The sequence below is a fragment of the Synchiropus splendidus genome, chromosome 4, assembly GCF_027744825.2.
Source record: "Synchiropus splendidus isolate RoL2022-P1 chromosome 4, RoL_Sspl_1.0, whole genome shotgun sequence".
Taxonomy (NCBI): Eukaryota; Metazoa; Chordata; class Actinopteri; order Syngnathiformes; family Callionymidae; genus Synchiropus; species Synchiropus splendidus.
The window spans coordinates 14,720,623-14,979,353 of record NC_071337.1 but is presented as its reverse complement, the minus strand read 5'-3'; the positions used below and the strand labels follow the sequence as shown (position 1 = coordinate 14,979,353).

Below are 258,731 nucleotides of genomic sequence, written 5' to 3'. Positions count from 1 at the left end.
ATATATATATATATATATATATATATATATATATAACCCCTTGTTGAAACAGGACTGAGAGATTTTGGTTATACCAAAAAATGAATGCCATATGAGGTCCAAAAAAAAAAAAAAAAGTGCTGCATTCTTCGCCATAAAAAGTTAACTTTTTCTAATTGTGTCATTTACGGAAGGTCACAATTTTCATTTCATCACTCTCTGAATTACAAGCTTGAGTCTGAAACAATCAGCCAGAATGATCTTGTGTTTGTCTTCAGGGATTCTTGATTGCAAAATCCTGGTGTTTGTATGTGCCTCTGTGTCTGTGCGAGTGTGAGTGAGTGTGTGTGCAAGACGTGTAAGTGCAGCATCCCACTGTGTGAAGAGGCAGGTGTGGGTGGCAGAGCCACGGATGGAGCCAGAAATCAAGTATGGAATCAATAACGCCTTGATTGACCATGATTGTCTCCTTTACTCCCGCCTTCCCCCCAAAGTGGCTCCACGTTGTCCTTCCTTCTGCTCGCACGCTCGCCGACACACGTGCACATAAATCAGCCGGCTGTTTTGCACAACCAGCAACAGTATTTGACATTTAATTTACATTTTAATTTGATCAATAATCTAGCAGGCGACCAAAATGCCGTCTTCACTTCCTGGTGCAGTCGACTTCACTTGCACTTCCTGGTTCTTCATCTTCAGTCTTACCCACATTCAACCCCAATAACACCAGCAACCAAACTCGAGTTAAATACATAGTACACGCTTCTTTATTTGAACTTGTGGACAAATTGCCATAGTTTGGCAGCTCATTTTTAAATAGTTTTAGCGAAAACGTGAACAACTCTAAACTGTAATAAAAACAAAACTATAATAACGGAAGGTCCCAGGTTCAATTCCAGCTTGCCACCTGATAGCAAAGATTGTCTGGGTGTCCCCTGCCTCTTGTCCAGGGTGACTGGGATTCATTTTTTCATAAATTAATAATTTTCTTGGATGAAAATAACACAATTTTTTACATTCTGATGGTCTTGTGAATTGAAATAGGAGTTACATTTTTATATCAATTTAAATAAGAAATAAAAACACGACACCAGACCTGGGCAAAGTGCAGCCCGGGGCCCAAATGCGGCCCTTTGACTGTATTTATGTGGCCCTCCTGGATTCAGAGCAAAACTATAAAACTGACATTGTTGTTGTCTCTGACATTTTTGTCTTGTGGATTGTTCTTGTCCATTATGAACAACTGAAAACTTATTTTTCTGAATCTTTTCCAGAGTATTTCTTGTCCCTTAAAATACATCAGAATTGAAAGTAGATTTTAAACTGTATGAGACATGTTGAGAATATTTAAATGGAGTGTGGTTTAAATTAAATAAAACACAACAAACCAACGTTTTCTGTACATTTCTACAGTGTACTTTCATAACCACACATGATGTCATCACTTGATTTTTATTTGAAATTTTCTCTTACCCTCCTTCCTTTGGGGTTGACGGGCCTCTCAACCGTCACAATAAATAACCTGGACCCTTAGGAGGTTTCTGCACTACACCATATAAGTCTTGGTGAGGCTGGGCAGCAGTGAGGGCTCTTGTGGTTTTTGCCACTCATCACTGGACATTTTGTTTCATCAAATACAGTTATATATTGGTCACCCAGTAGCGGACTGCAGTACTGCATCCTGAGGGCTGCAAACGACCAGCGGGCCACAGATTTAACGCCCCTGGTTCAAATGCCATGCTGAAGGGTCTGAAATATTAATGGATTTGACACAAAGAAGAACTGGTTTGCTCAATATGAGTGTGTTCATTCCTTCATCCATCACCCTGGCTAGCCAGGTCCATGGTTCGCTGGAGCCTGGCCAAGATGCCGGAAAAGCAACATAAGGCAAAACCAGACTGAATAATGTATGGGGGCAGATTTAGAAGTCAATTCATTTGCAGAAATGGAATAGGAATTGAAGACGCTCCGACACAAATTATGCTAAATGGTTGAGTCCATTTTGAGTTATTTGTAATCTTCTTTTGTTTGAAAATAAGTAGTTAACAAAAAATAAACCCTCAGATGACGAATGCAATAATCATAGTTGTCATATTGTCACAAACTGGAGTATAGCAGTAGTTGCAGACAGCTCTGGTGTTTCCTGGCGTCACCAAAATGATCTACTATGTGTAGTAGATCATTTATATATATACATATATATATATATATATATATATATATATATATATATATATATATATATATATATATATATATATATATATATATATATATATATATATATATATATATATATATATATATATATATATAATGTGTGCACAAGTTCTTTGAAATATTGCTCATATGAAGTGCATAAAATGTGTCATGCATCAAATCTAATGTAAACTATGAAACTAGAATACACTGAAATTATATATATTGAAATTTCATGGACTTTCCATTTTACTTTCTGTTTGTAATCGCTGCACAAATTCAACTCAAATTTGTGAAGTGAAAAATAGCGGGTATGTGGTACCTATAAGAGGATAAGTTGCAAAACAGCTTCCGCTCATCTCTATAGATCCTACGTGCTCACTGACATCTGCTCCGGCCAGGCTTGTCTGTCTGTTCACGGCATACAAAAGACGCACACATCAAGCTGTCTAGGGGTCACCAGTTTGACCTTTTGACTTCAACCATCAACCAATCAGAAGTCCAAAGAGAACAGAAGGAAAAATGGACTCCCTTGACAGTCCATTACATGGAAGCAGGTCAACAGCCTCTCCATTGGAACCCAAGAGAAAGCCTGAGTAGAAACTAATCATTGATTTGTGCTCTCCGTGGCCCCCGTCTGTTGACCCTCCCCTGCAGGCCAGCATTGCCAAAGCGAAGGCTGTCTGACCATCCTTGTTCAGTTGTTAGACTCTTAAAATATATATTTTTATCTAAATGGGTTGTGACGGCTTCATCCATCACAGCAACCACTTGGAAGGTTACATTAAGGGGTTTTCAGGACCAATGCAAAACATTGGGTCTAGACAAGGTCCTCCTTCTCCTTGGACATGACCACCTCACCAGGAAGGTGCAATGGACTGGTAAATTGACTTCCTTTCCCCCCTGACTGAAGAGTGTACCAGCCAATTGCCAAGGCTCTTAGTTTACAGTTTCCTCTGCGATCTCCCAATTTATCTGAAGACCTCATTCATCTATGATTGAGATTACATGTCTTACTGACGCCTAAATCAACGGCCAATACATTTTATTTTATTTTATTTATTTTTTTTTAGATAAGAACTAGAAGATTTAGCTGTGCAAGAAACCACATCATTATCACACAGCACAGTCTGATCAGTTCCACCACGAGATTCAGTTAGTTGATCGGTCTTCAGTGGGACAGATGTGTATGGAAATCCACTGTATGTAGACATATTTTTGACTCCTTCCCTTGTACACATACAGCCACCAGAATGACTATTGTGTGCATTAACACAAATATAAACAGCATTACATCAGGAGGGACATAGGTTTCATCTCTACTGACCTCAGGATGATATAGAATTTCATCCTGACCATTTGACCTGTTTTCCAGATGGAGAGCATGTTCTCTGTCCTCAGTGGAAAAAGGTGTAGCATGTCTGCGGTTATCAGCGAGAGCGTTCCAGAGTCAGTGTTGGTCTGACCAGGGCTGATAACAACAGCCTGATTAACACACACCATGGGCCCATTGTGGGAGCGACAGCAGATGTGTGGGTTAGAGGTGATGATCAACTGTCAAGTCGCCAAATCATGGACTGATGGTCACCTTCTCTATCACAAACAAGATTGGAGAATTGGATCACCAAAAGTACAACCAAGTACGAGACCTCAACATGCAATCCTCCACAGCCAGTCATTGGCCCTTTCCTGGGCCCCTTGTGTTGCAGAAACCCTTTGTTCCCTGTTCACACACACACACACACACACACATGCATGTACACACGCCGGTTAGATCGCTGCTTCATCACCGCTCACCACAACACCAAAGACAAACTGGTGTTTTTCTCATTAAATTCATTGACTTGTTTGTCATTTTACAATACTGACTTGTAAATAGAAAAGTTTCGTTATGTTATTAATAATAGGCTTCAACTCTATTTTCTATTCTCATATTTTAAGTAGGGCTGTCAGTCGATTTAATTTTTTTAATCATGAATATTCACACTAATGGCGTAGTTTTGCATCTGTTCTAAATTCAACTTACCTTTAGCTAAACCCTAGGGGCCCATTTATGCTCAAAGTTACACACGGATCTGGATACGGACGGAGCCTTCTGTCCGTGCACTCCATTCTTGCACGTTTCCACAGAGCTCATGGTTACGGACCAAACAGAGCAGTACCACTGGAAACCATCGGGGGCAGTGTTGCTGTTACTACCCGACATGTACTACTACTGCTCGCACCTGTGGATAATATACATTTATCAACTGATCTCAAAGTGTAGGAAGAAACCCGAGTGCCCAGAGGAAACCATCACAAACACGGGGACAGTGCTCAAACTCCACAACAAATGTGACACAGACAACGTATATGATTTAAAGAGTATGAGACTGAGAGAGGTGCAGTAGCTCAGCTCAACCCTTAATCTTGATTTTGGTAGCCAGTTTGTGTCCGACGCGTCTCCCCAGCTTTCCTCACCCTGGTCCACTTCATTAAAAAAGCTAAGAGGATTTTGTGTGTTTGTGCTGTAAGACCTAATTAAAAAGCTGAATTTGTGCGGAGGTGCTCGACAAATAACCAGAAGATGAATTTCAAAAACAAAACTCCAAGTGTGACAGTTTGCTTTTGAAAATGTTGCCTAATTGCCCCACAGACACACGCGACCTGCCTCCCTGTGGGGTCAGCACGGCGACACCACCCAGGTTTATGAGTAAGCCCTCTTAAATAAGGCTGGGCCTGCTGGTTCTGGGTCCAAGAATAGAGATTTCAAAGTTCAGTCTCTGCCTTGTTACTGAGTTACATCAGTTTCTTTGGACATAAAGATGTTGACAGCTTTGAGACGATAACTGTCGCTTTGTATTTAAGACTTTAAAAATATCATAAGAAATTCATAACAATAAGCTCAGCATTTTTGCTGTGAAACTATAGTTATGGCCTGAGAGGAAACAAAAAAGTCAGCTCCGACATGTTTCGGTCATTTAAACACAAGTTTGCAAGAGAAACAATTGAACTGGAACGTCTGTATGAGGGCATTATCATGACATGCAGCCTCTTCGCTTCGCATCATGTCCCTATTCTTTTGCTGTAACTTGCTAACAAGATGCTTTAAGAGACAAATGATGGTATTATAAAATATGCGTCGCCACATCACCTCACCATGGGAGCGCGTAAACAGCGAAAGGTGTCGAGGGGCAGTGAAGGTATCAGGTGTGAAACAGCTGTTAGCCCAGACTGGTTAATAAGCCGTCTGTGTTTGAATTAATGACTCATAAACCTGACTGGCATGTCTTGCAGTTGGAATAATGAAGAGGAAAAAAATACAAACAGTTTGGTATCGCCTTTGGTTAGAGCCTACGCCATCCAAATGAGACATTAAAAAATGACTCATCACTATAATTTCACATTTTTTTCCTTTTTTTCGATTCACACCGTGAGCCAAGCTCATGTTGTCATAAGGCAGTGTATGAACCAAGTCTGCAGCTGAACCCCAGCCATCTTCAGGTGAAACATTTGATTCAAATGGTAAGCCTCATTTTACATATTCCCTGAAAATTTCCTCCAAATATCTCCATAACCTTTCCAGTTATTCTGAACACAGACTCACAAACAGACAAACCAAGGCCATTCAAACACAACCCACTTCCAAAATACTTCCAATCCTACTATCAGCGCCAAAGTTAGATCCGGTCTACAAACCTACTCATCTACTCATAATTCCTTTCCATGTTGTATGTCTCTTTCCAATCAAACGCAGCAAGTCACAAGACCTGAACTGAGAAATTCATTCACACTTTTAGATTCCTCAAAATCACTCAATGCCGTGGTCCTACACAGTCAGATCAAAACCGGACCTCGGTCTCTCTGCCGCCTCTTTGTCTCTCTTGGACTCTGCATTAAAAGAGAGATCATATAAATCAGTTTTAAGGTGCTCCTGTCTGCTCCGGGACATCAGGTGCCTTGCATGACCCAACCCTAATGAGCCACATGTGACCAGTTAAAAAGGACACATCTGATGTGACTGTGCGCCTCATTACCAGCCAATACATATTAATGTCCAGGGTCACATTTTATACATACTGCATACATATTCATGGCACGTGAATGGTCATATAGTGGTCTTGACGGGACAGTGGACGACTGGCATATTCTCGTCTATAACCATTGACGTCTGCTTCGATCAGTCCACCACCAAACTCAACTTATGGCATTGCATTTCAATAAGTTTCAGCCCTAAGAACAATATGTCAACACCAACATTTTCCTTAGTACAGTGAGTCTTATGACAATGAATTGGTGGGGAGGATATTCACACGAGAAGTCGCTGACTCTGTTTTAGAGCCCACTGGCCTTAGGTCCCTTTGACTTGGTCTTTCTGTTTCCAGCAGGGAGCAGCTGTTTGCATTCCACAGCCTGGTGCTGCTACACAGCTGATGTTTTGTCCCAGTTGAGGAGGGAGTGGGGGGGACTTGGCAGGGACGAGACTCGGCTTGGCTGCAAGATTAGGATCTTAGACAGTGATTGAACCTTTAATTTCTCTTTTGCCGTGGTGCTCTGGAGCAGGAGCAAGATGCAACAACAGGATGCAGAATCCTCATAAGTGCTGGGGTGTTGACTCAACCCTGTGGAGAAGTGTTGCAGATAATCTGTACCCCTCTGTAATGGAGCGATGCCGTGGGTCTTTTCATCCTGGTACTTTGAGATTTAATCATTCACTCTCACAACTGTCTTTCATGCTGTTCATTTTCCTTCCAATTATAATGTTAATAGCTTTCCAGCTCTGCCAAAATTTATTATGCCTGGATAACATTTCCTTTGCTACCCAGGAAACACTTTCCTACCATTCGCACCTCCAACACAGAGGATGTCAGATGATGACACTTCTAGATTGAGGGAGTCTCTGCAGGATCCATAACAGGGCAACTGTTGAAACTCCCTCTGTTTCAATTGTTGGCGACACATTTCATAGTCCAAGAGCAGGTCCAAGCAGAGGTTTGTTGAGCAGTTTTGGCGCCACACCTCGAGTGTGATCCGTGCAGAGCACCTCTCTGTTACATAAAACTATGTGCTTTGAATCAACATATTATTTAGTTTTAAGTTAAATTTCTACTTCTCCGGGCCATTAAACATGAAGTGCCGGTCGAATGTGGCCCGCCAGCCTTGAGTTTAGCACATAGGTTTTACATTCATAAATAATAAAATAGCATTATTATCGTCGCTAAATGAAAATGCATTGCTATTAAGCATCATAATTCGTTATCAAAGATGAAAACCGTGAGCGGATTTTCATTTCCCTCCTTACATCCGTGCACACATTTGCTATCTATTTGTATTTTGTATTTGAATTGAGTTTAATTCAGAACCATGTTATTTAAATGGCCCTCGAAAGGCACGGGAATGAAAAGTCAACAAGATCCTGATATTGCATTTACGAAAGCACACAAACATGCTGCGAAACTACCCGTCTGCTTGTCTTCATGCATTTGAGTCTATTATTATGTTAATGAGGCCCTCGTCTCTGCGTGTGTGAGGGTGTGCGCATGGGACACACACAGACACACATCTTGCTTGGCTCAGCATTAAATATGTGCTCACGGGTCAGAAAAGAAGATCAGACAGCAAAGTTGAGTTGCAATAGTAGCTGCACAATCAATAACAGCAGGCAGAGTAATTATGGTGGCAGGAAACTTGCAGCTGTGTTACACATCCTGAGCTAACACCGTTCATATTTCAAGGTACTCCTTCATAAGGTACTGGGTATGATGGACATGTTCATGTTTCTCCCTGGAATGGAATCAATATAAGCTACTCAAGAGGAGCAAACTCCTCACACAAGTCCATCGTGAGACAACAACTCCACAACCATCTGTGGAGAATTATAAGTCGTGAATTTACCGAGCCCAAGACACAGACCCAGGCCCTCCCTCCACACAGCAATGATGCCAGTTATAGCCACATATGATTCCTATATTGACCATATCTAATTTTAGACATCCTTCCTGTCCTTCCACAAGCGTGAGGTGAAAGCTCTGAGAAGGTCAAAGTCCTTCTTCTGTTGTCTCAGCAGAAAACAAGTGTTCAATTACAAAAATTCAGGGCGATAACGATATCACCGCTGATGGTGGCTAAAATCCTGGGCTGAGAGAACACTAAGAGCGGCTGGATAATGTGGCACAAGCCCTTTTTAAAAAATATCGTTCACGTCTGTACTGACCTTTGCCTTTATATTGGCTTCTTGAGTGTTCAAATGGTCTTAAATAAGTCATTCCTTGTTGGTAATCCTCATGTTTTTCTGGCGTTTTCAGTGGTGGTTATCCTTTATATATTTTGGTTTCAAATCTTTCTGCACTGCCTGTTTTATTTTACGGTTCCTCTTTCTTTTATCCTAGTTGGTTTTTCCCCCTCACCTCTCTTTGTCTTGGTCTCCAGGGAGAACAGGTTCAGGTTGCAGCTGAAAATGACCGTCAGCTTCCAGTAAAGTTGCTCCTCAGCAGGTACTGCCTGAGTGTCTCACTTCCAAGTTTGGTACTGGCCTTCCACATGCTCTAACAAATTGTTGCTTTGCATGTACATAGTACGTTACGTCCTTTACTTTTTCTTCTGACTTGTCTTCTGTTATTTCATCAGGGTTTGAATCATGTTTCGTTTTGTTTGCCCTGCTGATACTGTCTCAGTCTGCACTGTACATGGTGTTTCTCTTCTTTGTAATAAAACACTTTTTTCCTTGCCTTTTCTGTTTTTTCTCTCAGATCCATGTGTTTCTTCATGTCATGTTACGACTTGTCCGTCTGCTTTTTAAATTGTATTTTTTTGTATCTCCTCATTTTGTTTTTCTTTTTTTACTTGGTTTGAATGTAGATGTTATAGTTTGAGTATTCAAATGAATTTGAACATTCAGATTCCGTATCTTAAAAACCCGGCCCAATAAATATTTCTGTGCATGACTGCTGGCCCCAAAGAAAGCACGAGGATGATGATTCTCTATTCCCACCCCCTCTCCTCTCACTGACTCTCCTCCTCTCTGTCTCCATCACCCCCTCCTCCTCCTTTATAAAGCCACAGCTGAATGTGCGCAGCGGAGAGTGCTGCAGCTCCAAATAAAGGTGTCATGTAAACAACCTGGACATTCTTCTTTTGTTGTTTTTGCTTTTGGAAGAGCGGTGCTGATAGACTGGAACCTTTTTTTTCCTTTCCAAGGAGCCTGGACACCCCTTTACCTGAGGATTGCAGTAGTGTTTTCTTTCTTCCACTCAGCAGATGCAAACATCCGTGACTCAATACAAGACAGTTTCTTGTTTGTGCTGAGTAGCGGAAGGTGCTGAAAGGAAAGCAGAGGCTGTGGCATGGAGAGCTGTCCGGTCCTGAATCCAGAAAGTTGAGGAATACATGAATACTGAATCTTAGCTGCTGGTCTTTTGATGGGAAGGGGTTTTGGAACTCAAGGAATCTTCTTTCAGACTCCACGTCGGGATTTCCTTTGATGCGACTGACCTGGCTGAGATAAAGTGGTGCTTGGCTCATTCCGCTCCCGCTGTGAGGATTTGTATGTGCGAGGGGCAGACTGGTGTTACAAGATGCCTCGCTCCTTCCTGGTGAAGAAAGTCAAGCTGGATATTTCCGCCAGCGAACTGGAGAGCACATATGTTCACGGCAGACGTGGAGAGCTGAGTCTGCGATTCCCTCATCAGGACAAAGGTCAGTCACCCTCCTACCAAATCACTGATGTAACGTCTCAGGCGATCTCACTGATGGGAACCTGAGGATCATTAAATACAGCACATCCCGCAGATCATTGATAATAATCTGTCACTGTTTGTAGTTGTTTTCAATTCTCTACGTAGCTTCAGAAAATTGCCACTCTTATTGCACATCCGCCCCAGATCCTCTAATGGTTTGGTACAGGCCAATTATTTAATGCTTAAGCACATTTCCTGAGGTGTGAACATCCATCACAAGGTCTCTCACTTGACCTACAAGCGCCAGAAGTAAAAAGGAACCTTTAATTTTGTCTGATTTGGACCATTTAAAGCTTGTTTTTTACTGAGCTATGAAGCTGGATCATTCCTTGCGGAGCATTTAGAAAGGTGTAGAGCGAAAGTCCGAGCATCTCAAGTCAATTTCTTCATGATAATGCAGTTATTTTACTGTGCCTCCAAGTCAGTTATTTCATCCTACTATATGCATACATTAATGTAAGTGCAGTATGTAGGGTTCTCTGGGTGTAAATTGAATAAATCATTCATTGAGAAAGAAAAATTCCATTCATAACCCAGCAAGGAAAAACAGCTACTGTTTAATATGAACTATTTTCAATGCCTTAATACAGAGCGCTTATTCATTGTTGTTCAGGTAGATGTTAAACTGTTTAAAGAGAACTGTAAAATGCTGATATATCGCCCTCTGTTCACTCGTCCCTCCTGTTTAAATCTGCATGAATCAGAATGCATATTCCCAACTTCATTTAGTTGGTTGTTCGAAGCGTCTGACTGTTCAAGCACAGTCAGTAGCTTTCTCCTGTCTGAGCTCTGGTCCACTGTGATCAGTACTTTCTCTGCTTTGAGAAAGGAAAAACCTGTGACTCACTGAAGCACGATAGGACTGAAATCTGGTCAATGAGAAAAGCTGCTTTCGATCCATTTATATCTCATTTATTGTGTCTGGCCGACAGTAAATGAAGATGTTGCATGAAGGTCCTTAGCCTACATGGGATCCGTCAAAACTTTCCTTCCACACTGAGTAGTTCCAGACTACTGTAGAACAAGGTTTTGTGGAAAAACTCATAACAAGTGTGAGGGTCAAGATTGAATGAATTGTTGAACACACACTGAACGCATCAATCATCTGGCAATATTTCAAGTTAACACGTCCTCTGTCAGACGGATCACCCCCTCTCCTCCAACACTTTCCCGTGTCATTAGCGGCCGGCTCCCATCCTTTTTTAGACCTCCATCACCAAATCATATTAGGAATAACAGTATCCCTTCTCACCCAGCTTACAGAGTGCTGACTGAAATGGAGAGTTATTGATCGGACAGACAAGAGAGGCCTGACAGAAAGAAGCATCTGCTTGCAAGTAGATGTTGAGTTCCCCCTGCAGGGTTTTACATCAAGGAAAACAGTGGTGAAGTGTAATTACAGATTAGTGGTGTTTGAAGGGGAGGCAACATGTGTATTATTGTATGTTAGCGGGAGCCTAAGCCCAGTTTTCTGACCAGAGTGGTGCGGCACTATTGAGGAAGGTTGAATAACAAAGTGGCATTGGTGACATGAGCGACAGTGGATTGATGCAGCGGTGCTTGAGAGGAGCAACTTGCTATCTGTACTGAGCAACGGACAAGCTGCAGCACAGCACAAGATCAAGCAGCTCAAATTTCTCACTTCATCCTGAAGAAGAATGTCAGGACAGTGTTGCTCAATGGCAACAATTACCGTCAGAGCTATGGAAGTAGATCATGTGGTAATGGAAGAGAGTGCCCTGGCTTGATATGTTGAGTTTTCTTTTAGCGTTCGATAGCATTCCTCTATACCATGAGCCCTTGCCATTGTGATGATAGTAAAAAGGTCATGCCATGTTTATAGAGAGGTTACCTTGGGCAAGGCATCTTGGTTTTCGTGGCTACCATGAGGGCTTCAGTCTGTCCTGCTGAAGAAAGAGCTGAGCCAAAAGGCGTCGCTATGAGTTCAGGTTGCTACTCTTACCCTTGGCCAAGAGCTTGGATAGAATGAAGAGAAAAAGCTCAGAGTTAGGAAGTACTTTATATTGAGGTCTCATCTAATAAAGCATTATTAATACAATCATAAGATGTATAATACATTGATAAGGCATCATAAATAGTGTTATGAACAGCTATAATCACGGATGAAAACTTCAAAGTTTTACTAAGTAGGTAGTTAGTAAGTAATATAAGGTGCAATATTTCGGTCTCATCTATAATAATATTTAGTGTGGTTAGGTTAAAGGTTGGGTTAGAGCAGACCTGAGCAAAGTGTGGCCCGGGGGCCATATGTGGCCCTTTGCCTGTGTTATTGCGGCCCTCATGGGGTCAGACTAAAACTATACAACTGACAAGTTGTCATTTTCTGTCATTTCTTTTTATCCTGTTTCCGTTTTAACCCGTACTGATTCAACAGTGAACACAGCGGATTCGTGACAAAATTTCCGTTTCTTCTTTTTGTTTGTCATTTTAGAGTTTTCCTCAAAATTTGTTGAAAGAAATTTCAAAATATATTTTGAAATAAATTGCCTTTTTATTCATTTAAGATGCATGTAAAATGATTTATTATTAATATCCTTGCTCCATGTGTTATGGTTAATTTTGTCTTCGTAACTTCAGATTTTGTCCCGCAAGTTTCGTAGTCATTGCCGCCTTTCTTTGGACATGATGACCCCTCACAACAGTCACAGTTTATAATGTGGCCCTTTAGGAAAGTTAACTGCCCACCTCTGGGTTAGAGTGATGGATAGGGGTTCTTGACTCTTAAGTAAGTAAAGCTATACCTTGTCATAGGTTGCCATACATTATTATGAACATTCATGCCAGCTTCTATAAAACCAAATAAATGCACTATGATGTGTCTTCCTCCTGAGAGATACACTGTGAGGTTAGGTACTCCAGATGCAGCTGCAGGTGCAGTGTTAGGGCGGGGTATAGCTGTACATTAGATCCTGACCTTCTTCTAACTAGTCATGTTGAGATCCGAAATTTCCAAATACAGGACGGACTGTCTTTTATCTAGGGCTTTGATGAGCAACTGACCTCTTCCCCTGTCTCCCCAGATTATGTTGGAGACTACATGAGCCCAACATCAACTTTCGAGGACGTGGTAGGAAGTGAAACGTCAGTCATCTCCAAAGTGCCCTCCCCAAGCCATCCTTCTCTCATCTACGATCAAATGGACAACTCATACGCCGGCATCCACAGCGACATCCACGGTGACTCGGACCAGCCAGACAGCCCGTGGTCGGAGGTGTCGTCATCCACCAGCGGGTACATCAACGGGGATGCGGCCGTTAGCGATGGCTACACAGTGGACGCCTTCTTCATCATGGATGGCAGATCACGACGAAAAGCTTCAGGGAAACCCTTATCTCAGAGGCACATCTGCAGCGAGTGCGGCAAAACCTACGCCACCTCCTCCAACCTGAGCCGACACAAACAGACTCACCGAAGCATCGACAGCAAAATGGCTAAGAAGTGCCCGACATGCGGGAAGGTCTACGTTTCCATGCCCGCCATGGCCATGCACCTGCTGACTCATGACCTCAAGCACAAGTGTGAGGTCTGTGGCAAGGCCTTCAGCCGCCCCTGGTTGCTCCAGGGTCACATGCGCTCACACACGGGGGAGAAGCCGTTTGGGTGTGCGCACTGCGGGAAAGCATTTGCAGACCGATCGAACCTCCGGGCACACATGCAAACGCACTCTGCCTTTAAACACTACAAGTGCAAGCGCTGTGACAAGACCTTCGCTCTCAAGAGTTACCTCAACAAGCACTATGAGTCAGCATGCTTCAAAGGGGGGTTTTCTCCTGTGGGCTCACTGGGGGAGTAATACAGGTTCAAGCTTCCTTTTAGTTACTCGTCCAAGACACGTGTACTTTTTAATGGTTCCCTGGCGAGGACTTTTTGAAGAGTGAATAGTTTTTCATACTGATAACGAACAACCAAATAATGAGACGAAACAAGGTTTTATTAAAGAAATTGACAAAACAAAATTAAAAAAAAAAAGAAATTATTATATTTTGTAAAATAACTAAACAAACAAGAATACACATCAATAATTCTAATGTGCAACTCAAACGGATATTGAACAAATGTATTCAAAAATAAGAAAAGAATGATTTTCATCTCAATAATTGCTAAATAACTCGGATAGCAAAGGTAGTCCTCAACTAAAGTGCCATGTCCTGTTGGGAGGAGACTATGGTGCAAACCCAGGAGCAGGTGGAGAGAACACAAGCCAGAACGTGTCAGCTTGAGCTGGTTGATATGCCCATCAAAAGTTTGTCAAAAATAATGAAATGGATGGAGTCCAAAAGTCTCCCGACTCCTGCTGAGACTGTGCGTGTGAAGATAAATAAAGCACATGGCATCCAGCCCGTCACTTATGCTGATACTTATATCTATTTCTGCCCATTTCTTTTTTGTTTGTCCAAAAAGAGTGAAGCCCAGTTCCTCTATTGTTTATCTCTCACGCCTCCTGGTGGGAAGTCAGGGGTTTATCTATTCAACTTTAACCTGTCAGTTAATGACAAATTATTCCATTTGGAATGAATGATAGGATAATTTCATAGACAAATCATCTGCACCTTAGAGTATTAAGCAGATTTTGGAATAAATTAGAACAGACTTTTGAAAGGACTGCTTCATTTCCAGGTTATTTGGGGTGTTTCAAAGGTTTTCTATTTAAACACTTATTTATTTTTCATGACAACCATGGCATTAAAATGTCACATTCTCCCCTTAAAGGTGAAACCTTTAACTCATCTTTTATCCTTCCATTAAGTATTTATTACGGTTCATTAATTTAATGTATTGAATATTTATTTGGACTTAGCATTTTACTATTATTTGATTTCAAGGCTGATAATTGATCGCACTTTTTTTGTATTCGACGCAATGATTTGCCGAATGTAGAAACTGTTTTTCATCGAGTCTATATAGCTATTCTGATGCAGCAATAATAGGTGAAACTTGTGAAGCACTAAAAGTCCTATCTGCTGGCCACATCACAACAATAGCGAGAACAACCACGACAAGAACAACGATAGTGATGACAATAAAATCAGGGAAAACCGTGCAGTGTTGAACACCGTTGGCTGGGTTTTAGATGCTGTATTATTGGGGGCCTTCCTTTCTACTGAGTACGCTGGTTTTGTAAATATTCAAGTCCATTATGCATGAGGGGCCGGGATTGATACTTTTGTACACTGATGCACTGCTCGCTTGGAATTCTTAACTGTTGTAGTCCTTAGAGTGAAGTTAGGCGCTCGGTGCTGAGTCACTGACAACATGAAACCAGAGGGTGTTTTTGTGAATATAGTGACGATATAGTGAATATTCAACCATAGGACTGTGTTGAATTGTTTTAACCTGTAGTTGAAAATGTAGTTTAACACCATTTACTACAAGAGCCTATGCTATTGAGTTCCTCCTCCTCCTTAATATTTAGACACACATTCTTTCACAGAAGTGTGTAACTGATGGTTAACGCTTCCCATGTAACGACAGCACCCTCTAGTGTAGATTCTGCGCTCACATATTTTCTCATATGAAACTCTTAATACTTTCTCTTGGCTCGTTTTATAAAAGTTTCCCGGCACAACAAATACATGTTACTTACCATGAATGAGCACAATAACCAAGCTTTGATGGAAGTGTTGTCCTCTATAGTCACCTCCTAGTGTTATTCCTCTGAGCACTTATTTATTCCACAATAGCACAATAAAGGAGATTAGTTTCATGTAGACAAATTCCTTGTATGTAGAACAACCTCGTTTTTTTTATATAACAATAAGTGCATAAAGTGTTTTACAGTTACATGCACTAAATATGAACCTATATTTTGCTTCTAATAACAGTATACTTGTGAGACTACTGAACACAACCTTTGTAATATAAGATCTGATGTGACATCATTTGAAGATTTGTCTGAAACTTGTAATGTACTTCTACTCTGGATTTTTCTTTTTCGCCAGCCGCCAGCGGCATTTTCAAAACAATGTAAAGCACAGTAATAACACTGGATGACTTTATTCATCCTCAATAAACTCAGTTGAAACTTTTTTGTTGACCTTTCTTTGAGGACCATTCAATTCACCTTAAAAAAAATAAAATCCCAAAAAGTATATAACCACAATTTTCTTGTACAATCAATGTTTTACAGCTGGCATGATCTGCAACGTTCCATGTCCTAGTGTCACGACTAGCATCTCTAGTCTCACAGTTCCTGGAGGGAAAACAATATTATGGTAAGAAGTTTATGCCTAAATTACAGGTGTATCTCTATCTTGATCATGAGTGGGAGGCGAGTCCATATTGGTGACATTTTGCCTCACTTACAGTTTATTGGCAATTTAACGTTGACCAAGCCCATTTTACTGACTCAGCTGTCTTTGCCAAGTAAGTGGGGGCTGGGGACGAACTACACAGTGAGTCAGTGAGACTTCTGGGAAATATTGCTGGTTGATTTCGCAATATAGATTTCTAAAGTGCTTTTGCTGTGTCTCTTGGGAGTGTTAGAGTTTCAGAAATCTTTCTTTCGTTCTGCTCTGTTCATGGTTCTATAACATATTTGGAAATAAATGTATTGCCTGTTCTATTGACCCATGGTATTTTAGATTCCTCTGACTCTCAGTACGTTGCTGTACGTTCCCCTGGTCCTCTCTGTGCTGCCTCTTCTTCCCTCCATTTTCCTCCCACTGTCCAAATACACTACCGGTCAAAGGTTTTAGAACACCCCAATTTTACGTTGATGAGTCAACAGTTTAGAATACATTTTGTTTTTTTCATGTCATTTCATGTCTGAGTGCAATGAGACATTAAATGGCATAATTTTCAGTAAAAACACTGGAAAAAATGGGGTGTTCTAAAACTTAAAAATAAATAAATAATCAAACGCAGTATAAACAGAAAAATGAATCATGACAAAAAAAAAGAAATATACTTAAATACTTAAAATATACTAAATTAATTAAAATAAAATAAAACAAAGGCCAAGAATGAACATTGACTCCAGTTTTTCTTCACAAGAAAATTAAATTCATTAATCATTACTATCTGAAGAACATTCCCAACATCCTTTACACACACAATGGCACTGAATGTCTCTGAGAAACTCTGTCCATCTCCATTTCAGCCACAAGTCTAACAGAAGTGTTGAAATGTTGAAATTCTAATTTCAGTCTGCCAACAAATGACCTACTTTCAAAAGCAGGCAAAGGGGAAAGCGCCGTGTTAATTCCTCTGGCCCTCTGACACTGTTGATCCATTTCATTTTCCGGACCAACGTCATTGTTTGGAATCAAAACACTGCTCTTGGTTGGCTTCACTCATATCATTCACACTTGCACTTCGAGTCACCTCAAGGCTCTTCTTCAGGTACGATGTTATTGTCCATCAACACACCACCAAGTGCCACAACATATATTTTCACTGCTGTGCAAACTGTACACAAAAGGAATTCTTAAAGCTTTGCCAGCATTCTGGCGCATGTTGAAGATGTCACATGTTCAGTCATACAAAATGTTCTCTCAATGTTCCCAGTTACCATTTCACTGCAGTGGCTCCCTTTCCACTGTAGAATAGACTTTTAGAATAGAGATTTACTGATGACTTTTAAAGCCCATCTTGGGCTGACGCTTGAACACAGTGCAGAAATAGCAAGCATCAATAAATCAATTAAACAGTCAAATGGTGACATGTGAGCCATCCAGGATCCTCGGCTAGGTCCTCGCTGGTTGCTTTGTCCTGCAGGGAAGACTCTGAAAAAATGTTTTTTTTTAAATAATTTATAGAAAAAAGTGAGAAAATACTTTCACAAAAATGACTTTTACAGACTTGCTTCACTGTGACGTCACCAGGCTCTAGCTTTTTCTGTAATTTCCCATTTTCCTGTTCCATCGTCTTTTTCTACAAAATGATATCTTTACATATACGCACGTTAATACCTGTACACGCGCATCCATAGGTATGTACATGCGAATATGCCAATATATGTGTGAGACGTTATTATAATTACTATTATTATTATTACTACTACTATTAAAAAGCTGTAACATAAAACCATTTAGATCTTCTAGACTTGAGGTCTTCCTTGAATTAAAATAGCATATTTAGCAATATCGAACCGCACACATATGAGTGTAGATGGCAACCCGGAAGCAATATGACTTAGAAAGGGGGATTTCTGACAAGGATACAAACCTGGCAACGCAAAGACGACGAGCGTACCTTGAGCTTACCATGGTGAGTCGACTGTTGCCAGCTGTGTCACGACCTCCGACAGCACGCGCACTCCGCCGCCTCTACACCCGGTGCTGATCCGTGACATTTGATTCCGGAATGTGTGAGAGATAAATCTGCGTGCGTGCCGCAGTGGAAATGAGCGACGGCTCCGACATGACAGGGCCGGCGGGAGCCCGCCAGAGGAGGGCGACCATACCCGGCTTGAAGCAGCAAACCAACGGCAGCAAGCCCAACAGTGCTGCTCCGAAACCGCCGCACTGTGCCGTGAAACAGAAAGTAGATGACGTTCCCAAATGCGATATTCGCAATGAGAAAGAGGCCAAGGACGCCGGAATAATGAAGCACCCAAAGCAGAGCACCAGGAGAAAGCAGAAGAACGTGAAGGATGAGGGGAGCGAGGACCTAAGGTACCCTGCTCACTCCTTCTTATTTATTTCCTGAAAAAAGCTCATGACAAAGTCTAATAAATAGCACATAATAATAGCACATTTTTCTCTTATGAACATTACCTTAGGGTATTAATAGTTTCCACTTACTTCCAATGACAAAACGTGTGAGACAAGTATTTAAAATGTAAAGCATTTAACGATACAAATGTAACAAGTAGTAGTATTTATTAAGGGCTTTTACAGTCGAGCCATTCTAAACTTCCTTATCACTAATAACAATCGTCCGTTCAATGATTTCCTTCGCCCCACCTTTCTAGGGCGAGAGGCGGGGTAAACCATGTAGTAGTCCTCACCAGGAAATATCTACATCTAGGTTTTTAAATCCAAGCATAATTGAGTAAGAATAGTAAATTCTACACACCACTTTAGGGATGCATTGCATTCATTTTACTGGACTGGAAGTGATCATATGGGATTTAAAAACTTAAGCAGCAGAACACATCATATATTCCTCCTAAAAATGTGATTCAGAAACACCAAATAAAGCAAAAGTAACTCTGCATACTCAGCCTCGTCCCTCCAAACAGCTGCTGCAGTAGCACTGATAAATGTATAAAGTGAAATATTCTATTTATATTTCACAATGACTCTCGAAATATACAAAAACAATAACAGTTTTTTTTCCCTTTAAGCTGCCATGTCCTGCAGGAGTCTCTCCTCAGCTCTGCAAGTGGATACAGTAACTACAGAGGAATCCTTAACTGGTGTGTTGTTATGCTGGTGAGTGATCTGAAACATATCTAGCCATCCATCCGTCTGTCCGTCAGACGTCTTCCTGCATCCGTCCCATGGCCTCCACCCAACTAATACCTTGATTCGCGCCAAAGAAAGGTAGTGCAGGGATGTTTGTATGGGATGATTGAGTGTCACCATTTGGCTTCTTTTGTTTGTATTTTCACTTCAGTTCTGACATCTAAATGCTGCGGTCAGTCAGACGTGCAAAGTCAGCTACATTTATTCTCTGATTATTTTCATCCCAAATCTTGCTGTCTCTCCTCCACAAAGACAAAGAGATGTGTAACAAAGATGTGTACAAAAACTACAACAGCTAAAAGATTAATGCCAGATACAGGGATTTGGAATTTAAACCCTCAGATGATACAGGAATGTGATTAGATTATATTAGATGTCCTTTATTGAGAAAATATTATTTAGCAGACTACAGTTTCTTTGGAATTTAATATTGTAAATCCTGCCATTTTTCTGGATTTATTTAAAGTCACATGCTATACACTTGTGTTCCGATTTGGTTTGCTGTGAAATACTGGCTTATTGTTTTCGGTTGCTTTTGTCATGGTAAGAAAAAACCTAGTGCGGAGTAAGCATTAAGTTGCACAGATGATAGGTAATCTGACCAGTGTAAAATGAAGCTACTATTGTCTCATTTTCATCTGTAATCGATTTAACATGTTTGAGCAGAGGAACAAAACATGCCAAACCTTTTTATCTCACAGCAGCCGTTATCTTTGCTCGAGTGAGTCATGCCCTTTGCATCTCACCAGCAGCAATATCTCTCACCCTGCGCAACTTTGAACTTACTTCAGTTGAATGTGAATTTTATCTCTGAGACATTCAGATAACATGAGAGGTGGACTTTAGACCTCAAGCTGCAATAACGTCTTTCCTCTATTGCTTTTAAGTAGCAAAAGTAAGTAGCAAAGTCTGTTTGATGGTGGAAAGTGGAGCGTGTTCACCGGGGCAATAAGTCATGCTGAGGTTATTTATATTTGAAAAGTGAATTGGACTCAGCTAAAGCAAGTACAGGACGGTGAGGGTCAAAGGTCTGTTTTTAAGTCGTATTGGAAAATAACTTTGACGCTGTCTTCCAGGTGAATCAATCAATGAGAGCGCTCACTGGAATTTGAAGAACTTATTTGGGTCATGTTGATGTGGTTTGTTACGCACGAGTTATAACTAGCCTGGACATAAAGGCGTGTTTATAATGCAATGATGTGAGACTGCTGACTTCTGCCAATGCACTCAGTGTTTGTGGATTCATTTTTTTCATGCTCACTGCATGATCCATTTCATGGTCCATTTCATGGTCCATTTCAGGGTCCATTTCAGGGTCCATTTAGACCTGACAAAAAAGACAGGAGAGGATAGGAATAGATAGGAAATTATTTTAAAAGAGGAGTCTCAACTTGGGGTGTTTTCAGCAGGTCACAGGTCCTCTCCTGGGCAAAAAGAAAAATCTGCTTCGATCTAGTCATTAATTTGTTTTAAAATCTATTTCTTGATTTGGGTCATTCCTTGTCATCTCGGTGTGATGATGGGTCCCAGAACCACTGTACTAGAGTCTGTAGCTCATGTAGGAAAGTTTGGAGATAAAAATTTAGCAATCCAGAGTCAAGAAAGACAAAGAATGTAAGTGATGGAGATACCAGGTAAAAGGAGAGTAGGAGGAAAAACAATGAAGTTGATAATGAATGAGACAGGTGTGCAAAAATGTATAACTAAATAAGATTTTAGGTGACTTTTAAAATTCCCTTTCTTTGCCAACATGCAGGTGCTGAGCAATGCACGCCTATTTTTGGAGAACATCATAAAGTGAGTACACATTTTATTGTAACACCCTAAATCCTCTGAAAGAAATAGATATCCTTCTAGCACATGAAATCACATGTAACATTTTCCTGTGGAACTGAAATCGCAAGAAGCCAAATTGTTCATGTGAAAAGTCACTTTTGGACATGCCGGTCCATTTAAACGCTGCTTATTTGTTTGCATTTTGTCTCTTTCTTCAGGTACGGCATTCTGGTCGACCCTATCCAAGTAGTGTCTCTATTTCTGAAAGACCCGTACAGCTGGCCGTCTGCCTGCCTCATTATTGGTACGTGGTCCTCAAGCAAAAGTAGACCGTGATGTTTGCCCTGCTGTAGTTAATGCAGCTTTTCTTTTTCAGTGTCAAATGTGTTCATCTTAATAACTTTGTACACAGAGAGACGACTCTCGATGGTGAGTCCTGTCCTCGACTGAAAGTCATTTTCGCTCAAAATACTAAGTGATGCGTCATTGTGTCGTCCTCTTAAGGGCTCCATTCCAGAATCCACGGGACTGATTCTTAACGTTTTTAATCTGTTGGCGGTGCTGGTTTTTCCTTCTGTGACTGTGCTGACTCTGTCTTCAATAACTCCAGGTATGTAAATAAACCCTGCAAAGTTAAGATATGAGGCTTATAATTTTTCCCTCTGTGTGTGTGTGTGTGTGTCAGTGGGAAGTGTCATCTCTTTAGGGATCTACACAGTTCTGTTTCTTAAGCTGTATTCGTACCAAGATACCAACAAGATGCTTCGAGAGCTCCGACATGCAAAAGCCAAAAAACTGACCCGATCAAACTCATGTGAGTCCTTTTCAGTATTTTCTCTGGCTGCACATCACGAATGGCACAAGTGTGTGGATTTTTCACCAGTGTTTGATTGGTTTTAACCAGTTTTGTTTCACAAATATGGCAGCATCTTCCCTGGAGTACTTTCAGTTACATTGTTGTTAAGAAACAAGCCCTTGCCGTCCTGTTAGATTTGTGTTCAGTTAGTAATATTGCTTTTAAAAATCAGAGCTCACTTGCATCTGTGGTTTTTTTGTAGGTCCCTCTGTTGCTCAGCCAAATGGTTCAGCAAGTCACATGAACGTCTCTTACCCTGGAAATCTCACCCACAGAGGTAAAACTATCTCACCCATTTACCGTATCAACACGATTGCCATGGGAGTGGTACTCTGTCTTTATGTGGACCACCGTCCAGGGTGTCCCCCTGCTACACTGATGGTTGAGGATTTCATTCATTATCAACACATGCAGGTCTTCCACTGCGCTGGCGCCTCAGCGAAACACCGTGGTGGTGAAAATAGTTGGATATTGGACGGACACCTGCTCCGGCGTCCGCGTCCCCATTAGAGTTCACTGATCATGGACACGTTCTCTCAGGCAGCGCTAATGCTACAACCAGGCATCAGTTAGGGAGCATCAACAAATTCTAAAACTCTCAAAGTGTTAGTGAAGTAATGGCAATGGAAAACAACCATTTTAGGAGAGAGTATTGTGAAAAGCTTTTTCATCACACAAGACAAAGGACTGACAGTTTGTATAATGATTTTGAGAAAAGAATATCAGTAAATGACCATTTATTCACATTAATTCTAACATTTCTTCAATAGCATCTAGGAAATGTGTCCAGACTGGTCAATAGTTCAAGTCAACTGTGAAGAGACATGAGATACTGCAGACAGACGGCTCAATTTAACCCCTAAATAAAGCTGGCAGAACAGTCTGTCAGACACCAGCGGCTTCTACCAGATACGTTAAACATTGAATTTCTCATCTCTACAGTTAGTAGTTAGTTAATTATTATATTTAAACATAAGCAAATAATGATGTCGGTGACAAACTCCACTCATAACTTTCATCATATAACAGTTTCAAGAGAGACTGTAGTGTCCAACACATGGAATAGAATGAAAATGTATTTATCATGATTATTGTTATCGCCAAAATTGCAACAATTTTTTTTGTCCATATCGCCCATTCCTCATGTGAATCGATAATAATCACCTCACAACCCCTGCACTCCCTACTATGTTTTGCTTCAGACATGTACTACTTCATCTTCGCCCCGACTCTCTGCTACCAGCTCAACTTTCCACGGTCTCCCAGAATCCGCAAGAGGTTTCTGATGAGGAGGCTTTTCGAAATGGTGACTGCACATCCCCAAACACACTGCGATTTATGTTCTTTGTCAATGTCTTTATTAACTCTCATCTTTGCATTCAGGTCTTCTTGATGCAGCTTTTAGTGGGTTTAATACAGCAGGTAATTGAACCTTCATCATTATTAAAAAAAAAAAACAGAACAAAACAAAAAAGCAATGTTTTAACTTGTCTGCTTATTTCAGTGGATGGTGCCAACCATCCAGAACTCCATGAAACCGTTTCAGGTATTTGTTATCAGATTATGTCTTTACTCTCCAGTGTCGATGTCTATTCAGTGCCATGTACCATGTGTGTTACAGCAAATGGATTTTTCAAGGATGGTGGAGCGTCTTCTGAAGCTTGCTGTAGGTTTTCAAACTGACTCTGACAAGCCGCGATATGGTTACTCAACATTTATTTGAATTAAAGATCACAGTACAGTTGATTGTTTTTGTTTTACACCCATGTACCACCACACTTGTTAGGCCTGAATCTTTCTCTGCTCTCAGGTCCCAAACCATCTGATCTGGTTGATTTTCTTCTACTGGTTCTTCCACTCCACAATGAACTTTATTGCGGAGCTGTTGCAATTTGGAGACCGGGAGTTCTACCGAGACTGGTGGTGAGTGCTCAGGTCGTCTGTTCAGTCTGCACTGTATGTGGTGGAGTAAGAGCTACTAACTCACTACTCATGTAGTTCAACGGAAATTGAGCTAATTACTAAAATACTTTTTTTTTACCTTGAGTAAAATATATTATTTCTTGTTTCAATATCATGCCATTACATCATCTTCACAGTTGTTAGTCTGCTAATTATGTTACTTAATAGTTACGTTGCTTTTAATCATATTAATTTCCCTTTTTGATTTGAAGATTTCTTCAGTAGTTTGTTTAAGTTTGCATTTTGCAATTTCCCCCCACATTTGTGTTGAAAAAGAAAGTTACCTCTGAATGTTTTGCGTTCGTCAGCCAACTATATATCTTAGCACATCAGTGTTTTATTTGTTATACCCTACTTTCAGAATTAATTTCCACTTCCTGTTTGTTTTACTATTTTTTCTTTCTTTCCTCTGTTTAAAAAAATCTATATACTCGGGCTGTGTCTTCAAGAGATGAATTTCAGTCAAGTAATCACAGACAAAAATAATGAGTCAGTCAGATAACAAAGAACACATTCGTCTCATAAAAGCTTTCTTCAGTGCAAGGATTCCAGGGTCGCCATATTATAGTGATGTCATAACCAAAACCTCCATGAAGGGGTGAAATTGTGGCGCTTAAGTTTAAAAATCCTTCAGGATAGCGCCACAAAAATATTGTTCTGTCCACTTTATGCAGCAAAGAGCACTTCCACCTGCTGTTAAAGCACGTGTGTCCAGTTTAAACATCCTAAGATTAGAGTGACAGCCACTTTGGGAATTTGACACCCATAATATTCCCCATCTCCCTGTTTCTGGCCCCTACAAGGTGGTCGTTGTGGAACATGTGTGAGTTACACAAAGAAAATAAGAATGTGTAACCTGTGAAATGATAATGAAATTTTAAATAAGATTTCCATCCTCATGTTTTTCAGGAACTCTGAAACTGTGACGTATTTTTGGGCAAACTGGAACATCCCAGTGCATAAATGGTGCCTCAGGTAAGAGCAGTAACTTATGAATCAGTTTGTGTTATACATGTATATGACAAATGAAAAACGTCGCCCGTCGTCTGATTTTCATGACACTTGCCAAACAAAAGATTTAGATGTTTATTTTCATAAATAAATTATGGTGATTACAGGTTAAAAAACAGTTTATCACAGGGAAAGCTCATGTATGAAAGTTTTGAGTGAAACTACAAACTGTACTGAACAGAAGAAACTGCACAAGATGCTGAAAACAAAGAAGAAGGTAATAATGAATTTGTGCCAACAGTTTTAACATCTACTTGATGTGACAAATGCAGCATCATCATGAACTGGTACTCTGTGCAGTCCTGTCCTCAAATTAAGACACACTAAGGGTAGTGAGATATGGGAGCAATAAATAAAGAAATTAATGACAAGAATTATTGAAGAGTTGAGAGAAGTGAGCAACATTGAACATTGGTGAATGAAGGCTGAGAAACACTGCTCTAGTGGGTGGAGCAACTGTGTATTTGGTTTGTTTCTAATTGACTTATTTGTACAGAAATAAATAAAGTCAAAACTGAGGGGTGTGGCAATGTCCCTCACATGTGTTTTTTGGTTGTCACTTCTGACCAGGAGTCCTGTGAACTTCCAGTCTGCCTGTTTTTCGTCTCTTACTTGTCTCAACGTTGTCACCAAACATTCCCACCCAGTGTACTAGCAACCATTGAGAAACAACCACTGTTTAAATATTTGAAGAACAAGTTGTATACACCTTTTGAGATATGTGATGTTTGTCTTTGTTTTCCAGACACTTTTATAGACCAATGCTCAAGAAAGGAATCAACAAATTTTGGGCTCAATGTGCTGTCTTCTTTTTGTCTGCTTTCTTCCACGAGGTAAATAACCACTGATATAAATAAGTGTTTGCTAGTGCACTCAAGCCTTAAGGTTGTGGTGCAAAATGAAGTAGTAGTTGGAGACCAGGTACTCTCTTCGAGAAGTGAGTTTTTAGGGCAAAAAGCAGGTTGACATCTTAAAACATACCTGTGTGTTTTAGTGAAAACCTTCATCCCCTGAGTCACATAAGTGCGTAGTTCATGGTTTTAGGAGTTGAATATGTTACTGACATTCTAACTCTCTGTCACGCCCAGTATTTGGTCAGTGTTCCTCTGCGGATGTTCAGACTCTGGGCCTTCATGGGTATGATGCTGCAGGTCAGTGACCCTTGTTTCTTTAAATGTGTCTGACAGGTTTGTGAAAACCTTCGACACATTTGATCTAACTAAGTCCAATGAAACGTCTACAGGTTCCCCTGGCCTGGTTCGTGAGTCGCTACTTGTACGGTAACTACGGCAACGCTATGGTGTGGATGTCGCTCATCATCGGCCAGCCAGTCGCTGTGTTGATGTACGTCCATGACTACTATGTTATTCACTATGGTACGGCCACCGGACACTCCTGACCACATGCTGGAGAATGTTGAAAATGACTTGTTTTAGACTCTCACACACCAGTAACAATCTTTGAGGCTTGCAACATTGTGCTATTCATCACCAAAGTTGGTTTTGTGTCCAAGTTTGGGAAGCTCAGTGCAAGATTAAAAAAAATTGGCTAAATGCGCAATAGTACCCGCATTGTATACCATGATGGATATTTTTTTAATATTAAGGAGATGTTTGTACAAAACATTATAAGTAATGAATGGAGGGTGGAAAAAAACGAGCTCAGTACTGCCACCTTTGTGAAGCAAAAATGTCGTGTTCATTTTTAGTGAAAGTATATGAAGGATTTATGTGTTAAATGTATCAAAGCATCATATCTGTTGAGTTAAGGATGAGGTTTGTACAGTACAATACACATACTGTATCACGTTTTCCTATGTCACCTTTGTACTCTGATGTCTCCGGCCTGCTCGCTGAACTTATTGGCTCATAGGACGATAACATTGTCTTTATGTCGTTCAACATAAGTAAAGGGTTCCTTTATTTTTGCACAATATGCTGTCATTTCAGTGCTATAGTTAAGTATAGTAAAGTACTAACATATAATGATTATGAAGTCTGAGCCATCTATATTTTATGGGCCTACGCTAAGGTGTAGTGATTAAATGGCAATACAAATAGACAAAATGGAATAATTCCATGTGAATATACAAAGATTATTGGTTTAATTTTTTTCACTGTTGTTGTTGTTGCCCACTGTGTTATTATTATATATGACATACAATTCAAGATAAAATATAGACTTTCGGTCTATGTCAGACGGTCTTTTTATCCTGAAATTATTGCTGACCAGAGTGAGGTGTTTGCTCTGATGACAAAGTGCAATTATGGATTGTGAGATATTTGCATTTGAACAAGGATGTGGGTGTAGCATTCCATTTCAATTATGCATTAAGAATTGGCAATCGCTTGAGTTGCTTTTTGAAATCCTTGTTGATTCAAGGCTGAACCAATGAATGTACTTGCTCTTGGATGCATGATGTTAAATAAAGATGAATATTTTTCTATGATTGAATGATGCATCACATCTGTTTTCAATAAACCTGAGTGAAAAAAAACAAAACATCACCACTGTCAAGACATGGCATAGACGTATGTTGTATGTTAAAGAGTGACAGAAAATAAGAACAGTCTACATTCCAGAGAAGAATGGTTCTTCAAAAGAAGTATCCTACTGCACAACCTGTGTTGATCATTCTCCCTAGTTATGACTTTCTTCATGTCCTCACGTACCACGTCCATTAACTCTATTGGCTGGCTGTCTTCCTCTTCTTTTATTTCTCTGCTTCTTGTCTTTGTGACTACTACTGTATCCAAACATATATCAACATATATTTTGCCTTTTTAGTCTTCAGCATTGAAATGATATTTCATAAAGAGGCTGGCGTTTCTTTGCAAAGCAAGACTAGCAGCTCAGGACCCATACTGGTGACTTCTACTTCTACTTTTCTTTAGGATTTCAACAGCAGCCTGCATTTTCCCCAAATGACTGTCCTTGCCCTTTATCCAAAATCCAAAAAGGACAACAGTCATTGACATTCCTGGAGGATGGCAATGTCAGGTCTTCACTTGGAAGAAACCTGACCAAAGGGGACTCTGGAATGTGACTGACTCATAGGCAACATCAAAGTACTCGCCGCGCAACATCATAGCTTGCGACGATGTCATAAAAAACCTTGAACGCACGCTGACTTTTGCAAAATTATAAAAGACTCCACAAGTGTGTGGGAGAAAGATGAAACATGAGGTGGCATTGTTTAACCCAGAGTTGAGGATACTTTTTGAATCTGTCACAAATGCAAATTATCGCTCATGTCAAGTTCATTGTACAATGAGTATCGTCAACAGAGAGTGTTTTGTGACGCTGTTATCAGAGTCAATAACGTGGAGTTCCCTGTACACAAGATTGTCCTCTGTAACTGCAGTCCCTACTTCCGGTACGTGGTTTTGCCCATGCCCACTATATTAATAATGTTATCTTGAACAAGGTAAAAATTCAGCCAAAACACTGTAACCAACCTTCTTAAGTCGGATCAAACACTAATGTTTATCCGTCTGCGTTGGTCATGACGCTGCTACTGTATGTCTAGCCTTGTATGGTTATCGGTATATTGATTTAAGATTTTAGCAAACTGTAAACTAACCTTATTATGTCTTTTATTCTTGCTCCTAGATCTCTGTTTGAACGCTGGTCTGTCACAGGACATGATGAGTTTGTCATCAATGGCCTGTGTCCAGAATCCATGCAGTGCATTGTGGAGTTTGCCTACACTGGCTATGTTCCTGTGTCCAAAGACAACGTGCAGACACTGCTGCGAGCAGCCGATTATGTCAGCATAGCTGAGATCAAGGATTCCTGCTACAAGTTCCTGGCAGACCATCTCTGTGTGGAGAACTGCATCGGGGTCTGGAAACTGACTAAGTCCTTGCAGTCCTCTGAGATCCAGCAGAAATCCTTCGACTTCATTCTGGCTCACTTTGAGGAGCTGCCGTCTTGCGAGGAGTTCACACAGCTGACCCTCCAGGAACTTTCACAAATCCTGGTGAGAGATGACCTCAACATCAGGGAGGAGAGCGCCGCCTTTCAGGCCGCAGTTCACTGGGTCTCGCTAGATCCTGAACAGCGAAGGAAACATATCACAGAACTGTTGTGTAAAGTGAGTCATTCAATTCCTCAGTTTCAGACAAATACTTTCTCTTTTGGTGATCGACTTTGGCCTCCGTTCCACAGGTCCGTCTAAGCTTGTTAACGCCGGATTACATCAGAACCAAAGTGGCCACAAATGAGTTTGTGAAAAATGACATTTCTTGCTTCAATTTGGTGACGCAAATGATTTCAAGCGAGCCAAGAATACAAAGCTTTATCGACTACCCCCGGCTTCCCACCTCGATCCTGTTGGCGATCGGGGGGATGAACAACGGAAATGCAACAAACAGAATTGAGGCGTATGATGTCCGTGACAACCGCTGGGTCACGCTGTCCACCACTCTGCAGTATCCCTGCGCAAATCATGGAGTTGTGTTCCTTGATGGCTCCATCTACTGTATCGGGGGTGTCAACGGAGAGGAGTTCCTCAACAGCGTGCGAAGGTTTGACCTCAGAAGCAACACCTGGCATGAAGTGGCACCGATGCATCGGCGCCGTTCTCATGTCAGCGTTACCGTGCTTAATGGATACATCTACGCTTTGGGAGGCTCCAACTCCAACATCCGTCTCAGGACTGCGGAGTGCTACAAACCAGAGGAAAACCAGTGGGGCTTTATCGCTCACATGTGTCATATCAGGAGCCATGCGAGCTGTGCAGCTTTAAATAACAAGGTGGGTGAAAGTGTTTTGGAGCTCAGCGTTGTGTTGTGTTGTTCTGTATGAAGATTGTTTGTTCTCGACTTGTATGGCTTTCACTTGGACATCCCGGTTTCCAACCAGTGCGAAAACCTGGTTAGTTGTTGACACAGAATTCTAAGGACTTGGTGGAGTTACACGGATGGCGACATGTTGAAGATTTATTATTAACTCTACCAAAATACATTCTGAAGTCATAATTTACCGAAAATATCCACACTTCTCTCACCAGATTTACATATGTGGTGGATACAATGGAGCTAATAGCCTGCGAACAGCCGAGTGCTACAACCCCGAGACCAACCAGTGGACAATGATCAGCCCCATGCTCTGTCGCCGCAGTGGCATCGGCGTAGTTGTTTATAGAAACCGCATCTATGCAGTAAGTAGCACTCCACAAATGTACCTGTTCAACCTATCGCACGCGCTGGCGTATAATTTTATACATATTTTTGTGCTTGTTGAAGTTTATGTTTCTAATGCCTATAACCCTCGGCTCCTCCTGTAGGTGGGAGGCTTCAACGGCCAGCGATATCTCTGCAGTGCCGAGGTCTACCACCCTGGTAGCAACTCCTGGACGTTTGTGTCCTCCATGCATACGCCCCGAACTAACTTTGGCTTAGCCGTAGTTGAGGAACACCTTATTTCTGTGGGCGGTTACAATGGCCGAAAAGCCATATCTGAGGTGGAATACTACGATGCAAAATTAAACCTGTGGAATAAGGCCTCTAACATGGGCCTGGTCCGACGGGCGCTAAGCTGCTGTGTGGTGTCTGGCTTTCCAAACATGGCCATGAGTCTCTTTCCACGAGAGTCCCAGCTCATTGAAAGTGTGATGGAAGTGGATGACCTATAGACTTTTCATTCTCATGTTAACCAAGCTACTGGAATGCCAAAGAGTATAGACATTGTATCCTGGTCAACTACACCTGTAACCAGTCCTGAAAAGTGAATGTGTTCAGACAAATGTTCCCAACTGTATAACTAAAGGTAATATGCACATGTGAGACATGCATATATCCTTTCACCGGTGCTATGGCTGTCAGATATTGGCACTGAAAGGTATGTGTACTAATGGCAGGCCGTGTCCCACCTAGTCCAACTTCAAAAATACCTCTGATAATACCATCATTTATGACACCACGGTGGAGAAATAGTATCCACTTAGACACTTCTGGGTATTGCATCACCTAAAATGTGTACAAAACTGAATATTTAAAATTCAATAAAGAGCAATTAAAACATCTTTTCATGGAACTGTCAAAACTTAAAAATAGATGGGTATTTTCTTGTCCTTTAAAATACATCGGAATTGAAAACTGGTGTTGAAATGTATGAGACACATCGAGAATCTTTCAATGGATTGTGTTTTACATGAAATAAGACGCAAGCAACCAACATTTCATTTCTCATTGTTCTTAGGGCTTGACGCCCCCCTCACAACAGTCATAGTATATAATGCGGCCCATAGGGGAAGTGAATTGCCCACCCCTGACTCACACGCCTGCAGTGCTGGATCTGAAGGCCTTTCATGCAACCTGGCTACGCAAGCTAACTGGATTCTGACTGGACAAAAACTCTAACCTAAAAACAACACTGGAGGGAGGATACAGTATATATACAGTATATTTCAGGGCAACTTTTATCATATTTATGATCATGATTTCTGGTTATGCCTTGCCAGCAGAGAGGGGCTGACGGCCCACCACTTATGTATACTGATTATAAAGGCAACATCTGTAATACAAAAAATGTATTTCACACCCAAACTACAAAGAGGCCTCCCCTTCCAAGTTATCTCCCATGGAGTATCATCTAAGAGAGATATACCTGTACATTGCCTCAGTTTTTGGTCATGAAGCAATGAGCACAGGGCAACAAACTTCCGGTCGGGTTGGGGAAAACTAAAACAAAAAATATGAACAGGTTTTCTGATCAAGCTTGTAATGAACCGTAGATCTCATATTTGATGTCTGTGCATTTGAAAGATACATAAGTTACACAACAAACATAGTCAAAATTTAAATGATTATTTATCATTTAAATTGAGGTACAGCATATGTGTGATCCAGTGGACCAGAAAATAACTGCCCCATAAACTTCGATACATTTTTTTTCCAACCTTAGGTCTCATGGACCGACTGGAAGGGGCGAAGACTAAGACTCCCTATCGGAATTGCTGCAGCAACTGTATGGAGGCGAGACAATGTCACACACGTAAATGGCGCAAAGGGTTAAAAGAAGGATGTGCACGCCTGGAGGATGAGCCAGATGTTGGCCAGATTCATTCATTTGAAGGGGTCTTAAGTTTGCAGTTCCGGTTTGAAATACGTTTTTTTGTGAAACTGGACCTTTTCTGTCAGCGCTCGTATACATGTGCTCCAGTTATTATTTATACAATAATACAAAAGCATTTATTAAACACTTTAGAATGCACTTCCTGCAATTCAAGTGCTTTACAAAACAGTGAAAAATATTTTACCTGACCACAAAGGTGGACAGCTAGGCCTTCAGTTACTGAGAAGGAAATGTTATTTCATAAATGGAAGCCTAAAAAGTGAGGTTTTTTGCAGGGATTTAAAGGAGAGGACAGCCCCTCAAGACCATTGTGTGGAGTTCTCTTGTGGGTCTCCTTCCAATTTTGTTTTAATGTATTTCTATATCAATACAAATATAAATATCTATATAAACTTGCCGTGTAGTTGCAATTTACTAAAACCCTGGTGTCAACATATAACAGCCAGAGACATACATGGTATGTAAGAATCATTTTAATAGTTTGGCCTCAAGTTTTTAAGATGTCACTCATGTTCTCCATTGCCCTCAGTTCCTTTTCAGTGGTTAGTGGCAACGGAGATACATGTTTCACTGCCACAGCTCCCAGTTCTCTCTTCTCCAGGGTCAGCACCTGCATTCTTCTTTGACACCTCATTCTCCCTGGGACCCTGTCTACAGACCCCCAGGCAGCAATTGGACGCTCAATAAAAAGTCATAAAAAACCAAGTCAACTACAAATCGATTCAAGTTCATCCAATGATCAGACGATAGAAGAGAAAACCAGTCGGCAGAATGGATGGTCTCAGTGCCTCACTCCAGGGAGAGAAAATATATCAGTCTAGGTCTTCCAGGTCCATTCTTTCACCCAGAGCCGGTAGGCTGTAGCGAGGTACCACGAACTCTGACATGTTAGAAAGCCCATAAACAACACAGCAGTTCAGAGCACTCCGATCGATGTCTATGTTACAGGCCGCAGACCACACGTCTGTTGTTGCATCGTAGTACTCAACGTCGCTGGAAACGGAGGTACCGTTGAATCCCCCGACAACAAAGAGACGATCTTCAAGCACCTCGATGCCGAAGTTACTGCGAGGGGTCAACATAGGGGATATGGCATGCCAAGAATCTGTCTGTGGGTTGTAGGCCTCAGCAGTACGAAGACGATTTTGACCGTTGTAGCCTCCAACCTGTGAGAAGAAACGCTTCACTTAGCCTGTATTCTGGATTGTTTCCGTTGACAATCATTACTCATCTCTCCAGCTTTTTACCCTCACTACAAATACAAACCAGTCTGTCCATCACTATACTGCTGCTCTCTGTGACAGTATAGTATCAAACAATCTATACGACACTCGTGTGTACTATATGACCCATGCAGTACCATCTCCTCTACACTATACATGCTGTATTATGATCCGATTTTATTAACCTTAGCTTGGATGGAAATGTATTGTTTCCATTCTGGCATTAATTGCCGTTGTCGGAAAGTCTTTTCAAACCATAACTGAAAATAATACTGTAGCAAAACTGATGGTGCGCTGTGATAAGTGTGCTCTTACTGCGTAGAGGGAGTTTGCATAAGCGAAGACTCCAAGACCACTGCGGAGACTTGTCATGTTGCTAATCATCGTCCATTGGTTTGTTTCAGGATTGTAACACTCTGCTGTTTGCAGGCAGTTAACTCCGTTGAATCCACCACAAATATAAATCTGAGGACAAAAGACAAGTTTGTAAGTTGGTGGCGGCACTGCTGAATGACCGATACTGCAGGCTTTTGAACAAACAAAAAAATAAAAGTCAAATCGTCTTATGTATAAGTGAAACTAATATTATTAAATAAACGACAACACTAACAAAGCTCAAACCTTCAAGTATCAAATATGATGTGCTTCGAGTTTATAAGGTTATTATTCGCACAATTGTTTGATGACTTGTGTGCTTCACCCACCATGTTTCTAAAGGTGCTGCAGCTGGCGTCACTCCGGGGTTCATGCATGGGTGCGATGAGGTTCCACTGGTTTCTCTCAGTCCTGTAGTACTCCGCACTTCTGAGTCGCTGGTTTCCATTGTATCCTCCCAGGGCATAAATGTGTCCATTCAACACAGTGACACTCACGTAGCATCTGCGACAATGCATGGGTGAGATCTCGTCCCAGAGCTGAGTTCGCAGGTCGCATCTGTGCACTCGGTTGAAATATTCCTCTCCATTAAAGCCGCCGAGGCAGTACAAGAAGCCGTTCAGGAAGACGGCGCCGTGATACCCACATGCCAGCTCTAAAGATCCACTTAGGGTCCGCCAGCGGTCAACGCGGATGTCATAGGCCTCAATGGCTTTGGTTGCATCCCGTGTCACCCAGCCACCAGTTGCCAACAGCACACAGTTTGGCAGCCTAGGTCGAGCAACAAGGTTGTAGAACCCCGGCACGTTGAGTCTGTTGGTGATGATGTAAAGAATGATGTTGGTGGCGTGGTCCACAATGCTCAGGGAGTCTGAGCTGTTCTTCACCAAATTATTCTGGCAGACCTTCATCTTCATGTAGTCTATACTCAGCAGGGCGAGTCGGACCTTCGGACCAGAGAGAAAGAATATTTACATTACCTTCATAAGTCATGTGTAACTCAAGATAGAACTATAAATGGCCTACGACATAATTCTAAAGTCCCACTGAGCACTCAACACTGCATTTCCAGTAACACATTGCTACAGTTGAAGCCTCGGACACCTCTGTCCTGGAAGTTTTCTATGACTTACTTTCGATAAGAGAAGAGCGATGTGTCGACTTCTTGTTTCTGGCTCTCGAGAGATCCAGTGAATGACGGCCTCGAACACTGTGCTCTCCTCTTTGACATTGAGGTCGTCTCTCTCTAGAATGTTGGATAGCTCCTCCACAGTTAGCTGTGAAAACCCCTCGGTCAACACAACCTCCTCAAAGTGATCCAGGATGTACCAGTATGCCTTTTGCTGGAGTTCAAAAGAGTATATGGTGTTAGAGAGTTGCCACACACTGATGCAGTTCAGCAGACTAAGGCGCTCCCCCAAGAAAGTGCAGCAGATGTTGGCAATATTGATGACGTTGAAGTAATCGGCTGCTCGTAACAGGTCCCTCACGTTGTCCTCGGTCACGCAAACCGTCCCTGTGTATGCAAACTCAATGATGAGCTGCATGGTTTCAGAGGAGAGGCCTGAGATGTTGAACATTCTCCGTTCTCGGCTTGACCAGCGATTAAAAAGGACTCTGTGAGGCACAAGAAAAGAACGTAAATATGAATAAGCTTCAGGCAATAAATTGTAAGATACACAATAATACTTTGCTAAACATCAGTTTAACACATGTGGCTGCCAGTTGCAAACCTTCTAAATCGACTTGCCTACCAAAAGTGAATGACATTTTGTTGTGGCAAAACTACTCGTAACATTTTTTCAACACCAGATCTCACCGAAAGTAGGAGCTGCAGTTACACATGATATTCTTGTGAATTGGAAATTCAGCAGTGTCAACTTGAATAACTGCATCGCAAAAGTCTCCTTCCAAACGAAGTTCATTTAGCACTGAGGACATGTTGATTCATCCAATTTAACCCTGGGGACAAACCGACAATGCTGCATTATATGGTTGCTAATATACCTTAGCGGCTGCTGTGTCTTTGTTACATATTCCAGCTCTGACTTAGTTGAGTAATTTTATCCGTTCAACCACTAAAGATGAAACTTTTCTTTTACTCTTATTAACACTAAAATCGACTCGACATCTTTCTTTGATGCCTTCACTTTCTGCATAGTCATTCATGATTCCATCCCCACTGAGGAGAGGGAGCAGTGATGCTTTGTTTCACATGTTACCATGATGAATCGTGTAATCTGTGTCCTGACCATGGGTCAACTTGGACTCAGGGTTGATTGAACTAAACAGCTAACCCCCATTCTGACTGACATTGTCCTGGAATACACAGCACAGATGTCGGTGCACTACGGCGGCGCTTCTAAGAGCTGTCCACCTATTACATCTGAGCAAAGTTCCTTGGATATTCTTATTTATATCTGCCATACAATTTAGTTGTGTCATCACACCGGACAGTCTCTCTTGAAAAATGCTGCTCTGGGATGATCATGGATCAGCAGCTCTTTCAGCACTTCAGGGTTGAATTCAGCAGCCTGCAACTTCACTCGACTTCACTGGAGAAGGTCCAGGGACCAGTTCCACTGGAGAGCATCACCACCTAGGTGCAGGTCTTCTCTGACTGGGGCAGCAGCTGTGGGCTGCAGAGCATTAGTGCTGTCTGGGCCACATAGACTGGCATATGCTTGATGCTTACTCTAGTTCGGAGACTGGAAGCTCAAGGTCAGAGCGCAATCATCTTATCCCCAGTGTGCCCCAGCACGACTGGTTCCCAGAACTAGTGCAACTGTCAAGGGGCAACCACTGGGACCCACCAAAGGATCCAGGTCCATGCTGTTGGAGCCCAGAGCTCATCTACTGTCCTGGGCCGTCCTGTCACAGTGTGGAAAGTTCACAGTCGGAACTGGACAAAGGTAGCCTCAATGACAAGATACACCATACCACACAGTGCTGGAGGCCCTCCACGCTGAGGGCATATGCTGCTTAAGGCGAGAATTATGTCAATAAGTCGGCCTACTCCATGTCTGAACTTCAGTCTTTTCTACAGTTCCTGCTGGACACAGGCTGAGCAGTCTCCATTCTCGAGGTGTTCCAGCCCTTTATTGTGGTGAGAAGATACCTTGTGGCCGAACTCCCGTCTTCAACAACTCACTGAGCGCACGGTTCCAGAGAGGAGCTCGCAGACTCTGCCTGTCCTCCGGCCCTGTGTGTCTCCAATGGAAGCTTCAGACGGTTCTGGATTCAATGACAGGGCACCCATTTTGAACCCCTGGAACAGGTTTCACTGGATTCCCTATCGTTCAAAGTGGTTCTCCTACTAGCAGTGTCTTCGGCGAAGAGTCAGCAACTGTGTGCCACGTCTGTCAACCCAGACTCCCTGCACACATTGTGTCCGCTGAGGGTGCTAGAGTGTTATACCTGTGGAGGGTGAGGGAGTTTAGACAACCTGCTCATCTTTGTTGCTGCAGACCAATGAGGGCTCCTTTACAGCATTATTCAAGGTTTGCAGTTTGGTACACGTTCAGAATTCTGCAGCTGGTGACTATGTGTCGTCGATCAAAATGACAAAACCACAGAGAACCATTTATTCTGTGTTCTGAGGTACAACAAATTTAAACATAAAAGAGTGAGTACATCCACGATCCCAATGTAACTTCAAAGACATTGCACTGCAACATCAAAGTATTAACAGTGAAATCTGACTAGGCTGCGGTATTATTAACGCAAAAGCTGAAAATAGTGATATAAAAAACAGAGGTGAGCTGGACCAAATATTGCCAGACGGTGTCTGGAATGCTCCACACTGTTGTTGGCCCTAAAAAAAAAAAAAACCCACAAAGAAACATAACAGTTAAAGATGGCCGAATCCAATGTGCATAAGCCAACATCAGTTCTCAACGAGCTGCGATTGGCAGGACAATATTGTGACGCCGTTATTCGAGTGGAAAATGTGGAGTTTCCTGTTCACAAGATTGTTCTTTCTAACTGCAGCCTCTACTTCCGGTAAGTCATGCTGATCCTTGTACAGTGGTACCTCGGTTTTCGAACATCCCGGAATTCGAACAAGTCGGAGTTCAAACTAACATTTTGAGATTTTTTTTGCTTCGGATTTCAAACAAAAATCCAGAACTCTCCCGAAATAAGCCGGAAAAAAATAACGTGCGCGGACCGATCAGCTGACCCAGGAGGCGCTTTGTTATTGTGTATAGCGCAGCCTCTGTATGCAGACGTGTCCCGTTAGCTACATTTACTGACTGTTTTTTCTTCATATTGAGGTGTAAAACCTTTCCTGTCGCCGCACTGGACCGTGGTAGAGTGTCACAGGGGAGGTGCTCGCTCTCGACACCTCCGAGGAGCACGCACTCCAGGGTTTGATGTCCTGTTGTGGGCTGGAGCTGGGACAGGGATGAGGCGAGTCTGGGACAGAGCGTGACTTGGTTTATGACTTTGTCACAGCCAAACTGCACAGAAGCGCACATTCAGAGCTGGACACGCACCGGGCACCTCTTCACTTCTGGAGAGACGTCACTCACTCGGCAACCCCTCCCACATGCAGCGGCCACACACATAGAGGAACAGCCACCTGCAGCAGACACTCTACATTCACTCCTACAAAAGCCTATTTTAAGGCTTGGAACGCATTATTTCTTTTTCCATTAAGTGTAATGGGAAAAATCGATTCAGATTTCGAACAAATCGCTTCTCGAACAGCCGTCTGGAACGGATTGTGGTCGAGAACCGAGGTACCACTGTATTTACTCTTACATATGTGGCATGTTGATGTTTTGCTATAGATTATACATAGTGTTGCATATCATGCTTTTGAACTCTGGAACAAAGTAATCATTTGAAGCTTAATACTTGAAATAGCTGAGCCGTCGGTGTTGTCAAATCACTTTTTAAATGACTCTCCATTTGACATCTTTGACTCTGTGGGTTATGCAACTCGAGCAAAAACTTGAATGGCCTTTTTGCAGGTGTAGTCTTTTGTGACAGGCTTCTAACATGTTTTCTTTATGTCTCAACTGTCTGTTCCTCCTAGATCTTTATTTGAGCGCTGGTCGCTTCCAGGCCAGAAGGACTTTGTCATTCCCAATCTGTCTCCCAGCACCATGCTGCTGCTGATTGAGTTTGCCTACACGAGCTCTGTTTCGGTGACGGAGAACAACGTGCACGACCTGCTGCAGGTGGCCGATTACTTCAACGCCCAGAGCGTCTTGGAAACTTGCTGGAAATTTCTGGAGCAGCAACTTTGCCCCCAAAACTGTGTTAGCATCTGGAGATCAATCAACACCATGGATTCTTTAAAACTTCAAAACAAGGCGGCACACACCTATGTTGCGAACCATTTTGAAAAGGTCATCACCTTCAGTGAGTTCACACAGCTGTCTGTGCAGCAGCTGGCGGACATTCTAGAGAGAGACGACCTGGACGTCAGGGATGAGAGCAGCGTGTTTGAGGCCGTTGTTAGCTGGATCGCCCACAAGCCCGAACACAGGAGAAGACACATGGCTCTGCTCTTGTCCAAAGTGAGTAAAGTAACACTGAAACAAATGAGTGTAAGTGAATATTCAAATACGACTGACAGATTCTGTGTGTATTTAAATCTTAACCACTGTTTTGGAGGACGCTGGTTCAGACAGCAATGTATGATTTTGAATCTCAGTATTTTATATCTACATTATACATAGTGCATGGGCGTCAAACTCAGTCTCGCTAGGCCCAAAATCAAAACACTGGCCAAACAGTGTACAGGCACATCACGGAAAAAAATTGAATATCATAAAAATGTTCAATATTTTTTCATACTCATTTTACAAAGTGATACTGACAGTATACTGTTCATATAGCGGTGGGCAAAGTGCCGTCCTTGCCCTGTATTTATGTGCCCTCCATGAACAAAACAACAAAAGTTATATTTCCATCATATTTTTCGAATTCCAAAAATTTGGGACCAGATTTGGGCCCCAAACCTGGGGTTTGACACTTGACTAAAGGTAATTTTCTGCAGTGTTATAAAGCAAAAATGTTGTCAAAGAAAAAGTCTTCTATACTGTTGTGTGTTAAATGAGGGACGCATTGTTTGTTTGAGAAATACATGCTTTCTTCTCAGATCTGCATCTCCATAATAACATATTTCTGTTCCTGTCTGTCCTCGACTAAGGTCCGCCTGGCACTGTTAAATCCAGATTACATCAGGATTAAAGTCATTACCAACAAATGGGTGAAAAGTGACACGGACTCCTTGAACATAGTGGACAAGGCCACTCGGATCATTCACCAGTTAAGGACCAAGGGATGGAATGTGAAAGCTCAACGCCACCTGGTTGCCCGTCCTCGACTCCCTCGCTCTGTCCTGCTGGCTCTCGGAGGCTATAATAACACGGACCGACTGCACAGTATCGAGGCCTACGACCTCCGTGCGGACCGGTGGGTCACTTTGACCAGCACCCTGGAGCACCCAAGTGTTCATCATGGAGTTGTTTTCCTCAACGGGTTCATCTACTGCATTGGTGGGTGCAATCAAGGAGAGTATTTCAACTGCGTGTACAGATTTGACCTTAAAACTAGCACCTGGCACGAGGTGGCATGTATGCACTGTTCTCGCTATGACACCAGCGTCACCACACTCAGTGGCTACATCTACGCCTTGGGGGGCAGCAATGAGCGCATTCAACTTCGCAGCGCAGAGCGCTACAAGCCGGAGACCAACCAGTGGAGCCACATTGCTCCAATGTATGAATGCAGGAGTAAGGCCAGCTGCGCCACCTTACATGGCAAGGTGAGGGTCACAAACAATAGCTGCATGTCAAACCTTGAGGGAGTTTCCACCGTTGAAAAGTCTCCGCAAGTAACTGTCCACAAGGGCAACCTCATACGTAAAACTCACCAGGGGAGACTATTTTGTTACAGGAGGTCAACAGCGATGACGACATCACCCACTCAGTGAGCTTTTGTTTGGGTGGCATTTGATTCAGGAGCTCATGCTAAGCCGTTTGCAGCGTTTGTTCAAAGGAAATGTTGCTAATTCAACAAATCCTTTGCAGTTTCTGTCACCATGCTGAAAGGCTCCGCTAACTGCCACCCACACACACATCAGTCTTCAATAGTATGAGTCAGTGGGACTAGCATACTTGAAAATGCACTTTCAAATAGATTTTTAAAATACAAAAATGGAAAGGCAGCACCCAATTTCGCTTTCTGACAATACTTTTTATTGCATCATTTCAGCTCATTACATAGGAGTTCCTTCATTTTTAGAAAAAAAAAAAGTGGCTAATCCAACCTTTAAAAAGTGACTTGGCCTTCAGAAGAAATGTCTCTGAAAGGTTAGGTGGCATATCAGTAATGTTTTGAGATGTTTTATCTCCTCAGATTTACATTTGCGGAGGATTTAATGGAGAAAACTCCCTGAGAACAGCTGAATGTTACAATCCAGAATGTGACCAGTGGACCAGGATTAGCTCCATGATCAGCCGCCGTTGTGGAGTTGGAATGATGGTGTATGCCAACCAAGTCTATGCAGTACGTCAATGAAAGTATTCGTCTACTGAAGTAGCCAGTTTTTTAGCTTAATGCCTTGAACACAAGTGAGCATTTCGCATCGGGGGTCACCACAGCCTTCACCCGTCTCCTCCCCAGACATGACCAACTTCTTCATGTCCCCCTTATCACATCCTTGAACCTCATTTGTTTGTCCTCCAACTCCAGCATTCTTATCATCAGAGCCTTACTAATGTCTCCGAAGTACTCCACATTTCTGTCTGATCATGTCCTTTCTTGTGTTCTTCAATGACATCCTCAACTCTGCTTCTGTCTTAGCATCAGAGCTACTGTCTCTAAACCATACATCTGGGTGAGCTTCGCTTTGACTCTTGCTGGTAGTAGCTGGTGTCTACACCCGTTCCATCCTGCCTGCACTCTCTTCTTTACCTCCCTTTAACTCCATCCATTAGTCTGGATGCTCCAAATAAATCAATTCAAAATAGTTTGCTCATATTCAAAGAGCTTACTGAAAATGAAGACCAACAGGGTGTCAGCAATTGTGTTCTCTGAGAAACCAGCAGACCCCATATGCCTTACGTATGACGACAAATAGCAAATACAAGTATGGGACATGTTTGCATTTTGAATGTAACAAGATTTGGAAACAAAATCCTCAAAGCATTTTTTGTTACTGCTCCTTCAGGTCGGCGGCACAAATGGTTTCCGATGCCTCCGCAGTGCTGAGGTGTACAACCCAGAGACCAACTCCTGGAAAGCGGTGCCGTCCATGTTGATGCCCAGAAGCCACTTTGCCATTGAAGTGGTTGAAGAGCGCCTCTTCTCTGTCGGGGGCATGAACAACAGCAAGGCGGTCTCGCAGGTCGAATACTACGATGTGAAGGCCAACAAGTGGACGATGGCATGTAGCATGGAGAATGAGCGCATGTACTTGAGAAGCTGTGTTGTGGCAGGCTGGGAGAACATGGCAGAGTTCCTCTCTCTGCGTGACACCCTCCCTCCCCTGTACATTAGCAGCCAGAAAGAATGAACAAATGCAGTTTTTCCAGTGAAATTTTGTGAAACCCAAGACGTGATGACCACATTACAGATTGAATGAACAATATTGTCTGGAATAATAGGGGTAAAAATTCACTATAATCATTAATGCTTTCATATTACCACTCTAATATATGACTTTTTTTGAAATTGTCATTTGTTTAGTTTAATTAATATTCAACCAAACTGGATGCTTGTTTCAGGTCTTTTTACAAACCGTCCAATCCCGCACCACAATCAAGATTTTTCCAAGCCAGTGTGGATTTTCCTTCCAGCAGGTCCTGGAGCAGCCACAGACTGGCAATGACTTCGCCAGATAACAGACCTATATTTTACGCTGATCTTTACACTTAAAATTGTGGAAAATGTGCTCAAAATAGTCGGAGCTTTTAAATTACAATACTGCTAAAAATGCAAAGGGAAACTTTCCAGTTGTGGCCCACTGACATTTGGAGGAATGCTCTCTGCTGCTTGTAATCATGAATTATTACATTTATAAATTCTTATATTGTCGCTACTTTTATGGGTCGTTGCATTGGAACTTTTTGAATATGAACATGTAAATTGTAATTTTGACTCTAGGGAGGGAGAGGTCTGTGGAGAGCTTTACAGTTGACGTGTACACATACTGTTAATCGCAAGCTTCGAAACCCGGAAAGTAAATAAATTCAGCGTTGTTACAGTATTTTAAAATGATTTTTCTCAAGCTGCACAAAAAAAAAACATGACGACGAAACTCCGATTATCCGTGTGTTCAAGAACGGTTGCACATTGTAGTACCTCGGGATGAAAACTAAAAGCAGAAAGAAAACTTATTCAAATGCAAAAACAAATCGATCATATTCAAATCAATTGTGTTTTCTTTTAGTGTTATTTTTTCTTCAACGACGAAGCTCGTATCCCGGAAGTTGCAGGCCTGGAGACGGAAGCTGAAACTGTAAACAAACGCCAACTTCCGAGTGGCTCGGACACTTCACGTGTTTTAGTTGGAACCTCAGGTCGGACATTATGTTTAAAAACACATTCCAGAGCGGTTTCCTGTCCATTCTGTATAGCATTGGCAGTAAGCCGCTGCAGATATGGGATAAAAAGGTAAGCGGCTATGAGTAACCTAGCATAGCTAGCATTAGCTACACTTCAGTGTCAGCTCAGCGGAGCATCTTGAGCTGAAAACTTCTTCATATGGTGGTTTTAATAACTCGAATCAGTCTTACCATTTCACTCAGTAATGTGGTAACTACTGCTCGCCTGACTTGGGTAACAGGAGAATATTTTCGTTCTTGTTTGTCTGCTTAGACCACCTCCCAGTCAGTCGACGATTTGGGAGGGAAACGGCAAACGAACACATATTATTTACTTACTTCTCTCTACAACTTGAATAAATGGCCTCATTGAGATACTTTACTGCATTGCATGTATGTGCATGTCTGCGTCGTCTTGTTGACCAGTGAGCCTCGTTGCCAAGCAACGGTGAGGCACACCAAGTCACGGCGTTGTCCCGGTTGTTAATAAAAGTTTGACATTTAAGGAACAGATAATAAAGACTGGGCCGATGTGTAGTCAGAAAAAGACGCTGATCGGTATTAATCCGTTTTTAGCAGCCATTAGTGCTGTTATATGTCCAAAGTTGATGAATTCCATTGTAACGCTGCTCACTGTCATGTTGTGAAAACCCCCTAATGGGAGATGATAGCGGACCTCGCCTGGTTGATGGGGCTCATGAAATATATGGGTTTCACTATTGGCAGGTGCGAAATGGTCACATCAAGAGGATCATCGATAATGACATCCATTCAATGGTGCTGGACATTGAGGGAACAAATGTCAGGTAAGGTTTTGACTTTGTGAGTTGTTTTTGCCCGACATATTCATGGGTGTAATATTTACAGATTCACTTTTTTTTTTTGTTCTTTCTACAGCACCACCTACATTGCTTGCCCTGCTGATCCCAAAAAGACATTGGGCATCAAGCTTCCTTTTCTTGTCATGATCATCAAAAATCTAAAGAAATACTTCACCTTTGAAGTTCAGGTACTGTCCAATGAATGGCGTTTTGTCTGTGACCGAAATGTTTGGATTAGTCAACGGCTTCTTTTTATGCTTTACCATTGCTACGACACAGGTGTTGGATGATAAAAATGTCCGTCGTCGTTTTCGAGCCAGCAACTACCAGAGCACAACGCGTGTCAAGCCATTCATCTGCACCATGCCCATGAGGCTGGATGACGGCTGGAACCAGATCCAGTTCAACTTGTCCGACTTCACCAGGAGAGCCTATGGAACCAATTACATTGAGACACTACGAGTGCAGGTTAGCCTCAGCGGGATAGGAATTATATAGTTGTGGAGATGATATGAGCGTGCACACCATGTCTCGAGGTTTTTTCTGTGTATTCTACTTTTATTTTGAGAATTTGTGCATGGATTCCACTGTCACAGTTGTACTCTTTACTCAAACCTTTTGAATTCAATTCATCATCTGTTAGAGGGAATCTCTTGTTTTGACTTGCAAACAAAATAACTGAGAAAAAGAATATTAAGTTATTTCATTCCTTTTCAGATCCACGCCAACTGTCGAATCAGACGGGTATATTTCTCTGATAGATTATACTCTGAGGATGAGCTCCCAGCAGAATTTAAACTTTTCCTGCCTGTCCAGAACCAGAAGGCCAAGGTCAGTCGGTTAATCTTATTTCTTTTTTTCAAGAATTAAGTGTTGCATATCATCTTTGACTAAGAGTGCTCTCTTTGTGTTTTGCAGCAGTAGCTTCTGATGTGGTGTGACCTCTGCTGAGCTCAGTGATTCCTTCAGCTTTCTTTATTTTCTTTATATATTGTTTCAGTTCATAGTGAAGTAAATTTATTTTTTAAAATTGTGTGAAAATGTACCTAATAAATACTTTTGCCAGGCTCCTTGTATTTCATGTTTTTTCTACTATTTTTGTACTGTTCACTTCTTTTGAGGACAGAAGACCTTGGAGAGTGCACCTTAAAGTTTTCAACTGGAAAGAGTCCGCGAAGAGAGGCCCAGACAAAGTGTTTTTATGCGCCATCCGTGCGCTTGTTTCACCAAATAAAGCATTACCGACGTCTGTGCGGTAGATGGCGCTCAAGACAAGTACAAGTTTACACGAAGAAGCAGCTGTCAAAAGCTACGTTGCCACTTCTTAACAGTCCTGTCTTTCAAACCTGTGTCCACGCTTGTTGATATTTTGCTCGTCATTTCGAATTTCCATCAATATTTCTGCTTCGTTGTCACTCTTTCACGGGAATGAGAAGGAACAGGCGACGGAAACATAGCGTCGAAGCCAGTGTTGGTAAGAATGGACCTGTCACCAAGGGTAAGTGGGGGAAAAACTTTTCAATGAAGTGTAACCTTTTACTCTACTCGTATGTGAGAAAAAGTCATTTTCAAGGTTTTAATATTGTCCGTTTGAATTAACGGCAGTGACATTAAAGTATTTAACAGTTTTGGTGTGGCTTGCCACATTTACATGTTCCATTTTAACCAGTGAAATGTACACGTTCTACACGTTAGTTTAAGTAAAAAGGTGTTGTCTTTCTCCTGACTCCTGCTAAATATATACTTTAAATTGACCAACGTTACCGGTACCTTTGCACAACTAGCCATTAGCTGTTGGACGGGTCGAGACTGGGTTTTGGAATCTCAACTCACTCAGTGTTTATAACTTTGTCTGAATGTGTTGCACTTCTCAATAATTTGTGTTTGTCCGCCAAATTTTCCTCTGCATTCATTTCACCTTCAATATATCACCTCCCCCTGTTGACCCACGTATATTATTCATCCTCCGGCACTTGTCCCAAATCTTTCAGGATCACAGATATCTGGAGCCAAACCCAGCTGTTATGGAGGGGGATTTTGGATCACATACCTGGTCACACTATGTGCTGAACTTTGTCTTGTCTGAGGTTACTAGGCAGGTGTTTTGGTGTTGATTTGATGTGGACTACAGTAGTTGTTGTTCTTTATTCAGTTTTTTATTTTTTATTTTATTTTATGACACATTTGACCAACTCATTCACGTTTGTGCTAAAAACAAAGACAAGTGAAGACAAAGGTCTGTCTCATGGCACCTCAAATTTCACATACATTTACAGCAGCCCTACAGATATATGTGTACTCTACAGTATAATTTACATTACATTGCATGATCAAATTATGCATTCACTGGGGAGACGAGGCACAGCAAATACATCGAATCAAAGAAAGAACCCGCGCCTATTAACCGACCCGCAGTAAGATCCAAGCAGAATAACTGTTCAATGTTCACTTTCTGTTTCTAGATCTAAACTGTGGGAAGAAACAAAAATTTGCTGTCATCACTCAAGCTTTATCCAGGTTTGTATTCTATTAAGTCTTGACATGTTGTTGTCTTCTCTTGTGTTGTGATTTGGTTATGAGCTTTGATTGTGATGTTTGAGCATCCGTTTCTTAAAAGTCCCTAAAGATTTGAATTGGACAATATTCACATATGTGCCTTTGGTTAAGGTACAGAGAACCTGAAAGAGACCATAGTTACAAAGGGAATGCCCTTGTACTAACAAAACCAGACTGCAAGTACATGAGGGATTGTTTGGGTGAGGAAATTGTGGATTAGTGCTTTAGAATGGAGCGGCTTAGCAACTGGGTTATAACAGTGGTTATAACAGTCTCCTTGCTTTCCTTACTTTTTTAAAAATCAAGTGCCGTATTTGGGCTCCATAATTTGCATCCCAGATGCTGTATTCACACTAATAGCCTCTTCTTACACAAACTTAATTTCTGTCTGTAGATTTCAGCAAAAAAAAACTGTCTGACATCAATGGGTGGAAAAGTGAATCAGAGTAGCTAAAACCCAGGGCATCACACTTCCTCCTCCATGTTGGACAGTTGAAGCCACACACTATGGAAGCATCCTTTCACCTAGTCTACGCCGGACAAACCGAAGATTTCAAGTTTTGATTCAACAGTCCAAGACTCTTTGTCTTATTCTGACTTCTTAGCAATGGTTTTCTTGCTGCAACTCATCCAGTCAAATCTTGGGTTCATCTCGCAGGCGTATAGCAGGTGTGTGGCTTCAACTGTCCAACATGGAGGAGGAAGTGTGATGGTCTGGGGTTGTTTTGCTGGATCCAGGGTTGGTGACTTGTTCCGAGTGAGAGGCACCCTGGACCAAAACGGCTACCACAGCATCCTGCAGCGCCATGCAATACCCTCTGGCATGCGTCTAGTTGTTCAGGGGTTCATCTTACAGCAAGATAATGACCCAAAACATAAGTCCAAGCTGTGCCAGAACTATCTTGCGAAAGAAGAACAAGCTGGTAAACTTGAAAAGTTTAAAGGCACAGTCTCCAGACTTGAACCCCATTGAGCTGGTTTGGGATGAAATGGACAGAAGAGTGAAGGCAAAGCAACCCACAAGTGCCACACATTTATGGGAACTTCTGCAACAGACATGGGAAGAACTTTCTGAAGACTATTTGATTTCTATTGTCGAAAGAATGCCTCATATGTGTTCAGCTGTTATATCTGCCAAAGGTGGCTACTGTGATGAGTCAACAGTCTAGAATACCTTTTGGTCTATAAATTGATTGCATCATTTCTTTTTTGACTCCATATATATTTGCAGATGGATTTGTTTAAATTCAGCGATGCTGCCCCTCTATAGGGTTTATATTTTAACTCTTGTTGTCCATAAAGGTAAAGGCACATTGTTTGTCTCATTCATGTGGTCAGTGATCCGGTGGACATCGAGACCTTGAGGAGAGCAGCTTCCAGTCATGGTGGCTTGCTTACAGATGAACTACGTAGAAAGGTTTGGCCCAAACTTCTGAACATCAATGCGTTTGATCTACCTCACAGGCCAGGTAAGCAGTTTTCTCACAGTTGCATTTAACTTATTCATATATTTTAAATCTAAGTGGCAGCTGGGAGCACAAGAAACATGCTAGTGTATACTTTTAAAAATCAAAAAAACGGATACATATCCATTGCAGGTAAAGATGTTCGGGCCAACCATAAGGACTGCAGCCAAGTCATTTTGGATGTTAAAAGGTCAATGAAACGATTCCCTAAAGGTTTGTTGCACAGAAAAACATTATATATGCACATTGTACAGGAAAACAGTGAGACAGGGATGAAATCTCCACCACTACACAAACTCTATGCTGTGAGGCAGCAGCTCTAACCTTGCGGTTTGGTGGTCTTGTCTGTTTCTGGTATCTCCTCTCAGGATTTCTAGACTCAATGATTTACTTTCTTTTTGTCAAGAAGGAAATAATGAAATGTATTCCTCAGGAATGCCGGTCTCAGAAAGAGGTGTGCTTCAGCAGCAACTGATCGATGTGATCTTGGAAGTCTTAAAAGGAAACCCGCAGCTGCACTACTACCAGGGTTACCATGACGTGGCAGTCACGCTGCTGCTGGTGGTGGGCGAGCGAATGGCCATCGCCATGCTGCATACGCTGTCCAACTATCACCTCAGGTACCAACAGTCTCCAATCACCTCCTCCACAAGACTCAAGCTGATGTGTTTGCATCCAGGGATTTCATGGACCCCACAATGGACCGCACCAAACACATCTTGAACTACCTGATGCCTTTATTGGAGCAAGTGGATGCTGACCTGCATGACTTCATGGCCAGGTGGTTCTTCCACGTCACCACACTAGCCACTTTCCTACCACAGTTATATAATGGGTTCATTTTGAGTTTGTGGCTTTAGAATTATGAAGCAAAATGTGCGTCCCTCTATTTTTCAAGGTAAACTTTCAATAGTTATTCGAACCTTATTAACCTTTTTTAAACCGCGGCACACTTTGTTCAATAAAAAAAGACTCACCACCAATGGAACCTCGGCCTAAGAACAAATGTGCATAGTTGAAAGTCTTGTTTAAAATCTCTTTTCATTTGTGAAAATTTGTAGCAACTGACACTCAGCTATTTTGGCAAAGAACTTGTTGTTTGGGGAATTTCCAGACAAATATTTTACATTCTTTGCCTCAGCTTGCGTCACAACAACAATTGTTTTTGTCTTCACATTTTTTTAGCACATTTGTTTGGTTCTGCATTGAGTTTTTAGCCAAACGTTAAACAACAAAGCAAACTTTGTCTACAAGTGTCAATAAAGTTTAAAGTGAGACGTTATGTTAGCTCTGCAATGCAGACAGTCAAGTCAGACAAGGAACAATCCATCATCCTGTCGTGAAGGTGTGTATGGTCAAGTTAGAGCCACAACAGGTTTAAAAACAAATGGAAGTCGCGCATTTGACCAGCTTCTTCACTGTGAGTGTGTGGGAAGAGGAACGCTGTTGCTTGGGATGGACGAGTCAACGTAAAGTATAGGAAGAATGTGACCAGATCCATGTAGTTGCCTTCGGTTGGTAGAGCGTCAACACGTTCTAGTTGTTCATGATTTAATTTCATTTAATGTCCCACCTCGATCTCTGGACAAATGAGGTGAATGGATCTTTTCCCAAGGCTCACCTGACAGTCCCTCGTGGCACACTAGTGCGCTGCGGCACACTAGTTGAAAAACACTGTTCTACACAGTGCAGTGAGTTTTTGGCTGTGTAATAGCGATTTAAATGGAAAAACAATGTAGAGCACACCTTCAATTTTCACCTTTATGACAAGGTAATAACTGAGTTAAATCGATTTGGGAAATCTGAATGAGTGCAATGGGGGGCAGGGTGTTGCAGTATCTGCACCGATACAAGTGCATCTATCCAAGATGATGTCGTTTTTTTTTAAAATGTCCCGGGTGTTAGAGCATTGTATTTTAGTTTTACTCGAGCTGTGACGTGTTCATAGATGTTCTAAGTTCTTTTTGTTTCCCCAGGTCCGAGGTGGGAACCATCTTTGCGCTGTCGTGGCTCATCACCTGGTACGGTCACGTGCTGTCGGTCTTCAAACACACGCAGAGACTCTACGATTTCTTCTTGGCATCACATCCCATAATGCCCATTTACCTGGCTGCCAGTGTGAGATATTTGCTGTCCTTTCCATGTTAACAAAAGCTGCGTGTTTTGTGGTCAAACCTTAATATGCACCTTGTGTTGTTTCTGTATCAGATCAATTTCCATTGTCACTTATTGGAGGTTTGGTCGTCCTGTCTGTTGCGCTTCTCTGCAGATTGTTTTGCACAGAAAGAGGGAGGTGATGAAGACAGAGTGCGACATGGCCATGGTCCACCACCTTCTCTCCCACATGCCTGAAGAGCTACCGTATGAAGATCTTATCTGTCAGTCCCAGGACCTGTTTGACCAGTTCCCTCCCTCTGTATTGTCTAAGCGGGCAGCGCTGCAGTCTTGTAAAAGGTGAGAGTGGAGCTTGTGTGTGAAACAAATGTTTTTTTTGTTTTGTTTTTTTTCCAAACTCATGAGAGAGACACTCCTATAATGGCACATGAATATCAGGTATTTAAGAGCCCGTTTTTGGCTCTCACTGCAGTAAAATGTGTCCCAGTCTATTGCTATATGCTGGAGTTTTGCCTTCACATCTGTCTGCACTTGCCTCGATGTAACTCATCGGTCACATCGGGGCACTACTTTCCTCTTTATCTACACTCCTTTTTTACTTGTAATTAAATATGGCCCAAGACCTAACATCATGAATTGCCATAGTGCACTGCAACAGATGATGCTCATGTAACAGTAAAGGTGGTAAGAGTACCTCTCCTGTCCCATCTCAAAGTTTGTCCATCAGCACCTTCAAGGAGTTCCAGCTCTCCATCCTCCACCAAAGGCCGGACTCTGTGCTCCGGCGCCTCCACAAGTCCAAAGGTACCACCTCACCTAGATCAGGTAAAGACTCTTGAACATAGCGTCTTTTAATGTAGAAGATCTATGATCAGGAAGTGGTGGTTAAACCTTAGGACAGCCATGATGGTTCAGGTTGAGAAAGACGGGCTGTTTGAACATGACCAGAAACATGCAGAGGATTAGCTGTTTGTGAAGCGGGAGTGCAGCCACCAACATGTGACACTGCTCTGTTGATGATCTGTCACCATTTTTACCTTGCAGCCCTGGAATGCCCGTCCCAGGAGGCCGGATCACTCCAGGAAAAGAGCCAGCGATGGAGAACACATAGTAACACGTTGGTCAAGATGGCCATGTGGGGCCTTTCTGCCACACTCGGCGCAACCGTCCTGGCTGTGGCTCAGACTGCCATGGACTGGGGTCCCGATTTATTACAGCTCTTCTGAAACACCACAAGCCATAACCAACATTTGTTTGACCCACTTTTATTTATTATAGTATCGAATCACAAAGTGCTAATAGTAGATGAATCGTGACAAACACCAGGCAGCTGATGAAGCAAGAGACGAGTCTCACAGGATTCACAGGACAATGGCTTTTTAAAGGCTCCATCAGCTGCTCTCAAGGTGGGTGATTAAAACCGATCTCTCTTGTTGAGCTGTTCACGTTTGCCTTTGAGTTGATATGGAACTGTTTCATATGGCCCCTCAATCCTGTCTCATCTGCTCTCAACGCTTCTGAAAATGAAACCTTATTTTCGTGGGGAAAAAACCCTGAGATGCACCAAGAAACCTATGAAACGGAGAAGTGAAACGCTCCTCCTGTTGGGAGAGTGAGCGTGTTTTTAGCCAAGCACAAGGCAGTTTGATATGAAAACATACTTCCAATTTTTGCAGGCATTTAAATGTGGGCATTTGTGAATGTAGCAGCAGATTGGCATTTGAAGTGATCTGCTCTTGTATTTTCATGTGCCGCTCAGGAGTGGTTTATTAGCTTTGGAGTCCGTTTTGGATGTATGATGATGCAAGCCATGTACTTGCCTTTAATTGTTTGAATTTGTTTCAGTTAAGTTTGAATAAAACTTCTCTCGAGTGTTGACATCTGTGTGCGGGTTCCTCTCGTGTAAGACCAAGGTTGTGGCATATACTCCTCACAAGTGGTGATAGCTGTGGGATTGTACTGTCATCTTGGATGGTGTACACGGTGTTGTGAGCTTTTGCTGAATTTCACACTTAGAAATTCTACATTAGATGGCGAGTGATGAGTTTATTTCTTTACAGCAGAAAAACAAGGAGATGGACACATGGAAGGTGATGAGCCGACTTTGACATCCACTTCGGTGCTGCTGAAGATATGTTTTGTTATCAGGATGTTGGCGTCCGTGTTGATGAAATCAGCTACAATGACAGTTTTCACAGTGGCGCTAGTGGAGTTGACAGAGCTCAGAGTGAATCTTGCTACTGTCAGGATTGACTCTTCACATATTGTATTTAGTTCAAAAAAGGTCATCTTCACTTTCTTCTGCATAAATGGATGGCAGGGAGTCTCTGGAGAACAGGTAGTCAGCCAAGTTGGGTACTCCGGAAACGACGCAGCAGCCCAGCCCCTTGCGAATAATCCCCATCTCGCTGCATGGTGTCCACTTTTTAGTGTTCATGTCGTAGTACTCCACGCTCGTGTCTTTTGAGAGGATGTTGATGCCGCCGACTGCATAGACTCGGTCGTCAACGACTTCAATTGCAAAGTTGCTGCGAGCACTTAACATGGAAGCAAATGTGTGCCAGCTTTTGATCCGGGGATTGTAGGCCTCGACGCTGCGAAGGCGCCGCTGGCCGTTGTAGCCTCCAGCCTACAAGCCAAGGGAAAGAATACAGTGAATTAGGGAACAGTACGCTGTCTGAAGATGTTTGATGCCCTTGGTCAAGATTGTTCGTCCAGCAAAGTTGAGTCGGGTTGGGTTTTACTCACGGCGTAGATGTGGTCTCCATAGGCGAACACTGCTATTCCACTGCGACGGCTGATCATTGGGCTGATTAATGTCCACTGGTTGGTGGCCCGGTCGTAGTACTCAGCGGTCCGCTGGCTGTTGATGCCAGAACATCCACCGCAAATGTAGATCTGGAGGAAAAGAAGTGTCGCACATTAGTGACAAGTAATTCCCTTCAAAGAAAGTCTGGTGCTGGGGTCTGGGCTCCCTCACCTTATTATGAAACACGGTGCTGCTGGCGTCACGCCGGACCTTCAGCATCGATGCGATCCAGGTCCATTGGTTGTCTTCAGGTGTGTAGCACTCGCAAGTCCTGAGTGAATGTCGCCCATCTGACCCACCCAGCGCATAGATGCAGCCTTGAAACACGGTGACGCTGACGTAGCAGCGGCGCATGTCCATGGGTGCCACCTCTTCCCAGGTGCCGGTGCGCAAGTGGAATCTGTGCACACTTCTGAAACACTCGTTCTCGTTGCAGCCGCCAATGCAGTAAACGTACCCGTCGAGGAACACGATACCGTGGTACGAGCGAGGTTGCTCCAGAATGTTGCTGAGGGTGACCCAGCGGTCAGCACGTTTATCGTAGGCCTCTATGTAATTGGTTGGTTTGCCCCTTCTGCAACCCCCAAGGGCCAGCAGAGCGACCTTTGGCAGGCGGGGACGGGCAATAAGTTCCCTGAATCCAGACACATCAGACGTCTTTGCGCTGATGTGATCAATGATTCGAATGGCTTCGTGGGCCATGGTCACAGTTTGCATATCACACTGCACATACCGACTGGTAAGCACTTTGGTTGTGATGTAGTCTAGACTTAACAGGGCTAGACGAACCTTTGAAGACAAAGCACAAACATGGGTAGATCTTTAGGTCGGCAGGACCAACATTGCCCAGCGCTGTAACAAGTGCTCTCTGCCTGCAAAACACGATGAAGTCACCACAGCTAGCCTTTAAGTAGATCGAATATCTAGCAGCAGGATGATCATGGTTAACATAGCAGTACTACTGTTAATGGCCCAAAAAAGTGGTGACCTAAATTTGCCGTATCGGTACGTGGCCTGTAAAAGAGACAGGTTTGAAATACTTGGTCCAAATTTACCCAGGCAAAGATGATGTTCACCTACTTTAGCCATGAGATCGTAGATGTATCTTATCCGGTGGGAAAAATGCAGCGAGATCCAATGGATCACTGCTTCGAACACCACCCTCTCATCTCTAACGTACAGGACGTCATCATCCAAAATGCGAAGAAGCTCCTGCACTGTCAGCTGCGTGAACTCGCTTGTGAACACCAGCTCCCCGAAATGCAGAAGGATGTAGTGATAAACCCTCTGCTTGAATGCTGGGGAGTGTACGGTGGTCAGATGCCAGATGCCGATGCAGTTTTCGGGCCGAAGGTGCTCCTCCAGGAACACGTGGCACGCTTGCACGATGCAGCACATGTTTAGATAGTCCGCTACCTTCAGGATGTCCTGCACGTTCTCCTCCGTCACATTCATGGTGCCAGTGTACGTGAACTCAACAATGTGCTGCATGATTTCACGAGGAACACTGGAGATGGTGAAGAACCTCTGGCCTGGAAATGACCAGCGTTCAAACAGAGCCCTGAGCCAAGAGAAACACAAGTATAAACCACCTCAGACCTACATTACACATTTAAATGAAAGGATTTAGTGTATGAAAGTGGATAGCTCTTGTACATTTTTGCATTTACCGTTGGACATCCCGACCTCGATCCCACCCCCTTGCTCCAAGGATGCATTGAAATTATCCAAAATAGTGGACAGAGATCAAAGGGGTGAAGAGGAGAGTGCAGGCAGGGTGGCACGGTCGCAGTCGACTGACGGGTGGATGACACAAGGGTGGAAACTAGGGTGAAGGGTAGGCTCTGGGGCAGGGGTTCTTTTTCATCTCGGGGCCCACCTTTTCCAGAACAAATGGGTCCAGAGCCCATTGAAGGAATAGAACTGATTCATTACTGTGAGTACTGATGTCTGATTTCAGAATTACTGGTTTCATTTGTTTTCAATAACTATACACGTAAGCAAACCAAAACCTTATGCAATAACATGAAACCATCTGATCACTGCAAAGATATTTGCCATGGAAAAGTACAACCAGCAGCAGAACCAGGTGCAAGTCATGTTCAGGAATTATTACTAAAACAAAAAACTGTTGAGAGAATTGGAAAAACTGCACTTCATGAGTACAATTCTGAATTAAATAAATATGATAAAACGTCAATTTTTTTCATAAATAAACTCTAAGAAGATAAGTAAAGTATCGCCATAAAATGTTCGAATACATTTAAAAAACTGCTCCAACAGGTGAACAGTTTTTACTGTTGGGGGCGCCATTACTTTTTTTATATTTTTCTTTTTAAGAACTTCTTCATAGTTGGTAACTATCACAGATTTGCAGCTGTCAAGTCAATTCAATGACACACTACTGCCACCATATGTGGCAAGTGTATGAAAACGGAGCATCTCACGGCCCAGAGGTGTAAAACAAAAAACTTCTGGCAGGCCTCTAGGGGGCGCTCATGGCCCAACCATGGGCCTCTGCCCTGTGGTTAAGAATCACTGCTCTAGGGAACAGTGCGAGACCTGTGTGGTTTAGAGGAGGGGTGGGCAATCCAGGGCCGAGGTGGTGCAGGTTGAAAGCTCACAGTTTAACCAATGAGGTTACAGCTGCAACAAATACCAGATTGGTGAGGAGGTATCATTGGTCGGAACAAGCCTGTTGGGGAACTATTGACCCACCACTAGTTTAGAGACTGGTGCATAGACTAGCAGAAGTTGTGGCAAATATGAAGATACTATAAGAAGGGACTGCTCCTGTGCAGAAGCTTGGATGGACAGACTCAGATGGAGAGAGCAGGGAGAAGAAGAGAAGGCCTGTGAGGCTCCTGGGGACATGAGGATGCTGAAGATAGGATCCGGTGAAGAGGAAACAAGGCCTGGGAGATGCTGTTACCCATGATTTGTTGTGTGTCGAAAGTGGAGGTGGATTGTGGAGGGGTTGTGAGACTCACAGGAAGTATGGGCTGATGTTACAGAGCGCATTCTTGTTGACAGGGAACTCTGCATCATTGAGTCTAAGAACTGCGTCACAGGCTTTCAAGATTTCCTCCTCATACAGATGTTTGCAGTCTGTACTGGACGTGGATTCCATTCCGCACCCATATAGTAGGATGAGTCGTGGGTCGCAGGTCTCAGGGGCCGGTGCGCATGTGACCACTCACACCACTGCACTTATTGTACCAAACCAACACACCTCACTGAGTGGGCTTGTGCTGCCTTCCTCGTCTCCGGAGGATCACCCCGTATTTATAGGGTCCCAACAGGACCGCGACCTCATGACGTCATCACTTCTTATGATGCTGCGGTTTCACGGAAAGGACCCAATTCTTTGGACTTTGATGTTGCTGTCTTCTTTCATAGAAACGCCACATGTTTTTGTTTTGAAGCTCAAACATACAGTATGTGACCCTTCTGTGGTTCTGGCCACCAAACTGGACTCATGGAAATGAATGGTCTATGTGGTGACCAGCCTCCTGCACTGCCTTCCAACAGAACCAGAATTAACATATGTTATATTTATCACTTGTTTTGGGGGCCAGCTTAGTCTGTTCTTTCCCACCTGAATGAACCAAGCAGAGTTTTCTGATCAAACACAGCATCAGTGAACATGCTTCATTTACTGTAGCTCTGTTGACTTTTCACTTAAGTCACTGACATCATAGTACAAATAGAACGATGGTCACCGCTGGGTGGCGTTGTTTTACCAAAAATAATACCCTGGATATGTGACCCTACAAAAGAATATCGCCCCCTGTGGCTTGGTTGAGAAAACACCACTGGAGAAGTGTGACCCCCTTCCCTGTCCATTTGCATGTTTCCTTCAGACAATGACACTGTCCTAAAATCTAAACTTAATGTGTCTGTCACTGTACGTCAAGTTGGTATAACCAACCAACATTGGCCTTTCCAGCCTGAAGTGGTGCTGCCCCATTCGTTCTCAGTAAAATCCACTTGGATCGGTTTGGAACCACCTGCTCAATTCAACTTGCAACCTCCTGGTGCCACGACTACGGAACAAACGCCACCAGCCTGGAAACGGATTGATTGACAGTGTTGGACGCCACACTCGGCTTCTGGCACGTAGAAGAATCTTATTGTGCTGGAAAGATGCAAACCCTCCAAAAGCTTCTCAATGGATGGCTGATACAAGTTTCAATATGGGGATCAAAGGCCTAGTGATGTAAGACATGGGATCCTGTTATGTCTTATTTGACAACAAGGGAGTCATGGATTCTGTCTGTTTTATTGCCTGATGTTGGACCTGTTTGCTCATCTTGTTTAACAGAGTGTGGAACAGAAACTAAGGTGAAAGTGCTCGCTCTGAATGCAATTTTTTTTTTCTTTGTGTATTGTTGATCACAATATGTTCCATTAGTTCTTATTCTTTTATATTACTTATCAAACTACTGTTGTAGTACAGTTGAGTTTTATAACTCGTGATGAATAAGCCCTTGTTCTAGTGGGTGGTTGAGGTAAGGATAGAAATTGCCACATTCATCATATATATTCATGTGAAAACCATATCATGAAAATTTATTTCAGTAACATTTGTGTAAATTATTTGAGGAAAATTGAAGATCCCTGCGAAACACATGAAGAAGAAGAAGAAAAAAAACGCAGGGTTTCATTTGTTTTGTTTTACCATTTTTAAAGGTGCAGATCATACAGTGTTCATCCAGTCATGTGTCCGTCTATATATATATATATATATATATATATATATATATATATATATATATATATATATATATATATATATATATATATATATATATATATATATATATATATATATATATATATATATATATATGCGTGCACACAGTATGTGTATATATATGTACAAGCATATTTACAGAATAGAGATATTTACAGACTTTATATAGAAAACAAAACTACCGAAAAAAATAATCATCTTTTTAATAGCAGCAATTAAAAGGAATCTAAAGGACAAAAATATACATGGACTTATGTCACACAAGGCATATTATATTGTACACCGCACATACTTGCTTTCCCATTCTTTAATCTTGATTTAAAGTCAAAGTGTATAAGTGTTTCTCTGTCGTCACCACAGCGTCAGGCAAGGCAGAGTCTCACACAGGGTTCAGCTGGCTGCATGGACAACTCTAGCACGCACTCGGCATCCTCACATTCATGGAGTGCTCTGCTGGCACGGAAGCACCAGGTAGGGAGGCGGCGCCACGGTGGCTGCCGCTGAAAGTGCAAAGACTGACCGGTGTGTGCGAGACTTTGCCTTTGGAGAACAGGGAAAAGATTGTATCGAGCTGGAAAGTGTATTGCAACTGTCCATTCCAGAGTAGAAGACTGAGATGAGATTTTATAAACCATCAAGACACCAACGGTTCACCTGAAGCTACATCCACACTGCTACATTTGGAACCATCAAGACACTCTTGAGCTTCATATTTGGCATGTGTGCAGCACTTCAATTGTAAGGCAAGGCATCACCACCACCATCATCACATCATCATCATCTAAAGGTAGAGGGCGGCAAGATTACTCACCAAAACTGTGTAAGCTGTCACTGCACATCACTGCAGTTGAGTCCCACAAGTTAAGCCATTCCATACTCAAGTGTTTGAACTTCTGTATTTCTACTCGCTTCTGTGCTACAAACGTGGCCTTTTAGGGGCTGTAAATCTACAATTCAAAAATGATTTGAATTATTTCTGACAAAAACTGTTGCAAACTAACATCAGACTAGGCCCTTAAAACTTAATATACGCAAGAAGATTCGATTTTGTTATTTGGTCTCACCTCCTGAACCATTGCTGATGGAAGCGGGAGGCTTTTGTCCTCACATTTTTGAGATCTTGTTAATCCTTTATCCTTTCAGTCAAGTTTACACTGTGTAGCGAGGCGATCCAAGCCATAAACACTCATGAAAGGGCCACGTTCAAATCTCTTTGGTTACAAATGGGGACAAAGAATTCAGGTGGAATCCATTTTCAAATGACTGTGTATTGTAGTAGTGTGGAGGTAGCACAATTCCAGTAGTAAGAGCAAACCAACCCAAAAAATTGAATTGTGGAAAAAATAAAAGTCAAACCTAAAAAAATAAATATCCAGAGTTTTTCTTTCTCAACGACCAACATATTTTCTACTTTACTTATCATGTGCAAGATTCGTGCAACGTCAGGCCCAGCGGCGTGTTAAACATCTAAGCGAAGAGGAGTTCGCAGGACGTCCTCTTTACATTCAATGACTTTTATCTTCTAAGTCACCAGATGGAATCAAAGGATGAGATCTCCCAGCAGGCCGAGCGCGAGGCTGCTGTCTGAACATTCCAGAGTGGACAAGAAAAGGCTCGCCGCGTCTCAGGCCCCCAAAAATAAAAGAGTTTGCACTGCAGTGAAACAGAAAACTTTCAAGTTGCATTTCAAGTAGTCGCCAGTGGGAGACGTTTGCAACGAGAAGCTCGTGATGACGCACGTCCTGCGGGTTTGGCACGGCGAGTGCGGTCGTTCTCTACAGGAGGCGTGTTGTCACAAACTTTACTCTTAAATGTGCAAATCGTTTTTTTTTTTAAGTCACATGCTTTCGATGAGCGTTGGACGCCACACTCGGCTTCAGAAGTACAATGTAGAGTTTCAGACTTGAGCAGGGGAACAGAAGACACAACAAAAGACACTGTCATGCATGAACACGTCCCTGACTGATGACGACAGCGGGAGAAGAGCGTGGAGTGGTTAGTAAAGTCAGACTTTGGTGTTCTGCACATGCATATTGTTGTTCTTGCATGCAAACCTTCAAACACTAAAGGTATTTTGGTGAGTATCACTGGGAGACCGTCATCGCTCGGATGGGCCTCCACCCCCTAACATGACTCTCTCTACTCAGAATGTACCTGATGGAAGTAATCTATGTGGAAACTCTGCAACTATTCACGAGTAAAAAGGATCCGTGAGTCAATTCTAAAACGTCTCATTATGATACAGTAAAATAAACCCTGAAACCCCTTTAAAGGACTCAAACTTGTTTTCAAACCCCGTCTGCCCAAATTCCACACCGACTCCCAGGAGGAGCACATCCCAACCAGCCATTTTTTTTTGTCTAATAGTCAGCAACTTCCAACACTCCCCGCGTGGGCAACTCACAACGCTCAAAAGATCACTTCAGCTTCACAGTTCATCCAGCGCTCACATTTTCTACGACACTTGAGTGCAGGTGTGGGGTCAAAGAAATTCACTTGAAGAAAGAGTCAGCCTGGTGACTTTGGTAATGTTGCTTAGCGCGACCCTTCCTAACCATCCCACCTCAATCATCCTACTTCCGACACCACTTGTCGGTAAGATAGGAGGGTAAGTGGTCCCAACACAGGGTTGTATCCTCATTCTGACCGTCAACAATTCCGTCAACAATTTTGTTGTACTTTTTTTTTTGCAAGTTAAATGTAACAATATAATTGAGCTGAATTCTTCAGTATTTTGTCCACGAAGAATGTCACGGCTGCTCGAGTCACATGACTACAGACGTCCGCTGGATGCGTCCACCAAACAGAGATACTGTCTTCTAAATGATTCTATGACGGAAGGTGTGGATCGGACCTGTGCGGATACGTAAATTGCTTTGACACACGCACACACACACACACACACACACACACACACACACACACACACACACACACACACACACACACACACACACACACACACACACACACACACACACACACACACACACACACACACACACACACACACACACACACACACACACACACACACACACACACCAGTCACTCGTCTGCCCACAGTTGGTCAGGAACCAGGTGTTTGTGAGTGTAATGCCCTCGTGAATGCACATTTTGCATCAATGCCATTTCTTCCTCTCGTCATCTTCGTCCTTGCTGTCCTGGAATGAGGTTTAAATAAGGTTTCATTTAAGACGACTTACAGTAACTTTAGGCCATCGGTATCGAGATATATATATCTAAATTTTTCTCCTCTTAGAAATGCTACTGTAGCAGATGTTTTGGTGAGCACCCCTCACACCAAAGTCCACAGCAGTGAAGACCGATATTTAGGCCGATTTTCTTCAGAATTGCAGGTTTGGTGGAAGAAAGGTTCATCAATAAAGTCACGCGTACATCCAAAGCCATTTGCATTCAAGTGTCCCTGAACTGGTCGTCCAGCTCAGTAGCATCCCAGAGACTCAAATCACTGGTCACTAACCAGTAGAACGGGGCAGACTGGATTTTAAATGGTTGGCTTTTTTAAGAGCAGAACGTCGTGGCCTGCATCATCCCATCACAGAGCAGACTCATTTTCCATGTGACAGGAAGCTGTTGTGCTGGTGGCCTTCCCATCCTTGCTGAGTTTGAGGAAGCTGGGCTTCTCCTTCACCACCTTCACTGCCACACCTTTGCCGTCGGGGGTTTCCGATGCCGTCAAAGTGTGTTTCTCAGAGGCTTTGACCTCCCTACAACAGCGATGAACAGCTGTAACCTTTGCAGATTCTTGTCTTCGTTGTCAGACATATTGAGAGCACTCACCCGTTGTTGGGCGCAGGGTAAATGACCAGGAAGCAAGCAGTGAGGAATCCCAGAAGAGAGCCCCCGGAGGCCACGATGGGTATCACGCGAACGCTGCCGACTGCCTCCACAACCGCTCCCAGCGCTGAGGCTACCAGGATCTGACTGATGTACACCTTTCAGAGGAGCACGGGCTGTTAGAAATGAAGGGAAACAGAGCTAGCGTGCAAGCCGCAGCCGCCACACCTACCTGGCAAGACAAGATGGCACAGTCGATGCCAAAGCCTCTTCGGGAGTTGCCAGGGCTGTGATGGATGTACTGTGACAGGCAAGCAAATGCACATGGCATCATTAATATGTGTGCTGACACCTCACCATTTCCTGTCAGGGCCAGTGCTGTTGGTGTTCTCGGCGGGCGAGAGTAAACAACTATGTTGAGTCCTAGAATGAGATGCAACCTAACTGTATTGCACGTTACAGCGACGTCGACGGTGGTGTTCGTGGTGTTGTGTCTTGCCAGTACAGAAGACAACACCTTGTCGACGTCTTTTAAATCAAATAAAAATTTGTTGACACGTGAACCTTTCAAGAAAGACACTTAACTTTAAACTGAATTTACAAGTAACAGGGTCAGGGCATATCAAGCCTGCCACATTTCCTGACCATCAGAAGCATAAAATCCCTATGTTATATTGGTATAAAAAAAAGAACTAGAAATCCCACAGTACACGTGGACTTCACATTCCCTATAAGCAATACTGTTGGCTTTGGAAAGTCTTCATAAAAACTTGTAAAAACTGAGTTGAATTGAAGATGTTTGAGCTTCAGGTACTTGCTATGGTCAATCTCTATAAAGATGTTTGTACCTGTCTCATTTCATGATATTGCCCGAGCAGCGCGTATGGGCAGTAGGAGATACTCATGGAGATGACGCCCATGGTGCTGATCATCACCATCGCCACATAAACGTTGGGGAAGATCGCCATGACAGCCGTTCCTGGAAGGAAGGAACGATATCTGATTTAGAGCTTAAGTCTGATTCGATCGGATCTGTGGATTAAGAGATTCATACCGATGGAGAAGCCAAGTGTTCCCAGGATGTAGATGATCTTGATGCTCAGGTCGAAGTTATCCAGGTACTTCTGAAGCAGGGCTGGAAGACACAGCTTGTTTTAAAGATCACAATGATGTTAAAGGTGATGTGTGAATAATGAAAATGTGAACACGACACCTGTTCGTATTTATGACTAAAACACCAACACAGCTATGACAACATGGACCAAAAAAAACGTTGACAGAAAACTTCTTCTGCTTATTTATCAGAACAGATAGGTATGAATGCGACATCAAGAGGAAACCAAACAAAAGGTTGCTCTTTCCCCTTTATTCAGAGTATATATATATATATATATATATATATATATATATATATATATATATATATATATATATATATATATATATATATACATACTGTACAGACAGTCTTCTCTCTTTCATAGGAAACCAGGTGAGCGTGGACACAAAGCCAGGAGGTGATTACCTGAACATGTAGCAGCAGTCATGGCGTATATAACAAGCCCCCAACATCCCATCTGAACCCCTTTGTGATAACTGTCCAAGGCTGTGGAGTTTGCAGAAGCCTTTCAAATGGGAAACAAACGTTAACCACAAGGCCAAACTTGTTAGCCTTCTTTGGACCTGTGTTCTTACAGTGGGATCTCCATGGTAGATGACCTGGCCCATGAAGTCGGTGAAGAAGACCGCCTCAGCAATGATGGAGAACCAGGTGAGGAGGTGGCAGACACAGAGGCGCAGCAGCTCTGGCGGCATCTTCAGCATGGAGAGCCACAGATGTCGCACCGTGGTCTCCACCTGACGACAGAGAAAGATTCATGTTGTGCCTTGAAAGCCTGGAAAAAGCAAGGAGGAGCTTGAACACGGCTCCACAAAGGTCTGATCCAAATTGTGGGAGGGACACTGTCACCAAAACACGCCTCCTCACCTCGCCCTCTTCGCTCTCTGCATCCCCGCTGGAAGAGTTGGTGTTTTCACTGCGATGACGTTTCCTCCTTCGGTTCCTCCGGCGTCTGGCCTCTACCTCGTACAGGTCGTTCATGCTGCGCGAAGGTTTGATGAGGAAAGCGGCGTTGGATCTGCGATAGCGATAGCGATGGTTGCCGACTCTGCCGTAGTAAGAGAAGGTGCAGGACGGTTGGCGGTAGAAAGTGTGGTGGTGACGAGGCTGTCGCGTCGGAGCGCCGGTGCTGGCAGCTGAAACCAGCAAAACAATACTGTCATTCTAATGAATTCTGTCATACTGTCATGGCCACCGTGGTAGTTTCACAACCCAATAATAACCAACAACAGCTACCTTTGACCATTCCAGCACGATTAGCTTGCCCTTTGGCGCTAAGCCTGCTACTGCCAGCTTCTTTGTTAGCCGCGTGGACGCATGACATCAACCGGCCGTTTAACGTCCGCTGCTCGTTCAGCTGGTTGTTCAGCAAGGCCTCCTGTCCCTCGTCGTTCTCCATTTCCTGCAGAAACGCCGACAGCCGGCAAATCCTGGCGGGGGGATGGTGGACTTGGTGATGGTTCAGGTTTTGGGGGCGGAAGAGCTCTTGGCTGCCGGTGCTGCTGCGCCTGAGGCTGCCGTGCCTCGGGGGGGTGCTGTGGTTGCCGTTGAAGAAGGGGGTGATCATAGGAGGCGAGTGGTGATGGGGCAGGAGGTGGTGGTCAGTGAAAATGGAGTGCTCTTTGTGGCACATGAACAACGCCTCGTGCTCGAGGTGGTCCAGGGTGGCATCAGCCATGGCCAGAACACTGTCACTTTTACCTGCGATGGAGAAAAATGGGGTGAGCAGAGTGAGGAGTTGGACACACTCAGGAGGCTCTATTCATTCTTCCCTGCTCCACTCTCCCTCAAGCACGTCCCCAGAAGAAACACTGCTTTCCATTATTATTGACATGAACATGCATTTTCTGGACTCTTCAATCCTTCCACGGTTTACAGGCCAAAAACCAATCTTACTTCTCACAAGCTCATTCTCCAGAAAGTCCATATCTCCTCTGTCCGACTGGTCGTCTCCATAGGGATCGTACAGGTCGTAGCTGTCCATCGTCTCATCCTCACCGATCATTTCCAGCGTCGGAGCGAGAAGCCCGGCTCTGCCGTTCGAGGACGTAGGCTGGATGTGATCTGGACTTTCCTGAGACAAGAAAAGGACTTTTTTATTTTTCAAAATCTATAGCATACATGATTTTTTTTTCCCATGCACTACCTGGTCGAGTCGGTCATGTTGGGAAACATAAAGCTGTTCATCGATGCTAAGAAGGTGCAAAATAACGGACACGGTGAAGAGGATTGCAGCAAAGAAGAAGAGGATCTGTTCCTGAGATTTAAAAGCCGATGCCAAGAACGTGTGCGTCCAGTCGAGGCCTCCGAGCGCATAGCCGACAGCTCCTCCCAGACCTGAACAGACGCCAGCGTCAAGCCCGAGAAAAACGTCCTCACAACATCCATTATGATCAGCACCGTACCTGCTGATGCAGCGTGTATGTTGAGCGCCATGTCCTGGTCATCTGCATCTGCTACATCTAACAGATAGGCTCGGATCGGACCCTCCGACGCATCAGCACAGAAGTCCAACACCACCACCCCGAGCACAGTGAGAACTATTCCTATTGGCTGTCGTCCTTGCTCATCGCCGAGTGACAATCCTGGCAGAGGAAAAACACAGGCTTCATAAAGAAAAGAACGATGGGACGAGCTTCACAGAGATTCCTTTTAAATTCAAAGTGTATGACTCATTTTAATTCAAACAGAAAAGACTGCAGAGTTGCGTTTGTAAGCACAGATCAGTTGGAGCACCCTCTCACAACACAGAACGGCATGAGCTGTAAAAAAAAACCTTTAACTCTCAGTGCTTCAGCTCATTTTGACTGACCCACAATATCAACTGGTCCTGAAAAATATACCTCGAAAAGTTCGAGGTCCAGCACACACATGACACCTTTGCATCAGGTGACGTATAGCAATGGTCAAAATGAAACTTAATAAACAGTATCAGTAAAATCAGCAGCAGGAGCTTCAACCCACATTGAAAAAAAAAACAGAGCTCCTCATCACCACCAACATTTCATTGGTGCGTCATCGCGGCACAAACAGTCACAGGTCAACACAAACATTCCTAGTTGTGAGAGAGTGAGCGAGGCCGACAATAGGGTGGCACAGCTCACGGGCTGAGCAGACAGGAAGTGAAGTGTGATTGGTAAAATAGAGGAAGCAAACAGGAAGCATTTCCCTGTGAACTGCCAGCTCTCCCTTTCCCATATAAAACACACAGGCACACACAGATGGACCTTTCCCATGTTGCATACATGCATCCACAAAACGCACATATCATCACCAAGTAAGGCAGATGGCTTGAGTGTTTGCTAAAACTGATATGACTTGATAGTAAACAGGCATTACATAATATGTTTTGAGCTTTTCAACATATGTACGTCAAAGGCAGTTGAACAAATAACTGAAATGGCTGGCTCATTTTTACAGACGGATTAAAGGAGCAAGTCAAGTGGAGAGAAATAAACTGGGATATTGGCGTGTCTCAAGTGCTGTGGCAAGTAAAAGCTCACCACCCAGACCAGAGGGCAAGGAGTTTTTTTTTAACCTGACACATCCACTAGATCAAAAGCAATAAGGTATCCGTGAGAGACAAGTTCACCTTCATTTGAACCGTTGAGCTGATGACAAACCAAAACAAAACATTTTGTGTGAGCTCAATGACAAACTAAACAGCAAGGCTCTATTGTTGACACTGCTAAAATATCAATAAAATGTGAGGTTTACTTTCACTTTCTGCTGCTGCTTTTCCTCCTCTGGCCACTTACCCTGGCACACAGTGACTTGACACCGTACACAGATTCCTAACACTAACACCCAGCATTCAGAATTGTCCAGAGTGAAAGGTAGTCCAGTCCAGTTCAGTTATTTCAGCACTTCAGTGCAGCGAGGCAAGTTAAAGCTTGATGGAGCTGGTGGCCACCATTCTAAAAACAAGGTGAAACTGATGGCAATGCATGTACTTTGGTACTGTAACACAAATGCACGCTGATATTGATCGCCATTAAATCGATGGCAGAGTGCACGGACACTTGCCGATCAATATATGTGACTGAAAACAAATGACTTTCAAACAACCTCAGTCTGCGTGGGTGAGGTGACACGGTGAAATATTTTAATAGCGATATAAAATCACTTTCAACTGCACTTGTAAGAACGTAAAATATGATGATACGAATTTGGAGTTGGGCGACTTGAACTGGAGTCACATGACTCTCAGCAGTCTGAGAGGCTTCGGTCTTCAGCCATGTTTGAATTGAATCATCTTGTGACATCCTGCCATATTGACAGTGAACGCATCTCAGGTGTGTTTACGTTGGGGGCGCTACATGAGTAAGAAAAAAAAAAAAGGTTGACATTGACATGTTGTGAACTTACCGATAAGGGATCCATTCAAAAACAGTGCTACTCCGATTAAGGTTCCGATGCAGAGGGCGAGGATGAATGGTCGCCTACGGCCCCAGCGCAGGGTGCAGCGGTCACTGGCCGAGCCGATCAGAGGGGTGAACATGAGGCCGAGGACCGGGCTGAGGAACCACGTCAGACTGTAGTATTGCTCTGGAAGACCTGCGAAGAAAGAGGAGAAGGTTATTGGAAATGGTGGTGACAGTGACGGGACAGTGACAACAACAGCTGCAGGGGTTTTTTAAGACCACCTTGATTTGAGGGGGAGTGGGACGGTAGCAGAGCAATAACACACTAGATTTCCTCAATATAAGCCAAGCAGCGTGTGACCAGAGCTGGTCACTGGGAGATATAGAGACAGTTATGTGACTCAATTATTTTCATTTCATGTCATAAATTGAACAATTTTGGTGCAGTCATATTACAACAGACCTGGGCAAAGTGTGGCCCGCGGGCCATTTACGGCCCTTTGCCTGTGTTTTTGTGGCCCTGAGGAGGTCAGACTAAAAGTATACAACTGAGAAGTTGGCATTTTTTATCCTGTTTCTGTTTTAGCCAGTACTGGTTCAACGGTACACACATTCATGACTAAAATTTCTTCATTCAAGTAAAATTTCGTCATTTTAGTATTTTCCACAAAATTCATTTTAAGGGAATTCAAAATGAATTGCCTTTTTATCTTAGGTGTTTGGTCCATACTGATTTATATTCAAATAAGATGCATGTAAAATAATGGTTCCATGGCATATTTACAGTTTCTTCCATTGAATATTTAATGGTTCATTTCATCCTCGTCGATTTTTTTTCGTCACATTTCGTAGTCATCGGCGCCTCTCTTTTGGCATGACGGCCCCTCACAAAGGTCACAGTTTATCATGTAGCCCTTTAGGAAATTTAACTGCCCACCTCAATATTACGACATGGTCCTGAAATGTATTTGACTGCAACATTGATGGTGGAATAAACAGACCAAGCCAGTCAAAGGACAACAGTGTAATCATTTACTCCGGCTGAAAAGACAACACAAAGAGCACCAATTTGTCCGTGGAAGGGAAATCACAGGCTGTTCTCCTAAATGTTGAGGTAAGCCTTCCTCGAGGAGCATGAAGCCTCTTTGCTGCGCAGTATGAAAAGTTGACTCTCAAAGTAGCCATTGTTGCTGAAACAGTAGCTGAAACTAGCATCTATAAAGCACAGGTCACAGAGAACAAGCCTCTCCTCAGACGGGATTTTCTGAGGACGCTAGTGATGACTCGCCGTGCGAGTCGCTGAAATGAGGTCAGCACCGCGTTCCTCAATCAATAAACTGAGCACAATATGCTACAGTAATCGCTGAAGTTATGATGGTTTTTTTTATGTGTTCAGACTGGATGGACTGAATGTGTCTGGTTCAGCCAAATCCATTCAGCCACGCACTACTTTAAACCTCTTTGACTCCAAACTTCAGTCGCCTGCTTTTCACTGATTTAAACAGGTGTCATCAGATGGGGACACTGCCTTCCTTCCATTACAGAAATTGCTTTTTGACCAATGGCTTTTAATCTTTGTCCAAAAACTTTGTCCAGATGCCAGCCAGCTTGCAGTCTCACTGTGACTCATTACGAGCTTCTTAAGAAGATGGAGACACATGTTTTGAATATGCTGTGCAATAGCAACTTTGAGACCGAGTCTGTGGAAAACTAATCGGAAATTCAAAGTCAATTATAAAGGCTCTATTATTGGAAGGGGAGGATGGTGTGTGGACAGGACGTGGGAAACACAAACAGCCGCTCTAGTGACTGTTCACCTGCATGTTTCAGTCGTGACCTTCACAATAACTGGCTGGATCTAAAAACAGGAGCAACTGAATGAGTGATGGGGGAAAATATACAGCATGGCCTGGCTGCTCCAGGATAAACAAATATATATTTATATATTTCCTCCTTCCTGCATTGGTCAGTCTCTGATGAGCTGCAACACGTAAATCACCTGATCATAAACTAGCCGTGGCCACCGAGTCTCGGGAACACCGACACTACTTCCCCTCCTAAAATGGCATTGTCACTCACGCTGCCTTTCCTGTTGTGGCATTTATTCCGGACAAAGGAAAGTTTGTTGCGCTTTGTCTGGCATTCTAATTTGTCATACATTCACAGACGTACAAAGTCAAACGGAGTCGACAGACACACAGAGGCAGCCCTGTCTCCAACAGCATCAGACTTGTTCTTAAAAGACTGAAATCACAGTGAAGAAGATCTCGGTGTAAGCTCAGCTACACCAAAACCAATCGCACACACAAACACAGACATGTACACATTAATACCACACTGATGCACCTTGCGAATAAAGCAAGGCCTGTTCCCAAACACGCACATACAGATAGAAAGCAGAGTTCCCACGCAAACGTGTGGCTACAAACACAATGCTGAGAATATCCAGAAGCAGGAATCCTTCTAGGAAACAAACAGAAGCGAGGGAAGGAGAAAAACAGAGATAGAGACAAAAAACAAGGTGAGAGTTGTGGGGCTCAGTGAGAGGATGGAGACAGAGCGGTTCCACGGGCCGCCTGGCGGATGCATTGTTGACTGATCGTGGGAAAAAAAAAGACGTTCAACCTGCCTCGTCCGTCACCAAACTGCTTATTTTATGACGCTGTTTCCACGTTCGCACACAGAAAGAGAAGCTCGATCTTTGACTTTTCAAACGCAGGCTGCCCTTTCATTGTGTCCAGGAAACTAAATGTTGAACTACAATGGCTCAATAGAGTTGTTGCCAGATAAGTGCAGAAGCATGTGGACCACAGAGCTCAAAAGTATAGTTTTACTTCATAAGTACCGACTCACTGCATGTGAAGTCGAAGTTTTTAAATTTTGTGAGCACGAGACTGTTGTGTGAAGCCATGAGAGGAAGGTGTCATGGCGATATCTAGCGATATGATACGGGAGTATCATATCTCGATACATGAGTGGTGATACAATACATGATGTATTGCACGAGGCATCATTTCAAGGGATCAGATAATGCAGTACTATACTACGTGCATGAAAACAAGTTCATTGTTATAAACTTTAAACTTTTGCAGTCGAACAGAGAAAGAGAAAGTGGCATTAGTGTTAAACACGTCACAAAAGCAGCAAGTGTCTGTGTTAAATATCCATATAACATTTGACCATATCAATATTTTTCTACACCACTATATATTAGTATGCATTTTTTAGGAATTGTTGAATTGAACATAATTGAGTATGATGGAAGAAAAGGGATTATTTTAAAAGGAAAATTTTTTATAAAGAGTCTCAGTCTAAATCATGATATTATATTATTATTATTATTATTATTATGAAGAGTCTAATAAAAGCAAACATTACAGAAAAAAAAAATTACAACATTAAGTTTAAAATGATAATAATGTCTTACATTTAAGTAGGGCTTTTCAAGACTTGCTTTAAGATTAAGAACGTCCAAATATCTCAGAAAAAAACTGCTTAATGACGGTCATATAAGTCAATAACATGCAGGCTTTGTCCGGGAAGGAACTGGAGTGAGACTTCAAAAGACACAACATCATTACGGGAGCCAAGTATCCCAACAATAAAAGTCTACACCAGCGACCACAGCTCAGATTCTGCTGCTTTCCCGTCACACCACCTCTCCGTTCCCACTTCCCTGCGTCTCCATTCACCTCTAAACATCAAACTATTCTTTCATATCCTGCGCTGGCGTGAGAAAACCACACGAAAAAATGACTAGCTCCCAGAGAACAGGCAGAAAAATGGTGTGAAAGTGAGAGTCAGACAAAGGTCATGGAGGAAGGAGGCAGGAAGGAATAATGCTGAGAACCAGAGAGGGAGAGAGAGCGCTAGGTAGATAGGACAACCCCCACTGAGAACCAGCTTCCAGCTCACTAAGTCAAATCCCGCTTTTGCATACAGGATAAACACCACTTGCCCTCAACCCCCCTTCCCCCTGTACTGGCCAGGAAGCAAGCTGCGATATAACCTGAGGGGTCAGACAGCAAGGACCCCACAACATAAGGAACATGACAACCTGTTCCACTCAGCACAGCTAGAATCCTTCCGATACACAAGTGTCACTCCGAATCGCTTTCCCTGTCCGAGATGCACAAGCTATTCAGTCTTCATCTTTGGAAAAGGGGAACCACAGACCGAGTCCATCCCATAAAAGAAGCTCGTGTCTCCCAGAGAGAGCCAACCAGTCGCCACAAAAAAGCTATTCTGAATTCTGCCCTTCACAACACCAAATCATCTCTATAAACCTTTTCTGCTGCATCCCTAACACAGACTAGAGGTATAAATAAAAGTGCTGCAGTGAAATGATGTGCCATGTCTGAACAAGGACACACTGTTCAAAGTCCAAGACATTAAGGAGCAAAAAGTGGCCTGAATAATGGGCTGGCATGACCTTAGAAGAGGCAGAAAGGAGCCAGACAGACGCTGAGCCGGCACCGTTGCTACTGAAGTCATTTGCTTTTTTTAGCTTACTTTTCCAGTTTTAAGTTGAAGCTGCTTCATCAGCATTTGAGACAAGATCAACTTCAGCGTTTTGTTTACCTGACACCGAAGCATCCCACTCATTCAGTCATGAACAACTGCTTGCACAAACATTTGATTCTCCATTAGCAGCCGAGGAAAGTTCCGGCAAGACACTCTGGCAAGTCGGTGTTCGGCCTCAGGGCCAACTGTGGCCCTTGTACCAGTTGCCTCCATGGTACATGTATTCATGACATGGGTGCCACACCTCATCCCAAGTATCTCGGGGCAGCATAGCAGTCTAGAAACAACACTGTCAATGATCACAGCAGGATCACCTTCCACCAAGCTGAGCCACTATAAAGCTAGGAGGAAACAAGTAGACATGAGGACGACACGTCTAGAAATGAGAGGAAGGAGGGAAGACGGTTAAGTTAAGTGGAAACCTACAAGAACACGCCCACTGCTAGGCAACTAACAAACATTCAGAAAATATCAACCAACCAACAAGTTTAATAGCACTGTCAAAAATGCTACAGATTCAAACATATTCTTGAAGTAATCAGCATTTCAGCTGCTACTGTATCCATCGCCTAAGTTTACTGACAGGACTCTGGACGTACAAAATGGACTTCATTGGAAAAAGCTGAACCCAGTCTGAGAACAAAAAATACATAAAATATTCTCCTTTCTGTTCCCGTTCGATTTCTGGAACCACATTGTTGTTGGACGTTGGATGTGGCACTGAAATAAACTTGAAACTTGAAATACCCCACAAACTTTAGCTGTAAAGTGCCCTGAAGAGGCGAGAGCCAGGATCATGCTTGTGCTTGCCAGAACTAGATCAAGACGCAAATGATGAACTTTCTGAATTAGACAACGCATTGCTTTATGAATGAAACTAAAAAGTAGTAAGTAAGAGAGAAATATTGTTTTTTTTATGGGTTTTTGTCACTTCATGTCAATGCATGTTCCACAAATTTGGGAAAATATTCCAGTGTTGTGGAAATTGTTGTGTCCGTTTTCACCTCCACAACTCTGTGTCTGTTAGGGAACCTCTGAGGTGCGTGATGGGCCACAGTCATCAGTGAGGAAGGAGGAAGAAAGACCAGGATGGTGTCACCAGCACCAGATCAATTGCACGGTGGTCATTAGAACGCTGAGAACCATCACCAGTGAGTTAGGACGGACATTGACTGATCCAGACCGAAACAGCCTCCATGATGATCCTCCACCAAATGTGAGACAATCATGATCTGACATCTGAGCACATGACTCACGTCTGGCTCACGAATAACACCAACTGTGGTGCAAGTTCTTATTTGTATGAAAACATTTTCCACACTCTCACACAAGCGCGCGCGCACACACACACACACACACACACACAGCTGCCTTCACACAGACGTGTTACGCAACAGCACTGCAGTGAAATCTCCACCTCCTGCTGCGAGAATGAGAGGGACACTCGACCCGGGGTGACGTCCGCAGAATTTTAATGCTCATCATATGGACTCTGAACCCCGGGGATTATTCATAAATCTAGATCAATGCATTATTCACACCAGGAAGACAACATCTGAACGCGAGGACCCACCGCAAACAGGAAGCTCTCACATCACTGCCCTTCACCAGCAGAGGTGATCAATACAGTCGATCCAAAGCAGTTGGTGCTATTATGTAATTGGTAAACAAAGTATAGGAGTGAAAATGCCGCATGACAAAGTGAGGTCTGTCCATACAGGTTTGCATATTGGTTATGCATATGCCTTTCAACCTTCCTGTTCAAGCTGGGGATGTGACTTCAGCAAGGCTACATCTGCATACATGGTGATATTTACTGGCACAGGACGACACGTGGAGCTTCATCCTATCTTGGCTCAAATAAAAGATAAGGATGGAAAAGCAGGTCACAATGCATCTTGACTCAAACTCAAGACGTACAGTTTTACTAGGGTTTGCTCAGATCGACTTGTGTTTGCTAATGTCAACAATTATTTGAATACTTTCACAGGAAACTCCTTGCTATCATTTTTTTCTTAGCCAGCCTAACACACAACCCTTACAACAAAACGCAAGTATTGCCGTGAAGACACAAATTGGCTTGAAAACATGTTGCCCTGCGCTGCTTCCTTTGTCCCTCATCACCACCTGAGAGCTCACTGGGGGCTTGTTTTTGATGACTTCACCTCCCGGGGGGGAGGAGTTGCGGCAATGTGCTGACAAACAAATACATCAGCTCATACACACGCATGCACGCCCACCCACCGTACTGCATTCCTCGCATATCTGACACTTTTAGAGAACGCATACCTGACTTATCGTCCGTCGCATGCGACAACGTGCACAGCTATAGGAACACATAATACGCCTTTGTCTTTAAGACTAAAGTATCTGCTGACTGGAGAGCAAACACAAATCTGCAAAACCTCTAGATTGTTCGGGATTGTGGAACATCTGCTCGTGACACTTGGTGCTGTTTGGGGTCCAAATGTCAAAATAGCTCAGACCTCATTAAGCCAATAACATTCACTAAGGTCTCTGAAGTGCAGGTGAGAAACACACAAACCACCCATACTGAAAGCCCCATAAGGCACTGCAACAGTTAAACCTCTGGATCGGAAATGTAAATAATCCAATTTGGTTAGTTTTATAATGAATTATTCAGTATTAATTGCATTTTAATACTTGCCCGGAGCCTGTTTAAAGCCAAGGTCAGTGCACATGAGTGTAAACATTCCAGCATTCTATTCATCATGGATAGATAGATTCAGTCATGAATACATTTCTAAAATGGCGCTCATCCCCACTCACAACGCGGTTTCTTCACCAGGCAAACGTCACCTGTCTAAATGCAAACAGGCTCATCTGGCAACAGTAAAAGGGCCCGTCACCCGCTCATCCCTCTCCTCCAGCCTCCACTCCAGCTAGATTATCTTGATTTGTGACAGCAAGAATGAGTTACATAACTCTCCTTTATACCATCTGCTCGATAATACCGGCCAACATGATAGGATCATTTTGGGGGATTAGGCTACCTGCCATGAACAATGAAAGATCAAGCGATATTTATTTAGCGTGTTAGCGGTGACCTTGCATAAAGGGACGCTGGACAAGAGCAGAGTTGAGACCGGTCGTACAAAGATATCAGTGTTTATGAACTGAAGTGAACAATGCAAGTTAACTCCATCCATTTTTCTGCTGCTCATCTGGGTCCAGGACTCTCCCAGGCCAATTCCACCAGTCATCAAGGAGGATCATCCAGGCCTTCCCAGGGCCAGGAGATCTCTCTCCAGGGCACCCCTGCCTAAAACACCTGACCAGGGAGATGTGGGGGAAGCATCCTGAACAGGTGCGAAGGGGCTGCGGTCCGACATTTAGCCTGTACCAGATATCGGAGCTCCCTGAGACGCCTCTCTGAGAAAGCCAACTTCCATCACTTTTATTTGCTTTATGTCTGTACTTTCCACAACTCATGGATGACTAAAGTATTGTCAAACACAAGGCGACAGATACGGTGACTGTCGAAGATATAACCAACATCCACAGATCTTTTTAAAACCACAAGTGTACAACATGAGTCTGTCTCTCCAACTCGAGATGTGGACCGGACACAACAAAAGAACCAGCGGGAGGTCGTCAGCAGAGCGGGAGGTTGAGTAAGAGTGACTGTGGAATAGCCTCAATAACTGTTTTCACCCTCTGGAAGTAGGTTTTATAGCTTTCTCTTATTTATGAGGAATCCGGTTATGCAACAGATTCTAAATGAAAAAGCAACAGCACTCTCTCCTTACTGTTCAATCCTCCAAACTTACCTTCAACATGCCCTCTCTCGGCCCATCTGTTCATCTCCTTCTCTAGCTCTGCTAATCCTTCACGCTACTTCACCCTCCGCGTCATTCATATTTCACTTTCAGCTGGCTTTCCACGGCGTGATGCGCTTTACTCAGGATGCTTTTGAGACTGCAGAGAGGATTTTCTTCAACAATCCGTTATTACTTAATAAATGCCGACATCAGGGTTAATGGTCTGGATGCAGATGAGACAATGCATGCGATTCATTTGATACGTACAGTCAATGTGCTGCTGTCAACAACAACAAGTATATCTTCTGATGGTAGATATGTTGCATCTCAGAAAGAGAAAATGCAAATCACACTGCTGTTGCACAGTTTTGCAAGAGCCTCGTTGAAAATGCATGAACTCCTTTGGCCCAGGGGGAGTCAGATTAAAGTCTGCAGGCTTCCATAAAGAAACCCTTATATGGTGCTTTTCCCATCTGTCCTTTGGGTTGTGCAAATAAGGACTCTTTAGTAAGGGCTCTACCAGACAAACCCAAAACATACTTCCTTTCATTACACACGTGTCTGCGACTCCACACCAGCCTATTAATAGAGACTGTGCTATTTCAGGCAGCTAATGTGGCCGGTCTGTTGTCTTGGTTAAACATCGACTGAACTTGGGAGTTGACAGAGGTCAGGTTTTCGGATGGTCAAGTTCTGGATTAAATGAAGGTGGTTTCATAAACAGAGACAGGGAGAGTTGTGTAAGACGTGAAAGGAATTTGACCGGGAGGAAATGAATGAAACATAATAAAAGTAAAATACAAGGATCCAAAGTAGGAGCCTCGATGAATCAACAGCATTTCGAGAGTGTTTCTGAATCAACTTAAAAAAGCCCGTTTGTCTTAACTGAGTAAAATCTGTCGCGGTGCAATGCTTGTCTGTTGAATTGTAACTTATTTGTAATATCCTGACCTATATATCCTAAACTGTGGAATATCTACTCACTCAAGACCATCCTCATCAACTTGTGTCTAGGCCTTTATAGTGGTCTTGTCATATTTACTCTAAACAGAACACCCTATTTGAAGATCTGCACCTAGAACACCGGGAAAAAAAATGGTTTGCTTGTGTTTTATTACTGAATTTATTGAATAAACACATTTTATGATGACTATTCTAATAATTGTAAAACTGATAACTCATATTTTCTGAGTGGACTTAAAAAAAACCTCAACTATTTCTGTCAAAATATGCCAGTTTGGTAAAGCAATATTTCCCAGATGTCAATAATACATTGTAGCAGATATGTTCAGATCACCAATGAGCCCTCTCTATGTAAACCATCTTCTTCCACTTGTATTCACAAGTGCTGTCCATGTACATGTCCTTTCCCTTTTCATATTTTACAAACCTGCTCCTACGCGTTGTGCTATTTCTGTGTCCCCCACAACTTGAAAAATGAGGTTAACTGCAGAGCCACAAGCTAACTTCTGTTACACATTCACAGTTGAGCCTCACCATGAAACAAAAACAAAGACGCCACCATTCATTGACAAAAAGAATGGCACAAAAAAAAACAATAAACGTAATCATTCATTTTATGTTGCTTATTCCCAGTACCCAAGAAAGGGTCACTGTGGCCAACCCAGCTACACAGGGCAAATGTGAAAACATAAAGGCAGCCCTTCATTCAACAGAGGTCACTTTAGAGCCAGTAACGGATATTTGAGTGCGTGTTTGACAGTGGAGAGCCGAAGGGGAAACCTTAGAACTCAGAAAAGACAGTTTCACCCTCATCACTGCGCTGCCCTTCAAATAACCTCCAGTTCTACATATTTAAAGACAGAAGCCTGAAACACACATTCAGCAAAGTGCCTTTATTCTTCTGAGTAATGAAGTTCCATATTAGATTTATGGATCAAGACCTACACCACAGCATAAAACTACAAACTACAGCAATACTTGCTGCATTCGGGGGCTATTAAGGCCAACCACAAGGGTAAGGGTCTCACTGTAGGCCAACTCTAAATGAGGCAACTGGGATGGAGAAACAAGCCACAGATTGTTGTCATAGAAAACCCACACAAGTCTGTTGCTGTTCTCCCAGAGTCCTTCTGAAGTAACACAACATTGAAAGCCTATGTGTCTGAGTCAGATCTGCTATGGGGGCTTACTCCTGCTGAGCCTGCAGGCAGCCTCAGGAGCCAACAAGCAACCTACACTTGTTATGTAAGCCAGGAGATCACGCTACGTCACCAGGAGGGGGGCTTGCCACCAGAGGGACAGAATTATAAACAACTCAATAGCACTTCCTTCACACTATCGATGTCCAGCAGGACTTGGACAGATCTCAAAGGCTTTTCATTTAGGTAGTGGAGGGGATGAGTGTATACGGGTGTGTGTGTGTGTGTGTGTGTGTGTGTGTGTGTGTGTGTGTGTGTGTGTGTGTGTGTGTGTGTGTGTGAGTGAGTGAGTGCAAGCTTGCTAATCTCTGGGCAGATCAACTAAACAAGGTGGACAGGCAGGACAAGTGCTGGGACGTCACACTGTCAAGGTGTCTCTCAACGTCAGGAGCCCAACATCATCTCTGAACACCGTTCAGGAATCCAGAGCATTCTTACTTCCAGTATACACATGATATCACACAACCTCTTATGTATTGTTCTTCATATTGAACTAAGATATGACAAAGATAACATGAGGACTTTGTCATTTAATGATGCTCTTGTGTGGCCTCAATACAAACATTTGTACAGTTAAACAGAAAAGGTTTTCGTTAAACCAAACACCCACAAGGAACACGGATCAATAACAGATTGTTGTAACTTAATTATGCTCTTTAAACATGCAAAATGATGTCAGAGATTTATGAAAATAAATGCCAGTCATGATTTTTGACATTTTAATGTAATCTCAGATGTTTTTATTGATTTGAATTGCGTAATTTGGAGTGCATGTGATTTCACAAATTGCTTTTGATGGTTCTACCAGCGCATGATCTATCGATACTTTTTCTCTTTTTCTGACTTGTGAGTCCAAGATAATAATAATAATAAAAAAAATATATGTATGTCATTTTTATTATTATCGTGGACTCTTTTTTTCAGTAAAAACAGATATAATTTTTTTATGCTACTGTGTGTCTAGGGTTCAGATTTGATGATCTAATTTGCTAGTTTTGAAGCGTGCATTCACCGTGTACAACGAACTACGGAAACAGACCATGAATTATTCAGTGTACACCTCTTCAGTGTTTTGTGTCATCACCTATTTGCAGCAGTACGGGCGTCACCAGCGCTGTCTCCATGGCATAGCAGAACTCCCTTCCAAACATGACGGCTCCGTGCATCACCCATCTCTTCAGCGTAATTCCCTCGACTGATGTTTCGCTTGGAGACTCCTCTCCTCCTCGACCTCCTCCACCCGTTCCATCCGTCTCTCCTGCTCCGTTCTCATCCTCTGATTGTGACATTGCCGAGCTTTTGGCGGCGGCTTCACCCACAAGAGATCCGACCTGCATGGTGTCAGCCTCCGTGTTCTGGGGAGGCATGTTGGAGGGCATGCACCCGGAAATATCCTGCCCTTTTGAACACACTTATATAGCTATTTAGAATCTTAGGAAAAATAAATATTCTCTGACTGAGGCTTTTTGTTTGGATTTGGTAGTCTCTTAACTGGTAGAAAGTGCTCAGTAAAATAAATTACCTGTAACAGATAAACTCCAATATTCATAAACCCCCCCCAAAAGCAAAGAAACTAAAGTCACTTCAAGTTAATATCATCATTGTTCTGCCAGACGGCGAGTGGGGTCGTCCTCGTTGGGGAAAAAGTGGCCCAAAAAAAAACAAAGTTGTCCTCAAAATAACGTTGCAGCTTCAACATCGAAGTTTAATCCATCTGGGATTTCCAAAAGGAGTTAAATTTCTTCTTCCCACAAATCAGCTTTGCAGAAAATCCCCCCAAAAAAAGAATCAAACAGCTGACTCAGCACAGGAAGAGAGTGCAGAACATTCCAAGCGAGAACTTGTGTTGCAGGTGTGTGATGGCTGTTTGAGTATGTGGCTGTGTTGTTTGTGTGTGTGTGATTGTGTAAGTATATGTATGTGAGTGTGGATGTGGTTGATTTATGGCTTCTTTATGATTGACATTTCTTGTTTTCCTTTACTGTCTATTATAAGCAGTAGAAATCCATATAGAGGACCACTCAGTGAACTCCTGAGTCATTTTTTGTATGGAAGGCTGGATAAAATTAGACACAACGGTGTGGATGGGGGTGGAAGAGATGTCGCAGGTGAGGCAATGAGGAGGTGGGAAGGCAGCGAAGGTGGGCGGAGCTCCTCGTACAATCCCCATCGATTGGCCAATAAATCTGGAGGAACAAAGAGAAGCGTTACAATGCGAACGGGAAAGGCTCAGAGACAGCACATATCTGAAGTCTCAATTAAAAACACAGAAAAATGAGACAACAAGAACACAAGAAAATAAAAAGAAAATAGATGCTGCAAAATTTCAACTCCTTTTGTGACTAGCAGAGATAATAAACTACTTAGAAACACTACAGCTTTGTCCAAAGGTGTGTTGTTTCGAAAAGTGTGAGATGCCAATAAAGGGTCAGAAAAGTCAGCGACCATGTGACCCATGGCTGCCCTTTATTTGGCTGCTTCACTAAGACTTACACAAGAGTTGGATAACTAGGACTGAATCATTTGATCAGGCTCTCGGGAGCCAATATCACGAACATGAGTGAGAGAAGAGAAGACTGAATGAGTTGGACGCAACAAACAAGACTATATCCATTCATTTTCAAAGATATTCCGTCACATTCGCTCCTCAGGACAGCAACAGGAAATTGAATTAGCAATGAGGCTGCAGAAATGAAGTCAGAAGACTCAACAAAGAGGTGACAAAACAGTCCGGTACAATCCAACACTTTAAGAGCCTTCGTGTAGGTAAGGCCAAGGTTATTGATGTGACTTCAGACATGGCTTTAAATGTGTATTTGGAGAATGCCTCAACACAGAAGCAACTCCAAGTTGTTTAGGTCGAAGCAGTTTTCATTTCATTTCCATAAAAAATCTTGTTTACCATCTCATAACTATCCCATGAGAGTTCCACTCGACTGAACGACACTCTCATTCAAGAGTACAGGAACTCGGCGTGAAAGCAAAGCTTGCCCAGAAGGAAAGAGTTCCACTACGCCTCGACCCCACCTGTACCGACCCTGACCACCTGGTGGACACGCAGCATTACAACAATTCTCCTCTGGGGTAATGTATCATTAAAAAATCCCTGAAATTAACAGGTCAAGGGCCCTTTAAATTATACATGGTGAGCCAGCAAGAGCCATGCAACATTAGAGCCTTGGAGTCTGAGTGTACCGTTAACAATGAGAGGGGAGAGAAAAGGGACAATAATGCTCTATTTCTCTAGATTTCAATGACCTGAAGGTGTTTCCATTAGGAGATATAATCTCCAGAGTAGCTTTATGATAGAAAATATGAACTAAAAACACACAAAACTGGAGTGAGTCTAAGTGAAACACGTGTACAGTCTCTTTTAAAAAGAGTCTGTTTTAACTGGAAATTGGTGAGAGCACATGATTCATACTTAAAAACACTCTGACAGTCTTTGATACTGGATGAGAGAAATGTGCTTTATGAGTTACATTTCAAACAGAACACTGCTTGTTTGTGCGTCTGGGATACTACAGAGAGTGCACTATAACAACACACACCTCATGAGGAGTTAAATTCCTCACTCCTTTCATTAGGTGCATGTGGCCAGCTTTTGGATTATTAACTGGCACGATTGGTCACTTCACACACCACATCCAGCCACTCAGAAGGCAAAGCCACTTGAACTTTCCAAAGATTGTCATATATTCCCAATAAAAGACGGAACAAACCACGACAGAAAAGGAGAAAGATGCAGTCATCACAACCATGTCAGGAAAGATAATCTAGAAATGGATGGTGGAGGACGAAGCTCCACTTTCACCCCTTTCATCTTTCTTCTTCGTTTTCAGGGCTATCCCATATCTTCCATTAACATTCATGATGTACTGGGGATGATCATAAATACTTCATAACGGCTTTCACGCTCACACAACCTCAGACTGCAGCAAGTTATATAACGGCCTCTCCGGTTTCCAGCCATAAGGACTAACAAGAGAGTATGAAAAGCAAATACACAACCATTATCTGTCTTAAGTATTGACAGGTTGAGGATAACCACAGAGATAACATCCCAACCACCAGCGTCAGACAGGGAGAACAAACAAACAGGAAAAGGCTTTTGGGTAGATCTGAGTGATATTCACATGAAAGTGAGTGGAGCAGGTCAGGGAAAGTAATGGGATAAATAACATGAGGGAGGGAAATGTCTTGCCGAAAATATAGTACCACTCCAAATAATTGTCTCTTAAGGGGAGAACAATTCGTCTAACTGCAGCTAACTTACAGTAGCTTTTTGTTTTGCAAGTGATACACAGACAAAGGACAATGCAGAGGTGATTGAATGTTTCTTTTAAAATAACTAAATGGCTTTTCACTTCACCAGAAACAAAATGAAAAGTGGTATGAAGCCAAGAAAAAAAGTCTTGACACCACCAGAATGGGCAAAGACTGACAAATAAATGCGATAAATAATAGTGTCAAAACCACATTGGACTGACTGCACACCACGATTTAGGTGTAACTACAGAGGTGCAAAATAAAAGATCTGTATCTGTGTGGCGGTTTTTATTACAACAGACTTGCAGCGACATTAGAGGACATGTTTTCTGAATAACTGTAGCTTCACAAAAAGCAGGTTGAAGAGGTGGCATGACATGCTAGATGGGGTTATTTAAAATGGTGTTTTTGCTTTGTTTTGCTCCTCTAAATGTGCAAATATTCAACATCCAAACCCCATTATTTTAGCAGCAGGCAATGCAATTTCACAGAGCATGTCAAAAACGAAGACTCAACAATATAGTTCTTGGAAAAAAAAACCTTTCCAAATAAAAATCCAGTTTCCTCTGTCCTCCTTTGACCTCTAATAATAGCTTCCACTCTGACAAGTGTCAAGCCCAACATCTCCAACAGGTCAAACAGGTTAATCCCGTAGAAGCATCAAACAAACAAACAAGATGTTTAACAAATTTGGCAATGTTTTAAACGGGCAGAATTCAGTGGTGAACAAAAATGATGGGAACTAAAATACAGCTGTCGTTTTTCCACAACCTGCTCAAACAAAATGGCACCAACCCTCAGATGTGCTGAGGACGAGTAATAAAGGAAAGAATGATAATAAAATCTGTTAGCTAATTCTACCACTGATAACTTTCTTTACATATTACTCTTTGCAGTAAAATGACTTTTAAAATTCACTTTTTAGGTTTACAACATGTGAGTCTGCACACATGAGGCACATCAGGCGTCCAATTGTTGATGTTTGTTGTTGCTCTGTGTGTGTGTGTGTGTGTGTGTGTGTGTGTGTGTGTGTGTGTGTGTGTGTGTGTGTGTGTGCGTGTGTGTGTGCGTGTGTGTGTGTGTGCACGTGTGTGTGTGCATGTGTGTAACCTGAGCCCATCTTATATGGAATTACACCTCAGCTTTTCTGGAGGCCCACAACTTGCACGTGATGAAGCCTGAATTCAAGGACATGAGGAAAAGAAAGCGCCAGATCTGAAGAGATGCCATGAAAGCTACAAGGAGCCGATAGGAGCAGAGTCTTTGATTATCTATTTAAGCCAGGGAGACAACAACAAGATCAGTGTGGAGGGCAAGAGGAGGCTGGAAAAGTTCAAGGCCACAGACAAATAAAGAATCACTGTTGCACAGCCCAAGACATGCAAACGGCAAGAGTCTGTAAATACACACGCTAAATAACCCTGGTCTATTTCCGTGAGTGTTTATTCTTACATGGAGGAGTAGATTACCTGTGACACCAAGATGAAATCAGAGCGAGCTTGTGTCTTATTTCATAACCCACCTTGACTTTCTGGACTTTCCGCTGACAGTGGAAAAGTTTCTTTGTCACAAATCTACACCGCCTTAAATCTCAGCATGGAACCAATGTCACAGCTGAGAAGCTGACAGCAGTACTAAAAGACTGCCAGGCCTTTCATCTGATCTATAGATACTCCCTCGAATGACTAGGAGAGGACTGTCTTTAATATAAGTCAAAACACGTAGGGTTGTTCTGTGCCTCCAGATCTTTAAACAGGCCACCAGGTGAGGTTTAGGCATTGATTGTAGACAGAACACCTCATCTGAACCTTTGACAACTTAAGATCTTTTGTTGAGGGTAATTCATTGTGACAGACAAACACAATCTGTTCCGTGAATCACTGGCTACCACAAAGAAACATCTTTTGTTACTGTTCTAAATCTACTGGTATGTGTTACGTTACAAACAAAACAAATACACTTTAAATGAGTCACTTTTTAGTCCAAGCCCTTTTAACTTGTGCATCATTGGAATTAGCTAGATATACAACGTGAAGAATACAAGTTACTTTAAACAAATGTGTTGTCTGTGTTTGAGTATGTCCTTTGACACAATGGCCACCAGGTGAGGTTTAGGCATTGATTGTAGACAGAACAGTGAGGCACGTGAGCGTGACGCAGAACACCATTTTGACCTGAATACAGCTGGATATAGATTACAAGGCCAGGGACCTTGGGATCAAGTGTGCATACCACTGGGCCATGTAGATGTTTGTGTGCTATGTCCCTGACTGTACAAAGCGATGTAAGAGCCAACAGAAACAAAAAATTCTATGGGTTTTGTTACTTGATATACAGTAATAACACCCTTTCAGGGGAAAAACATGGAGCTCAATCAGTTTAAGAGACATTCAACGCCCTTATTGGAAAAGGTTGTTTTGAGTATTATCAGATAATAATAATGAGTGATATGTTTATGATTGTGAGACTGGAGCACAGAATGATGTGTGTTTGACTGTTCAAAAAAAGACTGAGTTAGAGATTTAGAGCCTGTAGGTTAATTCAGTGAAGACACGTCATATTTAAGTCCAAACAAGTCAAATGTTTGTGTTTTCTCAAACTGACGAACAACAAAACAAAGTTAAAAACTCGCCTCTCACAGCATCTCCTCTGTTATAAGAGCTTTCACCATTGCAGTGCATTATGGGACCAAGTAATGAGTGCGCTTCACCCCCACGTCATAAACATCAGATGACATGAGAAAATGGTTTTTGAACAAGCCTGTTTTGGTGGGCACGTTTTAGCCTGTCAGCAGTCAAATTTTATTTTTTTTTTTAATCACTCATAGCTTTTACATCATCTTTTGCCAACACATAGACTTGACTTGCAACCTTTGCAGCTCAGTCAACATGCCCAAGAAATCCATATTCCCAGCTAGGAGAAGCAGATGGCAGCAATAATTGTGAGAGGAAGAGAGTGTAGATGTGTGCATTATGGTGCAGTGTTGCTGCACTGCAGTAAGAGTGGGGGGTAGCACATGTGTACCAACGTGCACCAGCATCAATGACAAATCCCCTTACTCATAACGCAGCGTTCATAGCAACATACCAGCTTGGATATATGTGACATAATGAGCCTGCTGTTCGCATGCACCTTGCATTATTAACGCAAAGCTCCACGCCGACTTAATCTTTCTGCCTGTATATAAACGTATAGAGTTCCACCTTCACCTCATCTGAACCTTTGACAACTTAAGATCTTTTGTTGAGGGTAATTCATTGTGACAGACAAACACAATCTGTTCCGTGAATCACTGGCTACCACAAAGAAACATCTTTTGTTACTGTTCTAAATCTACTGGTACGTGTTACGTTACAAACAAAACAAATACACTTTAAATGGGTCACTTTTTAGTCCAAGCCCTTTTAACTTGTGCCTCATTGGAATTAGCTAAATATACAACGTGAAGAATACAAGTTACTTTAAACAAATGTGTTGTCTGTGTTTGAGTATGTCCTTTGACACAATGGCCTGTACTGTTTTCCTCAACCTGACCAAAGGTTTTTCATAAGAGCCAGTGAAAACTTCAAAGTCTGGGTCCCTACATCTTTACTGATCATTCAGTCAGCCACAGGCTGCGGTGGCTGTTTAGATCCTCATGACAATATTGCCACTTGTGTCCCAATCTGGCCCTTGGGAAACAGATAGTGAGGTGTTACCGGGGCTTTAAAGAGCTCCAGCTAGGCAGAGACCTATCACACGTGCTTCATTCACCTTACCTTACCTTAACTGAGGAAAATTTGTAACAAAAAACAAACTAAAAAGTTGTGAGAAGCAATGCAATTTGCAGTATTTGAATTAAAATACATCTATTTTAATATTGAGTTCAAGTTTTCACCATGCAAACCGGATAAACACAGGAGTTGTGTTCACATTTAAAGGCTCATGAAAAGTTTGTTGGATAACAATGCCACCGCTTGTGCTATGAAAAGGGTGGCGTTCAGACACTCTTAGTGAAACAGTTAGCAAGGATTGGGTTGAGTGTGAGATTAGCAGTCAGTAATAACAGGCCCCCAACCCCTCCTCTATTTTCAGAAATCTTCTACCTTTATGCAATGGCACGACTTGACAACTTTTGGGGTTATTCTGTCTGAAAAACGTCACTTCAGCAGTTCAGATGGCATGTGGAGAAGCCGACAAGTTGCTGACAGCAGCCTTGGCCTACTTCCACAGCAGAGTCACATTACTGACAGTGTGTCATCGTCTGCACATAACCTTCCCATACGTTTATATGCATCAACCGCATGTTACCCCACAGGCTCCGCTTTGGACCACAGTATCCCCCCCGAGCAAACCTCACATTTCACCACTAGTAACTGTATCCTGGCACTCTGACCCAGAGGAGGACTCGCAGCGTGTTCTTGCATCAATTCATGAGCCCATCCACTGGCAATGGGAGCCACTTGAGGATGTTACCCACAAGTGGTTGTGCAGGTCTGTGTCACCGTTTAGACAACCACACACAGCAGACAGCAGAACGTCTCAGCCAGATCTACAGAATATGCACTTATTTAGTGATAAATAAAAGATGCCTGAAGCCATCCTAGAATCATTACACATTTGAGTAGGGCTTGGTGCCGCATGGCAACAAAATCACTTTTTTAAAAACATCGTTCTATCACAATCTTTCAAAAGTTTTCTTTCCAAAATGTCAGTTCCAACGATAAAAGCTGGAACTATTCATGCAGTTTGGCATTTAGCATACAAAGCAAATGGTATTTGAAAATGACAGTAACAACGCCTAACAAGAATATGTGAACAATCTACACTCATCATGTGTTCAAAAAATATAAAGAGCACTCATTAAAAAAGAAAAACAGCATAATAACCAAAGAACAATCTCTACATTTGCAGCACATCGTCGTAACTGGCATCTTGTTGTGTCGGAACCGACTAGCTTGGTGGCTAATGCTACAAACACGCTCCACTATTCTCAATGACAGTTGAACACCAATGAAGAATCATTCAAATAGATGAGCTAAGGTACTCATTTTCAGAGTCAGACATTTCATGAGCACATGCTCACACAACGACAGAACGCTATATTTCGGACAGGTCTTTGCCGTCATCAGTTAGATTCAGAACACAACAACTTGTTGTAGTGAGGGAGGAGACGTGTATCCAAGTCACAGATGGGTCAGTGTTTAAACGAGAAACTGAAATCATTGAGAGATTTTCCACGATTATTGACTGAGTTTGATAAATTTACCAGCCCAACATTTGAGTGACAACTTTCCAAACGTACCCTTTTCTATTTTAGCTCTCCACATTTCCGACCTGAACTAATATTATTTCATTCTTCCTGTTGCTCCAAGGAACTTTCAAAATAAACAGCATACAATTTCCTTTTCAGTCAGTGTTCGAATATTGGATGTAAAGTCTGTGCTAGTTCAGACAAAACGACAGAGAGATTCTCATCAGAATTTGCATCAGTGGACCTGACTTGGGTGTGCATTATCACAGGAGCTAGTGCCAGCCGTGTGACGCACCTGATCCATGAGTTATGTGTTACTGAAAAGCTGTACTTAACAGAATCCTTGTTGTGAGACACCTCATGAGGTGTACCGTGACTCATGGCAGTACTCCCTGCAGGCATCTCTCTCTTTTCTTCACAGAGCATCTTCTGACAAGGCCTCGACTAAAACCATCCACGGCTTCACAATAACAAAGCTCCTCGACCCGTTGACAGCCTTGAAACATCACACTGTGTTCTGGCCTGCTGACACATTTAATAGCTAACATTCTGTTAGGAACAGTTACCACTTGGCTCAGTGTTTGTACCTTCTGTACTATAATAGTACATCATCTTTTGGAGGGTGCGGTCACCTTGCTTTGTGGATTATTTGGTTCATTTCTGCTCATGACATTCCATGGAAGACTGGCAGGTTAGTCATGTGACGACTTGTATATATTGTTGTGTGTGTACTTCATATAGGAGGATAAAGCTTCCACAAGTCATGCATTGTCAAAAATGTTCTCAGATGGACTCGGACAAAATATTCACAACAAAAGAAAAACAAACTCCTCTACCTCCCAGCAACATCACAGACATGCTGAATGGTCATGAGCAGGTGCAGCGACATTCTTTAGGACAGGTTAACATAAAACAAAATGAGGAGGGCCGTTGTCATACAGTTTCTCATGGTGGAATTTGAAAGCATCATGTGTCAAACGAGAGGCAGATAAATCACTTAACTAGGGGAGAGGAAGGTGCCCACTCCTCACCAGTAGGTTTACCTTTGTAGTAAAGGCTTTTTAATATTCAATGTTACAAGAATATTACATAATATAGAAAAGTAAAAAAGTAAAAGTCCAACAAAAGTTTGTTTCCTGAATTCATTTTTTCCACAATTATGTTTTGATTTATTTTACTGTTTTGAGCAATAGTACCACACAATTACACCCCCAACTTATTTTCATAGTATCGCCATGTATTTTTTGTTTCACAAGTTGTCAACCTTAATCACAATATTTGGGTTTTGACTCATAATATCAGGTTGCTTTTGGCTAATAGGAGGAGTGCACAATGATCTAAAAGGAAGCAGACGGCCTACAAAAAGCAAATGTCAGAGAGAATTAAAAAAAAACAAAACATGACCATCCAGTAGGCCAGCCCAAAACCGAAAAAGCTAAAGCCGACTGAGATGATAAGCAGCACTGATCTGTTCAAAAATAAAGTCATCTGGTCAGGAGTGATAAGTGGCAGGGTGAAAATTGGAACGCGGACAGTTTTAGAGGATACTATCTGCCTATCCTTTCTTAACAACATTTCCTCACCGGTTTTGAGGCAACCCTGGGTCAGTTCAAAAAACATACAGAGTTAATTGATGACTTTAAAGTGTGTGGTTGCCTGGACTGGCAGTCCATCACTCCTACCTCTCATCCTACTAGTCAGATAATACAGGGCAACAGTGGCAAAGTCAAATGTTAATTTATTAAATTAAAAAATGTTGTTTGTTTTCCAAGTGAAAAATGTTTTCACTTGGAAAGTATTTTTTGTTTAGGCTTCATCTTTTATTTTCAATCTTTTAAATTAATCGTGAATCTCTATGCAAACTAAAGACAGCTATTTACCAGAGAATAACATCTCTTACTCAGTTATGACATTTTCAATACCCTGGTCCAACAACAACCAAGAGCAGCCATCTGCCTTTGTTCTTACTGCAGTTTATTTTTCAGACAGACACGAGAGCCAACAACTCCAGTATTACATGATAAACAGCAGACTTCAAAGTGACTAAACAAACACCAACGATTGGACGTGGCCTCTAACCAACGTTAAATGTCTGTGCAAAGCTGAGCAGATTCAAAACATGAATAGCATTTTTACCTGACCACATTGCACAACGTGGTCCACAGGGTTACAATGTAACAGGCCCATAGAGGCTCAGAAAAAGACAGGAGGGAGCATTTGAGCAGGTCTGTGCCTTCTTTCTGAGAAAGCAGCATTTATAGGTGTGTGTGGTGTGTTGACAGAGATCGGGAGGATCGGCAATGGTATAGCTGTAAGTGAGATGATGAGAACACATGTGGGACGACAGACTGTTTCCATCGGAGGAAAAACACAATCAAGCCGCCTTTTCTTTACTCAGTATCACTCACATTTGTGCACAAAAACTTCTCACCAGTAGGAAATGGGTTATCTGTACATAGGATCAGCGCTCAGGATACACTGCTCTGTGTGTGCGAGTGTGTGTTTGCATGGACCAGTGAAAGTTCAGTGTAGGTCAGCTCAACACACAACAGCACGTCCTGTTTCCTTTAACTTAACTTGAGGAGTTATGAATAATCCAATTCAAAGGGCATTGATAACGGCAGACATTGTTAGTGAGAGATCAGGCATGAAGAACTGCAGCATCACGCCAAGGGATTTCAGCCGGCATTTCGAAGATGAAATCATGTTTTCATTCATAATAAGCCTGACGGACCTTTGAGAGCAAATGGCTGATAGCAAGAGCGGAGCCCGTAACAGAGGATGACTTTGAAAAAGTAGAATGCCTTCCACGTGCCACAGGACTTCTAAAACAAACTCTTGAATCATCCGTTAGTTGACTAGGTTCCCTCGGGCTGTGACAGACGCATCCCTTATTCCTCAAACTTAGGTCACGTGACACCAAATTAAAAAAGAAAAAGCCTTCCTCAGCTTCGCTTTTATCATAACTTCTCATTTCTCCGCACATTATGCACTCACGTGATGATATTTTGATATAATAGTGAGCCCCGCACGCTGAAGTTAGGAACAATGTGCCAAAGCTAGGATGCTAAACCAACATTGAAGCATCTAATATTAAAATAAATAACTGTTGAAATCTGGCTGTTAGCTCAGTGGCAGACTTGCATCAGTGTAAATGGCATTTGAGTCACCAAAGTGACTTCGCAAAAGTCTTGTTTGTTGAGGCAGCAATGGCGTGCATCACATCGCTAATTATGTTTTGCGATTGTATCATAAAGCTACACTTACGCAACGCTGAGTCCATCTTTGGGGCTTTACGTAGGCCTGGAAAAAAATCTCATATTTTTTTTGCAAAACAAAATTGATTCACAATCTCTTATTTCAGGACGAGTTAGTGTTTTTATATTGTTAAAAAAACAACAAAAATACAAACAGAAAAAAAATTGAATTTGAGACAAGAATGTATACACATCTTTTCTGAATACTGTAGCATACAGTACATAAACAACAGCCAAACATTTGAAGCTCCTCCTTCAAAAGTAACTTAAAAATGTTGTTTAAGTTGTCAGACTAGCGAGTCTTTGATGTTTACCCCTTCTTCAACCTTCACAGGTCACCTAACACTTAGGCTTGTTCACTGTGATTTTACATTTCAAGCATTTTTATCATTTTTGTGAGGTCCTTTAGAGAAGGAGTCACTCCTTTGGTTGCAAAACGTAAGATACTTCAATGCTCTTTCTGCAGTCCAGTGTGATGATGATGTCATTGTCACTTTATGAAGAATCTATGGAAGCAACTGGTGGGCCGTAAACAAGCATAGTATTTTTCTTTTAACTGCGAGCCAAAAAAACTTTGCTGAACTGGATATATCACCTAGGCCAAGCGTTAAAAGTCTGTCACTTAAAAAGTCCCTTAAAAGTCTGTTGTGGCTTGCAAATGACTTGTAAAAAAAAGCTTTCACTACTTTTTATGTATTCTGCAAATAACTTATTTTGGCACCTTATTATTGCCACCTTGGAAACATAGCAGGTTTATTTATGTAGTGTGCTAGGCCTGAGTTCTGTGAGACCGTGGCAGAAAAACCTTTCAGTAACCCGCAACAGCAGAAACTTGGCAACCCGCTGCACCAGTCACAGGGACGCCACACAGTGACAGCACCGTCCGATGACCAAGCAGGAGCGGTTCAACACTAGTCAAAGATGATGTGGACCGTCCGACTCACGTCTCACACGTTTGCTCTGTATTTCATCATTCCCTCGTTGACCATGGTGTCAAGTATCAATCACAGCCAGCTCCGTCAGCATGTGGATGCTTCAGTGTAAAATGTGGTTCCAAGCCTTATTTTCCCATGTTCAACAGTGTTTTTTTTTCCTTTCTCTGCTTTTATTTAAGATCATGATAATTACACTACATGTTTAAATGACTTGAGGTAATATTCTGCAGGGTTTTAAGGTTTTTGTTTTTACAGTTGAATAAAGATATGTTATTCGTATCAATGCATGCATCAATTACTCTCATTTCATCACAATATGTTGGTCTGGCTTATAGGGAAGAAGTGTTTCAATGTTTAACGTGTCAGATTTTGTGTTTGTAGCTTAAATCTAATTTTTCTCTTACATTTTTGCACCACATTTCAATGGCTTTTCCTTAACCTCCTCAACCGGAGATGGACTTTTTCAAAGTCAGTGAGTGCTGATAATGAACTTGTATCTCGCAATCATAATATATGTCAATACATCTATCAGTAACAATCAACTGATCCATTGTTTGTCTGTCAGCCACGAGTGTCACGTGACCAGTTTCAGTAGTTACACAAACACCAGCATTGACCGACACTCAATATTTAAGCAACTCTCTTCGTCAAGGTACTTCCTTAAATGTATACACTTCCTGTGACAAAGGGAAACTTACTAAATATCCCTTGCTTTTGTACTTCACATTTTTGCACTCTGAAACCACATTTTTTTTATGTTTACAGAATATTTATTTGACGGTTAGAGACAGGTCAGCATGAGTCAATTATTTAGCATTTACTCAAACACAAAAAACACTACCAAGCTTTCAGAGACACAGAAAACTTTGTCTGAACACTGTTTTTTTTTTTTGACTTCACTTCCACCCATCCAGTTGCACTAACGTAGTAACATCAGTGTCAATATTACTTATGCCAAATCTGTCATATTAAAATAAACATATAGTAATAAATGGGTTAGATGGATATATGCAATTGTGGAGCTATTTACGATGAAAACCTGGAATCATTTCACACGTGAGCATGGAAACTACGGGCTGAAAGTTTCTGCTACTTAATTATTAAATATCAACTTGTGGATTGCATAGACAAGGCAACAACCTAGTAAAAATCGTAGCTTCTCAGTGTGTCTCAGTACATGGTGCTTCTGAGATTAAATGTACAGCTACCTTCTCCAAGGGGGTCATGTGATCATCAGCATTTATCTGTTTTTCTATCTGTCTGTCAGCAAAAGTGACCCAAAAAAGTAACACGATTATGTTTTACAGGTGAAAATTAAGTGCAACTGCAGTAGTCGCTAAGATTGTTCAGATGTCAGTTGGGTGTGTTTACATTTCAAATTGGAACTGAGTACGGCTCGTATATATATATGTGTGTCTTGCTTTCTGTACAGACAAAAACAGGTTTGGCAGCGAAAACAAGAACTCCGTCAAACATCTATGTCGACATGCATTTGGGCTGGTCCCATCTCATATGCTCATGTGACCGCGGATGTTTGTGTGTCTGCTGGTGTCTGGCTGCCTTATTGTGTTTCCCTGTCTGAGAGAGTCTGCAGTAACCAAGTGCTGACGCGGCACCTGGTGACAGTCTGCAAACATTTCATCAAGAGGAAGTTGGTGGTTTCACTTCAAGCTGAAATGGTGTCAAAGGCAAGAGGCCCGAGCCTGAGAGAGACGGTGAGAGAGGAGATGGACAATGATCATGACGTCGTCCTCGTGACTTTTCATGATGAGGAGCAGAGGCTAATCCATTAAGGCTGGTTGTCTGTGTTGCGCATCTGACGTGTTGACCATGTTGCTGCTTCTTTGTCAGTTTGATCTAACAATATACGACACGCACTTCCTGGAAGATGGATTTCAAAGACATGATCTGACCAGAACCTTGAAGTATAAAGAGATATAAGCATGAGAAATTCTCCAGGGACATTTCAAATGGACTTGAGGTCTTTGCTGTAGTTGTCTAAATCAGACCTGGTAAGCAGAGAAACCTGGTCTACACAGAGGGATCATGGTGTCACTCTCCAGGTTCCTACCATCAGAACAATTTAAGATGAATGATGGGACTAATACCCTAATAAACTGTGGGTTTCTTCCACAGTCCAAACACATGCAGAGGTTTGTTGTTGAATGTAGACTGGTGTTTGAGCGCCAACAGTCTATATATGACCTTTGCATGTTTCCAGGGTGTCCTAGCTTCTTGCCCGACGTGGCTGGGATGGAGTTCAGCCCCCAGGTTCAAAGAATAATAATAATCAACAGGATTTCTGTCTGATACATAATGTGCCCTAACTGGTTCACACCAGGTGACTTCAACCTAAAGAATCAGTTCCCTTCTCTTTGAATAAGGACCTGAATGTTCACTTAAGTGCATGTTATGTGGCAGTGACAGCACATCATCAACTGTAGTCGCAGCCATCTGTTAGATTTCCACGCCCTGAAGGAAGCAGCACTCAGCCATCCCCCGCTCAATGGGCGAGGCAAGAGAACATTAGTGCTGCATCTACATTGTTTTTGTAGAGCTGTAGTCGATTCAATATTCGAAAACACAGTTTTCTCCCATTTTTCCCCCAGACTTTTGCTTTCAATATATAGTACATTTTGGGTGATTATATTAGTCCACTTTTTTGCTTGAATGTTTGTTTATAGTATTTTGTCCATGAGAAACTATTTTTTATCATAAATTTCGATTGAGTTAATATTTTTTTTCATGCAAGTGTCGTATTATTTAATTGCATTATGTTTACCAGTATTTTTCATGGAATTTTTTAATGTACCAAAATGTACCTTTTTGTAAAAATAATACATAAAAAATAGTAATAATTCAATATCTATTTTTCAAGCAACAGTAATGTCTCTCTATTTATAGAATTTATTTATAAAACTTATTATCTATGTATTAGCAATTTAATTATAACTGCGTAGATTTTATTTATTTTGTCATGATATATGTATATGCATTATGGGTATTGTGTTATTTGATAGCTTGTGACTTTATTGCTGGTGTGACACATTGAATTTCCCCACAGAGGGACAAATAAAGGCCATCTAATCTAATCAAATGTAATCTAATGTATTTTTTTTTTGGTAATTATCAATTTCAAATTCTGAAATAATTTAATTAAATACCTTAATTTTAAAAAATGAAAAGTAAAACAATGACAAAGAGAAAAATAATTCCCTCTCCTTCCCTCATAATATATACACATACATTGTGGTCATAATGTTTTTGACTCACCAAAGACTTGAAATCTTCAAAAATATGACTGAAACCTTCTGGTTCAGGCTGTACTTGTTCGATATGTTTCCTGTTGTTGTACCTGCACAAACAAGAGAAAAGAATTCAGGTTCAAAACACGCCAACACAGTGCACATAACTCACAAGCCGAGAGCCAAACTCACTGAATCAGCTCACAGCGTAACATGGAATCAATACAGAAGCAGGACAGAGGACACGCACGCTCGACCTTCCCCATCCGCACCAACACAAACCTTATACGACACACTGGCCTGGCTAAATATATTGTAAGCCAACTAAGATGAGTCGTCACTCTGAGAGACAGTCGCCATCAGAACATGATGACTCCATCATGACTCCATGCGCTGTCAAAAGATTATTTCCCATTTGATATACAAATGCAGCTCTGATGCCGCAGGGCTGGTCTGCATTTGTTTGTGCCACCTTGTTTTCGGATTAATATGTATTCAGGTGTCTGACAGACAAGTCAATCACAAAGGCACCTCAGGTCGATGGCGAGACACAAGTGAAAACACAAACAAACTGACATAAGATCTTCAATAACTTTGCTATTTGCTGCTTGGGACGGTGACCAGAGGCGTTGATCCACCACAGGATCCATCCAACCCCTCTGACAGCAGCTCACAAGCCGAGAAATGCATTTGTGGGGAGTTGTAAACAGGAATGAGGTTTCTGAAGTCAAGAGTCGGGATCATAAATCAGCAGGTGATTGACAGCTCCTTGTGAGGCAATAAAGATTCAAGTCCACATGCGGACGATTTGAAGTGTAATTCCTGCCACTGAGGCTGGTTTTCTTCAGCGACCACAGGTGTACGAGTCATGAACCGTTGTTGTGGTCTCAGTGCAAATGCAGCTTATTCCTCTAATCCCATCCAGCGCTGCTTTTCACAGAATATCAACAAGCTTGTTAGGAGGGGTGGGGATTGAGAACACCTCCAAGGCGCTCACCACTGTTTTTGTTTTTGACACGGGCCTAGCAAAACTACAGTACGTGCCTCCCCCGTCACCTCCCCCTCCTCCCTCCTCTGCAGCAGCAACCTGAGATGCTGTGTACTCCGCCGGCCGGAGCCTCTTACCAGCCGCCGCTCTCACCTCCCCACCACGGTACACTATCCGGCGCTTTATCCGGAGTCTGCACTCACCGAGCCGCGTAGTGTCAGCCACCGTGTCCGCGAAGCGTCCCGACATTCGTCCCGACAGGCGGCCGTTACTGTTGCACAGGTCGTCCGCAGCGCCTGCGACTGGAGCCAGAGCTTTAATACGCCTCTAAAGTAACGTCGGGGGAGAGACGAAGGCTGGCTTCCGTCGACGTCACTGTACATTTGCATAAAGGGGTGGAGTCGAGGGCGCGCGACAGATGCAGTCGTAAATAAAATGTTTCAAAACAAGAAAAGCCAGATTTGTCTACATGCTAGTATATTGGAATTTATTTAGGTTCGATTTAAAATACGTTTCGCGTATACGTCTAAATGTCGTGGAAAATTTATTTTTAGATTGGATTTGATGCAAGTACATAATTATTTGCATTATGATGATAAAATATTTTTTTTATCTCATATCCAACGGTGAATAGACAATAAGTGATATTAACATTTTAATATCCCCACACGCAATCAGCCTTTTAAGGCAGATTTTTCATAGGTGTGTGAAATTGGAGTTTTGAAATGCCAGATATTTGCACAAGCTTAAGTGCCGCAGTAATATCTTTTTTGTCATTTTGACAGTCACTGACGAATTATTAAGGTGAGGCTGTTCTTAGTGTTCAGCAACACCCACTATAGAACCATGACATACAGTGCCATAAAGAAAAAGAGTTTAAAGCATACAATGAGCTTGCATCTACTGGTTGCAGCCATTGTTTCAGTCTACTTTTCATATCCATCAAACACATGTGACACTTAAATGAGAAAGACAATTTTCTTCTGCTTCTACTTACAAAAGTGTTACACAGGAATAGTGATGAAAAAAAGCCAGTTTTTAAAAATGAAAAGAATGCTGACTTTGTTTGACCAGAATTGCATTTTTGTTTTGCCCTACTTTCTTGATAGTTTGACACCTGTGACCTAGAACACTTATTAGTCTTTCTCTGGGGCCATGAGAACATGCGAGTGTGAAATCTTTCAAGGGAACAAAAATCACAGCCAAGAGTAAAAATACAGTTCGAACATGAAATGAGCACAAATAATAAAATGTATAAGGATTGTTTAAGAAAATAGACTAAATAATATAAATGTTATCATGCATTCCATCTGTCTGAGCTTTGCCTCTAGCCTTCTTGTGCACTCTGACTCTTGCAACCCCTTTTATCATCACGCACCTGCCTTTGTCCTGAAAACATGACAGCCAAACACTTACTCAGGGTCACGGTGTCAAGTGTTCGGCTGTTTGCCCCTTTCTTTTCTGTGATTATTGAATGGTTTATTTTTTTTGCTTTTCTGTTTTGCACCAAGTGAATAATCCTTTAAGAAAGAACATTAAAGAAGAAAGTTCAAAATCTACTTAGACGCCAATTTTAGATGGCGGATAATTGAGGGTCATCTGCAGTGGGAATCAACAAATTGGATTTAGATGAAGGGATAGCGTCTAATCTAGGAATGAGGCAGGTAGGCACAAGAGCATCAGGCAGAAAATGACACACTTTGGGAGCCACTCTTAAAGCGATCCCTAGAGCACAGTAGGAGTAAGGAGGACAGTCACGACTGAGAGGGAAAATGAAGAACCAGCTTGAAAGAAAAACAAAAAAGGTCTCACTAAGACTGCACATCTATTTTATGACAGATTATTACCTTAATATTGCTGAATGAAAATGCTTCTGTACCATGGAATGGTCGGTGACCACCCTTAACCAAGATGCATTGCATCAGACTAAAGTAAAACAAAGCAGAAATGTACCCTTTGGAATCTAGCTTTTGTTTTTAATCACATAGGAATAAAAAATAATGCACAGAGAAAGAGACGACATCAAATTGGGAGTTTTGTTGTCCATAAAGTGTCTTATTTATACATACACATCCATGTAATAGAAGCTCCCACCATTACAGAACTCTGATTGTTACACAGAAACACCCCAACCTTCCCTGGGTGAAGGAGAAAAGTAGCAGAGAAGAAAAGTCATCTACAGTAGAAAACCTTGTTTACAGAGGTTTTTACATCAGCCAGACGCCAGTGTTCATTACAAAAACAAGAGTGCAGCAGAATGAGAAGCACTGACAGAGGGCTGATGGTGCGTTTGTGTGGCTAGTCAGAGTTCCTCGGTGCTCGGCGTCTTACAGCTTCAAGGAATTTATTCAGGTTGTACACTAAACAACAACAAAAAAGATCATCCTCAGAGCTGAAGTAGTTAGTGCATCAACCATCATTTAGAGAGTACAGGGGAAAAGTGCCATGAGAATTAAGAAGAGAGGTATAAAAAAGATTTGTGGAACGTTCCAGACTTCCCCTTACTGAAATATGCAGTTAGTAAACTCAAGATGAGATGAAGTGTTATTGCTGGGGGAAAGAGAAATAACAAGTGGATCAGATGAGAGTTATTGCTGGGGATAGTAGGGCTGCTGCTGCTGAGGGGGCTGCTGAGGGTAACCAGGATAAGGCTGTCCAGCAGGTGGCGGTGTAGGGTATCCACTCGGCCCCGGAGCGGCCTGGTACGGCATGAAGGGCATATTGGGCATGTTAGGCATGTTGTACTGGCCATATGCGTAGGGGTTGTAGCTCATGGGCATCTGGTAGTACCTGCAAGACAGAAGAAGCCGTCATGACCTGCACGCTGAATCACGCATACTAGTGTATAAACATTCAGCATAAAGCGTCGGTTTTCTATGAAAAATACAAAAGTGATATCTGATAACAAATTGGCAAAAGTTATTTTTGACTTGTATAATGTGAAGTGAATCAGCAGTCAAGGCTTGGTGTTGTGCAGCAAAGGACGGCCCATGCGGTTTGGATCCAACAGACCAGTTACTGTTACTCAAATTCTTGGAAGGGTTCTACTAAAGTGTTGTGAGATACTGCTTAAGCAGGCAAATTCAACAGTCAACTAAAATGATACACTGTGGCGCAGACGACACACTACAGTAGCTCATCTGTTAGCCAGACCTCTCAACATACAGTACATACAGCACCTCATGACCATTAGGAGGTTCTTGATCTTCCCCACAGGAGTGGCAGAATGGCAACCTCATGTTCGGGTGAATTGGTGAGCTCTTTAAAAACAAGCTCATATATTCATTAATTTTTTTCATATTCTGCTCTACAACTACGTAGCGACTACATTTAGGTGCAGAGGACTATAATATTGAAAACTAGACGACATGCTTGGGTGTTATTATTCTCAATATAAATGCCACAATTTTTCAGTCTGCCACAGTGAGAGTGAAGGTTGACGGCAGAATAGCAGGCGCCTTCCTGCATACTATGTAGCTCTCTTAAACTCAGCTATATCCACCATTGATCAAAGTTCAATAAATTGACTGTCCATTCTTTCAGTGTTATGTGTGATGCTTCAGTACAATGGAAAACGATGACACCAACCCTGGGTAGCCCTGGTAGGAAGGGTAAGGTGGTCCTTGAGCTTGGGACGGGGCCACAGGAGGCGGATTGGAGGATGGGCCAGCTGTTGCCGGGGGAACAACGGTAGGACCTGTTGCTGCTCCTTGCGGTGTGAAGTTGGGTGGAGGGGGCCTAGATGGGGGCTGTGGTTTTGGCTGGGGCTGCTGCTGGGCTGGTGGAGGTTGCTGCGGCTATAGAAACACAAAAGTCAGCAAAAAAAAAAAAAAATGCTTTAATCCCAAAATTTTGGCTGTGAAGTTTGCTGCTTACAAAAACTGTTCGCGGTGCAGGAGTCGGGCCACCAGCAGGGGCAGCAGGGTTGCTCTGATAGGCAGGAACGTTGAAGGATGGAGCACTTGGCTCCCGCGCGATACTCTGCTGCAGCTCCCTGCAAACAAAATGAACATTCCTTCAAACAAAGCAAGCCATGGACAATGAGTTTCACATTGTGGAAAATAAAATACATACATGGAAAATTTCATTAAAAATAAAAGCAATTTTAATCAGCAAGATAAGATCAACAGAATAGTTATATAGCTGCAACTGCGGTAAACAATGTACTTTAATGACATTTTCCTATCATCTGACCAACCCATTAAAAATAGTTTCAATTCAAGTAGAACTTACTTGAGCAGTTCATCGCGCTCTGTCTTGCGAGCAAAGACAATGTCGCTGCATTTGTTCTGGAACTTGAGCAGGATCTCTGTCAGGTCGTTGTAGAACTGCAGGCGTACAAGAGAACAAGCAAATGTCTTGTGAAACTCTCCTTCTCTATACAGAGGAGCGTGTGGGTCTACCTTGGTGCCTTCACGCAGGTTGCTGCTGATCTCGATGTAACTGTCATGAGCAGAGGCCAGCTTTTTCAGAACCTCCTCCCGCTGGTTGGCCTCAGAGTTGGACTGCTTCAGACGGCTGAACTCCTGGTGGGACGTCTTGACACACAGTTGAGGACAGTTTAATGACTGATCATACTTGAAAGAAATCATAAGAGGCTCAGCAACAGAATAAACATAGGTTCTCAGTAAAACTCAGCTTTGATTTCTTCAGAAAGAAGTTTGTATAACATGCGACGTACACACAATGGAACAAAAATACTCTTATATACCTGAACTTGTGCCAGCAGTTCTTCCTGCCTCGACAGACTGGCAGTCACTCGCTGGTTGTGAGAGCCGTACATCTGGTCCAGCTGAGTGAGCGACAGTTGCTCTTCATTAATAGCTCCGTCCTGAGCAAGGGCCGTCAGGAAGGTAGTGGACATGTCGAAAGTGGCAGACTTGACCTCCCCCTCAAGTTTCTCTCTCTCCTTCTTCACCTCATCCAACTGGGAAAGCTGGGCACGCAGCACGTTCACAATCTGGTCGACACAAGAAATGGTCAGCGACATGATGAAGTTGGAAGATATTGAAGTTCTTAAAGGCAGACGTGGATGTAAAGTTGTGGCAACCCGTGACAGGAAGGGCACCGTAGTCAAAGACAAGAAGACTCTACGTTACTTTGTATATTATATTCAATTTGTTTTGCCTGAACAGTGCTGAAAAGTGCTTTTAAGGTTAACTGTAGTCTTTCTCTAACTTCGATTACAAGCTGATGCAACAACTCCCAACAATGCGGAGTAACTTAAGCCTCCTGTTGAAACACATTGCTGTGAGAAGAGAAAAGAGTGCCATCATCAGGATTTAGCATTAAAAAAGCCCATAGAGAAAAAAAACAAAATGTGTGTTGAGATAGAAAGATAGAAACGGAGAGGATTCTTGAGGAAATTACCTCGCTGCCTTGGAGTGATCTGGTGGGGTTGGCTGATGGGATGGCTGCATTCAGCTCATTCTCTGGTTTACACAGCAGCGCGATCATCTCACAGTGGGTGTTGTAGCGCTCTTTGACCACTTGGTCGGCTTGTACAGCCTTGTCCAAAATGTTGCGGAAGTTGGCGCCCTCTGATGGAGGAAAGAGAGAGAAAAACAGTTATTACCAACGACATCTGAACGAAACCAGCAAAAAGAATGGACTCCTGTTTGGTCAACTGACCTGCACGAAGGGGCTTGTAAAGGTCTCCAGAACAGGTTCTGTTCCAGCGTTGGTTAAACTTCGTTCTCAGCTCATTGTCTGTCGTCTCTTCATCATTGAGGATCTTGAGGGACTAGAAGATAGACATCGCCACCGCCATCACATTAACAAGAGATGAAGAAGGCAAACTTGACTCCAACTTCTCCATTTAAATAGACATGAAATATGAACATGAATAGCACTTAAAATGAAGCTATATGTAGCTGTGTAAAATGGCCAAGAGTGTATTATGATTGAGTGTGACTTAAGCTTGAAGTTTTAGCTTTTCTTCAAGATTGTGAAACCCAGTGTCACATGATGGATTGTTAGATCGCATCTGACATCAATTATTAAAGGAAATCATTGCTAAGTGAGTCATACCATAGTCTAAAATTACACAACTTTCCGCTTACACAGTTACAAAACAAATAAATGACAAAAACATGTTGTTTTGTTTTTATACTTCGGTAACAAAGTTGGAAGGTTTTAGTTTTGCTGTCTTTTCTTATCTTGCTGTTATTTTTGGGATTTTCATTTACAAAGGCTGCATTTCATTAAGGGGAGTGGACCATTGCTTTTGAATTTCTAGCCTTTTGGGAAGGCGCTGAAGTTCTAATGATAAACAAGAGAGAGAAAATTCAAACCATCTGCAGGGGCTAATGAAATTCAAAGCCATTTCACCACACATCCTGAAAGCAATAAATCTGTTATTGGATTTGTGTGATTCCATTTTCTTGTTTAAGTGGATTTAGACAACATTAGTGTGTCATGTGTTCGACCCTGATTCACACAGCAGAGGTATCAAACCATGCTTTTTGAGATTTAGGTACAGAACTGACCTCATCCAGGATCTCTCGGTTGCGAGTTAGAAGCTCAGGCAAATCTTTAATAAGCTGCTCAATGCTCTGCAGTCCACCTTGCTGCACAATGGCCCGTGCTTTTTCAGCAATGGATTGAGGGATTGAGTCTCCAGAAAGGTCTTCCAGAGCAGCCGGCAGGTTGAGTGATGCCAACACACTGATGAAAAGTTACTTGTTAGAAATAAGACTTGAATATCTGAACAGACACTCATTCCCTCTCCCTTTTCAACATGTACAGCCTTCACTTGCATTACAGAGTACATTGGAGTCCCATTCTGACCTAAATTCATGTATTTATATACACATTAAGCAAAATTTTTAGGCTGAGACAGGGTGTCCCTATTGGTGACTATATATGGCTGCACAAGCCATCTAGTGTGTTCCAGGTGCATGATCCCCACATAAACTTGAATCTCCCTCTTAAACCCTACTTCCCACACTTTGAGGGGCAGGTTTAGCTGACAGCTTCAGACCACCCACCCATAACAACGGCCATCCATGCGGTCAACCAATCAAATGCGAGTCTTGTGACTTGCGAGATGTTGATACATGTAACCTTAAGATTTCGCCCCAAAACAAATATGGCACCAGTGATCACAAAGCTCCAAGTCCACAAAGGCATGAGACTCCCCAAATTTCAATGTAATTCAGTGAAACACCCTTTTCATGGAAATCAGTATGCCAGCACTAATGATGGGAATTTAGGGTGCCTGCTGAAAAAAACAGGGTGTAAAAGAGGGCATCTAGTTTCTCATGTTTTTTTTTTATTTCATGGTGTCCTGCATGCCCTGACAACTCTCTAGCTAAAAGGCTGCACATGGATGATAGTAGCAGAATTAACTCCACAATAAAACCAAAAATACATTTTTACTTTTGATTCCCAGGCACAGACAATATGACATCTTTGGATATTATAACAACAATAGTAATAAAAAAGCAAAACAACGTTGTCAATTAAGTGAACAGGAATAGCCGTGGTTTGGACAAAACATAGAAAAAAAATGGCGCAATGTCAAGAACAACAGCTTACCCGTTACAGAGATTGGTGGCCTCCCTCATCGTGCCGATCATTCTATTAACAGTCTCAGTCTTCCTCTGGTTGTAATTGCTCAGAGACTGCTGCACTGCCATTGGAACCATCTTCTCAAACAAGTCTGAAAATTTAAAATAAATGAGATGACTTGATTTCCATAAGTTGGCTGCTGATTCACTGTGGTTCATTGGCATCTGCAGTATGCCACGAATGCAGTCGTGAACAATGACAATGTTTGCATTGTCACATGCACTTAAGCGTTTTACAATTTCAAGGGTAAATAATATTAAAAGCCAATATATATTTTTATGGTAACTATGTGTTTATAATATTAAAAGCCTGACTTCCGTCCAGACAAATTTAAATGATGTCTTGCATATATTATAATTGACCTGCAGTGTAGGGCCGTTATTTTCTCCGTGCTGTTTAAATGGATGTAATAATAGTTGCTGAAGATTACAATACAGGCTCATACAGGGATAACATCATCTGTATGTACATTGGAAGCTGGTGTTACGTTGGTACCTGTAAACTTCTGGCTCAGAGGAGGCGTGATGGCTGTAGGTTTGGCCAGTGTCGCCTTGCCGATATGCTGGAGGTCACCTGTCCCAGGCACCCGATCGTGGTAGATGAAGTCATTATCCTTCTTGGCTGCCTGGAGGGTTCGGTTGATTTTCTCACTCAGGTCTTTAACGCTAATGTACTCATCATAGCGAGACGCCACCGTCTTCACCAGCTCTGCTGCATGCTGCGAAGAGGAAAGAACCAGGATATTATTTCTCCCTATGAACATTTGGAAAGGACTTCTGTCTTCCTGCTAGCATTTAACAGTAATAATGTAATACAACTTTACCTGCAGACGTGCAATCTCCTCCCCAAAACGCTTCTGTTGCTTGGCCACAGCGCTCTGGTAGAGTTCAGCATTGGCCTGCATGATGCAATGCTTATCTGCCAGCACCGACAGCACTTCCTGAAAATAAAAATACTGACCAGGGAGAGGAACCACAAAGCAACACACACAAACAAAATGTACACAGAAGCACACACACGCACACACACAATGGCAGGGCAGTACATGTGGAATTAAAAAAAAAAAAATTTGCAAGGTCAAACCAAGAATGACATCGCCAACAGAGGCATGAAAGTAAGCAGTCGGGGCGTGCAAAAATATAAAGAGAATAAATAAAAGTGCATTCAGACAATCACCACAAGGGATGCAGAAAGTAAGGAAGGAAGACAATGAGAGAGAAAACAGAACAGACTATGAGTGTTTTACAGAAATTCCCAGTGCCCAGATATCAAAACCTAGGGTACAAATTACGGGTTTCATCTCGATCAATTTAAACTTTCCTCTTAATCTATGTGCATTTATACAACCTTTACTTTTTAAATATATGTCATAATCAATTCTTTTAATTCTACTGACATAATCAATAAAGTGTTAATGTTAATTCAGAATACAAGTAACATGTTCTCAATAATATCAATGTATCTCAGTGTATCACCCTAAAAGCCAAAAAGTTCAGGTGTGCAACGTTTAAGGTAAGTGCAGTTAATACGCCACCAAGTGAGCACATTGAAACTGACCAATGAGAACAGACCCAAAACCCAAGCATCACATCAACCTTTCGCTTGTTGCAGTGTCTGCGGTCTGGGACTACAGTTTTTTTCAAAAACTGATGAAAAATGAAAACAATTGCAGACATGCATCAGCTGCAGAGCTCCCAAAAAAGAGAGCAGTTCACCAAATACTTTAACTTTAACATTTAATTTTTCAACAGGAGGGTATTTATATTTTCATTCTTGGATAATATTATGGTGATTCTAATCAATATTATGATCCATTAGAAAGTATTATATACCCCATCATAGCATGAATCTACTTCATGTGGCTTCATGGCTGCGTTGCCTACTGTTTTATTTAAGTCTTTGCGGGTTAGCGTTTTGTACCATTGTTAAATGTTAATCTCCTTTCACAAAGACGATAATGAAACATCTCCAAGAAAGGCATTAGACTTCTTTCTTTCATGAGTTCTGTTCATTCCCAGGACAAGCACTACCCTGACATCTAGCGGCGTGTATTCAGACTGCAGGATGCCAAATCGTTCCTTTGTATTTAATCCATCCTAACGTGGTCTATGACACAGCAACAGAAGCCTTTAAACGCCACACAGTTGGTTCATTATCTTTACCTCTCATAAGTTGTCATTTCTATGCGCATGTTTCACATACCTTGGGGAGGTTGTCTTTGCACTGGCACTGCTTAAATGCATCTCCGTAGAAATCAGCTGCCTGGTTGGCCAGCTTTGCAACAATGGCCTCCTTCATTTTGTCTAATGGGGAAAAAAACGAACATTTTGAAAATCAACAATCACATACATTAAATTGCCAACAAAAAAAAAAGAGATTTTCAGTGTGTCTACTCAGGTTGCAATAATTTATGGCTGCTGAAATAACATCTCCCTGCATCTTTCGAATTAACCGACCTCCGATGGCCAAGCCCAAACAGCTAGGCACTGAAGAAGTGCTATTTGCAAAAGCTAAATACAGAAAGTGGCAGACCATTTGCATTTTTTTCAAAAAATCCTAAATGGCCTGAGTATTGTCAGACACAGCACATGTCACAAAGAAGGCAGCACATCATAACTACCTCTGAGTCCAGACATGTACCACTCTGAGCTCAGCTGCTCAAAACTGTGTAGCAAAACCAATAATAGCTACATAAAACTACAGTGGTGCCTCTGTTTTCGAATGTCCTGGACTTTGAACAAATCGGAGTTCGATTCGGACTTCTGATTTCGAACGAAAATCCAGAACTCGAACGCCCCCGAAAAAAGCCGGTAAAAACATAACGTGCGCGGACCGATCAGCTGACCCACGACGCGCTTTGTTATTGTGTGTAACGCAGCCTCTGTATGCAGACGTGTCCCGTTAGCTACATTTACTGACGGTTTTTTCTTCATATTGAGGTGTAAAACCTTTCCTGTCTCCGCACTGGACCGTGGTAGAGTGTCACGGGTGCTCGCTCTCGACACCTCCGAGGCTGGAGCACACACTCCAGGGTTTGATGTCCTGTTCTCGGCTAAAATCGATTTAGATTTCGAACAAATCGCTTCTGGAACGGCCTTCTGGAACGTACTGTGGTCGAGAACCGAGGTACCACTGTATCTGAAAAACATTCAAAACACTGATGGGAGACCAGTCTATACAAGTACCTGAGGCAGCTTTCAAAAAGAAGACCTCCTGTGCCTGAGCCAGCATGATCTGGTGCAGGGCACCAACAGTTTCTGGACAGATGTCCATGGGAGGCTCCCTGTTCAGTGCAGTCAGAACTGTGTCCTTGATGTGGCCAAAGGCTCCGCTGGACAGCTGAAAGAGAAACTCAGTCAAGGGACTAGTCTTAAGAATGAAACTCTCCACATAATAATGAAAAATGATATTGGTGGTCCTTGTATTGCAGTATAGACTGTAACTAGTACAAAAACATACTATTTCTTTTTGCACACAGTGCCAATCTGAAAAACACGGTTTTTCACGGTTATTCAGAAGTTACAAATTTCTTCTTATCAGGGAAATACCATGACAAAATAAAGGTTAAAGGATACACCTTTCAATTCCATTATGATGAAAATTATAATGAATATTTTTCTTCTTTAACTGATGCCAAATACAGATATTCCTTAGGAAGATGTTTTGTTCCTTTATATACTAAAAACAAAGCAATGACCAGTTAACTTGTCTGTGATGCAACCCAGTTTGTAAATGAACAACAAGCAATTCCAACAAGCACTTTCTCCATCCAATTCGATACATTATAAAGCATTAAGTGCAGGCGGTGTTCATCTACCTGAAAGTACTTGGCTGCTGCTTTAAGTCCTTCGTCATTGTCAAGGTTCTGCTCAGATGCGATCTGGCTGGCCAGAGCTGCAGCGTTAAACAGCACGCATGTTTTCTCGTAGCCCAAACTCGCCAGAGCTGCAAAACAACGAGTCATGTGAATATTCAAAATGTACTCCTGATTTCATTAACAAAGCACCAGTACATTTCATTTCTGGTCAAGTGGCTTGGTTGGTACATAATTAAGAGGGAAATGTATGATTTCATCAGTGAAAAGGAAATGACTTTTCCGCCACTACTCTTCCAGATAAATAATAGCAGGTGAGACACCAGAAAATGAAAGTCTGCACCACACCCAGTGTAATGTGACTACAGATGCACTTCCAAGTTTTCTCTCTTATTTAGATGTACTTTCTTTCATCTCTAAACTATCAGACAGACTATCAGACGTTTTTCTATACAGAGAGCAGTGACTCCACACAACAGTTCCATTAGCTGGAATTTCTGCTTTCTGTCCCTGGGAACACTGGGAATCATTCCACTGTCATGAGCTCCAGCAAATCAGCATAACAAACCAAATATTTCAGCATGACTGGTTTACATAGGAGTAGCGGCTAAAAACGAGGAAAGGATATTTCTCCAACGCATGCTGTATTTAACAGTACAAACAATTTTAATCGCAAATCTTCATCTTTAATCGGTTTCATTTTTTTAAAATATAATTTATCCTTGTTATGTCAGATGCTCCTCATGAACAGTGTTAGCTTCCTTACATCTCATTAGATGTGGTTGCCCAGTGTCATCTCAGAAGGGAATTTAAAAAAAAAAAAAAAAAAAAAAAAAAATATATATATATATATATATATATATATATATATATATATATATACACACAAAACATGCGTACATATACAAAAACAAAACATTCCACTTACCAAGCTTGACAGATCCGCCGAACAGTGATCCTTTATCAAAAGCATCTTTCCATGTGAAGGTTAAACACAGCTAAAGGAACAGAGAGAATCTTTGTGTACAAGTCACTCAGAAGCATCACACTAATGTGCACTGACCAATCAATTACCTGGTTTTCTGAGAAGGGAAATTTGGCCTCCACAGCACACAGCTGATCATAATATCTGAGATGGGGGTAGGAAGAACAGAAGGAGATGGGGGGGGAGAGGGAAGAGAGAATTATGAATTTATGAATTATGAAACTTCACTGTTCACATATGCAGATTAGATTAAATCGGAACAAAGATAAAATACAAGTTTTGTTTGTAAGTATGTGTGATCCAGCTGTTTTGTCATGCTGTACTGTCCTGTACTGTACTGATGTACTGTCCTCTTGGTCGTTTGGAGTGTGCATTTTCAATGTTCTTATTTCTTCACAATAATTGTTAATTTATAATAATTATTATTTTATGCAATTTATTTGTCTAGTCTTATTTTTACAGCATTAATTTATCTATGATGTCTTACAATTTGTCTAATTATACAATATGTAGCTGCATTATGCATTTATCAATTTCATGTACTTCTTAAATATTTTGAGTTTGTCTTAAATGTATGGCTGCAGTGACTCGAATTTCCACACTGTGCAATGAATAAAGGCAATCTTATCTATCAATCTATCTAAAAAAAACATGATATATTTCAAGTCCAAGTGATGTAATAATTATAAATGCCAAAAGGGACACAAATAACTTCCTGTTTGGTAAGAAGGAAGTAATAAAAGAATGGCATCTGGCTTGCTGTGAAATTCAAATTTCAAAAACTAGACGAACACCATTGGCTGCAATGACATCACTGCTCATCTATAGAAGCATGACAAACCAGCAATCTCATGTGTCAGGATGAAAATATCTGGACAAGCAAGTATTAGATAAGAAAAGAATAAGCATGGAAGGGAATCCCCAAAGTAAAACTTAAAATACTCAACAAAAGGTTTCCATCTACTATTTTCATCTTTAAGTTAAAATAGTTTGAGGGCATAAACAGACGCTCGCATGCAGGTAAGTTGAGATGACGGCCAACTTTCATTGAATAAAGGGGACTCACACTAAACAATAGTTACTAAGGCAACATCAGCCATGTGTCTGCTTTGAAAGGGACCAATCACCATGGCTACCATGTTTGAAGGGTTGCACGTGAAGAAAGTAACAATGTGACTGGAACTTGAATCACCATTCTGCAATGGTCTGGTCCAGCAAAACAAGCGGGTTATAAATGATGTGTTTATCAGAAAAAATGTTTTTGTGCTCACAGCAAATGAACAGTGAAGTGTGACATGACTCACTAAACGTCACACCAGTGACCAACCAACACAGCACATGATCATAAAAGGTGAAGTAACCATTAACAACCAACACTGTTCATGCTAGTCCATGAGTGTTCCAGGCAATACCACTCCACATTGACTCATTCCTTAAATAAAGGATGGGAGGGCAAAGTCTGTTTTTAAGCTGCATTCAGGTGTATATAAGGCCAAGCTTCCCATTAAGGAGTTAATGAATAAATCATAGAGGAACTAAGATGCGACCATTTCTTATGGGTTGTGCGCTACAGCATTGATGTAATAATGTACATCACAAAAGCAGTTCAAACAATTGAGTTTCATGTCTGTAGCGCAGTGATGCCCTACATTCTATTCTTTGTAAATGACAGATGTTCACGGTTTACAGTTCAGTTGACACGTGGTAAGCACTATCTTTAACGTCGTAAGAAATTACAGTAGTTAAAGAAAATTGAAGTATTTGTCGTAATTGTAGTAAGTATTTTGAGTTAACACAGCAGGGGGGGTACCCTGTTCCATTGACTTCATATGTGGTTGACATCTGCCAGAACCCCACAGTGACGTCATGTCTTTGAGCAGGGCACAACTCAAAAATAATAGCAAATTAATGTTAATTATTCTGTACGGTGTAAACACATTTTGAGTGACCAACCGGGAGTCGTTTCCTTTGTCATCACGAACTGTCATGAGACACTGGCAGCGACTATGACCTAGCACGTTATTGTACCGTAACTTATATAATGCTTACGCACAGTGGAAACTATGACTGGGTGACACTTCAAACAAGGATTTGTTTGAACTGTGAGAGTCCACCGTCAGATTTGGTTGATAAGCACTCGAGGTTTCCTGACTAGTTTAAGCGGATTAATAAGGCACAGCTAAGAAACGCGCCATGTTTAAGTCACAGAAACCGACTAACTTTAGCTCGCGACGTTAGCAGCTCGACGCTAAAACATCTGGGTGCGGCTTCGCTGGTCGAGAAACCACCGACACAGGTGAAACAGCTCCACCGCAGTGACACACACGGCAGACGGGTCCGGCCTGTTCCAAGCGCGGGCCTTCCTTCACTCTTTACCTGAGCAAAAGCTCCAGGGAGCTCTCGTGTTTGTCCAGCGGCCTTCCCACCGCACTCTTGCGGAGCTTGTTCAACTCCTCTACGGCGCGGATGTATTGCGTTTGCTCCTCGCCCGCCGGGTATGTCGTTGTCACGAATTTGGACAGCGGCTTGACCAGGTCCACTTCGGACGACTTCTTCAGGGGAACGGAAATAAACGTCGCCATGTCGGAGGAGCGTTGTGTTGAGTCACGGAGCTCTGTCGATGAGCGACAAACACAACAACAGTGAGCTGTCGTCCACTTCCTGGTTTCGGTCGGAGGACGTGCAATGACGTCACCGTTGCGAGAACATACGTATTCCGGAAACTTAATCCAACACATTCAGAAATGCAATACAAATGTGACAAAATATAAATGTTCAATGTATTGATATACAGGTTCATGTGCCACACGAAATATCAGATCATACCAAAATATTGAGGAATGAGAGGGGTATGAATCATTTTGAACGTCTCATTTTATTCAAATGTAAATATTTTTTTCCTCCACTCTAACTCAATTATATATATATATATATATATATATATATATATATATATATATATAATGTGGGACAGGATTATGTTTTATATTTGCTTTGCATGCATCCTTGTTGTTTGGTGCGTGACTTGGATGTTTTTGTTTTCTTTTATGTCTTCAGTGTTGCTGTTGTGACAGGTCGAATGGTGACAGGTGAAAAGAAGCAAGGGTGAACGTAGTACTGTAAATGCTCCACTGATATATTATATAAAAATGCAATGCTGCTGATATATAAAACCGTATCTGCTATTTATTTGGAAGCTAAATGGCTCACGTTTAACCCACCAAACATGGTGCTGCCATGACTGTGGTACAATGCTCCACTCTGCAGTACCCTTTCAAGTTTTGTGACTGAAATCTGGCACGTAATACACTTGTAGCTCATAGGAAGCTAAAATGAGGCTCGTGAAGACCAGAAAAAGTTATGAAATCTTTTATTCCCAAAACGTGTTTGTGTACATCTCCAGCATTCAGCGCACACAAGCATCACCGGTCGCCTGTGCTGCTCACATAGTTACAAGTCAAGTCAGGTGTGTTTGGTGCATCATGACCCCTTAAACAAAGCACAAGTTACAAGCCCAGCTCTGATGTGTGGTGTAACACTCAACGTTTTTGTTTTTCTCTACTTGTCAGAGGTGATAAGAGGAGGGCGTGACTCGAGGACTATAGACTACACATCCAGGTCAAGTGTGAAGGAGTTGCACTTGGAATTTCTCCTCCCAGTCTTCAACATGCTCTCTCTATTATACAGCAAGCTTCACCATTTCTGAAAACTATCACGTCAAACTGCAATGAGGATACGTTGGTTGGTGCGTCTGGTGGGATTGTTGGCTTTCAAACACCTGCAGGAAAAGCTGCTCGTACTCAAGCAAATGCCAGAGCCAAGAGCATTTATGAACACTGTTCATGCACAAGACTGATACTGACAATTGTGTGCTTCAGAAGAGCAAGAACTTTGAGACTAACTCAGGGGATCACGGACAGCAGGGATCAATACCACTCATTTCTTTCCGCTTCCTTCTTCAGTTTTCCTGCACAACTGCCTTTGGACTTTTGCAGCAGAAAATCATTCTTGGGGAAGTCATTAAGTGTTTCAATTTGAATTGTTTTAACACCTGTTACCCGTTATCACACATCCATTCATCCAAGTTATTTTTGCAACCTGTCTTCTATGGCATTTGCTTACGCATAATGCATGAAGAGTGTACCCCTAGCTTTCTCAACTGTTGCAGAGGTACTCCAGTTGTGTAACGTGCTGACCTAGAGCAAAGCTCGTCATGTGATCAACTTACTTATTTTAAATGGAAACACCTCAGAAAAATAAATAGCAGTTATGTGTTCTGTAATTATTTATATAGGTCAAGTTGACTACTCTTCAAAATGGTTTGAATTCTAAACATGTTTTTAAGATATTTTCGACCCACCCTTTTTAATATTACCTCTGAGAAGACAGTCTATTTTATACAATATGATCGGAGAGACTGTGGTCTGTACTGTAATGAGGGGATACAGGCGTTCTGCATTTGGACTAAAGAAAACAGACAGGTGAGCTGACCAGGGGTGATTAAACAGAGATGAGAAAACTCTGCACATAAAAGACAAAAGGAACAAAAGGAAGGTGCCAAAACTGCAGACTTATGGTTTATAATGAACAACACTTACCAGCAAAAACACATTTCTGATACGGCTCTGTTGCCATAACCATACAGCTGTACATTTTAAGGAAGAAGCTTTAGCTTCAGTACTGTATACTCTTCTCATGGGGGAGAGTTCCCAAATATGTTTTGGTGACTGCAGCCATCTGGGGCTTTTAATAAGAGACACTGCAATTTTAGCTGAGCCCAACATGTGTTCAGATACGGCACCGGTAAAGGTGGGCACTTGGACCAGTAATTCAACTTTCTTTGAAATGGACACAAGACATCCATCTGAGGGAGCTTAGTGGTGTTGCTAGGCTAATATTTTCCCACTCACTGTGGCTGAATACAGTTTCAAAAGACCTCTTGAATTATCATTACACAGCCAAATGCCAAAGCCTATTCTAGTATACTCCGTGACATTCACATCAACTCATGAGGACATTAGTCGGGCCTTCTTCTCTCCACCTCACTCCAGTGAAGACGGGAGATATAAAATGTCGATTGATACAAGCAGCTAGGGTTGTCGATCAACGAGCTGCTAGATGAATGATGCCACATCACTTATCTACAAGAGTGTCCTTCTGACCAACCTCCAGTATCAGCGAGAAGAGGCTTCATGAAAGAACTCCATACATGACACGTATACCCTCTATAGAGAATGTTTTCTGTTATGGATGTATCACCACCAATACACAGATTTGTCAGATTCTGCATCTTAACTAAATGATTTTAATGTCAACTATACTCCTTAATATTTCCCTGTATAAAATCTCACAACCAAATGTCTTCTTTCGAAGTCACTCCGTATTACAATTTGATTCCCAGCTGAATTCCACAAAAATATGAAATCTAATCCGACGTTCAAGTATCCATAGAAAACAAAAGGAGAAACCACTGCTGCGTTTCATCACACAATCAAGTTAACATATTTATTTGAAGGAAAACTTAAATATGCTGACTAATAGCAAAGGATTTCTAATCATTATTTTTCTTTTTAAAATGATCTTTGACAAATGAACAGATGAGAAATAATGCTTAAACAACAATCCCACCATTAACATTGTTGCAAAAACAAACACATGCACACATTAGACAATAAATTCAAGAGGTCTTCCAGTACCTGTGCAAGACTTCCTGTCATGACCCGTACATGGTGCGTTTAGCTACATAGAAACAAGATGAATGTGGAGCTGCCACATTTTATCGGAGACAAAAAGCAATTAAACTGAAACGTCTCGGCGCAGGACTCTGAAAGGTCAAGCAAAGCAAGACTTATTTAGACACGTTCATCCATCAATCTGAAATTGCTTGGTCCGCATAATTAAAAGAGAAACGTCAAACTTCTGGTGATCATGATCCCAACAAACATAACAAACCACATTTCTGCAAAGACAGAGAAAACGACAGGTGCCACAGGCTTTTTGTGCTTTTGCTTGAAAGCCAGCAAGACACCAGAAACATGATGGCCACAACAATGAACTTCACTCCTCCATAAACGGAGGTGAGCAGAGTCAAGATGATGCAGTGAAAACTACAAAAAAAAAAAAGTAAAGGTGGGATTCAGTAATCTCAGGGAGACAAATCCTCCTGACACTTGTCAATAAAATCGGTATGTCTGCCTGAACTCAAATCGGTAGAAACAAAGCAGGCCACCTGGTATTTCTTAGACTCCCAAGCTGAGCTGAATAGCAAATTAAGTAAGACAACCCTTGTTAAACAAGCGGAGTACATTGCAATTTAAGCACGTTAGTCTGTTGAGCGCACATGCTGTCCAGCAGTACAGGTGATCAAATACTGGCCTAATGCTGGTTGTGTTCCTACACAGGGCAATGAGGAAACTATCACGTCCACTACAACATCACCGCCCCCATGGCCATCACGTAAAACATAAAAAAAAAAAAAAAAAGATAAAACAATAAAAGTAAAATACATAATTAGAACCTTTCCCCTCATCCCAAACCTCCAAATCTCTTCTCTTCGAACCGGACTCCTCCGTTAAATAGTGTTTTCAATATGAAACAGTGGACACACCCATGTCAGATTCTAACATTTACATGGCTTCGCACAATCTGTCCATCTTCCGTATAGTAAAGGTGGAGGAAGAGAGGCAGAGGGAGGAAGCAGGAGGAAAGAGAGGATGCAGGCAGAGGAGAGAACGGAGGACCAAGAATTGAGAGTCGCCTCCGGTCCTCCTCACTACTTCAGGATTAGATGTAGTCCTTCACCAAGTTCATCTATAAAATTAACAAAAAGAAAAGCATTCTTTATATTAGATCATGGCTGCAATATAAAATATACTCAGGAGTGAGACTCATGACCTCACCTTCAACGGTGCTGATTAAAAAGCAGCTCTCATCAGTCAAGTTGTAAACCATCTGGGAAGGAGAGAAAAAACACGTTACCTACATGTTTTTCAATTTCAAAAACAAACAAAACAAACGGACAAAAGAAATCTGGAATTTCAGCAATACTTAGTTGAACATCACAAACTTGGCATGTAAAATAAAAATGAGAGATGTACTGAATTGAAAATTTGGCCCAAATGCCGAATAACACCAAATATATAAATTGTTTTTTTATATTGCACATTTAAATGTCTGTCAAAAGACAGTTCATTTTTAGATGATTGAATATTTTATTTACATTTTTATTTTAAATTTCATACTTCATACTTTGCTTTTCAAATAATAATCATAATAATAACAGTTAGGTTGAACACTCATTGCAAACTGAAATTCTATCCTTCACCACCAAAATCAAATGTGGCCTTTTATTCAGTACCAAATATTTGTTGCATTCCTCATTTAAAAAAAACAAAAAAAGATTCCAACACTAATATTTTGGTGCGAGTGTCATGGTGAACTATGATTCTAAAATTTTGAATAAAAATGCAAAATGAGGCATCCACATCAGTGCACTTATTTAAGCTGGACACCTAGTGTAAAACTACGGAAGTCGAAGGTGCAGCAGCTTTCAATGGGACTGACCAGGAAGGAAAAGGGAGGGACAGTTCATTGAGAATTTTGGGGAGGTCAGAGGTTAGGGTAAAGGGGCCCTGAAACACCTTAAAAACTTCAGCGTAATTTTTTTAAAGCCTACATGATGGCATGGGACAAGGTGGCGAATTTGCAAATCACAGAATGGCAGTTGAAGGCAGTGCCTTTCTCGCCCTCTAATTGAATAGCTCTCCTATGATAGGCCAGTTCATGTGGGCACAAAAAGGTCGTCTCCCCTCAGAGCAGGCTAAATATCTAACGTGTATAGCTGAGCCGTCATCTCACCTGCAGCTGAACAACTGAGGAAAGTAACTGAGCAGAGGAAAAAGTTCTAAAATACTGGAGGTTGACAATTCTTCAGCAAAATAATTTTGAAATAGGAAAAGGTTAGGGGAGGAAAAGCATTCTAGCCAATCAGAAGTAAGGTAGGTGGTACCTTCCCGTACCATCCTGGAATTCGCAAACATGCGACCAGGTGCATTCATGGAACCTGCAACGTATCATGGGATTGAGAACACACCACACTGTCGGAATACATCCACTACTGCGCCACTTCACAGAGCGACTTGTTCACCGTAACATATTCTCCTGCAAGATGAGTGTTTTTGGCTCCAAAGAAACACAGTGATCCTACAATTGGTGACTTAATTCTGAGTTTGTGTGAAGTGATGTGACTTAAATTTCACAAGCAACAAACACACAGGAGATAGTTTTGTTTTCATGAACAAACTAGTTTAAGCTGCTCTATGTGAGTACATCACTGCCATACTCCAATTTTTTGTAGTCATGGAGGCCATTTTGTAAACTTGGAAAAACAAAATCCCTTTAAAAACAGCTGTGAAATGCCAAAGACTTATTTACTTAACTTATTCATACAGCTTTTCATAAGCGTTTTTCTTTGCAGTTTTTGTGTGGTAAACTGCGTACACACTGCGTAACAAATAAAACAATATACAATAATGGCAAACACATGGATTGAGATACCTGATCACTTAGTAGGATGTGGATGCCTGTGGGTCCTTGTCTGTACACCTGGTTGATTTTCCCGAGTGGAAGTCTGCACACATATGCCATCTTGCGAATGAGTTCAGCAGCAGTTAGCTCGTCTAAGTAGAGAGCATGGTAAACTGGAAAGGAAGCGAGAGACACCAGTGTAAACAAACAGGTTTGTGTTGTTCGATGACAAATACATATCGACCAACAAAGCAGCCACTACCATTTAAACTAGAGGAGACGCTGTGATCTCCATTTTCACTGCTGCCGTGTCTCTCCAGCAGGGGGCTGTCTCTGGCCGACTCCTGGCAGACGTAAACCGTCAACCTGGGGCGCACAGTTCTGCACAAAGGCAATAAACAGTTAGTGCATGAGGAACATTTTCTCAAACTGACAATGAAGACATAGCACAGTTCACCTTGATTTAAGTGCATTAAAGAGTCGGATACCATCGGCTGGGCCACATATCTGGACCAGGTCATCACGGGTTAACTTTAATAAATCGGAACCTGTGTGACAACAAAAACAGTTGGGTAAGAATTGGCGACTGTACGACCATACTTCCACTTGACAAGGCAGAAAGCTTCTATTCACCTGAGAAGTGGGCAAAAACCCGAGTGTAGGAGTTGAAGCGGTTTTTAAGGAGCCATTTCTGTGTGTCCTGTATCGAGGCAGTGGGGCTCAACTGCTGCATGACAACAGGGACAAAACTCACTTTCACTTACATTGCAGCCACATACAACTCTTAAAAAGCACAGAAACGTCAGTCCAAAAATGTAAAAAGAAAAAGTATGGTCACTTTAAAATCAGCCACAAGACATATAAATGAGCAATGCAGTGCCACACCTCTGAGCTGCCTTGGTTGCCAGGGTCAACCTGGTGATTGGGTGAGGAGGAGTCACTGGAAAACAAAATATATTAAAGTTGCGCAATGTTTACAGCTTTTTCTTCACATCACACGTGTGCTCCATGGATGGATATAACAAGGAGGTGGGTAGGTTCAGAGCCAGAGTCAAGCCTAATATGACGTAGCAATGGGCTTTCGCTCTCGTAACTTCTCAGTCCTCCAGATTTCTGACGTAGTAGAACTGGAAGCAATAAGTTCAAAGCAGAGCATCATCATGATGAGGGACTTGCACCATCATGGAGAAGACTTTTGAAACATATGCATGAGTCAGGGAAACCGGGATTTAGGCACGAGTCAGTCTTGGTATGTCAGTGGTATTGTCCGTGCACCATAAGCGAATGGACAGTTTGTACTGAATACGAATGAGCACAAACCTGTCCGGTACTGAGGAGGTTGTATAGGTGGACAGCGGTGCAGAGGTGAAGGAGGGTGTAGCTGCCTGGTTGGTGCTGACATAAGCATTGTCTGGCCAAGGAGAACACTGGGGGAAAAAAAACCAAAAATACTCTGAGCTTTCCTACCTTTCCCGGCAATCTTAAAAGCTTACAAACTGTAAGGCCCATACAAAAGGTCTGCACCACATGTCTGAGAGAAATATAGCTTATGCAAGTAATCAAAACAGAAAGGTGGAATCCAAACAAAGAGTTATACACTATTGAAATGCAGCAACTCCTTGAAATGCTTCTGTGACTTATGTTTTCATCAGTTGAAACCAGAACAGAGTCTGTCACACATGGTCCAGTTTTCTTCATCTTCAAGAGGGGCCATTTTGCAACTGATTACTTTTACTAGATATCACTTAAAAATACATACCTTTAAATATTTAAGTTGACACATAACAGCTAGTGGTAAAAGATATTTGATTACTGAAGAAAAAAAAATAATGCACAACATGGCACCTTTAAAGGGTTGACAAGAAATAAATCTAAACAGATATTGTTTCTGTCAATTGCAATCACTGCACAGCAGCCCAAACAAGATGACCACCAGTTTCCGTACGTACGAGCTTCTGTTAAAACTGTAGCTCACGTGAGTGCTCCTGGTTTGCACAGGTCAATTATTGTTAAACACCACACCAACAGAAATGAAGACTGCAACGACAGTAGCTCAAAGTACAAAACACGTCAGCCCATGTGCAGAGGTGGTTCCTCAAACACACAAGATTCGGGTTGCTGTGAATGGGGCCCAGTTCAAACAAATCAGCGTGCCCAGAGCTGAACGTAAATGTGAGCACAAATATAGCCACTGCGCATTGCATGTCAGCTCTCTAGAGGTCTGTATTAGTTTGGACACATTGCTGCAGTTCATGTTATGCAGTCACGTTGAGAAACAGAGGATTTGAAAGACAAACACAAAGCGATACAATGTAGCCACTTACACTTCCTCTTTTGGCCAAGGAATCACCGCAGTCAGCAGGAAGAGTCCTTTTACTGGACTTCTTCAGCTCATGGTCGCCAGCATCTTCTATGATGGGCTCAAGTCTTGTCTAAATAAAGACAAGGGGGACAAAAAAACATCAGATTGTTGTTGTCTCCAACTATTGGGTGGCATATTTATTATTTCTGCCATCAGCTAACTACTGATCAACCAACCCTAGCAGAACACTCACTTCTGACAGAATAGTGGTATCATATGAAGGCTGGTACTTCTCCTTCTCTTGAGCAGTGCGTTTTTCCATCTTTTCCCTGTCTGTCTTTTGCTTCCGATCCGCCCCCTTTGGCTTTAGAGTAAAAGACAAGAGATGTTATCGAAAACATGTTTAAAAAGCACTGTTTGTAGGTGCTACTTAAGAAACAACCTTGAAAACTTTAATCTGGCAGGAGGCCGAGTGGAGGTGTTCTGTGTACTCCCCGTTGTCTCCTGGGGCAAATGTATCAATCTGGATCCGGAAGGGGACGCCTTTCTCTCCGCCATGCTTCCTCGGTGTGAACTCTGTGCTAATGCAATGCACCTGCAGTAACAGAGAGGCAAAATTGATCAAATCACGAATAGGAAAATGAGGATACATTACAGGATACATAGATGAATGACATGGCAATTGAGGAGAGCATCACCTGCACAAATACAGAAGCTCTTTTGTTCAGGTCCCACAGAAATTCTGCAGCGTTCAGCTGTGAGGGGTGAGTTTTTGGCTCCACAATGCCGACTGACATCGGTATGTCTGGCACACAAAACGATAACAGTGAAAAACTTTGCAAGTCCCACATAAAAAAAGTTTTAAATGATTGAAAACACACCGATATCTAGGAGCCGATCGCCCGGACGGTTCCACTTCCAGCCCTCCAGCTGCTGGTGTTCTGTGTACTGCAGCCGGCGGTCATGGAAGACCACGCGCACTGTACTCTGTTTGAAAATATCTTCTTATCAATTTGACATTCACAAGCTTTAAATCTTTTTCATTTAAGGGTTCAGATGTTTTCTCACCTTGACCATCTTGTTGTTGAGCTCCGGTAACTCACCAGGCTTCCTGTTGTCTAACAAACGTAACTCATAGGACTGGCCTGGGAAAGGGAGGAGGAGAAAGTAGGTAGACGTCAATATACAGTGTCATAATAATTCTTTATTATCTCAATACATAACTCTGTGTAACATTAAATCGTCAATTAACTTTCACGATGCACAACATCCTTCATGGACTCCATTATTCACCTCTGTCTTTACTTGATTCATCCCTTTAAGCTATTAATCTTATGCTACAACATTCGCATCACTTTTCCTTTTATCAAGTATAAAACCTCATTAACAAATCCTGATGCACCAGCTAGTTATTTAACCTACGATATTTGTATATTTCTAATCACTGCAGAACAATGGAGTAAATGAAAAGTTGGCATCTAAAATGTTTTATGGCCTTAACATCAATGCCCAAAAAAAACATAAACAGACTGTCTTGAAATACAAACGATATAATTCAAAGGTTGCATCTGTTCGAAAAGGCCAATATAAACTTGAACAGCGATTTACTCAGTTCCCAAAATAATCACTCTAGGCAAATCACAAGCACTTTTAGTACCCCACACTAATTGAGGGGCCAGTTTAAAAAATACACTCATTATTTGATCACAACATAAAACCTCAGAACAGTTAAACCATAAAACACCCAAGTTCCACCATGCGGTATGAAATTTACGATCCATAAAACTAACCTATAACTAAAATCTGTTGACAGATTATTATCCCTAGAGACAGAACTCCAATAATGAACTCAGACTCCGCAGGGCATCAGCCATAAGCGACATTATGTTTGACTGACCTTGGTTAAGGTATGTGAGCGTCTCATCGTGCAGTTTGACAGCAGGTGAGGTGGCAGCACAGAGCACATACTGGAATGGGGGGTTTTTGGTCTCACTTTCTGTTGGGAGGCTGGAGTCTTCCTGTTTGAATATAGGCAGTGCCAGCACGTCACTGCGAGAAAGACAAATAAAGAAGCACAGACAAAAGTATATTAAACCAGTAGAAAATAAAGACAAATGCACAGGTTAAACACTCAGTCCATAACAAGTTCAAATGAGTATCAAGTGGCTTTGGCAATGGCAGCCGGTGATGTACGTGCTGGTGCTCTCCGTCATTTTGAGGGCACTATTATTTATGCATAAGTCCAGAGCAGAATAAATGACCAGAAACTCCAGAGATAGCCTCTGCTGCTGACACATGCTACATCTCAAACTTGGCTGCCTCTGAAGATCCGTCCTCAACTCACCCTCACAAATTGCTAAGTGTCAATGCGCGGGCAATGCGCACTTCTGTCTGTGCCTAGCCTGAATCAGAAGTTTGACATGGTGGGAAAGAAATGTGGAGGCTATGGTACGGATCCTTGCCTGTGATAGATAGGAAGATAGATCGATAGAATTCCTTATTTGTTTAGCAAATCCAACTATTTTTTCAAACAACATCTACAAATCGTCACGATGTAACGCTTGGAACATTTGCAGGTGTAAACTGGGAGGGGAATGGTGTCAGTGCCCTCTTTTCCTAATGGACACCCAGGAAAACTTAGTCTGCTTCCTGAAACCCGATCGGTCGAAACATTCTGTTCCAGCCAGCTGCTGACTCGCAGCATGCCAACCTCGACACAGTGCACTACACCTGCAAGTCGCCATACACTCGAACTCCCTCGTACACAAACATGCAAAAGATTGCCCGAGTTCCCGTCTTGGGCGCGCTCACACTTTCTTGAGACATTGATAAACTGCAGCAGATGGCTGAGGACCCCAGTGATAAGACACACGCTCGTCCTGGGAACTGCCTGCCTTGTCACACACAAATGATTACCTTTTTACATAACACCACTGTGCACACACGCACAAGCACACCCGGAGTAAATTATATAACCCACTATGTACAATAACATAACTTTAAACTGAACAACATGGGAGCCATCTTCAGGACAGGCAGTTTCTGGAAAGGTTAAAAGAGGGGAACTACTTAACCATCACACAAATCAGGAATGCTAGCAACCAATTATGTCACTCTATAAAGTGAGCAAGAAGGTCTTCCCAGAGGACTAACGTGAGAAACAACTGAGTTCATCGGTTACTCTGCACTTTTTATGTTTTGACTTCAACTTCTCAGCATAAAGTTGCTTGGCATGGTTTTGGGCTGCCACAGATGAATGATGGCTGCTGTCTGGGAAATGTAACAATATCTAGCCCTGGACCTCTGCGGCAGTGGACAAAAAAAATATTCCCCTTGAGCCCTTTCAAGATCAGCATAGGAACCCACTTTCAGGTTTGCTTCCAGGGACACCACACTATCAACTATACACTATATATACAGTCGTTGAATTTTCAGTGATGGGTTATTGGCAACAAGGGACAGGTTTGAGTACATGGTACATGATCCAAAATGCTACAGAGGAGTTAACACTGCATCACAACTACAACACACACCACTGAAGGCAGAGTACTGCAGTTGAACCCAGGGCCGATCTGCTACCAACAACCTTGCTTGCCGACAATGGAATCCACTCCAACAGACAAGTTAAGAGAGTGTAAACATTTTGGTGAAAGAGACCAAAGAGACATGCTACAGGGAAGAATCATGAATACATTGGATGGAGGAGGCCGTCTCTTTGTTCTAATGTCCCTGGTGTTTCTCCTGTGGTACAATATGTGGCTGTGAATGGGAAGCACGCTTGTGGTCCACCTGACATCATCACCTGGGCCGGTGGGTGTTACCTGCACATTGGCACCGTGCTTGGTACTGCACATGGGTGGTCCCATGTATGGAGCGTTTGTGGATGGATGGCTAGATGTGCATGGATATTCTAACGTGATCACATAGTTTTGGCCTTTTAACATGCTGCTGCGACCCTTCTTTTATTATGCAAAGCACCTTGAGTTGCATCTCTGTGGGACTGTAAACAAAACAACGTTTGTCACTCATGTTCAAATTTACATTTGCCTGTTTAGATTAGAATGATCACTCACTATTTACAAAAGTAAACTATTGTCATCCTTGTCCTGGTCTCTGAACACAATCTGACTTAAATAAATATGATCTGAATGCACAATCTGGTCACAGCGACACTTTATTGAATTGTGATCACACTATCTGAGGCCTATATAGTCTGGCAGTAAAAATGAACAGTTGAAGGGGAAATCAGGACAAACTACTGTTACGTTATCTTGAACAGTAGGCAAAGTTCACATCATATGGAAGACGGAACACAGCGCTGCCATTGCACCCTGCAGAGACTGTCCTAGTCCAAATCCCCAAACAAAGAACACCCCTCAAACATAGAACAAAAGCAATTCCCAAACGACTAGTTTGGGTAGGAAGTCGTAAAACAGAAAAAACCGTTTTGTTTACAAACACGGATGGTGTCTGGAATGTGGCGTTGGAGAGAGAATCCTAACCTCATGCTGTAGGCTGCAGCCCCCAACTCCTGCCCGATACCAGACAAACTGGCATCGAAGTCGTGCACCAGTCCAGACTCGATGGTGGCGTCGTCCATCTTCAGCACCCAGACCATCGAGCCTAGCTCCTTGTCCTCGGCTTCCACGCGAGGGGCCGCCAGCTTGCTTCGGGTAGAGGTCGACTCGCGAGAAACGACGCCGCGACGGCAAAGTTAGGCAGCTACCTCGTTAGCTACTGCTACCACTGCTGCCAGATAACAGGCTGGGCATGCGTTTCGATAGCTTCCTTCAGAGACCAAGCATATCTCCATAGCCGACTCGTAACCACTTCTGGATCCCTGTCACAAAGCCAAGTGTTCCATTGGAGTTGGTTTTCTCCAAGAAACGGCCGGCCGGGACTCACTTAGCTCACAGATGTTAGTCGTGACTGGAGGTGGTCAGACCTGATCGTTACCATGCTAACAATAGTTAGCCGGTTCAAAACATCATGAACGGGATGGTGTCCTTTCGGTCAGTCCCCTCGATGGTCTCCGATCCAACTCGGTAAAGTTTATCCAAGAAAATGGCGCAAAAGAAACAAATATCGTTCCAAAGAGCAACCGCCCAGCTGTTGCTACCTAGCCCCGAAGCTAACTGGCATCGACTCCCCTTGCCGAGAACTCAAGAGTGTAACTTAACGGCCTGTCTACAGAACTGCACCCTGCACCGTTCCCGCGGACTTTCCTCCTCTCATCTCACGGCTGGATTCAGCGGCTGCGCTCTCAGACAGGAAAGCCTTGTGAATCGCCCAGCTCCGCGGCAGACACAGACCCAGGCATCAACATGGCTCCCTCAGCGAGCAAGAGCCATGGCGAAACGCAGCCAATCAGAGAAAGGCTTCCGTGCCCACCACGGAGAGATCAACCAATCAGCGACCTTTTTACTTCCATTATCGTGTCGATGCGCGTTGCCTTCCTGACGTTATTTTAAAGTTAGATCCGTGAGGAAACGTGACCCGACCAGATGCAAAAAACCCACCAAAATATTATAATGACAAGAAAGGACAGCTGTCATGTGAGGGACAACCCTGCCTTTTGTTGCAGCACGTTCAAGAGAGCGCATGAGAAAAGTCAACATACCGAGTGTAACTTCCTGCAGTCGGCCTCTGCTGCGCAGGAGCGGAGAAGTTCTCCGTGTGCGCCTGCCAAAACAACATGATGCCCCAAAGCTTCAACAGCGAACACTTGTGCCGCACAGGTCCAGGCGAGAGCTCATGTTTCTGCCGGAGGAGGGAGAGTCGAGTGGAGTCTGGCTCTCATCTGAGCGCTGGTCAATTATTACCCACAGCAGGTCGGACCCTGGACGGGGAGCACGGTTGGTCAAGTGTCATGGGCGAGGGGGGTAGAGTTTTCCGAGAGAGGGGTAACTGTTACACACGCTATTTTGGCGGTGGAGACTCCTGGCTGTCGTCCCGAATGCATGTTAAATAGAGTGACAATAACCACTCATAGGCACCGCTAGTCGCCCCGATGACTTTAAAAGCTCAAAACAAATTGAAAAAAACGAGTTTCAGAAACATATATAAGGTGAAGAACCCAGGTTTTCTCTGAACATCCAGCTGGGAGCAGACCAGGACCAGGTGGAGAGATTGCGTCACCATAATGGGCCATAAACATGTCTGCACTTCTTAAACTCCAGCGAAAAAAAACGAACAAAAGTAACCAAATATTTCCAGCCTGAACATTGTTGACAGAGGCCATAGTTTGTATACTTATTCTTTTATTACTTTTTTTATTGTTATGGTGAGGTAATAGCATACAATACTCAGTTGTACAATCCCCTGAACAAAAACACAGCATCTCCCCTTACTCTTACATGTGTAAATGATAAAACACTGATTTATGAAAACATTCACTGACAGATAAAAGTTTTGAATCTGGAGTTTCTCAATGTCTGGAATCCATCTACCAACCCACACAACTGAATTTGTGTATACATTTCACTTTACATTGTTTTATTCATCCTTCTGTCTCAATATATACCAAGGAAGACCACCGCGTTGACACTTGAAGTACACTGTATATGCACCGCAATATGAAATTAGTGTTTGATGTATAAAAAAACAACAACAATGTGATGCAGACCTCTGTGGTTACTGTCTTTATTGACTCCTTAAAATGAGCTGCAATCACAATTGAGGAGCGTCAGGTCAGTGTTGTCCTCTACGGTGATGACTCGCAGGACCGCTCTATATACAAACGCACCAGCTTCAGCTGCAAACAAAGAAAAAAAAATGACTCAAAGACAAACAAAAATAAATAACTTTTTAAAAAATTACTCAAGGAACTGACTTGACACATTTTCACAGCAGCAGTCAATTGTCCTTTAGAGACCCCAGTGTGGTCAAGGTGAATTTAATAATAAGCAATACGTTTTGTGCATTATTTTTCATTTATGACTGAAACTGTATTTTACAGCCGAAGTTAGTTTAAACATTTAGGTGTAATTTGTTAAATCCATGTTTTAAATTGCCTGTTGTTTTCATCCCCTCAATATACGTCACTTACTCTGTGGTGCTGTCAATATCATCTCAATAAAGCTATTTTCACTATCAGATGAGATTAGATTTCCTTTATTCTTCTCACCTTGGAGCGAGGCAGCTGGCTGAGGTGTGGTTCAAGGTCTTCGTTAATGACGGAGTAAATGGCCACAAAACAGTAGATGCAGGCTTTCCTCACACCTATGTCGCTGTCTTCAAAACACTGAGAGAGAAAAAAAATAGGTTGTTATCACAGAGTACTTTGTTCAAATGAGCTGAGGATGAAGGGTTGTACTTCTGCTGATAAGACATGAATGAATGAGCTCTCTGTAATGTCACAGTGTTATTTATAGGCACCGTCACCAAGACACAAGGAGAGAAAAGAATACTACACACGGACCCTAAGATTGAGGGCAAAATAAAAAAGTCTACTATATTGGTGTGAAATAGGTTTTTTCAAAAGTGACAGTGATGACCACTTTCTGAAGAGGGGGGACTGCAGGAATGAATCAAGTTCAGAACATTGCTGAGTTTGTTTCATGAGTCAGTCCCGTTTTCAAAACTAGTGATCCTCATGCATTTTTAAGCCAGGTGCACCGCTGACTATGGTCCAAACAGCACCACTGCACCCGTGGCTTATAAACCGGTGCGGCTTATGTATGGAAAGCTCCACTTTCCTCCTTAAATTTCGTGGCTTCGGCTAAAATTCCCGTGCGCTCTATAACCTGGAATTTATGGTACATATTTACATTTTTATGACCCTGCCTTTTCTTTGATTTTCCATGGTTTATACATGATTTGTGTAAGGATGTACAGTCTAAACCAAAGCAAACATGAGTTACCCTGATAAGTCCAGGCATAATTTCAGGCATCAGGCTAACAAGGTTCTCTGGGGGGATCCTCTCCACCACCTTGGTTACCATCTTGATGGCGGCGAGGTTAACGGGATGGTCTGCCGTTTGGATGACCGGACACACCAGTCTCACACATTTTTCAGGGCTGATGGAAAGCGCCAAGATGGAAGCCGTTTTCTCCACCTCTTGTACTACCTGCAGACAAACACATGCATTTGTCACTATAAGAAATCTCTGGCAACGAGGCTGTTACACCTATTTATCCACATTTTGTTCAGTTCATGGCACACCTTTGCCCAGTTTTATACGGAGCCCCTAAGGGGACATGACCAAAAAAAAAAGAGAAGTATTGTGAGATAACACAAAAACAGTATTGCGAGATGTCGCAAAAGTATTCCGAGGTCTCGCAATACTAGTTTGAAGTGACGTCAAAACTACTTCCTGATCAAACCACCATACCGATGGCGAGTCAGCATCCGTGGGAAAGTTTCATTGAATTTTATTTCGAAATTGGACTAAAATATGAGGACATATAGTCCATGCTTTGTCGCAAGCATAGTTTTGAAATCAGTGTCAGGTCATCCTCCATGACTCCTCTACTTCTCGCAGCAGAATCAATACATTTCGATGTTGCATAAGTATTGTAGCGTCTGCTGGTCGTAGACAAAAACAGCCGTTTCTTCTTTTATTTCACTCAAACACTGTGTAGTGGTCTCCAGATAACAGAAACAATTGCAGCTTCTTGCTCTCCTCAACAATTCTTTCTCACCCCCAGTGCAGCATCTTGCTCCACCCTCATTCACTTGTCACAATTGAACTCTTAAAGGAACAGCAGCATAAACCCAGAACGTCACAGTATTGCGAGATCTCACAAAACTTTTTTTTAAAGAGTATCTATCAACTTCACTATTTCAATTTCATGAATATGGTGTTTTAGAATAAAAGTGTACCTGCTTGTTGGAGTCATTGTGCGCCTCCAGGGTCTTCATAATCAAGTTTTCTGCATGGTCCTTGAACCTCGATGGATTCCTTATGAGAAACTCCCCCAGAACACGAAAAGAAAGTATCCGAATCCCATGCTGGAAGAATGAAAAATGTGCGCACATGAAGGTCATCAGTGAACAGAAAAGCGTTAAATTACAAGCCTGTCTACCTCCACGTCCTCCGTGGCCTCGATCAAGAGCGACAGCATCGACTTGAAATGCAAGTTTGAGATTTGAAGTGGGTTTTCATTGATGAGATTCTGGAGATCCAGCAGGGACTTTTCCTTCTCTTCTGTCTCCTCACTCGACAGGCCCTTGAGGATCTTGGGTACACGGTCTGACTGGTGAGGGATGGATACTACAAACACACACCAAACCATGTGACTCCTCTGTGTGGACTATAGAAGCTGACAAAGAGGGCTCTCAATATTCACCGCTTGTGGTGTCCAGACTCGAGGTCTTCTGACGTGGAGCGTCAGAGACAGAAGAGCTCATGAGGGCTTGACTAAGTGATTCCTCGAGGCTGGCCTCGTCGTCCTGAAATCCAGAAGGTGAGAAAAATTTTGGTTTGGAATTTGATAAGACTCAAATGAAAATCACAGAAATAAAAATCCAACTCTTAACTCTTTTCAACAGGCCACCAGAAGAAAGTAGTTTGACAGCACCATCCGCAAAAAACAACTGAACATGAGGGGTCATATCTAACTTCCACTATTTACACGTTATAGTTTTGAAATGTCTTTCAGATGGATATTACACAACCAGCAAAAGGAGAGATAAGGTCAGTGAGATAGCATGCATGAGTTCGTTGTTTTCAATAGAAGACAGTATCTATTAAGCATTAACATATTTTAACTTTATTTCTCCGTTGGTAGAATTTTAATTTTACGTTCTCGTGTGCCCTTTTGTCCACCACATCTCCACTGAGCTGAAAACTTGTACGATTCATGAATAACTGTCTTTACTCACCTCCTCTTCATGACCTTGTGGATCAGAAATGTCCTCAGGACTGGAAAGGTTCTAGAAGGGAAGTAGACATTACAAAGCCGTAATGACCAAGTGAAAACACTTTTTTTGTTGTAAACCTCGGCAGCATCATCGTCGCTCTTCAGATGGTCTTCAATGACTCTTTTGGCACCGACTTGAAAGACGTCAGGCAGATCATTTAGTAGCATGTTGAACTCTGTTGTGTTGAGCTGGTAAAGCGCAATTAGCACCGACCGGGCAGTCTGCGACACACAGCATACCACTGGTTAAACATAGACAAGATAACTTGAAAATGCTCCGCAAAAGAACCGAGATTCTATGACTGTACAATTTCGATTGACCTAGAGTTCACTGTTGTTCGATGAAAGTTAGCTCCAGTCAACACCTTCACATATTATAGTGTTCACTAAAGAGTTCAACTTGGCAAACAACAGGAGCTCATGAAAAGAGAACAGAATCAAAAGTCAAATATGGAGACTGTTGCGCCACACTACTACCTCAGAGTTGTCACATTCCATTGTGCAGTTGACCAGATAAGACACTGTCAGTTGTGTGTCGGTGGAATTCACAAAGTCAGAGGCTTCCATTTGTGTTGTCAGGAGTTCCATATATTTCACAGCCTCCGCCATCACCTGAAACATAAACACACACAAAGTGTTTGAATGTGATTGAGGAGTTCTTGAAATTGTGGCGGAGAAAAAAAAAATGAACAGGAGGCAGCCAATCACGAATCAATACATAAACAATTAAGCAGAAGGAAAGGTTTTGACATTTCCTGAAATGGTGTCAATGGAAATAGTTTATAATCACAAGAAGTGACCCATCAGCAGTGGTCTCTTCATATGTCCGGCCAGAATGCGCGACTTGTGTTCCGCGAGCAACGGACTTCAGTCATAACAATGTTTCTTTTCTGTTAAAAACGCACAGACAACTGACATGTTCATGGACACCTCCATGATGCACTGTGTGTTATCCATTTGTTTCAGCATTTCTACATTGTTTTAATATGTTTGATCACATTTTTCTGAAGGTGTGGAAGCTCTCATTTAAGCCGTGAAAATGCACCCTGCTCATTCGCATGTAGCGGAAACCTTGGATAATAAATGATCAAAGAGAATGAGGATGTTAGGGTTGAATGTTCTCCAGGATAGGGACCATGGAATAAGATGAACTATGGCAGCAAATTAGATATTGTGTGACACAAACACAGCAATGTGTCACGCATTAAGGTTCTTTCACAGCATGTGATCAGGTTTTGTGGTTTTCTTTAAACAAGGTTTCAATACAACCCCACGTGAGAGGATCCTTGGTCAGCAGACCCAAAACCTCAGAACTGTGTCTAACAACAAGCTGATGTTCATGTACTACTGCTACCTACTATTGCTCCTTTTACAATTGTTAACTGCATCTAGATTTGCAAAGATGTAACAAAGTTCAAATCACGTCAAATTTTGCAGATATATCTGAGAACACTGTCACCATTTGGTCAAATTTCCACACACATTACGAAAGTAATTAATATTCAACTTCTGTCCCATGAACTTTCCATCGTGACACGTCTCATTTATTGAACAAAAGGACACAGAACTGTGACACACACCACACATATTTGCATATGTAAAAAATAAATTAATAAATAAAATTAAAAGTTCAATCTGATGTCTTTCAGTTCTAAGAATACTTAAAATCCTTTTTAAAAACTTTTATTCTAAAATGCAGAGAAACTTTGGCACAATTATTTATACAATGGAAGTTTACACTATCATTAAATGGTGGTTTTGTAAAGCATGATTTTGGGATATCAAATATGCCACTTATCTGATCCCTACTTTTTTAACCTAATACTGTTACAGAGGTACAATATTTTTCATGTGTAATGAGTACAAATGAACAGCAGATGGCAGTAGCTGAGTTCCTTAAGACAAGCCACAAAGAAGAGGAGACTTGTTGCAATGAAGAAGAAATCCTTCAAAACGTTGCTAAATGAACATTTTGTCAGGAATAAAGATGTATTATAGTTATCTGACTGCATGTTGTAGTTTTAAAAACTAACCATGTCCATTTTCTACCTGTAATAACCAGTGATGGTCACGTGACCGAATTACACCGATCTATGTAAAATATATGGGGAAACTATGATGTAAATAAATCAAAAACGATCCTACAGAATACTACTAAAAATCAAATCAGTTCTACGTTAAACAGTTTTCCCAATTGGAGTAGAGAATGAAAAAAGTAAGTCAGCTCAAGTTTCTTTTACAGTTAAAGCTCAGCTTTTTTCCCAAAGCACCATGTTGTGGTTAGATAATGCTCTTCCATAAGGGATTTACCAGATATGACCCAAATTATGACGACAAACTAGACAATTAAAAGTTTATAAATTTTAGTTACATTCACAAAAAATCATATTTTCCTTTACCTTGACACTGACTCCACGGCCATTAAGCAACTGCATGAGTACGTTAAACTGCAGGCCACTTGGGAACGACTCCCTGGGAACACAAACCCAACCATGAAGGTGAGAGAAGATGAAAGTCGGGGTCTGATTTCAACACTCTGCTGATACTCACCTTGTGACATCGAGAGCGATGTGAAGTTTGGACTGAACAGACAGAAGCGAGTCGCACCCCATCTTCTTCAGAAGCTGCGTGAGCAGGACTGTCAGCCAGTTATGCATCTCGTCCTTGTAAACCAGGATGACATCGACGAGCGTCTCCAGGAAGATACCGAATAGCTAACACACACAACACACACATAGACAATGTGGGTCACGAACAATGTAGGTCACAGACTATCGCTCGCAGTGATTCCACCGTTCACATTCACACTGTTCGGTTAAGCAGCGAGGCTATTTGAGTTAGAGGATCAAAACAGCTACACTTACACTCTACGCATAGTTCCAGAGCAGAGAAGCGTGGGGAAGAGAGACACGCTTGTTAGCCACAAGCACAATTAAAAAAAGATTCACTCTGAATTACAGCATTCCTTTATTCAAACGTCAGCCTTTGATTGCAGTTTTATAAACACTGACAGCTGCAACTGTGTTCTGCAGCACTCAAAATAAGCGTACACATGCATGGACAGACACAAAACCATGTCCTGGAGGGAAGGTCTTTAGTCATGAAATAAGTGTGAACAGCATGCTCCAGAACATTTACAAACTGAGAGTCTCACAAATGCTGTTTTCCTGTCAACATACCTTACTGTAAGGATCTTCAAACATACGAGTGAAAAGATCGCAAAGTCTTTTCAACTCGGATTGCCTGTGAATGAAAACGGAGGCATTTAGACAAACCAAACATCAGAATTAAGGTCATGCAGAATTTTATTAGACAGGCATCTGACCGGAGCGGATGTTTACTCTTCAGCAGGGCCTGCAGATCTATCAGCCCCTTTTTCCTCTCCGACCAATTCGCACTGGCAAGGTGATGCAACACTTGGCCACTCACTGACAAGCACATCTACAAGAGGTGAGAGATTTTTTAGAAAAACTTTCCTTTTCTATTGTCTTTTGTTGTCTTGTTCTTGTTCTTTCTTGTTTGCAGATTCATGTTAACAGCTCAGGACAGAGCATTTTAGAAAGAAGTTACTACACTAACCCTGACATTACTGAAGCTACAGACATGTTTGCACCGTCTGCATTAACATTTCGAAACAATACTCACATGTAAGTATGAAAAGAGTTGTGTGGAAACAACTAGATAGACTTGCTACATATCAAACCTCAGGTGTGTATTCAATCTTCTTCCGGTAGGCTGGGATAGCGCCACCATTTCTGGAGCCGGATGATCTCTCAGAACAGGCACTGGACGCCTCACTGTCGTCAGAGTTTATGAAATAGCCTTCGCTGTTGCGCTGCACGGGTTCGTCCGGCTGTAAACACCAGGAAGACAAACCATCAAACTTGATTAAAAAAAAAAACACTGCAAAGGAATGAGTGGTTTCTGTTTCTCCTGAAAATGCTTGATGAAATACAAAAAGACACTATTTGCATGTTGACATTTTGACTCTTAATATTACATATGCACTGTACCATTTGTGACTTTCCTTCCAGGTTTGTCTGAGTTCAGACCATTTCAGTTTCAGTCCCCAAAAGACACAAACCTCAGTTTTGTCTCTCGATCTTCTCTTGTAACTGGGGATGGAGCCTCCATTCCTGGATCCCAAAGATCTTTCTGAACAAGCACTGGACCCATCGCTGTTATCGGAGCTCACGCCATAGCTTTCATGGTTCCGCAGCCCAGCTATATCTTGCTGTGGGGACGGAACAAATGTAATATTTAGATGCGAGAGTGCAGAAAAAAGGAAGAAACGGACGGACCTTTTGATTTGAACGAAAACCTGTGGGCACAAGCTGTGTCCAGAGCATTTCCCTCACCTGTCCACAACATTCTAGCTCAGACCCTGAGGAAGTGCCTATATTAATTCCCACAGCTACGATTCACAGTGATATGTTCCATTATGATAATAATTCTTCTTGATGAGAGCATTTAATCTTTTTTCTTTTGCAAATTTTTTTTTATTCGCTTTCTATCACATTTAGGTTCTTTTTCTTTTTTTTATCAATATGAGAACTATAACTTTGAATTTAAGTCATTATAATTGGGTTAAAGTTTGGTAAAAAGTCCTGGTTAGGTTTAGCCATTTGTTTTGGATGGATAGGTTTAGGGTGTGAGGCTACAATACAATACAAGTAACAGCCCACTTATAACCTGCTCGACTTACGTCCACCCGTATTTACGACCACATCCAGCAGATGCTTTTTTTTTTTTTTTTTTTTCTAGGACGTAAGTCGCAAGTCGGATGTTACTTACATAGGAATCCAATCAAATGTGCATGTGTGTGTGTTCCTTGCCTAGCTAGGGGACCAATTCTTGGAAACACCTTGCGGGGATCTTTTTCCATTTGTGGGGATCTTTTGCCGGTCCCCACAAGTTAGCCCAAAAAAAGTTGCCCAAAAGAGTTGTCCCCACAAAACATAAATACATAAGAGAGAGAGAGAGCATGTGTTTAAGATCCTTAAATCTAAGTGAGGACCGATTTTAGGGGAAACCCCTCCTTGTGTGCCCTTCTGCCTTTGTGGGACAATTTTGCAGGATCCCACGAGGTTAAGCTTCAATGTGAAAATGAAAACGTCATTATAATTAGGCTTATTTTTGGTTAAGAGTTCTGGTTAAGGTTAGCCATTTGTTTTGGATGGCTAAATTAAGGATGAGAGGACAGGGAAAGCATTATGCCAATGAGTGGACTACGCGAACATGGTGGGACAAACCTGTGTGTGTGTGTTATTACTAGTTACTAGTGTAAAAACAAGTTACTGAAATTATTTTTTTTACCCGAATCCTTGCAAGAGCCTCTTCCATGTTAATGCCGGAGATAGGATACCGCGCGGTGTCACCAGATTGACTGCCAAAATCTGTACCTGTAGAACAAACGGGGGAAACGAGGCAGTTAATGACATTACAGTTAAACAGACACACACAAATAATCCCACTCCTGGAAGTAAAACAAAAGATGGTACAGAAGGCATTGGCAAGAATTGGAAAAGAAAACAGATAGAAAGACAGACAGGACAGATGGAGGTGAAGACGTTGGCTGAGTCTGTGTCAGCGGTTAGTGAGTGAAAATAGGCAAGTCTGCTCTAATGCGCTGAACGATGAGACGAGAGTCCGACGAAGACATTCAGGATGCGAGATGGCAATGAAGAAACATGAGGGTTAGAGGTGAGGGAAGAGGAGGCGCCCTTCACCTGCGGGACCAAAAGAGTCAGCAATGTGCAGATTCCCTGTGGAACGAGAGAAGCTCCGCGACGCTGCAACACATACACAGTTTAAACCTTCCGACACAAACTACGAGAGAAAAGTTTCAAGGAAGCGGTTCTTGTTTGACCTCGTGTTGATCCTGATTTCAGGATTCATCCATCCTAAGTACCTGCCCACTACTGCTACTCACAGATGGCTGTGAAAGAGCGTACGGGGCTGGGGTCCCGGCTGCTTTCTCTGCTGGCATTTCGACTGCAGCTCTGACTAACACTGGGCCGAGGGATGCGACTTCTCCGAGCTGACGGGTGAGTGGGGAGGAGAAAAATGGGGAGAGAAGAAGAGAACAAACCAAATCAAGCGTTAATAGAGTTAAAACCTTTTCTGAATGATGTGTGTCTTCAAGCATCTGATTTATACATAGTCAGCACAAATTTCAAGCTCAACATTTTTTAAATAAAATGTCACTGTACTTAGGCTACAAGCGGAGCCTTTTGATAACCGGCAACACATCCGGATGAAACTTGAAGGAGTCTCCATTTACAGTCATCTGCTCGACACTTGAAGTTCAACTAAAGATATTATGTTGTTTTTTGGAACTATTGCTACTTTCATGCTACAAATGTGTCATGCGATTGTGATGTGGCTGATCGACAGGTTTACATGCGTAACTCAAGGACAAATATCAAATGATATTTTCTATTTATGTTATATATTGATTAACAAGTGCTTTCTCTATTTCAATAATAGTGTCTTGGAAAATATGTCCATTACTTTCCTGGTTGACTGATTGAAGGTGGTAAGGGAAAGGTTACTATTACTATTATTATTATACATTTTTTTACTTGTGATTGCCTGTTGATGATTATGTATGGACCATTCTTTCTGTCCTCTGCCTTGGTTATGTATGCCACGTAAGTTTGTTCTAAATGTCTTTTGTCTGAAAATAATAAAGATATTTGGAATTTAAATGAATTTTTGGACAGAAGTGCAAGAACTAAGGCTCAAAGTTTAGAAAGCAAGCTAAGAAACAATAAGCTGCCAAAATACATTACACATTCAAGAAGAGCTAGGCCAATGAAAGTGGCTGGATGAAGGGACCTCAAGGGTGGTGTGCTTTAAAGCCTTACCTCCTTTGCTGCCTTCATTCTGAGAAACAGTTGTGCTTGGGGGCGCTGAAGGTCACAAGAATAAGACTAGTTTGTAACAGCCTGATGAAAATACATAGAAAAGAACTGACTGTACTCACAAGAATTTTGGCGGGTCGGGGATGCGCCTCTGGAAAAGCGCCTTTGCCTTTTGGGATCCTCATTATTACCAGCAGATGCTTGCCTCTGGAGAACACTGGTGTTCACGGTGCTGAGGGCGGTAGTAGTCAGCAAACGCCCGGGAGAACAGCTGCGGCTGCCCGCTTCAATGCAAACATCAGGAAAAAAAAAAATATATAATAGCTTGCTTTGGAATGTTTGTGTCGGACTTGTTGGCCCTGATTCACACAGACACTAGGTAAAGGCTAACGGCACACTCTGAAAGAACAACATTTATAAGAAGAATCAAAAGAAACAAGTGTTATTGGAAAGAGGACTTGGCTTTCATTTTCCGACAATAATACGCTCTCTCTTTTCCTCACTTTGAAATGAACTTCTTAAAATGCCCTGAAATGTTCTGTCCTTTGATATAATCTAACAAACAAAGCCCATTCAGTTTGTTAAAAGCATTTTGAGCAAAATGGAGGGTGCAAACAAATTAGTGAAACCAGTTATGAAGTCTTGAAATAAAAAGCATGCTAATGGCTTAAGGTTGACATCGCGATAAAAATATTGAAATATTGAATCACTTTAGATTGAGGAACACATATAAACCTTTCATAAACTATTTACTTGTTTACTTATGCTTAATACTTGGCAATCACTGTGTTGTTTAGTGTGACCTTTTGGTGACTTAAGTGTCTTAAAAAGACACATCAATACTTTATAATGTTTAATTACTGGCTAATACTCTGCAAATACGCCTATGAATAAGTTGTTGATTTAGGGCCATAAATGTTCCCTAATCTGTGGAACCAAAATATTGATCATTTACAGTGAATCTTTCAAGAACAACAGTGCTATCCTGTTTCCAACAACAGCTCTACAGTGCCTCACCACACTGTCTACCAGAACAGACAAAATTAGAAGCTGTGCCACTTTGGTTTCCACACAAGCAGACCAGACTCCAGCTCGCTTTTGTTGACAGATCATTCAGATTAAAACAACAGATACATATCCTCCATCGTTTACTAGCAATTGTTAGTGACAGCAGTGGAAAGTGGATGGTGCTCACACACGTACTGCAACAAAAGGCACTTCAAGCAGTGATGAGTAAAATCATACGTGTTAAAACAAAAGTCTATGTAGCATTTAAGATGCACAACAAAAGAAACAGAGAGGAGAGCAAAGACGTAAACCGATAGGAAGCGCCGCAAGAACCTTACCACTAAAAGGGGTAGCAGACTGAGATCCTGAGGTATTAAGCCAATTGGTTATGAAGAGAGAGAAATCAGGGGTCAAAGGAAGGAACAGCAGATTATTGAGGTTTGCAAAACGGGTCAATGAGCATACAAAGTAATGCATTTAAATAAAGCACAAAATTGGAGGATTCTACAGTTCTGAACTACAGAGGCATTGTTTTTAAGATGTAAACATTGGCCCTTATTTAACTGGTCTCTGTTAAATAAAAAACATAAAACACTAATGTAATAACTGATTCAAGTTAAAAATTCAAGTCAACTATTTCCACGTAGTTCTTCGTCATTATTGCCATTTAGCAGCTGTGCAGCAGGCATCATTAGCATAAACAATATAAATTGGGGAATTATGAAACAATAACTTGCAAATTCACAATTTAAAATCTTTAACTAATATAAGGACAACACAGTATACTATAATGGCTATTAGTAAGTCCAGTAAATAATGTTAAATACATAAAAAATATATAATCTTAAATAAGAATCAACAGCATATGAATTTTGAAGTCATAAAACCACATGCACCACAAATATGCTTTCAAGTTTATCTAACATGAAAGGGTCACATTCACTATGAACTGCTGGCCAACTGCCCTAACAGCTCCAGCAAAGTCCTACGTGCACTTCGCTTTTTGAAAATGATCAGGTGACACCGCCAAAGTGAGAACACTTGCAAGAGTGAAATTGAAATCATGATCTTTTCGAGCTGCCGCATTTATCTGCACAGGATCAGTCAAACACCGTCAGCCACACGTCAATCAGAAAACACTTCCAATGCTGACATTGTCCAAGTAATCGATAGCTAAAACAAGCAAATCTCTAATAAACTAATCTAAGGAGAAGTTTCTTCTCCTTAGATTAAGAGTCCAACAACAAATGGCTGGAAAATGCAGGAGAGACAGTGCATGCTGTGTAATGTCTGAAGTGTACGGCTGGTGAAAAAAGTAAAAATGAATATGATTAAGTTTTAGAACTGCAGGAGCTCGATAAAAGCCGACTCACTCCAGTCTTGCTCAAGAACCACATGACCCAAGGATGAGTGTAAACACAGACTGATAAGAAGAAACTCTCAGATTGCAAGCAGACGACTCAACGCCTTTGCTATCTCTCCAACAATGTTATTGGCAGCCGTGACGATTGGGTTTGGAACTCCTGATTAGACAGTTTCAAAGGCACAGCGGATGCTGCCGAAGCATCACCGGCTCAATAGCACTGGGCTTGTTATGTACAGCGTCTATAAATCCTGGACGACACGACAGCCGGAGTCAACAAGCAAACAAATCCCAGAGAGAGATGTAAACACAGTGATTCCTTCACCTAAACCATTCAATGGATTTATCATCACAGCAGAAATGCAACAGTGATGCTGCAGCCTGGAGGAACATGACTTGATCGAGGAAGCATTTAGTGTTGGTGTGCTTACGCTGTGAGTGAGAGGACATCTTGGTATTCTTGCGTCCTCTGGAATACACAGGACCTGAAGGTTAATAGAGGAAAAAGAATGCATTAATACAACGTTTGGTTTTAAACATAGAAAAGACACATTATACTTGTTTTGTGAAACTTTGATAGGAAAAGTGTGCCCCATTTAAGTATAGAAAGATTCCTCAAGTCTTAATTCACAAAGGCAAGAAGATGCCTGACATATTCCAAACCCAGTAACTACAAACTCCTCCTCATCAGCTTAAAGATGAAACAACGAATAACTGTTGTTGGTCCTCAATCCACATCAAAATGGAGCCCAGAGGAAAGCCTGTCAACCACCAATGGGGGCAAAGTGTGAGGGCCAATGTCACAAATAACAGGTCAGGCAGAAACACATTTATTTAAACTTTTCCAAACTGACCATGTTTATTCAGAAGAGCTGGGCGATGTTGGAAAAATCCACAATATAGTGTATGACACGACATATATAGAGGGCTAAATATCATTATGATAATGTCCAGATGCGGCCCACAGGTCATGAGACTTTTGACTTCTTACTGTTCAAGTTTTATTAGATGTATGATAAAACTTAATTTCATTTCAACTTTTATTTCACTTCTATTTCACTTCAATGCAATCTGTTTCAGTAGTTGCTGATCTGAAAATCTTTTTGTACTTTCATTTTCACTTTCACTTTGTTTTTGTCAAAGTGAAAACAATGTTCCCAATAAAAAGGATGTGGAGCAAACAATGTTTTATGTTCTATTCACTAGTGATGAAGAAACTAATGTTGTGTTTTTACCACAATAAAAAAAACTCTTTATAAAAAGCCATACATACATTCAGATAGCACAACAGAATTATAATAATATTAACTACAGTCACATTTAAAAAATGCAAAAAAAAACAAAACATCCAGGTCAATTGTATCTTGTTTAGTTAGAGAGTGCGTGTGTTACTTACTCTGTATTTGACTTGTTGGTGCTTTGGAAAACTGTTGCTGACTGAAAAAGTAGTACATATTAATCTTTAATCTTCTTCTAAGCACAGAGCACATGATGCGAGAAGGGACTGAGAAATAGTACATGCAGGGTTGTTATGATTACCTTCCCTCCTGAGAGGAGGATGAGATGAGAGTCTTCTGATACGCCGGCTCCAGAGAGGTGAACAAAGCTTTTGCATCTTTAGGAAAATGATTCTTGAGACTCCAGTAGGCACTAGAGAGAACATAAATAAATAGTAAAAAGGCGCAAAGGAGGCGATGCAGTACTATTATAAGCTCCAGGAAGATAATTGGACAGGAAACAAGCGAAAGATGAGCTATTTCAGAGCCAACTAATCTCCAAGCTAATTTGATTGTAAGAAAGGTCTGTGCATGAGTCTTACTTGCAGGCTCCTTCTCTGGCAGTCATGTCTGGATCCTGAACTCCTTTCTTGATGCTGTCAATCAACACGGCTGAATGCCTTTAGGAGACAGAGGTTGAAAATGAGTTGTTAAGTTAAAAGATTACATTAAAACAGACAAAACACTGCGTAGAAATAAGCACTCACTTCTCCAGGGACTCGGTTTCCCAGTCCTTCATCAGACGGTCGAGCAAATTGTAACATGTTCTGGAGACAAAAATGAGACAAATTGAGTGATCGTTCAACACGTGTGCATGAGAAAACTTTTCACACGATGATTATACTGTTTATGCACCATCCTGATCAAGTTTATTGTGAGAATTGTCTCAATAAGTTGCTTGAACAGGCCAAGCCCACGCTGAAGACATGGTCTTGGGTGGCCAAGGCTCACTGCACGAATGGAGCACAGGCGGAGCTTTGTGGTCTGAGCCACAGACCAGTCATGCTGACCCATGAACCCGCTGCAGCCACCAACAATGGGCATGCCATGTAATAGAAGAAGTGACTCATCAGACCAGAGTACGCTCCTCCACTGGTCTGTAGTCCAGATCTCACACTGGCATAAACACTTTCAACTCTCCTGCGGTTTAGATCAGCAAAACCCCTCAGAGACCCACCTTCTGACAGGAACAGACTTGGAAGTGCAGTTACTAGTTATCAAGGGGACGAGTCTCGGGACGTGCGTGTGCTGCAGATGAAACAGAGAGATAGATTAAAGTCAGCTCTGCTCGCAGAGAGATACGCGCAAATCTCACCCGCATGATAATGCAGATAGCAGTCAGACCCGATGCAGCCATGACTTTGATCGTACTGGGAATGAGATTGAAGAGGACTGGGACTATGGCCTCGGCACCATGAGCAAATTTGTCTCCCAAAACCGAGGAAATGTGGCTGCATGACAGGAAAACATCTCATCAACACTCAACTCAAAAATCATTTCTTTAGATGATAAAAATACAAAACACAACCATAGAATTTAGAAGCAAAAATATGCAATCCTAAGAATTTAACAGAGGGAATACTTAACTTGTTTAAATTCATATAGCAGTACGCCACTTCTTTAAATTTTCATGCATGATTGAGTTGTATTGTTTTTAACTTTATCAGTCCGATGCGTACCAGACAGTGATGCAGGCCTCTCTGACCACCACAGACCGCAGATCTTTAGCGGACAACTGAAAGGCGCCCACTAGCAGCCGCAGATGCTGGTAGAAACAGTCGTAGTTGGCAGCACCAGCGATCACCAATGACCGGATTTTCTTCAACTGTTGAAACAACATTTAGAAATCTCTGAGCAGCATGTATTTGACTTTGATGTTTAGGAGAGATGAACTGACCCCATTGAGTCTGATGTTCCAGTGGTGCTTGTCATCGGAGCAGATTTCCCGGATTTTATTGAGACTTCGTTCAAGTTCCCGTGCTGAGGTGATCTGCATCGAAAGACATTCAAATTAAGGAGGCAGACAGAAGGAGCTGGCGTATTCCTGATGTACGTGTGATGTAAGTTATACCTGCACAACAGGAACATCAGTGTACGCATTCACAAAATCCTCTTCACTCACTCCACTCACAGTCTCCCTGGACCCTGAAAACAGATTTGCTTTGTTAAAGAAGAAGAAGTCGGGTGTAATAAAAAACACTTCAGGTTCGGATGTATTTGATAGGCTCCAGTTTTATATATATATATATATATATATATATATATATATATATATATATATAGAGAGAGAGAGAGAGAGAGAGAGAGAGAGAGATAGATAGATAGATAGATAGATAGATAGATAGATAGATAGATAGATATAGATATAGATATAGATATAGATAAAGAATTTGTTGGTTTGTAAGACAGCTGAAGCTTCCTTTGAAAATCATGAAACTGCATAGCATAACGTCATCATAGAGTGGCGGCCCTGAAGCAGGACACAGTTTTCACCTACGCCGATGATGTTATTGCCACCAGCTTCAGCTCATGGCAGGCAATATTTATAGAATAGAATAGAATAGAATAGTCTTCATTTGTGATAGACAAAATGAATGAAAGGCAATACTAATAGGTACAAAAAAACATTTGCAATATGAGAAGGAACCAGCTTGGTGCAGGTATGTTCTCTCAAGAGCCTTTTCAATTGAGAAAATCAGGACTAGAGAATAAAATCAGGCTGAAAAAGAACCCTGCACTGCACCACAAGTCACGTCTGTAGTCTCTTTTCAGCCTTCATCCCTTTGCTATGCTATTTCATCAACAAATCACCTATCAGACTATTGAATTTGTCATTGTAGGGTACCTTTTTGCTTTTTTCCATGTCATTTAGTCAATATTTTCCACCATATGCTTCATTGTATATCAGGAAATTTGGATTCCTGCATTTGCTATACTGCATTTTCACCAGAGTCACAGCTACTTATTGCTGCAACAAAGACGTTTAGGAAGTACACAACCTGAATTCCTGTACAAATATTAGAGAGTTTACTTTTTCTTTTTATTTGTGCAAATAATTTATTTGTTGAGGTCACTTTGATCGCTGTTTTTCAGCGATAATAAAGCAGAGGCAACTGCAGAGGGACATATGGGATCTATAGCTTGTCTACGAGCATGGTCAGGAATCCAAATCCATACCATGCAGTGTTTCCGTTGACTCCACTGCAGCATCCGTCAGGCGGAGGCTACCTCACCAACTTCAGTGATTTATACATGGTCACAACCTCTGCACTCACATTCACAGAAAAACATTTCATGCTTCCAAGTCGGTGTTGTGATTGGATTAGTGCTTATAATTCCAATCCTCACTCCCAACTGTGCAGGCGATGGTATTTTCCCTTACAGCCTCGTCCCTCCCAGCATTTCTCTTTCTTCCCTCAGCAGCTTCGCAGCCAATCAGAAGCAAGGTGACATCATAGTGTCACAGCCAATGCTGTGGTAGAAGGCTGAGTGTGTGTGAGAGGAAAGAGGAGCTGGCACACAACAAGCTAAAGTAATATCGACAGTCCAGGACAATAAATCTATTTTGGGCCAAACAGAATGTCGTGTGATGAGACAAGTGGAGAGTGCAGGCCAGATGTAAGACAGTTCTGACACAAAAAAACAAACCAGAAATGTAAAGCATCTGTGTGATATTTCAGAGAGTGATCTCAAAAGAAGGACGGTCTGCAGCATGTACTCTCATGTGTGGTTCATGTGTGCCCACTGAAAGGTGCGTATTGATCCGTGTTTCACTCGGAAGAGCTAAGAATCCAGACTTTAATGTATGGTGATTTCAGGGACAGACCAAATCAATAGACAGCATATGACATTGTCCGAGCTTAGCTTGTCTTTTCTTTAATGTTCTCAAAAGGCTAATTGTGAACTGTACAATGCTGTCAGAAAAGAAATACCAGAACTAAAAATTTTAAGACTATTCTATGACGATGTAAAAGAGACAAGGAGGATCTACACTGAGTAGATGATGAATGTATAAATAAACTAGCCTGAACTGCTGAATCAGGATGTCGAACAACTCCTTGCAGCGTAGATCCAATACGAGAATATCGATCAGTGGTTGTACGCGGCCATTAACAAGTGATCCACTGAGACTTCTGTAGCAAAGAGTCTGCAGCTTTAAAGCAAGAGGGTCCCAGGTTTGGGTTTTCACTCTGGTTTCCTCCAAAAACATCCAGACGTTAATGGATAACTCCAAACTGTTTTCAGGTGAGAGCGTGTGACTGTTGTTGTCTATATGTGCACAGACATGGACGGGTGACTAGACTGAGTCCCCACTACAAAACCTCTCTGGAAATGTGAGACAGAAATCATTTATAATCAAAAATAAAAAATCTGAATTGGGTCCAGTGAATTAACTCTTGCTTAATAAGGATCAGCTCCCTTTTACCCTTCAGAAAATATAACACTCATTTCAAGTAAGAACATCCAAAATGTTGCGATAATTGCAGTTGAGATTTGGTATTCAATGTTTGCCACACTGTCGCATTAGACATCAAGTTGTTTCCATAAACAAATAAGGGCTGAGCGTAGGATTTCTGGCTCGTTCCTAGAATGACTGGTGGAAGAGCAAAGCATGGGCAGGGAGCTCCAGCAGGGAGCATGGAGAATGAATCTGATGTTGAGAGAGCTAACTGCACACATATCCTGTCACCATGGCAACATACGCCGGCTAGCCCTTTGATCAGGCAAATACAGATGAGAGAGAAAACCTCCATCCACACCAGGGTGTGGTGAAACTCACTAAGTCAAGAGTTAATTTCTAAAAAAAAAAATCACTGTCAACTAAAGAGTAGCTATTGTGTTACAACAGGGAGGCACAACCCTACCAGCCGCATCACAAAATGGTGTTGCTATGGTAACACTGGGCGAAGATGCATTCTCTCCTCCTGCTTTGTGTAGTTAAAGATGACTGCTCAGTGCCTCCAGAATCTTAAATTGGAATTCGTAGGCAAAATGTAAGTGGCATGCATGTCTGAAGAGAGAAACGCTATTATTAGATCAAAACAGACAACGCCGATATTAGAAAGGTGCCTGTTGTAAAAAGATCTGAAGAAAAAATGACTTCACCAGCACAACTCACACACGTGGTGTTGAAGTGAACGTGAATGTTCATAAGTATGTTACCGGTGACATTTTTTGACAAACTGAAAATGAACACGAGTCAACATCAGCGCCTGTGCCGGGATTTTGACCCCCTGCACTGAGATTGCTGAGACATGTAGTGAAGTGTGACTCGCACTGTGAGTGCCCTACAGTGTCTCAGTAGGTGAGTGAAACCTGCTGTACTTAAACCAACAAACAATTAGAAGACAGACGCTGCCTCCTTGTCAGCACATTCTCTTCTTAAGGGCTTTTTACATCCGTTGGAGCTTATATATAATTCAATATGTTCATGCTAAAACTAATGGACTAGGGCACCCAACACTGTCCACACGAGACTGCCTTCAGTTCAACACAATAAAATATGGGATAACATGTCTCAACTGTTACAGTATCTGAAAATCTCCTAACAAAGTGATAACCAGATGAGAATGATTTCTTCACAGTGATCAGACAGTCACTAGTGTATGACACCTTTATATCATCAGCCAAACCTATTGTACAAGTTTCAGAAAATCACTGCCTTTATTGGTCATGGATCATTGATACCCAGGGAAGGAGTGATGACCCATTATGTGAGAAAGTGGTATCACATGGAACACATTTTGTCACACTTTTATCATGGAATTTCATTAACCCTGCGGAGGTAAAGCAATGTCCTAGTTTAGGTATTGAGAATATCATCTAAAATCTATGTTGGATGGTGGACAGGAGGAGAGAACGATCAAGACGGTGTTGACCTACATGTGAAGTTAGAAAAGGCCAGGTAAGGAGCTGCTGCAGTCTTCACTGGGATGGGAGCTGACTCTAGACCTGTTCAGAAACCCTTTTCCCCACAGGGAATAAATCTGCAACCTTGAGACCAGACATCATACTGTGAACATCACAGGCTAAAAATATTGAGGTGGAACGAATGTGGCCCCGGGAAAAAAGCAGCGACGAGGCCATGGAGAGAAAAAGTCAAGCCAGACGAAGTGTTCGGCGAGGACTGCAGTGACACAGGATGGACAACAGGGCTGTTTCCAGCAGAGGTGGGCTCTAAGTGTGTGAGTAAAGGGCTGGGAAGAGTATGGAGAGACCCACATGCAGAAATTTAAATAGGCAGCAGAAAGAGCCTCTTGATAACACTGAGAAGATTAACTTGGAACCTTTGGGAGAGGGTGATGATTTAGCCCAGGGGTGTTAAACTGAATCCCAAAAGGGCCATATGAGCGCAGGTTTTTGTTCCATCCAGACTAGCTGAACCAGAATGACAATCAACTGGTTAAAGTCTTCAGACACCTGAGTGGTTAAACTGCATGCTCCTCAGTTGGACCAGAAAACCTACATCCACACGGACCTTTTGAGATGTAGTTTGAAACCTACGATTTAGACACTGCGATCAGCAAATACAACATATGGTGGGGTTCTCTCCAGCGCTTTAGGAGCGTAGTGGCCCCCATCCTGTAGTGAAGTGTGACATTCTGTGACAAAGCTCCAGTCGATCGAGGAGGACTCCGCCTTTTCTGGTAGAATGTTGTTTAGGACCCTTAAGGATTTAGAATACGCCCTCCCCCTGTTGACAGAGACACCCCCCTGAATCAGCTCTTCCTCATGGCTATAACTGAGCGTGATATATATAACCAACAACTACTGCAAAGAGATACAACAATGCTTCTAAGGTATCTGCACCCCAGTCAGGCCATGAGATGGTAAGAAGGAGCCCCCTATGCTTTATGACGATTTACAATTAGCGTAGCTACCATAGCTAGAGTCGGTACGCCCTAGAAGTAGGGATGGCTGGACATTATAGATGTAACCTAATTTTACACACTCTACTTTTTTCTCGTTGTCTGAGCCCTGCAGCTTATACAACAGCGCAGGTAATATATGGATTTTTACATGCTGAAATCAGACTAAATCAGAGGCGATGAAATCAGAGTCTTTTTATTGACCCTTAAAGCGCTCAAAATGCGCTGTTTTCGCCCGTGTGTCCACAGCTCGGTCAACAGAGTCGATCTCCTGGAGGTCTGGAATCAAGAAGCAGCCACTGTGACCGGCAGTAATGTCGGAACTTTGGGAACGCAGCCAAAAACAGCTCATTTTGAACGATTTAATGTGAATAAAAGATATGAGACACTGTCTCGAGACAAAGTGCGTTCGGCTCAAAATTCCGACATGAACACAAGTGAGTCGGGTTTTGGCCACTGACTTGATCCTGGAGAGCTGCACCTTGTCTATTGTGACAGCAGCCTGGATAAATTAAGACGCTCCGTATTACACAGCTTGTTTCTGCTATTTCCACAGTCTCGATGCTGGACTTTTGAAAACCACTGACCTGTCCACAGCACAAACAGCACCACTGAACTTGCAGCTTATAGACAGGTGCGGCTTATGTATGAACAAGACCTATTTTCCTTCTTAAATTTAGTGGGTGCGGCTAATATTCTGGTGCGTTCTATAGTCCAGAAATTACTGTACTAGTAGATGGCATCAAGATGGCACCGGACATGTTATGTTTGAGAAGTGACTACTTTTTTGTTTTTCAGGAGAGCGCAGGGTAGGGAGCGGATTTTGTCGCCTTCACGACACAGCTCTGTGGAAAACTAATTTGAAATGATATTTAAAAAAATCACTCCACATCTTCAGACTTTAGTAGACTAGAGAACAAAGTCAAAACAAAATCACTGTCTGCTTCTTGGTCCACAAATGAAAGTCACGTGAAACACACAACTACAGACAATTTAAATGTGGTTGTGGTGATAGTGTTGTCGAGGGTTTGTTGAACTTCGCTAGTTAGCTTTTATCTTTCCATTCCTAATTTGTCTTATTTACACTTGTCAAAATAAGAACTATGGTCCGCCTGAAGGGACAGACCAACTCAGAAAGGCTGCAGAGGAGTGGCATTTATTGTTTTCTCATGATTAAAAGCTAGTGTTTTCATTCGAGCAAAGGCAAAAATTCCCCCTTTTGCTTCCTTGTTTCTCAGTCTCAGCTTGCTTCATGGCTATGTTCCGATCCAGATCACAGTTCAAGTTGGGGGCAATAGATTTTCAGGAGGACCTTCATGGTGTTACTGCTTTATACATCGGAAAAAAAATATGTATAATATAAAATTCAATTAGCAATCTATAATAAAATAAAGCAAATTCCCACAATTTTTTTTTTTTTTTCTTCTTCTTGATGTACTTTTTGACCGGTGTGACTTATCCTCCAGAACAACTTGTACTCTGAAAAATACTATCCATGAGCTCTTACAGTGTCCAACTGCTTCAAGCTAAAGAAAACTGAGAAATATCCCAGTTCATGCCCAGGACATCACCTTGCTATTTCGCAGGCTCTCAGTCACTACCATTGACAGGCTAAAAAAAAGTGCATACACGGACCTAAGCACTGTGAGAGGGAAAGTGCCTGGCTTTTAAGCGGATTTCAGTTTAATACCATACGCTGACAACTTTGTCTGAGAGCCAACGTCTGTCAATTGATAAGATTAGACAAACACACCATCATGCAGAGACGCTATAGCTAAGGTGTCTTCCACCAACCTTTCTCTTTGCCCTCCTCCCTCCATCCACCCTCGTGTCCTTTGGACTCTGACCCTGTCGTGACAGATTAGCGAGGGACGGTGATGGGTCTAGCCCTGCGAGGACTGTCGCCGGGCTACTGGAAGATCTCGGTCAACCGGCTCCCTAAAACGTTAGCCCTCCCCCTCTATCATTCCACTGTCCTCGGCAACAGCTGCCTCAAAGCCAGCATTGCTAAAAAAGCTGGATTTAAAGGATATGTGGGGCAGCGAAGATTTGTGTACTTTGAGTGACACCACGTTCCAGAGATTAAATGGATTAATCAGCCGAGTCACAATTACAGGCTGTAATTAATCACAATTAAGGGGACACATGGGTTCAGGGGTCAAGCAGTGGGCTTGAGGGGATGGAACTTTAAATCGGCTACCTTTGTTAGCGTTTTGTCCCTTTGTCTTAAATCCCCCTGGAACTGTCAAGTGACAGAACTCTCAGTTAGGGGGACAGACTGGCCAATTTTTTAATGATCGTTTGGGATATTTTGGAATTCTTTTGGAGATATGAGTTGAGGGGAAAATGATGAATATCAAATGAAAAAAAGGCCTTAACAAGAAGATGGTTTATGTGATATCCCACGTGTGGATTCATGGATGGACACTGTCACTGACATTAAAAAAATGAAGAAAATTACAGCTGATGGTAGAAATTGTTTTTTTTTTTTACATATCAACTGAACATACGCTAGGAATTAACACTGTGTAGAACTTAAATATTTCAGATATAACATAGTACTGAGCTATTCAACCATCAAACTGTCTTATAAACCAAACAAGAAGTCCCCCTGAGCAAGCGTAAAGTGCTTTATACGATGCACTCCTCTAACCAAACCCAACCAAAAAGGAACCAGCCACAACACTACACCTTTCATTTCCAGAAATACTAGCTTTAAACTGACGTCTTCTGGTACAAAGGTAGTTCCCTTTCCTGGTGCTTGTAAAACATGATGGCAGCTCCCATAATTCCAGGACCTTATTGGCTTATAGCAAAATCATCGAAGTCATAGAAATGCATGTTTATACATTTAAATGAGCAATCTGGTGCTCACAGTTATTTTTTGCAACTACGACAGTAACGATCACATTATTATACAAATAAAAAATGGAATGGTCCCGCCAGGTTAGATGACTCAACTCTATTTTAATTGTTTTTTTTTTAATTGTTCTAGACAAATGTACATTGTCAGCAATGTGAAGGATTTTTTAAAGGTATTTTTTTTGTACAGATGATATTACAATCCTGGTCTCATACCTTCAACCATCTAACTTAATCGTACATGACCACTGGTCTGGCACCTCAACACATGTGGCATGACGATTCAGCGCAGCTAACAAAAACAAGAAATGCTACCCTTGGCTTTCAATGACAGGGATTCAAGCTAGGGGGAATAGCATTGTACTGGTCTGCAATCTCCTGTCTCCTATACCTTTTTAGGAAGAGACAGTGATAACTATTCACACCTCTTATTCCAGGGCTATGAATAACTCCATTTTACACACGGAATACTTTGAGAGTAATAGGTTGTGAAGTATAGATGTGAGAAACATAATTTACATGTCAGATTTATTGCACAGTTTCCACCGTTTGAAGCATAAAACGGGTTTTCCCAGTGATATGTTTTTGTTTTGTGTCACTACACCGGCTCAGTTCTTCATCTTTACTTCCATAAACAACCCAATGTTTCCTGTCTTTCCCTGTGAAACACATGGACAGATCCACCATCGCTCCAATGTCTGCCCATAGCGTTTCTAATCATGAGCGCCAGTGCTCCTCAACTTCATGTTACTTTGATGCACACTGTAATTACAGTTATGTTCCATCTCAGCAAGGATTGTCCACTTTATCTGAAATCTTTTTCTTGTCTGAGCAGTTTAAAAAAATGACGTCATTTTCAACCACTTTAGACTTTTACACCAGTTATAACTTATGCTGAACTCTTTCTAGACACTTCTTTCCAGTCTGTGTCCAGTAAACAAATATAAAATAAAATATAAATTATATGCTTCCTAAAAACTGAAATGGTAATTACGCTGCTGATGGTTGATAATTATATGATTCACTAAAACCTTTGTCCGTCTAAGTCACAAAGACAACCCTCTGCTCAACTGCTGGAAACACACAAACACTAAACCAGTAATCCCGTTAGGTCTTCTTACAGTAGCATGTGGTGGACAACCACAACAGACCACACAGATTATTGCACAGCTAAGTGCATGCACACTCACACAGAAGCATGCACTCACACAAATGCACCTTCACATAATCTGGGAAAAACGACTTATCTCAGTAACTCCAAAAAGCCGATGCGAGTGTAATAACATTAATGAAACACTTACATAGAGACGGATCTCCGCAGGCCATGATGTCGACATTCAAGGTTATCGAGATTCCAGAGTAAAGTTTTCAACCTGGGGAGTGAGAGCAAAAGCAACGCACGTGTAAAGCTTGGCCGCTGAAGATGACATTGACTCTCAAGTGGTGCTGTAAATAACAAAATAGCACAGTGGTGTTTGTCAATCACTACTCAAGGTGTAAAAGTACAGACGTATTTAGAATTCATTTAGATAAAAATACAATTTCAAATTGACATTACAGTGGTGGACAAGTTTTTTTTTTGCATTTTAAAGAGTAATTGAATCAACATTTTAGGTTTTCCAGTTTTCCAAGCCGGCACTGTTGTTAATGAAGACAATGATTCAATGGTGTCCAACCAGTTTTTTTCAAACCTAATTCTTCTGACTCCAAACATTTACCAACACATTTTTAATCTGAACAAACCATGTATTGTTCGTAGTTGCACAGTGAAAAGGGGCTTCCATTTTTCATTGTTTACTTTTGCAGTGCGGCTTTCGCCGCGACTACCAGCCAGTGTTTTATTGGCCTGTTCCCACTTTATACTTCACTTAACACTTCAGCCTTGTCAACAGTCTGAACCAGAACTCTGGTTTTATTTACTACCACTGCTCTTGGGTGGCTCTTTGGTGTGCATGTGTGTGTGTGGTCATGTGATGTTCTTCATTCACATGCGGTTGTATGGACGCATTTATTCGGAGAAAAACCCCAACCACTTGTGAGACAGAGACGTTTTTTATGGCTGTGTGAAAAATGAAAACACTACAGTGAGAAAGAAGCATTGTGTTTCAGTTTAAACACATCTGGATGCTTCGTTTGTGTGAGGCAGCAACACAAATAAACAGAGAAGACAAACGTTGCTGTGGCAGTGAGATCCAGACACGCACAGAGGACAGAAGGTTGGTGACCCAGAGTGACCATGTGAGCGAACATTCAGCTGTAAAACATGCAGTCGGGCTCCTTCATTGTGGGTGGGTGTGTTTTCTACCAAATGTCTGTCACAGCAGCACCACGACCTGCCAAGTGCAGAGCCCGGTTGTGTTATGAACAGGTACAAGCCACACCATAATAACGGACAAAGAAAGGATACTATCTGCAGCTCGGACCAGGTTGGACACAGAAGGCTCCGACAAACCCCGTTTTCAACGCGCTCCCCATCGCATATAACGGCGTCTGATTGTTAGCACAGCAGGATCTCACCCACCCAGCTCCTGCCCTATATTTTGGTGACCAGACAGCTCGCAGCTCCAGCACTCAACCGACACTTCCCTTTTCCGAATTCGCCCTCAAAAAAGCACAGAAAGGGAAAAGCAGCTCACCTTCAGCGCTCCACGCGTCACATTAACCGGCTACTTTGAGGCTCCGGGGTGTCGCATTGGGACCGATGCTGGAGACAAACACCCGCCTGCCTTTTCCTCCGCGGCGCCTTTATATCCAAGAAGAGCCGAGGATGGGGGAGTCAGGGAGGGGAGGGTGAGGAGGAGGAGGAGGCGGGGCCAGAGGGGGCGAGACGCGCAGTGACGCAAGCACGCTGGAGTGGACAGCAGCAGCAGCTCGGTCAACCGGGGTTCTAGAGCTGTTACACATCTCAGTGTTCTGCTGTCTCCCCGTCACACAAACGAATATTCGTAGGCCTCCGCAGCAGGGGGTCAATCCAGATTTAGAGGGAGAGGTGCCAATCATGACAGATTATTTTCAGATCATAAAAGATTCAGATTAAACTGGGATTTTTTTTCTGGCTATCCCAGTTGAGCTAAGCCTGAGCACTGTTTGGGAAATCACATCCCTTGTTTGCACGGATTACCAGATTATTTCACCCAACCGATATGGCTGCGGTTTAACGGCAGAATAACAAAGACGTAAACTAGGGGCGTTATATGGGTTACAGAGAAAAAGATGGACATAGTTGGTCAACCTACTCAACAGTCAACCTCTAACTTATGTACATGTTTAAAATGTTCAAACTCTTAGTCGTACGTCCACTCACCCCGCCGCACACGCACTCTGCACTGGGAAGAGACTGCGGTAATACACATTTCAAACATAATTCACAGCAACGGTATGAGTTGCCCCTGAGACACTGGTTTATTCTGTTTTTCAGTAGCTCCAGTCACGTACAGAAAAAGAAGTTACGTTTCCAGATTCCAACGTCAAAGTCTGCTAAAAGAAGGGATTAAAAAAGACAAACCCCACTACATTCAAGTCACTGTCGCCTCAGTTGCTCAGAGTAAAGAATAATTTTGATTAGGTGATCGACACTTAAATCTTTCACATAAAGCTGACCTTAACAGAAATATGTTGCACTCAAATGTGCTTCAACAAACCAAGATACATAGACCTCATGTTAATGAAGTTCAATAATGTTGAATGAAAACAATTTGGTCTGTGTCATGTGTTTGGATGTTTATTAAGGTGAACCTCTCTCATGTCCTCTGCTTCTGGGGCACACGCCATGTAACCCTTGATCCAGTAACATTTCAAAAGCCCTGAAAGTGGCTTTGTTAAAAACGAACTCTTTGCATCTTCAAGAAGTTTCACCTATCCCACCTACTTTGGATGCAAGGCAAGTATTACCCTGGACAGGTCACTAGTCCATCACACACCTGAGACAACTTGGACGTAACTGTATGTTTGAGAACTGTAGAGGATGCTCTCAAGCAGAACATATAAACTCCATTGGAAGAAAAAAAAACAGCTTTGCTTCATAGCAAGATTTCTCTGAAGAGGGATTTGAACCCGGGACATTTTATGTGAGGCTGCAGCACTAACCACCGCACCATCTTCTTAACATAATAGGAGTTGCATGATGGCCCATGAGTACCAACAGAATGCACCATAACAACGTTAGTATTATTGCTGTGGAAAAAGATGTTTCATTGGCATATTTAAGGTCAAATTTTCCATTGAAAGTATGAAGTGGTTCAAGTGAAAATAAGTTGAAGACCCTTTAGTCAGGTTAATTAGTCCATAACTGTTGAGCTCTACTCAGTCGATCAATTCATCATCTCTTTTGAACAAAATTGTAGCGCTGATTCATTATATAAAAAATCCTACTCAAGTGCTGCTGATAAAAGAGTATTATGTTCAGCTTCAAACAGGTACACAGAGGAAACCAGAGCACCTTGGGAATCCACATGAACATGTGCCGAGTGAGATTGGTGCCCTTCTTATAAGGGTACAGAGCTCACACCTCTGCTGTCCTACTGCCTTATCTCTCCTTCTGTGGACTCATTAAGCCAAGTGCCATTAATCCACATGGCCAATTGGTGTTACGTTCTTGCGGATAATCACTTCAGTTCAATTTCCCATACAGTATTGTTGCCATGCAGTATACTTCAGAGCAAAGTTAATTCACATGACAACAGCTAAATAAATCCAATGCTTTCAGAATGATGTGTGAATGTGAGCCAAAGTAAAAAGCACTTGGCTACACGTATAAGTCAAGCGAAGCGGCTTCTCACTCGATCTTAAGGGGGGTCACCAGTGACCAACCACTCACCCCCATCACTGCTCCTGTTAACCACGCAGTCCATCTTCCTGATAAGGACCCTGACTTTAGACTTTGAGGTGTTAAGCCTCAACACTCTCACTCCGCATGCAGACGGTGCCGCAAGTCACAGTCACAGACTGATGAAGCCAACATGACGACATCATCAGCAAAGAACTTGTGTATGTCAGCCTTGAACCGTGGCCCAGATTTTGGTAGAAACATCTTAGTTAATTAAGTATATGTATGTATATATTGAACAGCGCTCACAAAATGCAACTGATATTATCGTGATATATAATAAAGTTTTATATATATATATATATATATATATATATATATATATATATATATATATATATATATATATATATATATATATTTACTTTATTATTTACTTTTATTTAAAAAATTTTAAAAATACAAAAAGCAATGCAGAAGACGAATTTAGGCGCTACATATTTAAGTATTGTTATGAGCTCATGGTCAGAACAAGTTGTTAGACTGTAGTATAAATCTTACTCAATACATATTTATAAATACAATACATACATACTTACGCACTGCAAGGGGTGAATGAGGAGAAACCATCAATATTCAAACTTTTCAACGCCGATCCGTCTAAATCTCGCGAGATCCGAAGTGGCGAGACGAGACAGGGGCGAGGCGTGTTCATGATCAGCTGACATATAAAGCGCAGGGTCATGTGACTTATCAAAACAGAGATGGCGGACAGACCGACTGTTTACTGCGGTAGATACTGTTTTTATAAAACAATTCTATGGACTTCATCGCTCTTGTTTTTATGCTTCGATTCGAATGGCGCTGCCGAGTCCTTCACTCGAAACGTAAGTTTTGCACTGATTCACTTTCCGAACAAAGCTCAGAATTACATCGGTGTCATTAGTTTTAAACCGTCCCTATGGAAACGAAAGGCTGTTGCTCGTGTTTTATGTTAGCATGATGTTGTTTGTTGGTTATTTTCGTCGAATGTTCAGTGTGTTCTAAGTCAGGAATCGTCGATAAATCAATGAGACTGATTGAATCAGCGCATTGATTGATGGCTCTTTGTGTACAGGTGACTGCGCAGTTGAACCCAGGTAGCCATGGGACGACAAGGGGCGACCTGCTGCACATCAGGGCTGTGGGTGGCAACGACACGCTACACTTCCTCTTTTGCAGCCAGGGGGCCCCCACTTTGCTACTAGTTCACACCAACACCAGTACCTCTACTGTCTCTGTAAGCGGTTACACACGTCTTCTTTGCCTCCGACATCCGAAATTCTAGCTCACTTTGTTGAATCTAGTCATGGTTGTGCTTCAAATTATAGTTCGCTACTATCATAACTTCACGATGACTCTATCATGATTGTGCAACCTGACTTTTGTGTTATTTTAGTGCAGTTTTGTGTTAATATGGTGCCATCTGATGGCTGTACTGCGATCGACTCCTTACCATCCTTTTCCATAATATTGCAGTCAGATGTGCAATATACTGTATTATAACTGAGCTACACCATGCTGAAGTTATTGGTTGATGTAATTAAGTTTAGCTCGTATTACCTGTAGTTGAATGCAAAATAACTGATGTGCTCTGCATTGCTTTACAATGTTGTTATTGTGTAGTACACTAAATACAACTGTGCACATATACAAGTGGCTCATACTAGTTGATTGACGATTATCTCCATGTTTACAAGTTTTGCTTGTAACATTCTGTAACTTTTCTTGTACCCACCACTCCTCAGGTAAATTGGACACAGTTTGAGAGTCTCAATGCGAGTGGCAGCTTCAAGGTGGAGCCAGAAAACAGTGTCCTGTACAGCTGTGGCCTGGTTTTCAGCAGGGTCAGTGAAAACATGCATTTGTTTCTTGGCTTTATCAGCGTCTCACTTTCTTATTTGCCTTCCTGTAATCCCTTTAGCTGCTGGAGTATGACGATGTCAACAACACGGCTCAGGTCACCCCTGACCTGTTCCCTCCGTATGATTTGAGTAACGTTAGCTGGTCCCGAATAAGCCTGTCAGACATGACAGCGCTTCTTTGTGGTGAAATCAACAACGGTTCACTCTGTGTCCAGGTAAGTCACATTTCTGGACTTCACTGCCGCTGTGGCTGACGCCTTCTCTGTTTCTGCTCGGTAGCTGTCCTACTTTCAGACTGAGGGGCGTGGCCAAAACTGGCCCCGCCTTCTGCACACTGCTAACACGTCGCAGTTGGCCATGTGGCTTGATGGCGTGTTACCTCGGGCGCCGCGCTCCAGGTTTCTATTGGAGCTGCAGGCTGTGGGTGGTCAGCAGCCTCTGAGTCAAGTGGAGGTGGAACGTTCCATCGATGATGAGTTCACACCCTCCATATTCAAGGTGCGTCCACCCTGTGATGTATATTTGGACCTCTCATTCGCATGTGTGCTGACCTTAAACATCTCATGAGTCTGTGTGTTGACCTCTGCTCTCATAGGTGGCTCAGTGGGTGTCAAAGGAGGACAAGGATGTCCTGGGCTTCGTGCAGTGGAAACCAGTGGCGTACCGTCACACCTCACCAGCTCTGGAGGACGCCACTCCGTGTCGTCACTCAGACCCAGAACGTCAGAGTGCTGAGGCGGCAGAATCTTCATCCAGTCTCATTCAAGCCTTCTACACAGAAAATGAAGCAACATATGGACTAAACGTGAGCTTCGGTCTGGCCGGGGATCCGTTCTACAACAGCACCTTGTACTTAAGCTGGTAGGTTTTCCTTCCATAACAGATCTTCGTCCATCTCTATCCAGTCTTTGCTGAGGCAACGCTGCTTTATTCCCCTCTGCAGGACAATGCTGGTCGGTGTGGGCCCACCACCCAGTGATGGTCTCTCTCCACTGGTTCTGGCTATTGTAGCGGTTGGCCTTGGGGCACCTTTAGTTCTTCTGCTTGTTGGCGGAATCTCAGTTTGTCTGCGAAAGAAGGTGACTTCTTCGTCTACTCTTTACGAACCAATTAATTAAAGGCTGGATTGTTTTTCAGATATCGATCAAAGACTCTGTCCGGTGACCTCACCTGACCCCCCGCCCCATTCTTGCTGGATGTTTTTAGTCTGAGAGGGGGTGAAATGTTTTTAAAATTAAAGATGTTTTACACATGTTCCCCGCTCTCTTCATTAAGTGTAAAACACTAGCAGTTTCAGATGGTATTCATTGTGTTGCTTCTCAGGTCAAAACCGCTTCTGCCTTAAATAAGCTCCACGTTTCTCAAGCCATATATCCATTGCCCCGTGACATCAGCTGAGTTAACAGATACACATTGAAAGAAATCACACACTGAAGACACATTATTCACTTTATTCTTTCCTTGGTTTTCTCGAAAAGGGTTAAAACATCTGACAATGAGAGGGAGTTAGTGTCACAGCCAGTCAAATCCATTTTTTTCTTATTCCCACAATTCTAATTCCAATCCAAGATCCTGCCAATCTCTCAGCTCGACCAGTGAGCTCCTGATAGTAGTAGTTGCTAGTATAATGAAGATAAAAGGAACGTTATATTCCACGCATCATCAATCAAACAGACCAAGGCCTTGTGTATTTCAAGCTTTTTAGACTGTCACCAAGTGATATTGATCTTTGTCACGCCCTCTGTCACTACTCTTAAATTTAAAACACCCTCTGTTCAGCACCACTTTGGACAGCTTGCATGTTGGGCCTGGAACGGAAGGGCAGCTACAGCTACAGCCCTTCATCAGTTTAAGCTTCCTCTTAGCCAATGTTTTCATCACCTGAGCTCTCGTTTAAAGATCGATATTCCAAAAACAAAACAGAATTGCATGGAAGAAAAGAAAATAAGGTAACATAAGTTTAGGACTGCAACGATGAATCGACCATAATTGAATCAAATGAGTTGCTCATGCTTCAGCCAATGTGAGGTGTGGTGTGAGGTCACCTCAGTCTACAGTCAGAGGCTTACAGAACTGCCGTCAAAGGGTCTGAAGTATAACATACTGTTAAAACCCCATTTTGAACAAATAAAATGTAAGTTTATAAAACAACATGTAACAAATTGTTTAAATGACTGTGTCAGCAGCAGTCAAACAATCGCTAGATGGAGCCCCACTTCAGTTACAGTAAAAAATATAACGTGGAATAAAGGTAGACGTATATTAGAATCATTCTGACTCCTGTCTTTCAGTGGACATGAAGGCAATAAAGAAGCAACTTCTTTTGATCTTCCTGCCACACGCACCCTCGACCACATTTCCTTTTCTATTTCAGCTCAGATTCATTTGAATGAGGACAACAATGCAAAATGAACTCTAAGCTCTCCAGTGGTGGCTTTTTTTAGAAAGAGAACTCAAAGATGTTGAGAAAGGTAGCACAATAAAACTTCATAATATCTGGACTTGCTGCGTCTGCGGCTGCCTTCACACAAGCTGGACCAACACAGTGCTGATATCAAAACCTTTCAGTGACATTTCCACAAATTTGAAAACTACAATCAAATACAGTTTGGTTCCTGGTCAAATATCAATCAAACCTTTGATTGATATTTGACATATATTTGTGCATCAGATGTTTGGACGCTTAGTTTCATCCTTGAGATAAAAGCTCGACTCTTATTTCCATAACCACTTGATTGGAAATATATAGTTTCTAGATGCTTTCTATTTAATTAGATACATCTGTCAACTGTTTTTTTTTCCTTTACTCTGACCGAAACATAGGTGTTTACCTGCAGATCATTCTGTAAGTAGTAAACGTGTGTGTTACTGGGCTAATCCAGGATGTACAGGAGCTGACGTACAGAGCCGCTGCCAGGGTTGGATCATGTTGACATCGACACTCAGACACAGCAGAGGCGTCATAATACTCTTCTTTTTGTAAATAGAATTCTTTTTTTTTTCCACATAAAAAGCTGGATTGTGTCTCCTCTTTTTGGACATCTACAATGGAATAACAAAACTGTTGCGTATCTCCATTCTAGGCATGTAGTTCTTTTTTTTCCTCAATGCAAAACGTTTTCTGTACAAATCTCAGTAGAAGTTCCAGACCGCTCTACATCGTCCACCTCCGTTCTCGAATGTGTACTGCAGCTTCCTCGCACTTTGTCCTCAAAGTTGTTCTGAGCACAACACAGGAAGGTGTCACCAAGTTGATGGGTGAGAATGATATTCCACAGGGAGTCATGCTGGATCCCACACAGCTCATCACTGAAGTCCACGTCCAAATATGGCAGATAGTCTCTAATGTTTTCAATCAAGGCAGTGGGCGTTTCATTTCAAGCTGCACAAACGTTGCTTTCAATGTGAATGGAAAACTGCATATAGCCAGTGCTGGGTTGATGTTCTTCTGCGATGTAGTACTTTCAATTAATTTGCCCCATTAAAGAAAAAATGATATTTGAACTCTCCATTATCTGTAATAAGGTTTAGGTTTCCCAATTTGGGATTAGAAAACTGAAACTAGAATTGAACTCAGAGTGCACCTCTCTACAGTGCGTATCAAACCGAGTCCCAGCTTTCATGTCTAATCACATCAAAAGATTGCCAGACCGCCCAACACCAGCCCCCACAGCCGGTCCCAACTGAGGGATTCCAAAACCTGAGTCTATTTTGTATCCATTAAAACAAGAATCTCCACTGTGGCACTGCCTGATGGGAATGCTGTTCTGCTTTTTTCAGACTGGTATACTGTGGAAAGTGAACTTCTACCACCAACATGGATCTTCCTTTGTTCCATCCTTCCAAGCTTGGTGCATGTATGATGCTCGGGTTTCGACTGCAGATTGAAAGCAGCGTGCATTTTTTTTTCTGTCATTTTAAAGATGTTCCTGGAGCACTTTGTATCCTTCATGTGCCATTAGTCCGTTTGGTAAGAAAGAAAGATACAGAGAGGAAAACTTGTTCCGTCGTTTTATCCGATTCCACACTGTGAACAGGGGAGAGGAGAGGAGGGCTCACTGAAAGGATCAGTCAGTGCATCGATCGACAGTCAGGAGCAGCGAATGGATCCGGCCCCTCCTCTCCCCTGGACCTACACCAGCGCATTGTTCGTTTACCCCAATTTAGAGCAGCAGAACCTGCAAACAGAGGTGTCCACCCCTGGCCCTCCACTGTCAGAGGATGATGCAGCAGCGACACAAGCGCTGGCCTCCTCCGTGAACTGAGGGGGGCGGAGTAACCGGGGCGAAGTAGGCATGAACCTTGATCTCAGGGAGATGAGCCTGTGAGGCAAACAGAAGTTGGAACTTAAGAAATCATGAAAAACGCGACGCATTAAAAGGCTTAGTTGATCATTTGTTACCGTAAAGTAAAGTCTGATTTCAGCAACTGAGTGAGAGGCTGCAGCATCTATAGATATAGCTGAGGCAAAGGGCTTAAGAGTCTTCAGGGAGGGGCTCGGAGTATAAGTGTCGGTCCTCCGCATCAAAAAAAGACAGTAGGCTTGGTGATGTGAGGTGTTGGAGTTCAAGCTGACATTTACTTACAGCAAGCCCTGAATTATATGGTGCAGTGATGGCCCTCCTCCTACATCAATATACAGTATGTATGATGAGAACCTTTGACAGCTCAATTTCCACACATTTCTCTTTTTTAACTTGGTTGAATTTCTGATCATCTCCACTTCTTTGCAGCTGAAACTAGTCAGGCTGTTAAGTTACTGATGGCATATCATCTGCCACACTCACCCGAATCCTCTTGATACCGGCTCGGGTGACCTGCTGGCAGTCGTAGAGCTCGATGCGCTCCAGGTGATGGCAGCTCTTCAGGTGCTCCAGGGTGACGTCGGTGATGAGGGGGCAGTTATCCAGCTCCACCACAGTGAGGCGCTCTTGACCACATGTGCTGCTGCTGAGTGCCCGGATGCCATCATCTGTGATCAGCTCGCAGTGGGACAGGGACTGTCCAGCGGAGATAGAAGACATCAACACTCCGAAAAGATTCCTCCATGTGTTTCATTCAGATGGGTGAGCCGGTGCTTACCAGAGCTTGCAGGAGAGGACAGTGGATAGACAGCTGGACAAGTGTGTTATCTGTTACCTGCAGGAGAAACAGGTTTTTTACATGGAGTTTATGGTGGGGCTTCAAATCAGCTTCATCTTACCAAAATACATTCTTCAAGGTCCATTTTTTCAAGCTCGTGACAGTTCTGCAAATAGAAAGAAATATTCTCAACATTTGGGATAAAAGAAACAGCCGTCGTAATTCCATTAAACAGACTCGTGATGGCTCTCACCCGGGCCAGGACTGTGAAACCAGCATCGGTCACATGGGAGCACCGCGCGGCTTCTAGGATCCTGTCATCACACAGAAACAGACGTTTTAGAAAAGTTGAAGATGAAGTGGCGCCTGGAAGTCAGATTAAAGTAATGCTCTCATTGAGAAAAAAAGAAGAAGAAGATGGGGGGGAGGAGAAAGAGGTGGAAATGAAGAAGGACAAATATGAGGAGGAGAGGTAGAATATCTTCAGAAGAATGTATGTACTTTCTTTAACTCAGAAAAACAAAGCAATTAAAATAAGCCACTGACCAGGGGAAAGTGCGGCCCGGGGGCCATATGCGGCCAGATGCCTGTATTTTCGTGGCCCTTTTGATGTCAGACAAAAACTATAACTGATATGTTGTAATTTTTCTGTCTCTTTTAGTCACTTCTGCCACCACTTCAACAGTAAATACAGCATGTTCTTGTTAGAAGACTATCATTTTCTTCTTTTCATTGGCCTTTTCTTTTCATTCTTTCTTTTGATGACGGCCCCTCACAACAGTTACAGTTTCTAATGTGGCCTGGAAATGTCATTGCTCACTTCTGCCTTAGAAACTTCTTGTGCCAAGAGTGTTTTGTTAGGGAGAGTCACAAGCTATTAAATGTTCATTCAATAACTCTACTCTTACTGTATCTTATCTTCATTAAGAAACACCTAAAGCTGGCAATTTGTCTGGGAAAAGAAAACACATTAAAACAGGGCAGAATGATGAGAATTCAACTTCTCTCTGCCCATTTTTCATCCCTCAGATTGCACCGAGATGGATGAGCTGACAGGAAAACCTTTCCTGTATTTAGCTGTTAGCATCAATGCATTGTCACTCACTGTCACTTTTGAACATCTTGCCAAGGGCCAAAAATGTCCCTTGTGCGTGGCTCACCTGTGTTGAGTGATTGCTCATCATGTTTTTAAATCTACGTAAAAACCACAGCAGATGACTTGTGATGAATAATTGATAATCACCAGTGCACAGAGGAAAACTACGGTCTTAAGGGAGATCAGTTTGATTGTGTGTACTCAACCTCAGTGGGCCGACACTATCAACAGAGTGAGTGGCTCATAATGGACTGAATTGAAAACAAGTAGCCATTTCACAACATGACCACGATCAGTTGCAACCTGCAGTGAAAGTGAACAGATACGCCCAAATTTCAGTCCATGGCTGTGTGGGCATGTTTTGCCAGACTCCTGACAAGCTACCTTCTTGTGAGGACATTTTGTTTGTGAGTACATTTTGGCCTTCACAAGGTTTAGAGGGTTAGAACATCAGTAAAAGTAGTTTTATGAACTACAATTAGGTTTAAGTTTGCTTCAGAGTCCTGGTTAAGGTAATCCATGTGTCTTGGATGGTAAACGTAAGGAGAGTGAGAGGCTGAGGAAAGCATTATGTCAATGAGAGGTCCTCACAAAAATATTAAAACAGGACTGTGTGGGGGCCTGGGCTTGTTTATCCTTCTTTGTGGGGACCAATTCTTGACAAACACTATCCTTGTGTATGACATTGTGGGGACATTTGGCTGGGCCCCATGAGGTTAAGCCTCAGTTTGAGGACGAAGACTTACTGATTCATTATAACCGGGTTTCAGTTTGGTTCAGAGTCCTGGTTAAGGTTAGCTATTCGTTTTGGATGGATAGGTTTAGGGTGAGAGGCTGGGGAAAGCATTATGGTAATGAGAAACCTCACAATGTTCCCAGAAGGACAGAAAAACAAATGTGTGTGTGTGTGCGTACATGTATTAATATTCTTGTTTAGACCACTCTTTGACAAGACACTGATCTTATGAGGACATTTTGCTTTGTGTGGACATTTTTGGCTGGTCCACATAGAGTTTTGAGGGTGAAAATGTCAAAATAACTGGGACATTATAATTAAGTAAGTTTGGATCAGAGTCCTGGTTTAAATTTGCCATTAGTTTTAGATGGTTAAGTTAAGGGTGAGAGGCTGGGGAAAGCGGTAAATGAGAGATCCTCACAAAAATAGGGACACCAGCGTGTGGACTTGTGTGTGTGAGTGTATGTGTGCGTGTGTACGAGTGCAGTATGTTTCTCACTTAAGTCGAGGGCAGTTGAGTCCCAGTGCATTCAGGGAGGCATCGGTGATGTTGCTGCAGCCCGACACGCAGAGGATTTGTAGTTTGTGGCATCCTCGACATAAACTAACAAGGCCTTCATCTGTGATTTGCTGGAGAACACACACACACACACACAGAACAGATTAGACACACTCGACTCATCAAGGGAAATGACTGTTTGCTCCCATCAAAAGAGCAGCCCCACCGTGCAGGACTGCATGTTGATGGTTGTGAGTTCGGGGCAGTGTTTCTGAAGGTGCTTCAATGCTCCGTCGTCGAGCTGTGGGAAGATAAAAGCAGCCGTGATTCAATACAAGCTTGTTAAGTTTGCATTTGGGGACAACCAACAGAAAAAGTTGTTAATCCCATTTGTGATTGATTTTCCGGCAAAACACGAATGTCACTTCAATTCTATTTGATTCACTCAGCGAGGACTCCAATAGAAGAGTCACAACTGACGGATTTCATTTCTATCCATTTCTCCACTTCAGTGTATCCAAGTTTGGTCGCGAAGTACGCCACAGTTCTTCTGGGGAAGAGAGGTAATCTGTCCCTGGTCGGCCCCCGGGCTTCCGATCAGCAGGACATACTCAGACCACCTCAATATTTTCTGCACTCATGAACTCATCACAGTGGTTCCCAGCACTTCCGCATTAGGGACGCCAAACACAGAGCACATTCATGAGTCTATTCCCGCTTCACTATTTAATAGTGAGGTAAGATTCTCAGAACATTAACCCATGTGCAATAAACAGGAATTTTAAGAAATCCCAGAGCTTTTCAATGACACCTTGCATGTAGATGCATCTACAGTTTACTGATCCACAAAGGGGCTGCAACAAACACACACAGGTGAACTATTCAGGAGCAACTGACTAAAGTCTTCAGACATCTGATGTAAATACAGTATATAGAGTAAATATATAGAATAGTGTGAGATGCAAATATATCATTTCACCTTGCCTATTTGTCTCATTTTACAGTTTTTACCATGTTATAATTCAGTTGAGCTTTTTGTCTTATTGCTACACTGACTGTAATTACAGACAAAAACTCACAGTAATATAGATACTAACTTCGTAACTTATCTTGGCACTAACTCACAGCACATTTTTGATCTGTCATACAGCAATATCAAAATAAACTCCAAAGGAGAGTGTGCGCATGAATGGTTGTTCGCCCATGTGGGCACCTTGTTTAGAAAACCCCTCTCGTCTCCCTCTGACTCTATTCAGGAATAAGCTGCAGCAAATCCAAGAATGAAGTCTAAATATCCAAATATTACATCATAGATGGGCTCTAAGGAACAGTACGGAGGTGGTCATAATGCGGTGCCAAGATACCTGTGTGCAGCCTCTGAGGAACAGAGCTCGTAAACCAGCGCAGCCTCTGGCCAGCGCCTCAATTCCATCACGAGTGATCTGGTCACACCATGAGAGGTTCAGCGTCTCCAACATTCTGCAGCCATCACTGAGTAAACACATAAAAACAACTATTTGATGGAACACAAGCAGTGTTTGCTGAGTTAAACCATGTGTCTCCCATCACTGTCAAGGGTTTAACAATATTAAGGGGGTGGGAGCGGGAAGAGCGCTGGGGGGTTACCTGAGGGCCTTGAGCGAGTGGTTGCTGATGGACACGCAGGATGTGAGGTCGAGGTGTTTTAGTTTGGAACAGAACTTGCTCAGGCTGAGGCAGGTGCTGTCTGTGATCTTAGTGCAGCCGTTCAGGTTCAACACTTCGATGTTCCTGCAGTTCTGAGCGAATGTCCTGAGCAAAAGTGGAGATGGGGGAAGAGGTGTCGTGGAGAGGATTGATAAGGAGTCATATGCTAACAGAGCAGTCATCTGTTTTGTCGCGGAACAACTGTCAAAGAGATCTAGGTGATAAAATCGATCACAAGCGACCTTTGCACGTCATCACGCGGAAAGATCACAGCCGGGCGAAAACAGATCAGCAGATTCCTCTTTTGAAACACTTGTTGTTTTTACTGCTTTACTTGGAGCTCAGTCTCAACCTTTTTTCTAGAATTGCTGCCACTAATAGCTTTCTATAAAACTGTTGATAGCAACTGCAGTGGCTGGTGAGGTTAGAGACAAATATTTTTCAAATGTTTTAGACACTAAAAGAGAATGTTGCAAAATACTTTAAGTAGCTGAACCTGCATTGTTTAACACTGAGGCTTACTTTTCAACTATAGACGAGTTATTTAACCCAAGCGGTGAAACATATAAATTGTGAACTTTGTAAGTGTATTAGCCTCTGCTTAATGCACTGAAAAACAATCGTGCAGAAATGAGGGGAAACCATCCTCTTGTGAGAGGCGAAGCATTTTTTTTTTTAAGTGCTGAACGAAGGAGCTGCCGTTGACACCAACAGAGTGAAAACAGCTGGAAGGAAATCTCACTTCATGGAGGCGTCTCCCACACTGAGGCAGCCTCGGAGGCTCAGCTGCCTCAAGAAGCCGCCACAACGCTTTGAAATGTTTTCCACCACCCGGCCCTGAAAGGAGAGGAGCAAAATGACTCGCTGTGAAGTCAGAAGCACAGATGCAATGACACAGAATTTAGCTTTTGAATAGCCTTGTGACGTGTGCTTACCGTACACGATTCAATGCATCAAGTGCAACAAAGCCTCACCTCTATGTCTGTCTGGAAGTTGAACAGGTCGATCTTCTGCCAGTTACTGCCGTCCAGTGCCAGGACATTCCATGCCTGGGAGGTTGTGGGAGAAGCAAACAAGTGGGTCAGACAGAGGTGTAAGGCCGGAGACTCCCTCATTGTCAAGGCGTGAATGTGATTGAGATGACGGCAGTACTGCGGCCTTATATCAGGCCACCTGACAACAATTTGGTCTGTGAATCCACGAGATGGTAGGAAGAACACACACTTATTTACACGTGTCATTTATGTTTCAGACAATGGCATGATCTCTCAACAACAGCAGCCATTTTGGAATCCCCATATGCCAATGATATTGTAAAGAAAAAGAACCATCTTACCTTGGACACCTGCGCACACCGACAGAGGGTTACCACATCCAAATAGGAGAATATTCTAGAACAGACGTTACACGAAACATATGATTAAAATAAAACCCCACAAAAATATTCCATGCAAATTCAAAAACAACACTTCTCTTTGCTCTTTTGATGCATGGGAGAACGCACGAGTGTTAGGAGCCTCTCAATTAACTAGCGCGTGAGCAGGCCAGTGGGTCAGTTCAATCCAATAATCTGCCAATGTGTAATCTGTGGCACTCAGACAGGCCAACTTCTATCTGATGGACAACTGCACTCATACATGAGGACAAGCGCGATTTGCGGAGATTAGACTCTATGAGTTGCAGCATTAATACCTTTGTCACACACAAAGCCGACCGACTGGAGTCATCAAGCCTTTTAACCTCAGCTGACCCTGGCTGACTTCACATCAACACACACGGGTCTTTGTGGCTAAGGGTTGTGTAAAGAAAAGGCCTCCTGAGGCAGCCAAGGCTTTGATAAAGTCGAGGAGAAATGGGTGTTGCAATATCTTTCTAAGGTACGGTCTCATGAAGCATTCACAAAATGTCCCTTTCCCCCAGTCACTTGAGGAAGTGACGTCTTTCTCACACCGAAATAAAGAATGCTGAGTAAGCTCTGTGGTCTGGTAACAGCATCAGAGTCTGGAGAACATCCAAAAAGACAGAGGGCCAAATTCGATTTCCATGATGCCCTAGTCAAAGCCCATTGACTTTGTGATTTTGACCCAGGTGAAGGTAATGAAACATAAATACCCTTGTTTGTTTCTTTTCTTCTTTCCGTCATAAACAAGATTAAAACGTAGCATATAGCAGTTTCGGCTATGACTTAGTAGTTTTGTGAAAGGGAAAACTATGGTCTCAAATATACTGGGATCAACAAAGAGGAAAGGAATTTTCTTGTGAAGTCAAATATGTTTATTAAACTGCAGAAGTTGAGGAGAATTAGTGACAGAATATTACTAAGATTTGTGAGTCCTAATGTAAGAAAACACATAAATGTATGTTCGACACCTTCATATTCCAATGATCTGCAGTCAAACTTATATTTCTGGTTCTTCAAGCTTATAAAAGTGCCCAGCCCACACCGTGAGTCTGGTGTCGAGACTGGTTGCTATAGTAACTCGTGTCAGATATGAATTTTGGGTGATGGTGGGCGCTGAGTCAGTGCTTCTGGGTGAAAGAACCATTTTAAAATCATGGTGCGGGTTGAATGACTGACAAGGTTGCTCAAATGGACATAGTGCACAGTTGCTGACATGCATAACACTGACAGAACGGGGGGTGGGAGGGGTGGGGGGGAAGCACGGGTTACACAAACAACTCTTTGGCATGGTCAGTGAGAAGGATGATCAGGTCTACACGAAAGAACTTGGAGAGTGATTCTGTTTCATTAGTGCACAAGTAAAGACAGATTTATGATGCAGCATCTCTTCTTTTGTTTTCATTTCACAACATATGTTAGTACAATGATACAAATGCCTGTGAGAAAAATACGAATCATCCCCATCAGCAATTCACTGTCAGAGCATGACGCTACAGAACAAAATCAGCCGCTCTTTATCTGCGGACAGTTGAGGCACCTCAGGCACTTCAGATGCAAATGCATCGACTAGTCACCAAGGATCCTTGGAGACCACACAAATAAAAAAAACATGGGTTCAATAATGACACTTGAAGTGAATGCTTTACTATTTTTTTGGAAATCTTTAAAAACTGAAAAGTCTTACTGCTGTTAGCCACACGTAGCAGTCAAGCTGCAATAGAAAAACATTGAAGCGGTGGGGAAAGTTTTGACATTTACTGAGCTGGTGACAATAAAAACGCTAGTTTTTAATCATGAGATGAAGACTTCTCTCCAGTCTGCAGCCGTCCTCACACTGTCTGTCTCTTCATATGTCCGGCTGGGTGAGAGACCGCGAGCGACGGATTTCAGTTATTATGTTATACATGTTTCTTTTGGGATTTTTCCGTGAAAAAACACACTGAAATCCTTCATGCTCATGTCCAAAAGTTTTCATGTTTCCACTTAGTTTAAATACGTTTGCTCACATGGGAGTTCATATTTAAAAGGAAACCATATTTCCTGAAAGCGTGGCAGCTCTCATTTAAGGCAGGGCGGTGCGACACACTTGTTGACGTGCTGTCTATGCAGGACAATAAAATACCTCTACAGGACAAGTATTTTCAAGGAAAATCAGCACAATGCATACACAAATGCTTCATCAGTTCTCTCTCAGAATTCTGAGGCAGCTGGGAAAGAGGACGGGCAAAATGTCTTCTATATGCTACAACTAGTAACTCTAGCAACAAAGGCTATGAAAACATTCAGAATGGTACAAACTGCAGATTACTTATGCAACACAAACATAACAGGTCAAGATGCAGGAGTTTTTCCAAAATTTCCTGTCTGGATCATACAAAGGCCATCATTTCATTTGGTAAAACTATGAATCAGTACTTCCACCACAAATGAGCCACTGAGCAATGAAAATGCACTCATCACTTGGTGTGTATAAATATCTATATATCTATCACACAATAATTCAAAAACAGAGCAGCTTTGTTTATAACAGACAAAAATCACGCCAGTATTACTGCATTCCTGTGTTAAGAACTTTCTTCTAAAACTAAGGTATTTGTTTCAAATCCAGTCTTGATTTGATGGCAGTTGCATCACTGAAGTGCTGACCCACATCAATCGTAGAGCCTGTATCTTCTTCATCACTTTCATAAAGAGGATTTTATAAATTGGTTACTTTTACTCATCATGGTATTTATTGTCTCTTTAGCTTCAATCTCTTCCTATTCACCTTTTTGTGATTTGCTGTTTTATTATTATTATTATTATTATTATTATTATTATTATTACTGTTATTACATTTGTCAGTATCAGCACAGCTGTCTGAGATTTAAGTGGCCAACACATTGAATGGTTTATTAAATGACACTCAGGAAAAAGGCAAACTCCCTCCAATCCAGGCACTTTCCTTCAGTGACCTCAGTTGACTTATTCAGTCTCGAGTGTGTCAATATCCCAGCAGCTACAGTGAGTTCATGCGAGAGCCTGCGTTAGCATCCGCCAGTGAATCTGTGCATATAGTAAGCTGCGCTAGCTGTCTCTGCGGTGCACAGCTGGAGTATCACTAGATTACAGCACTGCGGAATTCCCCACCAGCGAGGACAAGCTATTTATAGCACACACATACATTCACACACACGCATCATTTGCGACGGCCGAGCAGTGTTTTCGTAGACCTGCGCCACTTCCACCTGACCACAACAACTGGCTTCACCTGGCTTCCAGAACGCTGCAGTCATTTTTATGGGTCATCGAGAAAAATGTCGGTCTGTAGGTCACTCAGTTTCGTGTCTAGTTTAAATGTATCCAATGCATGACCTTGCTTCTAAAATGTTTGAGTTATTAATGGAAAGGCCACTGGTTCACACAAACAAAGAGGGCAAAAAAAATTATTAAGAAGATGAAAAGCTAAGGGAGGAGTGTGGAATATCCTCCAGATATGCTCACTCTATTTAAAGCATAAGGGCACATTTGTCTTTCACGCAAACTAAAATGGTTTTCTTGGCTGGTAACAGCTTCTGATATAAATGTTTGCAGATGGAGGGACGTCAGAGAGAGAGAGATGGATGGGTTGTGCAGAATGCTCCGGATCTTGAACGCAGCTCCAGCTCATAATCTTTGATTAAAATAAATTGCTTAACTGGGATACGTAACCATAATCCACGGAGGAGCCAAATCATCTATTACTCCAAACCTCTATCACTGTGGTTCCCCTCAGTCCGAGGAATCTAGCTGACTCACTGCAACTCGAGGCAGATCTGTAAACCTTCTTTACATGATAATCAAGGTTCAATTTTTACTGTAGAATCAATAAAAAATTTAAAATACACATATCCTACAGCTGCTACTACAGTGCACATATCAACCACAACATCAGCACGAATCAGTCTGTCATCTGACAGCAGACATGACAGGAACCAGGAGTAGAGAAACCACATCGGCCCCAGTCAGGCTTTTTTGCTGGTTGGCAGTCATTTTAAGATACACTTCCCATTAATCTCAACCTGAAGCTCAACATTGTTTCCTAAATGTCTGGCAACTGTTTTCTTTCTGAGAGCAGGGGAGACAGATTGAATAATGACAATATAAATCTCATTTCAAAATGTTAATAAGAGGCAATAGAGAGACAGAAAACTAGCAAAAACTAAAGAAAACTTAAGGCTGCGATGGACCAAAAGAACATCTCGCTTACACCTAACAATCCCACAGGTAAGGTTTAAGGAGATACCCAAGTACAAGTAACATCCGACTTACGACCACGATCGGTTCCGGCTAACCGGTCGTAAGTCAGATTGGATGTAAGTCGAATCCCATTCAAAATAGCCGACGCGAGGGTTATAGATACTACTGTAGAGAGTGAGATGCTGGGATACTGTGCTGCCATAACTGTCGTACGTGCTGCTGTGCCAGACATTGAATAAAAATAAAAAAGAAAATAAGCATCTTCTGGCTGTGGTACAGGTGGAAGTAAGTCGAGCAGGTCATAAGTCGGATGTTACTTGTAGTTACAATCAGAGAATAAATAAATAGAAAACACGTGAACATCATTATGATACTAGCCATGAAACATCTGAATTGAAAACAGCAAATGATGCAAAACAAAGGATTGCAGGTGCGTATGTTGTAAAACTTACCTAAGCAGGAGCTCTTTTGGGAGTTTTTTGTTAATTGGGGCTTCATCACTGTTGGAGAAGACCTGTGAAGACACAAGAGCACGATCTCAAGGTTTGGCTCAGAAATTAAGCTTGATAGCATAAAATTGATCTGTTGCATTAACCGCTGAGTGGTCAAGTAGTACCTGACTGATCAAAATTAACAAACACAAAAACAACAATATGAATAGCAACCAAAAGTAGGAAATAAAGATACAGCTACGATGAAGCTTTATTAACATTTAGAATCCAACCAGAACAGTTACCATGGAGCGTTCATCTTGAGAGAGTCAGAATTTTGTTCAATGCAAAACCATATACAACATAACACAAAATCTACTGGCCACCATAAACATGAGTTATCATTGTGGGAGGAAACCAGAGTGGCCAGTGAGTGACAAAACTATGGGGATCAGACACAAGGTGTCCAGGTCTTCATTCTCAAACTAATGAATGGATATCGAAGAGGACACTCATTTAAATTTCCACTTGTTGGATTAGAGATTTTGCAGTTCTCCAGCAGAATGACGTTGGAATGACAGAATGTGATCTCCGGGCGTCCTCACCATGCAGACAGTATACGGAGCACATTTCTGAATTGCAGCAAAATTTGCCTCACCCGGGCAGATTCTACTAATTGGGACGTGTAAAATAAGGCGATTAAATAAGGCTTTGCTTTTGCTTTATGGGACAGAAAAAGAACAGGCTGACATGACAATTGTCTTCCCACGTTGTCGTCTTGGGAGCTTAGTGGGCTGGTCAGCCTGGTGACAGTGATCATCTCAATTAGTCCAACAGGAAGTCTGGCCATCTGCTGAAAGGGAACTCGCACCAAAATGCATACATTCTCACACAGGTGATTCAAGCCGTGCATCTCTGTGTCAAAAGCGGAGGCGCAGTTTTGTGGGTGAGGAGAATGAAGCATGAATTTAAATGACAAACATTTACAGCGCCTCTGCACACGCCTCCCACCACTTTATACATTTATAACCTGAAAGACAAACGGGGACTAATGAGAGGACTCCCCGCTGTGACGCACACACACACAGGCACTCATTTTTAAGCCCGGATCAGACAGACATGTCAACAGAGAGAGCAGCAATGTAGGAACAATCGCACATGAGAGGGAGAGATGTAGTAATGAAAGGTGCGGGGAGGATGAGACTTTATTTTGCGTTGAGAGGCGTCTGAAGACAAAGGCAGTTATTCAATGAGCCTCATCGCATTACTCGGCCTCCTTTACCCATGAAGAGCAGACTCAAGCGAATAAACCTCCGCTCTAAACATAGAAAATGTACACTCACACCACGTCGTGGAAAAGCCAAATCCGACGAATCTTTAAAGATGCAATGAAGAGGATATACAAGGTAAAGCTTTAGGGGAAAACGACGCAATGACCAGTAGGTGTTCATTGCTTTACACAAAACAAGTGGTGAAATAATCCCTCGCCCTACTCAGGAATCGATCGCAATATTAGATATGACAGTGAGGCGCAAATGAAACGTAACTGCCATAGCTAACTACTACCTTGTTTTATATAATATAAAATACTCCTTTTAATCAAATGTTATTCTCACATTGACACAAACCTCAGGTGGACTCACACAACTAGCACCCATTCCAAGTAGTAATGCTAAGTAGGAATATCAACACTATGATATTCTTCAAGAACTATACATTGGGTATCACTGCCAAGAACCCCTGAGAACAATGGGAAGACAAGTCAACCATCGGAAGGCTCAGTATGAAAAGTTATTCGGGCTGAAAAAATGTCTTTCCAGCAATCCAATTGAATCTAGCAATCTAAAAGTCCTCAGTAACTGTTGCGACACACGTCAAACCACAATTTTCAAGTGGACTTTTGTGCCAGAGCAATGCTGACGTCAGCCTTCTGTGTCGCATATTGGCGCATTACTCTTCCAACAGACGCACATGTTCCCCCTTCGGTGGCAGAAGACCGAAGGTGGAGTTAGGGCGAAAGCCAAAGCGCGCTGTCAATTCGCTCTGTATAATCGATTGTGTCACTTGATATAAAAAGCCCCTCCAACCGTGCTTTGTCGCGGTTCCTTCTAAGGCAGGTAGTGATGAGAGTTACCGATCGTTCCCTGATCTGTGTTGCAACAACAGAAAACAATAGCCTTCAAAAAAACCGAAACATCACCTTCTGACTGTATGCCATCCTAATTTCTCAGAGCCATGATCAATCCAACACACACATCCCCAAAACAGAGATCATCTTCAAATGGCAGGAGACCATAAACACAACCCAAAGACGGAAATCTACATCTTTCTTGTTATTGCGTTTCGACTCCGGTGTCCAACAAGAGAAGGCACGGAAGCTTCAATTTAGCAGCTCAGTACGCCCCGTATTTGGCTGATTGTTATTATGAAACTGTTGTTCCACTAGCGGAGCAACAGTCAGAGGCTGTTAGGGATTTAAGACTAAATTTAGATTTAATTCCAAACCACCTCTGTAACACATCATTCACCTTTGACCTCTCATCATCACTGCACAGCAACTGATCTGAGCCAAAATAGTAATCAGCAGCAAAACCTGCCTGGGAAACAATGATCACACAGTAATCCTGAAAATGATCATGGTTTTAGATACTTTAAAGAGCACAGAACTTGCTGTCTGGGTGCCTTTTAATCAATATGCTTGGAAAAAGACTAGATCCACTGCCATGTGGAAATGTGAACCCTTTCATGCTTTTCTACTGAGCTCCCACTTCAATGTTTTTTTCAAATAAGTTAGTGATGTGTCCACCATTGACAAAAATCAATACTTCCAGCCCTGCACTGCTCCTCAACTCCTCAGTCAGCCATCTTGCTTGAACTGATATGACTTTGAAGTTGAGGATGAATGGGTATCAAGTGTGGCATGGTAACGTTGACTGGACTAGAGAAGAAAACAACTCAAGAATAGCGGACAAGAAAGTGACAAGTAACAAACACTTGAACTGGATCATCTGGGCCTCTTTATTAGAAGTCAAAACAACGTGTTCCTAAAGACACCGTGTTGCGGGAGTACACATGATGGTGGTCACAAGGTCTTGTTTGGAGCGTTGACCAAATTACAGTCTCATAAATTGACAAAAGACCTTGACCAGTGCAAAGCATCTCTGGAATGCAGGCTGTGTTTCATTTATCGTATAAGTATTTGAGTACCTTCATCCCTTGTGTCAGCAGAGCAGCATTCCCCAGCAGGGTGCTCCTCTCTGCACTGCCCAGTGCCATATTGCTCCTGAAACATATCATATCGTGTTCCTGATAATCAAGTCAATTGTTTATCTTAGTCAGTGAATCAGCCTTGCTATTTACTCCTCTCAGTAACACACCTCAGCAAGCCTGGCCCTCCTCCAACATACGCTGGCTTCATGTAAGAAGCTTAGAGCTGTGTTGACATGGCGTCACACATCTCCCCTGCTCCTGCTTCCTCACATAAGGACTACAGACAGAGAAAACCCTCATCACCAACCACACATTTGACATGCAGTGGTGAGTGTGACCATTGATGGACGTTGTCATATGATCTGCATCACATTCATATTTTGCTGCGACCGTGCAGCCAGCTATTATACTTTATGCTATGGACATTGTCTTTCCACTCTTGTCTTTAACGAAGTTCACCGCCTGACAGTGGTTCTTGTCAGTCAGTGGTCCATAGATAATAGCTTTAACGCAAGAACATTTTTGTCTCCATTATAAGTGTCTGGAACGGCTGGGAAAGGTTGGCGATTAAGTTCCAATTTGAAACCAAAATGGCTAATAGCTGCACTTACATGCAGAGGAATTGGACATATTACAAGCAGTTCAAAACAAATTCAAAAAAGCAACTTGAATCTTTGGTTAAAAGTGTAAAACAACACCACTGAGTATCCAAAAGTATCATGATGTCCCCAGAAAGAAGTGGTTTTCAGACCAAGAAATATCAAGAAGAAACAGTTATCAACCTGAAGCCCCCTTCCTGCCTGAAAACTCCAGGGCTTCAACCAACTGGAAAGTTGATACCGTCATGTCAGCCAGACATCAAGGAAGCACCTGCGTCTCAGGAGCATGTCACTGGGCTGAAAATGTGATCATAAAGTCTAGATTCTGATCTTGCTCCACCATGGTTGACACATGCTCACTGACACCAGAGACCCCCCCAAATCTTTACACGAACATCTCAAACTCAGGAACTCTCTGCAACAAAAACTGAAACCTCCGTGGCGGTGATTTGTTTTGAAGAATTGGTACTAAAATGACAAATGTCAAATGACAAAGGCAAAGGTTATCATTTTTGGCAGGGATAACGTGAATAACCACATTAATAGTCACCGCAGCATCCAATATGTTTACTCAAGTATTCCATCTATAACATAGTTCAGTGAAGTGCATTCCACTTGTCTTTATATATTAGGGTGAAACTAGTTCATTATTCCATCAATGCTAATATATATTTGCTAGGAGTCTATCCCAGCTCCACAGGGCAAGAGGCAGACAGAAACCAAAGCACTAGTGGAAACCAGCACACAGAAGTGACCTTGGCTCATTCCAAACCAACAGTTCCCTTGAGCAGGATTCAAACCCATGGCCTTTTTGCAGTGAGTCTGCAGCATGAACTATTAAGTTTGAACTATTATCTTCATCGTGAAAGTTAAATACTATGCGGCCCAGCAGAGGACACTTGCCACCCACACTATGGACTTGATGCAGAATCCCAGTCATGTGAGTCCACTGGTCAGTGTCCAGGCTTTTACAGGGACATGGACAGTAGATCTATGAATACTATCAAACTTAAACACAACACTGGACTGCCATATGTGTTAAGCATGTTGAGACGATGGGCTTGCATGCAGTCATGGGTCCTAAATGGGTTGAGTTGGCCTCTTGGCTGGACCTGCCTCTTCTGACACCCATGAAAACCACCTTGATTCCGCACCTGAAATGGTACTTGCTAAGCTGACCAACATTGTGTTTTGTTATTATTTCAAATTGATCTCAAATCCTCGTCAGACTCAGACCGCGGGTAGTTTTGGGGCAGGGATTCCTGACTGAGTGCCACCACATACTGCAGCCCAGTTCTCGCTCACTGACGCCGGTCATCTCAGGCGACAGCCACTGCCCCACTGTCCCGTCCTGCAGCCCACACCTCCCCGGTACCGGTGTCTCCTGCTGTGGCAGGGAAGCCACTGCATGTTTGCTGTTAAATAACTCCGCCAGAAACACTTGTCCACACACGAAACACTGACACAAGCCACGACACAAACGGAGCTGGTCCACTCCCTATCATACCTCGAACCGGCTCTTGGTGATTCCGTTCATGTCTGCGGCGACACGTCCGTCACGGTCCGCGCAGACACCAGTGGAACGTTGTTTTTGTCGCTGTTCAGCGTTTATTTTGGTTTGTCGGAGTGGAGCAGAGCCGGGTCCCGACACCCTCCCCGCCCCAGCCGTCACCGAGGCTCCGGTCCCGGGGTCTGCGAGGCGGCGATACTGGTGACAGCGGTGTCGGTTCCAGGCGACCTGTGGTAACCGCCGCCTCAGCCCGTCTCCTCATCACAGGGCTACCAAAATAACAATAATAACATGGACGGTCTGTCAAGTGACTTCACTTCCGCCTCTCCCTCCATCGCGCTGGCAGCCGATTTCCAAGTTGCACGACAGAAAAACAAAAAAAATCACAGCAGCCGTCAGGGTCACAACACAGACACGGACCCGACACGCACGTCAATCGACCGACACCGACTGGTTCCGCGATGTAGCATGTTTACTTGGGAGCAGGGGGAATGGGCGGGGTTTCGTGACGTCACCGCTGCAGGAAAAGCCCGCGTGGTCGATTTGTTTTGATTGTGACGTCTGGCCGAGAATTTTTAGGCAATGAAGGAACCGCTGTTACCGAACCAGAACCAGATGTGACCGAGCGTAAATCCCTCAGTCGAGTCCGTGAACGCAACACGTCAATATTTATTTTGCAACACTGTCAACGTTGTTCTGCAGTGAGCTGACTGCGTCGTTATGGACGCAATGGCTTCCAGACGATTTATTATCACAACCAATGCGCTGTTAGTTGAGTTTCCCATTCGGGTTATTTACACACTTGAAAAGTCTCTTTGACCCATAAACTTCTAACCAAACAATTGACACTGGCTCCTTTGTGCAAGCGTTTGTGCAAGCGTTATGTAAAAAGATTAGTCAGAGGCTATAGCTCTGAGAGGACCTCCTCAGGTCAAAAGAAAAGCGGGTGAGTGCGGCCATTTATTATTATTATTATTATTATTATTATTATTATTATTATTATTGCTCATTTGTATTCTGTTCAAATGTCATTTTATCTTCTAGAAATACCCACCCTATGTTGGTTCCCCCCATTAATTTATCCTTTTTTACAATGTACATTTAAATTACAACATTTTCATTCACATCTACCAGTTTTTAATAGATTATTAAGTTGTTTTTTTATTAATTATTTTAGGACATATTTGTTTTCCCCACATACACTGATTTATACTAACAACACTGGATTTTAAAACAATTCAAATTATAATCCCTATTTAATTAAGTGTATTTGTATTTTCCATAAAACGTCTCTGTTGTGACGCCCCTTTCTCATTATACAGTATGTTGTCCACCGATAACTAACTTGTTCTCCCCAGATCTAAACAGAGGTAATCTAAACGTTCTAATTGATATAACACACTTGTGGAAAACATTTTGTTTTCAATCAACTAAGACGTAAAAAAACCCTACTCTTACAATAAGTATTATAATTATGAATAATGCATATATTTAAATAAATACGTCACGGTAATGGGCTGTTGGGCAGTGTGGTCATGACAAAAAAGGCAATAATAGTAATAATAATAACCAAAGAAAACTCATCCATGGTCTAGTCTCACTTTCTGCAGTTCTCAATTGCTACTGATGGAGGGCGCTCATGTATAGATGTGGAATTCATCTCATGTATAGTCTGGAATTCATCTTCAGGCCCAGAGATGGGACAAGAGAACACAAGCGGAGAAAAAAAAAACAGGACTCACAGTCGAAATCAATGCACTATAATTCATTGGCTTTTTAACCATCAGACTTATACAGCACTGAAGAGTCAAGCCCTGCTTTTGACTTGTTGCTGTTATGGCTGTTTTATATTCCTTCTCTTCTTCATTTTAATATATGTGGTAGGGCTAGGTGGTGAATATTCCTCAGTACATACCACAACTATGGAGCTTTGCTATTTGCATGGTGTTCCAGTACTACACATCATCGGTTGTGTACCTCGATTTAGGGTTCATTGGGTGTTTTACCATGGAACCAGTACTGTTCCTCTGCGTCTGGAGCCAGGACTGCTTACCTTATCTTAGCTTAAAAGATACAATCACCACCCAGTCACATTGATGTGGTCTTTTAGAAGTCATATGAAAACTCAGGTCCTCCCAGATCTTGATTTGCAGAAATCTGCAATATCTATGTTCCCATGAGAGTTTTGAGCTGTCAGTTCTGATGACATAAGATAATATCATTGATGGCTACAGCAATTTGAAATGATGGGTGTTGTCTCCCTCAGTCACTACTGACCTTTTTTGGGCTCCTTAAAGTGTTGTCCTCATAACATGGACAACAAACAAAAAAATGAGACCGTTCTACAAAGGTCACGAGGTCAAATAGAATGTGACGCAGTGAGTCATGAAAACACTCAGTTGATCGCAATCTAACTTGACACCAGTGAGACATTTTAGATCATAGTGGTATATGTCCCATCATCTTCATTAAAATTTCAGCCTGGGGTCAGTAAACATGGGATTTCCCCCATTTTAATCTACGTGCCAAAATGTACTGACACTTTAACCACTCATTATGATCTTCTTATCTCACATAGAGGTAAACAATAATGAAATTAATAGCTTAGAAATAGCTCCCTGTCCTTCTGTCCATGGCCTGTCTGTGACTGGCAGCTCCGTGTTGAATGTTCACAGGCTCTGCAGTAACGTCAGAGCACAGTCTCACTGTGAATACAAATTTCATTGTGAGACTGCATGGATCCAAAAGAGTGCACCTCACTGTTGCTGCTGTTGCGGGGGATGTTGGATAATCTTTCCGCCTGGTTGTCTCATGTCTCTGTGACTAGAATAGATTATTTGGAGGCAGTTTAGGATATAGCTTCATGTGGAAAAAGCTCCTGACATTAGTCTTGGTCATTATTCAGCCTTTTAAGATAATTATTCTGTCTGGGGAAAGTTCATCTCTTTTGGCTTGACTATATATATATATATATATATATATATATATATATATATATATATATATATATATATACTCATTGACTATAGTATAGAAAAAGTATAGAAAAAGAAAAACAGCTCAGGGGTTCCCATCATTTCATGTGTCAACTATGCCTCCATTACTCAATCCCACACACCCTCACACGAAACCTCATCCTGACAGGACGTGTCTCACACCGGAAGTCCCCGGTCTCCCTGAGCAATCATGTAGCCGGTTTGTGTTTTACGTTCATGTTTAAGATCGTCTGATGGCTGCCCAGTGGAAGTCTAGCGCTATAACACGTCAGTGCGATGTTCATGGGTGTGTGACCGTCTCCTGATAGAGGAGGCACCAAACATAATTCTCACCTGCCTCATGGAGACAGGGCAGGTGTGAATCACTGCTTCTCGCTATTCTGAACAATTCCATTTCCTGTCTAACCACTGCACGTCCAGAAATAGCAGCATGCACATGTGTCTGGTACCGCTCCCCCCTTATTGACTGGACGACCATATGGTGGATGTTTGAGAGTGTTATGACAGCAAAACACGTATGTGAGAGAGCGTAGACAGTTCAGAAGTTTACTTCCGTTTGGATTCAAATAATAAATAAAATAATAAAGATATTAATCTTGTCTTGTACCTTATTCCATCATGGACAGAGGAGCTTAGTTATTTGGGACTCAGTGTAGAGCTGCTGCTTTATTAGTGAATGACTTGACGGCAGCCTTAACATTACGACTATATGAAATAGCAGACCTGCTAGGAGGATATTGTAACAGACAAGCAGATACAACTCAGTGGTCAGAGCAAGTCGGCTAGTGGTGCCGCATAAACAACCCGAAGCAGTAAAGACATCGATTGAACTGCTCCCCCAATCCCTCCCCATCACCTGTTCACAGTGAAGTTAAGATGACATTTAGGTGCCTTTCTTATCACAGACTCGAAGTGGGAGATGAAGACTGACTCTGAAACCGGCCCAGAAATGGATGTTCTCTTTCAGATGTTGGAAGAGTTCTTCACCATCACTGTACAATCGACAATGAGTTCTTCTATCACAGTGCGGTATTTGGCAGCAACTGTCTTTGTGATTGCTCACCCACTTCCACCCCTTTACAATCTACAAGACATCAGCTGTAAACCAGAATATCCACGGTTCAAGTGTTCCCCTCTGGTTCGCTTCAAACCAACCTCTCTGAGATTTATAAAATGTCACTAGGTCTGTTGACTTTAATTCAAATTATTTCATGTATGATGAACTAGCACATGCATGAGACTCAAAATGTTATTGCAGTGCATCAATCTGAAACAGAGACATGGGGCTGGTGCTTTCATGTGATCAGCGCTGCACTGAAGTGGTCGGTTGTTATCTTTACAGGCAGGTTTCTTTGGACAAAGCCTCCCAAAACCTCTATAGGCCGCAGACTTTATCTTCCTCCACAAATAGAACACACACTTGGACCGTAACCTATAGAAGATCTAAGCATTGACCTTGGCAGTGCTGACATGACAATTGATTTCTTTTTCAAAAGGAAAAAAAAAAAAATATATATATATATATATATATATTGTTCCAATTGAAGTAAAACAAGTTGTACCTCTGAACCTTTTCCATGTGTGACAGCATAGATGGACAAATGCTCATGGACACTTCAGCCGTAGCCTCGCCCCCTCTCTCTCTATAAAAGAGCAGTCCACCAGTCTGACCATCACTAGTTTTTCAGCCCTGACGCATTTTCTAACAAGGACGTGAGAGTTTTCACACCAGTCCTCCATCAGCTAGCGAGGGGGAATATTTGAGGAGACTGTCCGGGTGTCTCTTAAGCCAGTACCAACGCTCTGCTTTCCCCTTTTTCACCCAAACTCGTCGACAAACCGACCTCTCCTCGCTCCGGCCCGGAGAGAAAACAACAGGTTACTAACATCTGAAGTTTCTAGCTGGTGAGAGCAATTAGGGACCGTCTAAGGAGCACCAGAAGCAAGAGCTGGAAAGATGTCAGCAGTTTATGGTCAATTTGTTTTACTTTTTGGATTGTTTTTTGTGTCTTCAGGAGTCAACGCAGATGGTAAGTGGATTAAAATGGAATAATAATAATCATTTTAAACACATGTACATTTTTTTATTAGTCTAACTGATTATTTTTTGAAACCAAATTCTATTTTATGACCACAATGATCAATAGAGACACAAATATACTGATAAATAGAGAGAAGAGGGGTGGATCTGTCAACATTTTATATTTCCTTAAAGCAAATTGATAATAATAATAATTATTAATAAATAATAAAAAATATAAAGAGGATTTATTCCTGAAATTTACATTAACATATTCCATACACTTTGAAATATTCCTTTTTATAGTTTCAGAATATGAGGAACATAAATATACTTTTTACACATTTTTTGGAATTTAAAATATGCACATCTTAAAAAAAAAAAAAAAGCTTTAAGCAGTGTTGTACTTGTGTTTCAGGCCGTGTGTTTGTGCTGGATCTGAAGAACTCTTCTGGCCTGGTGGACTACAGAGAGGCTGAGCGGGCATGTGCAGCTCATCAAGCCCGTTTGGCATCAGCCGATGAGCTTCGTCATGCTGTGGCAGAATGTTTCTTCTCTCTCTGCACTCGCGGCTGGCTTCACGGTGGAACAGTGGGGTAAGACATCAGGATTGTTTTGTGTCCTCTTAGACAAATGACACCATTAGGATTTACAGCAATGTCAAAGGTCATGTTGCATGTGTCTGATAGCTCGACAAAAAAAGCTGTGATTGTTGAAGCAGTTATAATGTCAACAGTGACACTTTTTTGGAAAAAGAAGGGGGGGAAGAGGAGGAAAAAGACACCTCTGTTGCGTCCCAGATGAGGAGGGAATTCTGAACCGAGGTGTCAGGTCCGACGGCTGACTTAATTTACACCTCTGGTCTCCATGGTAACGGGACATACATCACAGAGACAGTTTGAAAACAATAGACGACAAATATAGGTCAATACAGCCCGCATGGAGAAGAGTAGCGCAAAATGATCATAAAAATGAAAAAGATCCGCCTCCAATGAATCCTTTTCAGTTTAGTATTCTTCCTGTCACTTTTAACTGGCTCAGGGAATACCACTTCATAGTTCTGCAGGGTCTTTCTTTAGCCGTCAAAATTTAAAAACTGTCCAAGTCTAGCTATTATTAACTGTTATTACCTGTTTTGGGCATCATATTTAAGTAATCATGTTGAGTCTATGCTTATTCAACCATATTCTGAATGAAAAATCCAGAAAAGGAGGTTCTTTTCTTTGCTCAAGCTACGTTTAGCAGAGCGACACATCCGATTACCCTCCTATTCTTGTTATTTATCTATTTAATTTTCAACATCTAACAGTAGAAATAAATCTCTTGTCAGGGATATTTTTACGACAAACATGCCAAGTTTCCTTCATAATACAGTATTTGCAGTTTTTCAAATGGGTATTTACATGGGATTTGATTCCTCAAAACAAAGCATTGTTTTCCTATTAAAACAAACCCAAATTAGATCAAACACTTTAGCAAATGAGTTCCTGACATTGTGTTATTAAAAATAATACCAAAAGTACTGTATGTTAAATGTTAAGTTGAAAAGCATCTTCCTAATTACTGGTAATGGCTGAGGTACGCACATACTCGTGCACAGCTCTTAGTAATGAGTTCAACTTGCCGTTAACAAGATAGATATTCATACCACATCATTTGACTTTGAACCTGACTATTGCTAGGAGGAGATGAAAAACGTGGATCGCAGCAGTGGAGTTTTAGTGCAGAACCTGTAGATGATCTGCGTGGCCTTCTTTAAATGTTAGGCTCTGCTAAGAGATCTAAGCCGGGTACATACGTATATACACGTATATCTTTGCTATGAGGTTGTGTTTTACTTACTGCAGGCCTACAAACATTCTTTTGCAGTAACGCTGTTCCTAGGGGTATGACCTCACTCTATTAATCTTCTCTTTAATCTGGTGGTTTCTGGGAAAGTGGTTTGGACTCCAAACATTTCTGCAGCTCCGTACAATCTCATACCTTGTTGTGACCTTTCTTATAAAAATCTAGCAAAGGGGTCCATTGTAAATAACCATGATCTCTTTCTGCAGGATGACAGTGTGTAACGTTGTGGGTGGGTCACTGAAGGCAGTGGATGTGAGGACAGAAAACGCCACAGACGACTCTTTACATCTGGACACTTTCTGCATCAAGGACAAAGGTATATTAAAGCTGCCTCCATCATCTGCTCGAAATGTAGGGTCACAAAACTGTATGAAGGACTTCATGTTGTATCTGCATAGTTTTTCTCAGAGTAGCTGACAGTATGTAGCTGTTCATTTAGCACTCAGAGGTGTATGGTTTTAGGATTGTCACCATTTGTCTATCTATATCTGGTACTAGCAAGAAAATAAAGGCCTAAACAGATTGTGATATCAGACGCTCCTTGGTAATAATGGAGAATAATTTAAGCACAACTTTTTTTCTGTGGTTTGTTGTATTGTACTCCTTCACCTCACACAATTGTATCGATGATAAATCCAGCCAACTGCATGTCCATCTGCAGGGACTGAATCACTTAAAAGATTTATAATAAATGGATCTCATTTAGTCTCCTTCCCTGTGAAAGAAAGTTTAGAGATGATTAATATGCATTGTTTGAAGCCATTAAACAAAATCAACCTCTCTTTGGTCACTATTTTAGGGGGTAGGTAGATGTTGTCTTGTAGAAAAGGATGAAGCAAATGTTGGTTTTGTGCAGTGAAACCTGGGGTTTCAGTTGTCAGGTGACAGACATCCGGCTAAAGAGGGGAAGTGAGGCAGTTCAGATGGATAGGTCCCGGGTTGGTATATGGATTGTCGCTGCACTTTGACCTACTTACCGTCTTATTTTTCAATCTAATGCCAGGTGTGCCATGTGGAGACCCCCCATCCTTTCCAAACGCACGTCTGCAGGTACACTCCGGCTTTGAGATGGGTGACGAGCTGCTGTACGCATGTGCTCCGGGTTACACCATGCCCAATGGCCGAAGTGCCTTCAGCCTCTTGTGCGATAGCTGCGGAGAGTGGTACGGGCTGGTGCAGATTTGTATGAAAGGTAAGAAGGAGCTAGTTATTCAACACGTTCCCTGTCTGTCTTGAGCTTTGGACCCAGCAGATCAGTCACCAGGGATCTTCAGTGAGCGGCGCTGTTAAGTGAATCAACTGTCTCGATTCCTCCTTTTGCCCAACAAAGTCAGTATTGTTAGAAAGTCAGAAATGGCTGTGTTGACACATCAGTGTTAGATGCCTCGTGGCCTAGTTCACAGCAGCCTGTTCGCGTCTCTGTACAGAAGTTTGTTCAGTTCTGACCGACCGTTTTTCAGGCATATTTACCAGGAAGACATAATGGGTGCAGTGAATAGAAGTTATCTCTTTACCTCTAACTTCTTGTGGTCCACATAAAAGTTCATGATGGGCCAGTGTGATAGAGAGATGATCTTCTTTAAAAATGTTACAATATGGCACACGTACGTTAGTTTCAGTTGAATTTCATGCACAATGTTGTTTCCTTTCTTTCCACAGATGAAACTGAAAGTCACATTGACTATGAAGACAAGTTTACAGACACATATGTGGAAGTTGTTCACCAAAATGAGTATGAGAGACCAGAAGAGGCTCATGGTCAGGTGTTCCAGGAGCAAAAGAACTTTCAGCAACAAGAGGTCTACTTTGGAGTGAAAGGAGAAGGAGAGTACCCAGATGAAGATGGAGACCAGGATGAGGGCAAAGAAATGGCAGGACCTTTAAACACAAGAGACCAAGATGAAGAAAGAGCAGCGGAAGACTTGGTTGGTCAAACAGTGTGGGAGCAGGAGAGCAGGGAGGAGGTGAAGACCGATGAAGAAGCAACCGAAGCACCCGTCTCTCTTCTCTCTCAGAAACACTTGTTTTGGTTCCCATCTGAAGCCTTCACCAATCCCATCGCCCAGACAACTCAGAGGACCTCTGGAGTTCAATCAGAGGAAAGCAAAGAAAATGAGAGCAAAGAGGACATTGACCCTCAGCAGGGTTTTGATCCTGATGACCATGATGATACACCAGAGAGTGACCACGACACTGACGACCACGATGACGTCCATGATCATACCCACCCCGAGGATCAAGATGACCCTGATAGCCACCAAGAAGAAGATGACGATGTGAAACAATATATTCCAGGTCAACAGGAAGATCTTGACAGGAATGATCGCTACGAAGATGAGGACAACCATGATGACCACTACGACATGGGAGAACATGAGGATGATGATGTCCACTACAACAGTCGTGAATCTGATGATCGACATGAAAGTTTTGAGGAACCTGAAGACATAACTGATGATCACACTGAAGATGCTTCAGAGGAACACACAGATGATGATGAGCACGATGAGCATGATGTCATTGACCAACATAATGACCATGAAGAATCCCATGAGCATGATGACCATGATGATCATTTGGAACATGATGGAGACGATGGTCATGAGGACCACGACGACCCTAATGATTACGATGACCATGATGACCATTTAGAACACGATGATGATTTCAGCCGCGAAGAAGATAACCAGAAACAGGTCATTTTCTCTATTGCGAGGGATGAAAGCCAGAACAAGACCAAGAAAGGTGAACGAGAAAAGACGACTGATGATACCTGGCTTGATGGCCATCCTGTTTCTCAAGGTGGAAAAGAGAAGGGGGAGGACGTGACAGGGGAGGGACTTGTCAAGGCAACAGACAGACCAAACGATGTAGAACAGCCACACACCCGGACCCCTTCTGACCAAATGGGAGTAGAGGTGTGGCCAGAGGTCCACACTCCCACTGCCTCCTCTGAAAACCAACTAGACTCCCCGACATTCTCAGACAGCTTGGACTACAACACCCAACAAGAAGCACCCACTCACTCCTGGATGAACGACCTCACGGATCACCCCTACCTGGATCACGGCCCGGCACCACCACTGAACAACAAAGGCACAAGCAAGGGGGGCAATGTCCAAGATCTACCAGGTCAAGCTGGGGAGAGAGGAAAGGTGGAGGGAGAGATGGGTGAGACGATATGTGTGGGTGAGAACTGTCCTCCTAGCTCTCCCAGTCGTGCTCCCACAGTGGCGGCAATAATCGCAGCAGTGTGCGTGATAGCTGCAGCGGTCATCATTGGGGTGTGGTGTTACCGACAGAGACAGCAGAAAAGCTCAATGTATGAGATGAACGGCACTGGGCAAACTCAGACGCACCAGGCTCAACAGATAGAGATGCAGCAGAAGGTTTAAGAGAGACATTGGAAGAGGACAAAGACATTTGACAATGTGAGAGATCCATTTTTGTTCCTAAGCATGCAAGGAATTTGGACACACTGCATAAAGGTATATCTTATCTGCTCCTGATGATGACAGTGATTTAACTAAAGCATCAAAACAAGTCTGTCACACGTTATATCTGTACAAGTACAAGGTGAAAAGGTCAAATATGCTCTCGAAAATACGGGCACCAACGCGCTGCGTAATCTGCATTCAGGTTGCCTTTTGAAGAAGGTCCCATGTCTAAGATATTGCTTGCTGTCTTTCCTGCAAGACTGGTAGATAAATTACCAACTACATTTTTGTAACCTTGTGACATCGACTGACTGCATCATCAATCACTTTTGAATTTGTTGAGAATGACTGAGAACATGTGACACTGTGACCTCCATTGCAGCAGTGAGTTCTGTGGCATAATCTGATGCTTCTGTAATGATCTCACTCCTGTAACTTTTACATTTACATATACTTCCTTTATTTGAATTCGCTCCTTCAAATGCTAGAGCAGGTGCTGAGCCTAAATTTCACCCGACGGTCACGAAAGCAAAGACGATCATTAGACATAATGAGAAGGTGTTACGGTCGGGTTTAATTGGAACTTTGAAGACGGCGCTACGGGAAGAGGAGAGTTCTGAGGAAGAGTCAAGATGACTGGAGAGATGTTTGAAGACATGTCTCTGCTTGTTAGGCTTGACGGCTTTGGTCCACATTTGTGACTCAGTGCATTTATGTGCATCTCACATCCACTTGTCTGCAAAGCATGTCCACCATCACTGATACATTTTTTTATCACTGGCTTCACAATGCAACATTGGAAGTTGCGCTATTCAGTTCTCACAGTGACATCTCACCTTGTCTTTAAAATTACTTTTCCATTTGTTTTTTAAATATCATCTCAAACACGCAAATCTCTAGGGAGAGCACCTTTTCCACCTTTACACTTTCGAGTCATTCTGAAATACGAAAATGTTTGAATGTGTGAATATGAGTTTTATATTTCATAGTTTGGTGGTTGTTGAGTTTGAAAGAGTACCGTCATACAATTATGTAGTCATTAAATTAAATGCTGTAGCTGAAGCAATAACATCGGAAATAGTTTTCCATTATAAAATATAATTAAATCACTTCTTCACAAAGTTTGTGCTGTATATTTTGTTGATGAAACCTTTCAAAAATATGACTTGAAATGTTCCAATCAGACAGACTAGAATAAAATTTGCAAAAAAATGTCCAAGAATTCAAAGATGAAAACGTCTGATTTTAGAGTTTTTAATCCATTAAAATTGTGTTTGCTGCAAAACGCTTCAAATGTATCTTGGTTTTTAGCTGTCACATTTGTTCATGAACATTGAAAGACAAAGCCATTTTAGTTCTGTAAATAATTAAGAGTTTTTAAGTTTTAAGTCTAGCTTAGGTTTAGCTTTATTTATCAACTCAGTCATTTTAATATGTTATTTAAAGTTCTATTTTGTCGTTTAACATCATACACAGTTCATACATTTTGGGACCATTTACATTTTATTTCCATCATTTAAAGAAAAATCAGACATGAACGACACATGGAGATGTTAGAACTGAAACAAGATGTCATGCATTGTGGTAATTTTGTTTTAAAAATGCAGCGTGTATTGTAATTTTGGTCACAATAAAAGCGTGAACATGTCCCGATGTGGTTTAATCATGCATTTATTGATGAGTTTTGTTCAAGCTCTACTGGTGTTATTTAAATTGGAGCAGTCAATCTCAATCATATAGGACTGTAAAATACTTCAGACAGCCTTCAGTTGGAGCCATTTGAACAGCAATGTTAAATCTAATTCATAAACTTGCACAATTATTGTGAAGTAAAGAGGTGAAATGATGTTTCACCTTTGCTTTGCGTTTAAATAAGAAGGCTCTGCTACACCACTTCCACTCACACACACATTACTGCCTGCGATTTTCCGAAGAGGCAAGACATCAGTTTTATAAAGTACTGTACACCTACTGCAGTGGACTGGTCACCTATCAAGGGTCTCCCTCAGCTTTCAACTCAGGTAACGCAATTTGAATACAAAAACAGACCTTTTTTTAGGTCTGTACTTCAAATATAAACGAAATTGACATTCAATGCAGACCGTAAACATATGATGACCTCTGTAAAGCCATTAGAAGGAGAACCTTAGCAGACACTTGGTAGAGAAACTTTCCTTGGTGAGTTTTCAACACCTGAGTGAGAAAAACTGCACAGACACTCAATGTTCAAACATCATTACACAAGCTTCTCTGACACCAGATTAGAGTTGTATAACCATTGGTATAACCATCTCCACACTGCCAAAATGATCCTTAAATGATTATTAAATCCAGTGCTTTCAACAACAATTACACTCAATAAGGCACAAGGGCTAACATTCCTTAGCGAGTATGAATACTAGCAAAAAGAAGAAACATGGCTGCTGTTACATCATCATTTCTCGCCTTTTTTCAAACAGAAAGGAGGTCACTCTCCACAACCAAGATACTCCCGGAACATAACTGCTCAAAACGTTTAAGGTCATCTTCCATTGACCTCAATTTCATGCTTAGTTTGAAGTCATGATTTCTGCTAAAATATTATTAGCATTTTCAGGACTGTTGCTAAAAGCTATGGAGGAATATTAGCAATTTTATTTTTTGCACAAAGCCCATACAGTATATGCTGAAGAAATTCTGAAACCTCCAACACAAAAGAACTTGTGCTTTATATTACTGTAGAAAGTTATTTTATACATGCATCACACAAAGCATGAAAAATTGAACACAGTATTGATTCAACAGTTTATTTTAAAAACCATATGAAATCTCAACATATATGATTCTTCAGGAATTCATTTGCAAGCGATTCATTTGTTTGATGTACCTACAGTTATTTATTAATTCCACAGACGTGAAGGTTGGATATTTTAAAAACCCAGTAGACAGAAATGCAGTGAACACTGAAATAAATACACAGCACGTCGTTCAAAACATTCAGTCTTCCTCTAGAAACTCGTCAATAAACTCCACAACCTCCCCCTGAGGACACAAGCAAAGAAGAAAACTTGGATTAATTCACTGAAAATTATGCATATCTCGACTGAAGACAAGAGTGAAACTGAGCTATAGTTATTATTCGAGCACTGGCTAGACAAGTGGACTTTTGAATTGTCCAGACTCCAAATCCAATTGTTTTAATTAAATTACAGGCTCTTAGATAGTCAGTTACAGCTAAAGTCGTATTTAATAGGTGAAGAAAGAATATTGCACACCGGGGAAGATAATCTGTTGGACTTTTTGAACCCCCCCAAAGAAAACAAAACAATCCAATGCTGCTACCTATTGGTGAATTGAAGTTTGGCAACGAGGTTATACAGTTGTAGAACAACTAAAAGTCACTGTCATGCTCTGCTAACTAGATAAAATCCTTTACCTCATCATCGCTAACCAAGTGTTGCCTTGAAAACTGCAACATTTCCAGCTGCATTGTCGTCTGGTTGTGGTACCGCACTGCCTCCTAAACAACACAAACATGAAGGAACCATAGTGATCCAAGTGCTTTAGGCACAGAGCCGTATGATCAACTGAGTGCTCCTACTCTTCTCGGGAGGAAGTCCTCGTCTGTCAGCCCCCACTGGCCCTTATGAAACTTGTAATAGGCGATGTTGTTCTTCATAACATCGTCATTGGGGTCGAAGAGCATGTAGCTGGCTGCACATGGGACTGCATTCTTCATGTCATTCACTGTGATCATAAAAAAAAAAAAAACAGTTGGCAGCAAGGCTGGGTGAGGCATAGATAGTGCTATTCATATTAATATCTTACGTTTGTAGTAGGCAAACTGTAGGTAATGGTACATTGTGGCCACAAATTTCTCAACGACAAAGCCGCCAACAACTGGAGTCAGGTCTTTCTCACACGTCACTTTCCTCTCCAGCACTTCGATGTAGTGATCTGTCGATGCAAAAACACTGCTTACTGCTGTTACTAATATTATTCGTCTGACACAGAGGTAATCAAAGTATGGCCAGGGAACCACATGCCGCCCTTAGTCTGTCTTTATGTGGCCAAAACTACAAAAGACATTGATAAATAATGAAAAGCTAATGGAAAATACATTGCAAAATAGTGCATTCATATCTTATATTTCAGTGTTAAAGAAATAACATACTGTGAGGATCTGATGTGATGTCATAATAAGACTTTCGCGCCATTTTCACTTTCGCGTTTTCTATGATTTAATTTACAAAATTTAGTTTAAATTCAAGACTCTTTTTCTTCTGTATTTTGGCTTGGTAGGCACACTAGATAATGTGCCCCCTTTGGAAATGTAATTGTCCAACCCTGGTCTGACTTTTCCCCTTGAACTGACCTCCTGAGACATTTGTTTCTAATCTTGTCCTTCCACATCACACCCAATGAAAATCTGAGCATCTTTAACTCGGACAATTCTAACTCTGCTTCCAGTCAATGTGTCAGAGTCTCTATGTGAACACACATACTTCTTGCATCTGCAACAAGCATGCAAACTCGAATCTGGTCTTATATAATATGAGTAATATCATTGACCAACTAGGATAAAGAACCCCCACCAATTGCACTTAATGTCCCATGATGCACTGCAATAGCTAAAACTCTTTGTCTAACATAAATAAATGGAAGATTGTGTTTTAGTCTGTAACAAGCAGCAGTGAGATGCAGATGACAGTACCAGCAATGGATGGGTAGAAGTCTTTGAATTCTCTGACATCCCTCGGACCCTCGGACGCAGCCAGACACTCATCATAGACCTTAAAGAAGTCCAGCAGAGCCAACTCCATGTCTGAAACCGAAGTTCGGAAGTTGTCCCCATTGTAAGCCCTCACCGCACGCACAAACAGTGTCTGTGAATGAGAGAAAAAGGGTTATTTAAGTCAGGAATATCAGACCGAGCTCAACTCACTCCAGTTCACAAATACCTCATACGATTTAGTCTCCAGGTCTCTGAGGTGTTCTTCGGCCCCTGGCAGACTCCTGTAGTAGGCCATGTTTTTCTGCATCATCTCATCGTCGGGGTGCTTCAGCAGGAAAGTGTGGGCCGCAGACACAGCCTTAGCCAGATTGTCAGACTACACAAAACACAAAAATATACACTTTAGATTCATATTTTAACTTTTTTTTCAATATTCACAGCAGTGATATGCTTCTATCAGTGAATAAGAAGGGGAAGATGCAAATATTATACATTTAAATTCATCATGCTGCGGGTCCTTCCCCATGATATTATCACAAAACAGTTTAATATTTAGTGAAGAAACAGATAAATAATTGCAGAATAAAACTGAAAGGCTCCTACAGCAGTTAAAATAAAAATTGTTGATTTTAATTCATGTGATTTAGTCTTAATTCCTGTAAAACCAGTCAGAAACTTATTATGATTGTCATTATTAGGCATGAAAATAGACGTAAATAAAGATTAAAACTGTATATGATCACACAATCAGACGTGCTACAGATGAACAGTACCTAAATATTACATTTCAGTGGTAGCACTGGACCATATTTATTCATCCCCACAGTGAAAATTATTTGTTAACTATATTTCATCTGACAATGACTGGCTTGTGGATTAAACTAGTTTTTTCCCAAATTTCTTGTCAGTATATGGTTAAGCGACATCATACCAATCATGTCTGAGTACATTTGTATGTTCTTGTTTGATTGATTATATAAAATTATCATTTATTTGAGCAACAATGAACGATATTTGGTGCATTAGTCTGTAATTAGAAAACATCCTGCCACTATATCCACTACAAGTAACTGCAACAGATGATGTTTTCATAACAGTATATTTGAAGAGCCAAATGAAACAAAAATCTATGTGCGTTTTGGTTAAACATGGTCACATTTCTGACATTAAAAAGATGTTGATGCTGTCAGGATTAACTTAGACGTCTTAATTTATAGTCCCTCACTATATAAATTTAAGTGTATATATAAATGAAGTCACCTATTTGATGTATGTCAGTGACGTCAGAGGGCTTAAAAGGGTTTTTAGTGACCAGTAATGCTTGATCTCCCCTCCCAAGTGGAGTTACCAGACTTGCTTACTTTGAAGTAAGCGTACTGCAGGTATCGGTAGGGCTCCCTCCGGTCGAACTCATCGATGGTGTCCCGGCTCGGCAGGGCCTGTCTGAAGGCAGGCAGCCCCTGCTTACAGCGCTTCAGACACTGCGCCCGCTTCATCACGTTCCCGAACGCCCGCAGCTCTGGGAACTCCTCGAACTTTTGCTCGTCGTCCAGTCTCATCGAGCTGCAGTTGAGATTGCAGAAGGCCTCGCTGTCCCGCAGCAGGCGGTACAACCTGAGCGACACTTCCATGTACTCCACCGAGTCCTTCCACTTCTCGCCGGTGTACTGGTCCAGCGCGTGCTTGTACGCGGACTCCAGGGGCATCAGCTCATGTCGAGGGAAGCTCCTGAAGCTGTACTTCTCGTACTGACCCCGCACCCCGCTCAAGCACAGCACGGTCAGCAGGACCAGGGCGGCTTGGGAAGCAGTTGAGGGAGCCATGTTTGAGTTAAAGAGGCCGATTTGGCTGATCCTTTAGCAGCGCCTCAACTCCAGCAACACATCCGGAGATAGACGATCTTCTGCCGGCCAGAGTCAAGCTGCAACCCCCGCTGCTCCTCCCACAAATCACGGCTCCTCCGTTTCCTCCAGAACAGCTGTGGCATCAAGTTTACACGACTGAAGCGGCAATTTCTCAATCACTTTTTTTTTTTTTTTTACAACTTAAGCTCAAATATTGTGTTCCATCTAACTGTCTGTTTATGCGCGGAACTCCTGGTGAGAGTGGAAGTGCACCTCCCACTGCCACGTAGAGACATTCCAGGGGCGGTTTTAAGAAACTCTGAGGCCCCAAGCAGGGCTTTTCAGGCCTCCTTTGACACCTGGCATTTTTTATAACTACTTTATTTGCTTTTATAACTACTTTGCTCATACTAGAGCCAAGTGAGCCAAGTATAATTTCTGTCTGATGGAATGTCTCAAGGCGCTCCAAAGTAAAGGTTCTTTTTTTTTTGCATTTCATTTGCCATTCAACCCTAAACTCCCTTACATCACATGGCCTCTAAGTGCTCAGTGATTGACACTTATATATGATATTTGTATTTTCCAGTATCAACTGCCATAGCTAATACTCAATGTGCAAGCACTATATTTGTCCATTGTTATTTTAGAGGATTCATGCGTGCACACACCAAAAAGCTTGACAAAAAACTGCATTTGTTTTTATTCTTGCGATTGCCCAAACATTCAGGCCTTGGCCTCTGGAAGTGATGTACTGAAAAATAACTAAGCTCCATCATACACCAAATAGCAACACAACAAGCCCATTTAATTGTTCTGGCTAACTATTTTGGATTACGTTGATTTAAAAAATATACATGTATGTATGTCCATTTTAACTTGGTTGGAGTAACGAACTCAAAAAGCGTTGAAAACTGCTTTGAGTTCCAGCCACGGTTTAGCTCCTGATGTACAACACTGGGCGGGTCTTGACGTGAAGACCCCAATGTTACCACGTTGACACATATCAAGGGTTTTACTGCGCAAGAGCGAGACGTGGTGCCGAAAAATCTCATTCAATCCCGGGGTGCGTCGTGTCGACCTGTAAAGTAGCTGAACCACACCGGAAGTAACAATGCGGAATTCAGAATAAAACTCATCAGGCCACCTCAAAATTCTATTTACATTTTAATAGTTGGCTGGAATTAATGATATTCGTGTTCCTGCATTACCTATGTTATAATGTCAGGAGAAATGCATTATAACGATACGATATTGTATCAGCAAAAAAGCGGAAGTTTATTGCTTAGCGGTAACTTGACAGGATGCCGTCCTGTCCTGGGACTGGAGGCAGGACTCGACTCCGAACCAGAGTAGCGGAAACTGGTCACAGGAGGGACGTAGAGCGGACCAGCACAAACCCCCTTGACGCTTTCGTTCACTCCCAGAGTCAGTCTGCACTAAAAATGGTGCTCCACTTCCAGAAAGCCGTGTATTTCGCGGTTCTGGTCGTCGTTGTCGCGTCCAACGCGCCCGTGTCGCCGTCGCTGGACGACATCGCGATAGAGAAAACTTTCGTCCCGGAGGAGTGCGTGCGCGCTGTTAAAGTTGGCGACTACGTCAGGTACCACTACATTGGCACGTTCCCAGATGGAAAGAAGTTCGATTCCAGGTGAGTGCTTTACAACGCGAGTGTTGTTTCAGAAACTTCGGTCAGTTCGGAGCCGCTGCAAGTCTGGACGAGCGTGCGCAATGCGTGAAAGTGCATCCCAGTGTAGCCACGCAAGCAAGGAGGCAGATCCAGTCCTGCGGAACCAGAGCGATCATCAATTAAGACATTATCTCCCGATTCCAATGTGGCGTGGCACCGAAATACCGTTGTTTTTGGTCAATTTGGCAGCAATAATAATAACAATACACTTCATTTTTGTTTTCAGGTAAACTGTGCAACAGCTTGTTTTAATGACTAGATAGCTACATTTCCTTTTTACTTTTCACAGACAGAGGAACATATATTCAAACAATGTGCTTCAGAAATCTGAGGACCTTTTTTCTATTATGAAATTTAAATAAATGCCCCATCCAGCAAATTTCCTGATGTTATTCCCTGCATAAATTTTTACTAACATTTCCATAATATTCAGCAAAGAGATGCCTTGTAAAAGAAAAAAAAATCTCAGTTAAGTGCCTCGAATTCTGTCATCCATCCACTGGAGAGTCTGGACAAACCATCAAAATCCGATCTTATTCGTCTTCATGCGTGTCCTATCAGGGATGGCCACAGCAAGTCGGCTTCCTCCACCTGAACAGCATCCTCCCGTCACACCCAACCTTTTCATGCACTCCTTTTTCAGCTTTTGATATTTCAACTGTCTAATCTTTGCTCAACTTTCAGTCTAGTTCCAACACAACCAGAAAATATAGACTTAGTTTGAAGTTTGCACAAATAGAATGAATAATGCCATTACTAACCAGTGGTTTCTTGTGTTTCAGTTATGATCGAGGCACCACCTATAATGTGTTTGTTGGCAAGAAGCAGCTGATTGAAGGAATGGACAAAGCTTTAGTAGGGATGTGTGTGAACGAGAGGCAGCTGGTGAAGATCCCTCCTCATCTGGCCTATGGAAAACAGGGATATGGTGGGTATAAGATGAAATAAAATATGCTTCAGTGACAGCAATGAAAGAATAAATAACACCTGTGGTTAGGTCTGTAGGTTCTTTATTGATGTAGCCATGACCTCGACACTCTCCTCCCTGGTCCCAGTTATCCATAACCAGAAAACAATGTCCAGACTCTGGCCTGGGGGCCATCTGCTGCCCTCAATCATATTTCCTTACTGGTCCCAGTCTCTGTTCCAAAATGTATTATTTATGATTACCACTCTGTCGACCACATCATGATGTAAAATACACAAACCTTTGTGAGTTGTGACCAAAATGTTTCTTTAGAAGACTGTTTCAGCTATTTTTGACAGCCAAAAACAAATGCCAACTTCAGCAGCTAGGCTGTGATGCTAAATGCTAAACACTGCAAACATTTCTTTCTAAGTACTAACTCCAACTGTTGTGCTTCTGTTTATTGTGTTAATGTGAGTTGGAATAGGAGAGTGGGAGGAGGTGATGCATGTAAGGGCATGTAAAATGTCTTCACCATTTCACATTGTTGAGAAAACTGAAGAGGAGCCGACGAGATAGAAACAAAAGTTAAAGCCGAAGAAAGTCCCACCCGCACTTCAGTGTTGTGTTTACAGTTTAAAGCACTTGTTTATGTAACAGTAATGTGCGGCCAGGATTTTTATCGAGCGGCGTCTCTGCAGCACTGCTTTTGAGTTGAGTTGAGTTAGTCCTAACATTTTACTGTTTAGAATGGCATTTCTTATTATGATGACAATGTAATTGATAGTCACATAATGGCAACCAAAAGGAGGCCTCTTTAGCATCTGACCTGTCTGTCAACTATGGAATCCTTCAGTTTGTTTGGGGTTTAAATCCCTTTTCTTGACGTTGAAAACAGTGGATGGGATCAATCAAAAGGTTTATTACATGGATTATTTAACCACAGAAAATTGACAAATGAAATTAACTGCAGATTAAATACTACATTTAACATGTCACAGGTGTGAATTAGTTTGAGATTGTACTTGTTTCATGATTAAAGAAAACTTCCAGGAAGAGAGGTATGTGAAGACATCTGATGCAGCGAAACCCCATCAAATATATAACCAGTTATCACACAGACCGAGACACACACCGCCATCTTAAGTCAGAGATTGTGGGCCGATTCTGCACCTTCAATAAATATTCTTCTCTCCCATGAAGGTGATCTCATCCCTCCTGACTCTATCCTCCATTTTGATGTTCTTCTGCTCGATGTGTGGAATCCTGAGGATGGTGTTCAGATCAAAACCTACCACACACCGACCGTATGCTCCAGAAAAGTCGAGGTCTCTGACTATGTCCGCTACCACTACAATGGCACGCTGCTGGATGGGACTCTCTTTGACTCAAGGTTTGTCTTTCGCTTCACTTGCACCCTAAAAAAAGCTTTTGTGTGACCTCTGTCCTCGTATGTTGCAGCCACACTCGCATGCGCACCTACAACACATACGTGGGTATCGGGTGGCTGATCGCAGGCATGGATCAAGGTCTGTTGGGAATGTGTGTTGGAGAGAAACGCATCATCACAATGCCGCCGTCACTTGGATATGGAGAGAATGGAGATGGTAGGAAGCTTGACTTCCAGAAGATTAATCGGCTTTACCTAAGAATCTTTGCAATACCCCTTCAAATTCTCTGATATCCCCCTCAGGCAGTGACATCCCTGCACAGGCCTCACTTGTGTTTGACGTGGTTCTCTTGGACCTCCACAACACCAAGGACGGCATCTCTATCAGCAACCAGGTTGTGCCCGAGTCCTGTGTGAGGAAGAGTGTTTCGGGAGACTTTATGCGATACCATTACAATGGCAGTCTTCTTGATGGAACATTCTTTGATTCCAGGTAAGCGCATAAATGTATGGCATGGACCTTAGTTCAATGCTCCCGCTCCTTTATTCCAGGCACTTCTACAGTCCCAAATCATTCAGATGTTTATTGATGAGCATTGGTGAGTGTGAGTGCCTATATGGACCCTCAGGTGGACTGAGGGCCCGTTCATCAGTCGACCTCCTCTTGCCCCAAGTGACAGGATAGACTCCAGTGTCTTCCGTGATTTTTCAAAAAAAAGAAAGAAAATGAATGAAGACGTCAGCTGGCCTCAGGGGGGCAGCATCAAGCTGTGAGAATTCCGCTTACAGTACCACTTGGAAACGCTAGGGAACTGCTGCTCAAACTTGACTCCTCAAGAAGTGTGCGTGTTGGGTTCAGTAAAAAAAGGTCAAAAACATAATGAAATATGAACACATTGCAATGAAATAAAATAATGGGCTTCAATTAGAAATATCATCAAAGTTAAACGTACATTAAATGATGATTTTGATAAGACATTTATTGGACTTATCCTTAAAACTAGTTGAACATATAGTATTGTAGACCAAGAGGTCAGATTGAGTGTTAACAGAGTTCTGATATGCACAATGAAAATAGATAAAAAGGAAGGTCTAGTTAGAGAGCGGTTCAGTTACAAATTGTTCCTGTATTTCCACTGGGTAGCCTACTTTATTTTCACATGGCGAGATTTTGGCTGTACAGTGCTTTGTTCCATTTCCAGGGAAAGAAAATGCAATACCATGTGATTCATTTTAGACGTTTTTGAAACAACATTAATTCCAGTCGACCCTGTGTGTTGTGCAGCTACTCTCGTAATCACACCTACGACACCTACGTTGGGATGGGATACGTCATCGCTGGCATGGATGAAGGTCTTATTGGAGTCTGCATTGGAGAGAGACGCACCATCACCATCCCACCCCATTTAGGCTACGGAGAGGAAGGCACAGGTGGGTCAGATTCTGAATGCTGAGTAGGCCAGGTCGTCACATTTTCCCCTTGTGTCCAGGTTCCAAGATCCCAGGATCTGCTGTCCTGGTGTTTGACGTCCACATCATCGACTTTCACAACCCCTCGGACAACACGGAGATCAAAGTCACCTTCAAACCTGAAGTTTGTGAAAAGCAAACAAAGAAAGGCGACTTTGTAAAGTATCACTACAATGCCACGCTGATGGACGGCACATTAATCGATTCAACGTGAGTAAAAGCAAAGCAAGTACTTCCACGGCAAACACACACAAATATGTACTGTACAACGGAAGACTTCCTCAGCCCCTATCTATCTATCTATCTCTCTCTCTCTCTCTCTCTCTCTCTCTCTCTATATATATATATATATATATATATATATATATATATATATATATATATATACAAACAGTACATTGTCTGCACGTATTACACAGTATTTTTCCACTTGAGTCGCCACCCTCATTTTCATTCAAGTGTCCACACTCCAATGTGTCGGATCAGTAACTATCGTTGTTCATACATAATTAAGAATAATATATCTTAGAGGAATATGAAACTCAGTTTGCTTTCCAACCTCGCCATGATTGATGAACACCATGTACCATACCTGAAATTATTGAAATATCCTGGTTTCTGATTGTCTCAATTATCAGGCACAATTATGGTAAGACATACAACATTGTCCTGGGAGCAAATCAAGTTGTTCCGGGGATGGAGGACGGACTGATGGACATGTGTGTGGGAGAAAGGAGACACGTCATTGTCCCGCCTCACCTCGGTTATGGAGAGAGAGGCGTCAGTAAGTGTCCAATTCTAATTCTAGCTCCAATTTTTAATAGACTTTATGCGTAATTTGTGCCAAAGTTCAGTTCACATCTTTAATTAAGAAAACAATAGTTTGAAATACTTATACTTCGAATAACATTCGAAGTATTGAAGCATAACTAAATAAATATTTGACATAAATGTCTAATAACAAGGTGTAAACTTTATTGTGCCATCAATTTAAGCTTATTGACATTGGTAGTGCCATGTTGGTGAGTGTCCGTGGTGACTATAAACTGTTGGGACTAATTCCTTGTCGCTTCTTTCTAGCCAATGAGGTACCAGGAAGTGCTGTGCTGGTGTTTGATATTGAGCTGGAGGACATGGAGGAAGGACTTCCTGAAGGCTACATGTTCATTTGGAATGACGAGGTGTCGCCTGACCTGTTCACAGAGATGGACATGGATCAGAACAAGGAGGTGGAGCCTTCAGAGGTTAGTCTGATTGGTTGGTTTTCTCAGAAACGAGTCATTGAAATGTAGTGAAATGTATCTACGTAGTCATCCAATACGCTTTGTGTTTCGACTGTAATGTCATCGCTTGGTTTTCCAGCCACTTATTTTCCTGCAGAGTGAGCATGCATGTTCACAGCACGACTCTTGCTGTTGGATATTGGTTTTGGCCCATCACGTCTGTCTCACTCGTATTTAGGGTGTCCATTTTTTTCCTATTAAATATCTGTGACTTTCTGAATATCCAGCTGGATGAGACAGACCTAATGTGCTTCTAGCCGTGTCATTCTGAATGCCACTTTCTTGTTAGTTGGATAATATCCAAAACTTTTGGGAAATGTATGTATATCATCTGCGTGTCCGTTTACTCATAAGAGTGAGTACCAAAGAACAAAACCGTCTCACCCAAAAGAATTTAGGAGTCTTAACGCTGAGCTCTGGGTCAACGACTATGCCTAGCTTAGCCTTAGCTCAAGTGGTGTAGAGTGACACAGACTATCTCTGACTCTGACCCTTTCATACACATGAAATCCATCTTGGGGTGTAGTCGCCGCTGATTGGTCCTGGTCTCTTGAGGTCCAGGTTGCAATGGTTCCTTACTCCAGGTCTTGTGTCAACTCCCCTTGGTTTGGACGACGTTGATGAATCCACTTGTTATTCTCCATTTTAAGTTGTTGTTTTTTTTAGTAAGAAGCCGTTAACAGAGAATCCAGTCCACTCTTCTGATTGGCTTGCTTCTGCTTGTTGACTGGCTTGTCCTGGCTCTCTGTGGTCCATTATTCATCCTCAGTACAGTTGGAGCCGCTGACCTCCTCAGTACCTTCTCACAAACAACAACACCATTTCAAGCGTAATGTGTTTTAATCAAACCGGAGGAATGATAGAGAGCTCTGTGTCAGCAGCCATGTCTAGTCTCGCTCGTGAGGGTAGATCTCATAGAGTGACATCGATGTTCGCATCAGGTCTTCTTTTATACAGTCTGCAGGGTGGAGTGATGGCTGATCGGTACGCCAGGGTTTCCACAACAACCAGGCCTGCGTTGGTCAGCACTTCTTGATAAGCCTAACTGCCGTTGTGTCTTTTTGGAAGGCGAGACAACCCTTCCCGTCTTGAGTGGGCGAGTGTCTCCGTTTAAGCGGGGCGAGGGCCGAGGTGGGGACCGAGATGGCCCTGCTATTGTTGTTTTGACAAGCGAGGTGACCGTTTCATTCAATACCTGGAGGTTCCTTATCTTTCACATTCTTTCACTGGGGGGAGGGGAGGTACTTTTCCCCACAAACTCAGGTTCAGATCAGGACCGATTCTGTGGTTAGATGTCTCAGCGATTCCTCCGTGGTCTGCATATCTGTCTTTCATATCTCACTCTTGCATCCATGCATCTTTCCTGCGAATTGCACCATGCACATCACTCAGTACTTTTCCTCTCATTCAGGGTGGATTTGAGGTTTTCTTACCCAATGTTGGATTCAATCTTTTATTAGAGCGAGGCATCATGAAGAAGTTTATTCAACAGCAAAAAATAACTTGATTAATGTCATCATAAAATATCATTATTCCCATAAAACCAAGTAAGTAAACTCTTAGGAGAGCAACTTTTGGTTTAGTTTTAGCGCTTACATCACATTTAAAAGGCATGGGGCCCAATCATTCAATGCATCTTGATGTTGTGACCCAAAGAAACAAAGTTTTCAAGCCTGCCTTTTATATACTTTGATATGATATTGCAATGTTTCAAACTTTCAGTTCATGTTAGTGGAGTGCTGTTTTTATTGTGATGTGCTGAGATTTGCACTAGACCTGTGCAGTGATTACTGTTTTATAATGTCACATTTCTCCATACAGTTCACTGACTACATTATACGACAAGTCAACGAGGGAAAAGGTCGTCTGGCCCCCGGATTCGATCCTTATCGCATCATCGAAAACATGTTCTCCAACCAGGACCGCAATGGAGATGGCAAGATAACGTTAGCCGAGTTCAAACTGAAGGCAGATGAAGCTCACGACGAGCTATGATGAGACTGTGAAAGGGTCGGACAGATTGTGAGTTGGGTTGTCTGCGTGTGGTAGTAGTTGTTTTTTTTAGTGTTTAGTTCGGAGGATAACCTTAGGTGACACCACCCTCTTCCAGGCCGAACGATTGCGTCCACAAATCCATGTATCGAGAATTTATGATGGTCTCACCCCAATAAAAGTCACATGGAACAGTGCGGTCAGTGTCCGGGCGTGACAAGTCCCCCCCCCCATAAAAAAAAAAAAAGAAATGTTTAGTATTTCCAGAGAAAAAAACAGTGAAAATATGTGAGAAATGACAGTTATAATTATGTAAATTATTTGACTTTTGAGCATGTTGACCTTTTCAGGTGCAAGTGGGAGCTTAGTGAATAAAGAGCGCTTGTTCAATGTTCAGACAATATTTCATTGTTTATTCCAACCTTGACCGTTTTGCTGCTCAAAATCTGATTGATCACACTCCAGGATTCTTCTGGGTGCAGTTTTTTTTTACTTGTGTTTGAGTGATGTGACAAAAGTGTGTATGCTGATGCTATTTTTCCATTACATTCAGGTAAAATGTTTCTATTTTATTGTCAGAATGTGGAGATAATAAATGACCTGACCTCAGGATTAGCTCGGACAGTGCACCTGTGTCTTCTGTGTATCTCATCCATCGCCTTCTGTCTGTCTGCTGTTGTCACGTGTTGTTGTAATGAAAAATATATTATTAAATTGTGCACTACACTTTGTTTGAACCTCATGGATTTCATAGGTAGAAGACCTCAGGAACCATCTTGTTTCCTTGAACTTACAGATGCAATGCTCAAGGGATTTCTTGCCTCCCTGTCCTTGGAGATGGCTTGTACCAAAACACGCTATCTTCTTTTGTCTCCCGGACACTGATTTATCACGACTCCAAGGTCTTCACATTATGTATCGAGCAAGTGTTTAGATACAACTCTGTGCGGACATGGTACACTTGTCTGTTCATGCCAGCAATAAAAACATTTAACACATTTGTATTGTTGCTGTAAATGTGTCTCAGTTTAATTACTGTTGTATTGAAGGAAACTACTTGGACGTGCAGTGACTTCCAAAGCTGATTCAGACTTTAAAGTGTGGCGAGCAACTAAACACAGTGACTGACATACAGATACTCTGAGAGATGGAACATTGGTGAAGGAATTCTAGATGTTCACTTTTGATTTTAAAAGACAAATCAAGGAAACCAACAACAACTGGAACTGTCTGTGCTGAACCAGATGTATAGTTTTTAGATTTATTGTCAGATTACTAATCTCATTTATTATCTACTTTCCAGTTTGGGTTCATGAAAAGACTTATGTTCTCAATTACCTTCAATCCTGGGAATTAACTTCTAAAAGTAGTTGCAAAATCTCAACAACTACCTCTTTCCACACATCGTCTTCTGATATCCAAACCATGCACTGATTTTCCTGGATGTGTTGATGTTTTGTATTACGCATTGTAGTGTTTACATGATCTCACTCACTCTCTCACTTTACGTGTAAGTGTGAGCAGTGACGGGCATTTAATGATTCTCATTCTATACTTGTTTTTTTATTCAACGACGGACCACGTTGACGGTGTGGATTCCAATAAAAGCGCGTCGCACAACAGCGCCCGAGCTTTCCTCCGGCCATTGTTGATATGCAACAGCGAGGAGGAGGCGGAACTGTCGCGGACATTAAGCAGCAGCGGCAGAACAAGAGTTGGAGGAACCACAGACCACTTGGCATACAAGAATATATGAGTTGAGTCTCTTTTAAACACCAAATTTCGTCTTGATGGAGATTTTGAGCTGCGTGGTAAGTGAGTCCACTTTGGCTAAAACACTAACAGTCTTTGGTTCAGAGTGTGGTGGTTCCTGGCGTTACACTTAATAAGTAACCGTGCCATATTAGTCGCTATGTCAGCATTTTCAAGGCGGCTCGCGTGTAGTTGTTTTTGTGCCCAGTTCTTAAGGTCCCGTGCGGCACATTTCACCTGAAAGCGGTCTGTGCACTTGAATTAAATATACTAACTCCTCACGTAAGTGTGTGTGTAAATACACTAGTATCCGATTTAAACCACAACGTTTTAGGGTACTCGGCGTTTGAAATGGGTGTGAAGTCGATTATCCGGGAGAGACAGCTGTGACTGTCACTCCGTAACATTTGGTGACCGACATAGTTTCGCAGGAGGAACACTCACTAATGTGGGGAATTTTCAGACCTGTCATATTGAAGAGGTCTGTAAAATAACCCGGATAATCCGCTGATGTCGGCTGATAAGTTCAAGATAAATGCCGACAAAACAGTATTTCTTGCAACACCACTGGTGGCATGGAACGACATTTCAGTGTCCCCACAGATCGCTGTCTACCGTCGTCAACATAGCTTTATCGTGGCGTTTAATGGTTTTGTTTGGGTTTTTTTATGGTTTAATTTTTCATCAGTCCGTTCTTTGTTGTGGTAAATTCGTTCTGGAATCATGAAGACCTCCTCACTCTGACGTCAAGTCCTGTGAGGGTCTCAAATCATTCATATTTTGCCTTGTTTAAAGCACTACAAGCCGTTGTAATGGAATCTGTAGGGAATGACGATTAGATCGTTGCATCCACAAGATATTCTCTCTTTTTGTTAATCATCCGAGAACTGTCTGTCATGCCTATTATTAACTTTACTGAGGAGGTTCACTGTAGGCAGTATAGTCTCCTCTTATTTAAGGGGCTCACTTCCTGTAATCTCCATTTCAACTGTTTGAGTCACACACATTCGTAGAACCATGGTTACATCCTGTAATCTTGCGTTACCACTTGTGTGCTCTGCCCCTTCACAGGCTTCTCTGTGGGTAAAAACCAAGTGAAGCCTGGTGATAAATGTACTCCGTGCTGGACAGTACCAGGCACCCAAAGGGCCCTCACATGCTAGTACGCCCTGATCGTGCACTGGACAGAAATGGTGTCAACAAAAACTTTGAGAACAAAAGTTGAAGTGAATAATGAAAATAATGTTTCCATAACATGTGATGTACATTGGTTAAATATTGCGAATTGACCCGCCACTCTGTTTTTTTTTTTTTTTCTGTTGACAGTTAACTTCTGTATTCTGATTCTCCCGTGTTGCATTATGATAGGTCTGCCTCTGGAAGTGCAAATATGTTGGAGAAATGAAGCAACACATGCTCTCGAGTGAGCATACCCAGGTGAGTCTCAGTGACACTGTTTCAGCTTATTATTTTCTGTTGGGTGTACTGGCTTGACAAAACAATGACAGTCCTGTTGGATATTGTATGTTCGGTCATTGGATTTTTGTATTTTTAATCTCAAAGAAAAAGTGAGCCAAAATTTGAGCACCTGTCGGTTCTTTAAAGAGAACACTTTGAGAACTTTTTCACCCTGTTAACTTGGCAACTTTAAAACCAGACAATTTACCGGACTTGTTATGCCTCATTATAAAAGACTGTTTATGCATTTCATTTTAGTAGGAAATAGTGAACTAGTCTCACTGGTGACTTGTGTAGAAACCAAGTCATTCACTATTTCTGCTCCTACTTCACTGTATTACATGCAGCATGTGTCACCTTCGACTGAAGAAACACATGATTTGTGCTGTTGTCTTTGTGCATGTAGGATTTAACAAAAGCCTGTGTGTTTTATCAACAGAAAATGTCACAAGTATTTCAGAAAGGTATTATTTATTTTTCCTCTTTCTCTATAATTCATATTTAGAAATCATTCCAAATGGAATAATCGTCTCCTTCTTCCCTTTATTTAGTCTTTTTCCACTTTCCTGGTAAGAACTGATTTTACAATGTATTTCCTTGAAGTTTATTTACTTTTATTACACATCAACAACCACCTCACTTGTCTGTCTGTCTGTCTGTCCATCTGCCTGTCTCTTACTTTTGTCCATTAAAACATCAGTGATTCTTCACTCTTCTTTCTTACTGTCAAATATGCAAATATTACTCGCTGACATGGTGGTTGTTGTCGTCACAATTGTTTCCCATGTCATCACAGGCTTCTTTCCAGATATTAAGGACTGGTTTGTAAGGCAGAATTTCCGTAGCCCCCTATTAGGTAGGTAATGATCTGCAAACATCCTATAAATGTGGTGTTTGATTTTAGAGATTTTGTTTACTAGTCATGCTGAATTGTGTAATGTGTTTGTATATGATCTTCCTATATGTTTGAAGATTTCGGTTGACTTCATTGCGGACACTTTTGGACCTGTTTTTTTTTTAAAATTTATTTCTTTATTTCATTTGAAAAGGTAGGAAAAGCAGCATTATAAATAAAGATGCATAGTGAACTGCAGCTCTGCAGAAAAAAAAGAAAATGATTATGACAATGACAAAAGACATGGTGATATGTAATAAAATAGCCCAGAGCGAAACCAGTATGGTGAAGTAGTGAAAGTAAGGACAACAACAAGCTTGCGTCAATGTTGCTATCAGTAATGAGTGATAAAGCTTGATAAACACACATCCAAATTGAGCCTAGATGGGTACATGTCCACAGCATGTGGGTCGCTGATTTAATTCTGGGAGACAGTCTGGGCTTTGAGATCTGGCATCTGGATGACCTTGAACTGTAAGAGCAACAAAGCATGTTTTATTAACAACAATCAAATCGGATTCCCACATGTCTTCAGATAGTGGGAGGTTCAGATCCTGTTCGTGCGGCCTTGTTCTTTCAAGTGGTGCCTGTCTCATGGTTAGAGGTTTGTCCAAAATTGTAGAAACCTAATGCCATTCCTAGCTTTGGAATCCCTTCATTCCTTCCATGTCATGAGCCTGTGTTGCAGATGCTTTTAGCCTAATGAAAAAAACTAAACAAAGTGGATGCCTTTTTATGTTGGTCAAGACAGAGAAGGGTCCAAACCCTTTTTTTAACTTGTGTTTTTATTTGCGTGTTGCATGTTCGTGCTTGTCTGAATCATCCGAAATAACTATATAAATAATAAAAAGGTAAAGTATATGTTGATCTAAAGCTTTGATGTTCTGTAATCAATTAAATTATTAAAAAAAATGTGATTTAATTGCACTGGACACAACAAGGATTTTTTTTCTTTCAGGGTTGTCTCTGCTGACTCTCTGTTTCAGCCCTGAGATAGAGTCAATATTCTATTTGTGCCATGCCTGCGAGGAAAAGGTTCCACCGGAGACTGTATACCCCCACATGTTTTCTGAGGACCATGTTGGCAACTACTATGTGGGTGCTTCTGTCAGAAATGTAGCTCTTTTGGAAATTTACATGTATCTTTTTCTGTAGACTTTTACAGATCCGAACAGGTTGTTCTTCTCCTGGCTGACAGATGTTAACGTCAGAATGAACAATGTGCTTAAACAGGAAGCGTTGCAGTGTTCCAGAAGTATGCAGGTCTGTACTACCTGCAGCTCCAGTATTGTTTTAATTGTAGGTGTCTTTAAATCAGAATCAGAATCAAATTTATTGCCATGGTCAGTGGGGAGCCCACTGACTAGGAAAGTGCCTTGGAATAAAGTGCAACAAAAAACAAATAAAATAAAATAAAATAAATAGAGTAACATAACAACAAGGGGGATGTAAGCTCCAAATCCACCTTCATGATTGAGTTTTTCAATTGTTTAAGTCCTCATCAAGACAGTTATTTCTTCATAAAGTTGTCCTGAGTTTTAAATCTCGGCGATTGAGAGTAAAGCGCAGTATTACGCCACATTGGGCACGCCTCTGGTGCAGATATGAGCCTGCCCACCTCCTTATTCGATCCAGCTGTGGCAGAGATGTTTTGCATCAGATCAGAGATGTAATGCATGATTGAGGTCAGTTACTTCAGTGCTTCACATTGTTGTGGATGTGTTGTATGTGCGTTTGAACAACACACACTCAAGTAGGAAGAGAAATGAGCTGCCTTTCTCCGGAATAATGGAAGTGAGAGAGAGCGAGACAGAGAGAGATCCGATCCATGTCTCAGTCATTTAAATCCTATCTGTTAATGATGTTGAGGTGGCTGTGTTACAAGCTTTATCTTTCGCTGTGTTGGATGTGCATGAATGACGGATCTGCACTCAAAACCGGAACCTTTACACCTTGTTTATTTGTCTAAAACATTTTTTTTTTCTTCACACTTAGCTTTTAGATTTGCCGAAAGAAATGTGGGTCCAGTTTCAAAATCTTACCTACTTCGAAGGTAGGATCTGAGACACAAATATAATTTACTATTCCTATCAATGTGACACAATTCTTGTCCTCAGTAATGACACGCGTCACTGAGAAGCTTCCAAATCACATAAAAGGTTGGATATTTGAAATAACTGATTAAAAAATTTTATTTAGTTTTTTTAATCCTAAAATAACATGTTGCTGTCCCTTCTGTTTTGCAGCTCTTAGCCCGCCGAGGGTGGAAATTGAAGCTTACCTAAAGGATGCCAAGAAGCGACATCCACTTCTCGGTCAGTGAAGGTTTACTCTAAAATATGCTCCAATTACAGTGAATGTGCAGTAATATTAAAGATAATTCTTTTGTTGTTTGTTTAAATGGTCCTTATTTGAGTTTGTTGGTCTGTCTATTGGTAGTGTCATGAATCTTGAGCCTCTCAGAAGAGTGCCTGTGGACACTCGGATGATTCGTACTTCCAAAGAAACATTTACAAGAGCGTTCTTCTTTTTACACTTCTTTTATGCAGGTATGTCCGAAGTCGCCTCTTTAACTGATGGCATTTGTCTTCTATCTCGCAGGGATTCAACACATTGTTGAGTGTACTACAATTGGAGAAACAAAGAAGTGTTACCTCTGTACACTTTGCAAGCTGAGTTTCCCCAACCAGCTGATTATTAAGCACGTGCTGAGCTTTGACCATGTGTTTGCATATTTAGTAAGTAGCATTCTGGAGGACTGCATTGTGCACTGTACCCGACTCATTTTTCACAAGATAACTTATGGCACATTCGAGGAGGGTGAAAGTGACCCTCCATGTCCTGAATGAATGTCTATGTGTTTCTCGTAATCTTTTTCGATTTGTACAGTCGATCACATTGGTTTCACTGTGTGCAGGCCGCCTGGCATCCTTCCTCCCTGATGCCTAAGGAATTCTATACACCATGCAAAGCAACATATATTAAAATGCTTGATCTAGCCAAGGAAGATCTGGACATTCTTGGATGTGGTCAAATGAGGGTAAGCTTGCCACCAGGCTGTTAGCTGGAGGGGTGTCTGGGTGTCCTCAGGTAGCCCTGAACTGCAAAACATGCATAAATACATGCAAGAAGATGAATTGTAGTCATTATAAAATTATGTTTTTTTTAATTTATTTTTGTTTTAATTGTTTTAATCAGGGTCAGACAAGTAAAACAACTGCCCTGGAGACCCCTGCATCTGAAAGTGAGACTGAAAGTGTTATTGTGGCACCAGCTACTGAGTTAATCTCTGTTATCCTTATTTGGCTCAGATGTTTGTTTTTATACGTATATACATATGTTTATGAGTTTTTAAAATTATAATTTTTTTAAATTTTTTTTTTTTTTTTTTTTTTTTTTTTTTACAAAGCAATGTGTTATGTCCGTTCAAGACATGGCGTAGCGTAAGAGGAATGGGATTGGGGCGGTGTTATGTCTTGGGGACGAGGCTTTGGATGCCCTGTTTTAAAATCCTAGCTAAAATCCTGCTTGCCATCTCCGCTGTTTTATGTACAGTATAATTAAGTCTTTTTAATTCCAGCAACTGAGATTGGAGTCAGATGATTTCGAGTCAGTGAACTTCTCTTCCTATGACCAAGGTTGGTTTTTATTTCTTCTTACTAGTTTTGTCGTGTTTACCAGATTATATAAATCACTGCTCTTCATGCTAGCTTTAGCCAAGCTTGAATCCATTGCCAAGGAAAAGCATGAACCCAGCCTGGTTGTGAACATCATCCCAGTGAACAGACTTGGTAGGTTACCTTTTTGTTTTTGTGGCTGTGAACACAGAATCCTTCATAAACATTATAATCTGAAACAGGCCCTCTTTGATCTGATCTTTTCAGCATATAAAACCATTTAAACAAAGTGAATAATTTTATGTTTAAGGAATATACCGTATACTCGTCCTAGCCAATTGATTCTGTCACAAGTTCGAGCAGTCTCACAATCTTCATGTCATTGCTTTAAGCTGTTATTACTTGCTGCTTTATCATGATGTTCTTCCCTCATTTTTTTGTATACATGTCATTTTCCTGTCTTTCCAGCATGTGTTCAGTCGTGCAAATTCCACTGTCAGGTAAAAGAAAAAGATGATATTATGTGATGAGGACTATTCTGTGCTCATGTATGGTATGTCTTTATTGTAGAACTGCAATGAGACGCTTCTCAGTGGACACCTTTATTTCGAACATGTCCTCTCTGCAGATCATCGAAAGGTATTTCGATGAATTTCTATGGCTAACACTTGTTGCTTTCTTTGTCTGGTTGTGTCACAACTGTGGGCTTCTCATAATATCTGTATTATTAATTATTATTAGTATTTTTAATTTTAATTTACTTTCAGATGCGGAGCCTCCTGTTGGGCAAAGGTACTCATTTTCTGCTGTTTTAATGCAAACTATAGAGTTGACTTTTCAATGCATACTATAATAGATTGTCTACTTGTCTTTCAGATCAATTAGATGACAATTCTTCGCCCAGTTGTGAGTTTGTTTCACATTTTATAAATGTTCAAAACAGATCCTAAACAAAACGCTTAAGTCAGCAAATGTATTTAGTGTGATTTTTTCTTTTTTTTTTTTTATTCAATATGTGTTATATTGTGTTTCTGTTTGTCAGACTCGAGTTTTGAATATGTTCTGAAGCTTGGCAAACGTATCCACGAAAGCACAACCACGGACACACCAGCAGTTGGTGAGCTTGATGCTCTTTGACAATTGATATTGGAGATGGAATCTGTTTGAGACTCATTTCCTCAGGCACAACACTGGTGATGTTTTGTATGGGCTGCGAGGAGAGTTCCAACATGCTGTTTGTCTGCTTGGCATGTGAACTTGTAATGTGGTCCAAGCTTTTGTTCAGTCACCTGAGATCAAGAGAACATCTCATTTCTACATTGGTAAGAATATTTCATGAGTGTAGGAGTACAGGTTCTTGTCATTCTGTTCAATGATCAGCATGTCTGCACCCATGTGACCTGAGTCTCATTTTCAGATGTATTTCAATCCTTGGCGACTGCCCTTTGCCTGGCAGGGTACATTGAATGTGCCCTTGTTAAACAACATCGCACTGGAAGAGGAGCAGAAAAGAGGACCGAAACGGCTGATGGTAAACAGGCTGACTTTGCTTGTGCTGGTGTCTTTGCTCCAAGACTATACAGCATGTAAATGCAAAACCACCATAACCATGTCCAATTTCACATTTCAATGTTTCCACTTTGTTTATCATCGTTTTATTGTGTTAAAGTTCATCTTTAAAACAGACATTGTTGGTCTGAAGGCGTCTCTCATTTCAGCCATGATGGTGTGCTACGATCATGTAGCGGAAACCCTGTCATGGGTCACCATTATAATATTTTTTAATAGTCACACAACGTGTTTAATGAGCACATATAGTGAACAATCATTATGAATTGATGATAGAGAACTCCTGTCTTTCAGGTGCTGGATATCCCAAGAAATAGGTTTCCTGCTTTTTCTCAACTTGGTCACACGAGAAGTGAGTATTTAAGACCTGCCAGGTTTGTAGGCAGCATTAGAAAACGCTTCTGTGGAAACCAAACCAAAGGAAGAGCACTTTCTATTTCTTCATTGTCACTACCAAACATGTGACGTCTGAGTAAGCAGCAGACTGGGGGTGGGGTTGTAAAGAGAAATGAAAACAACAAACCACATCCTGTATACAAATTCTTTCTTCTTTCAGTTTCTTGATATCCATATTGTGCTGAGCCTTTTACTTGCTAACAAATATTGCTCATTTAAAAACCTTTGTCCGTCAGATGTTGATAATCCAGCACCAGTGCAACTTTGTCTTTACATCCCATAACTGGAAAGGCATTTTAAGATACAAACTTTTTTTTAGCAGATTGACACAACAAGATGTATTATTAGTTAGGTCTCCCTTTTTGTGAATGAAATACCTGCACACAGGTATTTCATTCTGTCAGTCTTCATTCAGTCTTGTCTGAACTTTTGTGGGTGCTATACTAAGCTAGAAACACATTGTTTAAAAAGTTTGTGTTGTGTTTGCAGTGATGAAGGAGCTGTCAGCGTGTGACCCGTCATTCAAGTGCAAGGGTTTGTCTTAAGATCTGCATTAGCATTGTTCAGCTTTGTTTTGTGTAACCTTGCTTGTTTGTTTGTCTCTTTACACAGTGCCCTTGCAGGAAACATCCAGCGCCCTCTGTGAGGAGAGATATCCACTGCTGGGTGAGGAAGGCTGTTTTGTATATCTGCTAGAGATATAACAATTCGATTCAAGGGCTTCCGTAGGTCATGCCCCCCTCTTCCTGGCCAAACGATTGCCTCCACTCCCGTCCAAGTTTATTACAGTCTTAAAGCAGCAGAGGTGGCATGGAACAGCGCTGCAGTGAAAAATCGGTTTTCAGACACGACTTATCCCCAAGAGCGATTCTGTCCTGTGTATTCTCATCTTCTCATTTTATGCACTTCACATGACGTCCCATTGTGTGTCATTTGTCATGTACATGACATTAGTTCATCCAAGAGTCTTATCATCCTTCTGCTCCAGACCATGTCTGGTGGATGTGGTTCAGTCAGACAGAAACACAAGCACAAATATCCTGCACTTAAAATATTCTTCAGTTTCATCTAGTAAGCATTTTATGATATGATAGCTTTTTGAATCTGCTGAAAAAAAGTAACATGGAATATTGACATAAGAGGATATAAATTCCATTTTGTTATATTAAATTGAATTCTATTCATATTTAAACTTCTTGTCAGAGGTTTCTGGTGGACTTGGAAAACAAGAGCCAGTCTGTAAAATGTTAACCTTGTGGGGCAGAATCAATGTGATCTGCCAGCCAGTTAAAGTGTCACCGACATGCCCCTGGAACAATACATTAACATATAATATGAAATGATCATACATTGTCAACTGATTTGGTTCTGTTGAATTAGTGCGCTAAATAAATATAGTTCTAACTGGATCAAATTCAGAGCGGTGTTGCAGAGTGAGGCCCGGAAACTAGCCTTTCTGATGTCAGAACCATTGCATGACTGCTGGATGTGCTTCTTATGCCACTGAGGATGTTAGCCTGTTCTTCTACTAGTTTCATCTAGTAGATCCACGCGTGGATTAATATCCCTATGATCCAACTGAACTGCATCGATCTGTGCTCGGCAGGTTGGCCTTCTGAATGGCATATATCAATCTAAAATGTATTCAATCGATTGTATCAATACTATGGAATGATGCAGTGCATTTCATGGCTTTATATTAATGTATTTTTCTGTGCTTTAGTAATTATCTATACCTCTTGACTCAGTCAGTCTGTCTGTGATCTCGTTGATGGACTATAGTAGAAAAACAAAACGGCATGTGGAGCGAGAAACGATCAAGCCATCATTGTGGTTCAGTGTTCGGAAACATTTTAGCTTATGCAAGAACGGAAATGTTCTAAATGAGAGTTGTTGTAGGCTCAACCACACGTTGCACTTTATTTTGATATTTGTATTGTGTCTTTACCTTGGAAAAACAAACTGTAGTCAAGGCTCAAAAAAATAAAGGTGCAACCAACATTTCCTGAGGTTGAGTTAATGTTCACCGTGGTTGCACTTTAATTTTTATATTAATATTTTGCTATTAATTGAATCTCAGGTGTTGGTTTGACTTTTTTGACTAGTCCAGTATCCAGATAATTATTTTTCTGTTACACAGGTCAGAACTTATGGCCTAAAAGCTGTTGAATCAATTTCAAGCCACTGAATTGTTTCTAATTGTTCTGTTCTAAATGAATCAATGTCATCCTTGAATCATTTCACAATTTCAAACCATCATACTGACTGAATCAATATGAGTCATGACGCCCCTAGCTACAGCTACATTAAAATAGTCTCTTGTCAGATGACAGTTTGAAACACTGGATTTAACTTTCGTGAGCTTGTTTATACTTCAGTGTTCTAGAATGTTTAAGAACTAGTTTTACCAGGATATGCATGTGTTTCATTGTTATTGTTCTAATCCTCATTCACAGTTCATCTCTGTAGTCATGAATGACTGTCATATTCTGACTCTCACTCTTGGCAGGGGAGAAGTTCCATCACATTTTTGCATCGTTTTTCCACCGGATTAATTGTTTATGGTTGAAACAATGTCTCTGTTGCAGGCCTGCAGTTTATTGTCAAGTACTATGTCAGCTATTTCGATAAAACCGCAAGGTTTGCCTGCCTGCTCTGTAAGATGAAGGTAGAGAATGACGCCTGGCATGTCCATGTGATCAGCAGAGTACATGTTGCTTCATTTCTGGTGAGTTCTTCCTGCAACTCTTTACGTCTGCTGTCACATTACTTCTGAACTTTAAATCAACTGATGCCTGTTCAGCCTGCTGCTTTGAGAGAACTCAATATGTGAATGTGAGGGGAGGGTGAGAATGTCGGGGGGGGGGGTTGTTTAGTGATAAAGGAGTTCATGAGAAGGTCAGTGATTGTCATGGCCTCAACAGTGGCATTAAGCATGGTTTGACGGTAACCTGGCAAGTGTAGGAAAACTTGTTTATGCAACCTCACATTCTTTTAAGTAATAAAACTTGCTGATGCAGCAGAGTTAGCTGTCACCATGTTAATTGGTGTGAAGCGAGTGAAAGTTTTGGATGACTCGGTGAGGATGACCTTCCAAAGACGTAGTGTGGGGAATAGCAGATGCTGATCGGATTGGTCTGCAGCTTCAGCAGTAGACAAACGCTTGCAGCCAACAAGTTGTCCAATTGATAACATTTTAACGTTGTAGCCTGAGTCCTGACATATATTGCGTGCTAAATATTCAGTCATTGTCTCCTGCAGAAGAGTTTCCATCCAGGCTCAGTGGATATCAGCACGACTGAGGTGGAGCTGCTGGACTTGGCCAGGCAGTCGATGGCTTATCACCCTATTGCAGAAATACAAGTATGAATAAAGATGCTTAACTCATCTAATTTTGGGGCTATATGAAATGTGTTTGGAGAGTTAAAGATGAGAATTCTGTTTTTATCAAGGAAGTATCATTAGCCAGGCCTATCTGGGAGGTTGACACAGTCGACTACAACAAACGTGAGTTTCTGTCTTTAAACTCCTATTAGCCCGAAATCTCTCCGTCCGATTACTTTCTTCACTTTCCCCCTCACTTTCATTTGACTGTCAAATTGAAAAAAAACATTCCAGTCCTGTTACTTCCAGTTGAAAAGGACCTCCAAAATCAAACCCATGCTCTCACATGCTGACTCAGAAAAACAATTTCATATGTTCATATTCTTCCACCTGGACTACTGTAACTCTCTCCTCACTGGTATCAACAAGAATTCTCTACCACACCTCCAGCTGGTTCAGAACTCAGCAGCAAGAGTTCTAACCAGCTCTAGCAGACGGCAGCTTATCACTCCAGTGTTTGCATCACTGGTTCCCTGTCTACTTAAGATAGACTTTACTGATAACTTTCAAGGCCTGTCTTGGCTTGACCCCAGTCTACATTGCAGAACTGTTGACCCTAACAGCTAACCAGGACCATCAGGTGCGTCTCTGCTAGTTGTCCCAAAGTCTAATACATTTACAAGTGACAGAGTCTTTCCAAAGTCTTTTACCCGTAAAGCACATTGTGAACAGCGTTCTAAAAAGTGCCACATAAATAATGCCTTTTGGTTATTATTATTAAATGAGCAGCCATGACTAAGTCAAGTTGTATACAAGGAAAAGAAGCAAACAGGACAACTCAATGGTCTTTTGAGAGGAAAGTTGTTGTGTTAATGTTTTTCTATTTTCAGTTCTTCGCATCCTGAAAGCAAATAAAAGCTGTCTGAATGAATGCCTTCCTTCGCCCATCATTCCTCAGGTTAAACTAGGTAAGAGAGATGGACTTCTGAAAGGGGCTGTATGTGGTTCTGAGACATTTTTTTTGTTCTACCACCAGTCCCTAGGACGTCAGGTGAAACGGAGGACACAAATCATGCTCTGGAATCAACGACTGAAAAGACTGATCAAAGCTCTTCGGTTAAATTCGACATTGAGAGAGAGGGAATCACAAGTGTCTCCACTAACAAGGATTTTTACCAAAAGGAAAGCAAAGCTGAGCCGCAAAGTCAAGATGCTGTGTTACTGGAGAAAAATGGACAAGAAAATAAAGCCATGCTGCAGAAAGAGCAGCTTGTGGAGCAACAAAACAGAGGAGAGAAGATGGAGCAAAAGCAAGGTAAAAAAAAATGACCAACCACAGCCGTGATACACAGGATGCTCGTCTGACACAACGGTGTGAGGGTTCACCAGATGTCAGTTCAAAAAGAGAACTGGAAGTTGAGAAACCAAGACTCGCTTTTGAAGCATCTTGTGAAGAATTATGACACAGCACAAAAAAGATGTCATGAGTTTCTCAGTTTTAGTACACCATTTATTTACATTCATTTTACTCAACATATGCCCAGTTAAAATGAGCTCGCACAAAGTCACATGATTCCACATTTTACACATTTCACATATCGATGTGATTCTCACCCAAGACTGCCATTCACGATTGTTTCTTACCAGTGACTTAAACTATAAAATTGTTATACCATACTATCATACTATATAAATTATTTGACATAATGGCTGCATTCATTGTAAAAATGTTTGCTCCAACTTCACATTATATATGACATTTAGAGACCAGTTGAACCAAAATCTTAAATAAACAAGAAAAAAATAAACATTAAAAATTATGTTAAATAAAATAAAAACTTAAATAATTTGAAAATATGTTAATCATTACTTAATGAACATGACCGCAATAAGAAACAAAAATGAATAGTTTTCTGACAGCAAATTTCTTGACGACTGTTAAGTCACTAGCAGAAGCACAGGCAGTTGCAATTGCTGTTGCTGTGTTTCTGGCTGATTGGCACCACCTGAGCTGCTTTGTGAAGCTCTTCATTGTAGCTTTGTTTCACCTCACTGGTGCTTTGGAGCATTTACTGCTCTGTATCAGCGCCTTAGATATTAAAGATTCTCTGGCTGAACAGAAGATGGCGTTGGATTTAGGACTTGGTTGGTTGACAGCTTTTTATAAAGTGATTTCTTGTTACTTTGATTTGTTGCAGGTGTCAACAATAGACCACACTGCTTACACCCAACTGTTTTTTACTATGTTAAAGACTATTATTTAAGGAAATTGAAACCTGGATCTGCTTTCATTCTTTGATTCTGCGTGTGGGTCAAGTTGCATATAATTTGATTTGAATTAAACTCCTTTACAAGTTGAGTTTCATGTGTTTTAAATGTTAGCTTAAGTATTTTATTTATTTGGATTTTATAACGTTAGTTCGTCACTTAAGTGGCGTTTCATTTTTCTTGCTACTGTCACTTTAAGAGAGGGCACTTTGAGAGAGGGCAGCAAAGGTTAATCAGAGGTCACTTGAGAGACTGTTGTCGAGCGAGCGCGGTCAGTAAGCACGGTACGTGCGCGTCTGGAAGGGGAGTCATGGTAGTTTAGCTGTAGCTCATTTTAGGCTTTTGTCATCTTAAAATGAGGGCAAATTGTCACTGTTGATGATTCTGTTTCAGCGGACTCTTCGAAACAACCTATCAGCGAGTCCAGCTCACAGAAGAACATGTGGAATGAAAGACACTGTCCTGAGGAGTTTGACGGGAAGATCCAACAGGTACCTTACCATAGTCAATAAAACTCCTTCCACATTGTCATCTGAAATCAATGTTATTATTACAGGTCATGGGTTTGCCTTTCATGAACTCTGCTGAGAGGCACCCAAAAACAAATCACTTAAACCGGATCGGCCATGAAGTCCCTCTTGACAAAGATGCTGAAGCTGCTGGCAGGTGTGACGTCTGTCCAACTGAGCCTGCAAGAGGAGTGGAGCCTTCACATCTACAGAAGCCTGTCTACTGGACTGACACCCCAGCTTCTCAATATAGAAGTCCCCAAGTCCTCAGCTCTCCATCTGCTGCCTCCACGCTGAACCCAAATGCAGCTGCGCTAGCTTTCATGTCTGATACAAACCACAGTGACGTGGAGGGGACCCAGTCGCAAGGCTCAGCCAATCCTCAGATAACCTTACCGAGGACCATCAGAACCACTGAACGAAGTTTGTCCACCGATCATTCCCGTCCGGCCGGCAAAAGAAGCAACAAGGAAAAACGCCCTCCTAAAGTTGGTGAGTGTTTTTCTATGCAGAGCAAAGCACACAGCACAGAAAATCTGTTTATATATGGATGCAGAGCAGAAGCTAAGTGATTGGCGTGAGCAGCGAAGGGCAACATTTGCATGTTTGCGTATTGTAGCTGCCCTGTTTGATAAAAGCATACATTGTCGGTTGAACCCGGAAAACAAGAGGATGGCGCAGCCTAAAGCTGCTCCAGGAAAGAATGCTAGTAACTCCAGGGAGTAATTCACACCCGCATAAACACACACACCTGCTGAAGATACCTTGAGGTCTGCAGAGCAATACGAGACTAACCAGTTGTACCATTCTTTAATGGCCCGACATTTTACAGTGGGCTGTGTGGGACCTAATCTTCAGTATGAACTTGGTACACAATGATACATGGTACATACTGAAATATTAAGAGAGTCACTCTTGACGCATCATCTCTATGGTTAATATTGTGAATCATGAGAAAATAAACAATGTTAACAGTCAGAGCCACACAATACATATACAATAACAAATTAAAAAAGTCCAGGGTTGACTTTGCTTCCATCATTTACTTATTCAGTCATTTTTGGATAATTTTAAATCAGATATCTGGACAAATGCCACTGATGAATACAATAAAGCACGTGAAACACATTTTAAAATCCGTGACTGTAACAGAAAAGTACTCATTTCATGTCACACACTGTAGCAGAAAATGCTTTCTCTTGATGTGAATCCTACCAATGATGTTGGTTACGTTTGCTTCTGTTTTTCCCTATCTAGGCTTGAGATATATCATCACGGTCGTATGCGGAGAGAAGCAGCAGGTCTACTGCCAGCTTTGTTCCATCAGGTTGATTCAGTCCAGCCACCTCTCTTCTTTGGAGCACCGAAGAAAATACGTTGTACGTGCTGCCTGTCTCCCTGTGTTCTGAAAGTGTTCACTGAGTTATCTAATGCTTTGTGACTTATTCAGAAAAAAAGGTTTCCTCACTGGAATGCAACGTCTGCGGATGAGAATGAGCTGGCGAAGATGGTGAACAAGTTGGTTGACATGGACAAAGGTCTGAGTGATCAGGTAGCTGATTTGGTTTGGACTTGCAAATGATTTCCTTGACACTTAAAACGTATTGTTCGATTATTAAGAGTACCGTAATTTCCGTACTATAAGCCGAAACTGGTCTGAGCCCTGCGGCTTATACAACAGCGCGGCTAATATATTTACAGGCTGAGATCAGATGCGATGTCTTTATTGACCATTAAAGCACTCATAATGTGCTGTTTTCGCCGCGTCGATCTCCTGGAGGTCTGGAATTGAGAAGCATCCACTAAGACCGACAGTAGTGTCCGACGTGAACACAAGCGAGTCGGCTCTTTTCGGCACAGCACCTTGTCTTTTGTGAGAGCAGCGTGGATAAATCAAGACGCTCCGTATTACGCAGCTTGTTTCTACTATTTCCTCACTCTCCATGCTGGACCCCATTTTCAAAACTAGTTTTGAAAGTGTTTTTAAGATGGTGCACCACTGACCTGTCCACAGCACAGACAGCACCACTGAACCTGCAGCTTATAGACAGGTGCGGCTTATGTATGAGCAAGATCTATTTTCCTTCTTAAATTTAGTGGGTGAGGCTAATATTCCAATGTGCTCTGTAGTCTGAAAATGACAGTAAATGCATTCCATAGTCCTTCGACTGCCTTGTGCCATGCACTGTTTTGTCTGCTTGGTCCTAGTTTTGAACCCCGTGGTGGACTTGCATGGGATGAAAGCGCTGCCAAAATCTAGTGCTATGTCATAAAACACTGTTATGGAAACTGTATCTTCAGTTGTCCATGGTGAAGACTGAAACAGACCAGTGCCTAACTTGGTTACATTGTAAGATGGATATACTGTATTAGCTTTGAGAGCGGCAATCTTTTCGTCATGGGAATGTAACCCCATATCTTATATTTTGATAAATGTATTATCAGATTGCAGTTTTTTTTTTTTTTTTTTTTTTTTTTTTTTTAAAATCAATCTTCCCCTTTCCCCCCCCGCAGAAACTGAAAGTAGAGCGTGAAATGTATCAAAATCTGGCTATTCTTCCTGAAGTAAAAGGTACGGTTGCCGTTTTTTTTTTTATTATTAATCATTAGTGCTATAACTGAATTAAAATAACTTTTAACCCCTTGTTTTACTGATAGTCATTCTAGTCATTTGCTCACAAAATTGTAATAAGTGTATGTCTTTTTCAATTATGTTTTTTTCTAATAATCTCCAGCTCCATTTTATTTATTTACTTTTTGTTTTAATACGTTTCCTAGCCATCCTAGTGCTCAGAGAAATTTTGAGTGCACGGGGAAAGCGAAATTCCGTCTCTGTCGCTCCATGCTGTGATGAGGGTAAGTGATTTTATTATTTCCTGCATTGAAATGTGAAGATGTTAACTACTTAGTTTTTTTGTTTTTTTAAATACTATGACCTTAATGACATTGGGATAATTGTTCTTAAGACATTGATCACTTAACATTTTAAAAAGTTTAACGAAATAGAGGTGAGGATCAGAAGAAGCTTCTCAAATGTATTTCATCACACACAAAATCAATATCCATAAATAATACTGTGTTTTATGGGTCAATGAAAAGGTTTAGCATGTTGACATTTCACCCATTTTTGTGTTAATATTCCTCTGTGATCTAAATGTAATGGATCAACCTTTTCTAGGATTTATTTTTTCTTAAATTGACAGTTTCCAATCCCAGAATACCTTCAGCCAAGGACGGTGGCCAACACATTCCCGGGCGCATGCAGCGGCAGTCAAGTTCTTCTCAGAGCTCAAAGAAGGAGGGTCAGAAATACGTTGAAGGACCTGAAAACTGGAAACCTGTCAAGGCTATTGAAAAATCATCTGCTGACCGTACCGCAGAGAGGTGTAGAGAGAACCCATATGATGCATCTGAGAAGCACACTCAGAGCCTGATAAAGGAGAGTCTGAACCCAAAGGAAGAATCCACGTGTCCTCCTGGATTCCACACTGTTCATCAGAGACCTAATGAGGCTTCTGAGAAGTCTCCTGCTGGATTGGCAATTAAGAACAGCTTGTTAAAGGATACTCAGAAACTCTATGATGCACCGAAGAAATCTAGAGCACTCTCCAGTGTTACATGTGCGCCTCATGAAGAGAGGTGTCCTCCGGGAATCTCCTCCTCTAATCAGAACTTGCTGGAGGACATTCAGAGAGCAGCTTCAGGATCGTCCAGCGCTGATCAGAACTCAAGGATGGATGGCCAGAAACCCTATGATGCATCTGAGAAATCTCTCCCAAGATCTTCTGCCGTTAGTAAGAAACCCTATGGAGGACCTGAGAAGTATCTCCCATCATGCTCTAGTGCTAACCAGAGCTCAATAAAGGATCACCAGAAGCCTCAAAAAGCACATGAGAAGTCTTCTGTAGGATTCTCCAGAAATTGTCAGAGCTTATTGCAGAATAGTCTGAAGCCCCATGAATCACCTGACAATGCTTCTCCTGGATTCTCCAGTATTGATATCAAACCACATAAAGAATTGTCCAGAAGTAGTCAGAGCTTATTGCAGAGTAATCCAAAACCTCATGACGCCTCAAGCGCCAATTGGAAACCTCATGAAGCATCTAAGTGCAACTCTGCTGACAAGACCTTCTTGAAGGATAATCAGAAGCCACATGAAGCATCTGGGAAGTCTTCCACTGAATTCCCGGCTGCTATTGAGAGCTTAGTGAAGGCAGTTCAGAATCAAGGTGAAGCACTTGGGAAGTCTCCTGAAGGTTCCAGTGCTTATCAGACATTAGTGCAGAATACTGAGAGGCTTCCGGAAAGGTCCCATCCAGGATTCTACACTATTCATTGGAAACTCCATGAAGCACATCATAACCCTTTAATCTGTACAGCAAATCAGAGCTTGATGAAGAATGGTCAGAAACCTCTTGAAGCACCTGAGATATCTCCCACAGGATTCTCACATGGTGACATTCCTGGTGAGCACTTCCCACTGTTACAGCCGGGCCAGAGCGAGCAACAAATTGAACCAGGAATGCCTGGATCAGGGGGAACAATAGGTACGTTATGAACTTTCATCCTGGATGTTCTCTTCAGCGCTCATTTGTCCTGTTTATCGTAGATGTTGCTCCAAGGGATTTGTACAGCCTTCTGAAGAAAAACGATGTCCAGGACGTTATTGGTAAATCGGCCAACTTTAACTCGTAAAGATTCTGTTCTTTGATCATGACCCTGTGTTTGTGCAGGCCTGGCCTTAATATGGGAGTGTCATGCCACCCCTGACTCTGCAGGCTCTCCAACCCTGTACCTTTGTGAGAGCTGCAGTAAGACGATGCTCTTTGAAAGTCTTTGCCAACACTTGGTCAGCGTGGAGCACCTGCATAACTACTTGGTAAGCAACTGTGAAGTACCAGCCATTTTACCAAAAGGGTCAGCTCAAGAGAAAGTGGTTGGTGACACAAGTGCTTTAAAGATGCTGTGTAGCGTGTTGCCTATATGATCTGGGGAAGGACTGTTGTAAGTCCTGTTTTTGTTCCAGTAACGTGTTCTGTAGCCTGAAACGTCTGATTTTCTGCTTGCTATTTAATTTGTTTTATTGCAGCTGAGAGAGTATCCCCGTCTCATAGACTTTTGGTCTATGGAGGATTTGCTGCCGTGGATGAAAGAGGAAATTCTTAGGGAGGTTGCTCACTTCCTTGCTGTCCGGGAGCGACACATCAAGAAGGATGCTCAGGTACTTATGAACCACAAACCATTTTTAAACACTTAATGAACTATTTTTTTCTGTAACTTTTTTCTTATAAGTTTGCGACTTTATTTTGTGTATATATAGAGGTTATCTAATCTCTCCCTCTTTTACAAATTTTGTTTACTTTATCTTTGCTGAAAGTCAAGGACACTGTATAAAGTTTAACAGACAATTTAAACACACTAAACCAGTGGAAAGTTACAAGCAAGAGTTACAAGTGAATAGGCAACACAAAATGTGTCTCTATTTGGGATATGAAGGCTGGGGGAGTTTGGAATTCACTCCCACCAGCCATCAGCAACAGAGTGTGGGAGCAGATGCACTAAATGCTCCGCTTGTGGCTGAGGCAGGCTGCAGGTCAAAGAGGTGCAGGGAGGTCAGAGGTTAGGCGGCTGGTTTTCATTTACTTTGTTTTAGGCTTTTCATTCAGAAAATAAAATTTCATCCATTAAGGTCAAAGTGTGTTCATTCATAATATATTTTTTTCTGGCCTCTCTTTCCAGACGATCCATTTGAGTCAAGTTCTCTACAATAAGATCAACGGAGAGTCATTCAGTAATGGTATGATTCATTTTGACCTTGTCTTTTCTTGGTACAATAAAAAAATAACTGATATCCTGAAAAGCTATTTTGTTATGCTTTTAGCACTGAAAATTCTCCAGCACTGTAAAAAGAACAGCTCTGCATGATAATCTGCGACCGAGTGGTGAGTACTCTGGTGTAGTGTAATTGATTCTCTTTTGGCTGAGATGATTTTAAAGACTTTTTGTTATACAGGTTTGGAGCCAGACAACATTTCAAGAAGTGTGATGCCCGGAACTGGACACATCTGTTGTTACCCACCTTTGTTTTGAGTTGATCAATAAAAAGTTCAGCGAATTTCTTAAAACTTTAACAAAACAAACTGTCAAACCTTGTCACATATTTTGTTTGTTTTGCACATGTGGAAGGCATAGGCCGTACCAGTGGTCTGTTCAAGCCCAATATTTGGATGGTGATGCTCCACCCAGAACACATTCATTCAGTTAAATCACAAAACAAGAGTGAAAACCCTGGTTTGCTAAATTGATGATCAGATGCTTGCCTGTTTTAAGTTATAAATATATAGAGGTTTTATAAATGTTTTACAACATATACATGCTAACACTTAGTTTTCATGATTTTATAATATTCTGGAGCCTCTGATAAAGAAAAGATGTTGTGGAATGGGAAAAGCTAAGCCAGATGTACCCTGTTCCTAAGCATCTTATTCAAAGAAGTGGCACTATATTTTCATAGCAAGTGTTCCATTGAGGTCATAAGGACATAAAATATATATATATATATATATATATATATATATATAATATAAATTTTTTTTCTAGGGTTAAAAGAAGAGAAATTTCCTCCATAATATGCAACATGGATGTTGCAACATGGTATTTCCTTCTTGTTTCTTGAAACAAGATTTGTCTTTAAATCTATTTAGTCCAGACATTTCACTTCAAATCTCCTAGCTTGTTTTTCCCTGTAGTCTTGACGTAGTCTCGTGTTTTATGTGAACAGTGTTAAAGACAACTGTAACAGTGTAGTGAATACCATGTTAGAGGAATGAAGTTTGTACGCCAAAGCGGTAGGTGGCGAAATAACCCCACAGCACCGGAGCCAGCGCCAACGATTTAAACGGAAACCAAAGCACTCCGCATTCGTTGCCTACACTACACTGTTTTTGTCAAATTGCCCTTTGTTTTCCGATATAATTTTGACCTTTCGTTTCTGCGTTGCGTTTCATTGCGCTTTCAGATTTATTTGTCAACACATTCAGGAACTTTAAGGCGCTGGGTCGAGAAGCTATCTGTGCTTATTTTGGGGCAAAATGACGGAGTTGTCTACTGCGGATAGCTTCGAAACTCCTTACGAAGACGATAATGATTTCATAACATGCACCGTAAGTCACTGACTGAGGCATCTTTCTTTTGTAATTCATTTACTTGTCTAAGTGTCACAGCGTATCCTGTGTGAACGGTTGTTTACGTTGTCACTGGCCTGGACAGTTGATCTTAAATACACATTCAATGCATCACAGTATATATATATATATATATATATATATATATATATATATATATATATATATATCGGTTGATGTTATACAAATAATATACTTTGGGGGATATCACAGTTCAACCTGTGATTGCAAAACTGCTCGATTCTGTTCTAAGATTTTCCTATGCTCTTCATAGGTGTGTGAAAAGTCCATCAAAGGGAACTCGCTGTACAAGATACACTTGACAACTACCAGTCATTTGAAGGTATGCCCCACGAATTCCTGAGGATCGATTTTTGCAGGCATTTGTCATCTGCATTTTGAAATTATGTTATTTTCACACTGATCTTTTGTTGGTTACACTACCTGTTGGTGCCAGACATGTTTGGGATTATTCACAAACCATGGTAAGTCAAAATCCCAGACATGTTCTGACCGGAATCATGGGGATAAGGACTCCACCGCGAAGGCCGGAGACAATCTGCATTCACTGCTTCCTGGCCTACAAGCTGTGTGCACGTCTCATCTCTTACTGGACTTGACAATTTCACTGGACCCAAATCACCTACACAGTGCTCAGGGATCTGCTCAGCACCAACAAAGGTGAAGCACTAATTTCTTGTCCAGTATGGACAAGAACCGTCAGTGTTTCCAGTATTTTTTTTTTATTTTTTATTAACAACGCATTGGATGGAGGCGGTTGTGAAAGCAGGACTCTGTTGGATTCTTTATGTTTTGGAAGCCGGATCGCTGCCAACTGTCCATTATTGGAATCTTAATAAGGGTTTTTTAATGGACACCTGGTCCTGTAGACCTCTCATATTTCCCTCAGTGTGCTTGAGAGAAATGTTGCCAGATATCAGAATCAGAATCAGAATCAAATTTATTGCCATGGTCAGTGGGGAGCCCACTGACTAGGAAAGTGCCTTGGAATAAAGTGCAACAAAAAACAAATAAAATAAAATAAATAGAATAACATTACAACAAGGCTGTTCATGAATTTAACAATCTGACGGCCGAGGGAAAGAAGCTGTTCCTGTGACGGGAGGTTCTGGTCTGGATGGACCGTAGCCTCCTGCCAGAGGGAAGAGGAACAAACAGTCTATGTCCAGGGTGAGAAGGGTCGGCTCTGATCCGACCTGCACGTCTCTGGGTCCTAGAGGCATACAGGTCATGAAGAGGTGGCAGGCTGCAACCGATCACCTTCTCAGCAGAACGTCCGATGCGCTGCAGTCTGCTCTTGTCTCTGGAGGTGGCGCTGTTGTACCAGACGGTGATAGAGGAGGTGAGGATGGACTGGATGATGGCTGTGTAGAACTCCACCAGCAACTTCGTCGGCAGTCGTAGTTTTCGTAGCTGCCTCAGAAAGAACATTCTCTGCTGGGCCTTCCTGATGAGGGACCTGATGGTTGGCTCCCATTTGAGGTCTTCAGTGATGGTGGTTCCCAGGAAGCAGAAGGAGTCCACAATAGGAATGGATAAACCAGCCAACATGAGAGGGGACGGAGGAGCTGTTACTCTCCTGAAGTCCATGATCATCTCCACTGTCTTCTGAGCGATGAGCTCCAGGTTGTTGTTGCTGCACCAGGACACCAGCCGCTCCACCTCCCTCCTGTAAGCCGACTCATCTCCATCTGAGATGAGCCCGATGATGGTGGTGTCGTCCGCAAACTTGATCAGCTTCACGGACTCGTGGCTGGAGGTGCAGCAGTTAGTGTACAGGGAGAAGAGCCATGGAGAGAGAACACAGCCCTGAGGAGACCCAATGTTGAGGGTCCGAGTGTCAGAGACAGTCGTCCCCAGCCGCACACGCTGACTTCGGCTGGTCAGGAAGTCTGTAATCCATCTGCAGAGGGAGTCAGGCACGTCCAGCTGGCGAAGCTTGTCTTCAAGCAGAGTTGGAAGAATTGTATTAAAGGCAGAGCTGAAGTCCACAAACAGGATCCTGGCATAGGTTCCTGGGGAGTCCAGATGCTCCAGAACGAAATGAAGGGCCTGGTTCATTCTATATGCAGAGTATAGAGGCTCTTTTAAGAGCTTGACACTCTCTGGACACCCAAAGGGGTGTTTTTTTTTTTTAAATCATAGCAGGTTTCAAAAGCAGAGCATTGGGGGTGAAATCCCATTTTTGGGGCCCCTTGTGCTGATGTCATGCTGGGGAGAACCCTGCATAGCCATTGGATTTGCGATCTAGGACTGCACCTTTGCCTGGTCTACAAATGTTTTGGCATCTTTGGTAAATGTTGTGGGTATACAATGGGATGTGATCAAAGTTTCACCCCAAACCTCACCTATTACCATATACCGTCAGGCATGATTCACCGGAGGAGAAGAATAGCACTATTTGGGTCTCGGATTGATTGTTTGCAGGAACCAAAAAGGGAAACTCATCAATCCATAATGAGTTGATCTGCATTCATGAACACTTTCACAGTGGCACCACTGTGTTTTCTCCTTGGCGGGGTTGTAGATTGAAGATCTGGATCAAAACTCAGTTTGGATCCCTGCTCTTTTATCCCTTTGCTTGCTTGCCATCAAGCAATTCATGGCAAGATTCCTCGGATGTTTGATCATCGCGAAGAACCCGTTGGACTTATTATTCCGTGCTTGAAAGAGACCCAGGAATCAGTGGGAGTGACCAAGAGTGGAAAACTACGGCGGAAATGGCGTATAGAAGGAAAATGACTGGTGTGAGTATAAGCTTTTCTGGAGGGCATAGATACCTGATGGCTGGCTGTCAGTACCTTATCTATGCCCTTGGCCTGCTCAACGAACCAGTTTTGGACTGACTGTAAAAACCTGGTTCAGACCATCCAGTATTTATGTGCATATCTTTTAACCAAGAGATTGAACAATCGGAGCTGACACGACTTCACCCCGGCAGTCAGGGGTTATGTGCTCGCTGGGTTCAACAAGGGCCGAACTGGAAATGAAGCACTGCTGAAGATGATTCCGACTTCTGGAATTAAGTTGATGCTCTGGGAACATCGTAATTGGGCCGATAATTAAACGTGTGCCAACATCTCTGCGAAAGTGAATGGTTATTGACCAACTTTTCTATGCCTTTCTTTTATCTTCTGACAGAGAGAGGATGAGCTTGTTGCACAAGGTAAGTAGTATGACCTACACCTGGGCCCCGTTTTTAACTGTCGATTTAATTTCAAAGTTGCATCACTCTGAGTACTTCCTCTGAATGGAAGGCATTTGGAAATCGACTAAACCTTTAGGGAGGCCCCTCCGGTCAGATCTGAATGTTATATTTCAGACTTAAAGGTAGGTATTGGCTGTATGCTCTTAAAGCGTCATGTGACATCCACTTGCGCCGCTGTCCCTCTGTCAGTCAGACCGTGACCAGTACCATATTGACCACGGTCGTGTAGATTGTCCCTTCTGCCCTTACATAGAGACCAACTGAGGGTTATTGTGTGCTGTATATGCTGGCCATGAATATCGTGGTCAACTAGCCACACAAGTGGTCATTTGGGCCAGCACTGGAATCGTCTTGTTACTCTCTGATTTTGGAGTAACTCATTGACGTGTTCCTTAAGATGTTGGCCTAATCTTTGAACAATGGACTAGGGCTGCAACAGACTGTCTTCATGACAAGTCCACCAGTTGACATACGACGTGTATTGATTGACAAACATGCCGACACGTCTGATTGTAGTGCTGTGAATAGTTATTTAAAAAAGGCAAACTTGGATGTAGATTGTTATATACACTAGTGTTTTCGAACTGTACTTCTGTACTTATTGTCTCATAATATGGTTTGGCAAATATTTGCCAAATATATATATTTGGCAAATGGTGCCTCTCACTTTAGTCTCTGATGTTCATTGTTAAATGTTCCCATACTCCTTTTGACTTATGGGTCACAATTCTCGTGGATCCCCGTTTCCCCTCTTACTGCGCATTGTGCTCGCTTGTGGTGAAGAGAGCGATGACATCATGATGCGTTGACGCATGACAGTTTCTCAATTAATAGTTGTAGTAAACTTGTCAACTCTCCCTACAATGGACCAAACATTTTTGGTGGCTGGGGTCCTTGAAGCAAGACCACCTGGGCGATTTGGATTTCTGGAATGTGACTGGTTCTGTCTGATATTCAGCCATTGTCCTGAAGAAAATCATTTGCAGTTTGGTGACTGCTGACGCCAGGCAGTAGTTGATGTTGGCTTATTTAGTCAACATATATTCCACTCCTATCTCCGGGAGTTGTTTCTCCAGATCTGCATCCTTCATTATCAGCAGTAGTGGATTACTCACCTCAAACATCGAGGGACCCTTTGTGTCCTGCTAATGTCTTGTGCAGTTGCTGAGTAATAACAGAGTGGTGTTATCATTGATGGTGGAAGAGGATGCTTGTTTGCCTATTTCACAAGCAGACTCTACCATTCGGCTTGCGGGGGTAAAAAAAAGGGCAGGATGAAATTTGATTTTGATTATGGTTCCCCCACGATTATGATAAGAGAATCGACGAAAAAGGATTATTCAGTTATACATCTCGCTTGTTGCTTGTGTTCTGTCCCTGGAGGAACACTGCGGGAAGTCCTGGGCCCCATTCTTGAGACCAAATCCGGATTTCACTTAGTATACATGGATCGCGGAAAAAAACAAAAACTTTTCTGGTGCTGTTGATCCCACTCAAGTCTATCAATGACATTGAAAAGATAGACAGGGGTCTATGCTTCACCAACGGTACCATATATAATATTTGTGAGGTAAAATGGAAAGTTTCTCCTCCTCCATTCTGAAGGCATGTTTTTATTTTATTTTTTATTCTTTATTTTTTTTACTTTTGCTGAGCTCTCAAGAGCATAGACTCGAAATTGTCAAGTGCGAGTTCCATCTTTGTAGCTTGATGGATTCCTGACCTGAGCTGTTGGTGTACACAGGGATGAACACTGTGGGGATCACATCTCTGAGGATAGTTGGTACCTCAACGGGACGTGTATGGTGTCAACTTGAAGTTGATACCTCCCTTCCTCAGTGACATGGCTCAGTCTTGCCTGCCAAGTCAACTAAGTCTGTCATGGCTGTGGTTCTACAGTATAAAATGACAATCCTTGTCATTCTTTTGTGCAACTCATTTAATAAATGAAGGATTCATGAAAACACTTTCTGCCTGGAGTGATTTCCAGATCACTGCAAGTGATATTGCATTAATATAAACATCAACTTAAGCTTCTTTTGTAATATTTCCAAAACAGATTTCTAAATTTGTCATCTCATGCTGACTCCCTGTTGTGTTCAGGGCTCTTGACCAGGGACCAGAGGGTCCCCATCTTCGATGATATTTTACAATATCTGAACTATCTTCAGCTGGGTGAACCCATCATCGGTAAATAACACGTCGGCCCACTTCAAGTTTTCTGTTGTTATTTAATGCTTATTAAATAATATCTGCTTTTTCCCCAGGTTTAAGTGTCGTGCAGCAAACATCTGTTGGAAATGCTGAAAGTGCTACATGGCCCATATACACGTGTCTTATGTGTAAACAAAATGTAAACCTACCTGCAATGGTTACCCACTTGATAGGAAGAAAACACAGACAGAAGTATATTGTAAATCATTTTGATCTGTTTTATTTATTGAAATTTGAGTGAATATGTTAATGTTTTTACGGCATCCATGCAGAAATCCAACTGGCCTGACATGTTGAGTGGGGATTTGGACTCCAGCAGTGGAACAAAGCTCATCAGATACAAGGCAGAGATTGTAGAGCAACAGGAGGGAAGAGGTTGCCCAATGGTTGGTATCACTCACCTTGCTGACTACTTGTTGCTTGATGGCTGAATGAGTGTGATTTATGTTTCAGCCCATGAGGAATGTAAAATATGTGTGGAAATCTCAACCCTCAAAAGGTATGCAGTGTTCTACATTTTGTGATGAAGTACAGTGGTACCTTGGTTCTCAACCACAATCCTTTCCAGAAGCGATTTGTTCGACATCTGAATCGATTTTCCCATTACAATGAATGGAAAAAGAAATAATGCGTTCTAAGCCTTAAAATAGGCCTTTGTAGGAGTGAATGTAGAGTGTCTGCTGCAGGTGCGCTGTTCCTCTATGTGTGTGGCCGCTGCATGTGGGAGGGGTTGCCGAGTGAGTGACGTCTCTCCAGAAGTGAAGAGGTGTCCGGTGCGTGTCCAGCTCTGAATGTGCGCTTCTGTGCAGTTTGGCTGTGACAAAGTCATAAACCAAGTCACGCTCTGTCCCAGACTCGCCTCATCCCTGTCCCAGCTCCAGCCCACAACAGGACATCAAACCCTGGAGTGAGCGCTCCAGCCTCGGAGGTGTGGAGAGCGAGCAGCTCCCCTGTGACACTCTACCACGGTCCAGTGCGGAGACAGGAAAGGTTTTACACCTCAATATGAAGAAAAAACTCTCAGTAAATGTAGCTAACGGGACACGTCTGCATACAGAGGCTGCGTTATACACAATAACAGAGCTCGTCGTTGGTCAGCTGATCGGTGCGCACACATTATGTTTTTTCTGGCTTTTTTCGGGAGAGTTCTGGATTTTTCGTTCTAAATCCGAAGCAAAAAAATCTCGAAATTTTTGTTCGAACTCCAATTTGTTCAAAGTCCAAGATGTTCGAAAACCGAGGTACCACTGCAATTAAAAGATTTATAAATGGTACTTGAAATTACACACAAAAATGCAAGTGATGCTGGACATTAACTGCCACAGGATTTTATTGTGATTCTGAACATCCTGTTCCAGTAGAAAAAGTAGAAATTATTTAATAATCTAATGATAAACAATGTTAACCGTGAAGCAAAAGAAAGCTGTGTAAAGTTTTAGATCCCATAATATCTGCATTAATTCCTGCTGTCAGTAAATAATGTCACTTTAAATTTATGGATCTGGACAGTTCTAGCCTTAGACACATTGTTTTATCTGGCAACATACAGAAGGCGACTGAAGTAGACTGTTTTTCAAAACTTTTTTTGCATAGCACACCCACTGATTTTCGTTTACCATTTCTTGATTCTTAGCTAAAAAACGACAGAACCTCAAAGGAAATGCTTCATTTCCAAAATTTGATTCTGCACCAACGCAACATGTCGACTCCTTTCAACAAGGGAGGGACATTCCCAACCATTCATTGGATCAAGATGTGCCCCATGGATTCAACGGAGAGAGACATGAGTACCAAAGAGAGGATAAACTGGGCTACAGTGTCCACCAGAGTGACTGGGTAGATGAGGGCGAAGCAGACAGAGGGAGAGAGTTCTCAGACCCTGATTTTCAAAGGCTGTATGATAAAGTAGCTCTGGATTCTCCTTCTCCAGTTGTTCGTAAACCTGTGCTTCCCCGTTACAATCTCAGAGATGAGCCTCCTTGTGGACAGGCTTTGTATGAAGAGCACTCTCCTGGTGCTGATCCTGATCGCCACAAAGATTGGTTTTCTGATAACCCCTGGCATGAGCAAGATTACAGCTCCTCTGACTTAGAAGCACCAACGCACTATGCCGAAGCAGAAAAGCAGTGGTCGTCTGCTGACATACGCACAACCAGAGAAGGACAAGAATGGCGAGTACCAACTAAACCTGTGCCCAAAAGCAGCTTTTCCTCAAATGTCATGAGTAGCGAGCCACGTGGTCGTGTCCTGGTGAAGGATTACTACCATCAGATGAGTGACTCTTCTCCCAATGAGCGGTTTGAAAACCCAGCGCCCGCCAGAGCGCCAACATTCCAGTCATCCATGGATGTGAAGAGGACACTCTCCAGTATCCCTGAGCCATTCATGCGCTTTCTGGAAGGATCAGAAGACCACAAGGGTAGCCGAAAGAGAGGTAGCCGCTTCTCTGACGCCACAGCTGAGGAAGTAGCCACTGCCAGAGAAGTGTAAGTTTAATTTCAGAATGTTTTCAAGTGAACAAATGAGTCTAACCTTTCTCTTAATGTTCAATTTACTTTTTATTCTGCGAAGATACAGAGGCGAGTATTCCTCGATGTTCGATGGACCTTTGGCTGCAGATCGGAGTCCAAACCAGACGGAATTACGTCCATTATCTTCTTCAATGTTGTCTGGACGGTTAAGGGCATCAAACCAGGTGGAACATCGAGAATTTACCTCAGTGCTTTCTGGGTCCTTCAGAACAGAGACGAGTTCAAACCAGGCAGAATTTTCACCAGTGTATTCCTCAAACATAGATGGCCCTTTTAAAAGAGAGAGGGTCCCAAACCAGACAGAATTCCGACCAGAATATTCGTCACTATTAGACGGTCCATCGAGGAGGGGGAGTAGCCTCGACCAGACAGAATTCCGACCAGAATATTCTTCACTGTTAAACGGCCCATCGAGGAGGGGGAGTAGCATCGACCAGGCAGAATTCCGACCACAGTATTCTTCAGGATCAGAAGGTCCTTCTAGGAAAGAGAGTGGCCTCAGAGATTTTTCATCAGATTATTCTTCGGTGTCAGAAGGCCCTTCAAGGAGAGGCAGTGGCTTCAACCAGACAGAATCACAACCGGAATATTCTTCAATGTTGGATGGTCCTTTGTGGAGAGAGAGGGGTCCAGTTGATGCTGAATACCGACCACATTCTTCTTCAGTGTTGGGTGGCCCTCCACCATCGCAAAGGGGTTCATTCATGGCAGAGAGTCGTGCAAGGCATCTCCCTGTGTATGAAACAGATTTGCAGGTACCTGAATATAGTTGAATGCGTGAAATAGTAGCAGCCCATCAGTATCCTCAATCTTCTCATTTGTTTTTGCAGGACCATCCTCCGGGAATTCGCCAAAAAGAAATGTCTGGCCCTGAAGCTGTTCTTGATATGCTGGTGAGAGTCAGCCACTGTGGCACATTAATAGTAGTGGTTTGCATGTTGGTATGGAACAGACTGACTCGAACATTGTGTATTCAAGTATTTCTTCAGTACTTTAGTAACAGACAACCAACACAGTATTTGCCTGTAGAGAGCTGAAAAGCCATGCAAAGACACCCATGCGACCCAGACCTTTTTTTTCTGCATCACAAGAGTGATGTGTACGTTAAAGGGGGTGGAGCAAATGAAATGCCGTGTTTTTCCTTACTTCAATTGTTAAGTTCCACTCCTCGAGTCAGGACCAGAAATAAATGTTCTGATTCTCTTTGTTAACACTAATGCATTGATTGATGAATTGATTAATGTTCACGACACGTTTTGTCTGCTTTTAGGATGACGTTGAAATTGAAAATGCAGAGGACGCCAAGTTCCTAAAGAACAAACTTCTGAACATTTTAAACGAATACAAGGCCAAGAAAATGGAGAGAACCGATGTAGGTGACCAGGTTATTAGTGTTCCACCGTGGAAGGTGTGTGCAAGTGTTTTTTAACTTTGCTTTGCACTCTTAAAAGCAAAACAAAAGAGGCAGGAATGAAGAGTATTGCAGTCCTGGTTCAAGACCTTCTCAGGAACGTCCATATGAGAGTCGCGTCAGAGACGACGGCGACATGAGACGCTCAAATGACCTTGATTACAGAGATGATCAGTTAAGAGGCGGCTGGAGAGATGACTACGGACCCGCCAAAGCGAGGCTGGATTGTCGTCCCACAGAAAGCAAGCGCCCAAGCAGAAGGGCTTATGAAGGTTTGATTCAATAAACGGCTGTCAGAACTTTGGACATAAACAATTGTGTAGTTTCAGAACTAAATCATTTTGTCTGTTTTCTCTTCTTTCTCTCCTCCTGATGTAGAAGTGTTTGGTCCTGCAGAGATGTATCCAGATGAGCTGCAACACATGCGGAAAAGGTTATCGGAGAGCATGGAGTCTCGCAACTATCCACTTGCTCCCAATGAGCACTTCCATGGCAATGCCGGCCCTCCTCGTGACTTGGATCCAAGAGGCCCGAGAAGCATGCAGTACTCGAGCAATATTGATAAACTCAACTCCACGTTGATGGCTCTCATTAGGCGCAAATGATGAGAAGCGTTTGATTCAAAACTGGCATAACAGCGACATCATTTTGTTTTTACAGATCTCTGTTGTTTAGACAACTGGCTGGTGTGAAGTAAAGCGCTTCACCGACAACCACAACAGCAGAGAAGCTGAATCTTGTGCAGCGTTTTATTTGATGGATGTGTGGACCTAGAGCATATTTTTTTGATGTGGCAACTCATGATTCCTGTTTTCTGTTCCACCTTTTTCTCTTACCACAGGTAGGAGAGATTCTTATTAATAAAATCATGAAATGTCTTCAAGCATGATGTCTGTCTTATTACATCGACATGTCCATCACCTGTCTATTGTAGAGTAATGCAGATTATTCTAGTTTTATTGCATATTTATATTCATTCACGCTGGCTGTTCTGAAACCTGTGGAATGGACCGGCAATGTAGGAAAATAAAAGCATTTTCCTTGTCAGTATCTTGTTCATATCGAAGTTTTGCTGTGCACTCTCTCAAACATTAATGTTTTATTTTCTCCTGCTTTTTTTTTTCCTCCTGCAAGCTTTCTTTTGCGGGGAGGGTGCGGGGGGCTTAGTAGAAGAATATATGTAATTTAAAAGGAAATCGGGAACTTTACCTAAAATCATATTTTGTCGTGTTGCATTAATGGACTAATCATTATTTTGTTACGAAGTGGGAAGTTGCGCCAAAGACCTAAAATCGATTAAGATGACAATCGACAGTCTCGTCACGTCTGACGCGACTGCGGCGTGATTACGTCATCACGTTACATCTCCGGCTCGTCTCGCAGCCATCTTGTTTCCTTCTGTTAGTTAAATGAAAAATAAATAATACGCGGAGTCCTTCACTTCGGTCTGTTGCAACAAAGTAAGTATACTGTCCAACTTATTTCTGTTCCGAATGTTAGCAGAAATTGTGCGCGTGTGTGGAGCTCGTCTGCTGGTGCCGTTGCTGCGCTGCGTGCATGTGCTGTTCTTGACCAATAGACGGTTGTTTTGGAAGCCGAACATAGGCGCCATTTCCCTCCCCGCTCTCAGCGGCGCTTATTGGTGGCCCGCTGATGGGAGCGCGACTGGGCAGGAAACTGCTGTACGTCGACTGCCATTTTGGTTCTTGGACCGGTTGCGTTTTCCCTGTCTGGCTATTTGAGACGGGCCCCGAATGGCGTCAGTTTCAAAGGGAACTTGGCCTTAAAAACCTTGATTGGTGGAATCTAGTCCGAGGTTTGATTGGTCTGAAGGACAGATCGAGACGTTGTCTTTATTGGTTAGACCGCTTCTTCCAAGCTCAGCAAAGCTTTACAAACTTTCACCAAAAGCCGGCTCGGATAGCGCAGCAGAGATGAACATTACGGCGGATTCTCGCCTTTCTGTCTGTGTTCTGCTGCTCTCGCCACCGTGGATCATCGTTCGCGTTCAATATCTTGAATTCAAAAGTGTCGCTCACTCCTCGCATTTACTGCTGCTTCTATGCGTGTAATAAATGCGCCTTTCTTGTAGTATTTAGGGCTCAATCGAAATCAGGAAAGGCTCAACAGTTTCGCTTCAGACTGCTACTTTAGCCGGCGAACGATTAGCATCAGTGCTGCCCTGTTTGTTTTGTTTATGCATAACCGCAACGAAAAAGCAGCTAATAATATGTCCCTGTTTTTGCCAATATCATACTGTGTTCTAAAGGAAGGATGACCAGTCCACTCTAACGTTTCGTTTTAGTACATTTATTTCCTAAACTATGCTTGTCATCCGCTGTGTTTTGATGCCAAGTCTTGATATATCCTAAATCAGACTATAAATATATATCAACCTCATCATTATCTTGTGTATAACCAGTCTGAAACCAAATCGGATTTGATACTTCGCCCAAGAGTGTCAAGAAGGCAGCATAAACTCAGCAGCACCCAAAGCACAAATAAAATACAGTCGCAATGCATGAGTGGGGGAAAGAAAAAAACCCCATATATATATGTATATATATATATATAATGGCAAGTGGCTGTTGTGCTCCATACACAGAGATAGTGGTAAACCACAACTTACTTAACTGGAGACCAAAGTCATCGCATCAGAAAGATCTGAAGCAAATGTTTTCTGTACGTCTTTAATGTGTGCGCTATCTGTTTGTTCCACATCCACGATGTAACCAGCAATCCATTGAATAGCCTGGTTTTCACAAGTGACTTTCATGTTAACTGTACTCTCCAACAGGACCATTATTTGTCACTGACTTCTACAGTGACCTTGCTCTTGCTGTGATCATTTGTAGCAGTTTGAGTTTTGCTTTAACAACGTAGCACCACCAAACATTACGTGAATAAGTCATATTGCCACACTCCAAATTTACCTTGTAGCAAATATAAGGGCATATTTCCTGTTCATTTTTTTGAGTCTTCATCTCATCCTTTCACCCTCTACTCTGCTGCCCCTCCCTCTCTGTGAAAACTCTCCTCTGTGTCCTTCTCTATCCTTCCGGTTCCCTTCCCCCTTCTGCTTTTCATTGATGGAGCGTGTTGTTCCGTTGTCTTTTTCCTCCTCCTTTTTAATAAACCAATTATTTAGTGCCGGATATTGTCATCAATATTCTCTTGACGCTGTTATGATGTCATATAAAGAGATGGAGGAGTAACTAAACGCTGCAGAGATGTCTGTCTGTTTTTCCTGAAGGATAAATGCATTGCTTAGTGAAGTCATATAAACAGTTTGCTGCACATAATTATCATAAGTGGTTACTGCTTTTGTCTTGATCTAAAGGTGAACGTCATATGAATCTTTTGACTGACAAGACCTCATTATATTTGAATTATTAAGTCTCAGAAGGAGCTCCAACTGAAGTTAATGTTGTATTGATGCTGCTTTGTGTTTGTAGCTGTTATTTGTTATTTTACTTGCATTATGCATAAGCGTGGCTCAAGACCTCATGTGATTGCAGTTTATTAAATACTGAATATGGTATTGTGGAATTACTATGTTGGAACCGTCTTCTGCAGGCTTTGCCTTCTGACTCAGCTCTTTGTTAGAGTGAGCAGAACAGCTCCACCACCTCTGCGCTTGGGTTGGTTTACAAAAGCCTGAACATAGCCACCATGCTGTCTTTTAAATCAAGGCCTTAATAACTGCATGAAATGGGAGAGCAGCGGAAGGAGTCAAATCTAAACAAACAGGGCATCATGTGTCCTTGAAGGAAAGAAATAGTTGATGGTACTTTGATTGCGAAACTTGCTGCCAGCAGTTTTTGGAGTGACGACAACAGCTCCTTTGTCTACATGCTTCCCACTATATCTCTTGCAGTTTATCCATGAATAGAAGTATGAAATGTGTCCTCTCTAGTTTGTGGCCTTTCATGAGTCAGCTGATCTCACCCCACAGCTTGTGTGTGTTTGCACTGTTCTGGTCTGCTGTATTAATTTGTTTCTAAATTGCATTGGCTTCTAATTGAGAGTCAAATCCTGGATTATTTTTGTGCTTCAGTTGTGGTATCAAGTGAGCAGACAGTTTACTAAAAGGCTGTTAAAATGATGGTTACTTGCTGTCCTCGTTCATCTTGTTCCTCCCTATTATGGAACGCCAGTTAGTGTTATTAATATTCTATTTATTCCTACTGTAGTTGTTATGACACATTTGAGTGTCAGCACTTGAAAATCTGCAGAGATTATTCAGTATATGTCATTGGTCAGGCTTAATCTAATGTTGCGACTTTACCAGACGTTTAATAATACTGTTTAGCTATACAGACACCCGGAAATCTTAATATAAAGGAACGTGGTTCGAGGTTATATATAGGTTAGCACATGACCATGAGCCACAAAGAATGAGAAAGCAAGGGCAAAATCTTGTCTGTGCACTCACACACACACACACACACAAACCTGTGAGCCTTCTCAGTATCCTCTTTCTACTTGTGGATGCAACATGCGGCATCTCCTCTGGCACTTACTTCAGCCAGTGATGATGAGCTCGGCCACCTGCATCACACTGCTGTTGGCCTATTGCTACCGAGAGGAGGCGGGCCGATGACATTTAGTTTGACATTGTAAATATGCAGCGAGCAGTTGTCTGAGCAGTCGGAGAAAAAGCCGTGGACCACTTCTCATCCATCAGCAGCCACAGAGGCAGGAACTGATGCAACATGCAAACAAAGCAGAGGCAAGCTGTTTCCACTGAATTACATGCAGACATTTGTGCAACTTTGTTTTCCTTTTTTACAGTTAAATGTGCTTCAGATTTTTTTTCTCTTTGCTTTTCTCTGACCCCTATTTTGCAGCTCAAGGTAACTTAAAGCAGGAAGTTGGCTGTCAGTGATAGGGGGTTGGGCTGTGGAAGTTGGGAGGAGCAGCTGGTGTAGCGGCGCTGACTTACCAATGACACGAAAGGACTCTGCGCTCTCATTGGATCTAGGTGATGGATAGAGGTGGGAGCTGAGTCTGAGGCGGGGTTTTAGTGTTGTGTAGCATGCTAGATTGATTACACTTGAATGTTAAAGGGGAAGAAGACTTGAGATTTTTTAGAGTCTGTTGTGAGGCTGAATGGCTCGCCTGCTGTTGCCTGCTGCTGCTGCTGCTGAGCTGGATGTCTGCTTCCTTTTACCCCTTCTTTGCACCCGGCCAGGGGTCAACTGAAAGGCAAATGCATGTGACTGGTTGGGAGCAGCTCGAGCGGATAGTGAGTGACAAAGAAAGAGAAAGTGAGAAGGTCAACTAGTTAGGGGTCAGATGGAAACCGTCTTTAAGCCGCAACTGGGTATTTGGTCAGGAGGAAGATGTTGCAGCGCTGTTCAACAAGAGAAGGGAAAAAGGGGGAGGGGCAGAAGATTGTTTTCTGCTCTCTGTGCGTCTGGGCTTGAAGTCACTTTGGGGTTAAACTGGCTGTTGTTCAGTTGGGACCAAAGGAAGTGCCGGAGTTTGAGAAGTTTTCCTCTCAACGTCACTTGCATCGTCTTCCTAAAGGAGTTAAACCTGTCTTCCTCTTAACCTCTGCGAAGCAGTAGTCATTCACCATGAAGGGCACAGGGGTGAGTTTGATTTTTGAAAAGACAAGCGACTCGATTGTGCTACAAGTGTCAGGAATAGGACTAAATATGTATATTGTCATCCATCACTCGGTCATGCTACACAGAAAGGTCAAAGGGAGGTGTGTGTACTTCTCAATTAATGAAACTACTCTTGAATACTCTCATTATCAGATTATTCTTTGAAAATCGTCATAGTCATAATTGATATTTATTTATATTTGAAGTTTTTTTTTTTTTTTTTGTTGCTGTATCTCACATCCCTGTGTCTTCTCACTTCTGCTTCTTTACAAAGACGGATCCATATGGTGTTTTTAGTCCTAATTAGCACTTTGCTTTCCTCTTGAGACTGATGCCTGTGAAGGTTTCTACCTGATGCTATTAATGGGTTGAGTTTACCTACGATAAAATAGCTAAATCCGTCAATCCAGGGACGATACATGGATTTATTTCAGTTTCTGTTGGTGTCATGAGATCCCGGGGCTGGAGGTGCAGCTGGTGGTCGTGACCCCAGGAGCCACCAGACTCTCGACAACAGAGACAGACACCCAGATGCGACTGACAGACTAGCGCTTGTAGGCCTCGGTGTCAACGGCGGCTCAGGGCTTGATATGATTTCTTTTGATCATACCGATGAGGATACGCATGTCACACACCTCCTCTCTCTCGTCTAATTGAAAGTTTCAAAACACATCCCACAGGGAAATGAAAGAGTGTGAGGTGAATGTCGTTTCCGACCTTCTATGAAGAAAAGGTGCAGTGTCCGGGCAGGTAAAGCAAGCAGAGCCAGCTTTTATTATCTTATCAAGCAGGTGTCCATTTCTGTGCTGCCTTCATTCGTTAACCGTTGCCCCATCTCTGTGTTTACACTGACACAATAGCCGGTGGGGGCAGCCATGGAGGGTAAGCCGCGTGGAGCACGCGGGTATCAGTCGTCCTGCCCGTTTTGACGCCAGAGTCTGGGCCTAGTGTTTGATGAAGGTCACAGGAATGTGAAATTGGCTCCTGCAGTCACTTTGTCAGTGATGAGGAGGAAACGTGAAGGCAGGGATGAGAGCACAGATGAAGTCAGTCGCAAGGGGGTAACATGGCCTCCCTGCAGACCGTGTTCCTCCTTTTTCATTCAAGGTCCAGCTGCATATAGCCCAAACCATTAGGGTTCACCTAAGTGCTGCAGTGAAAGTTGAAAAACCTGTCCTTCTCCACCAGCACCACCGCCCCCCTTCCCTCCTCTCTGCCCTTCCTCCCTCTCTGGTTTCTTCTGCTCTCCTCTGTCAAATGACCTTGGTTGATCATACCACTTCCTGGAGTTGGCTTGAATCAGAACCAAGGGCAAAGTTATCAGGCCTGTTAATGAAAGTGGTTTTATCCAACCGTATCAGATATTCAACAGTTGCATGAGGATACGTGTTGAAAATACATCTTACATTAAGTAGTATTTATTCTGTATTTGTCATGGCTTTTAAATGTTGGTAGCTTCCATTGCTTTAATACATTCATGAGCTTTCTGTATGAAAACATCCCTGGCATGACACATTTGCCTGCCAACCTGTTTATTTAATCAGTCGAGGCTCAGTGGTTCAGCACTAGCTGTATGTTATAAACGGAAGGTTAAACATTAAGCAAAGGCCCTCCGTGGACCAGTGACGGATTGCTGTTTGTTGCTTTTCCAAGGATTTTGGTCGAAAACTTGGCAACCCCAAACATGAGCTGAACATCCGCTAACTTTTCAAGTTGACCTCCATTTCAACCTCTGTCCTGTTTGACCAGTGGTTAAATAATGTCGTAGTATTGGATAGTCACTTGTTAAGTTAGCTCATTCACATTTACTTCAGACTGGACTGTACTTTTTACTTGTGCTGAACATTGTAATGATAGTTCTTAGTTAAACTGTCAATATAGCCGTGTTTGTCAGGTGGCAATGTTCGCTCTGTCTTCACAGCTTTTTGCTCATACTGGAAAGGAGAGAATTGTTGATTTAAATTTTATGTTGACACGTTTGACAGTGAGGACAGGACGAGTAGTACTGGGTTGACAGTGCTTCTTTAATGCTGACTCAGGCTCTGTAGGTGAAGCAGTGTCGCCTTTCCTAGCAAGGATGAGGCAAAATTGATGGCGGTAAACAGGAAAGGACGTCAAAAGAATTATGGTCTGACTGAAATGTGTAGAGCGATGCAAGCATCTCAGATCAAAACATGTTTTTTGAATGTTCCTAAGAGTCGCGGCATCACATTTGACCTTCAGGGCTCTCATGTAGACAGAGTAAGACATGGAGGAAATACAACACCGTGTTTTTGGCTGTCCAGCATGCGGGGAAGACAGGAGACCATATGATATGAGCAAGTATCAGAATTCAACCCCCACCTCGGTGAATATGGAAACACCAGCAAAAGAAATGCTTCATCACTCAACTGTGACGTGTCTCCGAAATGAATGAACTCCCTTTCGTTCTGTCAGCAGATGACTCAAGATAACCTGTTTTTAAAGAGTCATCTTCTTATATTAATATTTAAAATACTTGTGAGCAGGTTTCAGCTGGAGTGGAAATACAAACGGAGGAATTAATGTCCTAAACTTGAGTCAACAACAATCAATGTTAATTAAAATGATCGCAATTTGACATTCTTATGAATCACGATTTCAGTGTGCTAACTAAACACATTTTTGGGGGGCGTTGAAACTTAAATATTCCCAGTTCATTTATTAAAGTACAGTAGTTTGCTATTCATTCACGACTTCTATTCCAATTATTTGTTGACATGCGAGGATAGACATTGTGCCAGTTCTCAACCAGATACATTCTCTTACTGTACTTTGAATCTGGTTTCTCCTCCCTCTCACACCAGGATCTTTCATTTCTCTTCTCTCACGCTCTAAAATGCCTCCCACCGCATATTTCTTCTTGTAATGACTTTTCTGCTACACCCCTTCCTGCTGCGATGTTTGGTCTGCAGCTGTGTATTTAGATTAGAGTTCATGGGGTCATGGAGCGAGGGTTACGGTTTATTTTTGGATTGTTGTGCTTCTGTGGTATGGCTGCCAGCTACTAACTGCCCTTGATAAAAATATGTTTTTATTGTTGTATCCCCCCCGACGTTGTCTGGGCAATAAGGTGGTCGGTAGAGAACAACACAAATGTTGACGATTGTTTGATGGACTATAGGATGGGCTGGACTGAGGATCGTCACACTGAGGGGGACGAGTTGTGAAGGTCAGACACAGGCCTGTCATAGCATCGCTACAAGCGACCAGATTGATTTATACAAAGCTGGCCTCTGCCTTGCTGTCTCATTGATTTAGGCTGCCCTGTGTAAAGCCCACTGACAGTAGGCTGCAGCAGTGTTTCCTTCCCAACTTCCCGTTTTTTTTACCATCAGGTCAATGGCTTTCATACTAAACCTGTCCTTGTGATCTGGGCTATATGCCACCCATACGTTTTGTGTATGTTTTGCACATGTCGCAGCAATAGCATGAATTGTTTAGTGAAACCAACCTGGCACTCCATGAAGCATTGGACCATAGGTTTTGATAGATACCGCTTTAAGGCTGTTGCTGTGCTTTACACTTGTGTTTGCTTTCTTTTATGGTGTCACTGTTTAAGATAACCAATGACCTCAGTCTGACAGCATCACTTATCTAGTGTGAACTCCCAGCAATCTGACAGCTCCATCACCTTAATGAGCTATCGAGAATATCTAACCAACTGTATGCCCCTGAAAGCTAGTTCCCTTTTTCAAGAATTAAACATTGAGATGGGATGATCAAAGGAGCATATGTTCCCTTTACGGAACACATAATTGTTCACTAAACTAGAGTTTGGAATCAGTGGACTGGGGGACGGAGAGCCACGACTGCTTGACCCCACCTACCCTCACACAACTATTCATCCTTGTTTTTCAAAATATTTTACTTTTAAGCCACTAGTCGAGTGAGTATATGCAAGTTTACTTTAGTAGAGTGGATGGCAAAATGTAAAATTGAACATTAAAAACATAAAGGCAGACAAATTTAGAGGAAATGGATAGCAAAGACAACAACACCAAATGTCAAGCTCAGCGCTCATGGAAGGACCTTAAAAGGTTGATCGGAGAAATATAAATTATTAAAAAGGTGAATGTGAAAACGGACCAATATAGTCTCTCTCTTGTTGCTGCCAGATCTGCAGCTTTGACCCAGATGAATAACTTAAATATCATCATACAATCTGTACATCCTCTTTTGATCATACCTTGTGACTGGTTCTCCATCCATTCATCCACTTGCTCAATGTTTAATATGAAGCCTGGAAAAGGGAAGGAGTAGGAGTGTGACACTCATTACTCTGCATGCTCGGACAGGCAGGCCAATATTCCTCCAAAAGATTCCTGACATACCATAGTAACCGGCTGGGTTCTCTTTCAGAGCCTTTCTCCAGCACTCGTGGCTAAACAGGGAGGGAGGCCGTGCAGTGTTTCGCTTTGTCATTAATGCTTTTAAGCAGCTCTGTGAGATGGCTGTTCACTCTTGAAGAGTTAAAATAAAATCAGGACGTGAAAGGTTGACCACAAATATTCATGCTGTATCAACTTTAAATGACAAGACTTAAGTGGTACAAATGAGGCTTCATTATTAAATGACAGAGGACTTTCTTCTGGGTTGATAAAGCATGACGGCTTTATCGTTGCCGTAGTTAACTGCAAGGAGTGTTTGTGCCAGTCCTGACCTGCTGCTGATTAGTGTATTTGTGGTGCCTCGACAGAAGTTTGAGGTGAACTCGGTGCCTCTGGTGTTTTCTGGTATGTAACCTGATGCTTCATCTGTCACAGCAACAGTGTAGAAGATGTCAGCCGATGCATTCGGAGCTGGTGGCAGCGATGCTCAGCAGACGCTTCAGTCCTTCTGGCCTCGGGTCATGGAAGAGATCCGGAACCTGACTATGGTTGGTATTTTATTGCTCAGCAATGATGTACTGGAGAACATTAAGGATTTCTTTGTGAGCATATGTACACATTGTCTACTGTTAATAGAGTGACATACTATTAAAGCTATTCAAAATATGTTGTATTTGTATAGCTTAAAATTCAGTAACTCTTAACATTGGGGAACACATATTAGCCATTACTTGCTCATTTACTGTTAAAACTATGATGTTATTCAGGGTGAAAGTTTGGTGACAGGGTAAAAATATGTTGTTTACGGTAATACATGTCCCCTAAGTGAAAGTGCAACCTAAAATTCACATCATGATTAAGCCTTTCTCGAAAGTGATTAGTCTGCAAATAAAACACAAACCAACGACTGTGTCTGAAGGTATTAAATGTGAAGAAAGTGAAACGCAGGTTATTGCCTCTTGAGGTTTTCTATGTCTTTAAGTGTCACTTGCTAACTTGAGTCTTTGGTTTGCAGAAGGACTTTCGTGTGCAAGAGTTACCTCTGGCTCGCATCAAAAAAATCATGAAGCTGGATGAAGACGTAAAGGTATGAGACGACTTCACGGAATCATCAACATCTGATAATCCTGGTCATATCTCGGTGATATGGTTTAAATCTCCTCGACGCTAAGGGCAAATAAGCGCACCTGAAGCTACTTGAGGAGAGCTATTTTCCCTCATTACCACAGATTATCGGTCAGGAACGTCCATGGCCTGAATCTGCCGTGTCAAGAGCACTATGCCCTCCGCTAAGCAGCAGCTTAGAGAGGTAAAGAGATCAGGGGATCGCTAACATATCTGAAGACCAGACTCTCCTGGCGGCTTGGCCACAGCTGCTTCCACTGCATGTGTGCATACATGGTGTTATATCAATCCACTTACGGCAAAAGCCCTGAACTTGTGTGCAGTTAAGTGCTATAGCTTTAAACTGAAAGTAACAAGTTCAAGTTGCGTCTGTGCACAATGCAAATAAAGCAGAATGCAGTGAGCAAATCTCTTGAAATTAATTGGCAAATACCTCTCTAATTTTTGGTGCCATTTGGTTTGTTATGTTTTATTGTTTTATTATCATCATTTGACTCTTAATATTCTTAGTTTCATTGTGGTTGTTGATGTTCATTTGTTGCAAAGTACATTTGTTTTTAGTTGCGGGTACAAACATTCAGGATTCTGACCTTTAAAGGTGTGTGCTGGTTTGTCTCTGCTTTTTTCTTGAACATAATGAGGCAAATCTTCCCCTGTCTGTTACAGATGATCAGCGCCGAAGCTCCTGTTCTCTTTGCTAAGGCTGCTCAGATATTTATTACAGAGCTGACTCTGCGAGCATGGATCCACACAGAGGACAACAAGAGACGCACACTTCAGGTGAGAACTCACACTATCACAGGGACTGTCTGCACAGCACAGAGGTCTGTTTTAAACTGGGGTGCTTTGTCTGACACGCAGTTGAAATGTGTTATGTAGAGTGTAAATGACTATTCCTGAACTGACTTTGATAGGTAAATCACATTGACTTCAAGATGAAATTCTCATCTGGGGCAGCACCTGCTTATTTAACAGAAACCCTGTCCGTGTTCTCAGGTGGTAAAGTTGCATATGAGAAATGATCTAAGTGATAAGAAATGGAGCAGCTGAAAGGTAGCGTTTGCATGAAAGGCCTCTCTCACCTTGATGTGAAGAGGGGAAACTGTGGAGCAGAACATGAAAGCCCTTAAGTCCACTTTATCCATTCACATACCTCTGAGAGATTAGCAGCTCTTGGGTTTGTTTGTGTCTGCCAACACAGGTAGAGATGACTGGAACTGACTCTGGGTTTTAAATTGAGTGAGTTTTAGTGAGATTCTCACTTCGCTGATGACTTAGTAAAGGGTTGTAGTTCCACATTGGAAATTTGATGTTTAAACGGGTACTTATACTTTATTATTTATATACTGTATGAAGAAGGACAAATGTGTTTTCCGAAAATTTTAAAAACAACACTGATGTGACCAACACTGGACAATTGTTTATTGGAATCAGGAAATTGTGTTTTGCGCCAAAAGCAAATTTAGATTTGGGAATTAGATTTGGGCGTCTCCCCAGATTTAGAAGTAGATCATGTTTTCCCGCACGAATTTGCCTTGAATCACTACCTCCGTCGTCTCTTTTTCCAGCTAATTACATCATGCACATGGACTCGTGCACGTACACCCTATTGTGACGTGCACGTCTGTGGAGGTTACCGTAGCAACCTCCATCAATCCAGCAAGTATGGATGTGACCTGGTGTTACCAGATATTAATCAGGTTACTATATATAGCAAGAGCCACAATAGGGGGTCCTGACAACCAATATCCTGTGGAAAATTCCACCGAGATGGCGCACTGTGGGCAGCAAAGCAGCAGCTCCTGAGGAAAGATGTCATTGTTCTCAATCACTGTCACCGGTCTGTGACGAGATGTTTATTTGACGTTTACCACAACCTTGACTTCTTATTTTTGACCTCAAAATGTCGCTTCTACAGGACCAGTTGGGCTATTTCAGTTGAATTTTGGTTCCTATGTGACTATTTAAAGCATCACAGTTTGTGAGATCAACGTCACCTGGTTGTCTGTCAACAGAGGAATGATATCGCCATGGCAATCACAAAGTTTGACCAGTTTGACTTCCTCATCGACATCGTGCCCAGAGATGATCTAAAGCCTCCTAAACGACAGGTATGTTGTGTTTTCGTGTTCTCATGTCGACAAACGGCTTTGTCGGGAACGTGGCATCTCGCGTAGCTAACGGAAATCTTAGCTGTCTGCTGTTGGCAACCTGGAGGTTCTGTAAACATCCTTGACTGGAAGCTAGGGTTTGGTCAGCAGGGCTTTCAGTCGGATGTTTTCAGCATCTTATTGCTTCTGCCTGCAAACATTTGCCCCCGTGATGTTGTTGGCTTGTGCCATAGTTACAATCTTGACATAATGCCGGAATCAACTAATTCAATACATAGATTAAAGTTAAACTTAAGATTTTATTGACATCCTTGTGACTGTGTTTATGTAGTTTACAAGTATTAAAAATATATTAGTTATTATATTACACTTGGAACCCTTTGTTCATGGTGCAATTCCATCAGTTAAAAGTTTAGAGTAAAATGTGGTTTGTCATGTCCTGCCTTCACTTCCCTCAAGAGTTCAGAATGAAAGGAGGCGTTCAAGAGTAGAATCACTGTGAAATTTGTTTACAAGACTTTGCCATCTCCAGGCATGTAAACATCCTACACTCTCAGCTGTGTTGTCATGGAGCTGGGAGATTGGTGTTTACACATTTGGTGATGGAGGCACCTCATCACAAGGAAGACCTGCCAATCAGCACTTTTGACCTTTGGTTTTCATACGACTCCGTCCAGCTTTGCACCTGACATTTGCCCTCGGTGACTGAAACCAAATGCGTTATTTGATTCCCGGCTTCCGTCCCCGTCCTGAGCTTATTGATTTTTAAGGTCGTCTGTGTGTACATTTGCTTTGACTGCAACAGTTTTCTTCCACCAGCCAGGCTTACACGCCCAGAAAACTGGTCTGGAAAAGTGGAACTGGTCGAGAAAAAAAGTATCCATGATTCAAAAAAAAGAATTAATAATATGAATAATGAGCATTATAGTTTGATTTCTCCAAATATTCCTCCCCACTTCTTCTATGAAGGACAAGATAGGTTTCTCGCCACAGGATGTTTTCACCGATCATGATTTTAGAAGTAATAATTTGCAAAGCTGTGTGAAATATCTCTATAATATCCAACTACGGTGTGTAGTGGTAACCTGCAGCGTTGTGTAATCTGTCCTTGACCCAGATTGCATTACTGTTTTCCAGCTACATCCCATGAGTTATTTATCAGACCTGGATTCTAACGTTACACCTGTGAAAATAATTCATGCCATTATGACTGACTCACAGGTTCCGTTTTGTCTTGTTTGTGTGTCTGTGTGTGTGTGTCTGCATCCATCTAGGAGGAGATGCGTCAGTCCGTTGCTCCAGCAGAACCAGTGCAGTACTATTTCACCTTGGCCCAGCAGCCTGGAGCTGTTCAGGTGCAGGGAACACAGCAGGGTCAGCAGGCTGGCGCACAGACGGCTACGACCATCCAGCCAGGACAGATCATCATCGCACAGCCTCAGCAAGGACAGGTATCTGCTGACACCGAGCCCAAGTACAAGGACACTTTACAAATCAATGGATATTAGTTTCTCCTGGATAGAGTCAAATTACACATCCATTCTCCTGTTAAATATGTATTATATCAAGGATGCTACTCGCTTAGCAATATGATATGTATTGATTTTGTTTATCGTGGAAAGTATATACATACATGCATTTGTGTATATATATATATATATATATATATATATATATATTCTCTCCACCTTTTGTCTTCAGTCCCATTATCCTGTTCTATTACAAGTCCTTGTCGTGTCATCAGCATTTGTGTCCCACACTCTGCGTGTACCACATTGTATCAACATAGAACACTGTGGCCCAATATTGTCTCAGTTTCCTTCTGGAATCTTATAAGAACAAGTGTTTTTAATATTAAGTCTCCTCCTTTCCTCCTTCTGGAACACATGTTTATGACCTTTTATATTGTCCTTCCAACTGCACTCGCCCGGCTTCCTCTCTGTCTCTAAATGCTTCTCATGCGAAGCTGCTCTCCTCTCCAATACTGACATACATGATAGCAAACATACGGTTAGGTTTCTGTTCCTCTTTAAAAGCCACTGCGACTTTCTGTCATGATTTTTGTTCTTCCAGCTCGTCCATTTGCTTGCAGTTTGCTTCAACGCACCTGTGCCGCTCCAAGCTTCCCATTGACACATTTGACACCTGCTTGCGTTCATGTTCAGTTGTTGCAGCTTTGTCACTGTATCATTTTGTCATTCTCTCCTCCACTTGCTCTTCTGTCCGTCGTCAGATGCTTCAAGGTGCTACCATGCAGCAGTTACACCAAGTGCAGGGCACACCCATCACGGTAAAGACAAAAGCACACCTGGCTGTAGGCAACTATGTGTAGTGGAAGTGGCTACATTTTGTTTGTTTTTGTTTTTTTCTTTTTATGTTGCGTGTTCTGCTGCTCATGAAAAGTGTACTCAACCTGCCTGATAGCTGAACGCCAATCAATCTATGATCCATCTGATCTTCCTCACTTTGCAACACAGGTCTCCTCCTGCTGGTGGTTTCCGACGTGTGTGTGTGTGTATGTGTATGTGTTATGCATTTGTGGAGTGGAGATAAACGTGAATTTAGACGTCCTGGAAAACTATTCTCACCTCATCTGCGTACTAATATCTAACTGATATCTACGTTCTGTTGACGTTTGGGGTCACCATCTTGGATTGTGTATTCAGGGTGGTGTGGATTGTCCCGACTTTCTGACTTGGAAGTCCCACATAAGGTGACATAACAGGGAATTTGCGGATATCTGGATTGCACCCAGAGTCTGTTAGTCATGCTGCTAAATCTTCCTGGTCAAGATAAAAAGGCCTTGCCAAAGTTTTTCAGTGAAGAGAAAAGATCAGGTTGTGCTCGCCGTCTGAGACCTCGGAGCTTATCGTGAGCATGTGTTCACTGTGCAGTCATGTGGTTACTCGGGTCTGCTTTTACTACCTCGATTCTCAGTTTCGTTCTACCATCCACTGCCAGTTGTCATTGCATACATGGAACACATGTTCTCTTCCCTCTGGTTCTGTCGACAGTTGTATCCATTCTGTTGCAGAGCAAAGGTAAATTTGGTAGGAGGGAATGGGATTCTCACTTCTTCTCAGAACATAAGAGGATATTTAAAGGGAGTCAGTTATGAAATGTACTGATTTGTATGACGATAGGCATCTCTCCCTCTGGTCTGAAGAAAAACAACATATCGTCTTTGATGATGTGACAAATGGCAACTTGTATTATGAACGCCTGCAGTTCAAAACATGGTAGTACTAAAGAGTAACACAAATGAATTTTATTAGGGATTAAAACAGTAGATTGGTATAAGAGATTGTGGTCGGTCAATTGGAAGAGAGGGGTGCATATTATCTCCGCCAAAACATGGATGAAAGTATACTCTCTTGTGAGCAAAAACAAATCTTCTGCTGAGTCACTGGTGTCTGTTGGTGTCGTCATGATAGAGATGTTGTTTTCCCTGGACGGATGACTCTGTTTTCATCGGCATGGACATTCTGTTCTAACAGGCTAATGTCTTTATTTCAGAGCGCACCGGTGGCCATGCAGGTGGGCGAAGGTCAGCAGGTCCAGATCGTCCAAGCCGCAGCTCAGGGTCAGGCTCAGACAGCCCAAGCTCAAGGTCAGACCATGCAGGTGATGCAGCAGATCATCACCAACACGGGGGAGATTCAGCAAATCCCGGTAAGCAAAATGAATCAGGAAGTTGCAGGGTGTTTTGGGTTGATGTTTTGTTCAGAGGAAGGGCAGGTTTAGAAGTCTTCACACTAGCTCACTGTCTTGTATTGAGTGCTGAATCATGTCGTTTGCTGTGGGAAGGTGGCCTCCATCTTTGTGTAACTGAAGCATAACTTATTTATTATTATTTATCTGTCCTTGAATGTGCTGCAATGTCAACATATTTCCGTGAAATTTCTCCCTATTTTAATCGCTTGATAGTCGACCTTATAGCGAATTAGAACTTTACCTTGACGCTGATGTATCTCTGTCTCCCTCTGGTGTCTTACTGGTGTAGGTACAACTAAACACTGGTCAACTACAGTACATCCGATTAGCCCAGCCAGTGTCTGGGACTCAGGTTGTGCAAGGACCGATCCAAACTCTGGGCAACGCGCAGCAGGTAATCATCGGGTAGAGCTCTTGAAAAGAGCCATGTATTGTTTTGTTGGAGTGATTCGATATCGATTTGTGTTCAGATAACACAGACGGAAGTTCAGCAAGGACAGCAGCAGTTCAACCAGTTCACCGATGGACAGGTGAGCCTCACAGATTTGGTGTTGAGGATCCGTTTTCTGAAATATTTCTCTAACGTTTCTCTTTTTGTTTGACAGCAACTGTACCAGATTCAGCAGGTGGCGGTGCCGGCCGGACAGGAACTGACCCAGCCCATGTTCATCCAGTCCACCAGTCAGACAGCCGACGCTCAAGTCACGCAGGTGACCACCGAATGAGCGTCCGGAGAGGGTCCAAGACCTTGAACACCAGCTGACCACGCCAATTCCTGGCCCAAAACAAGCTCTGTTCTTCCCTCTGTAACCAAAAGCGGTCAATTTCTTAAAAGCCCATGAAGTTTTGGGTCACTCTTCAGCCATTGAAACAAGTCTGTGTCAGACCACTGCCACCATCCTCGCCGCCTTGTACAAATGTCTCTCATTTTTAACTTGTAGAAAGTTGTTTTTTTTTTCCATTAGAAATCTCCAGTCCCACTTTTTTTGTTGGTTCCTCTTGAGTTCACTAATAAAGCCATATCTCTCCCTCAGTCCATGTTAGAGCATGCTGCAGTTTGTCGACTGTGGCTCTTTTGAAGCACCGCTTCTTCGTGTACACACCAAATATCATGAGAGAAAACCAACTCATTTTACTTTGTTTTGAATTCCAACAGTCGCTCTCGATTTTTTTATACAGTCCTTTTTATTTGTTTGCATGTGGTGGAAAAACCAGCATGACGTGACGTAGATTGGTACACTTTTAGTTGTGGATCATTTTGTAAAGAAACTTTGTGAAAGAATAAAATTGTAACAAAACACCTCTTGATCTCCTTGTATTAACATTGGAATGAAGAATAGACTTCAATTAAAGTCCAGGATGTTAAGATATATATATATATATAAACCCTAATACATGTTATGAGAAGAAGGGCTTCAAAATGGCATCCCATGATGCACTGCAAGAGTCAAAACAGCTAGGTTTAAAGATGTAAATCCAATGTGTGTTCTTCAATATCAGATCAGTTGTTACTGATGAAAGCTTGTTGGGTCGGTAAAAGATTTTCGTCTCTACTATTAAAGACCACACATCACATGCATGCGCTTAATATGGAATTTAATTCGTATTTTATTACCTTGATTCACGTTATAAACAATATTCATGGTAACGTTAGAACTGGCGTCGGTGAACCGTATTATCGCTTCAAAATCCATCTGCTGTCATTTGTTTGACTTTCATCTCCATCGTGGAATTGGGTTGGTGAGATGAGTGCCAAGCAACGAACTGCCAAAACTCGCAATCGATAGTGCAACAACTTCGCCAGACGAGCCAACGTTCGTGCTTGAGGAAGGGATGGCGTCATCAAAGGTGCGACTGTAATCTATCAACCATGCAGTAGAGGGCAGCACATACTAAATCATTCTGGTTCAAAGTTACTGCAGATACGTTTACTAGCCATGTTCATTCGTAATAAGTCGATTTAAATCTTATAGCTTTCAAAACTCTCCAACTGTTGGAGTACAATATGGGACTGTCAGCTATGACTTTGTTTTGAACACGGCAGTTCGTGTAATAGTGATTTTCCCTCCACTAGTACTACATCGTGTGACGTCATCAAAGGTGAGCGACAATTCTGACTGGCATCACGACGACACGTCGGTATTTGACACTCATTAATGATAATATTCATGATGAAAACAACTTGCCAACATGGCTGTGGCCGCAGTGCAGCTCTTACAACTGGTGTTGCACTTAATGCCAAGAGTTGTGAGACTTCAACATCGTACATCTTCAAATCATTGGGATGTGATTAGTAGTTTTTCCTGCTGTCAGGTTTGGTTCTTCAAGTCGTTCCTGTTCTGACCACTGCTTCTGTTTTATATCAGCTTATAGGAGCTACTCTATGTACTCAACGTTCATTTAAATAAATGGTGAGGGTTCTACCACCGAGTGCAATGGGGATTGGAGTCGTCTGGGTCAAATTTTCCGGATTATAAATCGCAGTCTTTTTCATAGTTGGGCCGGGGGTGCGATTTATACACTGGGGCGACTAGTGTGAAATTCTTCACACATTATTATACCATTTCACATGTTATTTTTTACATTAAACCACAAGAGGACCCTTGGCCTGCGTTGATCATTTCAACTGTGGCTGAACAAAAATGGCACAGAAGAGAAAATACTCCGGTGCGACTTATATCTGTCTTTTCCTTCTTTATTATGCATTTTATGGGTGGTGCAATTTATACACCGGAGCGATGAACTCATGCATCAGTGCCGTCTTTGTAAGTTTCCCGCTTGTTTGCTCAGGCCACTCATAACTGCTGTATTCATCTAAGCCATTCAGAGAATAGACAAATCTTAGTAACACAACATATTGCATTTCTGAGATCTGTCACCTCATGGTAGGAATAAACAGAAAATAACCAAAGCACCGCCCCACACTATGTCATGAGTATCGGACTGCTATTCACATGGTGATGCTATGGCTTCAGTTGGGCCTGTTTGAGTTGCCTGGTCCAACACCTTGTCTGACTCTCTGCTTCCACGACTCACCTCCAGAAATGTCTCTTTCCCAATGATGCTAATCACAGAACAATGCCAGCATTAATGTCTGCAGACTCAGGTCCAACAACAGTGGCAAGGATTAGGAGAACTCCTGAGCCTCAGTGGAGCGTGAAAGGGCTTGTGCTCTGATATTTTTCTTGGCAGGGACGCCCGGTCAGATCAAGGCCCCTTTGGTCAGATGAGTGTGGACGGCGAGTTTCAGATGTGGTTTTGGACCTTGTGATGGAAACTTAACACCAAAAAAAAAACTCAATGTAAAACAGAAGCTTTGAGAGATGAGGCTTGTCTTTGATCCGCTCTGCTCTCAGCTCCAGGTGTCGAGCAGTTCTTTTTTAATCAGCATCATGAGCTCCTTGCAGTCTTTGGCACAACTCTGTGAGACACTTTACATTTTCAGTGAATGTTCGTGTTTGAGTTCTGGCTTTATCTACCTTAGTTTGGAGACAATGAAACATTCCATGAGCTGCTTTGAACCCTGAATACCTCTATTTTGCCCCTCTGAGATGGAATTTGATGCTTTTTTAAATTAAAAAATTACAAATATCTTCACAATTGACTATTAATTCTAACTCAAAGAAATCCAACCCTATAATAGAGTGGCCAAATGTGGTCTTCACATGTGAATCCCAGACATTTTCTTTAGAGATGAAATGTCTGTCATTATGAGGTTTGGGAGTCAAGCTTCTGTTTTTACCGGTTTCTGATGCACATGACTGGAGCTATATGGAAGTAAAAGATGTTTATTTTTTTTTCTCTCACCTCACACATGATGCTCCATGTGGGCCTGGAATGCTATGGAAGGAAATTGTTCTTTTAGTCCATTGAAACACCTAAGCGTAACATTTTACGCTGAAGGCTCCCTTTCTCGTCAGTATAGGACGCAAAAGTCCACTTTCCCGACGTCAATATATTACGCTGTGGGAGTGAGGATGGGTTTGTCATGGTTTGCTTTTATTTTGATCTTCCATTTTTGTTTTCTCCCTCTTCCTTGTTTGTCGGAGCTTCCTGATCGTAATGGCACATGGCTGGATCTAATCCACAAATCATCTGCAGAGCCCCTTTAAGACCATCTTGAGTACGTTTTAAAGACCGCGTTTGTCATTTTGTTATTTCTGACCATGTTGTTTCTTATTTTCAGATTCTTGTTCATTGATCTCCCGGTTCGGTGATGCTTTCAGTTTGGACTCTGGAATTATTTAAAGTTTTTCTTTGTATCATTGTCAAAATTATTTCTTGCTCCTCAACTAATCTCCTTGTGAGTCTCCCATTGAGGCTCGGCTCCTTACAGGGTTGGCTCTAACAACACAGACGGACGCATCAAGCTTGTGCATATGCGCCTCCAGTGTTGCAAAACAAATGGACGTTGCTGTGGACAAAGCTTCACGAGTCACCACTGTACTCTGAACCTACATGAATGTGTACAACCGTACACGGCAAACAAGTTCTAACAGTTGCGGGGTGTTTATGTAACCTTCATGCTGGTGTTGTATCTGCCTAATGGAAGTGATGTGGTGTCCACAGAAGCCGCCCCCGCCTCCTCTCCATCTAAAAGGCCGTCAGTGAAAAGCTTCCTGCCGGGAGTCACCGCCCAGTTGCTCCAGCAGGACAAGTGGTAGTAAGTCACAAAGAGTCTTTTCATTAGTCATGAATGGGCCAGTGAGCAGAGCTGCAAATATCTCCGGCTGAGTTGCCTGGATTTGGTGATGGACAGGAACATTGGTGCGGTAACTGTTGTTGACTGCCTCGTGTCAGCCGACAGTTTTACAGCGCCAGTGCGATGTTGGAGAGTGTCACCGAGTGGGGGATCTTGCTCCAAACACGGCCGTGTTTGACAGAAGTCTCCACGAGATCATAACCAGACTGATCATTAACCGGACACAACATGACACTGTACCTACAACCTCATCTGCTGCCTTCGCTGATGTTTTCCATTAAGCGCACAGGCTCTCACACAGGAGGTTGCAATGGACAAAAGAAGATTAAATAAAGGCACACAAAAATGTGGTCTGGGAAAGCCATTAAGTGGCATAAGTAAGTGTACGGCGGAAATAAAAGGAGGGGGGTGGGAGGCCTGCGCGGTAATACGTTGCGCTGCACAACTGCTGATGTGTGTATTTTAAGTTCCCATAGATTCTCTGAGTGGCTGTCGACTCCAGGAGCTCAGCGGACTCTGTGGGGCGTGAGTTAACGCTCCGACAGAAGCCTGCAGTGGAAAAACAACTGAGAGGGGCGAGGTTGGTGTGTGGCTTGGGCCATGGGGGGGACACACACAACCTCCCGTCCCGACTGTAATTCCACTCACACACATTGCTGTTGACGAGTGTCATCAAAAGGGAGCTGCATCCACTCGTCCGTTCCACACTCACTGTCTACGATCTGACCTCGCTCAGCTGTCATGCGGCGTCAGGGGCCGAGAGTTTAAGTGTTGACCACTGCATGAAAGTCACCCTGCACACACAAGCACTGCTGGAACAGTCTTTGATGTCAATCCGCTCCGTCCGTCCACACCAACGTTCTGGTCCGGTGTGAATCGCTTGGAGAGTGAGAGCAGGGAGTGAAACCTGAGTGGAGGGGAACCCAGACTAATAGAGAGGGAGATCCCCGTCACAAGAGTTCAATATGTTTCTTCTGTGACTTCCTATGCAAAGAAGGACACTTTTTTTTTTTAGATTTCGCAATGAATGTGCTGGTTGATACCAACTCATTCCTAATATTCTGAGCATTTTTCATCATAAATTTGAACAGAGAAGAGGCTACGTGATCTATGATCAGTGACTAAATGATTATTATTATTATTGTTGTTGTTGTTTTATTTGTTGTTTTATTTTATATTCTATATGTTATATTTTATTTGTTAACATTTTGAAAGGTTTTATTTAAAATGAGATTATTTCTCTTTAAGCTTTTGACTGACACCTGTGCAATATCTTGACAGCAGCGTTGTTATTGAGCCTCGTGTCAAGTTCTGTGTTTAAATCAGATCAGTGACTCAACTCAAATCACCGCAACAGTTTGACCTAATCCTGTACTGGACATACTGGAACCCAAGGGCCCCTGATCATGTGACTCCTTAAAACAACAAAACAATCCCAAGCCCTTCAAATAGAGTTAAAAGTAATGATGAAATCCACAAGAATATATTTTTTCTCAGCGCAGTAACCTGTTTTTAGAGTCTTATATTAGCTTGTTTTTCTTGTAAATCCAGCTGTCACCAATCTGTCTGTGTGATGTTTAGAGGTCGAAGATTCCAGAGGTAGGAGCTGACACCGGGAATATTGTGGAGATTTGTCACTTGGGAGAAATTTTGGCCTCATTCCCACTTGTAAGTCTGCACTCCCTCATGTTCCATAAACTGCAGCTTTCTCCGTGATCAGGAGCCGACATAGCTGGCGTGCGTCGACTGTCTCGGCCGTTATAGAACATAGAAACTTTCATAGCTCCAAATGGGGGGTTTGGTTGTAAGCAGTGGTGCGTTTAGTGCCCGTCTGTGTCACCAGGTACAAGGGAAATTTAGCAGATTACGATCTCTTCACATTCAAAATACTACAACCATCGATCATTCTGGGAGATTTGGTTATTTATTCAGTTATTATTTTATTTTCCACAACATGTTCCGACATTTGTAGCATGACTCAGTGGCCACAGAAAGTCGGCCCACTCCACCTTAACCTGCCTTGAGCCCAGGTCACACCCATCTATCTTGTCCATGAACAGTATTATTTGTCTTCCTCTTCCCCTTCTGCCTGGTCTCTCCATCTCTAAACTCTTGGTTGCACATGACCCCTCTCTCCTTGCTGCTTGTCCAGACTATCTGAGTCAGTCCTCCTTAACTTTGTCTCCAAACTTCCTCATTCTCCCCTCTGATATACTCATTTTTAACCTGCATACTAAACCACGATCCACCACCTTCAATGCAACTTCAGAAGCTACAGTTTGATGCCTAACATTTGCAATCGAGGAGAAGTTTGATGGAACACAAACAAAAATGGACCCATGTTTATTTGCAAAAACAAAGTGGGAGAGAAACTCAAGCCAACATATATTCAGCAACCGTCTTCTTTTGCGTCCCACAGTCACATGGAAGTCGGCCTGTCGATGTATTTGGCATTCAACTGAGTCACATGTTTGGCCTTCCACAGCATATGCTCATGCTGCAGGCAGCACATCATGTAAAAGAAAGACGCTGGTTGTGGTTATATATCACATGACGTCTATGTTGAAATACAGTTGAGAGCACCTGATTGCCTCCCACATTTGAAGAGGAAGTAGATTGCCGGACCTAAATTCTTAAATACATCCTCAGTTAACCTCCGCTCAGTCCTGTTCATAGTTTCGGGGAGTGTGGAGCCTATCCCTGTGGTCATGAATGTGTTTTTTCATTGTGATGCACCCATTTTCTTTGCTTATGTTTGTGTACACGCGCTATTTATGGTGCACCCAGTGTCATAAAGCCCCCAAAGTCCGCCGTTACGAGGGTACTTGCCTTACATCCAGGAACTTGCTGAAACCAATACCCTCGCCCGAACCCTTTGCTCAGGCAAGCGGCTCGCTGTAAACTACTTTCCTGAGGGGATCATGTTGGTCAAGGATTTCACAGCGGTCTGTCCCAAAGATGCCCTCTACAGAGGTTGACCTTCTGAATGAAACAAACCCCCCGGGTCGAGTAATGACATGAGGATATACAAAGGCAATGTGGTTTTATGTGGAGAGCTCAAGCATTGGCCTTGTTGGGACACATTTTGTTCTTGTCTTGGGCTCAAACTGCCATGGTGGTTTATGATATACTCATCGCAAGTCAAGAATTGCTGGATAGAGCTGCACACATGGCACTTGGGAATATTTAACAAGCGAAGGTGATACAGACTATAAGGCGTCACAATCGCGCAAGTAATTGCAGCTCAAGGAATTCAGAATTGTGGTAGTTATTCAACAGAGAAGCATTACATGAAGCTTTCACTAGTCCACAGGCACCGTGCGATGGAGGGAGCACGTAGATCATTGTGAG

The 258,731-nt window shown here is 42.1% G+C and overlaps 19 protein-coding genes and 1 long non-coding RNA gene across 37 annotated transcripts; 12 read left to right on the top strand and 8 right to left on the bottom strand.

Moving 5' to 3' along the window:
• The first annotated feature begins 18,094 nt into the window (after positions 1-18,094).
• LOC128758125 (diacylglycerol O-acyltransferase 1-like) lies at positions 18,095-27,354 on the top strand. Its single transcript, XM_053863965.1, has 17 exons — positions 18,095-18,529; positions 19,204-19,291; positions 21,081-21,121; positions 21,319-21,404; positions 21,477-21,529; positions 21,605-21,710; positions 21,786-21,914; positions 22,159-22,233; positions 23,159-23,262; positions 23,340-23,378; positions 23,461-23,502; positions 23,578-23,622; positions 23,767-23,879; positions 24,828-24,893; positions 25,675-25,762; positions 26,018-26,080; positions 26,173-27,354. The coding sequence occupies exons 1-17, from the start codon at positions 18,258-18,260 to the stop codon at positions 26,326-26,328; spliced, it is 1,566 nt and encodes a 521-aa protein (XP_053719940.1). The 5' UTR covers positions 18,095-18,257; the 3' UTR covers positions 26,329-27,354.
• Positions 27,355-28,125: 771 nt separating this feature from the next.
• LOC128758124 (kelch-like protein 10) lies at positions 28,126-30,947 on the top strand. Its single transcript, XM_053863964.1, has 5 exons — positions 28,126-28,305; positions 28,542-29,025; positions 29,100-29,687; positions 29,944-30,093; positions 30,220-30,947. Exons 1-5 carry the CDS (start codon positions 28,181-28,183, stop codon positions 30,565-30,567), a joined length of 1,695 nt encoding a protein of 564 aa, XP_053719939.1. The 5' UTR covers positions 28,126-28,180; the 3' UTR covers positions 30,568-30,947.
• Positions 30,948-32,435: 1,488 nt separating this feature from the next.
• On the bottom strand, positions 32,436-35,575 carry LOC128757587 (kelch-like protein 10). The gene is made up of 5 exons (XM_053863002.1): positions 35,427-35,575; positions 34,741-35,224; positions 33,937-34,554; positions 33,548-33,697; positions 32,436-33,175 (listed from the first exon to the last, which is right to left on the bottom strand). The coding sequence occupies exons 1-5, from the start codon at positions 35,546-35,548 to the stop codon at positions 32,822-32,824; spliced, it is 1,728 nt and encodes a 575-aa protein (XP_053718977.1). The 5' UTR covers positions 35,549-35,575; the 3' UTR covers positions 32,436-32,821.
• A 1,793-nt stretch (positions 35,576-37,368) lies between these two features.
• LOC128757491 (kelch-like protein 10) lies at positions 37,369-42,989 on the top strand. 2 transcript variants are annotated; one of them, XR_008414379.1, is made up of 6 exons: positions 37,369-37,609; positions 38,649-39,135; positions 39,771-40,388; positions 40,982-41,131; positions 41,796-42,233; positions 42,352-42,989. XR_008414379.1 is itself a non-coding variant. In XM_053862818.1 (5 exons), exons 1-5 carry the CDS (start codon positions 37,464-37,466, stop codon positions 42,138-42,140), a joined length of 1,746 nt encoding a protein of 581 aa, XP_053718793.1. In that variant the 5' UTR covers positions 37,369-37,463; the 3' UTR covers positions 42,141-42,989. The 2 variants fall into 2 exon arrangements, 1 of the variants encoding a protein (XP_053718793.1); XM_053862818.1 differs by having other exon boundaries at positions 41,796-42,989.
• An 83-nt stretch (positions 42,990-43,072) lies between these two features.
• cfap20 (cilia and flagella associated protein 20) lies at positions 43,073-45,052 on the top strand. Its single transcript, XM_053862820.1, has 6 exons — positions 43,073-43,240; positions 43,897-43,976; positions 44,068-44,179; positions 44,271-44,459; positions 44,709-44,822; positions 44,910-45,052. The coding sequence occupies exons 1-6, from the start codon at positions 43,157-43,159 to the stop codon at positions 44,913-44,915; spliced, it is 585 nt and encodes a 194-aa protein (XP_053718795.1). The 5' UTR covers positions 43,073-43,156; the 3' UTR covers positions 44,916-45,052.
• A 239-nt stretch (positions 45,053-45,291) lies between these two features.
• LOC128756761 (TBC1 domain family member 20-like) lies at positions 45,292-59,244 on the top strand. Of its 3 annotated transcripts, none has more exons than XM_053861401.1 (11): positions 45,292-45,489; positions 46,454-46,508; positions 47,886-48,016; positions 48,146-48,226; positions 48,447-48,633; positions 48,693-48,794; positions 49,990-50,131; positions 50,283-50,467; positions 50,844-50,932; positions 51,173-57,156; positions 58,054-59,244. In XM_053861401.1, exons 1-10 carry the CDS (start codon positions 45,420-45,422, stop codon positions 51,352-51,354), a joined length of 1,224 nt encoding a protein of 407 aa, XP_053717376.1. In that variant the 5' UTR covers positions 45,292-45,419; the 3' UTR covers positions 51,355-57,156; positions 58,054-59,244. The 3 variants fall into 3 exon arrangements, with proteins under 3 accessions (XP_053717376.1, XP_053717374.1, XP_053717375.1); XM_053861399.1 differs by having other exon boundaries at positions 50,844-50,953; positions 58,054-59,243; XM_053861400.1 differs by having other exon boundaries at positions 50,844-50,953; positions 51,173-51,534; positions 58,054-59,203.
• Positions 51,764-56,215, bottom strand: LOC128756760 (kelch-like protein 10). 2 transcript variants are annotated; one of them, XM_053861398.1, is made up of 5 exons: positions 54,608-55,913; positions 54,018-54,498; positions 53,109-53,726; positions 52,877-53,026; positions 51,764-52,757 (listed from the first exon to the last, which is right to left on the bottom strand). In XM_053861398.1, exons 2-5 carry the CDS (start codon positions 54,426-54,428, stop codon positions 52,404-52,406), a joined length of 1,533 nt encoding a protein of 510 aa, XP_053717373.1. In that variant the 5' UTR covers positions 54,429-54,498; positions 54,608-55,913; the 3' UTR covers positions 51,764-52,403. The 2 variants fall into 2 exon arrangements, with proteins under 2 accessions (XP_053717373.1, XP_053717372.1); XM_053861397.1 differs by lacking the exon at positions 54,608-55,913 and adding an exon at positions 55,928-56,215 and having other exon boundaries at positions 51,772-52,757.
• On the bottom strand, positions 57,806-95,723 carry LOC128756759 (solute carrier family 45 member 4-like). The gene is made up of 16 exons (XM_053861396.1): positions 95,577-95,723; positions 94,414-94,495; positions 78,531-79,632; positions 66,983-67,171; positions 65,020-65,199; positions 64,761-64,951; positions 64,511-64,688; positions 63,851-64,315; positions 63,482-63,750; positions 63,190-63,351; positions 63,020-63,119; positions 62,549-62,629; positions 62,343-62,473; positions 61,727-61,795; positions 61,498-61,652; positions 57,806-61,424 (listed from the first exon to the last, which is right to left on the bottom strand). The coding sequence occupies exons 3-16, from the start codon at positions 78,823-78,825 to the stop codon at positions 61,253-61,255; spliced, it is 2,637 nt and encodes an 878-aa protein (XP_053717371.1). The 5' UTR covers positions 78,826-79,632; positions 94,414-94,495; positions 95,577-95,723; the 3' UTR covers positions 57,806-61,252.
• A 1,684-nt stretch (positions 95,724-97,407) lies between these two features.
• On the bottom strand, positions 97,408-110,411 carry pdcd6ip (programmed cell death 6 interacting protein). Of its 2 annotated transcripts, none has more exons than XM_053863938.1 (18): positions 110,121-110,411; positions 107,834-107,888; positions 107,688-107,757; positions 106,763-106,890; positions 106,131-106,284; positions 105,148-105,248; positions 103,769-103,900; positions 103,441-103,663; positions 102,913-103,036; positions 101,862-102,039; positions 101,005-101,116; positions 100,744-100,913; positions 100,085-100,333; positions 99,777-99,911; positions 99,607-99,701; positions 99,250-99,367; positions 98,962-99,170; positions 97,408-98,163 (listed from the first exon to the last, which is right to left on the bottom strand). In XM_053863938.1, exons 1-18 carry the CDS (start codon positions 110,324-110,326, stop codon positions 97,962-97,964), a joined length of 2,661 nt encoding a protein of 886 aa, XP_053719913.1. In that variant the 5' UTR covers positions 110,327-110,411; the 3' UTR covers positions 97,408-97,961. The 2 variants fall into 2 exon arrangements, with proteins under 2 accessions (XP_053719913.1, XP_053719914.1); XM_053863939.1 differs by having other exon boundaries at positions 103,769-103,885.
• Positions 110,412-111,097: 686 nt separating this feature from the next.
• On the bottom strand, positions 111,098-124,381 carry ubp1 (upstream binding protein 1). Of its 2 annotated transcripts, none has more exons than XM_053861485.1 (16): positions 124,193-124,381; positions 120,470-120,621; positions 119,641-119,717; positions 119,454-119,559; positions 119,271-119,377; positions 119,015-119,167; positions 118,826-118,936; positions 118,595-118,702; positions 117,591-117,697; positions 117,156-117,210; positions 116,904-116,997; positions 116,728-116,818; positions 116,533-116,651; positions 116,301-116,443; positions 114,644-114,695; positions 111,098-114,554 (listed from the first exon to the last, which is right to left on the bottom strand). In XM_053861485.1, exons 1-16 carry the CDS (start codon positions 124,267-124,269, stop codon positions 114,517-114,519), a joined length of 1,590 nt encoding a protein of 529 aa, XP_053717460.1. In that variant the 5' UTR covers positions 124,270-124,381; the 3' UTR covers positions 111,098-114,516. The 2 variants fall into 2 exon arrangements, with proteins under 2 accessions (XP_053717460.1, XP_053717459.1); XM_053861484.1 differs by lacking the exon at positions 124,193-124,381 and adding an exon at positions 123,075-123,937.
• A 427-nt stretch (positions 124,382-124,808) lies between these two features.
• Positions 124,809-151,482, bottom strand: clasp2 (cytoplasmic linker associated protein 2). 3 transcript variants are annotated; one of them, XM_053861480.1, is made up of 33 exons: positions 151,318-151,482; positions 149,983-150,054; positions 141,022-141,095; positions 140,848-140,940; positions 140,630-140,775; positions 140,266-140,401; positions 140,128-140,198; positions 139,658-139,717; positions 139,493-139,570; positions 139,213-139,323; positions 139,070-139,110; positions 138,105-138,158; positions 136,649-136,675; positions 135,425-135,586; positions 135,306-135,350; positions 134,369-134,476; positions 134,166-134,228; positions 133,753-133,838; positions 132,521-132,670; positions 132,140-132,289; positions 131,762-131,877; positions 131,616-131,679; positions 130,987-131,150; positions 130,836-130,908; positions 128,914-129,048; positions 128,515-128,658; positions 128,399-128,449; positions 127,864-127,966; positions 127,600-127,787; positions 127,397-127,525; positions 126,435-126,641; positions 125,699-125,815; positions 124,809-125,326 (listed from the first exon to the last, which is right to left on the bottom strand). In XM_053861480.1, exons 2-33 carry the CDS (start codon positions 150,005-150,007, stop codon positions 125,276-125,278), a joined length of 3,222 nt encoding a protein of 1,073 aa, XP_053717455.1. In that variant the 5' UTR covers positions 150,008-150,054; positions 151,318-151,482; the 3' UTR covers positions 124,809-125,275. The 3 variants fall into 3 exon arrangements, with proteins under 3 accessions (XP_053717455.1, XP_053717458.1, XP_053717457.1); XM_053861483.1 differs by lacking the exon at positions 134,166-134,228 and having other exon boundaries at positions 124,810-125,326; positions 151,318-151,481; XM_053861482.1 differs by lacking the exon at positions 136,649-136,675 and having other exon boundaries at positions 124,810-125,326; positions 151,318-151,481.
• LOC128756800 (uncharacterized) lies at positions 142,504-145,128 on the top strand. The gene is made up of 3 exons (XR_008414310.1): positions 142,504-142,701; positions 144,801-144,855; positions 144,929-145,128. It is a non-coding gene; the product is annotated as an uncharacterized LOC128756800 (long non-coding RNA).
• A 2,713-nt stretch (positions 151,483-154,195) lies between the features above and the next one.
• glmp (glycosylated lysosomal membrane protein) lies at positions 154,196-156,622 on the top strand. 2 transcript variants are annotated; one of them, XM_053862611.1, is made up of 8 exons: positions 154,196-154,333; positions 154,564-154,725; positions 155,234-155,332; positions 155,410-155,565; positions 155,630-155,848; positions 155,946-156,211; positions 156,294-156,429; positions 156,488-156,622. In XM_053862611.1, the coding sequence occupies exons 1-8, from the start codon at positions 154,211-154,213 to the stop codon at positions 156,512-156,514; spliced, it is 1,188 nt and encodes a 395-aa protein (XP_053718586.1). In that variant the 5' UTR covers positions 154,196-154,210; the 3' UTR covers positions 156,515-156,622. The 2 variants fall into 2 exon arrangements, with proteins under 2 accessions (XP_053718586.1, XP_053718585.1); XM_053862610.1 differs by having other exon boundaries at positions 156,294-156,616.
• Positions 156,623-156,786: 164 nt separating this feature from the next.
• On the bottom strand, positions 156,787-176,294 carry fbxl2 (F-box and leucine-rich repeat protein 2). The gene is made up of 14 exons (XM_053862609.1): positions 175,817-176,294; positions 170,522-170,583; positions 165,786-165,840; positions 165,424-165,498; positions 165,192-165,286; positions 164,390-164,554; positions 164,128-164,254; positions 162,990-163,064; positions 162,764-162,894; positions 160,686-160,746; positions 160,554-160,598; positions 160,433-160,489; positions 160,138-160,350; positions 156,787-159,672 (listed from the first exon to the last, which is right to left on the bottom strand). The coding sequence occupies exons 1-14, from the start codon at positions 175,844-175,846 to the stop codon at positions 159,565-159,567; spliced, it is 1,299 nt and encodes a 432-aa protein (XP_053718584.1). The 5' UTR covers positions 175,847-176,294; the 3' UTR covers positions 156,787-159,564.
• Positions 176,295-180,509: 4,215 nt separating this feature from the next.
• Positions 180,510-187,189, top strand: susd5 (sushi domain containing 5). Its single transcript, XM_053863248.1, has 5 exons — positions 180,510-180,845; positions 181,254-181,431; positions 182,890-182,999; positions 183,687-183,875; positions 184,343-187,189. Exons 1-5 carry the CDS (start codon positions 180,773-180,775, stop codon positions 186,076-186,078), a joined length of 2,286 nt encoding a protein of 761 aa, XP_053719223.1. The 5' UTR covers positions 180,510-180,772; the 3' UTR covers positions 186,079-187,189.
• A 1,703-nt stretch (positions 187,190-188,892) lies between these two features.
• crtap (cartilage associated protein) lies at positions 188,893-192,953 on the bottom strand. The gene is made up of 7 exons (XM_053862233.1): positions 192,196-192,953; positions 191,061-191,210; positions 190,814-190,985; positions 189,928-190,056; positions 189,701-189,846; positions 189,536-189,619; positions 188,893-189,141 (listed from the first exon to the last, which is right to left on the bottom strand). Exons 1-7 carry the CDS (start codon positions 192,655-192,657, stop codon positions 189,097-189,099), a joined length of 1,188 nt encoding a protein of 395 aa, XP_053718208.1. The 5' UTR covers positions 192,658-192,953; the 3' UTR covers positions 188,893-189,096.
• A 1,084-nt stretch (positions 192,954-194,037) lies between these two features.
• Positions 194,038-202,394, top strand: fkbp9 (FKBP prolyl isomerase 9). Its single transcript, XM_053862232.1, has 10 exons — positions 194,038-194,326; positions 195,148-195,293; positions 196,476-196,665; positions 196,734-196,879; positions 196,966-197,155; positions 197,948-198,093; positions 198,153-198,342; positions 198,771-198,916; positions 199,213-199,376; positions 201,237-202,394. Exons 1-10 carry the CDS (start codon positions 194,121-194,123, stop codon positions 201,408-201,410), a joined length of 1,698 nt encoding a protein of 565 aa, XP_053718207.1. The 5' UTR covers positions 194,038-194,120; the 3' UTR covers positions 201,411-202,394.
• Positions 202,395-203,017: 623 nt separating this feature from the next.
• On the top strand, positions 203,018-223,575 carry LOC128757807 (uncharacterized). Of its 2 annotated transcripts, XM_053863354.1 has the most exons (42): positions 203,018-203,218; positions 204,528-204,596; positions 205,057-205,081; positions 205,169-205,186; positions 205,414-205,473; positions 206,471-206,607; positions 206,668-206,775; positions 207,508-207,565; positions 207,630-207,671; positions 207,759-207,827; positions 208,114-208,250; positions 208,430-208,552; positions 209,093-209,150; positions 209,223-209,303; positions 209,598-209,629; positions 209,700-209,768; positions 209,897-209,921; positions 210,006-210,035; positions 210,172-210,246; positions 210,312-210,451; positions 210,547-210,660; positions 210,993-211,050; positions 211,584-211,628; positions 211,707-211,760; positions 213,683-213,822; positions 214,356-214,457; positions 214,547-214,601; positions 215,309-215,386; positions 215,455-215,733; positions 217,080-217,177; positions 217,243-217,687; positions 218,453-218,574; positions 218,646-218,747; positions 219,710-219,767; positions 219,974-220,051; positions 220,399-221,742; positions 221,805-221,864; positions 221,929-222,074; positions 222,285-222,416; positions 222,935-222,992; positions 223,077-223,137; positions 223,209-223,575. In XM_053863354.1, the coding sequence occupies exons 1-41, from the start codon at positions 203,198-203,200 to the stop codon at positions 223,118-223,120; spliced, it is 4,989 nt and encodes a 1,662-aa protein (XP_053719329.1). In that variant the 5' UTR covers positions 203,018-203,197; the 3' UTR covers positions 223,121-223,137; positions 223,209-223,575. The 2 variants fall into 2 exon arrangements, with proteins under 2 accessions (XP_053719329.1, XP_053719330.1); XM_053863355.1 differs by lacking the exons at positions 203,018-203,218; positions 204,528-204,596; positions 205,057-205,081; ... (6 more) ...; positions 207,759-207,827; positions 208,114-208,250 and adding an exon at positions 207,952-208,061 and having other exon boundaries at positions 223,209-223,572.
• Positions 223,576-223,931: 356 nt separating this feature from the next.
• si:ch211-13c6.2 (uncharacterized protein LOC100000125 homolog) lies at positions 223,932-234,697 on the top strand. Of its 4 annotated transcripts, none has more exons than XM_053863680.1 (13): positions 223,932-224,358; positions 224,654-224,722; positions 227,542-227,566; positions 229,712-229,798; positions 229,876-230,021; positions 230,095-230,208; positions 230,276-230,321; positions 231,456-232,308; positions 232,400-233,108; positions 233,184-233,246; positions 233,624-233,725; positions 233,805-234,036; positions 234,143-234,697. In XM_053863680.1, exons 1-13 carry the CDS (start codon positions 224,287-224,289, stop codon positions 234,367-234,369), a joined length of 2,745 nt encoding a protein of 914 aa, XP_053719655.1. In that variant the 5' UTR covers positions 223,932-224,286; the 3' UTR covers positions 234,370-234,697. The 4 variants fall into 4 exon arrangements, with proteins under 4 accessions (XP_053719655.1, XP_053719654.1, XP_053719656.1 ...); XM_053863679.1 differs by having other exon boundaries at positions 223,934-224,358; positions 232,394-233,108; positions 234,143-234,695; XM_053863681.1 differs by lacking the exon at positions 227,542-227,566 and having other exon boundaries at positions 224,284-224,358; positions 232,394-233,108; positions 234,143-234,694.
• A 432-nt stretch (positions 234,698-235,129) lies between these two features.
• On the top strand, positions 235,130-251,776 carry nfyc (nuclear transcription factor Y, gamma). 5 transcript variants are annotated; one of them, XM_053863563.1, is made up of 11 exons: positions 235,130-235,224; positions 244,164-244,276; positions 244,744-244,815; positions 245,520-245,633; positions 246,869-246,964; positions 248,239-248,415; positions 249,198-249,254; positions 250,481-250,636; positions 250,968-251,072; positions 251,149-251,208; positions 251,284-251,776. In XM_053863563.1, the coding sequence occupies exons 2-11, from the start codon at positions 244,178-244,180 to the stop codon at positions 251,401-251,403; spliced, it is 1,056 nt and encodes a 351-aa protein (XP_053719538.1). In that variant the 5' UTR covers positions 235,130-235,224; positions 244,164-244,177; the 3' UTR covers positions 251,404-251,776. The 5 variants fall into 5 exon arrangements, with proteins under 5 accessions (XP_053719538.1, XP_053719543.1, XP_053719540.1 ...); XM_053863565.1 differs by lacking the exon at positions 235,130-235,224 and adding an exon at positions 238,364-238,496; XM_053863564.1 differs by lacking the exon at positions 235,130-235,224 and adding an exon at positions 238,743-239,361.
• Positions 251,777-258,731: the final 6,955 nt, after the last annotated feature.

What these genes read in the sequence shown, in the direction of transcription:
- cfap20 (XM_053862820.1), top strand. Translation starts at nt 43,157, where the DNA reads ATGTTTAAAAACACATTCCAGAGCGGTTTCCTGTCCATTCTGTATAGC. An exon ending in TGCAGATATGGGATAAAAAG is followed by an intron (nt 43,241 to 43,896) that starts GTAAGCGGCTAT and finishes CACTATTGGCAG; the next exon opens with GTGCGAAATGGTCACATCAA. An exon ending in ATTGAGGGAACAAATGTCAG is followed by an intron (nt 43,977 to 44,067) that starts GTAAGGTTTTGA and finishes TTCTTTCTACAG; the next exon opens with CACCACCTACATTGCTTGCC.
- susd5 (XM_053863248.1), top strand. Translation starts at nt 180,773, where the DNA reads ATGTCAGCAGTTTATGGTCAATTTGTTTTACTTTTTGGATTGTTTTTT. An exon ending in TTCAGGAGTCAACGCAGATG is followed by an intron (nt 180,846 to 181,253) that starts GTAAGTGGATTA and finishes CTTGTGTTTCAG; the next exon opens with GCCGTGTGTTTGTGCTGGAT. An exon ending in GGTGCAGATTTGTATGAAAG is followed by an intron (nt 183,876 to 184,342) that starts GTAAGAAGGAGC and finishes TTCTTTCCACAG; the next exon opens with ATGAAACTGAAAGTCACATT.
- fkbp9 (XM_053862232.1), top strand. Translation starts at nt 194,121, where the DNA reads ATGGTGCTCCACTTCCAGAAAGCCGTGTATTTCGCGGTTCTGGTCGTC. An exon ending in CTACGGAGAGGAAGGCACAG is followed by an intron (nt 198,094 to 198,152) that starts GTGGGTCAGATT and finishes CCTTGTGTCCAG; the next exon opens with GTTCCAAGATCCCAGGATCT. An exon ending in TTATGGAGAGAGAGGCGTCA is followed by an intron (nt 198,917 to 199,212) that starts GTAAGTGTCCAA and finishes GCTTCTTTCTAG; the next exon opens with CCAATGAGGTACCAGGAAGT.
- clasp2 (XM_053861480.1), bottom strand. Translation starts at nt 150,007, where the DNA reads ATGGCCTGCGGAGATCCGTCTCTAT. An exon ending in TCCTCCTCTCAGGAGGGAAG is followed by an intron (nt 139,111 to 139,212) that starts GTAATCATAACA and finishes CTACTTTTTCAG; the next exon opens with TCAGCAACAGTTTTCCAAAG. An exon ending in GATCGAGAGACAAAACTGAG is followed by an intron (nt 132,290 to 132,520) that starts GTTTGTGTCTTT and finishes TGGTGTTTACAG; the next exon opens with CCGGACGAACCCGTGCAGCG.
- LOC128757807 (XM_053863354.1), top strand. Translation starts at nt 203,198, where the DNA reads ATGGAGATTTTGAGCTGCGTG. An exon ending in TGGAGATTTTGAGCTGCGTG is followed by an intron (nt 203,219 to 204,527) that starts GTAAGTGAGTCC and finishes GCATTATGATAG; the next exon opens with GTCTGCCTCTGGAAGTGCAA. An exon ending in CTTCTCTTCCTATGACCAAG is followed by an intron (nt 209,151 to 209,222) that starts GTTGGTTTTTAT and finishes TCTTCATGCTAG; the next exon opens with CTTTAGCCAAGCTTGAATCC.
- si:ch211-13c6.2 (XM_053863679.1), top strand. Translation starts at nt 224,287, where the DNA reads ATGACGGAGTTGTCTACTGCGGATAGCTTCGAAACTCCTTACGAAGAC. An exon ending in GCTGGGTGAACCCATCATCG is followed by an intron (nt 229,799 to 229,875) that starts GTAAATAACACG and finishes CTTTTTCCCCAG; the next exon opens with GTTTAAGTGTCGTGCAGCAA. An exon ending in GAAATCTCAACCCTCAAAAG is followed by an intron (nt 230,322 to 231,455) that starts GTATGCAGTGTT and finishes CTTGATTCTTAG; the next exon opens with CTAAAAAACGACAGAACCTC.
- glmp (XM_053862610.1), top strand. Translation starts at nt 154,211, where the DNA reads ATGGCGGACAGACCGACTGTTTACTGCGGTAGATACTGTTTTTATAAA. An exon ending in CCGAGTCCTTCACTCGAAAC is followed by an intron (nt 154,334 to 154,563) that starts GTAAGTTTTGCA and finishes CTTTGTGTACAG; the next exon opens with GTGACTGCGCAGTTGAACCC. An exon ending in TCACACCCTCCATATTCAAG is followed by an intron (nt 155,849 to 155,945) that starts GTGCGTCCACCC and finishes CTGCTCTCATAG; the next exon opens with GTGGCTCAGTGGGTGTCAAA.
- pdcd6ip (XM_053863938.1), bottom strand. Translation starts at nt 110,326, where the DNA reads ATGGCGACGTTTATTTCCGTTCCCCTGAAGAAGTCGTCCGAAGTGGAC. An exon ending in CAGCAGCCAAGTACTTTCAG is followed by an intron (nt 106,285 to 106,762) that starts GTAGATGAACAC and finishes TTTCTCTTTCAG; the next exon opens with CTGTCCAGCGGAGCCTTTGG. An exon ending in AACTGCTGGCACAAGTTCAG is followed by an intron (nt 99,912 to 100,084) that starts GTATATAAGAGT and finishes CTGTGTGTCAAG; the next exon opens with ACGTCCCACCAGGAGTTCAG.
- fbxl2 (XM_053862609.1), bottom strand. Translation starts at nt 175,846, where the DNA reads ATGAACGGAATCACCAAGAGCCGGTTCGAG. An exon ending in TCACCAAGAGCCGGTTCGAG is followed by an intron (nt 170,584 to 175,816) that starts GTATGATAGGGA and finishes GTGTCTTCACAG; the next exon opens with GTCTTCTCCAACAGTGATGA. An exon ending in CCGGTATCAAGAGGATTCGG is followed by an intron (nt 159,673 to 160,137) that starts GTGAGTGTGGCA and finishes TTTGCCTCACAG; the next exon opens with GCTCATCTCCCTGAGATCAA.
- LOC128757587 (XM_053863002.1), bottom strand. Translation starts at nt 35,548, where the DNA reads ATGTCCTCAGTGCTAAATGAACTTCGTTTGGAAGGAGACTTTTGCGAT. An exon ending in GCAGCACCTTTAGAAACATG is followed by an intron (nt 33,698 to 33,936) that starts GTGGGTGAAGCA and finishes TTTTGTCCTCAG; the next exon opens with ATTTATATTTGTGGTGGATT. An exon ending in ATGCAAACTCCCTCTACGCA is followed by an intron (nt 33,176 to 33,547) that starts GTAAGAGCACAC and finishes TTCTTCTCACAG; the next exon opens with GTTGGAGGCTACAACGGTCA.
- LOC128756760 (XM_053861397.1), bottom strand. Translation starts at nt 56,067, where the DNA reads ATGGAATCCACGTCCAGTACAGACTGCAAACATCTGTATGAGGAGGAA. An exon ending in AACATCAGCCCATACTTCCT is followed by an intron (nt 54,499 to 55,927) that starts GTGAGTCTCACA and finishes CTCTTGGCTCAG; the next exon opens with GGCTCTGTTTGAACGCTGGT. An exon ending in TCTACGATCTCATGGCTAAA is followed by an intron (nt 53,727 to 54,017) that starts GTAGGTGAACAT and finishes TTGTCTTCAAAG; the next exon opens with GTTCGTCTAGCCCTGTTAAG.
- LOC128758124 (XM_053863964.1), top strand. Translation starts at nt 28,181, where the DNA reads ATGTCAAGTTCATTGTACAATGAGTATCGTCAACAGAGAGTGTTTTGT. An exon ending in AACTGCAGTCCCTACTTCCG is followed by an intron (nt 28,306 to 28,541) that starts GTACGTGGTTTT and finishes TCTTGCTCCTAG; the next exon opens with ATCTCTGTTTGAACGCTGGT. An exon ending in TCACAGAACTGTTGTGTAAA is followed by an intron (nt 29,026 to 29,099) that starts GTGAGTCATTCA and finishes TCCGTTCCACAG; the next exon opens with GTCCGTCTAAGCTTGTTAAC.
- LOC128758125 (XM_053863965.1), top strand. Translation starts at nt 18,258, where the DNA reads ATGAGCGACGGCTCCGACATGACAGGGCCGGCGGGAGCCCGCCAGAGG. An exon ending in TGTCTGCTTTCTTCCACGAG is followed by an intron (nt 25,763 to 26,017) that starts GTAAATAACCAC and finishes TGTCACGCCCAG; the next exon opens with TATTTGGTCAGTGTTCCTCT. An exon ending in TCATGGGTATGATGCTGCAG is followed by an intron (nt 26,081 to 26,172) that starts GTCAGTGACCCT and finishes AAACGTCTACAG; the next exon opens with GTTCCCCTGGCCTGGTTCGT.
- LOC128757491 (XM_053862818.1), top strand. Translation starts at nt 37,464, where the DNA reads ATGGCCGAATCCAATGTGCATAAGCCAACATCAGTTCTCAACGAGCTG. An exon ending in AACTGCAGCCTCTACTTCCG is followed by an intron (nt 37,610 to 38,648) that starts GTAAGTCATGCT and finishes TGTTCCTCCTAG; the next exon opens with ATCTTTATTTGAGCGCTGGT. An exon ending in ATGCCAACCAAGTCTATGCA is followed by an intron (nt 41,132 to 41,795) that starts GTACGTCAATGA and finishes CTGCTCCTTCAG; the next exon opens with GTCGGCGGCACAAATGGTTT.
- ubp1 (XM_053861484.1), bottom strand. Translation starts at nt 123,190, where the DNA reads ATGGTCTGGGTGCTGAAGATGGACGACGCCACCATCGAGTCTGGACTG. An exon ending in CCTTGGCCAAAAGAGGAAGT is followed by an intron (nt 117,698 to 118,594) that starts GTAAGTGGCTAC and finishes TTTTTCCCCCAG; the next exon opens with TGTTCTCCTTGGCCAGACAA. An exon ending in ACATCCTACTAAGTGATCAG is followed by an intron (nt 114,696 to 116,300) that starts GTATCTCAATCC and finishes TCTCCTTCCCAG; the next exon opens with ATGGTTTACAACTTGACTGA.
- crtap (XM_053862233.1), bottom strand. Translation starts at nt 192,657, where the DNA reads ATGGCTCCCTCAACTGCTTCCCAAGCCGCCCTGGTCCTGCTGACCGTG. An exon ending in ACAGTTTGCCTACTACAAAC is followed by an intron (nt 189,847 to 189,927) that starts GTAAGATATTAA and finishes TTATGATCACAG; the next exon opens with TGAATGACATGAAGAATGCA. An exon ending in ACTTGGTTAGCGATGATGAG is followed by an intron (nt 189,142 to 189,535) that starts GTAAAGGATTTT and finishes TTGTGTCCTCAG; the next exon opens with GGGGAGGTTGTGGAGTTTAT.
- LOC128756761 (XM_053861399.1), top strand. Translation starts at nt 45,420, where the DNA reads ATGAGAAGGAACAGGCGACGGAAACATAGCGTCGAAGCCAGTGTTGGT. An exon ending in CTGTCCAACTATCACCTCAG is followed by an intron (nt 48,634 to 48,692) that starts GTACCAACAGTC and finishes GTTTGCATCCAG; the next exon opens with GGATTTCATGGACCCCACAA. An exon ending in CTGCATGACTTCATGGCCAG is followed by an intron (nt 48,795 to 49,989) that starts GTGGTTCTTCCA and finishes TTGTTTCCCCAG; the next exon opens with GTCCGAGGTGGGAACCATCT.
- LOC128756759 (XM_053861396.1), bottom strand. Translation starts at nt 78,825, where the DNA reads ATGCCCTCCAACATGCCTCCCCAGAACACGGAGGCTGACACCATGCAG. An exon ending in CATACACGCTGCATCAGCAG is followed by an intron (nt 64,952 to 65,019) that starts GTACGGTGCTGA and finishes GCGTCTGTTCAG; the next exon opens with GTCTGGGAGGAGCTGTCGGC. An exon ending in TACCCTGCGCCCAACAACGG is followed by an intron (nt 61,425 to 61,497) that starts GTGAGTGCTCTC and finishes TCGCTGTTGTAG; the next exon opens with GGAGGTCAAAGCCTCTGAGA.
- nfyc (XM_053863563.1), top strand. Translation starts at nt 244,178, where the DNA reads ATGTCAGCCGATGCATTCGGAGCTGGTGGCAGCGATGCTCAGCAGACG. An exon ending in AGCTGGATGAAGACGTAAAG is followed by an intron (nt 244,816 to 245,519) that starts GTATGAGACGAC and finishes TGTCTGTTACAG; the next exon opens with ATGATCAGCGCCGAAGCTCC. An exon ending in ACCAGTTCACCGATGGACAG is followed by an intron (nt 251,209 to 251,283) that starts GTGAGCCTCACA and finishes TTTGTTTGACAG; the next exon opens with CAACTGTACCAGATTCAGCA.